The 236,588-nt window shown below is 39.2% G+C and overlaps 7 protein-coding genes and 5 pseudogenes across 14 annotated transcripts; 6 read left to right on the top strand and 6 right to left on the bottom strand.

Moving 5' to 3' along the window:
* Positions 1–7,417: 7,417 nt before the first annotated feature.
* Positions 7,418–9,793, bottom strand: LOC114225801 (lysozyme C, milk isozyme-like). The gene is made up of 4 exons (XM_028125583.2): positions 9,655–9,793; positions 8,447–8,608; positions 7,846–7,924; positions 7,418–7,484 (listed from the first exon to the last, which is right to left on the bottom strand). The coding sequence occupies exons 1-4, from the start codon at positions 9,791–9,793 to the stop codon at positions 7,418–7,420; spliced, it is 447 nt and encodes a 148-aa protein (XP_027981384.1).
* Positions 9,794–16,376: 6,583 nt separating this feature from the next.
* LOC114225743 (olfactory receptor 11A1-like) lies at positions 16,377–17,381 on the bottom strand (annotated as a pseudogene).
* A 5,584-nt stretch (positions 17,382–22,965) lies between these two features.
* On the bottom strand, positions 22,966–23,189 carry LOC114225710 (ubiquinol-cytochrome c reductase complex assembly factor 6 pseudogene; annotated as a pseudogene).
* A 13,839-nt stretch (positions 23,190–37,028) lies between these two features.
* Positions 37,029–38,753, top strand: LALBA (lactalbumin alpha). Its single transcript, XM_028125711.1, has 4 exons — positions 37,029–37,161; positions 37,477–37,635; positions 38,098–38,173; positions 38,693–38,753. Exons 1-4 carry the CDS (start codon positions 37,029–37,031, stop codon positions 38,751–38,753), a joined length of 429 nt encoding a protein of 142 aa, XP_027981512.1.
* A 4,745-nt stretch (positions 38,754–43,498) lies between these two features.
* On the bottom strand, positions 43,499–44,718 carry LOC114225709 (olfactory receptor 5BS1-like). The gene is given in 3 exon segments (XM_088025717.1): positions 43,499–44,063; positions 44,065–44,302; positions 44,649–44,718. Coding segments are annotated over 3 exon segments (873 nt in total).
* A 15,610-nt stretch (positions 44,719–60,328) lies between these two features.
* LOC114225859 (serine/threonine-protein kinase greatwall-like) lies at positions 60,329–96,492 on the bottom strand (annotated as a pseudogene). Its single transcript, XR_015768847.1, has 11 exons — positions 96,129–96,492; positions 84,701–84,840; positions 83,668–83,756; positions 78,200–78,306; positions 77,826–77,976; positions 74,758–74,930; positions 71,497–72,642; positions 69,845–69,986; positions 64,104–64,217; positions 63,920–64,021; positions 60,329–61,295 (listed from the first exon to the last, which is right to left on the bottom strand). The product of XR_015768847.1 is annotated as a serine/threonine-protein kinase greatwall-like (transcript).
* Positions 96,493–105,673: 9,181 nt separating this feature from the next.
* On the bottom strand, positions 105,674–211,036 carry LOC148163745 (uncharacterized). 7 transcript variants are annotated; one of them, XR_015768851.1, is made up of 6 exons: positions 210,822–211,033; positions 210,467–210,638; positions 185,268–185,442; positions 130,445–130,541; positions 128,887–129,065; positions 122,452–122,689 (listed from the first exon to the last, which is right to left on the bottom strand). XR_015768851.1 is itself a non-coding variant. In XM_088026036.1 (4 exons), the coding sequence occupies exons 1-4, from the start codon at positions 210,834–210,836 to the stop codon at positions 129,033–129,035; spliced, it is 675 nt and encodes a 224-aa protein (XP_087882162.1). In that variant the 5' UTR covers positions 210,837–211,035; the 3' UTR covers positions 128,479–129,032. The 7 variants fall into 7 exon arrangements, 3 of the variants coding, with proteins under 3 accessions (XP_087882162.1, XP_087882163.1, XP_087882164.1); XR_015768850.1 differs by lacking the exon at positions 122,452–122,689 and adding an exon at positions 105,674–107,036 and having other exon boundaries at positions 210,467–211,035; XR_015768848.1 differs by having other exon boundaries at positions 210,467–211,035.
* Positions 105,736–133,723, top strand: LOC114204213 (ankyrin repeat domain-containing protein 30B-like). Its single transcript, XM_088026035.1, has 11 exons — positions 105,736–106,544; positions 107,428–107,464; positions 112,507–112,579; positions 119,381–119,510; positions 119,806–119,867; positions 123,436–123,529; positions 126,646–126,674; positions 126,768–126,840; positions 128,915–129,178; positions 132,433–132,515; positions 133,640–133,723. Exons 1-11 carry the CDS (start codon positions 106,520–106,522, stop codon positions 133,652–133,654), a joined length of 885 nt encoding a protein of 294 aa, XP_087882161.1. The 5' UTR covers positions 105,736–106,519; the 3' UTR covers positions 133,655–133,723.
* Positions 133,750–154,047, top strand: LOC148163747 (putative coiled-coil domain-containing protein 144B). Its single transcript, XM_088026034.1, is given in 7 exon segments — positions 133,750–134,458; positions 134,460–134,708; positions 137,705–137,862; positions 146,285–146,455; positions 148,753–148,786; positions 149,139–149,277; positions 153,959–154,047. Coding segments are annotated over 7 exon segments (1,548 nt in total). The 5' UTR covers position 133,750.
* On the top strand, positions 154,007–176,219 carry LOC114204208 (ankyrin repeat domain-containing protein 26-like). Its single transcript, XM_088026039.1, has 10 exons — positions 154,007–154,146; positions 155,777–155,960; positions 156,692–156,829; positions 158,262–159,197; positions 160,589–160,741; positions 164,752–164,822; positions 165,159–165,252; positions 168,856–169,146; positions 170,004–170,218; positions 171,638–176,219. Exons 1-10 carry the CDS (start codon positions 154,037–154,039, stop codon positions 171,915–171,917), a joined length of 2,472 nt encoding a protein of 823 aa, XP_087882165.1. The 5' UTR covers positions 154,007–154,036; the 3' UTR covers positions 171,918–176,219.
* On the top strand, positions 172,001–172,106 carry LOC148163746 (small nucleolar RNA U3; annotated as a pseudogene).
* A 3,245-nt stretch (positions 211,037–214,281) lies between the features above and the next one.
* LOC148163744 (RNA-binding motif protein, X chromosome-like) lies at positions 214,282–215,733 on the top strand (annotated as a pseudogene).
* Positions 215,734–236,588: the final 20,855 nt, after the last annotated feature.

Genomic DNA, 236,588 nt, shown 5'->3' with positions numbered 1-236,588 from the left:
TTCAATAAATGTTTGTCAACCTTGCCTGGGCCGTTCTGTATTTTTAAAGTACCTTTACATGTGTCTTCTGTGGTGCATTATGGATCCGTTATTTATTTATTTATTTTTGGTTAAATTTCTTTAGGGTCAGTCATATCCCAGTGTATAGGTCTTGGTGGGAGTATGTCATTTTGCTTCCAGTACTACCTAAAGCCTCTATGTGTCCTATTCATGCCTTTATTTTCTTCCCTTCACACTTTTAGTCTACCACCTGCTTCTCACTTGCTTTGTATCTGGGCATTAATTGATAAGTAAATGGACCTAGAACCTAGGACCTTTACTGAGCACCTCCTAATGTTGCGGGTATTGTGCTAGGCCCTTGGGATACTCAGCTGGCTAGATAGTTCCTGCTCTTTTTGTGCTCGTCCTGTAGTATGAGAGGGAATTGGTCCCCATCTCATCTCACACCCTCATTCCAGAGCACTGAGTCTTAAAACTCCAAGCATTCCTTTTTTCCGTTGGTTCCCGTTGATGGCAGCTTCTCCTCACCTGAGATCTGCTACTCGGTGTCAGGGATCCCCTTGAAGGCAAGTGCTAAAATGACCAGCACAAATTCTGTAGTTTAGTGCTCTCAGCTACGCCTTCCTCCTCCCTGCCACAACACCATGTTCACACCAAGTCATGATTCGCACAGATTGCTCCCGCCAGTGGCTGAGCGTGGCAGAGGTACGGAGGCAGGCCTGTTTCTGTGAGGTGAAGATGGAGATACAACCGTGTCTGGCAATAGAGGCACTAAGGCGTGTAAGCCGGGGGGAAGTAGGACTAACAGCAGCAGCAGTGATTCTGACCGTAGTGTATAACCAATCCCAATGAACGCTGACAAAGAGAGCTTAACAGAAGGAGGAATATCCTGTAATTTAGGGGCGAGGACAGAGTAAGGAGTGGAACAAGCAGAAAGACGTCCTAAATAGCTGTGGCAAAGGGTCAGATGCAGGCAGAAGGGCATTCTTAAAGCAATAGGTTCTCTCACCTTCCCCGCTAATGCAGGGGCAGAAATCTATTCTCTCAGTTCTGGAAGCCAGAAGTCTGAAATCAAGGTGTTGGCAGAACCATGCTCCCTCTGAAACCTGAAAACTTTCCTTGCCTTTTCCTAGCTTCTGGTGGTTTGCCAGCGATTTTTGACATTCTTTGGCTTGCAGCTTCTTAACTCCAATCTGTCTTCATCACATGTCATTTCCCCTGTATTTCTCTGTCCTCATATGGTTGTCGTCTTATAAGGACACCAGTCATATTGGGTTAGGGACCTGCCTTACTCTAGTATGACTGGGTCTTAACTAATTACAACGGCAATGACCCTATTTCCAAATAAGTTCACATTCCAAGGTACTGGCAGTTAGGACTTTTATGCATCTTTCTTGGGGGCCACAATTCAACCCATAACACCAAGTAATTAGTGTCAGAATTGGTGTAAGAATCTAGAGAGACTCATGAGTAAGATCGCTTCACATGGTGCCCTATACAAGTCTGTATTCTTGTAATGAATTACCCCAGTTGTGTAGGATATCAACTCTGAAGTTTTAGTTCAACCTCTTTCCTTTTAGGTAGAGTGCAGTTTTGAGATTTATATCTTACTGTCTTGCCTCTGGTTGACCCTTTCCAGTTTTATTTTTTTATTTTTTATTTTTTATTTTTTTATTTTTTTTTAAAGATTTTATTTATTTATTTGAGAGACAGAATGAGAGACAGCACGAGAGGGAAGAGGGTCAGAGGGAGAAGCAGACCCCCTGCCGAGCAGGGAGCCCGATGTGGGACTCGATCCCGGGACTCCAGGATCATGACCTGAGCCGAAGGCAGTCGCTTAACCAACTGAGCCACCCAGGCGCCCAGTTTTATTTTTTTAAACAGCTTTATTTTATTCTTTTTTAAAGATTTTCTTTATTTATTTGAAAGAGAGAGCAAGAGAGAGCACAAGCAGTGGGAGGGGCAGAGGGAGAAGCAGACTCCCCGCTGAGCAGGGAGCCCGACGTGGGGATCGATCCCAGGACCCCGAGATCATGATGTGAGCCGCAGGCAGACACTTAACTGACTGAACCACCCATGTGCCCCTAAACAGCTTTATTGAGGCATAATTGATACAGAATAAACTGCACATATTAGAAGTATACAGTTTGCTAGATTTTGACATATGTATGAAACTATCACAATAAAGATAGTAAACATATCCATTCCTCTGAAAACTTTTCTGTGTCTTTGTGTAGTGTCTCCCTCCCATTCCTTCTATCTCTGTTCCAAAGCAACCACTGATCTGCTTTCTGTCACTATAGATTGGTTTTTGCATTTTCTAGAGTTTTATATAAATGGAATTATATACTCTTTTTTTGGTCTGGCTTCTTTCATTTAGCATAATTATTTTGAGCTTCAATTATATTGTGTATATCAATAGTTCCTTTTTATTGCTGAGTAGCATCCCCTTACATGGATATATTGCAATTTGTTTATCCACTTATATGTTGATGGACATTTGGCTTATTTCCAGATTTTGCTTCTACAAATCAAGCTTTTATGAACACTTGTGTACATGCATTTGTATGCACACATATTTCCTTTATTCTTGGGTGAACACATAAGTGGAATGTCTGGATCAAACTAGAACATTGTTTGCCAAAATGGTTTTACCACTTCACATTCTCACTAGCAGTGTGTGAGAGTTCATTTTTCCACATCCTTGTCAACACTGTCAACACTTCAGTTGGTCAGTCTTTTTAATTTTAGCAATTCTAATGGGGATGTAGTGGTATCTTATTGTCATTTTAATCAGGTTTTCCTAGTGATTAATGATGTTGGTCATCTTTTCATCAGAGGCTTATTTGCCATCCGTATGTCTTCTTTGGTAAAGCATCTGTTCAAAAGTTCCCCTACTCTTGGCCATACTTGTCAGAGAGGGGTTTGTAACCCTGATGTCCAAACTTTTCTTTCCCTCCCTTTGAGCTGAAGGTCAATATTGGTCAAACAAGGATTTCTAAAAGTGTGAACAACAAACCCAGTCTCCTTTTTCTAGAGAAAAGGAAGCTTATTGGTTTTGAATAAAATGATACAGTACAAGATCAAAGCATTAATTGTGTGTGCACGAGTTTTTCCCATCCAGAGAGGAACTCTGCTGGCTGTTCTCTACCCTGGGGCCCCCTCTGCTGTGGGGTGAAGTGATTGCTCACTTTTCTTTCCAGTGCACCTTCCGTTGGTGTACCAAAGGAAAAAAAAAAGGATGAGTTTTTAGGACAGATGTTTGATTCTGCCATTCTGAGGCAAACTACTTCAAAGTCCGGTCTATATTTGGATTTTGGGATGATGAAAAAGTGTACTGTTACCTCTTCTGTTGCTTTCTGTTACATGTTTATTTATTAAATGAGCAGAAGAGTTCACAGCTGGTTAGAATCATAGACGTACATCTGTTCCTGTTCTAATGCTACAGAGAGCTCTGAGATGAGTAAAAGATAACAAGACCAGCAGTTGATTGAGCACCATTTATTAGAAATGTTATCCTTTCTTCACTGCAATACGGTGCTACCTTTGTCTTATCAGTTGGCCAGGTTTGTGAGAGTCACCCTTCTGTTCCACCCTATTTGCCTATCTTTGCCCCAATACCAAGCTATCATAATTACTATAGTTTTGTAATAGTTCTTGATAGCTGATAGTGTGAGTCTTCTGGTTTTGTTTTTCCTTTTTTTTTTTTTTAAAGATTTTATTTATTTATTTGAGAGAGTGCACAAGCAGGGGGAGCAGCAGAGGGAGAGGGACAAGCAGACTCCCCGCTGAGCAGGGAGCCCAACACCGGGCTGATCCCAGGACCCGGAGATCATGACCTGATGCTTAACCGACTGAGCCACCTGGGTACCCCTCTGGTTTTGTTTTTCTTTACATTGCCTCAACTGTTCTTTAGTTGATTTTTATAGAATTAAAAAGAATAATGTTGCATTTTCAAGGGTGAATAAAAATATCCTGCACCCAAAGCTCTAAGAAATGCTGCCCCCCAAATCTTTTGTTTCATAAATGCCTAAACAACATTTATGAAAACTTTGTATACATCCCCTTCATTGGTTTATGTAGGGAGAGGAAAGGAGCTATATTAGATTTTGATTAAGGGCCCATTTATATTAGTTACTGGTTGGATTTACCAGTTTATTTTTTATTTATTTTAACTTTATTAGTTACTAGAGACTTTAGAGTCTCTCCCTCGGTTTGTAATATGATAAAGGGCAAGGCCCTCATATAAATCCCTTTTCAGAGCAATTAACCACTAAGTAAAGGCTCAGTAAACATACTTAAACTAAATGTAATGCAAATCCATCAAAGGAGATCCAGAATCTGCACGCTCACAGTGAAGAGCCCTGGCAGTGGGGACAGGAATCCAAGTGGGGATAGGATTTGTGGTGGTCCTGGAAGGGGGACAACTCTGAGAAGACACAGGGATGGGGAAGAGTATTAGTTTTTTTTTCTTTTTCTTAAGATTTTATTTATTTATTTATTTGAGGGAGAGAGAGCAAGAGAGATCACGGAGAGGGAGAGGCAGGCTCCCCGCTGAGTAGGGAGCCCAACGTGGGGGTCCCCGAGATCACAACCCGAGCCGAAGGCAGACGCTTAAAGGACCAAGCCACCCAGGTGCCCCAGTCAGTTTTTTTTTCTTGTGTCATAAACCACCTCAAAACTCAGTGGCTTTTAACAGTATTTTGGTTGAGCGACTGCCTTCGACTCGGGTCAGGATCCCGGAGTCCTGGGATCGAGTGCCACATCGGGCTCCGGGCTCCGGGCTCGGCGGGGAGCCTGCTTCTCCCTCTGCCCCTCGCCCTTCTCATGCCGTTTCTCTCTCTCTCTCTCAAATAAATAAATAAATAAATAAATAAATAAATAAATAAATAAAATCTTTAAAAACAAAAACAAAAAAACTGTTTTCTTTCCTGCTCCTGGGTCGGTGGGTTTTTGGTCGAGTGGAGTGGGGAAAGAACTCTACTTTAGGAGCCAGGATTTGGATTGGGTTCAAGTGTGTTCCACATGTTTCATTCTGAGGCCCAGGTTGCGGGGAGGAGGTTGGGGACAGTGAGTACCTGGGGCGTGCTCTTGCCTGGCAATCACGGGAGCGAGGCCAAATGAAACCATGCAGTCACAGTTTTCATTTCCTATTTGCGTCACATCTACTAACGTTCTGTTGGCAAAGCAAACCACACGTCCAAGTTCAACATCGATGTGTAGTGCTCGACATCCATTGTAGTGCTGCGGAAGATCACGTGACGGAGAGGGTAAGGAATAGGGCATAATAACTCACTCTAGCACGGGAAGGGACAGGGTTCTTGGATGGTTGTGAGAACCCACCTTGCTGCCTCCTGCAATGTGGAGATGCAGGGACCTTCCTCCAGAAAAACTGGGGGAGAATTAGCCCTGATAAAGAGCTGTGTGATCCTCGTGCCAGCATACAGGCTGGTCTCTCTTTATTTCCTTGTCACTTTACCCACCTGCCCCTCCACTGCTTTCTTATCCTCCCTGGGAACCTTCAGTTGGAGCTAAGCCATGGGGACGGCAACCAGACAAGGAGAGGGATCCGGGCAGCTGCCGGAAAAACAAGGCAGTATCTTGGCTATCAGCGTCTTTCTATAACACACAGAGTGTGCTCAGAGCAGATCTGGTCTCCGAAAGGACGCTGTCAACTGTTCAAAGTTGCTGTATCAGGAGGTTAAAGGGGAAACTTTTTTGGTTTAGGTTCAGCTGAGGCTTCAAGACAACAGAGATCACATTTCAAAACGAAATGTTAAGACCACAAGTATTAGGAAAGGAAATTGTGGGGAATATGTTTTGCATCTTTAGTTGATCTTTCGCCCTCAGTCTATAAAAGATGTTGGAGATGCCAAGAAAAGAGCTGGAGAGAGGAGGGGAGAATTCCTTGGACAGAGTTGGTGTGCTCTCATTACCTGAGGGTGACCAGAAAAGTCATGGTACTCGCCTGAGTTTTTAATCCAGAGGCAGGAGAAGAACCTACCCCACAGAATAAATTTAAAGGGATGGTGGGGCAACAAAAATACTGTTATCTGGAAACATTTACACCATAGGAATGTGATTATGATTTAATTTACTAGATGAAGTATTCATTACTGTGGCAGAAACTACTAGTTGTCCATCCAAATCCATTTGCCCCTTTTCCCGTAATACTAGCATTGTTACCAGGACCCAGGGTGCCCATCTGGTACCGTATCTCCCAGGCCCCTTGCAGCTGGGAATGGCTTGTGATTAAATTCTGTCTCTGGAGTATAAATGGAAGTGATATGTGCCTCTTCCAGGCCTGGACCTTAGTACATTGCATGTGTGTTTCTCCAGATTTACTCCCCTTCCTGCAATTAATTAATTAATTTTTAAAGATTTTATTTATTTACCTGAGAGAGAGAGAAATCACAAGCAGAGGGAGGGGCAGAGGGAGAAGCAGGCTCCCTGCTGAGCAGGGAACCTGATGTGGGGCTTGACCCTAGGACCCTGGGATCATGACCTGAGCTGAAGGCAGCCTCTTAACCGACTGAGCCATCCAGGCACCTTCCATTCCTGCAATTTAGAGCAAGGAGTGCCTCCAATCTAGCATTGTCCATGTAGGACAATACCCTAGGGCAGTGCTTCTCAATTTCTTTTTTAATGCATGAGAATCACCTGGAGAGCTCATTAAAACAGAGATTAAAACAAGGATTCAGTATGTCTGCAGTGGGCCCAAGAATTTGCATTTCTAACAAGTATCCAGATGTTGCTGGTGCTGCCTGTCTGTGGACCACACTTTTGAGTAGCACTGCTTTGGAGGATGGTGGAGATGCACGATGGAAAGAATCTGAATTTCTGAATGTCTGTGTGGGACAAAGGAGCCTGTCTACCCACCATGGACTGCTTTGTGAGAACACCATATTTTGGGGACTCTGTTACAGCAGCTTAGTCATTTACCCCAGCCAACATAATCATCCTGATATTCGGCCAGTCCTTCTCTACGTCTAAACCAAAACTCTCCCACAGTTTTCTTCTTCTTTTTCATCTTGAACTCTCCTTCCTGGTGATGGAGAATAATATTGGTCACCTCTATAAATGAATTTCATAAGAGCTCACATCTAGAATGCTGTATTCCACTGTCAACTTTAGCCTCAAGCAGTTCTCAGTAAAGGATTTTCCTTAACTATCTTTCCAGAGGAGATAGGGGGAACTTCAGCCATGGGCTTGGAGAGAATAGGACCTCCAGCTGTCTACAGCGGGTAGCAAGTCTCCGTCACAACCCAGCCCTTAAACATGATACTTGAGACAGCTGAAAGTGAGCAACTTTTATTTTGGAAGCAGTGAGGAGGGGACTTTCAGAGCTTCCAAGAACCTTGAAGAATTACTCTGCCTTCTGGGCTACCTTCTCCAGGAGCCATATTCAATGACCGTCTCACAGGTTACAGCCAGCCAGGTACCTGGACAAATTCCTGCCCTTGCAGTGTTTTACCCAGGCCACCCTATGAATAGAGAAACACAGCATAAATCAGAGGCAGGGGCAGGAGTCTACAGGGGCTCAGCTGGGACGGAATGTAGGGTCTGCAGGCTGGAGACCCTAGTCAGTTTGTGCTGTGGGAGAGTCTCAGATAGGGAGGGTTCGCCCGTCTGAGAACCCGTCAGTCGGTGCTGCAGGGACGCCCGGGGTGAGCGCATCACAGTATTACTCTGCCTCTGTTCATGTCGGGGGTACCGTCTCCACTCCGTACAAAGCCCAGGGAGAATCCTACAGCAGAGATGCTGCTGATTCTATCAGCATCCCAAATACTGTCAGGGTCCATGCCCGGCAGAACAGCTGGTCTCTGCCCTTCATGCTCTGCTTACCAGGCGGACATCCCATTAGGATCTCTCACTACCCTCTTGGCACACGTGATGTCATCATCGATGTTGTCATCCAGAAACTCTGAAAGGAAAAGGGGCTGAGTGGGGAGGGAAAAATCTCTTTTCCTGTTTCATTGATCAATACTTTTTTGAGGGGAATTTCCAGAGGAAACTAAGCCTGAATCAGAAACCCTCTCTCTCTGGAGCCCTTTTGTGGGTTTGCCTTCCATTTGCCTGGATTTTCCTGCCTTGTTTTGAATCCGCCTCTGAGCATTGTTCCCTCCAGAGGGCATCCAGGACCGGAGGGACAGGGAGAGCCTTTGTCCTCAGGAGACATGCTGCCTGGGGGTGTGTGGGCTGCTGATGTGGCTGCGTGTGGACGAGGAGAGGGATAACATGGCTTGAGGGATGGGGACCCATGAAGGCGAGGCTTAGTCAGGGGTCAGTGTATCTTGCTTCCTCCGATTTTGGATGTGAGGACTGTCTGGGGCCCCTTGATCCCCTGTCCTGGGCTTCTCCAGCACAGGCCGAGGGCCAGCTGTTAGGGAGTACCTGTTTTATGTGCCCCACCTGCCCCAGCCCGCAGAGGGGACCGAGTCCTTACCGTTACACGTTTTGCTGCAGGCGTTTGCTGAGGGCTGGTTGCTGTTTTTGCACCACCACCGGCTGTTCAGCTGGAAGATCCCATAGTCTTTACTGCCATCGGTATTTCTCCCATTAAAGGCCCGGGTGTTGAATTTACTCTCATACTGAGCCATGCAGACCCCTGTGTCAGAGCAAAAGGTGTGGGTCGAAAAGGGGGATTGTTTCACGATGAGACCGAACTCCTGCTACACTAGAACCGCCAGAAAGTCCCTTGAGACTGAAATGAGAAGACTATGAGATCCTCGGTGTTAGGTTTGTATTTATAATCCATTGTGTGCTCCTAGTCCCAAGCAAAAATCAGCCCATGGTAAGTATGTAATTACAATTTTTAAATAAATGCGTTTGGAAAGGCCAATAATCCATCAATTGCCGTCTGTCTCCCAGTCTACCTTTCCAGCCTCATCTCCCAGCTGAATAGCCAACTCTTGCCTTGTATATTCCCATTGGCTTATATCCCAAAGTATGTGGAAGAGAAGAGGTGGAGAAGTAATGGAGGAGGATCCTAGAAAGGAAGCCCTAAAAAGCCATCCTTGGGGGGGGGGTGATGAGAAAGAGTATATTTGGTGTGAAGAAAAATGAAGATATTCAAGGGAAATTGAAATAGCTTCATGTGTTCTTCTTACTAATGAGGCAGGCGACAGAGATTCTCAGTCCTTCTTGCACCTTGTCACTCACTGCCTCCCCTTCTGTTCTCACAGTCCCCATCCAACTCCCTTGTGACATGGATAGAACAAACTTTAGACAAATGCAGCAGATGTAGGTTATTTTTTGGTGGACAGAAGGGCAGGGGAGAGGGTGGGAGGCAATACCAACTGTGCGGCAGAGACTAAAAAGAATGCAGATGAAAGCAAAGGTGATGGGAGCAAGATGGAGAGATGTTGGGCGAGTCTCGGGGTGTTTTTGAGGAAGTATTCCAGGCCGCTGGGTGGGGAGGTGATTTGGGGGAACAGCAAGAGAAAATTTATTATAGATAAAATAATCCCTGGTGGAAAGAGCAAAGGAGATCCTAGTAGGAATATGAGGCAATGGAGGCAGAGATAAGAAGAGCAGTCGGGGAGTGGAAGAGAACCCTGACAAATGAGTAAATCAGGAAGTGAAAAGGGAGAGATTGCTTGGCTGGGGAAGAAGGTCTCTTTGGGCAGAGACAGAAAGAACGTTCACACTCACAGTTTGCCAGGCTGTGGCCATGGTAGCCATCCATTCCCTTGGTCTTTAGCTTGCGGGCCAGCTCACACTTGGAGAAGACTTTGGCCTCATATGCTGCACAGAAGCAGCTGAGGAGGGTGATGATCAGAACAGACCTCATTTCTGTAGCTGGTGGGACCTGAGTCTGCTATGTCCAGGATGCTGTTTTCTCTTATACCCTCCGGGCACAAAGTTATCTATGATTGGGCAATAATGCTGGCATCTACGCCAGGAAGGACATGGCTGTCCAAGGCCAGTTCCTGAAACTGGTCCAGTCAGTTCCCCTTCGGGGAAGGGAATGTAACCAAGAATAATACCAGGAATAAAGTCTCATTTTGGTGGGGGTGGGTCCTGGATTTGGGCAAATGCATGGAGGAGGGAAATGGGGGAGAGAAGGGAGTTGGTAGGAGAGAGAAGCATGATTTTCAAGCTTTGTACTTTTGTTGGAATGTCTCCAGCGGGGGTTGTCCCTGTGTGCTTTGCTGAACTTTGGCTTATTATCTGTGCTTGGCTGAAGGTATTTTACTACTTGGTCTAGTGGGGGACCCATGATGAGCATCACTGAGTTTGGAGAAGTTGAGGATCTTTGGGCATCTGCAATCAGTAAAGCATTGGTTGAATAGAAGACCACTGGAGCCTAAGTTCATAATATCTCTGTGTCTGCAAGAAGTCATCAGATCTAAAACCCCAACTGTATTGAATTCTCTCTAATATCTGTGTGATCAGTGATCATCAAGCATCTTGTATTAGTCAGGGTTCTCCAGTGAAACAGAACCAACAGGGGATATATATGGTTAGAAAAAGCTGGTAATTATTAGAGCACAAGGTCTTGATTTCAGTTCGGTGGATAGGCATTGTGAAGGAAGAGTTATCACTAGATCAACACTTTCTAAGAAGACACACAAGAGTAATAATAGAGGTAGTGCTAGAAGGGGGCTTCTGTAGGTCTTAAAGTAACCGGCAAGGCTTTGCTGTTAAAGGGCGTTATATGATGTTGACTTGGAGACATAAAGGAATGGATAGTAGGCATAACTTATTTATAATATTCACTCAGGGTAGCTAATTGGTCTGGCTATCCATCTACTCAGGCTTTCACTGATTAGATTAATTCCATGTCTATGTTCAGAGGCATTCAGGAGCCAAGTCATGTTAAGGGGGTTGATCTTTACTCTAAAGACACCTATGAGAATATGCATTTGGGTTAGTTTTTTTTTTTTTTCCAGGTAAGTGGACAGAAAGATAATAAGGCAAGATAATGGAAGATTTTGGCAAAAGTGGTGTAGATTTTGGACTATGGAGTCTTACCTGGGTAAGGAAGGAAAGGAAGATAGAAGGAGATTATTACATAGAGATACAGTAGAAATGTCTGTCAGTGGACTGACAGTTTCAATGGAATCCAAATAGGAGTACTGGGAGCAAGTGAACAAGTGATCTGAAAGAACAAGAGGTTGATGAGAGAAGTGCATACCTGAGTTTATGGTTTTAGAGGTGAAGCAGTTCTGAGTGATGGCGAGATCCAGGATGGGCCCGTAAGGATGAGTAACTGATGGGGGATCGGAGGAGCTGCTTCTTGGGTTGGGGAGGCGAGGCATTGGACAGGACACTCATATGGATGTCTGAATCACTCAGAGTAGGAGTAGATCTTGAGATGGAGAGAAATTCTATGAAATGTCAGTGTTCTCAAGGAATGGGGGAGAATAACCCAAGGGAGGTGGTAGGTGTATGGCCAGAATACATAAGCCTCAAAGATATAAGAGACTTTAAAGAAGGAGAGTTTCATGATGGTTTCAAAGTGCCAGCAGTGAGATTGATTACTTCTAGATTCAGATATACCTGGGTTGGGGAGAATAAATAGCCTCAACTTAAAGCGATTATTAGAGAGGTGGTGAGGATTCTGAATTTGTGGGTATTATTCCTATTTGGTTTTCATCTATGTAGGTTTTCATGTCTTCATTACACATGTATGCACCCACAAACAATAAATGTATTGTTTTATATGGTTTTAAACTTCAAACAAATGGCTTAATAATGTGCATATTTTTCTGTACCTTGCATTTTTCATTCAACTTGTTTTCGAGGTTTATTCATGCTGATACTTGCTGCTGTTGTTATTCACATTAACTACTCTACAGTATTTCATTGTTTTGCCACTCTTTTGTAGTGATTCTTCTGTTGATGGATATTTAGACTGTTTCCAATTGTTGTTATTCAGAAAATGCTGAACGTAATTGTATGTACCTTCTTCTTTATCCATAATATCCTGCAGTTTCCCTTTGGTGTGTCCAAGGGTGGATTTGTATTTTATTTATTTTGTTTGGTATTTTAAATATATTCTAATGAGAATTTATATCTCTTTTCAATTCTGGAAAATTCTCACCATCTGTTCAAGTTACTCTTTCCCTCAGTTTCTCCATTCTGTTTTTCCTGGAACTCCTATCAGCAAATGTTGGACCTTCTCCATTTAAACTCTAGACCTTTGAACTATCTTTGGTATTTTTATCTCTTTGCCTCTCTGTGGTACACTCCGGGTGAAGTGTTCAACATTATCTTGCAGTTCGCGAATTCTCTCTTCACCTCTGTTAAGTCTAGAGTTTATTCCATCTATTGAGTCTTCAGATATTTCAATGACTATATTTTTCTTTTCCAATTTTCCAATTTATTCTTTTACATATCTATCTGTGCTTTTTTTTTTAAGATTTTATTTATTTGTGAGAGAGAGCGCGTGAGCATGAGCAGGGGGGGGCAGAGGGAGAGAGAGAAGCAGACTCCCCACTGAGCAGGGAGCCCGATATGGGGCTTGATATGGGGCTGGATATGGGGCTCCATCCCAAGACTCCGGGATCATGACCTAAGCTGAAGGCAGATGCTTAGCTGACTGAGCCACCCAGGTGACCCTATCTGCACTTGTTTTAATTCTGCCCAGATGTCTCACGATTTTCTCTTCTGTATTAAATATTAATATATTTTTTAAAGCTTGAACTATAGCTGACACACATTGTTACATTAGTTTCAAGTGTACAACACAGTGATTCTACGAGTCCATGCATTATGCTGTTCTCACCCCAAGTGTGGCTGCCATCTGTCACCAGGCAACATTATTACAACACCATTGACTGTATTCACTCATATGTGGAATTTAAGAAGCAAAGCAGATGAACATAGCAGGGCAAAAAGAGAGGCAAACCAAAAATCAGACTCTTAACTATTACGAACAAACAGGGTTGCTGGAGGGGAGGTGGGGGGGTGTTCAATGGGTGATGGGGATTAAGGAAGGCACTTGTGATGAGCACCAGTTGTCATATGTAAGTGATGAATCACTAAATTCTACTCCTGAAACCAATATTACACTATGTTAACTTACTGGAATTTAAATAAAAACTTGGAGAAAAAACAAAAACAAGAGCAACAACAAAACCCCACACCATTGACTATATTCCTTATGCTGTGCCTTTCATCCTCCTGAAGTATTCATTCCATAACTGGAAGCCTGGATCTCCCCTCCCCTTCATCCACGTTGCCCATCCCCCCACTCGTCTCCCCTCTGGTAACCATCAGTTTGTTCTCTGTATTTATGGGTTGGTTTTGGCTTTTTTTGTTTGCTCATTTGCTTTGTTTTTTAGATTCCACATATAAGTGAAATCATATGGTGTTTGTCTTTCTCTCGGACTCTTAATATTTTAATATTCTCTAGTGTAAATTTATCTTCCAACTGGTGATTTTTTGGGCTATCTTTTGTAGAGTTAGTTTTTTCCCAAGTATTTTATAATGTTGGATCTCAGCCTCATTTTGAGTGGGAGGCTGCACGTATGCCCTCTCAGTTCCTGGTCACGAAACTCCATGCTCTCTTACCTCCTTACGTGTGCTCTGGATAAGCTTTGGCCTCAGATGGTAGCAGGCAGCAGTTTTTTTTTTTCATTTCTCTTTAATGAAAAGAGACCTTGTTCTCAGCCCTTCCCTTCTAAGAGTGCCTTTGGCTCTAGTTCCTGCTTCAGGTGGAGAACTTTTAGTCTCGTGACCCTGCAGGAGCTGAGCTCAGAACTGCCTCTCCTCTTGCTTCAGCCTGGAATCGAGCAGGCCTTTGGCTTCAGACCTATTCACAGCTTTTATGATTAGTTTCCTTATATTTGTGGCCCATGGAGATATTTATATTGTTTTTGAGCTATGCTATGCCTTTTACATTTTCCCTTTTGCATTTTTTTCAATTATTCCTGTGTGCATGCTGTAGGTAGGGTATCTCAAAGCATGGACTTACCATGCAATATTGAGCTGAGGTCCAATTAATAACTGAAACTTTTTCTTTTAAAGATGGTATTTATTTATTTGAGAGAGAGAGAGAGAGAGCGTGAGCAGGGAGAGGAGCAGAGGAGGGAGGAGCAGAGGGGGAGGGTGAGAGAGAAAATCTCTAGCAGACTCCACACTGAGCAGAGCCTGCTGCTCGCTTGATCCCACAACCTTGAGATCATGTGGTCCCAGTGGAGGAATGTGGGGAAGGTTTCTGGAACCCTTCCTTTCTCCTTTGCTTCTCCTACTTCTTTCCTTTTTTTTTTTTTTTAAAGATTTTATTTATTCATTTGAGAGAGACAGAGAGAGAGAGAGAGCACCAGTTTGGGGGACGGACAAGCAGACTCCCCGCTGAGCGGGGATTACGACCCTGGGACCATGACCTGAGTGGAAGGCAGCCGCTTAACCGACTGAGCCCCCCAGGCAGCCCTGCTTCCCTTTCTTACCTCTTCCACTTGCAGCTTTTACTTTCCCTTTCATTATCCCTCTGTTTCCCCGGTCTTGTCATTTCCCTGTTCCCTGTCCCCCTTCCTCCCCCTTCCCGCCTCTTCTTCTTTCCCACTTTCCTTCTCTGACTCTCTCCCCTGGGGTCTCTCCTCTCTTTAGGTCCAGTTTCCCTATGACCTGGCATCCTCCCAGTGTTGTCTCAGTCCTTTCATGCCAGGGGAGGAGAAGGAGAAGCGGTGGCTCATGTCTATATGCAGTGAGGTTCCACTATGGGGAAGGGCTGGCCCTCAGTGCTAGGACTGAAGGGAGAGGGTGTCTCCTGACTTTCCTTGACGAAAAGGAGGGTGAGGGGGGATGTTAATGTTTGTTAAAATGTGTCATAGACCAATCAAAGCACAGAGATGGAGGACTTTATTATATGTACTTCATTTAATTTTCTTAAGATTTATTTATTTATTTATTTATTTATTTGAGAGAGAGAGAGAGAGAGAGAGAGAGAACGAGCAGGGGGAGGGGCGGAGGGAGAGGGAGAGAGTATCCCAAGCAGACTTCTGCTGAGTGCAGAGCCCCACCGGCAGCTTGATCTCACGACTCTGAGATCATGACCTGAGCTGAAACCAAGCCACAGAGGCACTCCCAGACAGGGAAATTTTCTATTTGTTTTTTCTTGCTCTGTATTTCTGCCCCACCCAGACAGGGCCAGCTAACCCAGGTTTTCTACTTTCCTTCAGATCTTCTCTGGCCCTTTCTGTATATCTATCTGTCTATCTGATTTCCATCACTCAGGGTTATATCTCTTTACATCCACGAGGAACTGTGTCTCCCCCCAACCAATTTTCCCATTACCTTTGTCACCCCTGGTAACCATGCCCTTTCCCTACACTGAGAATCAACTGTGACATTTGTTACATGTAGATCCCTGGGCCCCATTTCTAGAGGTTCTGATTTTGTAGGTCTGATGAAGAGCCTAGAAATCCTCATTTGTAAACAGTTACTCTAGATCTTTCTGGTGCAGGCAACCTTGAGAAACATGTTGACATATTTCCAATAAAAAAATTAGAAATGTTTTTGTGTCGTTTTTAAAAGATTTCAGGGGTGCCTGGGTGGCTCAGTCAGTTGGGCTTCCGACTCTTGGTTTTGGCTCAGGTCATGATGTCAGGGTCCTGAGATCAAGCTCCTGGTTGGGCTCTGTGCTCAGTGCAGAGTCTTCTTGGGATTCTCTCCCTCACCCCTCTGCCCCTTCCTCTGCTTGCGCTCTCTCTCAAATACATAAATAAAATCTTACAAAAAAGAAAAAGATTTAAAAGATTTTCTGTTAGAGGCAAAATTTCAGAATTCTCTCATTGGGTTTAATTTATTTCCTTCTCATTAATCTCCTACCTTTCCCCTACTTCCTACTTGTCTGACATCAACAACAGGAGGACTAACGGGAACTCCCAGAGCAGTGGTCCAGTTGGCCTCCTGGGCTACAGGCATGAATGGCTGACCCTTCCTCTCCCAAGTGGCTCTTGTGCCATCACCACCTACATCATGACTCTACATACTTTATGTCCAAGTCTGTCTCTCTGTTTCTGAGATTTCATGTGAAGCATGTCATGAGATCTTATCTTAATTCTGGTCCTTATTACCATCTCCCTACCCCTCCTTTCTCTATCTGCCAACCTTAATCTTGTCATCTTAGATTAATAATCTGCAAATGTTCCCCCCTTGAGTTGTGCTCTCCTTCCTCTGGCATTCTTTTCCGTATTCATTCATGCATTCATTCATTCATTCATTCATCCATCCATTTTTTTCAACTAATATTTGTGGAGTGTCTATAATATTTAGGTCTTGTACCCGGCATAAGATTTTGAACTCTACCCCATTCCAACTGGAAAAATGAAGTTGCCTCATTTTGTCAGACTTCTATTTTCAATCCCACAGTATTTATCTTTTCATCACAGCGATCTCTAGTCCTCTAGACTTTGAGGAAGGGGCTAAGCTGGAATCCAGGAACAAGTCAATAGCTGCCCTATCCTTCTCAGTGGAGTATGTCTTGGGATAAGCTGTCCTCAGAGCCTATGAAGGGCCCCTTTTACCTCTTGGTTCTTGAGGCTGTAGATGATGGGGTTGACCATAGGGGTGAATACAGTGGAGAGGACAGAGAAGGCCTTTCGGAGCAAGGGGGCCATGTGCTCTGTTGGGGCTACATAGACCACAATGAGGGTGCCATAAAACATCCTGACCACACTGAAGTGGGAGGAACAGGTGGAGAAGGCTTTCTGTCTACCATGGCTTGAAGGTATTTGCAGTACAGTCCTCAAGAGGGAGGCATAGGATGCCACAATCAACAGGAAGGGGCCCAGCGTCAGAAAGCCTGAGATGCTCGCTCTGGTTCCCCACATGACCCCCACATCTCCACAGAACAACCCTACAACTGGAGCAAAATCACAGAAGTAGTGGTCCATCTCCCTGCGGCCAGGGCAGAGGGGCAGAGGGGCTGCCAGGGCCAGAGTGAAAGCAGACAAAGAAAAGCCGCTGATCCAGGCTCCAGCAGCCAGGCAGCCACACAACCAGGTGCTCGTCAGGGCAGGGTAGTGAAGGGGGTGGCAGATGGCCAGATAACGGTCATAGGACATAGCAGATAGCAGGAGGCACCCAATGGCAGCTAGTGAGGCAAACGTGTAGAACTGTACCAGACAGCTGACCAGTGAGATGTTTCCCCTCCCTTCCAGGAAGCTCCACAGCAGCTGAGGCGTGATGTTGGAGGTATAGCCAATCTCCAGCAAGGAGAAGTGGCGGAGGAAGAAATACATGTGTGTATGGAGTGCCCGACTGGTGGCCACAGCCAGCACGATGAGGGTGTTGCCCCCAACTGTTACCATATAAATGGCCAAAAAGAAGGTGAAAGGGAGAAAGCCCAGGTGTTGCAACTCCCCAAAGCCGACCAGGATCAGCCAGGTGGTCTGGTTTTCGCTGTCACCACTGGACTGCTTCCTCATCTAGATCGGGGCCCAAGAGAAGAGAGGAAGGTAACTTTAACCAAGATCCTATCGGGACTGCATACTATGCTTGGCTTATTCACTTATTCATCACAGCAAGCATTAAAGTTAGGCCTTATTGTCTCCTGTATACAGAAGAGAAACTGAGACCCAGTGAGATTAAGTCAGTTATTCGAGGCGATTATGATGGAGTCATGATGTGAACCCACATTTGCTTGACTCCAAAGTTCCTGCAATAGTCTACTCTCTTACAGTGCTTTCCCAAATCCTTCCTGAGTGATAGAAATATCGGTGTCAGAGAGCAGCAATCATCAGTGAGCAATTTACTGACAATCTTGGCTGAATATCAACAGCAGAACCACACCTGGTGAGCTCCTCTGGGGGGGAGGGGGGGAGGACTGCCCATCCCCATCCCTTAGTGGGTGGGTGGTCCTACTCTGAGGTCATGCACATTCCTGAAGCAGCCACTCATCTCACGCTATTTTCTCTTTCTAAGAAAATGAGGCTTGGACATTTTGATGAGCAATCTATATCATTTATTCCACAAGAAGTGCAATATAGAAAGATCTGAATTAACTCAGATCCCACTTCTCTGGGAATCCATTCCTTTTCCTTGGACAAGTGGCCTGGTGACCATTGGTAAAGCCATTTTTAAACTATGCTCAGTCTCTAATAAGTTTGTTGGAAGCTGGGAATACTTTCTTTTTCTTGGTTCTCCTGCCCTATATTCTCTATGCTGGTCACATGATCATTTTATCTCACCTAATATGGATTATTTAGACATTTCTACCCTGTTACAGGATTCCTTCTCTGAATCATTACAATACTATGCTAACACCAAACACAAAGGAAGACTTTGATAAGTACTTGTGGAATGAATTAATAAATGAGTGAATTAGTTACAATAATTTTCCAATGGGAAATTGCCACAGAAAAATTGCAGCATCTGACAATTAATGCTTGGGCGAGGGAAAGAGGCACTGAAATGATTGCTAAAATGGAGAAGGAATCTCTGAGTCCTCCACTAACTGAGGGAATATTGGAACTCTGTCACTCAGTTTGAGATGGAGCCATGATTAAGGTTGGAGATGGAAGTCAAGTACGTGTGTGTGTGTGTGTGTGTGTGTGTGTGTGTGTGTGTGTGGTAGGGGGAAGAAACCAGAAAGTCCAACATGATAGAGAGTTTTCTTTTTTTTTTTTAAGATTTTATTTATTTATTTATTCATGAAAGACAGAGAGAGAGAGAGAGGCAGAGGGAGAAGCGGGCTCCCAAGGAGCAGGGAGCCCGATGTGGGACTCGATCCCAGGACCCTGGGATCATGACCTGAGCCGAAGGCAGACGCTTAACCATCTGAGCCGCCCCAGGCACAGAAAGATGACATTCCACATTAGCAAATGGTAGCGAGAACACAGGGTTTTTGTGTTCCTTCCCTGGTCCTACATTTTCCTCTGGTTTTGGGCTTCCATTATGCAGACACCATTTGGTCACATGGGGGTTACAGACAGCGGGAACAGAATACTTTCATATGTATTTGATACATATTTTATCTTTTTGTATACTAGTGACTTCTTTTTTTTTTTTTTTTTTTTTTTTTAGAGAGCGAGAGATCAGGGGGAGAGACAGTGGGAGAGGGAGAGAGAGAATCTTAAGCAGACTTCCTACTGTATGCAGAGCCCGACCTGGGGCTTGATCTCAAGACCCTGATCATGACCCGAGCTGAAATCAAGAGTTGGACGCTTAACACACTGAGCCACCTGGGTGCCCTTACTAGTGACTTCTTAAAGAGCCAGAAAGAGACTTGATTTGAGAATGGAATAGACTCCAGGTTTAGCAGAAAGATGGAACAAGGGAAGAAGCTAGTAAAACTAACCAAACTGACCAACCAACCAACCAGACAACTGACTCAAAACTTCTTAAGTCTTCTCAAGTCTCTGAGTCAATGCTTATGATAGGAAAGTTACTGTTGCCCTTGTTAACCAGTGAATTTGACCTTGGTCCCTGGTAAAATTCTTAAATAGATGCTTTATAAGAACATGTGGAAGTCTCATAAGGAAATATCACCAGGAGCTATATAATGCTAATTATAATGTCAAACCTCACATAATGGCCCTTATTGGTAGTATTAATAATTTAGATCAGGAGAAAGGAGTAGAAAAAGACAAAATTTTGGTAAAGCTTCATAGAAAAGATGATGACTGTGAGCTTAAAGATAACACTTTTAGTTTGACTACCATAGACCAAAATTATTCATTAATGACTCTGAAAATCTGGAGAAACATGTCTAGTGAAAAGGAGAAGGCTTTGCCTTCTTGTCTTCTTCACCTGTTTTGGTAGTGACTTCGATAAAGAGTAAATATGCATGGCTCTCATCAAACTTCAGATGATATGAAACAAAGAGGGGAAACCAATATTGTAAGTGATAGAATTATAATCCAAAATAATCTTTTCTTTGGAATGCTAGACTAAAAACAAGATGAAATGTAACAGGGGCACATGTAAAATTTGCTTGTAGGCTTTAACTATCAGTTAAAAAGTAGCCATTTATGTGAACATGATTTGAGATTTTTGTTGACTATTATGAGTTAAGACTTTGGAACGGTGAAGTATGAGGAACGTATGAAGAATGTGGACATGTTTACTCTGGAAATGACAAAATAATGGGAGACTATGATAGCTATTTTCAAGTATTGGAAGGATTCTTCCTGCCCTCCTCCCCCGCCCCCCCAGGACTTACTTATTTTTATAGCTGGAAGTTTGTACCTTTTGACCATCTTCATCCAATTCCTTCCTCCCTCCCCCTCCCTCCCCCCACTCCACCCAGAAGGATCCTTATGAAGAGGGACTATAGTTAGCCCATAGGTGCTCAGAGGGCACAACATGGACCAAGGGGTGGTGGTGGTGGTGGAAAACCCATACCCACCTACCTGTGCTGGTTTCAAAGAGGTGATTTTTATGGGGCTGACTATTGTTATTTATAGCATGATTTTGGGGTATTAAAATAAAATAAGGCTCATTGGACAAGGTCAAAGGGGAGGAAATGAACTTTCTTCCTAGAGGCCCCAGGAGTTGGCAAATAATGGGTCCCATTCTTTGAAATCTACTGGAACAAACATTAGACATTTTAAAAACATGGCAAGCTCTCTTCCAAATTTGTTTAGGCTGGGTCAGAGGGGTTTCTCTCTGTTGGCAGAGAGTAGTGTTGAGCCAGATGAACCCTAGATACTCAGATTCAGTGGAAAGGGAGTCTGGTCTGCTGTGGGCTTTGAGTCAACTCCTTCTCTTCTGGTTGTCTTACCTCCAGACTAAATTCTCCTGCCAGCCGACAGCTCTGTGGATTTTCTGCTTTTCTCTTAGGGAGGCTCCATGTTACTGGTTTCTCCCTACTCCAGGGTGCTCACAGAATGCTGTTGTCCTTATCCTCTATGTGCTTCTGTGGACACTACTGCCTTTTCTGAGAGCAGGGCAGCCTCCTTCCCTTGTGGGGGTTGAAGAAGAGCCTCCTTGGGGAGGAGATGTAGCTTGGAGCCACCTGCAGCAGCTGCATCTAGGTTTTGGTTCCAGGGGAATGTTCTGGTCCACAAGGGACCACGTCCAGGTGTTTCCCTCAAATCTAATGACCTCTTTTTTATGAGATAGGGAAAGACTGGAAAGACATAAGAATAGCCACAATTAAGAACATTTATCTAGTATTTTGTAATTCACAAAGCAGATATTAACTTATTTAGTGAATATCTGATGCTCAGAATGAACCCCAAGGTGAAAAGTGAGTATGCTGTGATTTGTTCTTGCAGCATTGGGATGGATTATCTAGAATTTGACTTCTAATGGCTAGATTAGCAGTCTTTCTATTGTGGCATGATTTAGGACCTGGGGTCCTGCTTTAATCTCTTAGCAGGGAAGAGGCAGGAGGAAACTGCTATATAATTCTGTAGATAATTTGTTCTGTTAGTTTGATAATTTAACATCACAGATTAATATAAAACCAGGTCAGGTGCCATCAAGGTAGTTGTGCCAGATACTAAATGCAGCTGAATGACAAATGTGAAGAAGGAACCCTGTTGCAGAAATACAGCACTGAATTCCCTCCACATGAGGCCAGGAAAACGACAGCACAGGGTCATGGCAGGAGCTGGGTCTTTCCAGTAACAGTCCAGGATGGCCCTTCCTGGAAGAAACTGGACAAGTGTCTTACCTGACGGGTGAAAGGCAGAGTGGAAAAACTCGGATGAGGAAAAGGTGACCTGCAAGGAATTAATTAGTATATTCTCTTAGAGGAAGTCATTGAGAATAAAATATGTCTGCCCAGGTCTTGGGTTGTGTAAAGAGCCTGAGGGATATGTCAGGTGAGAAAGAGAAGAATAAGAACCTTTCTACCCATAAATAAACCTAGTGTCTATTGACTTAGAATTTATGATAATTGTAATAAAAATATCCGTGTAGTTAAAATTTATTTTAATTTCAGCTCTTTTTCTGAAGTGTTATCTGTGAATTTAAAGTGGAAATAAAGGATCTATATGCTGTTTTCTAGGTATTAGATTAAGATTTTGTATAAAAATGTGTCATAACATTAATTAATTCAAGAACTAATTACCGAGTATTTATGACCTGTCAGGCACTGTTCTAGACTCTGGTATACAGCAATGAACAACAACAAAAAAATTGGTTTGTAGAGTTATCTATTTACTACTTTCAGTTACCCATGCCTTGATGATGAGTTCATATTACCTGATAAGACAGCCCCTTCACCCAGAGCCAGCTCTCTGGAATGCAGAAATCCTGCCTGGGGAAAAATTCACCTTCACAGGACAAGATACTTTTTTTTTAAGTTTGTTTGTTTGTTTGTTTGTTTGTTTATTTAAGTAATCTCTATACCCAACATGGGGCTTGAACTCACGACCCCAAGTTGGCTCCACAAACGGAGGCAGCCAGGTGCCCCTAGGACAAGATTCTTGTATCTTTCATCCCAACTCAGTGATATAAACATCAATTATGAATGGAGAGGATATAGGCAGGAGGATGTGGTAAAACCAGATAGGCCGGTTGTCTTTCAAGACAGCTGGATAATGACATTAAAAACATGAGAAGGGTACACACACATTAAAATAACTCCATTATTTAAAACTATATCTCCTTCTGGGCTCCTGGGTGACTCAGTCATTAAGCGTCTGCCTTCGGCTCAGGTCATGATCCCCGGGTCCTGGGATCTAGCCCCACATCAGGCTCTCTGCTCCACGGGAAGCCTGCTTCTCCCTCTCCCATTCCCTCTGCTTGTGTTCCTTCTCTCACTGAGTCTCTGTTGAATAAATAAAATCTTAAAAATATATATATATATTTCCTTCTAGTTTTTATGGGTTTTCCTTCCTAGTATTATGCTTTTTTTACATAGTTGTAACTATGATCACATATATAACTTTAATCCTAATATTTCACCTAACACTTTACTGTAATCATTGAATATATCCCTTTTTCAAAATATTCATGTAGGGGCACCTGGGTGGCTCAGCTGGTTAAGCATCTCTCTCTCTCTTTTTTTTAAGCATATATTTAATACTTATAATATTATTCACGGAGTTCTTGGCTGAGTTAAGCATTTTGAGGTTTCTGTTGTTGAGAAATTTGAGGTTCATGTTGTCTCTTTTTCAGTCCCAAAAGCTCCGTTTTGAGTTCTCCAGGCTTTGGTGGAATTTCAGGTATTGTCAGGTCGGGCTGGTAGTACCTGTGCACCGCTTCGGTCCCGGCGCACATGGTCAGGAAGGGCTGGCAGTGAACATTTTCAGGTAGGTGGCCCAGGACATGCCCGCGGGCATGGTTGGGGGGGCGCAAAATGCACTGGCTTCGGCAGAGGCTCAGAGGGCGAGCTGCATCTGACTCTTGATTATGGCTCACATCATAATCTTGGGATTGTGAAATTGAGCCCGTGTTGGGCTCTGCAGTGGGCATGGAGCTTGCTTAGTATTCTATTTCTCTCCCTCTCCCTCTGCCCCTGCCCCTGGCTTGCACACACACTCTCTCTCTAAAAAAATAAAAATAAAAAAAATAAATAAATAAAAATAAAAAAATCATTCAATATTCATTATATAGACGTGGCACAATTTGCCTAACCATTTTTTCATTGAAGCTTTGAGCTGGGAGGGACCTTAAACCATATATATTCCAACATTTCACTAGGGAGGAGGAACATTTATCCTCTTTTTATATATTTCCACTGATAAGAAAACAATATATTTTGGGTATCTCATTTATTCAACAAATATATATTTTGAATCCCATAATGTGTTAGGCATTACTGGGTGGTCCAGAAGAGGGTCTTTCCTTCTGCAGGGAATTATGGTACCATAGGGATTTGATAACTGCCACAAAAGAGCTATGGAGTTTATTGAACTTGCAGAGAAAGGAGTAAGGGAAGTTAATGGAGTGAGAGGGAATGTGAACTAGAATTTAGAGGGTAGCAAAGAGTTTAGAAAGTTAAAAAGAAGGGTAAGGGTTTTCAGCTTCCACCTATGAAGCAGTGACTGCTACCAGCCTAGCTCTCCTCATGCAAACAATTACATAATGGACAAAACATGAAATATCTGTTTTCAGCTATTGGAAAACACACAGCACGAAACTAATCCCTGAGAGAAGAGAAACGATTGAAGTGAGCCCTACCATTACCTTAGCTTTCTGCCTTTACACACTTTTGAGATCTGAGATCTAGGAAGGCAGAGCATGATTATATTGCTGAGTTGAAGAGACAAAAATTAGAGTTTGGGGAGGTAAAGATTGAATTGTGTGGTAGAAGAGGAGGGAGGTATGCAGAGAGAGAATTCTAGAAACCTGTATAAGGCTCCCCACAAGACTTTAGCTGAATATTGCTAGGAGCTGTACATTGAGTAACTACTGGAATTGGTACAAAGTGGCAGACATTTGAGTTCTGATCAGCCAGAGCGGAGGAATCTCACTGAAAACTGGGAGCATTCCTTAGATATGTCGGAAAGGCCACCTTTTAGGAATAGGGTCGAACTAGCTCAAGAATAAAAGCTAATCTAGACCTGCTATAACAAAGTTTAAAAACTGGGTTTGTAAAGATTAAACTGAACCTTAAGTATCTTTCTTTTTTAAAATTGTAATATGGTTGACTCACACTGTTACATTAGTTTCAGGTGTATAACATAGTGATTGGAGGGGCGCCTGGCTGGCTTAATCAGCAGAGCATCCGACTCTTGATCTCAGGGTTGTGAGTTCGAGCCCCACATTGGGTGTAGAGATTACTTAAATAAATAAAAACTTAAAAACAACAACAAAAAACCCATAGTGATTCAGCCAGTCTATACATTATGCCAAGCTCACCACAAGTGAAGCTACCATCTGTCACCCTATAATGCTATTACAACACCATTGACTATATTCCCTATGCTGTACCTTTTATCCCATGACTTATTCATTCCATAACTGGAAGCCTGCATCTCTCCCTCCCCTTCATCCACTTTGTCCACTCCCCCACCCCTCTGGCAGCCACCAGTTTGTTCTCTGTATTTATGAGTCTGTTTCTGCTTTTTGTTTATTTGTTTGTTTTTGGGCCTCAAGTATCTTAACTGTCTACTAATACCAAGCCAAAACTCTTTTTTCAAAAGATTTATTTTATTTATTTATCTTAGAGAAAGAGAGGAAGAGAGAGAGAGAGACGGAGAGAGAGAGATGGAGAGAGAGAAAGAGCATGAGCAGGGGGAAAGGCAGAAGGAGAAGATCTCAGGCAGACTCTGTGCTGAATGTGGAGCCCAATATGGGGCATGATCCCATGACCCTGAGATCATAACCTGAGCCAAAATCAAGAGTAAAATGCCTAATCAACTGGGCTACCCAGGTGCTCCCCAAGCCAAAACTCTTTAAAGAAAGACAACAAAATGGAGACCTTCAACAACATAGCATCCATAATATCCAGCATCCAGTAAAACAATTAGTAGAAATTCAAAGAAGCAGGGAATTGTGAGCACTAGGCAAAGAAAAATGAGGCAATAAAAGATGCCAGCAATACTGCAGAAAAGGAAACCCAGACCCTCCTTCCCCCATGGAGACAAGGATTTAACAACAATATATGAACCAACTGTCTTTGTGAGAAATCCAGAAACCAGGTAAGAGATGCTTGGATGGGCACCTTCCTGTTAGATTTTGGGAGTTCCGTTTCTCTCTTCTGTTTCAGCTACTAAATGGCTGCCTTCTCCACCACTCAACAAAATGACAAATCTGAAACAACATAAACAGGGGAAAGCTAGTGCTTTACTTCATTAGAACATGCAGACCCAATAGGATGGGAGACCCTGCTACTTCCAGGTTCAGTGAGTATGTAAAATACCCTGCTTCAGGCCTGGGTGGCTCAGTTGGTTAGGCGTCTGCCTTAGGCTCAGGTCGTGATCCCAGGGTCCTGGGATCAAGTCCCATGTCAGGCTCCCTGCTCAGTGGGGAGCCTGCTTCTCCCTCTCCCTCTCTCCCTTCCCCCCTGCTTGTGCGCTCTCTGTGTCAAGTAAATAAATAAAATTAAAAAAAAAATATCCTGCTTCAACTCTCCTGCTGGTGACTCCATGAGGCTAGCTTGCAGCTTCCATTCTAGCCAGAGACAGAGCTGCCTTGAGTCGGGTACAATGACACAAATCTGCTTTCCTAGTGGCTACGAAGAAATGTATCTTCGACTAGCTGATTTCTTATATTTGAGGAAGAATGGTGGATGTTCGTAGGAATCAGCATTTGTGGTTTTGTGAAATTTGGAAGTTTGTGTTATTCCAGTGTATTCCTGAAAGTGGGCATAAACTGTTAATGTTCAATCTTTTGAGACAAGCAGACCCCCAACATGGGTAAACAAGAAATAAATACATTTTTGGTTTGAGTGGCAAAGGCTATTCTCTGTAAAAAAAAGGGGGGGGTGCTGTCAGGAGAGAGAGAATAGATAATAGAGAGAGATTCTTACATCCCAGCCAAACACAATGAAGCCCCAGCAGGAAAACTCTTGGCATTCACTCACTAGAACTCTTCTCAGCATGGCATGGCATGGCTGGTCTGATTGGGAGGAAACCCTCAATTCCTGACTTCTTCCTTGGGAAGCAAAGGAGTGGAATGTACACCCAATGTGCTGATTTTTTGGGGTGCTGCTAAGGGACTGGTTTCTGTCTTGCCTTAATCTAAGCACTGACAGGAGTAGAATGTCAGGTTGGGAGCCCTTGAAAACAAAGGCATTCAACATGGCTTGGTCAGGCACCAGAGTTTGCAGTACCATAGACAGACACTAGGTGGAACTCCAGTACCGAAACTTTCTATACCCCCAGCGAGGCTGTCTATTGCAGACACAAGCAGATCTTGAGTCATTTGAGATCTCAAATGTGTCTACCAGCATGTACATAAATAAATATATTGTGGTATATTCATACGATGGAAAACTACTAAGTAATAAAAAGGAATGAATCATGTTTCCACACAGTAGCTTTGATGAATATAAAAGATACTATACTGGGTGAAGGAAGTCAGGCACAAAACATGATTCCAATAACGTGAATTTCTAGAACAGGCAAAACTTGTTTATAGTTACAGAAATAGGATCAAAGCTTACCTGGTACCAAGGAGGAGGCACTGACTGCTCAGGGATATGAGGAAACTTTTGTAGTGATGGAAATGTTCTGAATCTTGATTGTGGAGTGTATGTATTTATCAAAACTTAGCAAACTGTACACTTAAAATACATGCATTTAATTATATGTAAATTTTCCCTCAACAAAGGTATGTAAAAATCTAAGTTAAATTCAACCTGAGTAGAGGAAAGGTTGAATTGTCAGAGCTCCCACTGTTGTCAACTCAGAAGCGGTAAGAGTTTCTTCAGAGTAGAAATCCATGTTATTGTTTCCACAGGCTCCCTAATCCAGCCTTGCTGAAGGGTGAATGCCACAGGATTCCTGACTTTTATATGTCTGCCCTGTTTCCAACTGTCTGAATACCAACCTGGCTCAGCAGGGAGCCTGCTTCTCCTTCTTCCTCTGCCTCTCCCCCTGCTCATGCTCTTTCTCTGTATCTCTGTGTCTCAAATGAATAAATAAAATCTTTAAAAAAAACAAACAAAAAATTGTCTCTTTGTCTCTCTCTCTCTCAAATGAATAAATAAAATCTTTAAAAAAATAAAAAAGTAAAAAAATTTGAACAGATATATGGTAGACTGTTAATATGAGTTATGGGACAATGTGTGGCAGGAAAGAAGTGAGGACAGGGAGAGGGAAACCAATCCAAAAAGGAAAGGAAAAAAGTACCACAATAACAAAAAACAGGATGTAATTTTTAATTGGAAGTGTTGATGTAAAATTACATAAATATGTTTATTTTTCTATTTTCTATTTTTTTAAAGATTTTATTTTATTATTTATTTGAGAGAGAGAGAATGAGAGATAGAGAGCGCGAGAGGGAAGAGGGTCAGAGGGAGAAGCAGACTCCCTGCAGAGCAGGGAGCCTGATGTGGGACTCGATCCCGGGACTCCAGGATCATGACCTGAGCTGAAGGCAGTTGCTTAACCAACTGAGCCACCCAGGCACCCTCTATTTTCTATTTTTTTTAAGTTTTTATTTAAGTCATCTCTGTAACAAATGTGGGGCTCAAACTCATGACCCTGAGATCAAGAGTTTCATGTTCTTCTGACTGAGCCAGCCAGGCGCCCCTGTGTTTGTTTAAAAATAGACATTTTATAAATTAAAAATGAGGGCACCTGGGTGGCTCAGTCGGTTAAGTGCCCGATTTTGGCTCGGGTCTTGAGATCAAGCCCTGTGTTGGGCTCTGTGCTCAGTGGAGAGTCTGCTTCTCTCCTTTTCCCTCTCTCTCCCCTCTGTCCCTACCACTTGTGCACTCTTTCTCTCTCAATAAATAAATAAATAAATAAATAAATAAATAAATAAATAAAATCTTTTGGAAAATTGGTTAAGATTTGCATAGAAATTTCATTACATTTTTGTTAATTACAGGCATATGAACCTGTTTTAGCTAATATTAGATTAAAAAGGTAAATTTATTTTAGTATATTTTAAAATAATTTGTGAGTTATGATTTACATTTGCATACTTGCATTTTTTGTCACTTTTCTCAGTTCACAAAAATGAATTGTTGGTCAGGACTTTCCAAGATGGTGGAGGAGTAGGGGACCTTAGTTTTTTTCTGGTCCCAGGAGTTCAGCTAGATAGCTATCAAATCATTCTGAACACCAATGAACTCAACCAGAGGTCTAAGAAAAGATTTGCAGCAAATTTTCTATTTGCTGCATTTTCTATTCTACAAATAAGAAAGAGACTACTTTCTGCAAGAACGACAAGATGGGAAACTCACTTCAAAAAAGAGAAGAAGAGGCAGTACTGCCAGGGACCTAATCAGTATGGATATAAGATATTGGAACTAGAGCTCAGAACAACAATTATAGAGATTATTAGCTGGGCTTGAAAAAAACATAGAAGACACTAGAGAATCCCTTTCTGGAGAAATAAAAGAACTAAAATCTAACCAATTCAAAATAAAAAAGGCTCTTAATGAAATGCAATAAAAATGGAGGCTCTAAGAGAATTAGTGATATAGAAGACCAAATGATGGAGAATAAAGAAGCTGAGAAAAAGAGAGATAAACAACTACTGGATCACAAGGGGAGAATTCAAGAGGTAAGTGATACCATAAAGCAAAACCATATTAGATTAATTGGGATCCCAGAAGAAGAGGAAAGAGAAAGAGAGAGAAAGAAGGTATATTGGGGCAAATTATAGCAAAGAACTTCCCTAATCTGGGGAAGGAAACAGGCATTCAAGTCCAGGAGACACAGAGAACACCCCTCAAAATCAATAAAAATATGTCAACACCCTCATGTATAATAGCAAACTTACAGATCTCAGAGACAAAGAGAAAATCCTGAAACCAGCTTGGGACAAGAGGTCAGTAACTTATAAGGGTAGGAGCATTAGACTGGCAGCAGACCTATCCACAGAGACCTGGCAGGCCAGAAAGGACTGGAATGATATATTCAGGGTGCTAAATGAGAAAAATATGCAGCCAGGAATACTTTATCCCCCAAGGGGCGCCTGGGTGGCTCGGTTGCTAAGTGTCTGCCTTCGGCTCAGGTCATGATCTCAGGGTGTTGGGATTGAGCCCCATGTCGGGCTCCTTGCTCGGTGGGAAGCCTGCTTCTCCCTCTCCCACTCCCCCTGCTTGTTTTCCCTCTCTCGCTGTGTCTCTCTCTGTCAAATAAATAAATAAAATCTTTAAAAAAATGTAAATAACCTTTTCTTAAAAAATAATACTTATCCAGCTAGGATGTCATCCAAAATAGGAGTGATAAAAAGCTTCCAGGACAAACAGAAGCTAAAAGAATTTGTGATCACCAAACCAGTCCAATAAGAACTATTAAAAGGGATCCCCTAAGCAAAGAAAGAGCCCAAAAGTAACATAGACCAGAAAGGAACAGACACAATATAAAGTAATAGTCACTTTACAGATAATACAATGGCATTAAATTCATATCTTTCTATAGTTCTTCTGAATGTAAATGGGTTAAATGCCCAAATCAAAAGACACAGGGTATCAGATTGGATAAAAAAACAAGACCCATCAATATGCTGTCTGCAAGGAACTTGTTGAAGACCCAAAGACACCTCCAGATTTAAAGAGAGGGGATGGAAAACCACTTATCATGCTAATGGACATCAGAAGAAAGTTGGGGTAGCAATCCTTATATCAGACAAATTAGATTTTAAACAAAAGACTGTAATAAGAGATGATGAAGGACACTATATCATAATTAAAGTGTCTATCCAAAAAGAATATCTAAAAATTTTAAATATCTATGTCCCTAACATGGGAGCAGTCAATTATATAAGCCAACTCATAACGAAATTAAAGAAACACATCAATGATAATGCAGTAATAGTAGGGGACTTTAACACCCCCCTCACAGCAATGGACAGATCATCTAAGCAGAAGATCAACAAGGAAACAAGGGCTTTGAATGACACACTGGACCAGATGGACTCCACAGGTATATTCAGAGCATCCCATCCTAAAGCAACAGAATACACATTCTTCTTGAAAGCACATGGAACATTCTCCTGAATAGATCACATCCTGGGTCACAAATCAGGTCTCCAATGGTACCAAAAGACTGTTCCCTGCATATTTTCAGACCACAGTACTCTGAAACTGGAAATCAATCACAAGAGAAAATCTGGAAAGAACTCCAAAACATGGAGGCTAATGATTATCCTACTAAAGAATGAATAGGTCAACCATGAAATTAAAGAAGAATTTAAAAAATTCATGGGAACAAATGAAAATGAAAACACAACTTTTCAAAACCTTTGGGATGCAGCAAAGGTGGTCCTACGAGGGAAATATATAGCAATACCTGCTTTCTCAAGAAACAAGAAAAGTCTCAAATTACATAGGCTATCCTTACACCTAAAGGAGCTGGAGAAAGAACAACAAATAAAGCCTAAAACCCTCGGGAGAAGAGAAATAATAATGATTAGAGCAGAAATCAATGAAATAGAAACCAAAAGAACAGTAGAACAGATCAACAAAACTAGGAGCTGAGTCTTTGAAAGAATTAATAAGATTGATGAATCCCTGGCCAGACTTCTCAAAAAGAAAAGAGAAAGGACCCAAATAAATAAAATCATGAATGAAAGAGGAGAGATCACAACCAACAACAAAGAAATACAAACAATTATAAGAACATATTATGAGTTATGGTATGCCAACAAATTAGGCAATGGGGAAGAAATGGATGCATTCCTAGAGATGAATGAACTACCAAGACTGAAAGAGGAAGTAATAGAAAACCTGAACAGACCCATAACCAGCAAGGAAATTGAAGCAGTAATCAAAAATCTCCCAACAAACAAGAGCCCAGGGCCGGATTGCTTCCCAGGGGAATTCTACCAAACATTTAAAGAAGAATTAATACCTATGCTTCTGAAGCTGTTTCAAAGAATAGAAATGGAAGGAAAACTTAAACTCATTCTATGAGGCCATCATTACTTTGATCCCAAAACCAGACAAAGACCCCACCAACAAGGAGAATTACAGACCAATATCCCTGATGAACATGCATGCCAAATTTCTCACCAAGATACTAGTCAATAGGACCCAACACTACATTAAAAGGATTATTCACCATAACCAAATGGGATATATTCCTGGGCTGCAAGAGTGGTTCAACATCCACAAATCAATCAGTGTGATACACTACATAAGTAAAAGAAAGGACAAGAACCATATGATCCTCTCAATAGATACAGAAAAAGCATTTGACAAAGTACAGCATCCTTTCTTGATTAAAACTCTTCAGAGTGTAGGGATAGAGGGAACATACTTCAATACCATAAAAGCCATATATGAAAAGCCCACAGCGAGTATCATTCTCAGTGGGGAAAATCTGAGAGCTTTTCCCCTAAGGTCAGGAACACGGCAGGGATGTCCACTGTCACCACTGCTATTCAACATGGTACTAGAAGTCCTAGCCACAGCAATCAGACAACAAAAAGAAATAAAAGGCATCTGAATAGGCAAAGAAGAAGTCAAACTCTCACTGTTTGCAGATGACATGATACTCTATGTGGAGAACCCAAAAGACTCCACCCCAAAATTTCTAGAACTCATATAGGGATTCAACAAAGTATCAGGATATAAAATCAATGCACAGAAATCAGTTGCATTTCTATACACTAACAATGAGACAGAAGAAAGAGAAATTAAGGAGTCAATCCCATTTACAATTGCACAAAAAACCATAAGATACCTAGGAATAAACCTAACCAAAGAGGTAAAGGATCTGTACAGAAAGGATCTATACTCAGAGTGTATAGAACACTCATGAAAGAAATTGAGGAAGTCACAAAGAAATGGATAAACATTCCATGCTCATGGATTGGAAGGGCAAATATTGTTAAAATATCTATGTTACCTGGAGCAATCTCTACATTCAATGCAATCCCTATCAAAATGCCATCAACTTTTTTCACAGAGCTGGAACCAATAATCCTAAAATTTGTATGGAACCAGAAAAGACCCTGAATAGCCGAAGGAATGTTGAAAAAGAAAACCAAAGCTGATGGCATACCAATTCTGGACTTCAAGCTCTATTACAAAGCTGTCATCATCAAGACAGTATGGTACTGGCACAAAAAGACACATAGATCAATGAAACAGAATAGAGAAATCAGAAATGGACCCTCAACTCTATGGTCAACTAATCTTCGACAAAGCAGGAAAGAATATTTAATGGAAAAAAGACAGTTTCTTCAATAATAGTGCTGGGAAAATTGGACAGCCACTTGCAGAAGAGTGAGACTGGACCACTCCTTTATACCACACACAAAAATAGACTCAAAATGGATGAAATGCCTAAATGTGAGATAGGAATCCATCAAAATCTTAGAGGAGAACAGAGACAGCAAACTTTGTGGCCTTGGCCATAACAACTTCTTCCTAGACAAGTCCCCAAAGGCAAGGGAAACAAAGGCAAAAATGAACTATTGGGACTTCATCAAGATAAAAAGCTTTTGCAGAGCAAAGGAAACAGTTGACAAAACCAAAAGACAACCAACAGAATGGGAGAAGATATTTGCAAATGGCATATCAGATAAAGGGCTAGTATCCAGAATCTATAGAGAACTTACCAAACTCAACACCCAAAGAACAAATAATCCAATCAAGAAATAAGCAGAAGACACGAACAGACATTTCTCCAAAGAAGACATACAAATGGCAGACATGTGAAAAAATGCTCAACTTCACTCGGGATCAGGGAAATCCAAATCAAAACCACAATGAGATACTACCTTACACCGGTCAGAATGGCTAAAATTAACAAGTCAGGAAATGACAGAAGTCGGTGAGGATGCACAAAAAGGAGAACCCTCTTACACTGTTGGTGGGAATGCAAGCTGGTGCAGCCACTCTGGAAAACAGCTGGAGGTTCCTCAAAAAGTTGAAAATAGAGCTACCCTATGACCCAGCAATTGTACTACTAGGTATTTACCTCAAAGATAACAAAAGTAGTGATCCAAAAGGGCAGCAGTGTCCACAATAGCCAAGGTATGAAAGAGCTCAGATGTCCATTGAGAGGTGAATGGATAAAGAAGAGGTGATATATTGGGTGCCTGGGTGGCTCAGTCAGTTAAGTGTCTGCCTTCAGCTCAGGTCATGATCCCAGGGTCCTGGGATTGAGTCCCATATTGGGCTCCCTGCTCAGCGGGGAGTCTGCTTCTTTTTCTGCCCACCCCCACCCCCTGCTCGTGCTCGCTCTCTTTCTCTCTCACAAAATAAATAAAATCTTTTAAAAAAAGAAGTGGTATATATATACAATGGAATACTACCTAGCCATAAAAAAATCTTGCCATTTGCAATGATGTGGTTGGAACTAGAGGGTATTATGCTAAAGAAATAAGTCAGAGAAAGACAATTACCATATGATCTCACTCATATGTAGAATTTAAGAAACAAAACAGAGGATCATAAGGGAAGGGAGGGACAACTAAAAGAAGACAAAAACAGAGAGGGAGACAAACCATTAGAGAGACTTAATCATAGGAAACAAACTGCGGGCTACTGGAGGAGAGGGGGGTGGAAGGATGGGGTAACTGTGTGATGGAGATTAAGGAGGGCATGTGATGTAATGAGCACCTTGTATTATATAAGACTGATGAATCACTGAACTCTATCTCTGAGGCTAATAATACCTTATATATTAATTGATAGAATTTAAATAAAAAATGAATTGGTTCTTTTAAAGCAAGAGCAGTTACAGAAATAGTAATACAAATACAACAATTCAAAACAATGCTATGTAAATTGAGAGCAGACCTTCAGTCCGGAAACAGAATGTGAATCCATAGTGCTAAGTGACTTTGCAAAGATTTTTGCACAAGCAACTCCAAAAGAAAAGTACCAATAGAAATTATTCCCTTTCCAAATTTTATTAGCTTTAAATAACTCTCTAATTCAATTAAGAATTTGTCTGAAATTTGTGTGTCTGCAAGATCTAGCCTCGTTGTCCACCAAATGATATTTTACCTGGATTATGGGAGGAAGTAGAAGAAGGTGAGTATATTAACCCAAAGAAGTAATGATCAATATTATTGTAGATCAAGGGTGTGGAGGGTGTTTCCCCAAAAGGTAGTCCTGGGCTCTTTCTATAAATTACCACTCATCTGCAAACTACAGTTTTGGGTGGCAACTGCCAAATGTGTTTTGAAGCAGATGCTTTTGATTTCTTAATCTCTAGAAGTCCTCCAAATAAGACTGGTTTGAGAAACCTGATTTTTACATAGCATCTGAGAGAATGAACATAGCTTCCTAGCATATTTCTGAAAAATCCATGTGTTGTAAATGCCTCCTCGTTGTCTTGATTCAGATCTCAGCCTGCACACAGAGCACCCTACCTGTCTGGAAAGGGAGATCTTGACTGGAGCTTTCCTCCATTAGCTGTGCTGATGTCTTTCCATATGCTTCCTCTTTCAGTACTGTGGTCTTTGTTTGTTGTTCTTCTTTGGTCTATGACCAAGAATCTACATCTTTCTCTGAATGTTTGTAATTGTTTCCATTAGACATCTTCCATCTTCTTCTTCAGATGACCCCCAGATATGCTCTTTTACAAACACTTTTTAGGAAAATAATGGTTCCTCTTGCCCGAGGCACATTTATTTTCTGTGCTTAACTGTGCAGATCTGGATACTGCTTTTTATTTCTTCAGGGAAGGTCAGAGATACAACCAAATTATAGGCAAGCAGGCTGTTGCCAGAAGTCTTGACTTGGCTGGAAGCATGGTAAGCCCCTGTGATTCCTGGTATCTTGGCCCACCATTTTAGTCTATCACAGATACTTAGTCCACAGTCCATCGCAGGAGGCATTTTACACCAGACTCCACTACTGGAAAGACTAGTCCTCAGGACTAGATTTCTTTATCTGTCCCTCTTTCATATGGTTCAAGGTCATCCTCTACTCCCAGCCATATTCTCAACCATACTTAGTGTGTGATAGAATTCCTATTCCTGTCCTTCATGCACCCCTCCAATGCCTCTGGGTAGAATCAAGGAGAAACGCATTAGCAACATTTCGCTGTGTTTCTGAACATGTATCTCTTTGCTATCAGACATTCTGCTCATTTTTCTTAGCACCAAGATCCTCTACATTCTTTTCACTCATGCTACTTCATATACTGATTAACCATGATATAGAAGACCAGATAAAACTGGGAGGAGTTTGGAACACCTGGGTGGCTCAGTCAGTTAAGCATCTGCTTTCAGCCCAGGTCATGATCCCAGGGTCCTGAGATTAAGCCCCACGTCAGGCTCCTTGCCCAGTGGGGAGTCTCCTTCCCTCTGCCCTTCTGTCCCTCTCCCCACTCGTGTGCTCACTCTCTCAAATAAATAAATAAAATCTTAAAAAAAAAAAAAAAACAGAGAGGAGTTTGCCCTGATTCTGAAGAGTTGTAGGATATAGCAGTTTGGAATACCTTCAGTTTGGAAGTCTTAACTAGTTGGATACCCACTGCAGTATAAGAAATCAGGTTTAGAGATTGAAATAAAGAGCGTGAGCCCTGCATTGAGGGAGGCTAACAGCTATTGGCACCATGACATGAAGCTTGATGCCAGCAAGGTGGAGTAATTATTCAGAACTAGTACCCTTAACTCTACTTGCTCAGGGGCACTGATCTTGAAAATCTCAGATCCAGAATCTTGTTTTATAGGTTCTAGATATATCCTAGTCCAACCTTAAAGTGTTCAAAGTCCTATCTTTCCACTGGCTTGGGTTATTCTCTTTTAACCTTCTGTGGCCAACTCTGAGGCTGTCTATAAATTTCTATACCCATGAACAAATCTACAAATTAATTTTGGATTTACATAATGTCTTAATTAACACCAATGTAGTATCTGGCCATTTAGTGGTAGTGGTGGTTGGGTGTGGAGAGCCTGATAATAGCTCATAGGATAGCTAGATACTGTCATACATACTTTTCAAATTCTCTGTTTTCCTGAAGTATGAAGTCTCTGGATCCAAGTTATATCTGACTCTTATAGTCTATGTTGCTATAGCCTATCCCTATTCCTGAGCCCCCAGTCATGAACCACCATATCAAAGGACTCTTCCAGGGCTTTGTTCCATGCCTGGGTTGACTTCACAAGTGCCAACTCTGATCTTGGGACTATGGCATATAATGACATACACTCTTTTTCCATATTCTGTATGTCTCTAGGGGAAGGGGGTTTTGGCCATGGACTCTTCTTTTATTTTCTGATTGCCTCACTCATATTACCTCTGAGGCCTCCTTTGTTCCTGAAGTAGGCTGGAGACATCCTGCTTCCTAGAACCAAATCTACAAGGAACAAAAGTACAAAAAAGCCAAATGGGAAGAGATTCATGTTTGAAACTCTGGGCAGAAAACAATACTTGTATGGACTAGAGATTAGGGGAAGAGAAGGAAAAATGGGGTAAAAGTACAGAAGGAAGCTTGGCAGGCTTAGTGTTTCTGTGTTGGCATGACCAGTCTCTCTTCCTCTTCTTCCTGGATGTAGGGCTTGGTGTTAGGGCCCCTGAAGCTTTCCCCACAAAGAAAAGGAGGTGAAGCTGTGTGGTGCCCCATTTCAGGTTTTTGGGGGCAGCCAAAATGATGTCCTTTGTCTCTCTGCTCCTGGTTGGCATCATGTTTCCTGCCATCCAGGCAAAGCAATTTAGAAAATGTGAGCTGTCCCAGGTGCTGAAAGATATGGATGGCTTTGGAGGCATTGCTTTGCCTGAGTGTGAGTTCCCTGCTGCCTTGCTTCATCTGCCTCTCTCTTCCACTCTCCTTTTCCTCTCCACTTTTATTCAATTATCTAATAATCCTCTTATGTGGTAATCTGTTTACTCTTTTATTACATTTATTCATGTATCTTCCCTTTCTCTTATTGTCTGATCCTTTTTGGAGCTTTTCATCTCGTCAAGATACTTTGTGCTTTGCCATATTTGGACATTGGCTAGAGAGCCTTTCTACATCTGGTAATACAGGTCCTCATTTATGCTATAAATGCTGTGCCTGGACACCTCTGTGATCCTCTTTCTCATCTTTCCCTCAGGGATCTGTACTGTATTTCATACCAGTGGTTATGATACACAAACCATAGTCAGTAACAATGGCAGCACAGAATATGGACTCTTCCAGATCAACAATAAATTTTGGTGCAGGGACAACCAGATCCTTCAGTCAAGGAACATCTGTGACATCTCCTGTGACAGTGAGTAGCCTCTTTTACCCTGTTCTTCTGTTTTTCCAGATCCTACCCCTTGGATAATCTCATTTTTGGTATCAAGCACACCTCTGGCTTCACTGTCTTCAACTGTGGGGCTTCAGTTGACAGTAATAAGTAAAAGGCTGTTAGAATTTTCATGTTCACCGGAGCCCCAGGCAGTTCCCTGAAGTAGATGATCTTAGCTGTCTGGAAATCTTGAAGTCTGATACCTGCATTTTCAGAGTTGATGAAGTTGATAATTCTTCTGAAGACACCCAAGAGAAGTGAAGAGAACCCTTATCTGGGGTGGGGGGCATTACTGTATTGGCTTTCTCATATAGAAAGGCAACAAGCATAAGTCTTCAGTTCAGAGAAGGACCAGACTTACTAGATCCAGGGAAGAGGGAACTCATTATCTTTCTGGGTAATACTTAGTTCTCACATTCCTGTCCCTGTAACTCCTGCCAGAGTTCCTGGATGATGACCTTACTGATGACATGATTTGTGCCAAGAAGATTCTGGATAAGGAAGGAATTGACTGCTGGTGAATCCCCATTCTATTTTCTACTTTTCCCTTCCCCTTCTTATTCTCACTCCTTTAGTCTAGTACCACTGCCCTCTCTTTCTATCTCCTGGCCATTTAATCTAGAATGTAGTTTCCAAAACAAAACTCATTAAGGAGACTCAGGTTTCCAATTTTCCAAGCCTCCCTCATGACACTCTTATTTAGCCAAATTCCTAATAAGCATAGGGAATAGAGGGCTGAGGCCCAGGGCTCCTTTCACCTGGACCTGGACATCTATTTATGCTTTTTAGTCCTAGACCCTGAAACAAACCCTTGATACCATTTGCATGTCTTCACCAGCCCTACAATTTTCTTGAAGTTTTAAAAGTGGGCCTTACCCCACTGGGTGGCTCAGTGTCCCTTGCCATCTGGATAGGAAATCTTTCTCTAATTTTCATCCTCACTCTTCCACCTTGGCCCTCCTGGGGGTAAAGCTAGATGGAAATTTGAGATAAGATCCAGTCAGCCAACTTGTCCTGTCTCCTTTTCCATTATCACGTTGGCCCATAAACCACTCTGCTCTGAGAAGCTGGAACAGTGGCACTGTGAGAAGTTGTGAGTGCCTGCTGTCATTGCTGCTTCTGCCTTCTGTATATTCCTGGAATGCCTCTTCCCTAAGGCTACCTCAGTTTGCTTCTTTCTTCCTCCTTGAAGCTGATTTGCCTCTGAGTCCTGAGCCCTGTACTGGCACCATTGGACGCTTGAGGACTATTCTCCAGTGATGCATGACTGGTACACTGGACTTTTGACCCTTGCTCAGTGCCCTCCAATAACACTTTCACTACAACAATGGATTCCACCTCTGTCTTGAATAAAGGGCCTGATTTTGAGTGGCTGGCTGTATTTTCTTCCCAGAGGGAGGAGGAGGAAATAGCATGAGTGAGTGGACACTGAAGCTGTAGGTCATAGTCACCTCCCATCTCTACTGAAGAGGATATAGGATGAACTTATAACAGAAAGATGGAGTTTACCTTCTGTACCAATTCAATTCAACAAACTTATTGATCATCTAGCATATTCAAGGAACTATAGAGGGAGTCAAAAATTGGCAAAAGGGTCTCTTCCCTCAGGGACTAGTAGGAAAGATAAGATAAACATTGATAAATAATTATAATACAAGGAATAATGCATCATAAGAGAGGTTAAAAATGTTCTTCAAGCATTCATAAGAGAAAGGATACTTTATATTGGGGGAGTGCTGTGGGAAAAAGAGATCAAGGAAGGATTCACAATAGGAGTGACAGTTAAGCTGGTTTTGAAGTATGGGTTATATTTTTTAAATTTTTATTTATTTATTTATTTATTTGAGAAAGCGAGAATGAGAGAGAGAGCACATGAGAGGGGGGAGGGTCAGAGGGAGAAGCAGACTCCCCACTGAGCAGGGAGCCTGACGCGGGACTCGATCCCAGGACTCCAGGATCATGACCTGAGCCAAAGGCTGTTGCCAAACCAACTGAGCCACCCAGGCGCCCGAAGTATGGGTTGTATTTTGACTGGTGGAGATGTGGGGTGGGAGAAGGACAGTAAGGACAGGGGTGCCAAGAATCTGAAATGGGTGACTTGAATGGATTGAGGGATTTCCTTACCTTTGAGATAAGGAAATATCCTTCACAAAGTGCTGTGAGAGGATCACAGGACCCTTACAGTCAGCTCAGCAATTCAAAAATCTGGACACCTGGACCTTTTGGTTTGAACCCTGTACTCCATTACTCCTCCTTGCTACTTTGAGTTTTTTTCTTCTAAGATTTTACTTCTAAGTAATCTCTACACCTAATGTGGGGCTGGAACTCACAACCCTGAGATCAAGAGTCACATGCTCTACTAATTGAGTCAACTAGGTGCTTTGCTTATTTTTAAAGGAGATTTATCCTAATGATTATGAGAAATGTGAAAGGAGGAGAATTAGGAGATTTGACTCCTAAAGTCTGTTTTTGCTATTTATTGATGGTGCAAACCTGGGCATGTCATCTCTGTCCTTTGTACTTCAATTTCTTTGTCTTAAAAGGAGGGTTTTTAGTCTAGGTGGTTTTTTTGATATCCCTTCCTGCTTTGACAATCCAGCATTCCAAAACTCCAATTTAAAATACCACATTTCTGGGTGCCTGGGTGGCTCAGTTGGTTAAGTGTCTGCCTTCGGCTCAGGTCATGATCACAGGGTCCTGGGATTGAGCCCCAATCAGGCTCCCTGCTCAGTGGGGAGTCTGCTTCTCCCTCTCCCTTTGCTCCTTTCCCCTCCCCCACTTGTGCTCTGTGTCTCTCACTCTCAAATAAATAAAATCTTTAAAGAAAAAATAAAATACCACATTTCTGTACAGATGGCTAACAGAGACATGAAAAGATGCTCAACATCACTCAACATCAAGGAAATGCAAATCAAAACTCTGATGAGATCTCACCTCACACCTGTCAGAATGGCTAAAATTAACAATACAGGGAACAACAGGTGTTGGTGAGGATGCGGAGAAAGGGGAACCCTCTTACACTGTTGGCAGGAATGCAAACTGGTGCAGCCACTCTGGAAAACAATATGGAGGTTCCTCAAAAATTAAAAATAGAACCACCCTACGATCCAGCAATTGCACTATTAGGTATTTACCCAAAGGATACAAAAATACTAATTCAAAGGGATACATGCACCCGTATGTTTATAGCAGCATTATCAACAATAGCCAAAGTATGGAAAGAGTCCCAGTGTCCATCTACTGATGAACAGATAAAGAAGATGTGACACACACACACACACACACACACAAATGGAATATTACTCAGCCACAAAAAAGAATGAAATCTTACCATTTGCAACGATGTGGAGGAGCTAGAGAGTATTATGCTGAATGAAATCAGTCAGAGAAAGACAAATACCACATGATTTCTTTCATATATGGAATTTAAGAAACAAAACAGATGAACATATGGGTGAAAAAAAAGAGAGGCTAACCAGGAAACAGACTCTTAACTATAGCAAACAAACTGAGGGTTACAGGAGGGTAGGTGGGTAGGGGGATGGGGGATGGGTTAATGAGGGCCTTTGTGATGAGCACTGGGTGTTTTATGTAAATGATGAATCACTAAATTCTACACCTGGAACTAATGTTACACTGTATGTTAACTAATGGGAATTTAAATAAAAACTTGAAGAAAAAAATAAATTACTACATTTTTGAATAAGGTGATTTATCTTCAACTTCCTGTCTTCTTTCTCCCTTCCTTAGATGTCTAATATAGCTGAGTACACTCCTCCCACCCCTATACCTGCTGGGGCTTTAGGCAGTCAGACCATACTTCTCTTGTCTCAGAGACCAGCAGCTCCCAAATGAAGTCCCTATGGCCTGTTTAGGGACCCCTTTTATAGGGCCATGATAGGGGCGGGAGGCTGTCCTTCCCCTATACTTAATGAAAAGAAACTTTCAGGAAATAACTTGGTATTCATGACATGATTTTAGCGTGAATTTAAAGACAATGTGATGCAAGTCCCAGGAGTATACATACTTTCCCTTCCTAATTATGGGTCAAAAGGACTTACCCAATTCTACAGGTTTTAAGAGTGACCCCTTTGTATGGGTATGTGTGGGAGGGCAGGGTGAGATGGCCAGTCCTCCCACTGAGCTCACATATCACTTTTTACTTATTATTCTGCCTTAATTACCCCTCAGGAAGGCAAATGCTCTGGAAATATAAGGGACCTGCTTCAACAAGTGGCCAGAGCAGAAATGCAACTAAGGCTGGGACTTGTGCTCAGTCCCATCGCTCCAGCCTACATTCTGCAGAGAAGACCAGGAAATGTCACCTGTGGGTATACCATATATGAGGATGTAATCAGAAGAGGACTTTGTTAGGGGAAGCTGACAACAAATTTATTTTCAGAGAGTATTTTAGTCTGAAGATCAGAGGACCAAGAAAAGAGAGAAGCCAGGGAGCTGGCATGGAAGTAGTCTTGACTGATGCAGACCTCTTGGCCTTTGGTAGAAGCAGAACAGGAAAGTGCTGTTGTTCTCTTCTTGAGAATATGTGTGGGAGCTGAAAGGGAGTTGGGATGGCAACTGAGAATTTGTTCTGCAGTCTCTGTTATTTTGTATAATGCTAGTGGAACAAACATTTGTCCTTTTATGTACATTTTTCTTTGGCTTAGAAAAGAAGCCAAGCTTGATAAATGGAAGTGGAAGATAAACATGTGTTAAGCACAAGATTTGAATCCAAAATAATAAGGTTAAATTTTGGGGTACATTTTGTTTTGTCTTACTGGGGGTATTTCCCAAAGAAGCATTATTATTATTATTATTATTATTATTATTATTTTTTGCAACAGGGCCATCATCACTGGAATGTTCTTTGTGGGTTCTGGTATGCTCGATTTAAAAAGATATACATTTTACTGTCATTTTTCTTCATCTAATTTATCCCTCCTAACATTTCTGTGAAGTAGGTAGGAGCAATCTTATTGTCTCCTTTTGGTATATGAGTAAAAAGACAGAGAGAGATAAAAAGATTTGTCCACAGCCTCAGGTGGGCGCTTCTGGATTATTCCTTATCATTCTTTTCCACCCTTGCCTTCTCTTCAAGTAACAAGCAGGTGAGAAAAGTATGGAGCAATTTGTATAAATCCATTTCCAGTTCACAGTAGACACCATGGGCCATTATTTATTCTGCTCCTAGTAAGTGAGGACTTGTCAGCTAGAGCTGTTTCTGTTTGAAAGAAGTATGGTAGGAAAAAGCATGATGTTTTAAGTCAGTGCGACTTGATTTATACTATGGCTCCATTACTAACTTGTTCTGGGAACTTTGAGAAATTACCTGGTTACTCTTGAAACTTAAGTTCCTTACCTGAAAGTGGGGTTAATAATATTTCTCTTGTAGTATGCTACATACTAAAATTGAGCTTGAGCATGTAAAAGCAGCTGGTGTACAGTAGGTGCCTAATAAATAGTTGTAGCACAAATAAGCTTTGGAGACATCATCTTCCAGTAGGAAAAAAAGATGTCATCTGTTTCAAGAATTATATATTTTATTGTTTTGTCTAGCACTGAATAAAAATCTACCAAGGGCTCTCTGATTTCCTTTTGAGAGCTATTAATCATAAGTTAATGAAAGTAGGAAATCTCTAGTCCTTGTATAAGCTCATCTTTCAGAGTTAGACAATTGAGACCTGAGAAAGAAAATGGATTTTTTTAACTCACACAGCCAGTCCACAGGAGAGCCAGAATTAGAACCCAGGCCTTCTGAATTCCAGTAGAGTCATTTTCCTACTACTTTGCAAGACTGAGGCCAATTTAGGGCAAGGGATATCCTACATTTACATTTAGTAGGTTACAGTATGACATACCTGAAAACTCCTGAACCATAAAAGATGGTGACCACAAGAAAATGAGAAGAGCAGGTGGAAAAGATCTTGCTCTGACCCATGGCAGAGTTGATTCCCAGGGCTGTCATGATGATACGACTGTAGGAGCCCAGCAATAAGACAAGCGTACCAAGGCCCAGGACTGCCATGGTGGTCAGGATGGAAGCAACACTAATATAGGGGTCAGAACAGGTCAGCAGGAGCACTGGGGGAAGCTCGCAGGCAAAACTGTGGACAAGATTGGGGCCACAGAAGTGCTGCTGAGCCAGAAGGATGCTGTTAACCAGGCCAGTCCCCATTCCGATGGCCCACGATGCTTTCACCAGGCCAGTACATACCTTCTTGTTCATGGCCACCACATACAACAGTGGGTGGCGCACAGCCTGGAACCAGTCATAAGCCATGACTGAAAGGAGGCAAGCTTCAGTGGCCCCGGAAAATATGACCAAGGAGATCTGGGTGAAACACTCAAGGGGGGATATAGTCTTCCACTTGGAAAGAAGGTTCTCTAGCAGTTTAGGCACAATGACAGGAATAGAAAGCATCCAGGAAGGAGAAGTGACTCAGGAAGAAGTACATGGGCCTGTGGAGGTGAGAATCAGCTCTGATCACCAGCAGCATTGTCAGGTTCCCCATTAGGGTCAGGAGGTAAATCCCCAGGAAGAGCACAAAGAGCACAGCCTGGATCTGAGGGTTGCTGGATAGTCCTAGGAGGACAAATGTGGTGACTGTGGTTATGTTGCCAACTTCTATGGAGCATTTAAGTTCTCCTTTCAGAGGGACAAGAATGGAAAAGAATGATCACATGGGTTATCAGTCTCAGAGCATGCCTGGGGATGAGGCATTGGGAGTAAAGCTTCACTGCTGATCCAGGACAGACTGTGTAGCAGCCACACCCCTTCCATGTCAGACCTCCTTAGTCCTTCTTGGCTCAGGGCAAGAAGCTATTGGCCAAGGTGGAGAAGGGAAAGACGAATGTAGACAATCTGACCTAGAAAGGACAGAGAAGAGAACAGGGATTATCCAGACTGAAGAAGGAAAGGAAAGCATTTGGGAATAGACTCCAGAGCACTGAGAAGTGCTGTTCTCTAGTTCCAAAAGGAACTGAGCTCAAACCACAGGAGGGCTGACTGGCACAGTGAATAAGCAATGAACATTTTGGCTGACTATCTGGCTGACAGACCATGATGAATGAATGATTGATAGGGGTATTGTGATACCTAATGATGGTACAAGACTTTTCTCTGCCATAGTAAGTTCAAGAGTAAGTCACTTGAGTTTCTCATTAAAAAAATCTGGGAAAACTAGGTGGTTCTGAAGTCCATTCCAGCTTAGAAATTCTAAAGATTAAAAAAAAAAAAGAAATTCTAAAGACTAAGGGACAATCTTCTTTGGGTATCACTGGTACTAAATAGAAATCCTTTCTCCCCTTCTATGTCAACCCAAGAAAAAATGGTATGTGAGTGTGCTGATTTCATGGAAGCCAGGCAGGAGGAAGCCCTCAAAATGGAGGTGAGGGTTGTGCACATCAACCACTCCAAGGTCTTCCCATTCCAGGGTTTCTGTGAATCTACATTGTCCACTGTTTTTTCTGTAATCTCAGTACTTTACATCACAGTCCATGGAGATTGTGCTATTCTCTGAGTTGGTACTGGGGGACTTGGATAAAATCAAGTCAAACTTGGACCTTCTTCTGTGCATCACAGGGATGGTAAAAACAGAGAGAGAGAGAGGAGATAAGAGAGATAAAAGAACACCAAGAACACCTGGTAAAATGTACAGTTATAGGGTTTGGTCTAGACCAGAACAAAGTAAAATTGTCACCTTTCTCTTTGATGAGCAACTCAGGAAGGAGATAAGTGAGGATCTGATCTCTCTTTGTGTCTTGTACACTCACGGGTTCCCTGAGTGGGTAGTTTTAGAAGATGGATATGAATGAGGAGATTTGTCTTCACCTGGGCACCCTAAGCCAACAAGAGATGCTCTCAGTGGATGATAACCAAATGACATCTTTTCCAACACAGGAACAAAAACCCCAGATGTGGCTAGGGCTTCTGTGGGCTATCCTCAACTTTGTCTTTCCTTTAGAAGACTCAGGGGTGGAAGTTCTTAGCAAGGAAATATCCCTATAGTCTTTCTGCCTAAGGGGAAGACTTCTTGACTCTGCCTCCCACATAACAATGGCCAGAGGGACTTGATCTCAGCTCTAGACCTTGGAGAGTGAGGGAGCTCCCTGGAGAGGCTCTTAAGCAGGAGGCCTGTTCTGAATGTGAGTGAGGTCTCCAAGGGCCAACTATTCCTTCCTTGAATCACTCTTGTTTCAGTGGGTTGCATCATACAAGAGGGGACCCAGGGTGGCCAATGATGTCTAAAGATAAAAATATAGAGTTCTGAGGATTCCTGGTACAAAAACCTGGAATTTCCTTCCTCCTTCCCTCCCTTCATCCTGCTTCCTTCTCAATTCCCTTCCTTCCCATTTCGTTATGTTTTAAATCATATTTATGATTATACAAATAATATAATGATAAAAGAAAATGAAAAAGATAATGAAGATACTTTAAAAATGAAAAAAGATACTGGGGTGCCTGGGTGGCTCATTTGGTTAAGCATCTGACTCTTGATTTCTGCTCAGGTCATGATCTCAGTTTTGTCAGATTGAGCCCTGCATCAGGCTCTGCACTCAGTGTGGAGTCTGCTTAAGATTCTCTCTCCCCCTCTCCCTCTCCGTATGCCCATCCCCCCCCCACCCCCATGGTTCACTCTCTCTCTAAAAAAAAAAAGTTAAGAAAAGAAAAAAGATATTAAAGATATTTTAATTATAAAAGAAGAAAATAAAAATTTATCATGTCATCCAAAATTTTTTTTATTATTTTATTTATTGCAATTCAAATAAAATCCAAATTGATTAAAAACTTCAAAACAAATGTGGCAAAACCTTTTTATTGTGAACATGTTTAAACATATACAGAAGTAGAGAGAATAGTGTATTGACCCTTCTGTATCCATCATCCAGAGTCAACAATTAATCAGCTCCTTGACTGCTAACCAGCTTTGAGGACACGGAGCTGGAAAATGTGGTTCCTGTATTCCATGAGCAGTCATGTGTCTAAGACACAGAAAAGTTATATTACTGAAAGATAGAAGGGAAGGGCAGTACTGAGGAGGGATGATCAGCCTTTTTTTTAAAAAATATTTTATTTATTTATTTTTAGACAGAGAGTGCCCCCACAAGTGTGAGGTGGGGGAGGGGCAGAAAGAGAGGGCGAGAATCTCAAGCAGACTCTGGGCTGAGCACAGAGCCCCACGCAGGGCTTGATCGCACAACCCTGAGGTCATGACCTGAGCTGAAACCAAGAGTTGGGAGCTTAACTGACTGAGCCGCCCAGGTGTCCCGGATGATCGGTCTTTGCCATGCATGAGGATCGAATGGTGACTAATTGCCTAGGAGATAACAAAGCAACATTATAGAAGGAACTTGGGCCTTTCACTCGGGACTACCCATACATCTCTGGACTTCAGAGAAAAGTAATCATCTATTTTATTTGAGGCACTGTATTTTGGGATCTCTTCTATAACAGCTTAACCTTTATCTTCCTAAAATAGATTTCCTAACCAACCCATATTGTCTCCAATGCCCCACCATCAAAAATAAGGTTGCAGTAACCCCCTTTTCTTTCTATGCCTTCAGGAGCATATTTATTGTGTTGAGAGAATACATCAGGTGCTCTCTGAGCTACACAGGGTAAAGGGAAGTTTTCTTATTACAAACCGACAAAGGTAAGAGGTAAAACATTTTTCACAACAGCCATTTGAAGATCTAGTTCCACATACTCAGAAATAGGTCTGGGCTTAATATAATAACAGAATTCCTAATCATCCAAGGGTACTTTTATAACTTAATACAGATAATAAATTAGGCTAAAATGCACTGTAATATTTGGTAGAGTTCAGGACATTTAGTACATCACAAAATATATTTTGATACACCAAAGAAGCAAGACTTGCAAGCAGACTCTTAGACATAACTAATCCACAGCTATAAAGCTCTACTCTTGAGAGCATTTACATCTTTGGGGAGTCTCTCAGTCTCTAGAGGATAAACACAGGGAGTGGAGTCAGCGTAGCATGCACCCAAAGTCTGTGCTGTATATAGAGATGCAGGGCCCAGGGAGAGGATGTCCCCTGCTCCTTCACAACGCATACAGATTATGTGAATTACATTGCATAGCACTGGGTCCACGGTCTGAATATCCTGTCATGTTCTGCCCTGTTGGTCAAATACCGAATGGCCATGCTTCCAGGCACAGGATCAGCAGGGTTGTAGTCTGTGACTAAATAACAAAATGACAGCAAAACCTTTGAAATAGACAAGCAGATATTCCAGTTGTCTTTAATTAGATGGTTCCCTGACTATTGATGTCCCAGAGATAGATTCTGGTGTGGAAGTTAACCTTTGGTGGTTTAAATGGATCATCAGATGAAAATGTGATATCCAGAGAAAATAGACCACCATCGTATACAGAACCCGGTGAACCATTCATAAATGTTGTCTCCCTTGGGCCCAGCACTGCAGTTCGGAGGAGGATGAAGGTTACCTACCACTCTACCAGCCAAGAGCCAGGCAGACACAGCTTATTACATACATGTTCTCGTGATAAACAGTAACTAGTCTTTAAGTAAGAGAACTCGACACCACCATTTGATTTGTCACACTTAGGCTCATTCTAGACTCACTTGGTAGTTGAGGTGGTTGTTTGGGTTTGCTAACTGGCGTTATCCAAAGGAAAACAAACGTATCATATAATTATAACAGGAGGTAGTTTTACCAGTTGGAGTGAAGCCCTCTGAGGTTAGGCTTGGACCCTTCCCCAGAAACTGGGAGACAGGGGTGCTGTCTTCGCTGATAATTATGTTTTGAAGAGTTGGTTCTTAGGTCCTTGAGAAAGACATTACCTGGTAATAAAGCTGGCAAGGGACTTTTTAACTTTTAAAAAGATTTACATACATTTCAAAGAGACAGAGAAAGAACTCACAAGTTTTCTAAAGTAAATGCTCTAAGAAAAGGGAAGAGGGAGAGAAGTCTCTTCCTTTATTTTTAGTGGGGGAGTTAGGCTTTTATTTTTAATTTGCATTTGCTCTGCCACTCGGGTTGAAAAGGCTCTCATTTCTCCACTGAGTTTCCTTTGTGCCTTTTAGAAGTCAGTCCACTCGCTTTGTGTGGATCTGTATTTGGATTCTCTGGTTTTATTGCTCTACATGTCTATTCCTTTGCTAGCCTTTTGCAGATCCAACACTATATTGACTACTGTAACTTTATAGTAAGTCCTGAAATGAGATGATGGGAGTCATCCAATTTTGTTTTCTCAGAATTGTTTTGGCTGTTTTAGTACTCTTGTCTTTCCAGCTTCACCAGTTTCCACAGGCTAAAAGGTTTGAACCCTTTTCTTTGGCTGGAAGAGGGCTGCACCAGCACCCTCAGGCGGGGATTGATGAATTTCCTGCTTGGGCCTGGGAGATTTGATGGTGGTTGCGGTTCCCTGACCCCAGCCAGCCCAGGGGGACAGCTTTCTTTGGCGTCACCCCATCCCCCCACCATCCTCCCTCTGAGAGCCAGGTGGGGTTCCTGGGGGAACAGACTGCAAGAAAGTGGGAACTTCCCTGACTTCCCTCTGGAGCCTCAGGGCCTCACACAGCACACATTTGGCCTCCAGCAATCCGTCACCATTTCTAGTTTAATCTTCCTCCTCGGTTAGATGGCACCGGCAGCTTCTGTCCTGAGTAAGCAAATGCTCAGGCCTTGGGTCTCCCTGCAGGCACACTCTTTTCTCCAGATTTCTGTATGGCCATCTGCCCAAGACAGTTCTCTGATGGCTAAGGTAAGTGGTTGACTTTCAGTTTGTCCAGCTTTTTTCTTACTGTAAGAGCAGGAGTGATAGCTTGCCAGGCCTCTGCATCTCCGAGCCAAAACCAGAAGTCTGAGTTTTTAAATAAGAAAATTATAGCTCTTGTTTCCAGGATGTCTTTTATTTTTTATTTTATTTTATTTTTTTTCTCTCCAGGATGTCTTTTATTTGACCGTATTTGAATCTCTTTAAATGCCCTCCCTGTGTTTTCCTCTGTGGGCATTGTTCGGTCTATCTCCTTGCACATTTTTTATGGGGTTGTTCTATTAGCTGCTTGATGTTTACCTCTTTCTCTGTGTACTGTTTTGTTTGCTCATTACAGCCGAAATCTGACTGGTTGAGTTGTGTAAGTGGTGATAGTCTCTTGACAGAAGGCAGTCCCCCGCCCCTGCCCCGGGCTACTCTTCCCAGCAACCCACGTTCAGCTCCTGGAGAGAGAGGCCTGCGCACTGCTCCTGACAGCACTCCCCTGGGGGCCTGAGCCCCATGGCCCAGCTTCCCGAAGGCTGCAGCAGTGGAAGCTCAGTTCAGGAGAACCGGAAGTTTGAACTTGGGATTAGGGTTCCATGGGACATGTTCAAGCTGCCGACTCTGTACATTTTTGCATACAACAACACATTGAATATATTAATGGTCAACTATGCCGTATCTTCATTTTGCATATCACTGGCCTAATCCATTAAGTGTCACCGCTTAATGCTCAGAGAGAAATCTATTGCTTTCCGCTTCCAAGTTCCTATGGGAACTTAAAGTTCTTGAGTACTTATAATGCATTCTTCCTCCAGATAAAATTTCCCCAGACCCAAATATCTTCTAATTTTCCTCTTTCTCAAAATCCTCAGTGGTCTCTTTGGTTATGGGTTTAGGGCAAAATAATCCTAGCTCGTTCAGACTTCACTGCAGAGGTCTATATGACCAACCCTATGGGTCATGAGAAACCTTCCCTGTCAGTCATGCCAGCCTGCCTGCTGACCCCCCATACTTCCTATTCAGCTCTTACTAAACTACAAGATGGCAAGAGGATTTTTTTTTGTACTAATGGCAGGAGTCAGACAGATTTCCATTGACAAAGAAGACTCCAAGGATCCAAAATGACAAATCTTACAAATCTGTGATTTGCAGGAAAAGGATACAATGTGACAGCAGCATTAAAATAAGGATATGTGTCACAGCCAAAGGCTGCCTCATAGCAAGGGAAGAGGACTGGAGGGAGCTCACTTGTCTTCGCTCCACAGGGCCACACAGCACATGCTTTCTCTCTTGGTTAGAAACCACCAACATGTGTGTGAAATATACCAGAACCAGGAGCTCAGACTGGGTATGTGTGACACATGGCTTCCTTGATCCCCCTGGTAAATTAGCCACTGCTGCATGAACCATTGCCACAAAGGTAGCAGCCATTTGAAGATGCAAGGTGAGCCCAAACATTCCCTCAGGAGTGAGCAAACATTCTCTTCACTTAGTGGTGTTCAAGGATGGGGACTTGGACCCTTGGTCTAAAATTCTCAATAGCCATTTCAACAAGGGCTCTTCAGGGAGCTTGCTTTTAACACACTGAAAAGTCAAAATTCTTTTCACTCAACAATCCCTTCCTTTTATGTTTTCTTGTCCGCCATTGTTAATTTGTCCCACCTGAATCACCTTTTTAAGAGTAATTGGTCTCACAGATGTAGCTCATTTATCAGGTATGTCTGCCCAGGTTCCTTTGATTGAAGCGCCACCTCCTGGCCAGAGAGGGTAAAGCTCAACCAAAGGAGATTCTGAGCTTTTTATTTATTTATTTTTTAAAAGATTTTATTTATTTATTTGAGAGAGAATGAAAGATAGAGAGCACGAAAGGGAAGAGGGTCAGAGGGAGAAGCAGACTCCCTGCTCAGCAGGGAGCCCGATGTGGGACTCGATCCCGGGACTCCAGAATCATGACCTGAGCCGAAGGCAGTCGCTTAACCAACTGAGCCACCCAGGCACCCCTTGGAGCTTTTATTTTTGCTAATGCTGAATGCAGCAACCATGGAACCGAATTTTGAGACCCTGCTGTCAGTTTGAAGTTTCCTGCTAATCCATTTTGTTAGATCCTGAGGCTTAGGTTTTATCATGTTCAGATTCCCCTGGAAAGTTTATGTCAGTAATTGCTTTCAAAGCATGTGCTACTTCAAACCAAGGGTGACTTGGCAACCATCTGGCATTAATGATTCATTTCCACCCCCTTTAGCAGAATCATAGTTTTTCTATCTAAATAATGCCTTAGCCATATTTTTAGTTAAAAATGAGTCAGGGGGTGGACGTTTAATCCCCTTTCTCATACCAGCTGAACTAATGGCAGCAGTTAATGTTTGCTAAAGGACACTCACAGGACCCCAAATAACAATGCTTACAAATCTATGGTTATTGCAGAGAAGGACACAGCATAGTAACAGCATCAAGTAAGGATAACCTCACAACCAAAGGCTACCCCACAGCAAGACATCCAGAGACACCTGGCATAGGCTCCCATTGTCCTCGTTCTGCAATACCATGGCAGGACATACTTCTTAGATCAAGAATCACTGATGGATGCATGGAACACTCTGGAACAGGGAGCCCAAAAGGATTCTAGAACTATCTTGTACCTGTTGATCACATAGATATATTCTTGCTGTGTAACTTGCTTTTACTTCCTCTTTGCCAATTTGGATGCCTTTGATTTCTTTTTGTTGTCTGATTGCTGTGGCTAGGACTTCTAATGCTGTGTTCAATAGCAGTGGTGATAGTGGACATCCTGCCGCGTTCCTGACCTTATGGGAAAGCTCTCAGCTTTTCCGCATTGAGAATGATATTCGCTATAGATTTTTCATAGATGGCTTTTATGATATTGAGGTATGTGCCCTCTATCCCTATACTCTGAAGTTTTCTTTTAATACTATTTCATTTTTTTAAAGATTTTATTTATTCATTTTGACAGAGAGAGAGAGACAGCGAGAGAGAGGGAACACAAGCAGGTGGAGTGGGAGAGGGAGAAGCAGGCTTTCCACCGAGCAGCGAGCCCGATGTGGGGCTCGATCCCAGGACCCTGGGATCATGACCTGAGCCAAAGGCAGACGCTTAACGACTGAGCCACCCAGGCGCCCCTACTCTGAAGAGTTTTGATCAAGAAAGGATGCTGTACTTTGTCAAATGCTTTTTCTGCATCTATTGAGAGGATCATATGATTCTTGTTCTTTCTTTTGTTAATGTATCGTATCACGTTGATTGATTTGCGGATGTTGAACCAACCTTGCAGCCCAGGGATAAATCCCACTTGGTCATGGTGAATAATCCTTTTAATGTACTGTTGGATCCTATTGGCTAGTATTTTGGTGAGAATTTTTGCATCCACGTTCATCAAGGATATGGGTCTGTAATTCTCCTTTTTGATGGTTTTGGGATCAAGGTAATGGTGGCCTCATAAAATGAGTTTGGAAGTTTTCCTTCCATTTCTATTTTTTGGAACAGTTTCAGGAGAATAGGTATTAATTCTTCTCTAAATGTTTGGTAGAATTCCCCTGGGAAGCCATCTGGCCCTGGACTTTTGTTTGTTTGGAGATTTTTGATGACTGCTTCAATTTCCTTAGTGGTTATAGGTCTGTTCAGGTTTTCTATTTCTTCCTGGTTCAATTTTGGTAGTTGATACATCTCTAGGAATGCACCCATTTCTTCCAGGTTATCTAATTTGCTGGCATAGAGTTGCTCATAATATGTTCTTATAATTGTTTGTATTTCTTTGGTGTTGGTTGTGATCTCTCCTCTTTCATTCATGATTTTGTTGATTTGTGTCATTTCTCTTTTCTTTTTGATAAGTCTGGCCAGGGGTTTATCAACCTTGTTAATTCTTTCAAAGAACCAGCTCCTAGTTTCGTTGATCTGTTCTACTGTTCTTTTGGTTTCTAGTTCATTGATTTCTGCTCTGATCTTTATTATTTCTCTTCTCCTGCTGGGTTTAGGCTTTATTTGCTGTTCTTTCTCCAGCTCCTTTAGGTGTAGGGTTATGTTGTGTATTTGGGACCTTTCTTGTTTCTTGAGAAAGGCTTGTACTGCTATATACTTTCCTCCCAGGACTGCCTTTGCTGTGTCCCAAAGATTTTGAACAGCTGTGTTTTCATTTTCATTGGTTTCCATGAATTTTTTTAATTCTTCTTTAATTTCCTGGTTGACCCATTCCTTCTTTAGTAGGATGCTCTTTAGCCTCCATGTATTTGAGTTCTTTCCGACTTTCCTCTTGTGATTGAGTTCTAGTTTCAAAGCATTGTGGTCTGAATAATCCCAATCTTTTGGTACCGGTTGAGACCTGATTTGTGACCTAGGATGTGATCAATTCTGGCGAATGTTCCATGGGCACTAGAGAAGAATGTGTATTCTGTTGCTTTGGGATGGAATGTTCTGAATATGTCTGTGAAGTCCATTTGGTCCAGTGTGTCATTTAAAGTCTTTATTTCCTTGTTGATCTTTTGCTTAGATGATCTGTCCATTTCAGTCAGGGGGGTGTTAAAGTCCCCCACTATTATTGTATTGTTGTCAATGTGTTTCTTTGCTTTTGTTATTAATTGCCTTATATAATTGGCTGCTCCCATGTTAGGGGCATAGATATTTACAATTGTTAGATCTTCTTGTTGGATAGACCCTTTAAGTAGGATATAGTGTCCTTCTTCATCTCTTATTACGGTCTGTGGTTTAAAATCTAATTTGTCTGATAGAAGGATTGCCACCCCAGCTTTCTTTTGGTGTCCATTAGCATGGTAAATGGTTTTCCACCCCCTCACTTACAATGTGGGGGTGTCTTTGGGTCTAAAATGAGTCTCTTGCAGACAGCATATTGATGGGTCTTGTTTTTTCATCCAATCTGATAGCCTGTGTCTTTTGATTGGGGCATTTATCCCATTTACATTCAGGGTAACTTTTGAAAGATATGAATTTAATGCCATTGTATTGCCTCTAAGGTGACTGTTACTGTATATTGTCTGTGTTCCTTTCTGATCTATGCTGCTTTTAGGCTCTCTCTTTGCTTAGAGGACCCCTTTCAATATTTCTTATAGGGCTGGTTTCGTGTTCGCAAATTCCTTTAGTTTTTGTTTGTCCTGGAAGCTTTTTACCTCTCCTTCTATTTTCAATGACAGCCTAGCTGGATATAGTATTCTTGGCTGCATATTTTTCTCGTTTAGTGCTCTGAAGCTATCATGGCAGTCCTTTCTGGCCTGCCAGGTCTCTGTAGATAGGTCTGTTGCCAATCTAATGTTTTACCATTGTAGGTTACATATCTCTTCTCCTGAGCTGCTTTCAGGATTTTCTCTTTGTCTGAGACTCGTAAGTTTTACTATTAGATGTCGGGGTGTAGACCTATTTTTATTGATTTTGAGAGGGGTTCTCTGTGCCTCCTGGATTTTGATGCCTGTTTCCTTCCCCACATTAGGGAAGTTCTCTGCTATAATTTGCTCCAATATACCTTCTGCCCCTCTCTTTCTTCTTCTTCTGGGATCCCAATTATTCTAATGTTGTTTCGTCTTATCATATCGCTTCTCTCTCGAATTCTGCCCTCGTGATCCTGTAGTTGTTTATCTCTCTTTTTCTCAGCCTCTTTATTTTCCATCATTTGGTCTTCAATATCGCTGATTCTCTCTTCTGCCTCATTTATCCTAGGAGTTAGTGCCCCCATTTTTGATTGAACCTCATTAATAGCCTTTTTGATTTTGACTTGGTTAGGTTTTAGTTCTTTTATGTCTTCAGAAAGGATTTCTCTAATAACTTCCACACTTTTTTCAAGCCCAGCTAGTATCTTTAAAGGCATGATTCTGAACTCTAGGTCTGACATCGTACTAATGTCCGTACTGAGTAGGTCCCTGGCAGATGGTACTACCTCTTGTTCTTTTTGCTGAGGTGATTTTTTTCGTCTTGTCATTTTGTCCAGAGGAGACTAGAGGAATCAGAGAACAAAATGCTAACAAGTTAACAACGTCCCCAGCAAATATACTCTATACAAATCAGAAAAGACCTGAAACCAGGGGAAAAGAAAGGGAAAGAAAGAAAAAAGAAAGAGAAAAAAAAAGAGAAAGAAAAAGACAAAATGAAACAAAAACAGAATAAAATTAAAAAAACAGAATATGATTAAATATGATCAGGCTAGTGCACAGATCAGTGCCACACACTAGATTCTGGGCGTATTTTGGTCTATTAGAAGAAAGTGCCTTCTAAAATTTTAAAGGAAGAAAGACTTATATATGTACAAAATAAGGGTTGATACAATGAAGGGATGGAAGATGACTGTAAAGATGAAAATTATAAAAGATTTTATAAAAGGAATTGATAAGATAAGAAGTTGTTTGAAAAAAGAAAGAAGATTTAAAAAAGAAAAAAAAAAGGGAGAGAATATGATCAGGCAGGAGACTAGAACAAAGCCATACACTAGTGATTTAGGGTATATTTTGATCTGTTAGAAGAAACTGTATCTCAAAATTTTAAAGAGAGAACAACTTATATATATATGCCAAAAATAAGGGTAACTACTATGATGGGATAAAATATGATTCTAAAAATGAAAAATAAAAACATGTTTTTTTTTTAAAAGGGATTGATAAGATGTTGGTTGAAAAAGGGAAAAAGAAAAATTCAAAAAAAAAACAGTTAAAAAAATTAACTTTGAAAAACTAATGAATCATGGTAAAAAAGCCATGAATTCTATGTGCAGTATTCCCCTAGCGCTGGAGTTCTCCCGTTCTCCTTGATCGGTAAACTTGGTCTTGGCTTGCAGGCTGTTCAGGCTGATCTTCTGGGGGAGGGGCCTGTTGCTGTGGTTTCCAAATGTCTTTGCTGGAGGCGGAATTGCCCCGCCCTTGTCAGTCCGGACTAAGCAATCTGCTCGGGTTTGCTCTCAGGAGCTTTTGTTCCCTGCAAGCTCTCCGTACAGCTTTGGAGGACCAGAGTGAAAATGGTGGCCTCTGAATCTCCGCCCGGAGGAGCTGAGAAATCGGGGCCCCGCTCCTCAGTGCGCCCCCAGAGAAAAGCAGTCACTCCCGTCTCCCCGGTCTCCGGCCACACTCCGTGCTCACCCGGCCTGTGACCGAGTGTTTCTATCTCTGGCACCCGACCATGTGTGGAGTCTCCAAACCCAGCAGATCCCTGCGGTGCGCTCCCGCGCCGCTCCTCCCGGGGGAGGAAGGGGAGTCTCCCCGGATCTGCCACCTGTTGGGTCCCTGCTGGAGGAGCAGTGGCCCGACTGGGCCGCGGATCACAGTTTATGGCAACCCCGAGCTGAGAGCCCGCGCCTCGGCTCTGTCTCTGCAGCCGGCGTCCCCGCTCCAACACCTGGGAGCTCTGCCGCCCTCAGGCACCCCCGGTCTTTCTGTGACCCCGAGGGTCCTGAGACCACACTGTCCCAGAGAGTGTTCCACTGCCCCGCTTAGCCACTGGAGCGACGTCCCTCAGCGGAGCCGACTTCTAGAAGTTCCGATTTTGTGCTCTGTGGCTCCGTCACTTGTCAGAAGCGGCCGATGGAGGCCCCCTCCCCCACCATCTATCCTCCCAAATATCGCCTCGGATTCACTTCTCCGCACATCCTACCTTCCAGAAAGTGGTCGCTTTTCTGTTCAGAGAGTTGTTGCTATTCTTCTCTTCGATCTCCTGTTGAGTTCGTAGGTGTTCAGAATGGTTTGATCCCTATTGAGCTGAATTCCTGAGACCAGACGAAATCCAGGTCTCCTACTCCTCTGCCATCTTACTCCGCTCCCATTTTGAATTCATTTTTGTCTATGGTGTAAGAAAGTGGTCCAGTGTCATTCTTTTCCATGGTGCTGTCCAGATTTCCCAACATCCTTTATTGAAGAGGCTGTCTTTTTCCCACTGGATATACTTTCCTGCCTTGTTAAAGATTAATTGACCATATAGTTGTGGGTTCATTTTTGTGTTTTCTCTTCTGTTCCACCGATCTATGTGTCTGTTTTTGTGCCAGTACCAGTACATGTTTTGATTGTAATATAACTTGAAGTCCAGAATTGTGATGCCTCCCGCTTTGTTTTTCCTTTTTAACATTGCTTTGGCTATTTGGGGTCTTTTGTAGTACCATACAAATTTTAAGATTGTTTTAGCTCGGTGAAAAATATTTTTCATATTTTGATAGGGATTGTATTAAATGTGTAGATTGCTTTGGGTAGTGTAGACATTTTATCAATATTTGTTCTTCCAATCCGTGAACATGGAATGTCTTTCCATTTCTTTCTGTCATCTTCAATTTAATCAGTGTTTTATAGTTTTCAGAGTACAGGTCTTTCACCTCTTTGGTTAGGTTTATTACTAGGTATCTTATTGTCTTTGGTGCAATTGTAAATGGGATTGATATTTTAATTTTTCTTTCTGTTGCTCTATTATTGGTGTATAGAAATCACCTGGGTGGCTCAGTCAGTTAAGTGAATGCCTTCAGCTCAGGTCATGATCCCGGGGTCCTGGGATTGAGCCCCATGCCTGGCTCCCTGCTCAGCGGGGAGCCTGCTTTTCCCTCTCCCTCTGCCACTGACCCTGTTGTGCTCTCTCTCAAATAAATAAAATCTTTCAAAAAAAAAAGATTCATTTTTATTGCTTTTATGTTTCCTGCTTCTATAGTGTCATTTTTGGTCTCTCCTTTCCAATCAAAATGTACCCTGTAATATTTCTTGCATGGCTGGTTTAGTGGCCACAAACTCCTTTAGTTTTGTCTGGAAACTCTTTATCTCTCATTCTATTCTGAATGATAGCCTTGCTGGATAGAGTATTCTTGGCTGCAGATTTTTTCCACTCAGCACGTGGAATATATCACACCACTCCCTTCTGGCTTGCCAAGTTTTTGTTGAAAAACCTCTTGCTAGCCTTACGGGGAAGGTTAATGACTTTTTTTGTCGCTTTTAAGATTTTTTATCAATATATTTTGCAAATGTAATTACAATATTTCTTGGTGTGGGCCTCCTTTTGTTGATTTTGATGGGAGTTCTCTTTGCCTCCTAGATCTGGATGTCTGTTTCCTTCTCCAGCTTAAGGAATTTTTCAGCTATTATTTCTTCAAATAAATTTTCTGCCCCCTTTTCTCTTTTTCTTCTGGGGATCCTATAATGCAAATATTATGACATTTGGTGGAGTCACGGAGTTCCCTAACTCTATTCTCATTTTGCATGATTCTCTCTCGTTTGTTCAGCTTTATTGCTTTCCACTGCTTTGTCTCCTGGGTCACTAATTCATTCCTCTGCTTCTTCCAGCCTTCTAGAACCATGTTTCTAATCTCGTTTATGGCACTCTTCATCTCTGATTCTTTTTGAACTTTTCTCTACAGTAAGGATCACACTGATGTCTTTTATTCCTTTCTCAAGCCCAGTGGGTGTCCTTATGATTGTTGCTTTCAATTCTTTATTTTTAATTTTTATTTTTAAAAGATTTTATTTATTTGAGACAGAGAGAGAGAGAGAGAGTACAAGCAGGGGGAGCAGCAAGGGGAGAGAGAAGGAGAAGCAGACTCCTCGCTGAGCAGGGAGCCCGACGAGGGGCTCGATCCCAGGTAGGGATCATGACTTGAGCCGAAGGCAGACACCCAACTGACTGAGCCACCCAGGCACCCCCCTGTTGCTTTTAATTCTAACAGGCATATTACTTACATTTCATTTAGATCTTTGCCTGTGGCCTTGTTTTCATTTGGGATAAATTCCTCTGACTTCTCATTTTGTCTAAGTCGCTGCCTTCTTGTCTGTGTTCCAATTATGTCTCGTGCTCCTGATAGTAATGGCCTCTTGCAGATGTCCTGTCGAGCCCACAGCCTGGTGCTTCAGTGAGTGCCTCCGGTGTGTGTTGTGCGCACTCTGCTGTTTTGTTCTGACTGCTCTGTCCTTGAGGCCAGTCATCTGCAAAGGCTCTTTGCCTGTGTTTGGTACCTGGCTTGAATGTGGTGAGTTTTAACTAGGTGTGCTTTGGTCTACTTGTGAAACGAGTCCTGTCACCACCTCCACTGGAACTGAGGCCCTGCAAAACTCTCTGGTTGGGAGATGTGGTATGGGCTAGGCTTTGTGTTGGTCTTCTGGGGGAGGGGCCCCCCACAGTGGGACTGAGGCAAGCCTAACTGAGAAGGGTGGTTCCACTGGAGTCCAGGGGGATGGTGCTTGGTGTAAGTGAGTTAGGTAGCCAATATTGGTGCCACAGGGCTTCCTACAGGTGGCTCCCTGTTTCTACTGAGGGGTAGGGGAGGTAAATGGCACTAGCTGGTACCTCTGACCCCGGAGAGATGTCTGCATGAACTCTCCCTCTCAGGGGCAGCTCCATGAAGAGGGAGTAATCTCCCCACCATGTGCCCCAGCACTCTTTAGATCGTTCTTTCCCAGCTGTCTGCCCCCAGGGTTGTCTGCCTTCTCTCTAGGAGCCGCATAGTGCCTATGGGCTCTATCCCAGTCAATCCTGTTGAACTTTAAAACTCCAGGCTTTCAGCCCTCCTAGTTGCAAGAACTCATGAAATTCAACCCCTCTTGTTTTCTGAACCAGGTGGCTATGGGGAAACCTCCTTGTGCAATCCAGTGTGCTCCTCTCTCTCGCCCTTCTCTGTGACCATGGCTCCTTCCCCTCCACGACAACCAGGATCCATTTTCTCTCCGAAACCATGTCTCCATACTTCCTACCATCTGCGATGTGGCTTCTTCTCTCCCTTTAGTTGTAGAGTTTGTTCTCTTCGTCCTCAGGTCTGTTTCTGGGGTATTTGGGATGATTTGATCGTTATGTAGTTCTATTCATGGGACGAGACAAGACTAGGGTCCTCCTACTTTGTCACCATCTTCCTTTATCTCTGACTACTCACCCATCTATTTACCACTGGGTAACAAATTATTATAGTGAAGTTGAATCTTAGTGTGTATATATATTTAATAGAAGGATGTTGACAGATAATATACTTGAAGTGTTACATTTATTAAGCAAAAAGAAGTTATTATTTATTTTTAAGGATCAGGTTGTTTCTTGTAATGTTGCACATGTTTTAAACAAATTCTTTTAAAATGTAAACCATCACGTTTTATTAAAATTGAATAAGCTGTTAAAATTGCTAGAGCATATCACACCTAAGCTCTCCAGTACAATTTTAAGCAAATATGTATTGTAGAGAAAGCACCAGAAGTAGTGAAGGCAGCAAGACTGTTTCAAAGTAAGCTAAAGCCTCTATCCTTTTTATTCCTCATTCCCTAAAGGAGTTACACTACCAAGTGAAGGAGTTTCCCAGCTGCAGTTTTGAGGCCACAAGTGCAAGCTTAAATGATTGCTCTCAAGACTTCAGCTTTTGCAGGCAATCATGTCCAAACAAATTAAAATAAAACCGTATGATTTTGTTATTTTAACACCAAACTGTGAATGGTGGACTGAAATCAACATGTGAAAGAAAGTTAGGCTCAAAGCTTGTTCCTTTTCTAACAGAGTAGTGTCATTCTAGTTTTACTGATGTATGAATTTTCATAAGGTGTGGTAACAAAATAAATAAAGTGAAAAAAGTTTTGACGATCTATATACAACTCTGAGATTAAGATAAGTCATTGACTGTATTCTTGAGAGACTTTTAACTCTGTGGAAGCTGTAACATACATTAAAAACTCATCGATCCAAGTAACATAATGATTCTTCTTCCCCCTTAGATCACTCTCTTATGAAGGAGTATATAATTATGATAGCTTATAAGCCAAGATTAGATTAAAAGGAAAATTTATGTGCTATAGACTAAATCCAGATACGGTCAGGTGCTGAGCATTATTTCTGGCTTCAAAGTAGGATGTATCTGTTTCGTCATCTGGTTGGGGTACGAAAGGCATAGTTTGATGCTGCAGATTTTCCCAGTCCACATCACTGAAGAGAGGATGACGTTTCAGCTCTTAGGAAAAATATAAAACAAAACAGAGCATTATAACACTGTTACCTAAGTAAGTACTGTTTTACAGGAAGTAAGGGAAGATCTCAGATATATGTTGCCCGGTTTTGCTTCATACATATGTGTTCAATGTCTGTCTTCCATGTACTTCACAATGGCTCACATTATGTCATTTTGTATAACACTTGACACATGACAGGTGCTTGGCCTGTATTCGTCAAATGAGTGAATGAATGGTTTTCCTTAATAGAAGCCTATATTATCTCATGCCTCCATCTTCTCACACAATCCCTGACTTGATGGGACAAGAGCTTGGCCTGCTTCCTGCTCCCAGACACAGCTTCTACACCACTGATCTTCATGATTAATGCTCCACTTCTCATTCCAAGTCCTTGCTACCTGTTTCTATCTCTGCAATCCTTATCACCACCGATTACCCTAGGTAACTCTGGTAAAAACGTCATCCTCCACTACCTTAATTTCTTTCCTATGCCCCATCCTTATCCTTCATGGTGATTTCAACACATACACTGATGACATTTGTGACATATTCTCTTCATGGTTGACTTCGTTGATTTCATTGATTGTATCTCGACTACATGCCTTTTTAGCAGCATGAATATATCTGGAGTCTTTACGCTTCACTTAAAGATCTCAACTTTGCTCATCTCTTTAGCTACATTTGCAGTACCTGTCTTCTTTCCTAATTCCTTCTACCTGCTAAAATGAAAACATGCGGGATGCCTGGGTGGCTCAGTCCGTTAAGCGTCTGCCTTCAGCTCAGGTCATGATCCCAGGGGCCTGGGATCGAGTCCCGCATCGGGCTCCCTGCTCCATGGGGAGTCCGCTTCTCCCTCTGCTGCTCCCCCCGCTTGTGTTCTGTCTCTCTCTCTATCTGACAAATAAATAAATAAAATATTTAAACAAAAAATAAATAAAATAAAATGAAAACATGCTCTTTTGATCACCCTGTGATATTTGGTTGCTAGACACAGCCTCCCGTATTCTCAACCTTTCACTTTATAAGACAAATATAGGGATGTTGGCAAAAAAATTAGGTGACAATCAAGGCATTAAGTAGTTCAAAAAACCAACAACCGAATTTAAGGAAAATATTGGGAGAAGACTACACAGACAGGAAAGAATTATGTGTCTATATTTGGAGTGATGGCTTGGGAAGTCAACATATCTACAAGTTGGTTTTTCCCTAAAGTAAGAGACTGGTAGGAAAACAATAAAATAGCAAAAAGAATCTGTCTCTTAATTGTTAAAATAAATGTCTGAGCATGGATTAGAGTTACTTATAGCAGTAACTCTTAAACTGATATCTGGCTGCAATGTGACGCTTTATGACTCTCTCATCATAACTATTTATTTAAACTGAACTCACAAAAGAATTCTAAGCCAGTTTAAGATTAACTGTATAAACAGTTGTTGCAACAACTGTTTTTTAACCGAAGACCTCTCCTGTCATCTGCTTCACTATGTAAACTGTTCATTAAACAAACAAAAATCTGAGGTTATTGGTGAGAATGGTGTTCTATCTCTGTTTATTTCGTCCCTTGCGAAGCAAAATTGCCCCAGTTGAAAACTCCTAAAGTAATTTTTAAAGCTGAGCTTTCAAATGTCTGCACCCTCACTTTACATAGGATTTTCCTCAAATCCCACTGTTCACAGAGGTCTTCCTGACCACTCCAGCTAGAAAATCTCTTGTCAAACTTTGTATCCACTCACTTGCTTCATCTTTCTTCTCAGTACTCACTGCTAGATGCATTATGTCATATTGTATCTCATTACCTGTGTCTTTCCCCTACAGAGTAAGTTGTACAAGCACATGGATTTTAGTCTGGTTCATCCCTAGGATACCTCCAGCACCCATTGCCTGGCACCTAGAAGTCACTCTACAGGATTTGTTAAATAAGCAAATAAACTGTTGATCTTATTAGAGGGAACACCTAGAAGCTGACACAAGTGACATATTACTGAAGTTCATTTTTCTGAATGCCTTAGACCACATGGAAATGCATTTGGGGACATAGCTGCTTCTTTGTCTATGTATACTTTGTTAGAAAAGGGATTTTAAGGCAGCTGACATTAAACCTAATTGAATCTAAATTAAAGCTAATGAGTTTCCTAGTTTCAAAATTGGAGTTTAATATACCCCTCCATTGGAAAAAACCATTGAATGGATCACAAAGATACCAGATTTGTCTTATTTGAGACAACCTGGAACTTGATACATTTGTCAGTCGATAATATCAGAAATGAAGCAGTCAGAAATTATAGAAGAGAGTTTTGATAACAAAAAAAAATTTCCTGTATTGGTTGATGACTAACTTTATTAGGCTTTGAAAAAACCCAAGACACTGACAACATAAGATTGCTTTAAGGTACCTGTTTGAGATTAATAAAATTCAGTGAGTGAGTATCCCAACCTGATGCAATGAATTTTAATGCAGAATAAGGACAAATATATCAATGCATATCTAGCAGGCAAAAATAAACTGAAGACATTTTTAACCAATTTAGCAGTCAGATTATCTATAGTATTGTCCTAGAACTTAGTATCATTATTACAGTTCATCTTAAACAAATCAAGCTAGGAGTTTATTAACACAAAACCTTACCTTTCATACCAGCTCTCTTTGCATTATCAAGAGTTAAAAGTACTTCTACTGCATTTTGAGCATTATCAGACAACTTTTCTTCACCTTCAGGCCAAGGGATATCTACAGATACAAATAGCTTGTTAATCATTGATCAAATAATACACAGAGATAAATGCATCTGTCTTCATAGAAAAAGAATCACCTCTTTTCAGAATATTTTGGAATACTTGTTGTGGTGTTTCATCATTGAAAGGAGGAATTCCTGTTAGAAACTCAAACAAGCAAACTCCAAGTGCCCACCAGTCTACTGCAGGACCTGGAATTTAAGAGGGAGTAGTTGAACTTGCAAGCATTTTGTGCAAATGTTTCATCAACTAAAACGTTACTACATGGATATTTGGGCACAGTCAAGGCATTCATTTCCTAAGGCTTTCTTCTAGTCCATAAGGTATAAAAACCCAAATTATCTTCATTTCAGTAACATGGCAATTATTTTCCTTCTCTGTTCTCCACGAAGTTTAGATTAGCAATTAACACAGCTACTCAAAGAAAACCTAAGTTATCTTTCTTTTGTCACTCACTAAAAACCTCTCATATTCAGGATATTTACTTGTTCTAAATCCTAAAACACTAGAAGAAATACATTTAACCCACAGATTACTCTCTAAAATAGAGTACTTGTCAATTTCAAATGGGGGAGGGAAACAATAACATTTAGATGATTTTGTACTCCACCTACTCACATGGGTATGAGAGGAAGTAGCAACACTTATACTAATTGGAGGACAGCCTGGTTAAGGAAGGAAAGCCTTACAGTGTTTTAATGTCCTTTTACTTCTTTTAAAAACAGAGAAGGACAAATTAGTTTAACAAAAAATATTCACTTAAACTATGGCTTGAGGAGGTAATTAGGAGGTAAGTCTTTTTTTTTTTTTTAAGATTTTACTTATTTATTTGACAGAGAGAGACACAGCGAGAGAGGAAACACAAGCAGGGGGAGTGGGAGAGGGAGAAGCAGGCTTCCCGCTGAGCAGGGAGCCCGATGCGGGGGTTGATCCCGGGACCCTGGGATCATGACCTGAGCCGAAGGCAGACGCTTAACGACTGAGCCACCCAGGCGCCCCTGGAGGTAAGTCTTAATAAATCCGTAGAACTGATTTCTAAAGATCTTTACTGGAAGCATCATCTATATGCAAAGATGTTTCCAACAATTATTTTAAACATGACCTTATAATCTGGTTTATAGTTTTGTTAGTTCTATGAAAAAGTATTTCTGAAGCAAAGGTTAATTTTAGTCAAAAAATGATTAACTTCAATATAATTAAAATAGGAATTCTAGTCTAGTACTAAATGTGCTTGAAAATTACTCTTTAAAATCAATTTCACGGGACGCCTGGGTGGCTCAATCAGTTAAATGTCTGCTTTTGGCTCAGGTCATGATCCCAGGGTCCTGGGATCGAGCCCATGTCGGGTTCCTGCTCAGCAGGGAGTCTGCTTCTCCCTCTCCTGTTGTGCCTCTCCCCTGCTCGTGCTCTCTTTCTTGCTTGCTCGCTCTCAAATAAATAAAAAAATCTAATAAAAAAATAAACTGCTATAAAATCAGTTTCACAAAATTCATTATTGTAGTTAAGCAACTGCCACCATTCCATTTTAAAACAAGTAGGAAAGCACTATAGAATCTGCCATTAGGAAAATAATCGCATGCATTTAGAGTGCCTCTTCATTGCAAGCCACATAATCCCATCTTCCCTAAGGAACAAAGAATGTAAACAGTCTATAGACTTCTATTTCTATAATAATCACTATAAAAAAAACCCCATACAAACCACCTTGGTTAGTAGACCTTTTAAGCAGCACTGAGAAAGAATAGATAGAATAACCAAATAACAGAAAAGTAGGGGAGAAGTCAGGAAAAAATAGGTATCTTCATTATTTTACTTAGGTTAGAAACTGGAACCCTTTTCCCAGCTCAGCCAAAATGTACTCATGTCAAAAACTGACACGATTTCTCCATGGATATGTCAGACATACCCATATATTTGAGTCAAAGTCTAATAAGATCACACATGATGATAAACTGGAGCAATTATAATACATACTATTAGCCAGAGAAATAGAACAAACTTGTTTCACACTACTGGTTTTCTAATATGAAACCCCCATCTGTAATTTGTACACTGATACTGTTAGGCCTTTCTGTTTTCTAATAATAATGGAATTCAATGGGTAGGAAAATTCAAGCTCTTTTGTCGGTGCTAATTTTAGTATTTTTATTAAGCCTATTTTCTGGGTTACAATAAAAAGGCTGTATCTTTACTCTCGGCCGCCTTTAAAAGTTATTTAAAAAATGCTACATGCCTACATTTGTTTTCATAGAGAACATTCTGCCCGGATGTCCTCCTGTTCAGAAGACAGAATACAGTTCATTTTCTATTTCCTAAGTAAGATGAAAGGGAAAATACTTTTTTATGCAATGTGATCTAGTTATACTTTGACCAGTTTAATTTGCTTTGCCATATTACTTTATAGAGAAGTTCACTCACCAGAAGTCAGAAATCCTGCATGTAAGAAAAGAGAAGTTAGGTACGTTGTATTAAAATCATGAGTTCATCCTCACATCCTTCACCAAACTAGATCCTAAATGTTATGCCAGACACAAGGGACACAAAGGTAAATAAGAAAGAGCTTTTTCCAAGGAGAAAACAACCTACTCCAGGCAAGACAAAACAGATAATTTTGACACAATATTAAGAGAAATGAAATAAAAATATGCACAAGAAGCTATGGGAAACTCTGGCCAGAGTTCCTAAGTAATTGGTAGAACGGGGGAGACCATGGAGGGCTCAGAGAAGTCTTAGCTGTTCTCAGCATGATGTTTAGAAACAGAGAGGTCAAGACAAGAAACAAAGTTGCTATAGAGACTGCCCTTGAGGCCTGGGATTTGGGGAAAGAGGTATAAAGCAGTGATTTTTCTTTTTAAATTATGAATTGCTTTGTACTGGGGCCCTGGATGGCTCAGTCAGTTAAGTGTCTGACTCTTGATCTTAGCTCAGGTCTTGATCTCAAAGTTGTGAGTTCAAGCCCTGCATTGGGCTCCATGCTGGGTGTGGAGCCTACTTTAAAAAAAAAAACACAACAATTTCTTTGTATTATTTGTTATTTTAAGAACCGTGTATCAAATATTTTATAGAAAATGAAAATCTTAAAATAAATCACTAGATAGCTGAGGTAACTCGATGTCCCATTAAAATAGTGGCAAGATCCTAAAAAGTATAAAAGTAAGCTTTATATGTGAAGCTTAGTTTTATACTGTATCCTAAGCAGAGAAAATGTATATTATAGGAAATGAGCTGGCAAACCTGTAACTTAGCAACATGGACACTGTACAAAGATCAGTTAGGTGCCCAGAGGAATTTAGTTGCTTGGGCTAATAAGGGGGAATTCGAAATGTGTTTCAACACTGTAGAGATTATTAACAGTGTTAGTGAGTGCTACCAAGGAATCCTCCTGGAGTGCTATGTAGAAGGGAAACCTAGACTCTTGTCTTAAGAAATTTTCTTAAGCTTTTGCAGTGGAGATAAATATAATAACATAAGGTAAAATGACATAAGCTTTAAACAATTTCTAATAAAGTGGCAGAGACGTGAACTACTTCTCCATAGGTGGCCAATGGATGCTTTGTGAAAGAGGTAGCATTTGAACAGATAATGAGATGAGAAGAAATTTGACTGGAAGAGGACTGGGTTCTGGCATTTTTCAACAAAGGCAAAATACTTGTGCAAAATAAGGAAAACCTGAAAATAATGTGTCTAAGAAATGGAATGGGAACATAAGACCTATAATGAGATTCTTTGACTCCGCCAGTGCCTCGATCGTAGACTACCCAGACGCCAAACTGTGTGTGCAAAACACATTTGTTGTTTATAAAAGAAAGAGATTCCTTGAGAGACGAGGCTAGTATAAGAGCTTAGAGCCTCCGATGCCATGATCAGTAATCTGGATTTTGTTCTGCAGGTAGGAAGGAGCCATCGTGGTTTTTAAGGGGAGAAGCAGAATGACGGGCCACTTTATGTCTTCCGAGGGAAAATCTGGTGGCAATGATTATAGACGATAGGATGAAGCTGATGTCCCAGGAAGAGAGCTCATAAATTAATGAAAGGGAAAGAGGAGGTTCTTACAGAAGACAGTGGCAGAGATTAAAAGGTGAGAAGAAATTCTGCAGGGACAGAACTGACTGGATTTAAAAGCCTGAATGCAGGGACAACGTCGGTGTCATCACGCAGATGGCAGAACCGAGAGAGGAAACAGAGGAAGAGCAAGCTGGACACGTCCTGTACTGACACACAGTACTTGAATCCCCAGGGCAATGCCGCGCAGGTACTTTGGCCACGTGTACGCCCCTAGATAAAGTCAGGATTAGAGACAGATATTTGGGAAGCACCGACGAGGACGTGACTGCTGAAGTCACGGGAGAGATATTAACAGGAAGCAGGGGTAGGGAAACAAGGGAAAGGGCAGGATCGGGAAGAATCTCTATATACTGAAGAGCTGAGGAGTTAGCAACAGAGGGAAGACGAAGGAGACCGAGAAGAGGCTGGCAGATCTGACAAGAGTGACGTCACTGACGACTGGTAATAAAAAAGCGCCAGTTACAGGCGCCCGGAGGGCTCTGTCAGTAGAGGGTATGACTCTTGATCTCAGGGTTGTGAGTTCAAGCCCCATGTTGGGAGTAGATCACTTACAGATAGAAATCCTAAAAAAAAAGTGTCAGTTAAATGGTAGGGATAAAAATCAGATTGCCAGAGCAAAAATAATCAGGCAAAGGAAAGAGGCAACCTTTGAGAAGGTGGGTGGTGGGGAAAGACAAGGGTGGAAGCTTATTGGCAGGCTAAGGAGAAAAGCAGCATAGAAATAAAAATAGAAGGGGTGTGTGTGTTGGGGGGGGGAAGATGAGACAGTCGATCACCAAAGGAGCCTGAAGAATAGGGAAGTAACTGACAAGATCAAGAAGGTGATCACATTATGGACTGAATTATGTCTCCCTGAAAAGACATGTTCAAGTCTTAACCGTGAGGTCCTCTGAGTATGCCATCTGCAAATACGGTCCTTGCAGAGGTCACACTGGAGTAGGGTGGGCCCCTAATCCAGTATGACTGGTGTCCTTATAAAACACAGCCACGTGACCATGGAGACAGGGAGAATACCACATGCTGGTCTGAGTGAGGCCCCTGCAAGCCATGGGTTGCAGGCAAACCACCAGAAGCTGGAAGGGGCGAGGTCGTTCCCCTACACCTTTCAGAGGGAGCATGGTCCTGTCCACGCCTAGATTCCAGACTTCCAGCTTCCAGAACTGTCAGACAATAAATTCCTGTTGTTTTGAACCATCCAGTGTGTGGCACTTGATTATAGAAGCCCTAGGAAACCAATACAGTTCGTTTCAGAAGGCAGGAAGGGAAAATTCTTCAGAGAGAGGAAGGGGAAAAAAGACGCTAGGTAAAAATGCCACCCGGTCTTCCTCTGTTGCGTCCCGAAGATGGCTCCTCTCTGGCTTGACCCTTGTGGTGAGGGTCTTCTAAGTTTCTGAGCGCGAGCTCTAACCAGGAGTGCGCTGCTACAGACTGAACAGAAGTTTTGGCTCAACTCTGCATTCCTGAGCCAAAGCTGGAACAGACCTCAGGAGACTTTTTTGAACTAAGATGACAGAGCAGGTGGGCGGTAGGACTTCTCTGGGGCCCGGAGACTGAGTGGGAAGGCAAAGATCAAATGGCTGCATGTCTTCTTTTACCATAAGAAATGCCATATTTACGAGAAAAGAGTGTCACATGAGTTCCTGTTCTCTCACTCTAGGCAATTCAAATACCAAAGAAATTTAGAACAATTTCACCTCAAAAGAAGATGTAGTGCTAGAGAACACTTCAGAAACTCAAGACATGGAAGCCTTACCATGGGCTCTGCCCAATAACAGCTCAGGTGCGAGGTAGTCTGGAGTCCCAAGAATCCGCCCATCATCCACGGGGGCTGCCCCTCGCCTCACACTCTTTGGAGTTCGGTATGGGGTTCCTGATTTGACCTGATTTGGGGTCTGCTAATTTAACAAGAGTTTACAATAAATATCTTCATTTCTGTTTTTCTTTTTAAGATGTTATTTATTTATTTGACAGAGGGAGAGAGAGAGGGAGAGAGCCGGCACAAGCAGGGGGAGGGGCAGAGGGAGAAGCGGGTTCCCTGCTGAGCAGAGAGCCCGATGTGGGGCTTGATCCCAGGACCCCGGGATCATGACCTGAGCCGAAGGCAGACACCCACCTAACCAACTGAGCCACCCAGGCACCCCATAACTTCATTCCTTTTACAGTGAATAGAAATGCTAAAAAAGCAAAGCTAGGCTGCTGGGCATAAAAGACATACTCAAATCCCTGATCAGTTTTGAAAATGGACTCATTACCAAGTATAATTTTTTTTTTTTTTTTTTTTTTTTTTTTTTTTTTTACCAAGTATAATTTTGAACAGTCCTGATAGCTGGTGAAATTAAATAGCTTAGATAAGACCAATTATTTCAATAAGATCAAGATATGCAAGAAAGAATGAAGAAATCCGCAAGAAAAATTTCTTTCTTGGTAGAATGGATTAATACAAACTTAAGAATGGTCACTGAGGGACGCTGTGGCTGACAAATGATTGAATTACTGGGACAACACATCAGCTGGAACAAAATATAAATAACTTCTTGTGCTAATTGGTATGTAAGTTTTAAAGATACTTTGTGGTCTCACAAGGACTCTGTGAGACCAGTGGGAGAGGTGTCAGCATATTCTACAGAGAGGTAAGAAGCTGAGGCTCTGAGGAAAACGGACTTCTAAGTCACTCAGTAAGTTCTGAATAGAAAACTCCAAGTCTTGTGACCCTAATTCAGAGTTTGTACTCTCAACTTTATGTCATGTCTCCAAAAAAAGAAAAAAAATGAAACTTTGTGTTTGTTAAGATAAAGGTTTAGAAAATAAAAATAACATAAGATTTGAAATATATATTTTCCAACTATTTCCTACAAAGAAAAGAGATAATCTAGGAAGGTCCTTAAAAGGGAGTAAGATAGAGTGAACTTTAATATTGTATCTTAGAGTTGCTGTTGTCAAGTGAAAATATGTGACTGTAAATATGTAAACATGTGATTGAAAATATGTGACAGTCTAGGGGCGCCTGGGTGGCTCAGTTGTTTAAGTGGCTGCCTTTGGCTCAGGTCATGATCCCGGGGTCCTGGGATGGAGCCCCGCATCGGGCTCCCCGCTCAGTGGGGAGTTGGCTCCTCCCACTCCCTCTGCCCCTCCCCGCTGCTCGTGCATGCATGCGCTCTCTCAAATAGATAAAATCTTAAAAAAAGAAAATATGTGAAAGGCTAGAGAGCAAATGAAGAAGTGCTTTAGTTAATAATAATAAATTCCTACCAGCTTTGCCTTTTGGCATCAAAACCTCCCAACAGTCCAGATTCCCAACCAGCAGAACAGAAAATCTCAGATAGTCTAGGTGAGAGGCAAGTATCTGGCCTTCATAGTTTATGGGTATAAAATCTAACGACAAACTGTTAAAAAGTTAGAACATACCTGATATGGCATATAGGATGTTCCTTTTTGATTAGGGGGTATAGCCATGGGATACGAACCACTATAAACACATGAAATTTCCATTGCATCTAAAGAGGTAATGCTCATTTTGGATGGTTCTGAGTTATTGGATGCATTGATATGACTGTTAAAACTTCGAAAAGCTACGGCATTTCTTTTAGATAAGGTTAATGTTTTCAACACCTCTGAAGACGGAGCTAACATTTTTTGGCTACTGCCTTGGACAGCAGGATTCTCATCACCTTTCGGCAAGGTATTCTCCTGCCAGCTGGGTGATACGGTGAGTAGGTCTTCAGTGTTTCATTCTTCAAAAGAGGATTCTTTGATGCTTTTATCTGGATCTAAGGACTGCCTTTCTAATGAACTTTCCATGATAGAAATTCTGGGAAAAGATGAATCGGAGTCCATACAAATACTTTTAGAAGCTCTCTCAGCGTCGGAACATAGAAAACTAGAACTGAGGAGGTCCTTCTTGTCATTCTTATCACAGTCCTCATCCAGTTCACACAGAAGGTTTTTTGCTATCATTGGGGTAGGTGATTTTTCTGGGGTATGTGGTTTACCAATGAAAGAACTGACCACGTTCTCCTCATCAGCACAGTCACTTTGCTGACCACATACAGATAGCTTCAGGTCTTGGACCTCAGTTGTTAAGCCCGTCCTTTGATTTATATAACCACCGCTCATTTCATTTCTAGACTTCTGCTCTACACAGTTTTTTTTATTCTGTATGATGTTCTGACAAGGACTAGAGTCAACTAACTCAAAATTTCTTTTAAAACGTCTTTTCCCAAGGTGCTCTTCAGTCCTATCACCAGAATCCACAGCCCACTGCTCTGACTGGTGAAAACCAGACTGTGCTGTGTCAGTGGCTACATGAATATTATTTATATCCAGTTCTTTTGCTTCCCAAGAAACTTCCCCGGGGAAGCAATTTTTAGCCAGGTTTACACAGGAGCTTCCAGTCTCAGGAACGGCACTGCTGTTATGAATGGGAGAAACTGCTAACTCAAGATCCTTTTTATCGAAACCTTTGGTTTCAATGGAATCGGTAGATTTTGTACATGAAGGCTTTTCTATTATATTCCAACTCATCACCGTAGAGCCCAGTGCATTGTCACTTTCCTGAGAGGGAGGAAAAAACACTTTTTTAGTTGTATAAAACTGAGATTCTTGAACCTTTTAAAACCTCTCTTGACTTAGGTGGGATAAATGACTCCATAAATTACTACGCTACCTATTCCCACTTACCAATGGAACAAAAGAACAATGAAAACAGAGAATTAAAGAGCAATATAAACAATTAAAGCATGTTTTTATATATATTTTGAGTGAAACACTGGTCTAAAATTCAAATAAACTATCCTTTAATAGGTCTTTTCATAATTTAATATGTATTTGTATAATATGTATTTGATAGTCTATAATCCATATGTTTTCTTTTTTTTTAAGATTTTATTGATTTATCTGAGAGAGACACAGGGAGAGAGGGAACACAAGCAGGGGGAGTGGGAGGGGGAGAAGCAGGCCTCCCGCCGAGCAGGGAGCCCGACGCGGGGCTCGATCCCAGGACCCTGGGATCATGACCTGAGCCGAGGCAGACGCTCAATGACTGAGCCACCCAGGCGCCCCTCTATGATACATAGCTGATAGATGTTCTTTAGCTAGCACAAATTAATAAGCAACATTTTCAGGCAAAATCGAGGGTAACGCTATATTATATAGATACCTTTGCAATATGGGTACAGACGATTCTGTTTTGAATTACAAAATGCACAGGACTTAAAATACAGTTAATGGAAAATTATAGACAAAACTTTTGTTAATGGAAACAGGTATCATTTCGTACAAGTATAATAAAACCAAGCTGATAAAGGTGAAGCTAAACGAATCATAATTTATGATTAAAACCCAAAAATAACAGGAATTAAAATCCACTGTCAACAAGATGAAACGATGAGGCATTGATAACAAACCACTTGCCTTAAAATCTGTTTGAATTCTAACTATCTGCAGGTGCTTTTGTGCGATCAGAGCTTTATACAGAGTATCATACATTGGTGCATGGTAATCAGGATTTTTACAAGATTACTAAGAGTGCGTCTTCCATAAACTCGAACACTGCCTATTTTTGGTATGTAAAAATCAAACTTCATTAACTTACTTAGTAATAATAAGGAGTGCTTAGTCATGAACAACAATAGCAAAAATCCCTAAATTACAACTCACAGATCTGCAGGCACAGATCATCCAGGGATTAGCACAGGGTTTATCAGGGTTCCCCTGTGGTCCATCATCACTCCTCTGATCATAACTTGAGAGGCACTACCATAATCCAATCATTGCATTCCCCACGGATACAGAAGGTGTAGGGAAAGGTAAAGCTGTGTATGGTTTGAAATATTACACAATATGCTTTCTTGAACAGCAAAGAGGTGAAATAAGTTATTAAGAAAGGAAATCTGTTTATCCTGTAGCGTGTATTACCTGTAGAGCAGCCTATAAGAGAAGGGAAAAAGATCAAGAAACACTGCCTTGACTAAAAAATAATCTGACTTTACTTCTAGAACACAAATAGCCAACACCGAAGAAAATCACATTACTAAGAATAAGGAGTAAATACAATCTAAATTATTTACTCAAACAGAAGGTCTACTTTTTGCGTATTGACATAATTCTAATCTAACATTATTTTATGTGCACTCTATGAAGGAAACCTTATTATAATTTAAAACTTGGGGCGCCTGGGTGGCTCAGTCGTTAAGCATCTGCCTTTGGCTCAGGTCATGATCCCAGGGTCCTGGGATGGAGCCCCGCATGGGGGTCCCCGCTCAGCGGGAAGCCTGCTTCTCCCTCTCCCACTCCCCAGCTTGTGTTCCCTCTCTTGCTATGTCTCTCTCTGTCAAATAAATAAATAAAATCTTTAAAAAGATAAAAAAAATTAAAATAAAATAAAAATTAAAAAATAAAAAAAAGCCCATCTAGATGCCCTGAAACAAATATTTACTATCATTTTTCTGCAAGCTCATTATATATTAATCATGAATAATTCTGCATTTGAATGAGAAATGAAATACTTAAAAATAATTTGAGATTATACACGGAAATGGAGACTACCTTGACTGCCATTCATGTAACAGTTTCATTTCCTTATAGAATGTACATGGAAAGGTATAAAGTGTCTCCACCGTTAATGTGACATAGGAAAGAGGCTGGGGTTGGGATAAAGGTCACTCTAACCTGGCAGTCCTTCTCCCATCGGGGGCTGCTGTGGCACTCAGACTCCACACTGGATACGACGGTGTGGGACTGGCTGCTGGCACTGGATGTAGCCAGCCTTCTCCTGGACTGCAGGAGGTTAGACGTTAGGCACTTCACAGGCATCCTGGGATTGGAGGCAACTGTTGCAAGACCTGTAGGGAAGAAAAAATATTGGAGCTTATGTCACATCTTTCTGAGTTCCTCACCAAACCTGAATCTTCCCAGATAATTAGGCAAAGTATTAAGTATTGTACATCAGAGCTCTGTCTGTGTAAACATTATCCGATCCGCCAGGATGGCTCAGGTGTTTTGGACATACAAGTACTGTTGTGAACGTTTACGGAGAAAAAAGCAAACCCTCAACATTCACAGGTGAAAATCAGGACAAAAGAACTAAGCTGTAATTAGGAGGAAACCCATTATCCACTTTGAAACTCTTCTTGATAAAGGAGCATTATTGATATGCTATATCCAGATATGATATAAGATAGGAATGTGACTAAATTTACTCAGTTCAATTCGTATTTAATTAAAACCATAGCTTTAGGGGCACCTGGGTGGCACAACCAGTTAAGGATCTGACTCTTAGGTTTCCACTCAGGTCGTGATGTCCGGGTCATGAAATGGATCCTCGCATCGGGCTCCAGGCTTAGGATGGAGTCTGCCTGAGATGCTCTCTCCGTCTCCCTCCCCTTCCCGCCTGTGCTCTCTCGCTCTCTCTCAAATAAAAAACATAGCTTTTTTCTAATGTTGAGGCTTATGTGCTCACAAGCATGAATTATCTACATCCATGAGGGATATTTTATACGACTGGGTAAAACAAGTAATGGTGAATTGGCTAAGAGCAAGCCAGTACAAGAAAGCAGCATCACCTACATGATACATGTTTGTCTCTCATAGACTCATGCTAAAAACTGTTGTTCCTGAACTTATGAGACACAATAGGCTTTTACTAAAGATCATATGTGCATATACAGATTTTCTATGTATATAAAAAGATATGTATATCTTGCCTTTTCTTTCCCAAAGAAGGTGAACTCGTGACTTTAATCTCAAGTAAATTCTTACAATTTTTTGATTTAATGAATCTTGGAACTTTAAAACTAGAAACAGAATTTCAATGGCCATCTAAAGCAACTTTATTTTTGGTACATAAACCCTCTCAATGAAATTCCTCACTCATTGGACACTGACCTTGATATGTGACTAAACTGCTCAGCTTGTCCCTCCCCCCTGCCCCAGTAATGTGGAAATTTGTGTCTACCCCAATGCCATGTGCGCACTGTGTATTTGCTAAAGAGTTCTCTCTCGATCAGTGATATAATCAGACCATTCCTTTCTTTGGAACTTTTGTGTTTTTTATTTTATTTTTTAAAGATTTTATTTATTTATTGGACAGAGAGAGAGAGAGAGAGCGAGCACAAGCAGGGGCAGACGGAGAGGGAGAAGCAGGCTCCTCATTGAGCAGGGAGCCCAATGCGGAACTCGATCCCAGGACCGTGGGATCACGACTGGAGCCTAAGGAAGATGCTTAACCATCTGAGCCACCAGGCGCCCCTCTTTGGAACTTTTGAGGACTCCCCTTTTTCTACAGCTTAAATTCTAGGTTCCCTGTAATGACACTTAATCCTTCCCCATCTACCTGCTAAGCTTCCCTTCCCCTTGCACATGCTTCCCATTCTCACAAAACACATTTAGTCCCCATTGTCTGAAGATGGAATACTTCCAAGTGTCTGTGCCTTTGTTCATGCCTCTATCTGAAATGCTTTTCCAGTACACTTGGAGCTACTGCTATATCTTCATTGAGAACCATTCCTTATTTTCCCAGTTAGCATTTAACACTTTCTGTGTTGTATCACAGTATCCTTCTTGCGATTTTGTTTTAGAGGATTGCTATTGTTATCCCTTTACACATGTAATCAACACAGAATTACAAGTTCTTCTGAGGCAAGGACCTCTCTTATTCATCTTGATATCCACTTGGCGACCAGCAGTGCCTTGCCCTGATTTACTTCTGACTAGATGTAAAAAACAACTAAGGGAGATGCCATTACTTTCATTTAAGAATAAGGCTGTAGTAGCAACTGCATATTCTGTATTTTAGTAGTTTTTATTTGTCAAAGCTATTTATGTTTTTCAGCCATTTTGATTTCCACAGAAGTGATTTTGACAGAGAAATAAGACTCACTGACTTTGGAAGAAAGGGTCAGTGGACAGATAATTATAGTTGCAATCAGGACTTGCCTTACCCACTTCTAGTGTGTAACTAAACATTTTCAAACATTCATTTTCTCATTTGTAAGGGAGATATCCTGGATATGTACAGATTTGAGGACTAAATTAAAAATGAGGTAACATCTACGAAAACATGTGACACTAATTGCCCTTCAAAGCATCATTATTCACATTCCCAAGATGAAGAACATCGAGCGCAGAGAACTAAATCATCCACCGTTGCTAAGTTATAAAAGGTGAAGTTAAGTGCTATACAAATGTCCCATTCTCTTCCTCTACTACTTTTGTTTTTCATTGTGAGCTAATGAAAATTTATATCTTTACTTCAACTATTTTATTTCAAAATCTTTTGGAAATAATTTTATAAAGACACAAAATATTATACGTACTACATCTTCTCTATATAAGATTTCCATAGACCCAGTACAGTGAAATTTACCCAATGATCATTCTAATACCAAACTGAGGAAAATCTCATTAGCTAGGTATTTTATTCTGTTGACTTAAAGATCTACAACAGGGGCGCCTGGCTGGTTCAGTCAGTAGAGCATGTGACTCTTGATCTCGGGATTGTAAGTTCCAGCCCTATGTTGGATATAGAGATTACTTAAAATAAAATCTTTATTAAAAAAAAAAAAGATCCGCAACAATCTGTGTCAGAAATGGCATTTACACGAAGAAATATAGGAATGCCACAGACTGTTCAAGTATTTGTATCTCAAACCCGTATTAGAAATTTAAAAATTCAAAAACATTTTGTTCCTCAAAAGACACACTTAATGGAATGAACTACCTTTTTCTTTTATACTCACATGAGTTTAGTAGTTTGTTAGAATAAGGAGTAGTATCCCTGTGATCTACAGACATAGGACAAATTAGTCCTTGAGAAAGGTGCGATGTTTCAGATACATGGGTTGAAAGAATATTTGTAGAGTCTTTGTTTTTTTCTGCAACTGGTGTGTTCTATTAAAGAGAGAAAAACAAAAACAAATGCTAAGATTTACTGCCACAAAACACCACCTAAATACATAGACTGTTATACCACCTAAGTAGATAATGTTAAAGTAACTCAACATGCTTGATATTTAAATTTATTTTGAACAGTTATTTAAAAAAAGCATTTACAATTTTAAATGGCAATCATGAGAGGGCATGTCATGTGACTTTTTTCTAATCAAGTGCTTACAAATCCCAAAGAGCTGATGAGAGATAACACTGGTCCTGGGGTTCTTGCATAATCTTGTCTAGGTTTAGCCATTGATGGTGTTGTAAGGATATCCATCATATTGATGACTATGTATGGAAAGAAAAGTATATGAAATTCTTTAAAAACTTCAATATTATTGTCTTACTAGTCACTAATCATCTGTTCTGAACTTTGTCCCCTTTCCACATTAACATTATCTATAACACTGGCTTGTGTAAGATGAACGTATCCAGAGAAGCCACCATGCCACGGAGTAAATATATACAACCAAGCAGACAAAGACAAATACTATATGATCTCTATTATATATGGAATCTTAAGAAACAAAACAAAACTAAGCTCACAGGTACAGAGAACAGTTTGTGTGGGATGCCAGAGGCAGGGGTGGGGGATAGGAGAAACGGGTGAAAGGGGTCAAAAAAAAAAAAAAAAGATAAATATTTCCCTATTTAAAAAAAAGCAACTGATTGAAATCATTAAACTTTGATAGAATAGAGTCTTCCTCCGGAATGAATAGAACACAGTGTAATGACCCAAACTAGGGAGTACTCAATCATCAAACAAGAGTATTATCTAACTGGCAACAAAATAATTCTTGGTAAATCAAATAGTAGAAAAGGATGTGGTAAGAAAAATTAAGAAAGGAATATTAGGAATATAAATTAAAATTTCAATATCACAATCTGTTTAAGGAATTAGTACAAATTATGGGCCCCCCATTAACTAACATGTGCAAGTGTAGGTCAAGATAGAAATTGATGCAGAATTTTTATCAGTTTCAGTGCATAACTTTGTAAAGTAATTCAACATTCACACATAATGTACTGTTTTCTTTAGATATCAAAAATGGTGGGTGCCTGTCAGGCGGTAGAGCATGCGACTCTTGATCTCCGGGTCATGAGTTAGAGCCCTAGGTTGGGTAAAAAGATTACTTTTAAAAAATCTTTTAGTTATTTAAAGATTTTTTAAAAAATTGATTTATTTATTTGACAGAGAGAGAGAGAGAGACACTGACAGAGGGAACACAAGCAGGGGGAGTGGGAGAGGGAGAAGCAGGCTCCCTACCGAGCAGGGAGCCTGATGTGGGACTCGATCCCAGGACTCTGAGATCATGACCTGAGCCGAAGGCAGACACCTAACGAGTGAGCCACCCAGGCGCCCCTATTTTAAGATTTTTTATTTACCTGACACAGAGAGAGAGAATGTAAAAGCAGGGGGAGTGGCAGGCAGAGGGAGAGGGAGAAGCAGTCTCCCCGCCAAGCAGGGTCCCAGGACTCTGGGATAATGACCTGAGTTGAAGGCAGATGCCCAGCCAACTGAACCACCCAGGCGCCCCTTAAAAAATAATTTAAAAAAATAATCGCATGCCCCCCCACCACAAATGGTAGGAAAACCATAATATTCTACATGGTATCAGACTTTTTCTTAAAAGATTTTATTTTTAAGTAATCTCTACACCCAATGGGGGGGTCGAACTCACAATCCTGATATCAGTATCCTCCACCGACTGAGTCAGCCAGGTGCCCTCCTATGTGATATCAGACTTTTAAAGGTAAGCTGAAAATTTGAACTTACCAAATTTTATTTATATCATACATTGATGAAGAAATAAGGACTAACAGGTAACAATAAACATCTTAAAGAATATTTTATAAACTAGGGGCGCCTGGGTGGCTCAAATGGCTGGGTGACTGACTCTTGATTTCAGCTCAGGTGGTGGTCTCAGAGTTGTGGGAGCCCGACCCCTGTTAGGCTCCAGGCTCAGCTGGGAGTCTGCCTCTCTCCCTCTGCCCCTCCCCCTGCTCATGTGTCCACGTTCTCTCTCTCTCTCTCTAAAATAAAAATAAATCTTTTTTAAAAAATGATCTTTTATAAATTAAATGTTAAAAATATTATGGCAGTGATTTCTTGGATAGGATTCCAAAGGCACAGGCAAAAAGCAAAAATAGACAAATGGGGCTATGTCAAACTTAAAAACTTCCGTATATCAAAGGAGATAATCAACAGAATGAAAAGAACCTACAGAATGGGAGGAAATATCTGCAAATCAGTTATCTGATAAGGGGTTAATGTACAGAGTATATAAAGTACTACAACCCAACAATTAAAAAAATAATTATCTAATTAAAAAGTGGACAATGGATTTGGACAGATATTTCTCCAAAGATAACACAAACAGCCAATATGGTTATGAAAAGATGCTCAACATTAGTAATCAACAGAAAAAGGCAAACCAAAAGTATAATGAAATATTATCTCATACCCATTAGGATGGCTAGTATCAAAAAACAGAAAATAGTGTTGGCAAGAATGCGGAGAAACTGGAACCCTGTACATTGCTGGCAGGAATGTTAAATAGTGCAGCCACTATGAAAAACACAATAGAAGCTCCTCAAAAAATTAAAAATAGAATTCCTATATGACCCAGGAATTCCACAACTGGGTATATACAGGAGAGAACTGACAGCAGGGTCTCCAAGGGATATTTATACATTCATGTTTATTGCATAATTCACAATAGCCAGGAGGTAGAAGCAACCCAAATGTCTACTGACACATGAATGGATAAAAAAAGTGGCATATATCCGTATAATGGAATGTTATTAAGCCTTTAAAAAGAAGGAAATCCTGTTACATGCTGCGATATGGATGAACCTTGAGGACATTACGCTAAGTGATATAAGTCAGTCACAAAACAACAAATACTCTATGGTTCTACTCACATGAGGTGCCTAAAGTAATCAAACTCACAGATACAGAATAGAATTGTGGTTGCGGGGGCTGGGGGAAGGGGAAATCAGGGGACAGTGTTTCAGTTTTGCAAGATGAAAAAGTTCTAGAGATCTGTTGCATAACGATGTGAATATAGTTAATACTACTGAACTTTAAAAAAAAAAAAGTTTGGGTGCCTGGGTGGCTGAGTCGTTAAGCGTCTGCCTTCAGCTCAGGTCATGATCCCAGGGTCCTGGGATCGAGTCCCACATTGGGCTCCCTGCTCGGCGGGAAGCCTGCTTCTCCCTCTGACCCTCTCCCCTGCTTGTGTTCCTGCTCTTGCTGTCTCTCTCTCTCTGTCAAATAAATAAATAAAATCTTTAAAAAAAAAATTCACTTTTTAAAAAGGGTAAATTTTATATTATGAATTTTTTACCACTATTAAAAAAAAAAAGAAAAACCAAATTCAGAATCTGTATACTTAAAAGATGTTTGTCATATTAATATTTATACTAATACAAATGTAGAGTTATTTGGGAGGCAAATTGTGTTTTATTTATTTTTATTTTTATTTTTCATATAAGCCATCTACTCAATGTGGGGATGGAACTCATGACCCCCATATCAAGAGCTGCATGCTCTACCAACTGAGCCAGCCAGGTTCACCATGGGAGCCAAATTTTAAATAAATCATCAGATAGGAAAAAAATAAAATAAAAAATATTAAACTGTTATATCACCATAACACAAAATTCATCTGATTTATGGCTTTTTCCAATATCTTATCTGAAACTCAGGGAGTTAGATTTGCCTCACAATTAAAAGATATTTAGATTTTAGAAAGGTAATGTGATAAATATATAGTGGCTTTTTATTTTTTTGTTGTTTTTTTATTGAGGTATGACACACAATTTTACCTTAGTTTCAGTTGCACAACCTAGTGATTCAACAACTCTATACGTTATACTATGCTCACCACGAGTGTAGCTACCGTCTGTCATACAATGCTTTTACAATATTATTGTCTACATTCACTGTCCTGTACTTTTTATCCCTATGACTTATTCATTCCATAACTGGAAGCCTGTGTCTTCCCCTCCCTTTCACACATTTTGCCCTTTTGCCTGTTCTCCCCCACAATCATCAGTTTGTTCTCTGTATTAATGGGTCTGCCTCCACTTTTTTTTGTTTGTCTGTTTTGTTTTAGATTCCACGATATTAAGTGAAATTATATGGTACTTGTCTTTCTGTATGACTTATTTCACTGAGCATAATATCCTCCAGGTCTGTCCATGTTGTCACAAATGGCAAAACCACATTCTTTTTTATGACTGAGTAATATTCTTGTGTGTGTGTGTGTGTGTGTGTGTGTGTGTGTGTGTACACACACCACATCTTCTTTATCCATTCATCTATTGATGGACACTTGGATTGCTCCCCTATCTGGGCTATTGGAAATGCTGCTGCAATCAACATAAGGATGCACATTATCTTTTCAAATTAGTATTTTTGTTTTCTTTGGGTAAATATCCAGTATAATGTATAGTAAGGAACACCCCTAGTGGCATCTCATCTAGCCACGTGTACTCAAGTATTATTATTACTGCTGTGAAAAATCTGAGTAGTTACATGAAATGGGAGTAATAAAAACTATAAATAGCCCATATCAGCTCAGGTCAGATTTTATCAAACTAAATGAAAATCTTTAGGTCTTAAAAAGTTTTTGAAATTTGTACTTGCAGATAAAGAATTATAGATCTGTTTATTTTCAAACAATTATAATCCCGTGGTTTATAATTTATAAGCCCAGTTTTTTGCTATCCTGTTTTTATTTCTATCTGCTACCATTTTAATAGAGAATACAATATGCTACCAAGTTGATAGGCTCTCAAGTATCCACGTTTCTATGATAAACTTAAGTAATTTCTACTTTCTCCCTATTAGAAACAATGGTGCTACAAAGTTTTATCATATATTTTGTTCTCTTGAACCATTTCCTTAGAATAAATTTCAAGATAGACAAATTAGGTCAAAAAATTAAACTCTTTTGTTTCTTAAAACACATTGGTAGATATCAGTTGGAAAGTACCGTGCTAATTTACAATGTTTCTGAAAAAACTAACTGTGCTTTTGCAGTCTCATTAATTTTAGATCTTCGGTCCTTTTTTTTTGCCTAGCTTAACAGTGTGAAATGATTCTTTCGTTATTTTTTAAATTAGCATTTCTTTCATTACCAGTAGCGAAATTACATACCCCCATATATATGTGTGTGTGGGTATGTGTGTGTGGATTGTGTTCGGTTTCTTTGCCCCTTGTTTATCAAGGTCTCTGTGGTGGTCCTATGAGTGTGAATAAGTTCTGTAGGTATTACTATTTCTCATGTTATAGTTATTTTTGTCATTTTACTGATGTTTAATTGGTCAAACCAGTTTCAGTAGAGACAAAAAGTCAGAAGAACAGAAATTGTGAGTTCCTCTTTGAAGATCCAAAGATCTTTGAGCGCCCTTGATGATTAAGAAATGATTTCCATTTCTTTTTTTTTTTTTTTCCATTTTTCATCTTCAATTGAAAGGAAATACCATTATACTTTTCTAGTCTTTTTTGGAACAAATAATCATCAAATTTTAGCATTATAAACTAACAAAATAGTTTAGGTTAATAGTACGTAGTTGTTGGGTATTTATTTTTTTAGTTGTTGGGATTTTACAAAGGTACTTACCTGCTATTTTTCTTACCTCTATTCAAAGTAACTTTGGAAAGACCAAAATCTGTTAGTTTAATATGACCTTCATTAGAAATAAGCATATTGTCTGGTTTCAAATCCCTGCACATACAAAAGACAAAGAGTAGATAATTAAAAAAGAGCTAGTGTTGATGTCAGAATTAGCAGGGAAAAACCCAGATAGTTACAGAAGAATCAAACCCTATTTTCTCTAAAATAAGGCACTTATTGTTGGCTTTGAAAGTGCAAAAAACAACTCTCAAAAGTAAATAATCTTCTGTATATTTGAACCTACGAGAAAGTTAACTGATTTAATACTAGATCCTCTTTGGCATTATTCCTCGATAGTTCATTATAACAAATAAACCTCATTAGATAAAATAAAGCTCAGGCCACACCAAAATCATATTTACCTCATTCATGGAGGGTAAGATTAAGCCTTAACTGAGAAGAGCCACTTAGAACATGACTTTCTTTGCACACTGCAAGTCAGTTGGCATTATAAAGTAGAGCACTTTTATATGACGATAGGGAGTGGAAAAAAGATTCAATATCCTTCACAACAAATGGTGTACCCGTGCTAAACGCAACATATTCAAAGCACAGGGAGGGGAGACAAAAGAAGAGTTGATGGAATTTATACTTTTTTTTTTAAACTTAGTGCTTTTATTTACTTTTTATTTATTTATTTTTAAAGATTTTATTTATTTATTTGACAGAGGGAGACACAGCGAGAGCAGGAACACAAGCAGGGGGGAGTGGGAGAGGGAGAAGCGGGCCTCCTGCCGAGCACGGAGCCCGATGGGGGGCTCGATCCCAGGACCCTGGGATCATGACCTGAGCCGAAGGCAGACGCTTAACCAACTGAGTCACCCAGGTGCCCCGAGTTGATGGAATTTCTAAACTCATACAAGTTACTACCAAACTTTAGATAAATCCAGATACATGGGCAAATGATTATGCAAATATTTCAAACTCAAATATTTAATCCATAATTTGATTATTTGTGGTTTTTAGTAATAGTTTGTAGAAAAGTCAGTCTTTACCTGTGGATGATTCCGTGTCTGTGAAGATAGTCTAGAGCCAAGGCTACTTCAGAAATGTATTTCACAGCCATCTCTTCATCAAAATAACCATATATATGTAGGAGAGACTTGACATCCCCACCAATAAGATATTCCATTACCTATCAAAAAGGAATACAAATGTTACAAAATAAAAACAATATGATTTCTTTAAAAACATTATTTGGTATTAGTTATATATTTTTAGCATTGTTCTTTAACAGACACATTTTCTTGCTCTCACTCAGTACACGTTAATACAAAATTTGCTCATGTTGCCATATAGTTTTTTTAAATTGAATTTAAACTGTTTAATCTGAATAAAAATTCAGACTTACAGAAAGGTATAAGAATAGTCCCATATACTCTTCATCTAGATTCACCCCCTGTGAGCATTTTGCCCATTTGCTTTCTTCCTCTCCATACATATGTATATGAAATAAATGTCTGTTGATAACATAATTGTTACATAATTAAAAAAGGAACACAATTATTAACATACATATCTTAAACGCACGATTTTTATTCGGACTAAACAGTTTAAAAATGTGACAACATTAACTACTGTTACTTATAGCTTTAAAATTTTTGCTAAATAACTGGAGAATAAAGTTGAAGAGGTCATGACCGGTCACTACAAAATTCTTTGTCATATATCTCCTAACAAGGATATTCTTACATAACTACAGCATAAAAAAATTCTAGGAATTTAACACTAATATAATACTATTATCTAATTGATATTGTCCATATTCAAATTTCTCTGCGTATCTAAATAAATGTCCTTGATAAGACTTCTCACCCCCCCCTGCCCAAGCCAGGACCCCCATGGTATTTAGTTATCATATCTCTTTAGTCTCCTTTAATCTGGGACAGATTTTCTCCTTTTAGAGGGGGGGCAGTCTTTCTTGACATTTGATTATCTCCTCACTATTCAATTCAGGTTTGCATTTTTGGCAGGAATTCTAAATAAGTAATGTTGACTCTTTCTTAGAGACACTCCCAGCAGATGAGACACCTAATGTCAGCATGTTCCATTACTGGGGATGTTGACTTTGATCACTTAATTAAGGTGGGACTTCTAGATTTCTCCAATGAAGGAGTACTTTTTTAACTCCCTTGATAATTAATTAGTAGTGGGGGGGGAATACATTGAGAGTATGTAAATAACCTGTTTCCCAACACATCTGTAAGCACTGACCTTAGCATCATGTGACCACAGATGATTCTTGTCTGAATTCAATATTGCTATGCGGTTGCAAAGCTCTATTATTCCTTCTTCTACATGCACTAGTCATTATTCTCAAAAATTTGTACAGTTTTAAGGTATAAAATACTGCCTAGTGAGAACTTCATAAAACAAAGTCCCTTCTTTCCTCTTTAGGTCAGGAGTTTCCCTGGTATATACAGGTTAGTCAATGTTTGTTGAGGAGATCAATCATGAACACATTTGCTAAGCCCAAAATCTGTGCTACACATTGTGCTAGAACTGAGAATATAAGCAGGAATAAGGTGTCTCCGCACTGAAAGAGTTTATAATTTAGTAGTAGGTAAATAAATAAGTAAACAGATACTTTATTTGAGCTCACGGTGATGTTTATTTTCTTACATCCTCATCAACAATAATTATTGATCCTTTTTATTTTGTCAATCTAAGAAAAAAATGGACTTGTTTAAATGTTTATTTACTTTTAGGGAGATTTAGGATCTTTACACTATTTTTTTTTATTTTTAATTTTATTATTTTTTAAAGATTTTATTTATTTATTTGACAGAGAGAGAGACAGCGAGAGAGGGAACACAAGCAGGGGGAGTGGGAAAGGGAAAAGCAGGCTTCCCGCTGAGCAGGGAGCTCGATGCGGGGCTCGATCCCAGGACTCTGGGATCATGACCTGAGCCGAAGGCAGACGCTTAACCGACTGAGCCATCCAGGCGCCCCATTTTACACTATTTTTTTTTTTAAAGATTTTATTTTTAAGTAATCTCTACACTCAACGTGGGGCTTGAACCCACAACCCCAAGATCAAGAATCACATGCTCCACTGACTGAGCCAGCCAGGTGTCCCTATTTTTGGTCTTTTAGGTGCCTTCTGTGAATCACTTCTATTCTTTGCCCATTTTTCTAATGGGGTATTTAATTCTTTCTTATTGATGTATAAAATCTGTTTATATAGGAATAAAATTAGCCGTTTGTGTATTTTATGAAAAATATTTTCTCCAAACTTGCTATTTGACTAGGTAAATGGTATTTTGTGTCTATATATGTTTTATTTTGTGCTTAAAACACCTACACCAATTTATGATTTAAAAATATTCACATGAGTTTTCTTCCAGTACTTTTTTGAAAGATTTTATTTTAGTTAAGAGAGAGAGCACATGTGAGAGAGAGTATGAGCCGGGCAAGGGGCAAAGGGAGAGGGAGAAGCAGACTCCCCACTGAGCAAGGAGCCCGATGGGGCTCAATCCCAGGACCATGGCATCATGACCTGAGTTGAAGGCAGACACTTAACCGACTGAGCCACCCAGGTGCCCCTTCTTCTAGTACTTTTATGGATTCCCTTTTTTAAGTAGAAATCTACGATACAAAAGGGGAACAAATGACCGTAGCACTATCCGGAGTTTCATAACCAAGCAAAAAATGATTTCAAGTGACTTCAAAAAACAGAATTTTGATAGTATATCCCAAGGATAAAAAGAACTGCAAAACAAAACAAAACAAAATCCTAAATTGAATCTAGTTGTTTTAGTGTTAGTATAACCATATTGACCCAACAAACAAGAGCCCAGGGCCGGATGGCTTCCCAGGGGAATTCTACCAAACACTTAAAGAAGAATTAATACCTATTCTTCTGAAGGAAAATTTCCAAACTCTTTCTATGAGGCCAGCATTACCTTGATCCCAAAACCAGACAAAGAACCCACCAAAAAGGAAAATTACAGACCAATCGCCCTGATGAACAAGGATGCACAAATTTTCACCAAAATACTAGTCAATAGGATCCAACAGTACATTAAAAGGATTATTCACCACAACCAAGTGGGATTCATTCCTGGGCTGCAAAGGTGGTTCAACATCCACAAAGCAATCAATATAATACACTACATTAATAAAAGAAAGGACAAGAACCATATGATCCTCTCAATAGATGCAGAAAAAGCATTTGACAAAGTACAGCATCCTTTCTTGATCAAAACTCTTCATGGTGCAGGGATAGAGGGCACATACCTCAATATCATAAAAGCCATCTACGAAAAGCCCAGTGAGTATCATTCTCAGTGGGGAGAAACTGAGAGCGTTCCCCTAAGGTCAGGAACATGGCAGGGATGTCCACTCTCACCACTGCTGTTCGACATCGTACTAGAAGTCCTAGCCTCAGCAATCAGGCAACAAAAAGAAATAAAAGGCATCAGAATTGGCAAAGAAGTCAAACTCTCATTCTTCACAGATGACATGATACTCTATGTGGAAAACCCGAAAGACTCCACCCCAAAATTGCTAGAACTCATACAGGAATTCAGCAGAGTGGCAGGATATAAAATCAATGCACAGAAATGAGTTGCATTTCTATACACCAACAATGAGAAAGAAAGAGAAATTAAGGAGTTGAACCCATTTAGAATTGCACTGAAAACCATAAGATACCTAGGAATAAACCTAACGAAGGAGGCAAAGGATCTCCACACTGAAAAGTATAGAACACTCATGAGAAAAACTCCTGAGGAAGACACAAAGAAAGGGAAAAACGTTCCATGCTCATGGATTGGAAGAACAAATATTGTTAAACTGTCATTGCTACCTAGAGCAATCTATACATTCAATGCAATCCCTATCAAAATACCATCCACTTTTTTCAAAGAAATGGAATAATCCTAAAATTTGTATGGAACCAGAAAAGACCCCAAAGAGCCAAAGGAATGTTGAGAAAGAAAACCAAACCTGGTGGCTCACAATTCTGGACTTTAAGCTCTATGACAAAGCTGTCATCAACAAGACAGTATGGTACTGGCACAAAAACAGACACATTGGCCAATGAAACAGAAGAGAGAACCCAGAAATGGACCCTCAACTCTATGGTCAACTAATCTTCGACAAAGCACAAAAGAACAGCCAATGGAAAAAAGACAGTCTCTTCAACAAACGGTGTTGGGAAAATTGGACAGCCACATGCAGAAAGATGAAACTAGACCATTTCCTCATACCATACACAAAAATAGATTCAAAATGGATGAAAGACGTAAATGTGAGACAGGAATCCATCAAAATCCTAGAGGAGAACACAGGCAGCAACCTCTGTGACCTTGGCCGCAGCAACTTCTTGCTAGACACGGCTCCAAAGGCAAGGGAAGCAAGGGTAAAAATGAACTATTGGGACTTCATCAAGATAAAACGTTTTTGCATAGCAAAGGAAACAGTCAACAAAACCAAAAGACAACTGACAGAATGGAAGAAGATACTTGCAACTGACATATGAGATAAAGGGGTAGTATCTAAAATCTATAAAGAACTTACCAAACTCAATAGCCAAAGAATAAATAATCCAATCAAGAAATGGGCAGAAGACATGCACAGACTTTTCTCCAAAGAAGACATCCAAATGGCCAACAGACACATGAAAAAAATGCTCCACATCCCTTGGCATCAGGGAAATACAAAACAAAACCACAATGAGATACCACCTCACGCTGGTCAGAACGGCTAAAAATAATAAGTCAGGAAACGACAGATGTTGGTGAGGATGCAGAGAAAGGGGAACCTTCCTACACTGTTGGTGGGAATGCAGGCTGGTGTAGCCACTCTGGAAGACAGTACGGAGGTTCCTCAAAACGTTGAAAATAGAGCTACCCTACAACCCAGCAATTGCACTTCTGGGCATTTACCCCAAAGATACAAATGTAGTGAACTGAAGGGGCACCTGCACCCCAATGTTTATAGCAGCAATGTCCACAATAGCCAAAATATGGAAAGAGCCCAGATGTTCACTGACAGATGGATAAAGAAAATGTGTGTACACACACACACACACACACACACACACACACACACACACACTGGAATATTATGCAGCCATCAAAAATTGAAATCCTGCCATTTGCAACAACGTGGATGGAACTAGAGGGTATTATGCTAAGCAAAAATCAGTTAATCAGAGAAAGACAATTATCATACGATCTCAATGATACATGGAATTTAAGAAACAAGGCAGAGGATCACAGGGCAAGAGAGGAAAAAATAAAACAAGATGAAGCCAGAGAGGGAGACAAACCATGAGACTCTTAATCTCAGGAAACAAACTGAGGGTTGCCGGCGGGGGTGGGGAGGGGTGTGTGTGTGTGTGTGGAGGTATGGGGTAACAGGGTGATGGACATTAAGGAGGGCAGGTGATTAATGAGCACTGATGAATCACAGACCTGTACCTCTGAAACCAATAATACATTATATGTTAATTAATTGAATTAAAATTAAAAGAAAACAATATTGATATTGTTATTTTGAAAGTATTAGATATATATAATGTTATAAGTTTAAGCAAACGAGTAATTATGTTAATGTTCTTAAGAACCCAGATGGTCAGGGTAAAAGAATACATTTTTTTTCAAAATATTTTTATAGGTTATATTTTTTCAAAGATGAGGAGTAAAAATTCTATAATTTCCCATTGAATTAGAAATTTCAGCATGTACTTATGATATAGTTTTCTCTTTCTATAAAAATGTTACGGAGCCTGGGTGGCTCAGTTGGTTAAGTGGCCAACTCGATTTCAGCTCAGGTCATGATCTCAGGGTCGTGAGATCGAGTCCCGTATTGGGCTCTGTTGCTGGGCATGGAGCCTGCTTAAGATTCTTTCTCTCCCTCTGCTCTGCCCCCCTCTAAAAAAAAAATGTTATAAAATACATAAGTCACAGGGATGAAAAGTACAGCACAGGAAATATAGTCAATGACACTGCAATAACTTTGGTGACAGATGGCAACTAGACTTACTGTGGGGATCATTTCATAATCTATAAAATCACTATGATTTATACCTGAAACTAATAGGATATTGTTTTTCATCTTTTTAATCTTTTAATCTTATTAATCTTTTAATTCTTCCTGGTGCTCTCTAATGCCTTTACTACATACCTACATACTGTTCCATATACCCTGTGTGATTAAATAGTTCCCTACCTTCTTTGGGAATGCAATACGTCAATGTTTCCTTCTTTTTCTGTAAAAAGCCAGATAGTAAATATATTAGGCTTTGCAAGCCACATGGTCTGTGTGGCCACTACCTCACTCTTCTGATGTAGCACAAGAGCAGCCATAGATAATAAGTAAACAAAAGGATCCGGTTGTATTCCAATAAAATGTAGTCACGGAAATTCAAATTTCATATAGTTTTCACATTTCACAAAATATTATTCTTCCTTCGATTTTTTTTCAACATTTTAAAAACGTCAAAACTATTCTTAGCTCACAGGCTGTGCAGAAACAGTGGGCCAGATTTGGCTCACCACAGGCTTGAAAGATGGAAAGTCAATTATTCTTATAGTATTTAGTTTCCACCTTCTTACTGCTACTCTGTATTTTTTTTCAACTCTCTCAGACAGTGAACCATCCAATAGAGTAGACCCACATATCTGCCTTTCTTAGAACCTAGCGGGTCTCCTGAAGGACTCTGAGGGTGAATTCCCTCAATATAAATTTGTATCTTTGCTTCAAAACCCTGCCCCACAGCATTAGCAGGTCTTGTCTCTTAAGAGAAGGTCATTACAAGCAGGTACTGCAATTCATGCTAAGGTATTTGTTGGAGTGTTGTTTAGAATTGTAAAAGAACCCAAACCAACTCATTAATAGGACATTTGTTATAAAAATTACGGCATTCCTAAATAAATCCATGTAATTCTGGGTAGCTATTAGAAAGGATGAGTTCACCAGTAAGTGGAAAAAAATATGTAGAATAGTTAAGTATAATATGGTCACATTTCATGTACTTAAACTGTGTACAAAACTTTTATTGATCCTGAATTAGTCCTAATGCAAAAAGGCTGCTAAAAAGGGTGCTCACCACTGTCCTAGAAAAACTTCTTATTCTCCAAAGTTTTCTGGTCTTCCCATTAAATCTTTCAAACCACATTTAATGTCAGTTTAAATATACTCACAGATTTACTGAAAGACGAGAAATGGATTTAACCATCAGGTACCAAAAGAGTTTTAGGGTGAACTCTATTTTTATAATCTATCCTGAATTTTCAGGTGTACAGTCTGAAGCTGGATATGAGGTTCTGTTCAGTTTCAAGCTTTTGATATAGCAAAAAGTTGAATTGTCGCACAATTATGTTCCACAGACTTACAAGAGAGCTTTAGCATATCGAGGATAAAGGGATTCCACTCCCGGAAGGCAAATCAAATCATGAAAGGAATGAGTGTTCTGTTGGTAAACTACAAATTTGGGTCTAAAATCTACATCCTAAGACCCATCCATTCATAGAAAACTGTTTGTGCATACTGAACAGAAGCTATTGGAGACACCAAACATTTAATCCACAGACCATCTCAGGAGTCAGATCTCCAGAATTTGTAGTCAAAATATCTTCACCAATTCCCACTCCCTCAGATTCTTCATTAGAAATGAAAAGCAAGGGGCGCCTGGGTGGCTCAGTCGTTAAGCGTCTGCCTTCGGCTCAGGTCACGATCCCAGGGTCCTGGGATCGAGCCCCGCATCGGGCTCCCTGCTCCGTGGGGAGCCTGCTTCTCCCTCTCCCACTCCCCCTGCTTTTGTTCCCTCTTTCGCTGTCTCTCTCTCTCTGTCAAATAAATAATCTTAAAAAAAAAATGAAAAGCAAGCAACTCTCAAAGTCCACATGCTCAAAACCCACCACTTCCCAATACTTTCCTTACCATATACCAAACTTTATATAGTATTCCTAGTATATGTCCTTTACTTACCAAATATTTTTAGCCCTATGTGCCAGATACTGTTCTACATGCTTTATATTAACCTATTAAAATGTCATAACAACCTCTGAGGTAGGTACTATTACTATCTCCCTTTTGCAGATGAGGAGACTGAGGTGGGATAGTTAATTTTCATGTATCAATTTGGCTAATCCATAGTACACAGAGATTTGGTGAAACATGAACCTAAATGATGCTGTGAAGTTGTGTTTTAGATGAGATTAACATTTAGGTAGACTTTGAGTAGAAGCTGATGACCCTCCAATGGATGGGTGGGCCCATCAAGGTGTTGTCGTCCATGCCCCGACCTCCACCCCACCCCAAGAAGAAGGAATTCGGCTTCTACACTGCTTTTGGACCTGAGTTACAACATCAACTCTTCCCTGGGTCTACAGGCTGCTGGCTTACCCTGCAAGATTTCAGACTTGCAACCCTGACAATCACATAGAGCAAGTCCTTAAATCCCCACCCTCCACACACACACACACACACACACACACACACACACACAGACACACACACACACACACACACACACACACACACACACACACTCTCTATTAGTTCTTTTTCTCCAGAGAACCCTGGCCCATACAACAGGTACGGGAACTTGGCCAAAGCCATAGAGTAAGTGCAAAAGTTGTAATTCAAACCCAAGTACTCTAAACCCAGAGACTATATTCTTTTTTTTAATTATATATATTTTTAAAGATTTATTCATTTTTTAAAAAAGATTTTATTTCTTTATTTGACAGAGAGAATGAGGGAGAGAGAGAGCACAAGCAGGGGGAGCAGCAGGCAGAGGGAGAGGGAGAAGCAGGCTCTCCAGTGAGCAGAGAGCCCAATGCGGGGCTCGATCCCAGGACCCCGGGATCAGGACCTGAGCCAAAGGCAGACGCTCAACCGACTGAGCCACCCAGGTGCCCCTTAAAGATTTATTTTTAAGTAATCTCTACACCCAGTGTGGGGCTTGAATTCACAACCCTGAGATCAAAGAGTTGCATGCTCTACCGGCTGAGCCAGCCAAGTGCCACCCCCCCCATAGTATTCTTAAGTCAATGAAGTCAGTGATTGCTAATGTTTGAAGAAAAAAATGTAAAATTATTTACTTACCAAGTAGACATTGTTTGCTGACTGTAGTGAATAGTACAAATGGACAATGAAAGGACTTTTGCTTAGTGCTAGTGCATCCCTCTCAGCTTGTACCTGATGAGTCGTATTTTTGTTGATCATATCTGCTTTTTTTTTAAACAAATATTTTCTCCCAGTTTGCCATTTAGATTTTTTTTTAAAGATTTTATTTATTTATTTATTTGAGATAGAGAGAATGAGAGAGAGAGAGCACGAGAGAGAAGAGGGTCAGAGGGAGAAACAGACTCCCCGCCGATCAGGGAGCCCGATGCGGGACTCGATCCCGGGACTCCAGGATCATGACCTGAGCCGAAGGCAGTCGCCCAACCAACTGCGCCACCCAGGCGCCCGATCATATCTGCTTTTTTGAAAACCTATGGTAGACAACATAACAATACGTTCATTTTATTTTTTATTACAAAAGTGTTGTCAGGTTTCAGAGTTGCCTTTGTGGAAACAACCAGAGAGAGCAAACATAGATGTCACTGTCATTGCCCTCAGGAAACTGTCAGAAAAACAGCTAATATGGTAAAACAAAACTAAACTTTCTTCGAGAGAACTACTTATTTTAGCATCAAGTGGCAAAAGTATCACATCCCTTTTGAGAAGGAAAAAAGAAGTAAACAAATGCGCCCCTAGTGCCCTACATGTTAGTAGAAAAAAAATTCCATTCTACTATTCTTATAACAAATTCAAAGGTGGTAATGTTCCTAATAAGCCCCCAGATAATCAGGAACCTAGGCACAGATAATTAGCAGCTAATAAATTTTCTTTAACTTCTGATTCTTTGATGGATGGGAACTGAGTCAGAAAGAGGAAGAATATAGGAAGTTTGTGTGCCTAGAAAAAAATCTTAATAGTTAAAACTACTGAAAGTTAACAGTCTCAAATGCTGTCTTACAGAAAATGACAAATTACTCTTTTCAAGTTTCAAGGTAATTGGTACAGAAGCAAAACTGTAATATAATCTATATTAAAACTGGGGCACTAAACTGAAGTCAGTAACATTGAGATCAATTGTCAGGATGATTAAAAGACATATTTCTTCCAGAGACTCATTAGAGTAATAAAATCAATATTATTGTGTATAATTAATACACTATAAATTCCAGCCTTATATCCTTCCATACGAAAATTGAGGGAAATTGTCAAAGTCAGTCTGTAACATGATTTTGCCCATCATTTCCCTAGATTGGAAGCTCTGTGAAGGCATGTTTGTTTTGTTCACCACTGCACCGTAGACCCTACACACGAAAGGGATACTCAACAGATATTCATCGAAAAAATGAATTGGTGTTTTTATTTCAACAACTGATAATGACTGATTAGGAAGTATAGAAGGAAAAGCAAAAAATTGGTGGAACATATGAATCAAGGAAGAATTAATTTCAATGGAGTGGGTCTGAAAGGTCAGGTAAGGTTTGAGGAGGAGCCAAGCGATGCGCGACTCCCGGGATCAAGAGCTGAGCCGAAGGCAGACGCTCAACCGACTGAGCCACTTAGGCGCCCTACGATTGCTTTTCTAAGGAGTTTGGACTTTAGCTTGCGAGCCACAGCCTAAGGAGGGGATGAAAAAATTAGGGATTCTATTTAGGGGCCTATTCCAATAGACTAGGTATGTAAATGAAGGTTTGATGAATCTCAAAGATGTTGTCCAGTAAAAAACAAACAAACAAAAAAACCCAGATGCAAAAGACTATATATTGCATGATTCCATTTACATACAAGGTAGAGAAAAGGCAAATCTATAGAGATAGAAAGTAGATTGCTGGTATCCTGGGGCTAGGGGTGTTAGAGGGAGGTACTGCAGACAGGCAGGAGGTCTTTTTAGGGTGATGGATAGTTCTAAAATTGGATTTGTGTTGATAGTTACCCAATCTTTAATTTACCAAAGATTGACTTGTACTTTTAACAAGGAAGGGAGGGGGCACCAGGGTGGCTCAGTTGGTTGGGCGACTGCCTTGCTCAGGTCATGATCCTGGAGTCCCTGGATCGAGTCCTCCATCAGGCTCCCTGCTCAGCGGGGAGTCTACTTCTCCCTTTGACCCTCCCCCCCTCACGTGCCTTCCCTCTCTCTCAAATAAATAAATAAAATCTTAAAAAATAACTGTTTCAAATTTAATGTTTCCAACTTAATCCCGGTAAAGGTCAAGGTGGTAAAAAGGATTCAGAAATCCTGGCGTATCCTAGGCATTGGCGGTGTGAAAAGAAGAGTGGGGCAGAGGCGAGACACCCAGCCTGCCGGCGCTCTTGTCACCCCAAGTAAGAGGCCCCCAATTCAGGGGCAGGAAAGAGGGCCGAAGGTTCGGACTCTTTCCCTTTCTTTACTCCCCGACTTCTTACCTTCACAGCATACAACTTGCCGCCTTTCTGCCCGAGATACACCTTCCCAAAGGCGCCACGGCTAATGGGCTTCACTATGGTGAATTCCTCAATGGAGGGAGGTCTTGGCACCGGGATCCTATTCACGCACTTCCCTGTCACCGCGTCTCCTTCACTCTCCTTCTCGCTCCCCGCAGTGGGCTCCATCGTAAGCCAGCCCAGACGGAAGGCGGCAGCATCAGCTAAGGCCCTTGCCGAGCCACAACTCCAGCCACCTGGGTTCAAGGGAAGACCCCGCCCACGCAGTTTGTCGTCAGTGACGTCACCGCGTTGCCGCGCTCGCCGCGCTCGCCGCGCGGAGCCCAGCGCAGACCCGCCGCGAGCCCAGCGCAGGCCGGCCCAGTCGCCTCTTGTTCCTCGGCACGTAAGTACCCGATGGCGGTGTGGGCGGGGACGTTGGGAAATTCTCCAACCAACCACAGACTCTTCGAGGGCGGTGACGGCGGCCCAATTACTTCATTTGTCATGAGGGAAGAGGCAGAGACCCTTTGGCCTACAAGAGAAAGGGGCTACTGCGCGGACTTGAAGCTCAATCGCAGAATTGAGGTTCCTCCTGACCTCCACTCGAGGTTTGGTGGGGACCCTGCCCTCATCTCACTTTTGCTTTGTTTTCTCTGTTTTTTACTCCTTCGCGACTTCGCACCCTCGCGAGAAATGTAAGCCCCTTCGGTCTGGCTAGTGGAAATCAGAGAATGTGGAGAAACTGGATGAGCGGGAAGCCCGTGGCTGGCCCTGCCATCTGCCCTATAACGGGATGTGACTTGCCTGACTGAAGCGGACTAGGACCAATAGGAAGAATTTTCGATTTACTGTGGGGAGGGTAAAGAGCACCAAATAGTAGCCAAAGAGTTTATCGTAGCTCAAGGCCCAGTCGGAAAAGGAGAATATACTGGAAGATTTGATAAGTTAGGTGTACAAAGATTTAACAGGGTCAATGCCGTCCCCCCTTAAAAAAAAAATAAGACCAGAGAGCTTGGGGAACCCGCGCTTGTATTAGTCAACGTGAACATCAACGAGTTTGCGGGCCAGGGTACCTCAGCGGCTGCAGTAGATACGTCAGTCCCGGAAAGGGGGAACCACAGGCGTAGTCCCCTTTATTGCCCACCTGCCCGGTAAGTAGTGTTGCGTTGGAGCCTTGCCTTCCGGGGCGGATTGTCTGTCGTTGCAGCAGCTGTAAGAAGGGGAAGGCATTTTCTGTTTCTAGGAAGAGTAAGAGCAAAGGGGAAAGGGGAAAAGGAAGGAAGGAAGGGCTCAGCACCTCCCCGCCGAGCCGTGGACAGAGGGGGCACTTTCGGCAGGCGGGTGAGGTCGCTGAGGGCCCGGAGATGTCTTCCCTGTCAAGTACGGTGCAGCCCCAGGTGAGTCCGGCTTCCGGTCCTTTTTTTCTCCACTCCTGTTTGCCGCTTGCGTTTCATAGCAGCTGTTTCTCGTTCGGTCTCCTAGGAGGGAAGCGATCAAGGCAAAGCGAGTCCTAGGGTTGAGAAGAGATCAGCGGCTAGGCTGAGAGTAAAAGGCGGACGATGTAGCAGAGATCGATATGATGGAGACATTGGTTTCTCGAGTTGACAGCGTGGAATTTTTTTTAAAAGATTTTATTTATTTTTATATGACATAGAGACAGCGACAGAGAGAGAGCATAAGCACGGGGAGCGGCGGGCAGGCAGAGGGAGTGGGAGAGAGAGAAGCTGGCTTCCCGCCGAGCAGGGAGCCCGATGGGGCTCAATCCCAGGACCCTGGATCGCGACCTGAGCCGAAGGCAGCCGCTTAACCGACTGAGCCATCCAGGCGCCCGATAGCGTGGAATTTTTAGTAGAGAATCCGTTAGGCATTGTTCAGTGCCGGACATTCTGGGGTGGGGGGTGCGGAGTGAGGGTGGAAACGCCTTTGCCTTAGATGGAAAGGGAGCAAGTAATGTTTTTCTTTCCATCTTATCACCTCTCCAGGGATTTACTGTAACAACCCCGATACCCAATACTTTCTTTCCTTTTTAAATGGAATTTAACTCAAACATGTTGTAATAATTTGAATACCACGAATTCTTTCCTTCCTTCCTTGCCAGGAAAGAGTAATAAACATTTTTAAGTTATTGACTGCTTGCGTTACTATTTGTATTTAGGCTCTTTCCCATTTTTTCATAAAGCAAAAGATAGGACAGAAAAACATCATTCCCAGGGTTTTTCATTGTCTTCTTTCAGGAGTAATCACTTGTGACAATGTTTTGTCCTTGGTTCATTTAAAAATTTTTTTTTTTAAGATTTTATTTATTTGAGAGAGAGAGACAGCGAGACAGGGAACACAAGCAGGGGGAGTGCGAGAGGGAGAAGTAGGCTTCCCGCGCAATAGGGAGCCCGATGCAGGGCTCAATCCCAGGACCCTTGGATCACGACCTGAGCCCAAGGTAGACGCTTAACGACTGAGCCATCCAGGCTCCCCTAAAAATCTTTTTTTTAAAGATTTTATTTATTTATCCATGAGAGACAGAGAGAGAGGCAGAGGGAGAAGCAGGCTCCCAAGGAGCAGGGAGCCTGATGTGGGACTCGATCCCAGGACCCTGGGAACATGACCTGAGCCGAAGGCAGATGCTTAACCATCTGAGCCACCGAGGCGCCCCCCCAAAATCTCTTTTTTTGATGGCAACATTTTGATAGGTTTTTTTTTTTTTTGGAGTTCTCAGTTTTGCAAATAAGCAGTTTGTGAACACATTCAGATTTTAAGATAATTTTTAACACTTTAGTTTCAGCATATAATTACGTTTCTTTGTGTAACCCCACTGTCTTCGTTTTTTAATTTTGTTTTGTTTTTTTGCTAGTACTGGCTGGATAATCGAAAATGAAGTGATTAGTTATTCATTGGGCATCAGTAATGTGCCTGCCAGGTGGACAAAACAAATGTGGAATCTTGATGGTGCTATGAAGAAAAATTGAATAGGAGTTAGCCAGGTGAAGAGTGAATGGAAGTGAACAGGTATCTCAGGTATATGCAAGGATATCTGGAGGTCCTGAGAAAGGGAAGAGCTTAGCTGATTGGAGGAACCAAAATAAGGCCAGTCTGGCTAGAATGTAGGGATTAAAGGGTGTGATGACAGAAATGAGATTGGGGAGAAGCCTTAGGCAGATCATACAGGAAGTTATATTAAGGTACTTTTTGTTTTTAAGATTTTATATATTTATCGGGTGAGGGCAGAGAGAGAAGGAGAAGCAGACTCCCCGCTGAGCAGGGAGCCCTATGCAGGGCTTGATCCCAACGCAGGGCTTCATCCCAAGACCCTGGGATCATGACCTGAGCCGAAGGCAGATGCTTAACGGTCCACCTATCCGACTGAGCCACAGGCGCCCCTAATAAGGAACTTCGGATTTCATTTTAAGTGTATTGGGAACCATTGAATGTTTTTAAGCACAGAATGCCATGATCAGATTTACATTTTCAGTAGATCACTCTGGCTTCTATGGAGAATGTAGAAGGGCAAGAGTAGAAGTGTTTTCGGTTAAGGATGTTATTGCAGTAACCCAGGAGGGGGATAACGTGCCACTAAAGTGGAAGCAATGGTTATGGAAAGAAGGCGATGAGTTAGCTTTTTTTGTTTGTTTTGTTCAAAGAGTAGAATTTTTTGTTGTTGTTTAAAGACTTTATTTATTTGTCAGACAGATAGTGAGAGCAGGAACACAAGCAGGGGGAGTGGGAGAGGGAGAAGCAGGCTTCCCGCCAAGCAGGGAGCCCGATGCGGGTCTCTATCCCAGGACCATGGGATCATGACCTGAGCCGAAGGCAGACGCTTAACGACTGAGCCACCCAGGCGCCCCCAAAGAGTAGAATTTAATGAGGGATTGGATATGAGGGATGATGGAAAGAAGTGTTTCTGGTTTGATCAGCCGGATGCATGAAAATGTTATTTACCAATATGACACTATCTGTGTAACCAAACTCAAGGGGTTTGCCACTTGAGATGCATCAAACTGAAGGAAACCCAAGGGAGTGTTGAAAACAAAGAACTTTATTACTTGTTACAAGTAAGGAGACAGATGGTTCTCAAAGCACTCTCTTGGTGGGGTTGGTATAGGGAAGCTTTTATTCAGTGTATTAGGGGGTGGGGCAGGGAGTTCACGTAAGCACTTCGGTTCAGTTACTCGTGCCCAGAATGTCAACATGCTAGTTCAAAAAAATAGTGGAAAGCTCCGCCTCTAGGAGATCTTGGTAGTATAATGAGCTAAAGGTAACTTCAGGACAAGTCAGAGGGGCTTCTCTGCAGTTGTCAGGTCCAGTCCAGCACATACTGGCTCCCATAAGGGGCTGTCAGGGGAGACAACAGCTAGTAAGGGGCTCCCAGGTGAAACATGTCTCCTTGGCTGGAACTGTTGGTTCTACAAAACAAAACCTATTCCTTCCCTGCTTTTGTCCCTTTCCTTCCTCTCTTCTGCTGATAGCTTTCCGCCCTCTTACTTGAGTAACTTCCTATTGCATCCTCGCTTACATCTGGAGGAGTCCTACCAGTTGTTTGGAAAAGGAAGTCTGACTTGACCTATTGAAAACAGTATCAAACCTTTTAAAAAACTGAACTTCAGAAGTTTATATGAAGAAGACTCAATTTTAGGAGAATGTATCATCAGCTGGATGGAGAGTTAGTGGTATGTGATGTTGGTAGAGATGGTGAAGGTATTTTGTGTACTATAGGCAGGCTTTAACTGGGCTCCTATAGGACCCTTATGCATTTTATGCTTTGAAAGATGGTAAACATTTGTAATTCCTGGTTGCTTAATCCATTGAATATGTCTGAATTTATTTTTTTTAAGGTTTTATTTATTTAGTTGAGAGAGAGAAATAGAGAGTGAGAAACAGCATGAGAGGGGAGGGGATCAGAGGCAGAAGCAGGCTTCCCGCCGAGCAGGGAGCCCGATGTGGGACTTGATCCCAGGACCCTGAGATCATGACCAGAGCTGAAGACTGACCCTTACCAGACTGAGCCACCTAGTCACCCCATGAATATGCCTGAATTTAAACTGAAGTTAGGAAAGATACAAAAGGTGAACTTTTTCATTGAGAAGAGATCAAACCATCTTTTAGCAATTTAAATCCTTTTTTGAATGAGAAGAGCTATAACTGATTGAAATAAAGCTTTTCAAAGAAATAGGCAGAAAATATGTATCCTAAAATAATTTTGATTCCTGTAGTTTTAAAAGAGCTTATTGTTTCTTTCTCACCCTAAAAGTAATACATGCTCATTGCCAAAAATGCCAAAAAGAAAAATACAGAGAAGAAAGTAAAAATCCTCCATAATCTCATTGCACAGATATCATATTGTAGAATGTATTCCTTCATACTTTTTTTTTTTAAGATTTTATTTGACAGAGACACAGCGAGAGAGGGAACACAAGCAGGGGGAGTGGGAGAGGGAGAAGAAGGCCTCCTGCCGAGCAGGGAGCTGGATGCAGGACTCCTGGGACCATGACCTGAGCCGAAGGCAGATGCTTTATGACTGATCCACTCAGGCGCCCCTCCTTCATACTTCTTACCTCTATACAAATATGTGTATGCATACTTTTTTTAGAGGATTTTATTTGAGAGACAGAGAACAATGGGGGGAGGGGCAGTGGGAGAGGGAGAAGCAAACTCCCAGCTGAGCAAGGAGCCCAATGCGGGACTTGATCCCAGGGCCCTGAGACCATGACCTGAGCTGAAGGCAGATGCTTAACTGACTGAGCCACCCAGGCGCCCCCTTTCTCGTTCATTTTGCTCAAAATTTCTTTATTCATTTAAGAAATAACAATAATAGTTGGTGGCTTTTTTTTCCCCTCTGGAAGTCATCAGTTAAGAGCTCATGTTTGAGTAGGGCAGTGGGGGGGGGGGGGAATAGAAAGCAGAGACAGAAGAGAAGTATAGTTAATATGATTTCATGATTATGGAATGTAAAAAGTTAGGGGAGAGAGGAAATCTAAGAAGATTCATGTTTCCAGGTTGTACACTAGCATTTAAATGGGACAGGAAGAATGAGTAGGACTTTATTGGATGAAGAGAGGAGAGCGGTGGGAATAGGGAAGACCAGGTTTTTTTCTGTATATGTTGAATTTGATGGAATGTCCACGTAGTATATTTTCGGTAATTGGGTAATTGAATACGAGGAGTTTCTAGCTGGAGATAGAGCTTCTAGGTTGGAGGTGCAGATTTGAAGAATTATTAGGCGAAGTCATAGCTTGGACAAAGATTGAGCTTGTCCATGGTGGAGAAACATATAGAATGAGAAGAAGGCCAGTGAACAAACCCTGGGAATACCAATATATAAGGGGTGGATGGAGGGGTAGGAGTTAGTAGAGAAGACTGAGGAGTGACTGGGGAAATGTAGGAGAGGAAGTAGAGGAAGTGATGTTGAAAAAATTTAAAAAAATATTTCAAGGAGGAGTATTAAGTGTATAAAATGAAATTACTGGAAAGAAAGTTGGATTTAACTTTTAAAAGCTCTTTGGTGGTAACCTTTTCAAAAGAATTTTTGAGTTGTAAGATCTATTATTTACATGACTGGTACTTTCTATGTCCAAATATGGAAAAATAACACATCAAGTAAGGTCCCACGTGACTTTTTTGTAACTGCAGTATCTACCCAGACAGGGTCAAGGGAAAATGGTCTAGCCTGGTGAGTAGACTTGCCAACATTTTTCCATAATTGTCAAAACCTAGGAGTCAAGTGTGAGGAAAAGTGTTGTCTTTCTTACCTGTCTCTTGTGGAGATACTTGAGTTTTTCCTCAAGTCCTTGATACACTCTCCTGGATGAATACGAAAACAAAACAGCAACAGGCAGGAAGCCACTGTCGGGCCCTATCTCTGATATGGAATCATGATGCAGCTGTATTTTGAGAGTTTTAAATTTTGATCAGAAATAGTTGACAGACCTGCAGTTTGGAGCCTTTTGACCTCTTTTAAATATTTTATTGCAGAAAACTGGTCTAATACCAAGGAGAAAATATAAGGTGATAACGCTGAATATAATAGTCTCACTAGTTTAGGAATTCGGTGTCAGTAAAAACAGTCAATACCTGACTATTTTTGTTAGTGCTGTCTCCCTTGATCCTCTTTTCATTTGCCTTCTTCTAATGTCTCCACTTTTACTGCTCCTTTCTGAATTTCATCCCTAAAGAAAGCGCTAAGGAAAATTGTCTTGGAATCCAACAGTATGAGAACACACTTCTACCATATGTATGTTTGACATATATGTGTATTTCCTTCTAAGGTCATGGGCTACCTAATCTAAAGTGTATCTCATATTTTATTAGTTTCTTGTGCTAAATTTCTTTGTATCTGTATCACAGTGACAGAGTTACTGATGATGGTCTGCCAAGACTGAAAGCATTTTCTGGATTGTCAGAAATTTTCATCTGATATAGTTTTAATGTGACATGCTTTTACACAGTTTTAATGTGACATGCTTTTATATTTTTTTCAGAAATTGGTAAACTGTGATTTAGCAAGAATATATGGCCAGTTAGATTACCAAGTTTTTAACCATCTATGTATATAAGATAACTCACTCTGTTTTCCCCCAAATGAGCCCTATTGATCTTTAATGATCAAATCCACTATTTTCAAGGTGGAGTAAATAATTCATCTTATATTTTGGATGGAGTATTTTTGGCTTTTTTTTTTTTTTAAGATTTTATTTATCTACTTGACACACACAGAGATAGCAAGAGCAGGAACACAAGCAGGGGAGTGGGAGAGGGAGAAGCAGGCTTCCCGCTGAGCAGGGAGCCAGATGTGGGGCTCGATCCCAGGACCCTGGGATCATGACCTGAGCCGAAGGCAGACGCTTAACGACTGAGCCACACAGGCGCCCTGTTTTTGGCTTTTTGACTAGTTTGTCAACAACTGCCTTTAATAGGTGAACTATGTTTTTAATTCTATAAGAAATTAAGAAAAACACTGGAAACAAAACTCAATCAATAGTGTGTTGTTAAACTGTGTATGATAGTTATATATTTTTCTATAATTATCCCGGTCACCTTGTTGATTCATAAGTACCATAAAAATGGTATTAAGCCCTATTTATTTATGTATTTTTTTTTAAAGATTTTTTTTTTTTAATTTATCTGACAGAGACACAGCGAGAGAGGGAACACAACTAGGGGGAATGGGAGAGGGAGAAGCAGGCTTCCCGCTGAGCAGGGAGCCCGATGTGGGGCTCCATCCCAGGACCCTGGGACCATGACCTGATACATGGTCCCTGAAGGCAAATGAGCTGAGGCAAATGGTTAATGACTGAGCCACCCAGGTGCCCCAAATTAAGCCCTATTTAGTTGAAAATTTATGTGATCTTTTCATTTTTTTATAGGAACTTTTATTGTGTAGAACATATGGATAATCATCAGGATTCTCTTTTTTTTCCTGATTAAAATAAGATTGTTGCTTGTTTGACATTATTTTCTGATCATTATGTCATCTATTCTTTTTATGCCTTTATTCAGATGGGTATAGAAATACAGGAATCTCCAAGGCAAATACTAAGAAAAACAGATTCAAGGAAAGGTGTTCTGTGAGATAACCTTCTGACTGTAATCATGTAGAAAACATCAACCCAAATCATAAAAATTTCACATAATGCAGTTGTATTAGAGGCTCCCAGAACGACACCCAGATTTGGTTATTCACTAGAAGAACTCACAGGTCTTAGCATGTTTGTACTCATGCCTTTGGTTTATTACGGTGAAAGGATACAAAGCAAAATCAGCAGAGAGGAAAGGTGCATGGAGTGAAGTCTAGAGGAAACCCAAGTGCAGGCTTCTAAGAATCCTCTGCCTGTGGATGTGCTTAATTCCTCCAGCATCAAGTGATGTGTTTAATTCCTCTGGCATCAAATTATGACAACACGTACGAAATGTTGTCTGCCAGTACAAGAATCTTATAGAGACTCGGTGCCTGAAGTTTTCTTGAAATGATAATCATGTAGGCATCTTCTCCCTAGCGTATACCAAAATTCCAGGTTCCCAGAAGGAAATCAAATATACAGGATAAGTCACCTGGTTTGTACCAACACTTAGGCACAGCCACTCTTAGCAGCTATGGAATGGTGGGAACCCTCCCAAAATCCAAGTTCCCAGATACCAACCAAGGGCCAGCCATTCAAGTGGGATCTAATGGTGGCAGTCTTTGGCCTGCTGTATGGAATCTTTTTTGCACAGGAATTAGAGCCCTGACTTAATTTTTGTTGTTGTTTTAAGATTTTATTTTGACAGCAAGTAATGACAGCAAGTTTGTTGTTTTAAGATTTTATTTTGACAGCAAGTAATGTGATGGTATAACATGGTACTGGTTTCAGTAGCATAATCTGTATTAAATTGAAGTGCTGGTTACTTTTTTGACTTTTGGTGAATATTTAACAGGTATTTGTACATAAATTACTGGGGCAATATTAGGTAATTATAATCTGTTTTTTTATCTTATTAAACTTTCATTATGATTCTTAAACAATGATTTCCGATTTAAAATTAGAATAAAAACTCTTAATTATATAGATAATGCAGTTTTGTTTCATATGGTGGTGAATCCCTGTTTATAATTATAAAATAAGATTCGATTATATCATTGTCAGTTATTTTCTTGCCTAAGTATGCAATTAAAATTATTTGCTTTATGTATTTTCATATACTTCAATTTGGTGGATAATACCTGTATTCTGTTACTTCGGTCTTTATCTTAATTTTCATGGTGGCTGTATCTTTAATACATGGTAATAGCAGGCTCAGTGGATACCTTTTTTTTTCTTCACGATAAATAGACCTTACTTTTTTAGAACATTTTCAAGTTAGCAGCAAAATATAGCAGAAAGTACAGAGAGTTTCCATTTACCCCATGTTGCCATACATGCGTAGCCTCCCCTGTTGTCAACATCCTGTACCACAGTGATAGATTGTTTTATTTACATTAACTCATCTTTACCATCCAAAGTCCATAATTGACATTACGGTTCAGTCTTGATGTTGTACATTCTGTTGGTTTTAACAAATGTATAATGACACGGAATAGTTTCACTGCCTTAAAAGTCCTCCGTGCTGTTTCTATTCATTCTACTCCCTTTGCTGCAACTCTTAACTCCTAACTTGAAAAGTTTTCCTTTTTCCAGAATGTCCTATAGTTGCAATCATACAGTGGATATCTTCTTGAATGTTTATTTTTTTAAAGATATTATTATTTATTTGAGAGAGAGAACTTGAAGAGGGGGAGGGGCAGAGGGAGAGGGAGATGCAGACACCCCCGCTGAGCAGGGAGCCCGATGTGGGGCTCGATCCCAGGACCAGAGATCATGACCTGAGCTGAAGACAGATGCTTAACCACCTAACCGACTGAGCCACCCAGGCGCCCCTCTTCTTGAATGTTTAAAAAATTAAAATTCCAAGGTAATTGAATGTAGTGATTCAAGATATTCTTTGTCCTTTGTTTTGTTTTGTTTTGTTTGTGTTCATCAGTGTAGGATCTGATGACATATGCCTTACAGACTGAAAAAGTGTGATTTCTGTAGACATTTGTCACATAGTGGGGAGGGTTGAGAACAATGACATCATGTACTGCTACCTAGCACTAACCATTGGTACCATCCTGGTCTAAGAGGTGGGTCCAGATAGACTCTCTAGCAATGAAAGTAGATAGTCTCAAGAGGTTATACTTTATAAACCAGAATCACTAAAATCACTAAAATCTTTCATACTTACCTGCAATTGGAAAGAAGGCCAGAGAGAGTCTGTTGGTTATGTTTCGCCATGCTACAAAGTACAGTGGTATAGACCAAACTTTGTGATGACATGTTTCATTCTAAACTTAAGTCTCTGCTGAAGAGCTGGAGAAGTTCTGTTGTGTTACAGCAAAATAAATATAGTCTCGTTTAACTGCTCCTAGTAGTGGAAGTCCAGAAGAATCATGTTATTTAAGTTTGACATTGTCAGTCTATGATAATGATTCTGCTAATGATAGCACTTTCTGTCAGTCTCATAGGGTTTGGTTACAAGGTATCACATTCTGATAAATACCGTTCTCTTCTTGCATTTGGTAAATGTAGAGGAGAAAGTAAGATTTCTTAATGCATTAACTGCCTACCAATAATATAATTAATAGTCTTTCCAGTGTGGTTTCCAGGTGTGGTCTTGAAGGAATACTTTTTAACAAATACTTTTTAACAAAACAGTCTTATACTTTTAATATTCTTAACAAATCATCAGTCTTATACTTTTAATATTCTGTATTTTCCTATTGTTGATTTAAAATGTATTTTACTTTTCTCTTTAGTGGCGGATAAGATTTCTAAAGAAGAGTCTTTAAGCAGGTAGGATTTTTATGGAGTCTTTAAAATTACGTGTTAACTAAGGGAATGCAGAGAAAAGCATTTGTTGAGTTCTCTGGGCTAGACTAGACACTATATTATGTGCTTGACATTTATTACTTATATAGTCATTACAACAGCTTCACAAAGTAACTCTGCTATTATAGCCTATTTTTTATTAGTCAGCTGTGGTGCAGGGAGGTTGATTAATGGACCTGTGATTGCATAGTTAATGAGTAGCAGACCCATGATTTGACTGTCAGCCTGTGTGACTCCCACATCCCTTCTTTTGTCCCTCAGCAGCACAGGGATTAAGATACAGATCCTAGTCAGATCAACTCATTCAAATTTAGTTATGTGCTACCCCTGATTTAGAGTTTTCTTAAGAAACCAGGTTCGTTCAAGCATTTGTCCTAATATATTTGACAACTAGTGATAACTAGAGGTCATTATTGCAGTGGTAACTAGTCTCTTGTTTTTACTGTCAAAGATTTTAGGGTGGATCTCAGTTACCTATGGCCACAGTACATAGCTTTTACACAAGCAAGACCTAATCAGGCAAATTCTTAGATATAGTGATGTCTGCTCTCCTTGAGATGAATGATTTTTTCCAGAAGTGAAGGATATGTAATCTAGGTGTAGACCATGTTACGTTAATTAAATTTATCATCTATTTAGAGGATACTTCTAAATGATTCTCTATTTACTGACTTCCCAGTCTAGTTTTCCCTTTAGGCTAGTACCCTTGACTAGTTCTTTGAAGCTTCTTCTTTTTTTGTAGACCTTTTTCCTTTTCTCCATGACTTTTCTATAATCTTTTCTTAATTTTTTTTTTTTACTTTGTTCTCTGCTTTTCTTGGTGTTTCTGTTAGTCCATTAATTTTTCCATTTCTGCCAGCTAAATAGTCTCTGTTTTTCTCTAGACAAAATCAAAAGCACATAGAATTTCAGGATTTTAAGGAATCTCAGAGATGAATTAATCAAAATACCCTCTGGTACTGCAACCTATGTGTAACATCCTCACCAAGTGGTTGTTTAAATGGAGAATTTGAAACTCAAAAGATTTAAAAGTGACTTATTTGGATATGATAAGTGACAGAAATGAGATTTAAATTCAGGTTTTTTTCCTTTTTTTCATCTTGTAGGTGAATGTCTTAATAACTGAAAGATGGGGAGGGGGTCTTGTGAAAACAGTGAAGGTGGGTAAGGAAGGAATTAGCAGGAGAGGCCAAGTTTAAAGAAGAATAACACTGGGTTGGATAGTTTCAGAAGGATGTCAGAATAGTGGGGTTTATAATAAGTTAAAGATGAATTATAGGAATGAAGGATACACACACACACACACACACACACACTCACTCACTCACACACACACAAAGGAATGAAGTCACAGGATATTGGGTGTTGTTTAGAAAGGCATATTAAAATAGAGGGTTGAAGAGAATCTTGAGCAGCTTTTTTGTTTTGTTGGTTTAATTGAACGAACTAGCATACTTCAGGTTTTCTGTTGAGAGATATTAAAATCATTTGAGCCACTGGGAAGAATCTTTTTACAGCATATAAGAATGTGATATCATCTACTTGCACCCCAACTTACAGAGAGTGGCTTAGATCCTCTTGAGTAATAGGCGGAATGGAGATTCTACACAACATAGATGTATGGCCCAAGGTAGCGGTCTCCTCACTCCACCTCTTTTCTTAATTCTCTGATGCCCTGCCCATGTGCATGTAGGGTTTGGTGGGTGGGACTGGCTGTCAAATCAGTAAGAGTTTTATTTGGGTAGTTGGTAACATGTCTATGTTGAGATGACTACATAGAGGACTGAAACTCCATTTAGCTTGTTCTCCAGGAGCAGGAAATGGCTCCTACTCTTGGTCATTTGAGCCTATCCTTGTTTTGGGAGTCTGTGCGTTCATAGGCTAAAGACTTAAAGGTTGGAGAGTACCACTGAACCCTGCAGAAGAGTGATAATAGGAGTGGGAACTCACAGAAAGAAAATACTAGGCAGTGTATAGGGAAATGGAGGCACAGCTACCCGGACTCTATTTTTATCGCAGTCTCTCTTCTTGGGTATCTGAGTGCCTGTGAAGGTTTTTAAGGTCTTGCTAGTTTATGTAGACCTAAATAAGGCAGGACCTGTGAAGGAAAAAATTTGGACCTTATAATATTTAATCTTTTAATCTGGGAATAGTATTCCCACTAATAGCATAAATTTGTTCTTTAACATTTATATATTTATTTATTTCTTTTAATTGAAGCATAGTTGACCCAAGATGGTATGTTAGTTTCAGGTGTACAAGGTAGTGCTTGAACAACTCTATATGTTACACCATGCTCACCACAAGTGTAGCTACTATCTGTTACTGCATAATGCTATTACAGTACCATTGACTATATTCCCTATGCTGTACTTGTATCCCTGTGACTTAGTATAACTGGAATCCTGAACCTCCCATTCCCCTTCACCCATTGTGTCCGTCCCCCACCCCCTTCCCTTCTGGCAATACAGAATTCTATTTCTGGGTCTGTTTCTGCTTTTTGTTTGTTCATTTGTTCTGCTTTCTAGATTCTACATATAAGTGAAATCATACAGTATTTGTCTTTCTCTGACTCATTTCACTTAGCTAATACCCTCTAGGTACATCTACATTGTTGCGAATGGCAAGATCATATTCTTTCTTATGGCTGAGTAGCATTCCTCTGTGTGTGTGTGTGTGTTTGTGTGTGTAAGAGATACATCTGTTGATGGACACTTGGGTTGTTGTAAATAATGCTGCAGTAAACATGGGGGTGCATATATCTTTTCAAATTAGTGTTTTCATTATCTTTGGGAAAGTAAATAACCAGTATGGAATTACTGGATCATATGGTATTTCTATTTTTAATATTACAGGGAACCTCCATACTGTTTTTCACACCATTTCCTATCCCCATCACCCTTGCACAAGGGTTCCTTTTTCTCTACATCCTCACCAACACTTGTTTTTTTTGTTTTTGATTCTAGCCATTCTGACAGGTGTAAGGTGATAATTCATTGTGGTTAACTTTTGAACAATTAACTTTCAAACATTTCAGAGAATTCCTTGCCTGTCACTCTTAGTTATGGGAACTGAGACTGGGTCTTCAGTAGGTATTTCACATCTTCGGAGAGGTGGAGGCAAAATAGATAACGAAAACCTTTTTAAAAACAGAGACCAAATTTTGAAAGACCTATACTCTAACAACTATAAAACATTGATGACAGAAATTGTGTCAAGACAGAAGAAGTGGAAAGACGTTGCATGCTCATGGATGGGAAAAACACATATTGTTAAAATGTCTCTACTACCCAAGGCAATCTACAGATTTAATGCAATGCCTATTAAAATACCAACATTTTTCACAGAACTAGAACAAACAATCCTAAACTTTGTATGGAACCACTGAAGACCTCGAATAGCCAAAGCAATATTGAAAAACAAATTGGAAGTATCACAATTTCAGATTTCCAGATCTATTACAAAGGTGTAGTAATCAAAACAATATGGTACTGGAAAAAACAAATACAGATCAGTGGAATAGAACAGAAAACCCCAGAAATAAACCCATTACTATATGATCAATTAATCTTTGACAAAGCAGGAAAGAATATCCAATGGAGAAAAAGCAGTCTCTTCAACAAATGGTGTTGCGAAAACTGGACAGCTACATCCAAAAGAATGAAACTGGACCACTTTCTTTAAAAATAAACTAAAAAATGGGTTTAAGACCTAAATGTGACACCTGAAATCATAAAAGTACTTGAAGAGAGCACAAGCAGTAATCTCTCTGATATTGGCTGTAGCAGTGTTTTTGTTTTTCTTTTTCTCTGATTATGTCTCCTGAGGCAAGAGCAATAAAAGCAAAAATAAACTGTTGGGACTACATCAAAATCAAAAGCTTTTGCACAGGGAAGGAATCAGTCCACAAAATGAAAAGGCAACCTATGAATAGGAGAAGATATTTGCAAATGACATATCTGATAAAGGGTTAGTATACAAATATAAAGAACCGATTGAACTCAACACCCAAAACACAGTGCAGTTTAAAAATAATCAGAAGCCATGAGCAGACATTTTTCCAGAGAAAATATACAGATGGTCAACAGGCACATAGGAAGATGCTCAACATCATTCATCATCAGGGAAAGGAAAATCAAAACTACAATGAGATACCACTTCATACCTGTCAGAATGACTAAAATCAAAAACATAAGAAAAAAGTGTTGGCGAGGATGCGGAGAAAAAGGAACCCTCTTGGATTGTTGGTGGGAATGCAAACTGGTGCAGCCACTGTGGGAAACAGTATGGAGTTTCCTCAAAAAGTTAAAAATAGAACCACCCTATAATCCAGTAATTGCACTACTGGGTATTTACCCAAAAAATACAGAAACACCAATGGAAGGGGATACATGCACCCCTATGTTTACTACTGCATTATTTACCAGAGTCAGCCCAAGTGTCCATTGATAGATGAATGGATAAAGAAGTGATATATATACACAGTGGAATATTATTCAGGCAGAGAAAAGAATGAAATCTTGCCATTTGCAATGAAATGGACGGAACTAGAGAGTATTATGCTAAGTGAAGTCAGTCAGAGAAAGACAAATACCATGTGATTTTACTCATATGTAGAATTTCAGAAACAATAAAAATGAGCAAAGGGGAAAAAAAAAAGACAAACCAAGAAACAGAGTCTTAATGATAGAGAACAAATTGATGGTTACCAGAGGGGAGATGGGTGGGGGAATGGGTGAAATAGGAGGTAAGGATTAAGGAATGCACTTGTCATGATGAGCACTGGGTGATGTATGGAATTGCCGAATCATTATATTGTATACATGAAGCTAATATAGTACTTGTATGTTAATGATACAGGAATTAAAATACAAACTTAGTAACAAAAACAGAGGCCAAATTTTAATTATATCAAGAAACTTCATTCAATAAATAGATATAGCTGACCTTTCATTCGATTTTTCTTTCTAATGAACTTGTTTTTGTTGTGTGTTTTTGCTCTAAAGTATTTCCATTAAACCTAGTACTGATGATTCATGGCTTACATCAGATGCTGAAGACTTAAATTTTGGTATCCAGGTAAAGTACTCTCTTGTGAAATTTGTTTTCCTGCTCTGAATTTAGTTTGTGTATTATTTACTCTTAAAATTTAGCAGTGGCCTACCTATCATTTTATGTTTGTGATGGAAAGTTGGTCATAACAAACCATTTTGTAGAAATATGACGAGTTGAATTTTTTTTTTTTTTTTTACTACTCTGGTAAATACTGAAGGTGGAGGCTGCAAAAAATGGGCTGGAAAATACATAATGACAGGATAATTATATTGGGAAAAGCTTTTCCATAATGGAGGAAATAAGATACTTGGTCAAGGGTAACGATTCTTACTGTGAGTTTTAAATTATCTTAACATGACCTTTCTTTCTTTCTTTCGTTCTTTCTTTCTTAATATGACGTTTATACTCATGCCTAAATGAAATCTTCAGTGGATTCAATTATTGCGGAGATTTTTTTTCTTGGACAGTTTTTACTTTGGTAACATATGTTACAAAAGACTTCTTTCTCTATTTCTATCCTTTGTTCTACATTTAGACTAAAATAATATTAGAAATTGTGGAAATTCAGAAATTTAAATAGTTTCTCAAAATTTATATTGCAAAGGTATTCCACTGTTTTCAAAATAATTCCATTAAGAGTATAGTTAAAACTTTATCTAAGTGAAGAATGCATGTTTTGCCTAAAATAATAATCAGCTCTGGAAGCAGAGGCTCTTCATACCCATATGGTAAAATGTCCAATTTCAGAAATCTTTTATAGTATAGTTTTTAAAAATATCTACTCAATCTTTGTATCAGATTCTAAAATTTAAAATTTCATTCTTATTTAAATATTTATTTTAAAGCCCCTGCATCAGTATAAGCTACTGGATGTTAGGAAACGTAATTGTGCATCTCCTAGAACACCTAGAATAAAGTCTTGCTTGGAAGAAGCCATTTAATATTTTCTGAATGTGAATAAATGAGCAGACAGATGGAATTCTGTATAATGGAATGTTATAATGTGCATAATGTGTCATAATTAAAGATATGAATTTTTAAAAATATGGCTCAAATTTATATTCCTTTTTTATTTTTTATTTTTATGTTTTAAAATATTTATTTATTTATTTATTTGAGAGAGAGAGAAACAGCGTGAGAGGGGAGAGGGCCAGAGGGAGAAGCAGGCTCCCCGCTGAGCCGGGTGCCCGATGTGGGACTCAGTCCCAGGACTCTGGGATCATGACCTGAGCCAAAGGCAGTGGCTTAACCAACCGAGCTACCCAGGCACCCTATATTCCCTTTTTATGTTTAAGATTTATAAGTGCAAATGAATTATGTTGAGGAAATAAATAAGAAAAAAGGTTACAGTATATTATTTAGTATCGTCTAATTGTGAGCTCAGAATTTTGTTATTTTTTTAAAGATTTTATTTATTTATTTATTAGAGAGAGAGAGAGAGAGAGAGAGAAACAGCGTGAGAGGTGAGAGAGTCAGAGGGAGAAACAGACTCCCCGCAGAGCCAGGAGCGCGATGTGGGACTTGATACCAGGACTCTGGTATCATGACCCGAGCCAAAGGCAGACGCTTAATTGACTGAGCCACCGAGGTGCCCCAGAATTTTAGATAAAAATTCCTCAACCTTTTAACCCCATCTGTGTCGCATTAGATATATGCTTTCAAGGTGTACATTTCTCCTTAGAATTCTCATTACCGATTCTTTCTCCATGTGGAAAGTTGATGTGTTAGAAACATTTCTTTTTCTATTTTTTTCTCTCTGTAGTAATAATTTATAGCTTTCAGGTACTGATAGGTGACCACTAATTGAACAATTTACAGTGAAAAAATTAAATTCTTTACTACAGTATTTATAAACAAATAATTGCAGAGTGAGAAAAATCAGTGTTATTAGGGATATACTATGAACGAAAGCCTCTGTTTTAGATATATTTATAACATATATGTAATGTATATATTTACAACATATATGTAACATATATTTATAACATGTAATTGAAAAAATTTGAGACTTCTGTTTATAGTATATCCATAATCATACTTACATATACTGAAAAATATTTTTTCCACTTACCTTTTTTTACTTACGTTTTTCCTTTTCTTCCTTGTCTTAAGCTTGTGCTTGATTGATTGGTCCTGTCTTATGCTTTTCCTTTTCTCTTCTTTTCCCCCCAATGCTTTTTTTTTTAATGACTTATCCTTACCCTAATTTTTCCTTGCAGAAAACATTTTAGTCTGTTCTTTCAGTCCATCTCTTTCTGTCTCCCTTGTCAACATATTTGGTTATGGCTTTCTATTGTTTGTATGTGGTTTTCATTCATGAATCATTGCCCCACAAGATTTATTATTATTCTTTTCCTCTTGAAGGAGCTGAATTTAAACAATCATTTGTCTTTAGCATTTTGACAAACAAAAGCAATTTAAACTGTTTGCAATCCCAACTTACCTAAATAAGATACTACTGAAAACTAAATTTTAATATTTTCTCCTGTAAGAGATATTCATGGAAATATAAATCATGCAAACACATTTTTAAATATAATAAATAATTAAATCTTAATGTTTGTTTTTTTCAATAATAATTTCAGTTACCTAGGAATAAATTTTTATTTTAGATTACTTTGGTAAAGAAAGTATTTAAATTTTTTTAAAATTTAAATTCAATTTAATTTATATATACTGACTGTATTATTAGTTTCAGTGGTAGAATTCAGTGATTCATCAGTTGCAGTGCTCATTAATTCAAGCGCCCTCCTTAATGCCCATCACCCAGTTATTCCTCTTCCCCCGCCTACCTCCCCTCTAGCAACCCTCTGTTTCTTCCCTATAGTTAAGAGTCTCTTAGGATCTGCCTCCCTCTCTGTTTTCATCTTTTTCTTTTTTTCCCTTCCTTTCCCCTATGTTCATCTGTTTTGTTCCTTAAATTCCACATATGAGTGAAATCATGGTATTTGTCTTTATCTGACTGAGTTATTTCAGTTAGCATAATACCCTCTAGCTCCATTCACGTCATTGCAAATGGCAAGATTTCATTCTTTTTGATGGCTGAGTAATATTCCAGTGTGTGTGTGCGCGCGCATACACATCTTCTTTATCCATTCACCTGTCAGTGGACATCTGGGTTCTTTCTGTAGTTTGGCTATTGTGGACATTGCTGCTATAAACATTGGGGTGCAGGTGCCCCTTGAGATCACTATGTTTGGATCCTTTGGATAAATACCTAGTAGTGCAATTGCTGGGTTGTAGGGTAGCTTTATTTTGAACTTTTTGAGGAAGAATTTATATAATAATCAGTTAGGGGTAAGGAAAATAACATTTTGGGACTAGCTATTAAATCTCTCATAATCCTCATCCCATGAGAAAATGTAGGCTTAGTAAATGGCAGAACTGAGATTTGAATCTACATTTGAATGATTCCAAAACCTGTGTTCTCTGTGTAGTGGTGGGCATTTGATAATGGTGAATATTATAATTATTTTATCAAATGTGATACTTGTAATCCTTACAACTATTAATTTTTTATGAAGAACTGGAAGAAAATTTCATCCTTACATTTAAGTTTATTAAAGTGTGATATATTTAATTTAGCAAAACCTGTGTTTATAGATAATGCAAAGTGAAATCTGTTTTAGGCCTTAATCAGATTTATTATGAATTTTGAATTTTTGGCCGTTGTCTTTCTTGTGGTTTCTTTCTTTTTTTTTTTTTAAGATTTTATATATTTATTTTTGTGAGAGAGAGAATGCCAGTGCACGATCAGGGGGAGGTGCTGAGGAGGGAGCCTGATGCAGGACTCAATCCCAGGACCCTGGGATCATGACCTGAGCTGAAGGCAGACACTTAACCAACTGAGCCACCTAGGTGCCCTTTCTTGTGGTTTCTGATTTAATTTACTGTGTGGTATAATCTTGGTAGGTTTTAGATCTTTTTGAGAATAAAGAGAGGAAATAAGTAAACATTTAGTCTTTTCATTAATTAAAACTGAAACTTCTGATTATGTAAGTGAGGTTCTTAATCTTTATCCAATAAATGAAATAAATTTTAAGCTGCAACACTCTTAAAGAAAAAATATAAAATTTTGTTTCTGGATTGTGATTTATTTATTTTTAAATGTATCTGCATTTAATAGATACATAGACGCACATCAAATGAATGAACTCACAATTTATAGTTTTTTTCTAATATGAACTATTTGTCATTGTAGAATCATAAGGAAGGAAAGGTTGCCAACAGAGTATACAGAATTATTTCTGGAAGATGATTTTTACTTTTTCAAATATTTCCAGTAGTGGATACATTTTATATTATTCTCAGGAAACTTTAGTATTCATAGTTGTTAATTTTTGTTTTAGATTTAAAAAATTTTAAGTAATCTCTATACCCAACACGGGGCTTGAACTCACAACCCTGAGATCAAAAGTCACACACTCTTCCGACTGAGCCAGCCAGGCACCCCTGTAGTTGTTAAATTTAACACGTGAATTCTTTCATATCTGAAACTCAGAAATACTGGTGATTTGATTTTTTTTCTCCCTTTCTTCTTTCCTCATGTGAATATTGGGTCCTGCTTGATAGCATTAATCATACATGTTTTTGGAGACTTTAATACCTTCAACTTGGATGATCTTGATTATTAATTTTTTAATACTAGATTCTTTCTCCAGTCTTTAACTACCATCCTATATTCAGAGATAGGAAATTAGAGCTATCAGTATGTTGTTCACAGTGGAATAAGAAAATCATGTGAATTTTAAAATAGGGTTTTATATTTTTCTCATACATCATACTAGTACTTAAAAATGCTTCAGAATTCTATAATCCCATAAGTATTTCTTTTTTCAATCTTTTAAAATTAATTTTTAGAAAAGTATTCTTACAAAATTTTGAATTGGTGTTTTGCAATTAAATCTTTTTATTAATCTTAAAAATGGTATTCATTACAGAAATGAATACTTGCCTATATATTTTTTTTTCTAAAGATTTATTTCAGAGAGAGAGAGAGAGAGAGTGGGGGGGGAGGGGCCGAGGGAGAGAAAAAGAGAGGGAGAGAAGCAGACTCCCCACTGAGCATGGAGCCTGATTTTGGGACTCAGTCTGACAAACCTGAGATCATGACCTGAGCCCAAATCAAGAGTCAGATGCTTAACCAGCTGAGCCACCCAGGTGCCCACTAACTTGCCTATATTAAGAAAAGTCTATTTTCTATCCTTGAAACTAATGTTGAAGTATATAAATGAAATATTGAATCCCATGGTTTTTTCCCCCGTTTTTATGTTTATTCTGAAAATTTCAGAGTTCTGTGTAGGTTTACATTAATTATATCAGGTTAGTATATTTTAGAGATATTTATGTTTTTTTAACATGTGCTTTTCTTATCATTTTTTCCTACTCCAAATCTACTTGTCTAAAACTTTCTCCTTAAGTCTCCTGGGTGCTTCAAATTTGGTATGTCCCAGATTGAAGACATTGCTTCTGACCCTTTCCTCTTCCCTGACTTTGTAATCTGCTTTGTCATTTGTTTTCCCCATCCTAATATATTGTACCACTGAAACACTGAAGCAGGAAAACTCCTGGACTCCAAGCTTCCCTGAAATTATTACATCCAGGGGCACCTGGGTGGCTCACTCGGTTAAGCATCCGACTGTTGATGTTGGCTCAGGTTATGATCTCAGGGTCCTGGTATCAAGCCCTGTATCAGGCTCCATACTGAGTAGGGAGTCGGCTTGAGGATTCTCTCTCTTCCTGTCCCTCTGCCCCTCCCCCTGCACGCACGCACACTCTCTCTCAAAATTAAGTAAATCTTTAAAAAAAAGAAATCACCACATCCCTACCTCTGAAACCAGTAATACATTATATGTTAATTAATTGAATTTAAATTAGAAAAAGGGACGCCTGGGAGGCTCCCTCTGTTAAGGGGCTGCCTTCAGCTCAGATCATGATCCAGGGGTCCTGGGATCCAGTCCCAAGTTGGGCTCCTTGCTCAGCGGGAAGCCTGCTTCTCTCTCTGCCTGACACTCCTGCCCTGTGCTTTCTCTCTGAGAAATAAATAAAAAATCTTAAAAAAAAAATAAAAAACAAAACAAAAAAATCACCACATTCAGTATTTTGTCCCTGCTTACCGTTTTTCATATCTTATCATAATTCACTCTCTCACATAGTTTTGAAATACTCTTCTGGTTTTGGTTCCTTTATGTTCATCTTCACGTTGCTGTCAGACCTTTCTAAAATATATTTCTGACGATGTAACTCCTCTGCTTATTTAGTGGATCCCCATTACATGAAGGAGAAAGTTCATATTCTAGCATGACACTTGCCTTTTTTGGTTCAGTCCTGATTTTCCAATTATCTCTCTCTATCCCATTCCCAAGAATTGTGTTCCAGTTTTGCCACATTCTGGAGCTGTCATCACTTACTGTGTTATTTCATACTTCATCCTTTCGCTCATTCTACCTTTTCTAGAATGTCCTTCGCACCCTTCTCGTGCGCCTTGTCTGTCTTTCAATATACAGCCCTGTCTGCAGCATTTCCTGAGCTTCTCATATGCATCTCTTTTCTCCTTTGTGCCTTCACTGTGCTTTATTCACTTCACCTGTAGAACTAGTAAATGATACTCTTCTGTTCTTACTTGTTGTCGTCCGTCTCTAGCCTGCTAGCATACAGGGCAGTCTCTGTCGTTTGTATTTCCAGCTTCTCCCAGGAGAGTGCCTATGACTTGACGGGTACGGTATGTATTTGTCATTCTGAGTGAGTGAGTGAGTGAGTGAGTGAATAAGTGAATTAATGTGATGTTTTCTGAAGTTGGGTTTTTGTTTTGTGTTGTTTTTATAGGAAGGAGAGGTGCAGCCGGCAATTGGAAAACAGGACGATGGTATTAGTATTACTGAAAGTGCTCCACAAGAGCAAACAGTTAATGACAATCTGACTTCTGCTGATAGAGCATACAAAAGTAATAGTAGTGGTAAGTTAGTAAACATCTATGAATTTTTTCCTATGCTCAAATGCTAGTATAAAAAAATCTGAAAGTATGTAGATCCAGATATGTTGCGCATTTCATTAACATATTTTTCTTTTGCTGTCTTTCTTATTAAGTATCCCGACTACTACCAACTTTTTCTTCCTGAAAATAATTCCACCTCTGAAAATCTTTACTGCTATTAATTTTATTGAAATATTCAAGAGTGGGGATAAGCTTGTATATACGTTTAAAATTCATAATAATGTTTCATTAATGTATCTGTGACTGTACTTTATAGTTACGATGTCAGCATTAGGATTAGGAGAAGAGGAAGTTGGAGAATCACCTTTGGATTCTGAGGTACTGTTTTCTTCTTCTTATTTTAAAATATAAGCATTGTGGGGCACCTGGGTGGCTCAGTCAGTTAAGCGTCTGCCTTCGGCTCAGGTCATGATCCCAGGGTCCTGGGATCGAGCCCAGCATCGGGCTTCCTGCTCAGCGGGAGGCCGGCTTCTCCCTCTCCCACTCCCCCTGTTTGTGTTCCCTCTCTTGCTGTCTCTCTGTCAAATAAATAAAATCTTAAAAAATATGTAAGCATTGAATGATGTTAAATCATAAAAGGGATGCTTAGCCTCTACTCTGTCATCTCTGCATTTGCCCATAAAAACTATTTCCTTATACTTTTTACCTGTAATTGACAAAATAATTATGTGCTAAGTATAATAATACAGCATAATACAGTTCTGCTATTTTGCAAGTTTAACTTAATGAAAGCTGTGTAGTATTATTTCAGAAAACCAAGGCTCAGGAGTGATAAGGAAGTAGTTTGGGTTTTGAAATTCAGTTATTTAAAAAACTAAAGAATTACTCCAGGCCAACCTATGGCCGGATGTGATTCTGTGGTTTATATGGATGTGCAAAATTCCTAATGAGATCTAGAAAGTTTGGATTATAGTTTTTTACAACTTGGAAATTGAAAAGCTAATGCCTGGGACTTCAAAGTATTTTATATATATATATATATATTTTTTTTTTTTTTAACATTTTATTTATTTATTTGAGAGAGAAGAGAGTGAGTGAGCCAGAGAGAGCGGGAGAGAAAATCTAAAGCAGACTCCACTCTGGGCACAGAGCACTACTGATACCAAGAGTTGGACACTCAACTGACTGAGCCATCCAGGGGCCCTGAAAGTATTATATTTAGACTGTCAAGTGGATTTACAAGGAGCATTTGGAATATAATAACAAATTGTTTTATTGGTGTTTTATTTATTTATTTTTAAAAAGATTTTATTTATTTATTTGAGAGAGAGAGAGAGAGAGAAAGACAGCGTGAGCTGGGGGAGGTGCGGAGGGAGAGGGAGAAGCAGGCTCCCCACTGAGCACATGGGGCTAGATCCCAGAACCAACTGAGCCACCCAGGCATCCCTGGTTCAGTGGTGTTTTAATAGGTAAAAGCCATTTTGGATAGTTAAAATAGTATGCATTAAGTATCTTTGTGGCAGCCATACTTGTAGTAACATAAGTATAAAGTAATGATGACCTATTTTAAGGTGACGGACCATGGAAGGAGGTAAAAAGGGCCTGACCTCTTAGCACAGGCAGGTGCTACACAATGGTGCAAGCACCGTGTTTGAAGTCAAAAGATATGCTAGCATCCTGGTTCTGTCACTTGGTAGCTGTGGGATCCCAGAAAAACTTGTTTAACCTGTTTGAATGTCAGTGACCTCATTCATAAAAGTGGTACTAATACCTACCTCTCAGGTATGTGTAATGAACAAATGTGGTAACAAATGTGAAAACACTTTGTATACTGTAAAGGCTGCTAGAGAAATACAGGACAAAAATGATCACAGCAGTATTTAGTGATTTATTAAATACTGAGGACACTTTTTTTAAACGTGAAGATTTCTGAAGGACAATAAAATAAATGGCAGTAGTGTCAAGAAAAGAATGGCAAAGTTAGAACGGGCAGGTGGATTTCTAATTTGGGATATGTTAAGTTTCAGTGACATTGTATAGGTATACAGTTGACCCTTGAACGGGATGAGTTTGAATTGTGTGTCCACTTACACAGACTTTTTTTGATATAGTACAGTACTGTTAATCTGTTTTCCTTATGATTTTCTTAATAGCCTTTTCTTTATATTGTAAGAATCCAGTATATAATACATATAACATGAAAATGTGTTAATTGATTTTACATTATTGGTAAGGTCAGCATTAGGTTATAATTTACCCTGACCTTCCATGCTCACTTTACAGTCAATGGCCAAATGAGGATTAAGACGTAGATTAGATCTAGAGAGCCGATACGAGGTCTTCTATTTAAATGTTTTGGTTTTCAATTTACATTTTTCCTATTTTTAAGTCTAATTGCTTTTAAAGTAGGAAGTTCAATAGGAGATTAGTAGTTAAGTTTTTGGGGAATCAAAAGTTAGATGTGGATTTTTGGCTGCACGGCTGTGAACGCCCTTAACCCTTGCATTGTATAAGGGTCGACAGTATTGTGACTTGGTACTTGAGACCTTCTCAGTGAGATGATTTTATTTCTTTTTTAGAGAGAGAGAGAGCGTGTGCGAGGGGTGGGGAGGGGCAGAAGAAGAGGGAGAGAGAGAATCCCAAGTAGGCTTCATGCTCAGCACGGAGCCCGTCATGGGGCTTGATCTCATGACCCTGAGATCATGAACTGAGCTGAAATCAAGAGTTGCACACTTAACTGACTCTGCCACAAGGGCACCCCCTCAGTGAGATTATTTTAAATGTTTTGACCTTAAATAGATTTCTGTTATTGAATATCACCCATGTACCAGGCTGTATAAGTTGAGGGGTTAGGCTGTAGTGGTAGCAGCAGAAAAAATAAGGAAACAACAATCCATTGTAAGTTACTTTGAGTGCTTCATATAAAGAAAATGGCAATGTTATGTTAGGTAATTTTGGGTGAGTTTATTTAGGATGGGGATGAGAATGGGAGTGGAATTTCGCTAGTCAGGAAAGATCTCTCTGAATGTGGCAAGAGCTGCCAAGTGGCGGATGAGGAGGACCGGTCGTGCGAAGGTCTTGGAGAGGGACATTCTAGACAGAGAGAACCATGGATCACATCTGTTCATCATTTCACTCTTATGTCTTGGAATGACCAGGAAGCAGGAAGATCCACCCCATTGTCATAATCATTGTTGTTACTGTTGGGTGTAGAAAAGAAAATGTGCATACTAAAATAAGTGCCTGGTACTTTTTAGGTAATTAATAAATGAATGTTTTTATTTTTCCCTTCGGAAAGCTTATGATACTTTTTGAAGAGTTTCATACCTGAATCTAAAATTTTTTGCTATTATTTAAATATAATTTCAAGAAAGGTTTTTCTTCCTACTTTGCCATTTCATTCAACCATTTTTCCTATCAATAAAAATTCCAAGCCTTTGTTTATCTAAATGAAGCAGCAGCTACCACAATGTTCTGTTTATACTCAACATGATATACTCCAAGGTTTCTCATCATGTCAAGTATCTTCTTATTTTAGCACTGAAAACGTTTCTGCCGCCAGGAACAGTTTAAATTTGTAGCAAATATACTTATGAAAGAATTTGTTTAAATACATATTTTTAATGTCCTTTTATTTTGGTGGGACATGCAAAGGAGAGTTAGGTGTTTTGTTAGTTCCTGTTGAAAGGTACATAGAAATCAGTCTTCTGTCTATGAAAGTATTTACTCTGACCTTCCATGTTTGGTTTACAGAGTCGGAGCAAATGTAGATTAAAAGGTACACTTAATCTAGAAAGTATATATGAGATTTTTAGATGTTTTGGTTTTCAATACATGCTTTTCTTATTTGAAGTCTGATTGCTGTTAAAGTAGGAAATTCAGATATTTTCTTAGAAAAGGATTCGGAAGTCTTTATGCAGCTCATTTTTGATGTTAATTTTAACAGAGTATTTCTGAGAGTCTTCCAGAGAAAGACGTGAAACGTTTATCTGGAGCTGCGGATCAGAAAGGACCACGTATATTAAGTGAAGAAGGAGAAGGTAAGAATTGTATTTTATTAAAAAGTCACTTGATAGAATGTTAATTTAAAATGGGAATAGTAATATGTTCTAATATCCAAAGAAAATCACCTATTAAATGCATAGAAAGGAGAAAGATGTGAAAAGGAGATAAATTGGTATCTTATCAGGTGTCAGCAACAGATCAAATTGAGAGTGCCACTGAAGGAGCTAAATTACTGGTTCCATTTCAAGATACTCTAAGACCTAAGGAACATCAGGAAATAAGAGGAAAAGAGCAAAAGAGGGAATGATGAGAAAGGCGGAGAGTACCGGGAGTAAATGAAGGGCAAAGCAGCTCCTCATAGTGGAAGGTGGTAACATAAAATAATTCTTTTAAAAGGAAGAGCAGCGTATTTGAAATGCAGGAATAATATCAAGTGAGCTTCCAGTACCAAAGTTTGTCAGAGTAGTATGCCAAAATTTTTCCACTCTTCCTGATGTCCTCACTGTTGGGAAGACATTAAGGACCGGCGTAGCTGATCATGCAGAGCTATGTCCTAGTCGGCTATAAATGTATATATCTTAATGTCATACAAAATGGTGGCACTTCATAAGATAGTATCATTTAGTGCAAAGTAAGAGAATTGGAAGGAAGAAGAGAGCAGGGTCAGTTAGGGGAGATCAAGGAAGCTTTCGCCCTGATAAAAAGTACATTAGAAAGTTTATGACTTTTTAAAAAAATTTTATTTATTTATTTGACACAGAGAGAGAGACAGCGAGAGAGGGAACACAAGCAGGGGGAGTGGGAGAGGGAGAAGCAGGCTTCCCGCCAAGCAGGGAGCCCAATGTGGGGCTCGATCCCAGGACGCCGAGACCATGACCTGAGCTGAAGGCAGATGCTTAACAACTGAGCCACCCAGGCACCTCGAAAGTTTATGACTTTTAATACATTTTCAGTTTTGGAGAATCGATAGGAACTTGAGGCTTTCTCTAGAAGGTTAAGTTAAGGTAAAGGAATGTGGCAGCAGACTCCGTATGGACCAGAATTTCTCAAATTGTAGTGAATCATCCGAGACCTTGTTAAAAATGCACATTGTGAGCAGCAGGTTTGGGATTCTGCATTCTGACCTCCCAGGTGATGCCAGTGTTGGTGGTCCTTGGGTCATGTGCTCCGTAGCAAGGATGTAGACTTCCCTATAGAGAAATCTGGAAGGGCCACTGGATAGTTCAAGACATAATAGGATCAAGGAAGAGCATGACTTTGTTGTTATTGCTGAGCATGTTTTTAGCTAGAGGGGAGCAAGGAGATGGAGAAATAGAGGTTATAGATGTAAGATACTACTGCTAAACAAAGAGGAAAGAAGTGGTGGAGACAATCCATAATCGAAGGGATGTAAAAGCAGAACAGTCAAGACCGTAGAGCCAGAAATTACTTTTTTTAAAGACTTATTTATTTATCTTAGAGAGAAAGAGAGAGAGAGCAACCCGGGCGAGGGTCAACGGGAGAGGAAGAGAGTATCCTTAAGCAGACTCCCTGCTGAGCCTGGAGGCCAATGTGGGGCTCAGTCCCTGGACCCCGACATCATGCCCTGAGCTGAAATCAAGAGCCAAGACACCCAACTGACTGTGCCACCCAGGCGCCCCCAGAAATTACTTTTGAAGAAGGTGGATAGTGAAGGGAAGGAGGGAGGAAAGAAAGGCGTGGTAGCTGGGAAATTTTGGAGTTGCTGAGGAAACTTGAGAGAATTCACTTTAGATGGCTTGAGTGTATTTGCACTAAAGCAGCTTAAATTACAGTTGCTCCACAAAGAATACTGAAAGCAGATGGAGTGCTAAACTTGGGGTAAAACAGCCACTCATTCATCCTCCTCAGATCTATCAGACATCAAATATATATATGTTGTATTGGTATTCATTATTCAAATGAGATTAATTTGAATATGGAAGCTTTGGCTGTTTTTCTTTTTTAAGAAAGCTAATTTTTTGATATAGCTGTTTCAAACCTTTTTAAAGACTAACATGATCTACCAAATCAAACTTATTTTGGAAACAAAAGAGATTATAGCGTTCATTCCCTAAATGCTAAAATTGTTATTATCAGTAAGTATGACACTGATTTTGAAATAGAAAAGATTTTCAGTATCTAAAATTTCTGTGGCAATTAAATTGATTTTTTCCATTTTGGTAGTCCTATTTCCATATTGAAAGCTTATTATACATTATTTCCTTTTTTTTAAGATTTTATTTATTTGAGAGAGAGAATGAGATAGAGCATGAGGGGGGCAGGGTCAGAGGGAGAAGCAGACTCCCTGCTGAGCAGGGAGCCTGATGCGGGACTCAATCCCAGGACTCCAGGATCATGACCTGAGCCAAAGGCAGTCGCTTAACCAACTGAGCCACCCAGGCTCCCTGATAGACACTATTTTTTAGATGTGTTTTATATACCTTCTTGTGTGAGTAGATCAAGAAATTTTAAGATGGCTAAACTAGACGATACAAGAAATGTAGGCATACCAGTAGGCCACATGGGTATGGACAAAGATGAACACTTCTATTAGTATTATCCCTACAAGTGTATATCGAAGCTGATCAATTCATAACACTTTCTCTGATGAAAACTTAATTATGCCTTCAGTTGAACTATCATCACAACTGTGTACTGCCTATATTATGGAACAAGTTGAAGAACATGGTAAATACTTGTAGTATAATGGTAGAAATGATTCTGCTGTACTGCATTAAGGGTGTTCTATTGCCTTCTACCATTGGCTTTCACGTTTATCCTCTCAGGTCATGATTTGTTCCTCTGATTAAAAATTGCTTTTCTCCCCATCAGTCACCGTGTTCACATTGGTATATGTGCACTTTTCTGTTTTAGTTATAGTCATTTGAAACATAATCTTACTTTTGAAATCCTAACTGCATGTTCTGTTGAACACGTATTTGTATTTTTTTTTCAATATTTATAATGCGTTCATATTTCTCTCTTGTCGCTGTCCTAACCCACCTTCCTATCTCCAGAAACAGAACACCAAAACCTAATGTAATCATCTTCAGAGCCAAGCCTGAGGATTCAGCTTAGTACGAAGTGCATGAATGTTTAATTGGCTTTCATGTTTACATATAATTAACTATATGTCCATTTTTCGTTTTAGATTCTCCTAAAATATATCCTTACGTGAAGGTAAAACTTTTATATTTTCATTTTGAATTTTTAACTACAGATTGTATGAAAGGTACATCATGTCTTAATCATATTGTTTTAATACCCATTCAGCCTACCGTTGAAGTGAAAGATTCCGTTCCTACTAAAACAGTAGAAGTGAAGGAAAAACAAACATCCAAATCAGGTAAATTTTACAATACAAATTTAACAGTGGAAAGAAGTACACTAAAATATTTGAAATGCTCACAGTCTTCTTATTCTGAATTTTTTTTTTTTTTTGGTGGCAAATTTAACTGAAGGATTTGACATAAATAAGTTAGATACCATTGTTGATACCCATGTTTGAACAAAAGATATTTATAAGCATAAGAAAAAGATTTTAAAAATGTAAGCTTTAGCTCTAGTTTCTACTTTTATGTTTTGAAATCCTGAAGTTCCCAGTTTCAAATCCCATTACTTCCTTGGGATTCCCAGAAGTTAATTATTAGACTCTAAGATTTTTCCAGTGTTCACAGTGTTTATTTCAATTCTGACCTCCACTTGCTAACATGTCAATTGTGTTTTAAGTTTATTTCATCTTAGTGTTACTATGTTGATCATCTTAAGCCAAACAAGTGTTCTGATTAGCAGTGTCTGTGTGTGTGTGTGTGTGTGTGTGGGGGGGTGTCTTTGATTATTAAAAATGCGGGAAGTAATTAGTTATATCTTAATATTTTGTAGACACAATCTTTTAAAACCATATTTCTTAAACTTATTGGCCTTAGGGTCCTTTTATACTATTTAAAAATTATTAGGAATTCCAAAGAACTTCTGTTTAAGTGTTGATATTTACAATATTAGAAATTAAAACAAGCATTTAAAATACAAGCGTACATGATCATACGTTGTTAGCCGTTAGAGCCATGACCCACTAATCATGCGAGCTGTGATGCTGTCACGTCTCATATCTTTAGAAAACATCACCGTACACTTAATAAGAGAATGAGAGTGAAAATGTCAAATAACATTTAGCGTTATTGAATGGGTGGATGTTGGAACTCCGGGGATTCTCAGATGACATGGGAGAACTGTTTTAAACCATGTACAGGGTTCATGGACACAAAATGATAAAGGGGCCCTTGTGGTGAAATGGGCATTAAGGTTTCATTTCTGCATTTCTTGCTTTTTTCTTTCACTTGTCTTAAGAGGTTCAAATCAGACAATCTTGTTTAAAAAAAAAAGTTAAGTATTTTTGTTATATATTCATTTTCTGTTTCATGGCACTGTAGTTTTTGGATCTAGTGTCTACTGAGACTTACTCTGTTTTTACATGGAAATGATTAGATCACCCGAGGCTTTCATTTCTCAGATAAATTTATGGTGTTTATCCAAGGCTTAAAAATTTCTGAAGATAGGGATGCCTAGGTGACTCAGTCAGTTGAGCGTCTGCCTCTGGCTCAGGTCATGATCCCAGGATCCTGGGATCGAGTCCCATGTTGGGATCCTTGCTCAGTGAGGAGCCTGCTTCTCCCTCTGCCTCTGCTGCTCTCCCTGCTTGTGCTCGCTCGCTCTCTCTCTGAACAAAGAAATAAAATCTTTAAAAAAATAAAAAAAAATTTCTGAAGATATTGGTGCATTGAGGAGAGACCATCTCACTGTAATTAAAAGTAGAACCATTCATTAAAAGTGTTTTTAAAACCCATGTCTTTAGAATACACGGTACATATTTATTTATTTATTTATTTAAAGATTTTATTTATTTATTTGACAGAGAGATAGAAAGAAAGCACAAGTAGGCAGAGAGTCAGGCAGAGGGAGAGGGAGAAGCAGACTCCCCACTGAGCAGGGAGCCTGATGCGGGGCTCAATCCCAGGACCCCGACATCATGACATGAGCCGAAGGCAGCCGCTTAACCGACTGAGCCACCCAGGCGCCCCCACGGTGTGTATTAAAAAAGAAAAGGTTAGACATAAATTTTGTTAGTAAAAAAATTCGTACCCTGGAAAATCTTAATTATTAACGAACAAAAGCTCTATATGTAATAGAGCTTGGTGAGTAAATTAAAGTCTGTAATACTAGAGAATTAAAAAAAAAGAGACCGTTAAATTCAGCAGTATGAATGGCAAGTATAGGACATGTAATATACAATAAGGTACGAATCAGTAGTAGTGTGTCTGGGAAAAGAGTAGGACATGGGACTCCTCTGACAAAGGGATTTATACAAATTAGCTAAGTTTATTTTATTACTTACATTCTAATGAGTGAAATTTTATTTTCAGCTTTGTCCAGTTGGAAGTCTTCAGTGTGTTTGGCTCACAGTCCTGTGTCTTGTCAAAGATCCAGGGCTTTGAGAGTTGATGATGAATGCCCATCTGTATCACACTTGGTGACCCAAAATCAGTCAGCATCCAGAGGATTTGGACAGACGACCTTCATAGAGAAAGTAAAGATTAATGATATTGGAGTTGTGTTTCTGTTAGAGAATTATAAACTCCATGACCTGTATAAATCACAGCTACCAGAAAGCAGAGAGCACAAACAAGGTAATAAAGAAGCATAGAGAATTCAGCCTCTCCATGACTTCACCATAGTTCTGATTTTTCCAAAAATACTTTTGTGGCAAAATTTACTTTGTGTTTACTCCTTTTATGCAACCTACAACCAAACAGAATATCTTTTAGCAAGACATTTGTATTCTTCCTCTAACCAAAGCAACACCTGAATAAGAATTAGGAGAATGTAATTTCCTTTGGGTTAGTTTTTAGCATTCACTTGAGAGTAGGTAGCAGGATTATATTTAGAACTTTGGGACCAGTTGGGAATACTAGGTAGAGATCTAAAGATTGCTTACTCAAAACATAGTTTCCTAGCTTTATTTTATAGCTCTAAATTCACAAGTATTGGTCAAGCTGTATTCATTGTAACTAAAAAAAGCACCTTCCCAAATCAAGTATTAAAATATTTCCTATGTTCTCTATGACTTTTTTTTTTAGAGTTGGCTTTCCCAGCAGTAATGGGAATAGTTGAGAATTTACTATATAGTATCATCTTCTCAGCTATGTATGCATAGTCCATCTCCTTGTTTTATTATTTTTATTTTATCTTTTTAGAGAGAGAGAGAGAGAGAGAGAGAGAGGGATAGGGAAAGAGAGAATCCCAAGCAGGGTTCATGCTCAGCACAGGGCCTAAGGGGGGGCTCCATCTCATGACCCTGAGAACATGACCTGAGCCTAAATCAAAAGTTGGACACTTAACTCACTGAGCCACCCAGATGCCCCTTTATTATTATTATTGTTATTGAAAATTTTTATTTATTTGAGAGAGAGAGAAATTGAGAGAACGAGTGGGAGGAGTGGCAGAGGGAGAAGCAGGCTCTCCTCTGAGCAGGGAGCCCGATGCGGGGCTCGATCCCAGGACCCTGCGATCATGACCTGAGCTGAAGGCAGCTGTTTAACTGACTGAGCCACCCAGGCACGTCCCTTTATTATTTTTAATGAATAAATGGAATACTGGTTTTAAGGAGCACTATATTATTTAAAAATAATATATGGAAAGTCAGTTTTCATTCTACTAAGATACTCAGTCTTTTGATTAACCACAACTAATGTGTGCTCTACTTAATGTACCAGTTAATTCCATGCCTTTTATCAGTCATATGATCAGGTCTGTACTAATAAATCGTACAATATTTTTTTCACCCTTGTAGTTTTATGTTCTGTCTTTACTTGTAGAATTAACACTGTGTTTTCAAAAGATTTTCAATTATCTCCTAGAGTAGTGAGTACAGCAAGAAATCCAAAGTTATTTACCTCTACAAGTGACTTGTTTGCTGTTACTTCTTCCTGAGCTTGGTAGATCCAAGGAGGACTTTTAAAATACCTACAGGCTCCTGTAACAAAGGAAGATCTGAAACAAAAATTAGAAATACAAGCAAGTTAAAACAGTTCATGTAGATTGTTTCTCTTCTCACTTGATGCCTTTTATAAAGTGGTGAGCAAAGTTAGTTCTCTAGGGACCCACGATTGTGTGCTTTTTCATTTAATACAGATTTATTCTGTACTGTGCCCTGATGATTTTATATCCTCAATATTTCTGGACCCATTCTGTCAGTTCAGGTGTACTTCATCTTTATTTTGTAGTACTGCCTTGTAATTCATCTCCCATCTTGTGTGACAGTGCCCCTCAAATTCATCCCTCTCCACAGCATTTTGAGTGATCTGTCTCAAATGTCAATATGACTAGGAACCACTGTTGAAAATGTATTTGTGGGCGCCTGGGTGCCTCAGTTGGTTAAGCGACTGCCTTCCGCTGAGATCATGATCCTGGAGTCCTGGGATCGAGTCCCACATCGGGCTCCCTGCTCAGCAGGGAGTCTGCTTCTCCCTCTGACCCTCCCCCCTCTCATGCTCTATCTCATTCTCTCTATCAAATAAATAAATAAAATCTTTAAAAAAATGTATATTGGTGTCCAGGTATCTTGAACTTACATATAAAGCTTTCATAATCTTGACTTCGGCCAAACTCTCTAGCCCTTTCTGCCATCTGCCCTTTTCTCTGGCATTCTGAACTGCTGGTGATGTCTTCCTCTTACATCCCTGTATTTTAGACAAATACTTACCCTGTTGTGTGCTTCTCTCCCTTTTAGACAAATATTTACCCTGCTGTGTGCTTCTCTCCCTTGTCTTCCTACAGCCTTGCATACTCTCCCTGTTTTTCTCCCTCTAACCCCTTTGAATCTGGCTGACCTCACTGTTTTCAGTTTCGGTTCAGGCATTATCTCCAGAAAAACCATTCCTGACATCTTTTATCTACGTGCCTCTTGAAACCTGGGTGCCTAGCACTTACTGGGAACTCAGTAAATAATAACTGAGTAAAATAAAGACTGTTTACATAGAGATGACCTAAGAGATTGCCCCATACAGGGGCACCTGTGTGGCTCAGTCGGTTGAGCGTCCAACTCTTGATTTCGGCTCAGGTCATGACCTCAGAGTTGTGAGATCGAGGCCCGTGTGGGGCTCAGTGCTGGGCTTGGAGCCTGGTCAAGATTCTCTCTCTCTCTCTCTCTGCTCCTCCCCCTCTCTAAAAAAAGAGAGAGAGTGAGAGAAGATTGTCCCATACAGTCCAGGAGCCAAAGAAATAGATATAGAAAGAAGTAGTTTACAGTTCAGGTGGTGAAGATACACTAGAAAAATCTGTAAAGTACTAAGGTACCCCTGAAGAAAGAGACACCTATTAATCTGGGGAAGACTAGCCATAATCAAGGATGACTTTACATAGCAGTCTGTGTCCTAAAAGATGTGAAGAAATTTATCAAGTAGGAGAGGAAAACATTTCAGGACTGTTTACACTCAGCGGGGACATACACCCATAGGAAGGTTGTACACTAATAAAGGCATAAAAAATAGTAATAATTTTGGAAACCATGAATAATGTTGTAGTTGAAGCTTTGGGTGTTAAGAGGTGCTGTTACAAGGTAAAGAATAGTCTGTTGTGATTTTTCATGTTTCTGCTGCATTTTAAAATTTTGTTTCTGAGTGTATTGTTCATTGATATTAGGTGGATGAACTTGTGAATGAATCGTTGAGATGTTTGTATGTCTTTAACCTGGTGACATTTAGTATTTCCCAAATGGTTTGTTGAATTTTTTGATAATTAAAAGTATTTCTTAAAGTAAATATTCAGCTAAAGATTAAGTTTAATTTAAACCATCAATAGATGAAATGTTATTTTCTATTTTTAAGAAGGTTACAGCTTTTACCTAACCATTCTAAGTAGTCCATTTTAACTAAATACATAGATTTGCCAGCAGAAGGAGACTTAGAAAGGACATCAGAGGAAGAGCAAAAAAGACTTGATGAAAGTGAAAATAACCACCTACAGGTATGTAAAAAGTTAAATTTAAATGTAAATTTCTGCTTTTATATTGTTTTTTCTCCTTTAATAATATAACATAGTTCAAATGAAATTATCTTTTGAATGGACATATTGAGGTCAATAGATTTTAATTTAATATTTAGTTTTTATAAAATTTTACAAGTTACAGACCTTAAACTGTTGTTAGAATTTATAGTAACTTATAGCTAAACTTCATCCTTGGAATTGAGAGAAAAAAAAAATTCCTGAATATTGTTTGCTTCTTCCATTTTTGTCACTTTTTATGTGATAAAGAAGGTAACACCAAATATTGAATCATATGTTTAAGCAGTTGAAATTATGAGCAGCATAAAAATGATGACTACTGACTTAGATCCACGTAGAAGGAGTAATTATTCTCAGTGGTTCAAAATGTGCAGTTCTGTATTGCCCATCACTAATGCCAAGATTATAGATTTATTTTGCCTTGTGATCTCTGTGTAGTTGACTTCAGAGAGTGGGGTCATAAAATCAGCACAATTGCCAATTGCCTAGAACCCACCTTCCAGGATGGGAGTGTAGTTGGGTAATAAACCATAACTCTTTCAGTTATTCCATTTCAGCATAGGAAATCAGTATTATTAACATTTTTCTTATCCACTCTCAGTGGACATTATATTAGAGCTGGATAGAAGCAGATAATTATAGTGATGTATAAAACTACCATAGTATATAATTTGAATTAAGATTTAGGAATTTTCTTTCTGATTGATGTTAATTGATTTTGGCTCCTAATAATTTAAAATTTGCCTATTCTCTAGTTATTAGTCTTTAAAGAAAATCCTCAAATGCACGGTAGGGGCTCACTATGTAAGGTATGGTGAGGTAAAATGTTTTTAAGTTTGTCACATTAAAAATAATGTAATTCATTTTTTGGTAGATGGAACATGGAATGAATTGTTTATTTCCAAAAAACTGACAAAGTTAAGTTGATGGATTTATGTTTTTCTTCTGTCTTAAGCTAGGGCGAGTTATTTTTCCTTCTTTGTTACAATCCAGTGACTTGGGAGCAGCTTACATAGATTAAGAAATCTAACAGTTAAATTTTAATTATTTTCTAATTTTTCTTTGTCCATACTTGATTACTTAAGGATGAAGTTATTTAACAAACATGTATCCTGGCAGAAAAGACATCTGAAAATCAAACCAAGCAAATTAATCTTCCACTTTTGCATCTGCAAAAAAAGTTTCGAGAACCAGAGATGAAGAAGAACTCTGATAGACAGGCTCATATATCTGTATATTCAGAACATCCTCCTGTGCAGAAGCATGAGGAACTCTGGATCAAACAAGGCAAATTAGAGTGGAAAAAGAATTTAAAACTCATCACAAGGCAGTTAAAGCGGAAGTTTGGTAAAACTTGTCAAAGATACAAAATTGCTCCTTATCCTAAGGAAGAGTCACTACATGGTAACTTTAAAGAAGGAGCAAACGTAATGGAAATACCTTCTAACTTGACAAATGACAGACTCGATTGTGAGAAAAGGGATACATTTGCAGTGCCTGTCCCTCTAGTATTTCAGGCATTTGCTGAACAAAAAACGTCTAGTCTCAGATTTGCTTGCCAGTCATCTTCTGATTTTGCTTTAAGTGAAAATAAATCGGACTGTGAAAATGGTCACAAACCAGACACTGAGCATGTTTTTAACAAAAATAAGAGTTTTAAAAGTGATACAGAAAATAAAAAAGTAAGGAACCCACTCACTATGTTTGAAGTGAAAGAAGACCAAGAGCTTGACATGCCAATGGCAAAAAGTATGAACCAAAATAGCACTAATTCTAAATTAGAGATGGGACATATACCTCAGTCTAGTCATTCGGAAAGCCTTTGTGACAAAAGGTTTTCCAGCTCCAATGAGGTGAGACAGATGGCTCAAATAAAAAGGCACAATAGTTCTGCTGTTACAGACAACTTACAAGAAGACAAAAGACTTGTTCCGGAAGCCATTCTGTGCAGATAATGACAGTACTAATAACTATAGAAGTATGGAACCCGAAGTAGAAAATGAGAGTTCTTCTCCACCATGTAGTTACGGAACATCAGAAGTATATCTAAAAGAAGAAATACAGCAAGATGTTCAAAAGGTTAAGAACGAGATAGGCATGTTACAGATAGACTTCCTGGATTTGGAAAAAGAGAAAGTTCAACTTCAAAAAGAGGTAAGAGGTTCACTTTGCTGCTGCTCTTTTGTTTTTTTCTCTTTATCAGTTATCTGAGTCATTTTGATTTTCCACTTAGGAGAAGAGATCGTGTATAAAATGGGGTTGTCTAAATACGTGATTGTGTTAGGAAATAGCTCATTTCTGCTATCTAAATGATAGGAGTGCAGGAAAACATTCTTAGATTTGTTTTCCTTAGGTTTCTCCGTCAGTCTCCCAAGTGGCATGTGAACTTGGGAACGAATTTAGCTATGCACCATGTGACCTCATGAACCCGAGTAACCGTAAAGAAAATTCCTTAAAAAATGCAATTATCGGGGCGCCTGGGTGACTCAGTCGTTAAGCATCTGCCTTCGGCTCAGGTCATGATCCCGGGGTCCTGGGACGGAGCCCCGCATTGGGCTCCCTGCTCAGTGGGAAGCCTGCTTCTCCCTCTCCCACTCCCCCTGCTTGTGTTCCATCTTTCTCTGTGTCTCTCTCTGTCAAATAAATAAATAAAATCTTTAAAAAAAAAAACTTTAAAAAAATGCAATTATCTTGGCACATCTGGGTGGCACAGTCGAGCATCCGACTCTTGGTTTTGGCTTGGGTTTTGATCTCAGGTTCGTGAGATTGAGCCCCACATTTGGCTCTGTGCTCAGTGTGGAGTGTGCTTTAGTTTCTCTCTCCTTCTCCCTCTGCCCTTCCTGCTCATGCTCTCGCTCTCTCTCTCAAATAAATAAATCTTTAAAAAATATATACTAATCTCTAGTGTTTTGTTTTTTTTTTTAAGTTTTCTTTATTTATTTGAGAGAGCGCGCACGTGTGTGCACGAGCATGAGCCGGGGGAGAGGCAGAGGGAGAGAAAAAGGGAGAAGCAGACTCTCTGCTGAGCAGGGAGCCTGACATGGGGCTCCATCCCAGGCCCCTGGGATCATGACCTGAGCTGAAGGCAGACGCTTAACCGCTGAGCCATCCAGGTGCCCCATCTCTAGCATTTTTATTTTTATCTATTGGCTTAAATATAAACTGCATTTCCATAAACAATAAAATGGGAAAGAAGCAATGACTAAGAGAAAAGATATAAACAAATATTTCAGCTAAACCTATTTATTGTTTCAGTATGTGCAATCTTTTCTGCTTTGTACTCTTGGAACTTAGAATTCCAACAGGACCACGTTGAGATATTTTTAATAACAAATATTTGGATTATCACTTTCTTCCTCCACATTTTTTAAAAACAGACTCTTTTTTTAAGATTTATTTATTTATTGAGAGAGCATGAGCCACGGGGAGGGGCAAAGGGAGGGGGGAGAGAGAGAGAGAGAGGTAGGGAGGTAGGTAGACTCTCCACTGAGCATGGAGTCTGATGCGGGTCTCAATCCCACAATCTCGAGATCATGAGCTGAGCCAAAATCAAGAGTCAGAGGCCCAACTGACTGAGCCACCCAGGCGCCCCCCTCCACTTTTTTTGGTCACCATTCTCACATGTTTCTGTTGAGTCAAACCTTCATATTATGTTTAATAAAGTATGGTACATTTTGACATGTATGATTTTTATAATGTAGGTATCAGAAACCTTCAGAAACCTTCAGTATTTAACTCGAAGGGAGAAAACGGACTTTTGAGGTGAATTGAGTTTTAAAAATAGACAAAAATCTAGAGATATCCTCCTCTAAAAGAAGAAGTAGCTAAGCACCTTGTCCCCAATTAAGATATTAAATTACTGTGCCAGTGTCATACTTTTAATGTATCTGATTAATTTAATGAATGTGTTTGATAACTTACCTGATTCAGCATCAAAGAATTGTATCATCTCTTTCGGTGCCATAAGATGCTAGGTAATGCCACTTTAGGAACTTTGGAGAAAATTAACCTTTTTTGGTTTTACTCCCATTTATCAGTGGAAAATAGGATTAAAGTTGATAATTACTTTTATATCCTCTAGCTATAAAATTTTATGGTTATTGAATGTGGAATTTGGGGAGCATTACTCATTTCCCAAAATTCTACACTAACATCAGTTTCACTCTGTTCTTTTTGTGTTGTGGTGAACTTTGGTTCATATATTTTAATGAATGCTGTCACTTTTTTGATAGCCCTAGGATCCAAATGAAAAAAGAATTGTAAAAGGCAGTTGGGGAAAAAATAGCTCAGTGCAGAAAGAGGAAAACTTGTGTTTGTTCCTGGAGCACCACAATGTCACATCTTTTAAATATGGCTGTTTTTGCAAAATCCAGGTGCTAACGACAGAAGACGACACATTTTGTGTCTTTGTCTTTTTATTTCTTTGTATCTGCTGGTCAGATGGGGTGGGGTGGGGAATGGTAGGGAGCAAAGCGTGGATATGAATACAAAATTAAGAAAGCCCTTTTTCAAATTTGGGAAAATTCTGCTGTTTTAATTAATTAATTATTTTCTGAAGATTTTATTTATTTGTCAGACAGAGAGAGAGAGAGAGAGAGAGCACAAGCAGGAGGAGCGGCAGGCAGAGGGAGAAGCACGCTTCCCCCTGAGCAAGGCGCCTGATGCGGGCCTCGATCCCAGGACCCTGGATCAGACCCGAGCCGAAGGCAGACGCTTAACCAGCTGAGCTGCCCACGCGTCCCAGTTCTGCTATTTTTACTCAAACAGAAATGAAGCAGAATTTATAAAAATTGCAATTATTTATAATGATAAAGCTAAACACAAAATATTTTTATCAATTAAATTTACGACAGACTAAGAGTCAAATGTTATAATTAATGAAAAAGAGTTCTGGGATGCCTGGGTGGTTCAGTCCTTAAGAGTCTGCCTTCAGCTCAGGTCTGATATCAGGGTCCTGGGATCGTGTCCTGCATCGGGCTCCCTGCTCAGCGGGAGCCTGCTTCTCCCTCTCTCTGCACCTCCCTCCTCCCGCTTGTGCTCTCTCTCTGATAAATATATAAAATCTTTAAAAAATGTATAATTAATGAAAAAAGTTCTTTTTAATGAACAAAGTAGTAACAATTATCCTTAATATGAAATTTCTATTAAAGATTAATGAAGAAAAGAAGAGACACCAAAGTAATGGGATGGCAGTATTCGAAAACATGTGTGCTTTCGCTGCTGCTGCTGCTGGACTAATTCAACAAAGAGAGAGTGGAAAAACTGAAAACCACCTCTTTCCTGTTGGGAAAAAGGAAGATTCTGATGGGTAAGCCTATAGCAATATTTAAATAGTAGGTAATTATTATTTTCCTATAAAACAAATTCTAGTTGGAGCTAACATTCATGATTAACAAATTTTATATTTTTAGTAGGGCTATTCCGTCCTGGGTGCTAATCAGAAAATGCAAATAACGAGATATCATTTTTTGCAGTCGTAGTGATAAATATTTTATTAAAAAATTAATACCCAAAGTTAGCAAATGTGAGGAAAAAGGCATTCCTATACACTGTTGTTAGATGAAATTGGTAAATCCTTTCTGAAGCGTGATTTAGCAGTGTGTTTCAAAAATTTTAAATGTGGTGTTCCTTTTTTAAATTTATTTTTTTAAAAGATTTTATTTATTTGACAGAGAGAGAGAGACACAGTGAGAGAGGGAACACAAGCAGGGGGAGAGGGAGAGGGAGAAGCAGGCTTCCCGCGGAGCAGGGAGCCCAGTGCGGGGCTCGATCCCAGCATCCTGGGATCATGACCTGAGCCGAAGGCAGACGCCTAACGACTGAGCCATGCAGGCGCCCCAGATGCTGTCCCTTTATTCCAACGCTTCATTGCCAGGACTAGATCCTCTAGGAAAACATGACTGGTGTAAACACACACACACACACACACACACAAACACACACACACACACATATTCTAAGGACGTTTATTGTACATTATTATATATATAAAATATGACAGATATGTTGAGGATGTTTATTATAGCATTCTCATATCAAAAAGTTGGAGATAGTCTAAATATCTGTCGATAAGGAAGTAAGTTGTCACCCCTATAAAACAATGTAATATGCGACCATTTGAAAAAATGAGTTTAGGTCGACAGTGTACTGATTGTTTAACAAAGTATATTTAAAGTGTTCAGTTTGATGTCATGTCTTATGCAAATTTTAGAATACTTTTAATATCTGCTGAGTTGCTAAAGGAAGTTACCTGCTACACTGGCACTCTATCTTATTACCAACAAAATTGCTAGTTATTAGGTTTTGGGTTTTGGTCCCGTTGAGCTTGAGTGTTCAAATCTTGGACCCTCAAATTGATCTGAATATTACCAAGAGATTTCGTATGTCACCTTGTCCCATATTCTATATAAACATTTGATTTGATGATCCTTGTGCTATGAACCAAGATGTTGCTAATGCAGTGAATCTTTGTAAGGTACCTTGCATGCATGCTATTAACATTCCTTTTTAAAGAGAATATATTTCTGTATGCACCACACCAGATTTTTCAACAGTGACTTCATATTATATAATTTACGAAAATTCAGTTTATAGAATAGGAATATTTTCTGTATTCCAAACCCCTTATACTTCTCTTACAGAATATTATTTTTTTTAATTTTTTTAATTTAACTTAATTTTTTTAAAAGATTTTATTTATTTTTGTGACAGAGAGAGACACAGCGAGAGAGGGAACACAAGCAGGGGGAGTGGGAGAGGGAGAAGCAGGCTTCCCACAGAGCAGGGAGCCTGATGTGGGGCTCGATCCCAGAACCCTGAGACCATGACCTGAGCTGAAGGGAGACGCTTAACAAGTGAGCCACCCAGGCGCCCCTCTTATAGAATTTTAATATGACTAATTATTTTGGATATATCCTAGAGTTAGATGATTTTTATCAAGCATGAAATATTGCTCTTCAAACTTAATACTTTTTCTGTGGTCTTTCTAAGCATGAGAAAAAATGATTATCAGGTTATATAGTGTTATATATATATATAATACATCTAGAAAATTTTTAAGGAGTCTTTTGGTTGTATAATTTTGTGAATTATTTAATGCCTTGGTCTGCCTTTTTTTTTTAAAGATTTTATTTATATTAGAGAGAGAGAGTGCGTGGTGAGGGAGAGGGACAAGCGGACTTGGCACTGAGAGCAGAGCCCCATGAGGGGCTCGATCGCACAACCGAGAGATCATGACCTGAACCAAAATCAAGAGGTTTAACCGACTGAGCCACCCAGGTGCCCCCTTGGTCTGGCATTTTTTTAAAAAACATTTAGTGCTACATGTATGTAATTTAAAAAACTATATTACAAAATATATTACAAAAATACTACGTCATCATTGTGTAAGGATTGAACCAAACAAGAAAATTAAAGCATCTATGATCTTTCCTCTTAGCTATGAAATCCTTAAAAGAACCATGTACACTCACTGATCCGGATTTACCTCCCATTCACTCTTGAATTCTGTCTAGTAATTTTCACTCCCACTACTCCAGAATTGATTTTACAAAGGTTTCCACTGATTTTCATTTTAATAAATCTAGACATAATTTCTTAGATCTCATTTTATTTAACCTATCAGCAATATTTGACCCAACGGAGAACTCTCTTCTCCAAAATTCTGTCTTCACTGAGCTTCCAGGATCTCACTCACTCCCCTGGTTTTCCCCCTGCCTTCCTAGTCTGTACATCTCAGCCTGATTTGCTGCTTTCTCCTCATCCCCCACCTCTTACTTACACATTGACATCTTCCAGGAATCAGTCCTTGATTTTCCTTCTCTTGACTTTTACTATCTTGTGTATTCTAATGATCTTCAAGTTTCTATCTCCAGCCCAAATCTCTCTGCGTAATTCCGGACCTACATATTAAACTGCCTATTTGATGTCTCTTTGGGATAGCTCTTGGGTCTTACGAACTTAACATGTCCAAAATCGAACTACTGATATTCTTTCTTATACCGGCCCTTCTTGTCTTTCCTAATTGAGTTAATGACAATTCTTCCAGTTGCTCTGCCAGAAAACTTGGTATCATCTTTGACTCATGTCTTTTTCTTTTTCATACATGTCACATCTAATCTGTCAGCAGATCTTGTCAGGTCTTCCTTCAAAATATATCCAGAAGCCAAACACATCTTCCATGACCAAGCCACTATCATCTGTTGTGTGTATAAGTGTAATAATTAACTAATTGGTCTTGTTTGTTCTTTTGTCTTTTCTGTTTCCATTAATTCTGAACACAGTGGATCTATTAAAATGTAAGTCAGATTATGTCTTCCTCTGCTCAAGACCCAATTGCCTCCTATTTCACTCAGAGTACATGCCAGAGTTCTTTGTAACACCTACAAGGCCTGTATGATCTGTTCATCTTGGTCTCGCCCTATCCCTTACTGCCTCACTCCTGTTTTCTGTCCCTTTCACGCTGTCCAGCCACACTGAATTTCTCACTTTTTTCCCCTCACTACAAACACTTCGAGCATCCCTCTGTCCTTGCTGTTGACTCTGGAGTGCTTTTCCCTCCAATACCCTCATGGCTTCCTTGCTCCTTGCTCCTTCCTTTCCCCCCCCCCTTCAATTTTGTGCTTTACAGTTACTTTCTTAGCAAGGCCTTTCTTGCTTATCCTGATTACCTCTTTCCCTACGACACATCAAAATTTGATTTCTCTCCTTTAGTTTTCCTCCTCTAGTACTATCTTGCCTGTGTAGTTTATTGTTATTGTGTTTACTTCACTCATGAGTAGGATTTTTATCTGTTCATCGCCACGTCCTCAGGGCCTAGAAAACGTCCTAGTGTATACAGTTCTATTCAGCAAATGTTTATTGAGTGCATGGAGTTTCACCTGCATGTATTGTTTTTTAACATAATACTCTCACTTAAACAAAAAGAAAGTTTGATATGGGTCCATTCTGACAATTTAATCTGTCAGTTGTATGCATTTTTTTTTTATTTTTCAGGGGCCCAATGTTGTGGTTACTTGCTATTTATTCTTTTACTGGTATTTATGCTAGTTTTAATTATGGTAAAGTGGATCAGAGGAATAGCAAACTTCATTTATATTTTATTAAGGAAAACAAAATATGGTGGCAAATTATAGGACTTTAAAAATTCTTGCCACAGGATTATGAGCCCTCAATATCTGAAATAAAAAGATGAAGTTGGAATTTATTGGCTACTAGTAAGATAGACCTATGCTGGTCACTTAGAGTCTTTTCTGACAGAGCAGTCTGCTATTCTTATATAGGGTTTTGGGAAGAGTAGAGTTTAAGGTTTGGGGGACTTTCAGAGAATTAAGTGGTTTGTCATCATGTGAAAGACCATGGTAATTTGGGTGAGACTGTTGTTGATTGGTTGGCACGTGAGGCATGTGTATGGAATGGTTTTGTTTCCTACTGGCTTTCTTTGAGAAGGGAGGAGCTGACACTGTTTCGTTGGTGAGTAAGGCCAGTGGGCATTGATCAGTCACACACATTTAAAACTGGTTTTGCTGGCTCTTTTCCCGTGGCTTCATATTTGGGTCCCCCCCCAAGTTTGAGGTGACTTTAACTAGATGTTTTCTATTTAAAAGTTGCTTCTATCAACTGTGTTCAAAATGAAAGCTATTTCATATTCTGTAATTATAGATTTATTTTTGAGATTTGGGTTAAGAAGAATTGTTTAATAATTGCCTTCAGGAAGATCCTTCTTTTTTGGATGTTAAATTTTAACTAGAAGAGTTATCTGTGTAACAGTTTTAAAACAATAATTGCTAGCTCTGTTTTTGTTTTCAGTGCTCTTAGGGGCTCATGTTCAATTCCTAAATTAATAATCTCCTGTGGGAAATTTCATTCTTTTTGTAAATTTATGTAGCTATATGCTGCTAATATTCTCTGGCATACATTTAGTCCATGAAAAAGTAATTATAATTTTCTGTTGGTAAATCTAGCTTTTTATATTAGGATTAAATACTTGGCTAAAAGTATACAAAAGTCACCAAATCATTTTCTTTAAAAAAATTAAAATTTTTTTTATGTATTTGTAAGAGAGAGAGAGAGAAAGAGAGCGAGAGTGAGCGCACAAGCAGGAGGGAGGGGCAGAGGGAGAGGTAGAAGCTCAGTGGGGAGCCTGATGCAGGGGTAGATCCCAGGACCTGGAGATTATGACCTGAGCCAAGGCAGACACTTAACCGACTGAGCCACCCAGGCATCCCCAAATCCTTTTATTTTCAAACAAAATTAACCAGGTTATTGCTATTTTTGAGTGATATATATAATGACAGATGAGTATTTTTGAATTTTCTCCAGATTTATTGAGGTATAATTGACAGATAACTGTGTAAGTCTAAGGTATACGTATATTAATTTAATACACTTTTATATTGTAAAATGGTAAGAGTGTTAATAACTCCATCATCTCACATAATTATCATTTCTCTTTTAGCAACTCTCTTAGCAACTTTCAAATATATAATACAGTATTGTTAACTGTAATCACCATTCCGTACATTAGACCCTCAGAACTTACTAATCTTGTAACAGGAAGTTTGTATCCTTTGGCCAGTATCTACCCATTTCCCACAGCCTCCTACCCCTGGCAAGCAGCAGGGTGTAAATTTGTTGTTGTTTTTTTAAGATTCTACATGTAAGTCAGATCATACAGTATTTGTCTTTTTGTATGACTTATTTCATTTAGCATAATTCCCTCAGGGTTCCTTTCTGTTGTCGCAAATGGCAAGGTTTCCCTCTTTTTTGTGGCTAAAATATTCCATTGTAAATATATACCACATTTTTTAAACCCATGGATCCACTGATGGACACTTAGGTTGCTTCCCTGTCTTGGCTATTGTAAATAATGCTGCAGTAAACAGGGGTGCAGATACCACTTAGAGATGATGATTTCATTTCCATCAGATATGTTCCCAGACATGGGATTACTGCCGCATATGATAGTTCTATTTTTAGTTTTTTGAGGAACCTCCACAGTGTTTTGTATAGTGGCTGTACCAATTTACAGTCCCGTTATGGTGTACAAGGATTCCCTTTTCTGTACATCTTTGCCAGTGGTATCTCTTGTCTTGTTGATGAAAGCCATTTAACAGGTGTGAGGTGATATATATATGATTGTGGTTTTGATTTGCGTTTCCCTGATGAATAGTGATGTTGAGCCCCTTTTTTGGTACCGTTGGCCATTTGCATATCTTCTGAGGAAAGTTGTCTGTAAGGGTGTTTTACTGAGTTTTTATTTGAATGATTTGTTTTTTGCTGTTGAATTTTATGAATTCCTCATATATTTTAGATATTAGCCTTTTTTCAGATATGTGGTTTGCAGATATTTTCTTCCATTCTGTAGGTTGCCTTTTCATTATGTTACTTGTTTCTTTTTTGTTTTTTTAGATTTTACTTAAGTTCAATTTAGTTAACATATATTGTATTATTAGTTTCAGGGCTGGACTTTAGTGATTCATCCCTCGCATGTAATACCCAATGCTCATCACAAGTGCCCTCCCTAATGCCCATCACCCAGTTACACCATCTTCCCACGCACCTCCCCTCCAGCAGCCCTCAGTTTGTTTCCTATAGTTAAGAGTCTCTTATGGTTTGCCACCCTCTCTGTTTTTATCTTATTTTTCCCTTCCTTCCCCTATACTTGACGTAAATGGAACTAGAGTGTTGCTTGTTTCTTTTGCTGTGGAGAAACATTGTTCCATTGTTTTTGCTTTGGTTGCTTGTACTTTGGATGTCATATCCAAAATCATTGCCAGGATCAATGTCAGGGAGTGTTTTCCCTGTTTTCTTGTAGGAGTTTTATGGCTCAAGGTTGTACATTTGAGTCTTTGATCCAGTTTGGGTTAATTTTTGTGAGTGATGTAAGTTAGGGGTCCAGTTTCATTCTTTTGTATGTGAATATGCAGTTTTCTCAGCGTCATTTATTGAAGAGATTATCTTTTCTTCTTTGAGTGTTCTTGACTATATGCATGGGTTTATTTTTGGGTTCTTGATTCTGTTTCATTGGTCTTTGTGTTTATTTTTATGCAGGTTCCATATACTGTTTTGGTGACTACAGCTTTGTAACAGTTTGAAAACAGGAAGTGTGATGCTTCCACCTTTGTTGTTCTGTCTCAGGACTGCTTTGGCTGTTTGGGGTCCTTTTTGTTCCATACAAATTTAAGGATTGTTTTTCCTATTTCTGTGCAAAATGTCACTGGAATTTTGACAGAGATTGCATTGAATCTGTAGATGGCTTTGAATAATGTGGATGTTCAATATTAATTTTTCCAATCCATAAACAACGAGGTATCTTCCTATTTGTGTCTCTGCTCTCTCTTTTATCAAAGTCTTGTAGTTTTTAGTGTACATATCTTTCACCTCCTTGATTGGATAATTTGAAAGTTTTAAAATTTGAAAATTTTAAATTCACAGATTTTTTTTTGATCCATTTTCCTGTCAGTGATTTCTATTGCTTTTTTGCATTTCATTCACTATATTATTCAGCTCCAGAATTTTTGTTTAATTCTTTTTTACTATTTCCAGCTCTTTTCTAAAGAAAAGATTTTCCGTATTTATTTGAGGGAGAGAGAGAAAAGAGCAGGTTGGGGGAGGGACAGAGAGAGGGTGAGAGACTCTCAAGCCGACCTGGAGCTCGATCCCACGACCCTGAGATCATGACCTGAGCCGAAATCAAGAGTCAGACACTTAACTGACTGAGCCACCCAGATTCCCTTCCAATGCTTTATTAAACTTCTCATTTTATTCATACAGTGTTTTTCTCATTTTATTGAATTGGGTTTTTTTTTTTTTTGGTAAAGATTTTATTTATTTATTTTAGAGAGAGTGTGTGTTTGAGTGGGGGAAATAGCAGAGGGAGAGGGACAAGAAGACTCTGCACTGAGTGTAAGCAGGATGCACAGCTGGATCTCATGACCCTGAGATCATGACCTGAGACAAAACCGAGAGTCAGACGCTCACCTGACTGAGCCACCCAGGCACCCCTGAATTGGCTTTTTGTGTTTTCTTGTACCTCATTAAGTTTCCTTAAAAGTGCTATTTTGAATTCTTTTTTGGATAAATTACAGATCTCCATGTGTTTGAGATCAATTACTGGAAGATTTGGTGTCCTATATCCTTGACTTTTTATATTCTTTGAAGTTTTGCATTGCTGTCTTTGCATTTGAAGTAGCCTTTGATGACTACCTTTCCAATATGTCCAAACCTGATATTTTTTTGCTCTGGTGGTGTGCTGGAACTTTCCTGCAGGAAATCTGGTTTTCCAAAAAGTCTCTCTCATCCATGGGTGATTATCTAAGGCCGGCTCCCAGATGTGGCTGAGAGGAAGGGGCTGGAACCGGTTTATGGGCTATTGCTGGGTCCACAGCTGGGAATGTAGTGAGTGTGCCCGTCACCTGATGCATGGGTAGGCAAGACTTTTCCGAGGTCCCTTGCTGTATGGTCCTTGATTCCACAGCTCCTACAAAGAGATCCATAGCAGTTTTGTCGCCACAAATGACACTGTATTGTAGTTGTATATGTATCTGTCTTTGAAGCAAGGGATGTGTATTTCCTTGTATATGGTTGGATTTCATAACTGTTCTGTGAATTAATAAATGCCAATTGAGATGGCTAACAGAATTTTACAAAAAAATTGTTTTTATTCTTTACCCGTAAAATTATTAGAAAACATTGGTTTTTTAATGGATATTTAACTGGATTTTTAAAAGTAGTGATCCTGGTTTGCATATGAAGGAAGTAAGGAAAGATGAAAATGAAAAATGGACATCAAAAGTATCTGTGATTACGCCAGGGCTTGAGAAGGCTGATTCCCTAACTTCGTGTCCACTACAAGTGAATGATGAGAGCACTTCAGGTGAAATGGATCAGGATGAAGGAAGGTAAAAGCTATAAATTCTTCATTTCCCTCTGAAGGAAGTTTAGCAGTGATTACTTTTTCTGGAAATAAAACGCTGTAGTGTAGGTACAGGCTCGGGCAGGAAATAGTCAAGTATATCAGACACACGGCTTGAAAGGTTAAGATGAGGACAAGCGACTCTGACAAGGAGCAGTTTCAGTAGTCACCATGGAAGCTGGACTGTAATGGATAAGTCGAAACAACTCCTTAGAGAATTTTTATGGGGAAAGGTAATAGAGAAATGGATGATAACTGAAAAAGAATGTGGAATTCAAGGGAATTGTCTTTCTTGTTTTATTTTTAAGATGGGAGCTTTTAGAGTACATTTGTATGCTGCTGGAAATGATCCAATAGAGATAGACATGGTTATTTAATTTTGTTTGCATTTCCAAATATTAGAAAGCTTATTGATTGTATTACATTATCTTTTTTTTTTTTAATTTTTAATTTTTTATTTGACAGAGAGAGAGAGTACAAGCCAGGGGAGCGGCAGGCAGAGGCAGAGGGAGAGGGAGAAGCAGGCTCCCTGCCCAGCAGGGAGCCCGATGTGGGACTGGATCCCAGGATCCCGGGATCATGACCTGAGCCGAAGGCAGACGCCTAACGACTGAGCCACCCAGGCGCCCCTATTTTAAGATTTTTGTATTTGCTTGACACAGAGAGAGAGAATGCACAAGCAGGGGGAACGGCAGGCAGAGCGAGAGGGCGAAACAGGCTCCCCGTCGAGCAGGGAGCCTGATGTGGGACTCGATCCCAGGACCCCGGTACCATGACCTGAGCCGAAGGCAGATGCTTAATGTCTGAGCCACCCAGGCACCCCTGTATTACATTATCTTTTAAAGAGTACAGTAATTGTCCTTAGTACTCCTATTCATGTAGTTTTGTGGCAAGAGGTGGTTTTTTTGTTTGTTTGTTTGTTTTAAGATTTTATTTTTTGGACAGAGACACAGAGAGAGAGGAAACACAAGCAAGGAGAGTGGGAGAGGGAAAAGCACACTCCTGCTGAACAGGGAGCCCGATGTGGGGCTTGATCCCAGGACCCTGGGACCATGACCTGAGCCGAAGGCAGATGCTTAACGACTGAGCCACCCAGGTGCCCGTGGCAAGAAGTTGTTTATTCAGAATGGGTTCCACAGTGGAGTATTCTCATAGAATTGAATGTGCAGATACTATCATTCATAGACTTAAAAATATATAGATAATAGTAAATATACAAACTCTTAGGCCATTCTGAGTGGTACTGATCATTCCTTGATGATTTTAGATATTCAGTGCCTTTGACAGTATCATGAATAGCTATGGTTTTGTTAGGGACTTTGAAGTATCTGGTTGCATTAAGTTAATATTTGTTTAGATTCTGGGGAAAGGGGAAAGACTTTATAGTTGAAAAATAAACTATTAATCTATCCTAGATTATTACTTTTAGATTATAAAAGTTCTAAATTATAAAAGCCATGGTTCCTGTACCAACAGTGTCATTGACACATACTGTGTGCTCCATAAGTATGTATTTGTGAATAAACAGTTGAATGAATAAATGAATGCCATTGATGAACTTCTTTAGAAGAAGCAGATCTTTAGTTTATTGAAAGTGGATTTTCAATATTGCCTAGGTATGAAGTCTTTTTATTTTAAAAAATATGTGTAAGATTCATAGACTATAATTATAGCTAGAAATGGAATAATAGTAGATTCATTTGCTATCATATTAGTTAGAAAGACTTAAATATTACTTTCACCACATATTGTAAAACACATGTTTTTGAAGGCACATATCCTGGATTTGAATTCTGGGTCTACTCCTGACCAGCTGTATGGGCTTGGGGAAGTTACTTATTTCTGTGCCTCATTTTCTTCCTGTGTAAAATACCTAATATGAGTACCTATGTTTATAAGATTGTTGTGAGGCTTAAAATACTTTTAAGATGTGTACAGCGTTCATAATAAGGCATAGTAGTTGCACAGTAAATCCTCAAAACACTAGTATCATGATCATTAAAAAAGGATTTCTTTCATATAAGAACTTAACTTGCACTTTCCAAATAGTTTTTAGAGCCAATAAAAGCTTGTTTTTATTGAAAATGACAACAAAAAATGTGGTGTATTTATTTGTATCAAATAATGCAAGTAACATTATGATTTTCCTTTGCTTTTTGTCCATTTTATCTAAATTTAATGCTTTGTTAATATTATTAATAATATTGTTTAGCTATGATTTAGATATTCTTTGTATTTTAAGTATTTAATACTTGCCTGAAAGGAATTATTTTTTTTTCTTAGACCTGCAAAGAAAACATCTCATGAAAAGAAAGAGGTAAAAAATATATATATAATTTTATTTCATTTATGAATTTTTTAATTTTCACTTTCTTATATTACTTTGATAAATAATACTTATTAGAAATGTTATTCCATGGTAAGAAATTACTTTAGGAAAGGTATAGTGAAAAAATAGAAAATCTTCCTTTGTTGTATAGACATTTATTGTGAAAAAGTTATTCAGAAGTACTAATTATTGATAAAGGTCGTTTTGATAAAAATCAGTTCTTTTAAAAAGTACCTATGTTTTTGCTCCTATAAAAAGATGGGTATTGATCATCTCTTTACACTTGGTATATTTTATGAATATTTGGGGGACATTTTGAAATAGTATTTTTTATTTGTAGGTCAAAAAGCAAATGAATTTTATGGATGACCTTGACTTAACTGAGTCATCTGGAACAGCTTCAGAGGATTCCAAGTTGCCTTGCTCTAATTATATGAGTTGCGTGTTGCTACCTGCACAAGTTGGCAAGGACTGTAAAGGTAGGACCATTGTATCAATATAAAGCCTTTGTACATATATCACCGTAGTAATACGTGCACATCTTGTATAGTGCTGTACCACACAACACTCATGCGGTACTCATCTCAGAAATACGTTTTATATGAAAACTGAGAACTGTTGAATACTCTCAGCCAAAGGGCTATAATTTCCACTCTATGTTTTGTCATGGGAATGGCACACCTGATATGTTGTTAACTCCGCTTCTCTTCTGTGCCTTCACCCAAGGTCGGGTTACCATTATTTTTCTCCTAGAATACTGAAATAACCTCAGGACTGTTTTCCCTGTCATTCCACCTCCCAGAATCTTGGTCTCCACTGCAACCGTAGTTATCATAATTTTTAAAAATTCATGTTTCATCACATTACCCCCTTGCTTAAAGCTTAGCTATTACTTCTCATTGCTCTAAGGTGAAAGACCGCAGTACTCTAGCTTCATCTTGTATTGTTTCATATCCTTCTTTTTTTTTTAAAATTTTTTTTAAAGATTTTATTTATTTGACAGAGAGAGACACAGCGAGAGAGGAAACACAAGCAGGGGGAGTGGGAGAGGGAGAAGCAGGCTCCCCGCGGAGCAGGGAGCCGGATGCGGGCCTCGATCCCAGGACTCTGGGATCATGACCTGAGCCGAAGGCAGACGCTTAACAACTGAGCCACCCAGGCTCCCCTGTTTCAGGTCCTTCTTTCCATCTGTGTCTCAGCCACTGTTTTCGATGTTTTTTCCTATAATAGAGCTTTTTTTCCCTCCAACAGCTTTAGTTAGGTAAACTGCACATATAGGAAGTGTATACTTTGATAGTTTTGACATATGTATATGCCTATGAAAACATAACCGTAATTCAGGCAGTTGACATATCTATCACCCGTAAGTCTCATGTCTCTTTATATTCCCTTATCATGAAACTGCCAAATTGTTTTCTAAAGTAGTTGTACCATTTTCCATTCCCACCAGCAGTGTATGAGAGTTCTAATTTCTCCCTGTATATTCGTGAACACAGTATTGTCAGTTTTTTAAATCTCAGCCATTCTGATGGGTATGTAATATATATATCATTATGGTTTTAATATACATTTCCCTAATAACTGATAATGTTGAGCATATTTTCATGTGCTTATTTGCCATCTGTATATCTGCTTTGAACTATCCAAATCCTTTGTCATTTTAAAAATTAGGTTGTTTTCTTATTTGTTGAGTTTTGAGAATTCTTTGTATATTCTAGATATAGTTCCTTTATTACCTATATATTTTTTTAAGATTTTATTTATTAATTTGACAGAGAGAGAGACAGCTAGAGAGGGAACACAAGAAGGGGGAGTGGGAGAGGGAGAAGCAGACTCTCCGCTGAGCAGGAAGCCCGATGCGGGTCTCGATCCCAGGACCCCGGGATAATGACCTGAGCCGAAGGCAGACGCCTAATGACTGAACCACTCAGGCGCCCCTCACCTCTATTTTCTCCCAATCTGTGACTTTTCATTCTCTCCACAGTGTCTTTTGAAGAGCAGTTTTTCTTTTTGATGAAATCTGGTTTATCCATTTGTTCTATGGATTTTTGCTTTCGGTGTTCCTATCTAGGAAATCTTTGCCTAGCACAAAGTCAGAGGTTTTCTCTCATGCTTTCTTTTAGAAGTTTCATAGTTTAAAAACAAAGTTTTATAGTTTTAGGTCTTACATTTAGATCTGTGATCCATGGGATCCGTGTCATCATTTTGTATTCTTTTTTAAGATTTTATTTATTTATTTGACAGAGAGAGAACATGAGCAAGGGGAATGGCAGGCTGAGGGAGAGAGAAAAGCAGGGTCCCCACTGAGCAGAGAGCTGGACATGGGGCTCGATCCCAGAACCCTGGGAGCATGACCTGAGCCAAGGCAGACACTCAGCCAACTGAGACACCCAGGCGCCCCCATTCTCTATTCTTTTTTTTATTTATGATACATAGTATGGATCCAGGTTCATTCTTTTTGCATATGGATATCCAGTTGTTCCCGCACCATTTGTTGAAAAGGCTATGTTTTCTCCACTTCCTGCCATTGTGTCTTTGTCAGGATCACTTGACCATATGTGTGTGGGTTTATTTATGGACTGTCCCATTGATCTCTTGGGCCTTCTTTATGTCAATATGAAGCTGTTTTAATTACTACCAGTTTATGATAATTTTTGAATTCAGGTAGTTAGTGTTAGTCCTCCAGTTTTGTTCTTTTTCAGGGTTCTTTGGTATTCTATTCTAGATCCTTTGTGTTTCCAGAACATGAATTTTATTTATTTATTTATTTTTTCCACATGAATTTTAGAATCAGTTTGTCATTTTCTCAAAAAAAAAAAAAACGACTCTGGTGGTCTTTTGGAGATCAAGTTTCGATTATGTTGAATCTACAGATTAATCTTAACAATATTGAGTTTTTCAACCCCAAACAGGGTATATCTCTCCATTTATATAAGTCTTCTTTAATTTTCTTGGTAATCTTTTGTAATTTTTAGTGTATAGGTCTTTCTATCTTTTATGTTATTACCTGTGGTTATTTTTTATTTTTCAATACAGTTTCAATTTTTTAATTAATAATTAAAATTAATTTTTAATTCTTAAATTTTAATTTTTGTCTATTGCTAATATGTAGAAATACAGTTGATTTTTGTATAATGATTCTGTATCCTCCAAACTTGATGAGTTCATTTATTAGTTCTAGTAACTTTTTAAAAAAATTCTGTCAGATTTTCTACATAACCAAAGGTTATCAAACTTTTAACTACTGATTTACTGATTTGTTAAGGTGGAGGTAAAGGTCATCAATTTGAGACTTTTCTTCTTTTTTAATATATACATTCAGTGCTGTAAATGTTCATATGAGTGCTACTATAGCAGGATTTCAGAAATTCTAATATGTGTATTCAGTTCAGAATACTTTCTAATTTCTTTTGTCATTACTTCTTTGACCCGGGGGTTATTTAAAGATTTTATTTATGTGTGTGAGAGAGAGAGAGAGAGAGAGAGAGAGAGCATGAGCTGGAGGGGAAGCAGCCTCCCCTCTGAGCAGGGAGCCAAATGTGGGGCTTGATCCGAGGACCCTGAGATCATGACCTGAGCTGAAGGCAGATGCTTAATCAGTTGAGCCACCCAGGTGCCCTGACCTAGGGGTTATTTAGATGTGTGTTAATTAGTTTGTGGTCACAGAGCACACTTTCATGACTTCAGTCCTTTTGACTTGCTCCTTTTATTACAATTTATTTTATGACCCAAAATATAGTCTCCTTTGGTAAGTGTTCCATGGATAGCTGAGAAGCATGGTGGTGTTCCAGTCTACTATATTCTTGCTGATTTTCTGCCTATTGAAATCTCAGACTATAATTGTGAATTTGCCTGTTTCTCTGTAATGCTATCGATTTTTGCTTTATGTATTTTGAACCTATTAATAGATGCATAAACATTTAGGTTTGTTATGCTTCTTTTAATTGACCCGTCTATCATTATAAAATGACCTTATTTATTGCTGCTAATGTGTTTTGCCATGAAATCTATTTTGTCTGGTATTAGTATAGCCACTCAGGCTCAGCCTTCTTTCATCAAGTTGTTAGTGTGGTCTGTCATATTTCTGGCCTTTTAAAAAATTTGTGTCTTTACACTTAAGGTGTATTTTTTTAATGGGTGGCATATAGTTGGGTCTTCCTTTTTCATCCATTTTGACAGTCTGCCTTTTCATTGAGGCTTTCGGACCATTTTCATTTAATGTGATTATCGATGTAGTGGATTTGAATCTGTTATCATATCGTTTGACTTCCATCTGTCCTTTCTGCTTTTTGCTCCTATTCTCTTCTTTTTCTGCTTTCTTTTAGATTAATCAAGTAATTTTTATGATTTAGTTTTATTTATGTGAGTATGCGTATATGTGTATTTTGCTTACTCTAGCTATAACTCTTTAGTTGTGCTATTTTAGTGATTAGGGTTTAAAGTATATGACTTAAGCATCACAGTCCACCTTTGAGTAATGTTATACCACATCATAGTAGTTTAAGAAAAGTATAATAGCTTACTTCCATTTCTTCTCTCCTAGCCAGATCCTTCTGGATCTGTGGGATGATAGTTTTCATTATTTAGAAAGGTTTTGGTCATTTTTTCTTTCCTTTTTTAAAGATTGTATTCATTTATTTGAGAGAAGGAGAGTGAGAGGGCATGAGCGGGGGAAGGGGCAGGGCAGAGGGAGAAGCAGACTCCCCAGTAAGCAGGGAGTCTGACACGGGGCTTGATCCCAGGACCCTGAGATCATGACTTGAGCTGAAGGCAGACACTTAACTGACTGAGCCACCCAGGCACCTCTAAAATATCTTTTATATTGAAGTCATTCAATATATATTTGTTTAATGCATGAGTGAGTGAATGGGAAAACACATAGTCCTTTATATGCAAAAAATACTCATATATTTTATTTCTTTTTTTTTAAAGATTTGAGAGAGAGAGAGTATGAGCGGGGGGGTGGGAGAGAAGAACAGAGGGGAAGGGGGGAAAGAATCTCAAGCAGACCCCGTGCTGAGTGTGGAGCCCGATGCGGGGCTCGATCCCAGGACTCTGAGATTATGACCGGTGCCGGAACCAAGAGTTGGATGCTTAACCAACTGAGCCACCTAGGCGCCCTATATGTTTTATTTGTTCTTGTTTTTTTCTGTGATGTAGATTCTGCTACTTTACTAAAAATCCAGGATGCGATTTTTTCGTATAAAAGATTAGTAGAACAACTTAAAAAATACAAAAATGAAAAATAAGGTTAATGGACTACGAAAGGAGCTATCAGAAACAAAAGAATTGAAATCGCAGTTGGAGCATCAAAAAGTGAAATGGGAACAAGAACTTGGCCGTTTGAGGTATGACATCTTGGTTTTAAGGAAATATTTGAACTATTTACCTTTTTTTTTTTTTAATAGGCTCCACACCCAGTGTGGGGCTTGAACTCACAGCTACGAGGTCAAGAGTTGCATGCTCTACCAAGTGAGCCAGCCAGGTGCCCCTTGAACTACTTACTTTTGTAATACAGATGTGTAGGAGAAGTGTTACAATTGCTACCTTACCCTCTGGAATTTTTCTAGGGAAGACAACTTCTTTAGTAGTGTGAAGTATGAGATTCTTCAAAATAATTCAGCAAGTTCTTGACAGTGAATACTTCTACCGATAATTTAATGTATATTCCATATCATAATTTTAATGACCATATAGAAGTCCACCATATGGAATCCTCCTTGTTTAACAAATTGAATTTTGGTTATTTTCCATTTTTCTATACTTTAATTAATGCTGTAAGGAATATCTTTTATATAAATCTGTTTCTACAATTCTGGTTCCTTACTTGGAATAAATTCTTCAATATAGTATTGTTTGCTTAAAGTATAAAAATTTTTAAAGAAGGTCTTTGATCCTATTTTTAAACTGTTCTCAGGGAAGTTTATATTAATTTCTATGCCTATCAACAGAGTATGAAATGGCCATTTTTCTCAAGACAGGAAAACTTTTTAAAATTTATTCAGTTTTAAACATACGCAGCGATTAAAAAGTAAGATGGAAAATGATTACTGCTCAGTTTTTTCAATATCTCTCTTATAAAATTAATCCAAAAGTCTATGCTGTAAGCACGTACGACTCTTTATTGTTTACTTAATGTGGATCCTGTGTTGTTCTAAAAGGGGTTTTCAAATGATTTATAAAATGGATAATAGGGGCGCCTGGGTGGCTCTGTTGGTTAAGGGTCTGCCTTCGGCTCAGGTCATGATCCCAGGGTCCTGGGATCGAGCCCCATCTCCAGATCTCTGCTCGGCAGGGAGCCTAGCTGTTCCCTCTGCTTGTGCTCTCTCTCTGTCAAATAAATAAATAAAATCTTAAAAAAAATGAATAATCATCAACAAGGTAAATTGAGAGCATTGCAGAAGAAATATAAAATGTATAGGGCAACAGATATTCGACTCCCCAGCCTAGTCCTGGATCACAGTAACCTGCAGGTGTATGTTGTGTAAATGACATCTGCAGATGCTGTCTTATACTGCAAATTATTTTTGGAGGTACCTGTGATGTTTTGTGAAATAGAAATGTACTTCTAGTGAATTTATAAACTTTTTTATAAAGAGCAACTTCTCTTTTTAATTAGTAACTCAATTATCTGTTCTAATGGAGGAGGAGTGATTATGACTGTATGGGAAAAATGATAATTTTTAATTCTAACTTTCTTGAATAATTTCAAAATTCCTTTCTCTACAATATCTACCAGAGTTAGTACTAAAACTTATTACTAAGCTGCGTAATGCTTTCTCATTGCTTCTTTTCAACTATATATATCTTTTGGAAGAGATTGAAGTGAGAAATTAAACATGAGCCCGAGAAAGGAAAAAAATTGAGAACATAGAAATTTCATTTGGATAATAAACCAACGTATGATCTGGAACCAGATCATAAAATGAACTTTTTATCGCTTACAAAACATTTTAAAATAAGCACATTTATTTGCAGATTTACCTTAAAACGTGAAAAAGAAAAAAGAAGAAATGCTGATATATTATATGAAAAAATGAGGGAGCAATTCAGAGAAAAAGAAGAGCAGTATAATAAAGAAGTCGAAATGAAACAACAACTTGAACTTTCTCTTGGAACACTAGATGTGCAATTGAGGACTGTAAGAAATAATTTGGATCAGGTAAATCTTTGATATAAATTGCCTATTTCGATCAATATTATTTATAATATCCCCGTGATTTAATGTATATTATTTAGGTATAAAACAGATAAAAACTTTAATTTTATCCTAATAGGAACTATAATATTTTTATCTAAAATTATTAACTTATTGGGATTCTTGGCTTCTCCTATATGCTCTCTCTATATTTCCTGAATGAAGGGATAGAAGGTAAATTGAGATAAATGTGAATGTTGGCTTTTTTTTTTAAGATTTTATTTATTTTTAGAGAGAGACCATGACCAGGGGAAGGAGTAAAGGGGGAGGGAGAGGGAGGGAAAAGAATAAGAAGCTCAAGCAGACTGTGCGCTGAATGAAGAGCCCGACTCGGGGTTGGATCTTACAACCCTGAGACCATGACCTGAGCCAAAAGCAAGGGTAGGAACTTAACCAACTTAGCCACCCAGGCTCAGTTTTGGATTTTTAATGTTAAAATACAGGCTAAATCGCCTTGAGACTATGATGGAACTAGTTAAATGTTTTGTAAAGAAATTTTATTTCACATTCTATATCTTCTTGTACTTTTACTTTATGACAAATTTAGCTGTCATTTAAATTAAAATTTGAGTTATTCAGGCAGGATAAAAATCCTTGTATTTAAAAAGGCTACTACTTTTGAACATAGTTCTCTTAAGCTTTTGACTTTTTTTTTAATGGTGTGATCCAAAATCCTAATGAAAACATGTCTCTAGGTTGTAGAAGAGCGAAATGACGCTAAGTTACAACTTTCTCGAGAACAGAATGCCAGAGTATTACAAGATGGAATTCTAAAGAATCAGCTTTGCAAACAAACGGAGATGGAAGTGGCTAATAACAGAATGAATTCTGGGGTATTTTCTTTAGTTATTTTTAAGTACATGTGTGTATGTATTTGTATATATATACATTTTATTTTCTAAAATTACTTTTTCTCCATGTATGCATATATATATTTTAAAAACCAACACCGTAGATCGTGGAAAGCATAGAGGATTTTTAAAGCATATGTGTGTGTGTGTATGTATTTGGGGGGGCCTAGGTGGTGGTGACATTTTTGGTCCAGTGGATAAAGTAATATCCTTAATTTAAATGCGTTTGTCTGCAAGAGTCAAATAGTGACGTTCATAATGTCCTCATCCAAAGGAGAGGCTTTTATTATTTTCCATAAGAATTGATGAGCTTTCCATATGCTCAAAACTATTGCTACTAACAACATATGTTTCAATTTTTGGCAGTTACTTCATCACCTCTGTATTGAAAGAGAAGTTAGCTTAGCACTGCCAGTGATGAACAGGAGGAAGAGTGTAGCCTGTTCAGAGACTTTATTTTGGATTTAGTCTCTACTTTTGAGAAAAGTAGCCATTTGCTCCAAGTAGTATCCAAAGCGCTTTTGAAACAATCATATGCTAATGATAACGTATTGATGAGTGTTGTATTCCTACTAAAATAGCTCAGTGTATTTTCCCCTATTTTAAACATTTTAAACATCATGAAGAGGAAATTTATTGCAGCAGCAAATAATCTCATGATTTTTCTAAGAGCTGTATAAATTTTACCTTATTTACCATCAGTATTTTGAAACATAAGGCTTCTTTTGTATTTATGATTTACACTAGAGAAGAGCTGCGGTTTGGTGTAAGAGCACTAGTAGTGAAGTAAGAAGACCCGGGGAAAGTCCTGCGGCTCACTTAATGTTTTTAAGCTCTCCATTCTAGAGTTGTGAACACCAAAAAGTTCACTGATGTATGTAGAAGTGTTTATAGTATAGTGCTTAGATTTGTCAGTTATCAGTAGGTGTAATTCTTATAACTGACTATAGAAACGTTAGAAAAGTAGAATTTCTATGGAATATTGTCAGGAAAAAAGAATTTTAGGAAATTTAATCTGTCAAAATAAATGCAGAGCTAGGGATTTTATTGTGGGGGAGCTGTGTTAGATATCAGACTGTTATCTATCAGATTTATTAATCTTTTATTTCAGGCTTTCTGGGTTTGTTGTAAATCAGAGAAAGACCTTTCCAGTTCTGAGATTCTTAAAAATTTTGTCTTGGTTTCTTTTTTCCTTTCATGCATTCACTGTCTTCAATTAAATTTTTGAACCTGTGGGAATTTATGCTGGTCTAAAGTTTGAGGTTTGGACCCAACTTTATTTTTTTCCAGTTGGGATATCCACCAACTGCAACCTATTCATTGTATAAACATAGGTTATTCTTTAATTTCAGAGAAAATCATGATAATGTCATTTTATTGAATTCCAGCTAAAAGTCTCTTTTGTTTTACTTAGATTTCTAATAGTCATGAAAAAGAAGAAGATCTGTTGCCTAAAACCCACATGTGGCAGGATGAAATTGCCATGCTAAGACTGGATCGAGACACAATAAACAATAAGAACCAGGACATGGAAAAGAAATATTGTGAAGGCATTGAAATTATAAAAGAAAAGAATGTCAGTCTTCAAGAGATCATAAAACTGAAGGTGGAAACATTAACAAAAACAATATTAGAATATAGTGGACAGATTAATGCTCTGACCACTGAGAATACAATGCTAAAGTCTAAACTGGAGAATGAAAAGCAAAACAAAGACAGACTGGACAGAAAAGTTGAATCTTACCGAGCTAGACTAGCTACTCCTATAGAGGATTATGATCAAAGTCAGGCATCAAAAAGAGACCTAGAACTTGCTTTCCAGAGAGCAGAAGATGAATGGTTTCGTCTGCAGGACAAACTGAAGTTTGATGTGTCTAACCTAAAAGAAAACAATGAGCTTCTTTCTCAAAACCTTTCTAAAGCTGAAAGTAAATTCAATACTGTAGAAATTGAGCTCCATCACACAAGAGATGCTCTCAGGGAAAAGACTTTGGCTTTAGAATGTGTACAAAGAGACCTAAGTCAAACACAGTGTCAGAAAAAGGAAATGAAACACATGTATCAAAATGAACAGGGAAAGCAGGAATCCTTAGAGGAGAGATTATCTCAACTACAAAGTGAAAATATGTTGCTTCAACAGCAACTAGACGATGCTCACAACAAAGCTGCCAGTAAAGAAAATGTCGTAATTAATATCCAAGACCAGTTTCAGGATATCATAAAAAAACTTCAAGCTGAAAGTGAAAAACAAGGTCTTTCGCTGGAAGAAAGAAATAAAGAGTTAATCAATGAATGTAATCTTTTAAAAGAAAGAATGTATCAGTATGAAAAGGAGAAAGCAGAAAGAGAAGTAAGTATCCAGAAAGATAAATATTTTTCAAGCTTTCTAAGAGAAAATTCAAAGTAATATTTGATTATTATTATTTTTAGAGAGAAAGAGTGCACCTGCACATGAATGGGAGTGGGACAGAGGGAGAGGGAGAGAGAATCCCAAGAGGGCTCCACATCAGAGAACTCCACCTCATGACCCCGAGATCATGACCTGAATGATTATGGCTGAATTTTGAATCTAGTTGAATATAAAAAATATAGAGACTAATTCAGCATAACTTGTATCCAGTAAATAAAAATTAAGATTTGAGAGGTGCTTTAATTTGAATAAAATTGTTGTGTCGTCTATGAAAGTTTAAGAGGTTAAGTTATCAATTGTTAATAGATAGTAGGCTGATATTAATAATTTAGTCTTATACTGCTAAAATAATAACTTTAATCTTTGTCACCACATTTTAATACCATGATGAATAGATAAATGGAAATGTTCATACCTGAAATGAGCATTTTGAAATTGAGATTCAATTAAGTGGATGGACTTGACGGTTTATTCCAGATTTCCCACATGAACTGAAGTGTAGATCCTGTATGTCAGTACTTTTCCTTTGGTAGCTTTTTATACATCTTAGGTTGGAATAATTTTATTTTTATTTATATAAATTTGAATTTTTAGTCTGAAATCATGTATCTTATGACCTTTTAACTCTTTGCAGGCACTTTTCATTAAATTATAATTTGGGACAACTGTGGTGAGCTTTAGCAAAACTGTTTGATTTAATCTTCCCACTGCTATTTATAATTTTTTAAGGCAATTTTACAAATAATTTGCTTCTTTCAAAGCTCAATTACTATCATTTGGGCATAAGTTTGTCCAATACAAAGAGAATTGTATCTGTAATATATTAATTTGGCATTGGATCTCCATTTTCAGATTAATGGGGGGCGGCAGGATTCTTATGTAGCAGGAATGGAGGTCAGGGAGGGAGGTGAAAGCCAGGTTATCTAGGGCCTCGAAGCCCATTAGAATGACTTCACTTTTGTTCTGAGATAGTAATCTCTTGGAAGGATTTGAGCAGAGGATGGAATATGTGAGGAACTTTGACATTAATTTAAGCCTCTAATAAAAAAGAGGGAAAACATTTCATAATGTTGAATTTACCACTGCTAGGCTCACCTATATACCCATTTCTTTTTGAGACTTCAGTAGGCTGGGAAGCTTTGCAGATTCATCAACAAGGAATGGATAGTGGGGCTGAATTAATTATCTAAGCAACCTAATACTGACCAGGCAGGAGGATCACACCTGTATGTGGTGATATTTTTCAAAGTACATATGTTCAAGTTATGTATTATTAACATAACTTAATAGTAAGATAATTTATAAAATCAGTAACAGAAACGTCTTATTAGGTAGCCGTGAGACACCTTCAGCTAGAACTGGCTGATGCCCTAAAGAAACAGTCTATGTCAGAGGCTTCACTGGAGATTACATCACGTTGCCGTATTAATTTAGAAGATGAGACACAGGATTTGAGGAAGAAATTAGGTCAAATCAGACATCAGGTATGTTTTGAATGTAGCATGTGTCAACAGTTAATCTGTAGCAGGTTAATATAAAGTGTTTTAGGATGCTAATTTCCATGGACCACTTTCTTTTGTATTTTCATTATAATTTAGTGCAATTTTAGTATCTTCACAATGCACTTATTTCTTAAACTTTGACTTTCATTCTTCTATTTGTGTTATACATTTTTTTTCTTACAGTATTTACCCTTAGGAAAGTTGAGACTTGTGCATCTCTCACAGAAATTGAGGGACTTGTTTTTTCCTACTAAACAATTTTTTTAAAGATTTATGTATTATTTGAGAGAGAGCGAGAGCACGTGCGCATGCACACGCGTGAGTGCGGGGAGAGGCAGAGGGAGAGGGAGAGAATCTCGAGCAGACTCCTTGCCCAGCACAGAGCCCCACGCCAGCTCAATTCCATGATCCTGAGCTGAAATCATGAGTTGGATGCTTAAGCAACTGAGCCACTCAGTTGCAATGTTTTTTGATGGTATCTCTGTTACCATGATGAGTGAGCCATATAAAATCAGAAGATAATGTTTAATGGCATGTTTCAGAAAATTGTCTTATTTCTCATGTTCACTTTTATGAATGGATATAGAATCTGTACTGATTTTAGGATAACTTGTACAGAAAAGTCATTTTACAAACCAGTTGAACTTAGGCATTTCCTTCATTTTCTTTTCCTTTTAGATATATTGTAAATGCATAGAAATATTCAGATCATATGTAGTATATACACCCAAAAGATAGAATTAAGAAATTAAGAATTAAGAAAATTATCTAGGTCCTGCCATTGGATTTTTTTTTTTTTTTAAGATTTTGTTTATCTGAAAGAGACACAGCGAGAGAGGGAACACAAGCAGGGGGAGTGGGAGAGGGAGAAGCAGGCTTCCCGCCGAGCAGGGAGCCTGACGTGGGGCTGGATCCCAGGACCCTGCCCCCATGACCTGAGCCGAAGGCAACCTCTTAATGACCGAGCCACCCCGGCGGCCCCAGTGGAATTTTTAAAAACTTTATTGAGATATAATGCACATACCATACAATTCGCCCATTTAACATGTATAGTTCAATGTTTCTGATGGTATTCATAGAGTTGTGCAACTATCACTGCCATCAAGTAGAACATTTTCATCACCCTGAAAAGAAACCCTTCGTCCTTGAGCCCCCAGCCTCAGGCAACCACCAGTCTACTTCCCGCCTCTATGGAGTTGCCTATTCTGAATATTTCATCTACAGGGAGTCACACGGTGTGTGGTCCTTTGTGACTAGCTTCTTTCACTTCCTCTTTTCAGGGTTCATCTGTGTTACAGCGTCTATCAGTGCTTCATTGTTTTTTTATTGTCAAACAGTACTCCATTGTGGGCCAAAACCCTTGTTCGTTCATCATTTCATGCACCTTTGGGTTGTTTCCCACTTTATGGCCATTAATGCTGCTCTGAACGTTCATTTAATTATTATCTGGGCATCTGTTTTGATTTCCCTGCCGTCAGATTTTATCCTCGGAGTGGATTGGGTTGATTTCACCCTCTCTCAGCCTTTTCCTCGTGGTGTCCTTTCTGTCCTTTTAATTTCCCTTCCTCTTGCCTAGTCCTACACTGTTCAGACCTGGCTCCTAGTCTCTCATTCTCCATGAAGCTCTCTCTGACTATTCTAATTCCCATGGCCTTTACTGTCTTCACACTCGTCTCATCTAGTCTTTGCAGAACGGTTTAGTTCTTTATTTTACGTTGGTTTTATTTTTTTCATGAGAGAGAATTTTGTCTTTCTACATCCACGTTTATCTAAGGGGGAAGGTATGGGATATGCATGGTACCTATCCTTGTATAAATTGAGAATATTTTAACTTAACAGTTTTTAGGATAAAATTAAGTACTTTATAGCATGTCAGTAATTTCTGATTGAAAACACTGACATAACAAAGCTTTTATTCTAAATGTATTTGAAGCAATTAAATGTAAAATTGAGAGCATTTAATCTGACAGAGGAGAGGTGTTCAATCAAATGCTTGTTTTTTCCCCCCTCACTGTGGAAAAACAGTCTGAATTTGCCTTTCTTCATTTTGCAGCCAGTACTGAGATTACTTTACCAACTATAAAGCTCGAGGACAGCTTTTCTTTTTTCTTTTTTCTTTTTTCTTTTTGTTTTTACCTCTTTTTTAAAGTTTGTTTGTGAATTTATTTATTTATGTAATTACTACACCCATTGTGGGGCTTGAACTCATGACCCCAAGGTCAAGAGTCGCATGTTCTTCCCACTGAGCCAGCCAGGCGCCCCTGGGGACAGTTTTTTCTGATATGCCATACCACGTAGCCTTAATGTATTCATCAGAGTACTTGCTAAAGTGGTGTAACACAAACAGTTGCTAAGATAATGTAAACATGAAATGATTTGGGAATGTTGATTTAGCAAGAGTCCATTATTTCCATGTCAGTGGCTTTACCTTGCCTCTGATGGTCCTGTAAATATTTATTACTCAGTCTAGGAGGTACTGTTTGCACTGTAGTTCATGAGATTGTCCACTGAGTAGTATAGAGAGGAAGTAAGTTAAAATTATAAGTGGAAAAAGTACTGTTAGCTAGTGGAATTGGTAAAAGTTTTTTGAAGTACTGAGGATGTATTCTTATTCTGGGCCTCATGCTCCCCATTTGCTGCCCCTTTCAGTGGTAGGAAGAACAATTTCAATTTAACTTGTATAAGAGACCACTTTCATTGGCCTGCCATCTGCCTAAAATATCAAATATTTTTAGGACATAACATACAGCAACTATAATAATGCTAATTGCAGACAAAATTTGGTGTGTGCCACTTACCTTCTTTTTTTTTTAAAGATTTTATTTATTTATTTGAGAGAGAATGAGAGATAGAGAGCACGAGAGGGAAGAGGGTCAGAGGGAGAAGCAGACTCCCCGCTGAGCAGGGAGCCCAATGTGGGACTCGATCCCGGGACTCCAGATCATGACCTGAGCCGAAGGCAGTCGCTTAACCAACTGAGCCACCCAGGTGCCCTGCCACATACCCTTCTAAATAGTTCATGTACAGGGGCGCCTGGGTGGCTCAGTTGTTAAGTGTCTTCCTTCAGCTCAGGTCATGATCCCAGGGTCCCAGGATCAAGTAAGTCCTGCATCGGGCTCTCTGCTCCGCGGGAAGCCTGCTTCTCCCTCTCCCACTCTCCCTGCTAGTGTTCCCTCTCTTGCTGTCTCTCTCTCTCTCTGTCAAATAAATAGAATCTTTAAAAAATAAAAATAAAAAAAAGTGAGGTCATGTATATTTCCTAAATTAATCTTCCCCACATCCCAGTGTGGTAGATACTTTTATTCATTTTACAGAGAAGAAACTGAGACACAGAAATTTTAAGTAATTTGTTTCAGGTCACACAGCTAATACCCAGTGAGCTGGGATTCAGACCCCAGGCATTATGGTTCCTACAAAGATAATGCCTCTCATACTATTCCATGAAATATCTAGTTGTCACTGAAAGCAACATGTTAACTTTTATAATCCCTGGAATAGCCATGGTCATTCACATATGTGAATATTTAAAATTATAATTGATGTGGTGCTTAGAATACAAAAATGGAAATGTTTACCATAAGGTAATTTCCTATCTTTCCCCCTTTGACCAATATATAAATTTGTAGGTTTAGCTGATAAAATATAATTTAAAAACATTAAAAATGTTTTAGTAACTGGAGAAATCAGCAAACTTATTTGTAAGGGGATTGTAAATATTTTAAGATTTTATTTATTTGAGAGAGAGAAGGGACAGTGGGGAAGGGCAGAGGAAGAGAGAGAGAGAGAGAGAGAGAAACAGATTCCCTGTAAATATTTTAGGCTTCGTAGGCCATAGGTCTCTGTTGCAGCAGTTCAACTCTGCTGTAGCCATAAATCAGTATGGAGAGGAGAGTGTAGCTGTACCCAATAAAATTTTATTTACAAAGACAGCTGATGATGGTTTTATACTAGATTCCCAGTAGTTAAAATTATTTATTTTTTTTCTTTCTTAGTTGCAAGAAGCACAAGATCGACATGCAGAGGCTGTAAGATGTATTGAAACGTTGAAAGATCACATGCAAAAGTACAACTTAAAGCAGCACAGAAAATAACTTGAGTATTTCTAAAGCAGATAAGCAGTGTAGTATGAGAAAGATATCAGTTACGATAATAAGTACATCATTGTGAAGCTGGATAAAAGTTTCAGCTTTGCGCTATTTTGAAATCCATAAATTTTGCATATTATCTTTAAATTTTGCACATTAACTACAAAACACAACCAGAAAAATGGCACAATTGCCAAATCTTCTACTTTTTAAATTTTTAAGAATTTATGTAAGACCTTCAGATGTTTGTTTAGAAATTATACGGTACTTTTAAAATTTATGAGTGAGAGTAATTTTAAAAATATTCATTTTAGGCTTGAAGTTGAAAATGACAAGTTAAAAGTTACAGTCATAAAACAAGCGGGCAAAATTGAACAACTTCAGGAAAACCTGTTACGTACAAGTTCGGTAAGTCAGTCTCTTAATTTCTGTCCTACTGAAAAGGACTTTTTATTTCTCTATAGTAGTATATAAGGCTGTTTTGTATAATATGAAAATTCTCACTGATAAAAATGTTTATTATATTCATATTGCTCCTTGCTATTGGTAGTATCATTCCTCTTCATAGATGAAGTTGACTGAATTCATAAAGTAATACTTTTTATAGTAAGACTGTAATAAAAAAGATTGTGGTAGTCTAAGATAAGCAATATTTTATACATACCACATTTTATTTATCTGTCAGTGGACAATTGAGTTTTTCCACCTTTTGGCTATTGTTTAGTAATGCTGCTGTGAATATTGGTATATAAACGTCTGAGTCCCTACTAATATTTTTCAGTATGTTTAAAAATTCCCAAACTTTGAGCAATAATTTGATGTTGAATTCTGACTTTCTCTTGTCATCTAAACCCTTCAGTGAGATTTGAGAATGGATTACTTTAATGATAGTTTGTTGTGATTTATAATTATAAATTTGTAATTTGTTGTCTTCATCAAGAATGACTACTAGGTCATTATGCAAACATTTTTCTCAAAGGAATATATTTTTCTCTTTGTTGGATTTTGAAAAGGAAAAGAGATGCCAGTGAAAAAGTGGAAACGACTGATCAATCAGGGCCTTACATAGTAACATAGTGCTCCTAGCATTCACTGCAAGTTCAGGAACTAATTTTTTTTCTCATTCATTTGAGTTAATCAGCCTCTCAGAGATTTAACAATCCAATCTCAGAAAAAATTAATGTGCAATCCAGGATTCCAACTTATTGATATGTAGTGAAAACTATATAACTATTTACCAAGCAGCACCGGATTATCATGCCATTTAGACCCTCCTTCATAGGAGAGGCTACCAATGATTTAAGATGAGAAGACTGCATTGTGAGTCCTAAGTTGGAACAATGAGGTAGATGCACCTACCACTAGTTTCTTTTAGTCACAAAAGCTGCATACTTGCAAATTTCATTATACAGCTCTACCTATCAGGGGAACGAGCACATTCTGTTGACTGGTCCTTTTGGTGGCCAAAGAAACATCGAAAATTATTTTTTTTCTAGATATCATATAAATTAGTCACATTGTATTACTGTACTTTTCATTGAGCAAGTAACATGACAATATGTGAATGAGAATGCCAGGAGTTGTGCCCCTACGGTGTCATATAGAAATCTATTAAGGAAGGTATCAAATCTTGTAAAGCTTGTAAGAATATCCGTAGATATTCTGTAGATGCCAATGGAAATGAATTAGGGTTATGACATAAAATTATTAGCCACTTTAAGGTCTACCCTGTGAAACAAAAACTTAGCTTTCAACCAACTCAGTCCATAGTCCTCACATCTCTAGAAGGATTTTATCTCATGAATCCCTAAGGCAGAGACTACCTGGGTTAAGATATTGGATGGACATAGTTTTGAGGTGAAGAATCTGGATTGGGAAGAAGAGATAGCTCTAGGCTGACTTAAGCTTCCAAACAATATCGTCAAGTATGTGTCTGAAAAGAACTTCAGAAGAAGACTTCCATAAGATCAAATCTCTATGGAATAGGAAATTATTCAAAAGAAAACAAAGGCAAACCATTGATAGTCTGACCCTTGTGAGAGACATTTGCATCAGAAGAGAAAAGCAAGACAGAGTATGGTGGTCAGCATCCTAAGGGGAAGGGTGCCCCCTGCGATTATAAAATAACAGTACACTCAAAGTAATACCAAAAAGAGTCAACAGAAAAGGTACAAGATTAGCTGTCTAGGGGTACCTGGGTGGCTCAGTCAGTTAAGCACCTGCTTTCGGCTCAGACCATGATCTCAGGGTCCTGAGATGGAGCCCTGCTCAGCTGGGAGTCCGCTTCTCCCTCTCCCTCTGCTCCTTCCCCTATTCAACACTCTCTACTTCAAAGAAAAAAATTTTAAAAACTTAAAAAAATTTAGCTGTCTATAAAGGTAATCCACATCAGGTAATGGTTTTTGAGTGTGTGGTTGAGAATATTGTCTGTGACGAACTAGAAGGAAGATCGGAAAGTAGAGATGACCTCAGTAAAGGGGCCAAGGCTGGAAATGTAGATTAGAGAATCTGGTTTTGAAGCCTTGAGACTGAACCAACTGTGAGAGGATTTGATACGAGGAATAGCAAGGGTCAAGGACTAACAGCGGCTGCTGTCATTTAGAAATAAAATGGGATTAGAAGAGCAGAGGGAGGGTATGGTCATTGTTTTCAGCTGTTGCTGAGAAGTACAGCAGGATAAAGACTTTAAAAAAAAGATCCTTGATGACCCTCAAAATTTTTTAGTGGAATTCCAGGATTGAAACTCAGATTTTAGTGTAAAAGAAGACGATAAGTGTTGGAAAGATGAATCTGTGGATGAGATGACACATTAAAGAATGTTCAAGTCCCGTGAAAGGGGAGGAGCAGGATGATAGAAAAAGCTGCCAGAGTTAAGCAAAAGTTTTTATGTAATATCGAGAAGACTTAAACTTTGTTTAAAGAGAAAGGTAGTTAATAGAAAAGAAGAAATTGAAACCTTGCAGAGATGCTTGAAATGCTTGCAGAGAATGAGGGTATCTCATTCTAAAGTCAGACGATCACCAAAACTGTAATGGGGCCTGCATAGGAATTTTTCGGAGATGATCTTAAAAAGGTATGATCTCACAAAACCCAGGGTATCTTAAGCTATGGATGAAAATGTTTCTAGGGCATCTTTAGAAACTAAAATGTAAATATAACCACTTTTTAAAAATTTTCATTAACCCTTAGTATTAATATGGGTAAGAACCTCTGTATTTAACAAGTAAATTTTGGCCATTTAAATTCTAGAAAAAATAATGATGAAAAGGTAAAATCAGTTGAAGCTGTTTTTAGGAAAGGTCCTTATATTTGAAATTTGTATTTATTGGCATCAGGCTTATAAAACTGCATTATATAAAACTTAAAATTATAAATTTTAAACTACATTATATAAATTTAAAATTATAAATTTATAAAATTTATAAAATGTAGTTTATGAGCCTTTCTAAACACATTATTCCTCATGAATTCATGAGAAATAATATTTTATGATAGAAGAATGAGTATCTAGATTTTTAAATATAATTTTCTTTAAAAATTTTTTTCAAAGTCTGATGATGAACAGGGACAGTGTTAAGATGAGGGAAGGGTTAAGAGACGTTCTACTATGAGATGACTTACAGTTATTTTATGGAGGAAAGATCTGAAACAATCCTAGAAAAATAAAAGTATAAATGTGTGGCCAAGAGAACAATAGCAGAGATCTGTTTTAGTAACTACTAGTGGTTTTAATTTTGTTCTTGATTTTCTGAGTTATTTGAGGTTCCACATTCCAAGACTCTACTTCGAGTATAGATAACATTTTGTTGAAAATGAATTTATTTTAAAATTTGGGCACCTGGCTGGCTCTGTCAGTAGAGCGTGTGGCTCTTGATCTTGGGGGTTGTGAGTTCAAGCCCCGTGTTGGGTGTAGAGACCTAAAAATAAAATCTTTAAAAAAAAAATTTGGTCATAGTTTTGCATTAGACTATTTTCACTCTACTTCCAAACGGTATTATTTTATTCATGCAGGTTGATGATCTTACAGCAAAACTGGAAACTGCATCTTTAAAATATCTGTACCTGGATGCAAAAAACCAGCTTCTTACCCAGGAGTTATCATCTATGAAGGAAATGCAGAAGAAATATGAAAAACTAGGGAAGAATAAAAAGAAGTTGAAACAACAGGTAGTACACCTCAGAAGTCATTTAGAACTCAGTATGGTAGAATACAGTAAAATAGAACAATATAAATGGGAGCTTGAAGAAAGAATAAGATTGGACATAACAGAAAAATTAAAAGAAGCCAGTCTGTTTTTACAGGTTAATTTACTGATCTGTAGTATGCTTTAATCATTTCACTGCAAGTTACATTTTGGTTATATGCATTGTATAATTTTCCTCTACTTCCTTGATAGCCATTTGGTAAATTTGAAGGAACATTTGTTCCTTCTCTTTAAAAATTTCACTTTTCATCATTATTCTCACTAAATTGATTTTTCAGAATGATTCGCAGTAGAGAATCATTTTATTTTTTAAGACCAGTTGGTATAAAACAAGACTATTGACAGGAAAAGAAAAAATGGTCTTTTAAAAATTTTAACCATGGGGTGCCTGGGTGGCTCAGTTGGTTGAGCAGCTCAGGCTCGTGAAATCAAGCCCAGCATGGAGCCTGCTGGGAAAAAAAAGATGGTACCATACTTGGATTATTTTTTTTTAAAGATATTTATTTATTTATTTATTTATCTGGAAAGCACGGGTGAGAGGATGCACAGAGGGAGAGAGAGAATCCCAGGCAGACTCCATGCTGAGTACGACACAGGGCTTTATCTCAGGACCCTGAGATCACGATTGAGCAGAAACCCAGAGTCCGGCGCTCAACCGACTAAGCCAGCCAGGCACCCCCTGTTTTTGGATTATTCTTAAGTTGTATTGTTCACTTTTTAAAGTTTTTAAAGGATTCTCTTATTCTCTGAATTATCAGATTGCATGAGTTCTAATATAAGAATGATTGAACTTTATCATTCAGATTTAATTCAGTTGACATTGATGCGAAATATTTTACGCTTCAGCTTTTTTTTCACATTTACAATTGCTCTCTGAATCATTGACTCAAAACTAAAGGAAAGAAATATACTGTATTTACCCAGTTTTAAAACTATGCTTTTAATTTGCTTTAGACACAAGTAGCATCTCAAGAAAGGTTAGGACAGTTAAGAGAAACTAATAATGCTTCAATAAGAAGTCAAATGGAACTCCGAATTAAAGAATTCGAATTTGAACTATCCAGAATGAAAAGTTCTCGAGATTTTTATAAAACAGAATTGGAAAAATACAAGCAACTCTACGTAGAAGAATTAAAAGTTCAAACGTCATTGACAAATGAACTGAGCAAGTAAGTTAAAACAGAATCATAGAAAATAGATTTAGCTTGTTAATTTGCCTCTAAAGCATAATTTTTATGGAGCCAAGTTCATGAGATGAGTAAGATAGTTTAATTTTGGAAAACGATGTTTGTAAAAGAACTTACCTTTGAAATGTTAGTCCAAGACAGTTTGCCTCTCTCCTCCTTTTTTCGGTTTTACATGATTTTATTTTTTTCCTGTTAATATTTTCAGTTAATCTGATCTCCTAATCTTTAAGCTAATTGTTAGAAGCTTTATAATTTAGACAGCATGTTATTATAAAATTGTTTGTCAGAATTGCCCTGAATAGCAATGAGTTTCTTAATATTAGTGAGTTTATTTTTGGAAGAGTACATCTTTAACCCAAACTGCACATCCTGGCAGCTTGGTAAATTTACTTTTTTGATTGTGATTTTTGTTATTATTACCAAATAGAGGGTGCTTTGAAACAAACTGTTCTTTATATAGTTTTTCTACCTTACATAAAGGTATACATGTGAAATACAACAAGATTCACCTAGGGGTGAAAGGCAGCATAATTCCCAAAGTGGCTAAAAATAGCACCATGGTGGACATGAGGAGGGGCTGGGTGAAAGATAGAAAGGGTAGATTCCACCTCCAGTACCCTGGTAACTGTGTTATAACCTAATTGCCTCCGGAGCTGTTTTCTGTCTTTCTGATCACAACTCTGCCATCTAGCAGTTGTTGGTCTAAATTATTCCTCAGTGTCAAATGCTCAATTTCTCTGAGATAATGAGTGAAATGTACAAGAGTGGTGAAAGCCAATACTTGAAAATGTCTTTGAGGGATGGTTTATTTTTATTTTTATTTCAAAGATTTTATGTATTTATTTGACAGAGAGCAAGCGAGTGAGCTCAAGCAGGGGGAGCGGCAGGAAGAGGTTGAGGGAAAAGCAGGGGCTCGATTCCAGGACTCTGGGGTCATGACCTGAGCGGAAGGCAGATGGTTCACTGACCGAGCACCCAGCCCCCCGGGATGGTTTTATATTTTTGTATCTCTAAACTGGTTTACTAAATATAAGTATATGTAATGGCATGCTGCTTTACTAAATATAACTATGTGTCATGGCATCCTCAAGAACCTTGTAAGTACAGCCATTCCAGAAGGCAGCATGTATTACTTGTTAAGCATTGTGCATCACTAATAGCCATTTCTCTCCCTCCTTAATTTGAATTACTTGTTAGTTAGGAATCTCTAGAAATATATGTACTTCTTTAGAACAATTTTAAACCTATCATTATATATTGTAGGTCTGCTCTGTCACATTTTCAGTGTTAAAACACCGTTTAATGGCACATTCTGTTTACTATTATGGAAACTTTCAAAAAATGCAAGTCATTTAGGAATGATGTGGGGAGAAATGAAATACTAAGCGCTGTGTTTTGTAGTCTTAACAGGACTAATGAGAAGCTGGCAGAGAGCAGTACCAGACTTCTGGTGGAGAAACAGCAAAAACAGTCTTTGATTAATACTATTACTATGAGGCCTGTCCTAGACTTGCCTTCTGTTAGAAATATTAATAATAGTTCACTGCTCAATAGAAATGTTGCTCCAAGAGAAAACCTAGTGATTCTTACCCCACGCTCACGGCCTACAAATAATGGCATTGAGACTTTCTTGACCAAGGTTAGTTATGTTATCTTTTTTTCTTGGGTTTCAGATTTCTGATAGAATTTTTGTTTTTAATTTGGTGAAATTCTAAGACTGCTTTCAGGGATCATTTCTATAGTTTGTTAATTTGGTGAAATTCTAAGACTGTACTTTCAGGGATCATTTCTATAGTTTGTTAATTTGGTGAAATTCTGAGTTGTTTAACTGACTAATGCACACTAAGTGAAAGTCATAATTATATGTGCTAATAAAGAAATGAGACAGAAATTTTATGATATTTTTTTAGTTCCTGGAGCTCTTACTTTCAAGAGATACCTATTATTAGCTTTATTTAATAAATATAACTAAACTGACATATTTTATTATTTTTTTAAAGATTTATTTATTTAATTTTATTTTTTGAAGATTTTATTTATTTGACAGAGAGAGACACAGCGAGAGAGGGAACACAAACAGGGGCAGTGGGAGAGGGAGAAGCAGGCTTCCCTCCAAGCAGGGAGTCCAATGCGGGGCTCGCTCCCAGGACCCTGGTGTCATGACCTGAGCCAAAGGCAGATGCTCAACGACTGAGCCACCCAGGCGCCCCTAAAGATTTTATCATTTTAGAGATTTTATTATTTGAGAGCAAGAGAGAGAGCATGAGAGGGAGGAGGGTCAGAGGGAGAAGGGGACTCCCTGCCAAACAGGGAGTCCGATGCGGGACTCGATCCTGGGACTCCAGGATCATGACTTGAGCTGAAGGCAGTGGCTTAACCGACTGAGCCACCCAGTCGCCCCAGATTTTATTATTTTAGAGAGAGAGAGTGCACAAGAGGGAGAGAGAGCATGAGACTTTCAAGCAGACTCCCCACTGAGCGTGAACCCTATGTAGGGCCCAGTCTCATGACCTATTTTCTTACATGAGAGTACATTCTTAATTGCTTTCTTACTTATAGCATTTTTTTTTTTTACTTATAACACTTCTGTTTCACGTTTTACAAAATGTCTCGTTGAGCAGTTGTAGAGCATTTTCTAAGTAGCTAAATCAAGCAAATATTTGATTTTTTTTTTTCAGAGAGGGGGAGTGAAAGCAGGGGGTGAGGAGCAGAGGGTAAGCAGGCTCCATGCTCAGTGCGGAGCCCCATGTAGAGCTCAGTCTCACAGCCCTGAGATCGTGACCTGAGCCAAAATCAAGATCAGACACTTAACTGACTGAGCCACCCAGACGCCCCACAATTTGAATTTTTAAAAAAAAGTTCACGTATATCTACCTTGCCATCACTTGAATGATTGATGACTAATATGGGAATGATAGGGAGTCTTTAAATAGCAGCTAGTTTCCATTGTGTATCATTGTTATTAAAATATCCATTTCAATGAATGCACATAGGTTTATGGTTTTGATGGTATATTCATGGTCTTATTAACGTAGACAAAAGGAGCATAGGCTCAGGGTAAATGAGGCCTCAGTCTTGTTCTTTCATTCGGCATCGTTATTGTCTTGCTCTCTTCCCTTCTAATTTGAGGACTTTCTTTAGTGTTATGCTTGGATGCCTTTTGATTTTTGGTTTGTGATCACCATGAAGTTCATATGTAACATCCTATGTATATAGCAGTTTATTTTAAGTTGATGGTTACTTAAGTTCAAACACATTTTAAAAACACTACATTTTTACACCCCACCTTGTTTTATTTATTTGATGGCTTAGTTTACATCTTTTTATTTTGTGTATCCCTTAACTAATTACTGTAGATATGATTGATATTACTACTTTTGTCTTAACCTTCGAACTGGCTTTATAAATGTGATTGATCTATTACCTTTACTCTATGTTTGCTTTTACCAATAAAACTTTCTTTCATAATTTTTTTACTTCTAGTTATGGCCTTTCCTTTTTTTTTTTTTTAAGATTTTATTTATTTATTTGAGAGAGACAGCCAGAGAGAGAGCACAAGCAGGGTAAGTGGGAGAGGGAGAAGCAGGCTTCCTCCTGATCAGGGAGCCCGATGTGGGGCTCGATCCCAGGACCCTGGGATCATGACCTGAGCCAAAGGCGGACCCTTAACGACTGAGCCACCCAGGCACCCCTCCTTTTTTTTTTTTTAATTTTAATTTATTTATGAGAGAGAGCAGAGCAAGCGACAGAGAACACAAGTGGGAGGGGAAAGGCCCGAGGGAAAGGGAGAAGAAGCAGGCTCCCTGAACAGGGCGCCTGATGTGGGGCTCGATCCTAGGAGGTCCCTTAGCCTGTCCTCATTTTTAAAATTCTTTTTTTTCCTTTTGGCTTGGGGGATTTCTAGTACCCTGTCTTGCAGATCACGGATCTGTTCTGTAGCTTTTAATCTGCTGTCGATTCCCTCTGGTGTATTTTTCATTTCAGTTATTGTATTTTTTAGCTCTGATGGGTTCTTCTTTATATTTTCTCTTTGTTGAAGTTCTCACTGAATCCATCCATTCTTCTCCCAAGTTTGCTGAGCATCTTTATGTCCATTACTTTGAACTCTTTATCAAGTAGATTACTTATCTCGGTTTCATTTAGTTATTTTTCTGAAGTGTTGTATTGTTCTTTCATTTGGAACATACTCCTCTGTCTCTTCATTTTGTCTGACTTTGTATGTTTGTTTCTGAAATTGTTCTTTTCCAGCTTTTTCCCTCTTTCAAGTATGTTGCTTTGAACAATGAATGTTAGTTATAAAGTCAAGGAAGGAGAAAACATTTCTAAGTGTTTTCTGGTCACTTTTCTTGTTGGAACTGTGGTGGAGTAGGTGGCAGATGACATTGCTCTTCTCTTTCTGAATTGAGAACACAGGAGTCAGGCAGATGGAGATAAGCTTAGTAACTTTATTACTAATACATACAAACAAATAGGAGGATATGGTTTAGGCATGTAGCTACAGCGAGCTTCCCAGTACTTTATCCCAAATTAGGCGCTTCCACACACAGTTGTAATGGAAGGAACAAATGTTTGATGCCCATCCCACAAAGATGAGAGCAGACTTGAATTCATGTTACTGTGGCAGGCACATCTTTTCAAAGAAGAGATTTGGAACCACGTAGGCATTGCTTAGTGCCTTCTCCCAAATTCACCCTTTAGGTAAATCTCCCTTCCTGTCGTGAGGAAGGTAGAGAAAAGTCCTCGCATGGAAATGAAGGTTTACCTATAATTTCTGACTTGACTTAAATTATAATTAAAGTTAATCATGTCTTTTGTACATACCAACTAATGATGAGAGGTTGGTCAGAGCATGCTAGATGGTAAAGAGAAATCTGTTTTGTGTTTTAAATTTTGTTATAAATAACCCACAACATAGGTAACTCATTTGTTGATTGATTTTGACAAACCAAGTTTTATTTGAAGGAAATGGATAATTCTTTCAAGGAAGAATTTCCTCAGTTTCAGGTTCTTTGGTTCAACTAAAGATGTTCTCCTTCAAGCTCCTTGTCCTTTGGTTAAAACATTTTGTGCTTGTAAATCCTGCGTATGTTGACTGTTACTAATAGGAGTTAAGATAACTTCTGTTCCTCTATTTTTGTTCATGACTTTAAAATTTATAATTTAGTTAGAAAGCTATTTTGTGCCTAATGCCTGAACATTATTATAGAGCCACATGACAAAGTTTTATGTATTCATATTCTCTGAGTTATAGTTAAAAATGCATGCGTTGTTCCTGAATATGAGGAAGTAACTGGCATAAAACTCTAGGCTCAGTAAGACCTACACCACATTCCCGGCTGGCAACTAGGTGGTTTTTTGACCTCAGGCAAACTACAATCTCTCTGGGGCCTTTTTGTCTCGTATTTAAGATTAGGGACTTTGACGAAGTTAGTGACTTTTATACCTTTGGAAAAAAATTTTTTTTGCATTAAACTGTATTATATAAAACAGAGGCAGGTAGAGCTGTTCAGCTAAAGCAGAGATGGGACTACACCTGTAGACTTCCTTTTCCCTCAATCCTGCTGTGTCCCCAGTGGAACCTTAGATTTCTGTGGGCATAGTTTGAAAACGAACAGTTATGAGAAAATCCTTCTAGTTAATAATTCTTCAAATTAAAATTTGCTGATACATTGTACATTGTTTTTCTGTGTATAATTTTCTTACCCTCCTGTATCTTTGATAAGTGGAAAAGTATAAATAAAATTGCAAATGTGTTCTATTTATTAATGGACTTAAAGCTATTTCTGCTATCTAAGCACAATTCTCACCTGGAAATAAACAAAGGTCACAGAAGTAAATATTTAGGAAACGAGCTTTGGGGAAAAGATAATAACATTACGTTGGTAGTTCCTTAAGTCACGTCATATGAAAAAGTGGTTTATATTTTACATAGTATTTATTAATGGTATTATAAAATTGCTTCAATAAAAGTTTCTCCCATCAAGTGGTATTGAGTCATTAATTTTACAAGGCCTGTCTAGTAATGTTGTCAGATTATTCGTTGTCTAAATCCTGAATATAATGTTACTGTCAAAAAGTGTTATGGTTCCTCAAAAAATTAAAAATAGAAATACGATACAATTCAGTAATTCCACTCCTGAGATTTACCCAAAGAAAATGAAAACACTGATTCGAAAAGTTGTATGCACCCCTGTGTTTTTTGAAACATTACAATAACGAGAGTATGGAAGCAACCTCAGGGTCCATCAACAGACGAATGGATAAAGAAGATATATGTATACAATGAAATATTACTCAGCTATAAAAAAGAATGGAATCTTGCCATTTGTGACAACACTGGTAGACCCAGTGTTTTGCTAAGTAAAATAACTCAGAGAAAGGCAAATACCCGTATGATTTCACTTATGCATGGGATCTAAAAAACTAAACTACTAATAGCCTAGTTCGACTTGATTTCTCTTTCTTCTGGAAGCCTTACCCATAACATTAAATAATCCATTAACACATGTTTTGTACATTACATGTATTATGTACTGTATTCTCACAATAAAATAAGCTAGTGAAGAAAATGTTATTGAGAAAAACATAAGAGAAAATACACTACGATGCAGTATCAAAAAAAGTCCATGTGTAAGTAGAGTAGACCTGTACCATTCAAACACATGTTGGTCAAGGATCAACTGTATATTACAAGTATTCCCATCTAGAATGTTCTTACTTAGACCTTTCTTGTAAAAGGTATCCTTTCATTGAATGCCCAAAATGGGGTCTAAAGTAGGGTACTGAGGGGTGCCTTGGTGGTTCAGTCAGTTAAGTGTCTGTCTTCAGCTCAGGTCATGATTCCAGGGTTCTGGGATAAAGCCCCGCTTCAGGATCTCTGCTCAGTGGGAGTCTGCTGCTCCCTCTCTGTCGGCCCCTCCCCCCACTCGTGCACTCTCTCTATCTCTCATTCTCAAATACATAAAATTGCTATAAACATTGGGATATAGTTGCCCCTTCGGATCACTACATTTCTATCTTTGGGGTAAATCCCTAGTATTGCAATTGCTGGGTCGTTGGATAGCTCTATATTCACCTTTTAGAGGAACCTCCATACTGTTTTCCAGAGTGGCTACACCAGCTTGCATTCTCAGCAACAGTGTGGGAGGGTTCCCCGTTCTCTGCATCCCCACCCGCATCTGCTTCCCGACTTGTGCATTTTAGCAGTTCCAACAGGTGTGAGGTGATACCTCATTGTGGTTTTGATTTGTATTTATTTCCCTGATGCCGAGTGATATTGGGCATTTTTTCATGTGTCTGTTGACCATTTGAATGTCTTCTTTGGAGAAATGTCTGGTCACGTCTTCCACCCATTTTCTTTTTTATTTTTTTAAAGATTTTATTTATTTGAGAGAGAGAATGAGAGAGAGCACATGAGAGGGCTCCCCCCTCTCATAGGAGGGAGAGCAGACTAAGAGGGAGAAGCAGACTCCCTGCTGAGCAGGGAGCCCGATGCGGGATCCTGGGACTCCTGGATCATGACTGGAGCCGAAGGCAGTCGTTTAACCAGCTGAGCCACCCAGGCGCCCCTTCCTCCCATTTCTTGACTGGATTATTTGTTCTTTGGGGGTTGAGTTTGATAAGTTCTTTATATATAGATTTTGCATACTAGCCCTTTATCTGATAGGTCATTTGCAAATATCTTCTCCCATTCTGTCAGTCGTCTTTTGGTTTTGTCGACTGCTTCCTTTGCTGTGCAAAAGCTTTTTATCTTGATGAAGTCTTTGTTTCCCTTGCCTTTGGAGACGTGTCTAGCAAGAAGTTGCTGCGACCCAGGTCACAGAAGTTGCTGCCTGTGTTCTCCTCTAGGATTTTGATGAGTTCCTTTCTCACATTTAGGTCTTACATCCATTTTGAGTCTATTTTTGTGTATGGTGTAAGAAAATGGTCCAGTTTCATTCTTCTGCGTGTGGCTGTCCAATTTTCCCAACACCATTTGGTGAAGAGACTGTCTTTTTTCCATTGGCTATTCTTTCCCGCTCTGCCGAAGATTAGGTGACCACAGAGTTGAGGGTCCATTTCTGGGTTCGCTGTGGTTCTGTTTCATTGGCCGATGTGTCTGTTTTTGTGCCAGTACCATACTGTCTTGATGATGACAGCTTTGTCATAGAGCTTGAGGACCGGAATTGTGATGCCACCAGCTTTGGTTTTCTTTCTCAACATTCCTTTGGCTCTTCGGGGTCTTTGTGATTCCGTACAAATTTTAGGGTCATTTGTTCCAGCTCTGTGAAACAAGTTGATGGTATTTTGATAGAGATTGCCTTGAATGCACAGATTGCTCTGGGTCGCGGTAGCATAGAGATTTTAACAAATTTGTTCTTCCAGTCCATGAACATGGGGTATTTTTCCATTTCTTTGTGTCTTCCTCAGTTTCTCTCGTGAGTGTTCTATAGTTTTCAGAGTACACATCCTTTGCCTCTTTGGTTAGGTTTATTCCTAGGTATCTTACGGTTTTGGGTGCAGTTTTAAATGGGTTCGATTCCTTAATTTCTCTTTCTTCTGTCTCGTTGTTAGTGTATAGAAATGCAACTGATTTCTGTGCATTGATTTTATATCCTGCCACTTTGCTGAATTCCTGTATGAGTTCTAGCAATTTTGGGGTGGAGTCTTTTGGGTTTTCCACATAGAGTATTACGTCATATGCGAAGAGTGAGCGTTTGACTTCCTTGCCGATTCCGATGCCTTTTATTTCTTTTCGTTGTCTGATTGCTGAGGCTAGGATTTCTAGTGCCATGTTGGACAACAGTGGTGAGAGTGGACATCCCTGCCATGTTCCTGACCTTAGGGGAGAAGCTCGCAGTTTTTCCCCATTGAGAATGATATTCACCGTGGGCTTTTCATAGATGGCTTTTATGGTATTGAGGTATGTGCCCTCTATCCCTGCACCGTGTCATAGATGGCTTTTATGGTATTGAGGTATGTGCCCTCTATCCCTGCACCGTGAAGAGTTTTAATCAAGAAAGCATGCTGTACTTTGTCAGCTGCTTTTTCCCCATCTATTGAGGGGATCATATGGTTCTTGTCCTTCCTTTTATTAATGTAGCATATCACATTGATTGATTTGCGGATGTTGAACCACCTTTGCAGCCCAGGAATAAGTCCCACTTGGTCGTAGTGAATAATCCTCTTAATGTACTGTTGGCTCCTATTGGTGAGTATCTTGATGAGAACTTTTGCATCTGTGTTCATCAGGGATACTGGCCTGTAATTCTCCTTTTTGGTGGGGTCTTTGTCTGGTTTGGGGATCAAGGTAATGCTGGCCTCCTAGAAAGAGTTTGGAAGGCAGCTATGCTCACCACTATACCACCAACGCCTGCTATAGAAAGAGTTTGGAAGTTTTCCTTCCATTTCTATTTTTTGAAACCACTTCAGAAGAATAGGCATTAATTCCTCCCTAAGTGTTTGTTAGAACTCCCCAGGGAAGCCATCTGGCCCTGGAGTTTTGTTTGTTGGGAGATTTTTGATTACTGCTTCAATTTCCTTGCTGGTTGTGGGTCTGTTCCGGTTTTTTTGTTTTTTCCTGTTTCAGTTTTGGTAGGTTGTACGTCTCTAGGAATGCATCCATTTCTTCCAGATTGCCTGATTTGTTGGCATATAGTCTTTCATAATATGTTCTTAAAATTGTTTGTACTTCCCTGGTGTTGGTTGTGATCTCTCCTCTTTCATTCATGATTTTATTGATTTGGATCCTTTCTCTTTTCTTTTTGCCAAATCTCGCCAGGGGTTTATCGATCCTATTAATTCATTCAAAGATCAAAGAACCAGCTCCTAGTTTCATGGCTGTGTTCTACTGTTCTTTTGGTTTCTATTTCATTGATTTCTGCTCTGGTCGTTATTAATTCTCGTCTCCTGCTGGGTTTAGGCTTTATTTGCTGTTCTTTCTCCAGCTCCTTTAGGTTTAAGGTTAGGTTGTGTATTTAGGACCTTTCTTAGGCTGTTACTGCTCTATACTTCCCCCTGCCCCCAGGACTGCCTTTGCTGCATCCCAAAGGTTTTGAACAGTTGTGTTTTCATTTTCCTTTGTTTCCGTGAATTCTTTTAATTCTTCTTTAGTTTCCTGGTTGACCCATTCATTAACTTTAACTTCCATGTGTTTGAGTTCTTTGCAAATTTCCTCTTGTGATTGAGTCTAAGTTTCAAGGCGTTGTGGTGTGAAAATATGCAGGGAATGATCCCATACTTTTGGTACTGGTTGAGACCTGATTTGCGACCCAGTATGTGACCTCTTCTGGAGAAAGTTCCACGTGCGTTCGAGAAGAATGTGTATTCTGTAGCTTTAGGTTGGAATGCTCTGAATATATCTGTGAAGTCCATCTGGTCCAGTGTCGACCTTGGAGAGTCGTGGACCTGGGGCGGCAAAGGAACTGAGGAAAAGAGACAACAGTAGAGCGAGGCACAGGGGACCCCGAGCAATCAGCCCGAGGTCCCGAGGTTTATTTTCCGTAATCGTACATACCTTGTACAGCGATACAGATCTATAATGGTTTACAGCAGGGGCTTAGTAAGGCACATTCTTCCATGTACATAGGATTAGTCCAGCGTGTATGATAAGAATCCTTAAAGCAGGACAAGTGAACAAAGAGGGGAGTGCACAGCGTGCTATTTACAGGGCAAGGGAACAAAGAGGGCAGTGCACAGTGTGCTATTTACAGGGCAAGGGAACAAAGGGGGGAGTGCACAGCGTGCTGTTTACAGGTGGCTTCCTATCTACAAAACATCTGCTGCTGCCTACTTTAGAAAAGACCACACACGTCCCAAGGGCATTTCACTCTGATCCTTTCAGGTCATTTTTAGCCCTGCAATCTCAAGTTTTCTCAGAGATCTCGGAGGCCGAACGAACCTGCACCGGTGGTGGTTGTGGCGTTCTGTTCCCACAGTCCAGTGTGTCGTTCACTGTTGTTATTGTATCATCATCAATGTGTTTCTTTAATTTTGTTATTAATTGGTTTATGTAATCGGCTGCTCCCATGTTAGGGGCACAGATATTTACAATTGTTAGATCTTCTTGTTGGATAGGCCCCTTTCATTATGATACTGTCCTTCCTCATCTCTTATTACAGTCTTTGGTTTAAAATCCAATTTGTCTGGTATAAGGATTGCTACCCCAGCTTTCTTTTGATGTCCATTAGCATGATAAGTGGTTTTCCACTCCCTCACTTTGAATCTGGAGGTGTCCTTGGGTCTAAAATGAGTCTCTTGCAGACAGCATATCGATGGGTCTTGCTTTTTTATCCAGTCTGATACCCTGCGTCTTTTGATTGGGGCATTTGGCCCATTCACATTCAGGGTAACTATTGAAAGCTATAAATTTAGTGCCTTTGTATTACCTGTAACGTCCCTGTTTCTGTATATTGTCTCTGTTCCTTTCTAGTCTGTGTTACTTTGGGGTTCTCTCTTTGCGTAAAGGATCTCCTTTAATATTTCTTGCAGGGCTGGTTTAGTGATCAGAAATGTTTTAGTTTCTCTTTGTCCTGGAAACTCTTTTATGTCTCCTTCAATTTTGAATGACAGCCTTGCTGGAGAAATAAAGTATTCTTGGCTGCATATTTTTCTCATTTAGCACCCTGAATATATCCTGCCAGTCCTTACTGGCCTGCCAGGTCTCTGTGGTTAGGTCTGCTGCCAGTCTAACGTTTCTACCCTTGTCGGTTAAGGACCTCTTGTGCCGAGCTGCTTTCAGGATTTTCTCTTTGTCTCTGAAATTTGCAGGCTTCACTACTATATGTCGAGGTGTTGACCTGTTTTTATTGATGTTGAAGGGGGTTGGGTTCTCTGTGCCTCCTGGATCTGAATGCCTGTTTCCTTCCCCAGATTAGGGAGGTTCTCCGCTATCATTTCTCAAATATACCTTCTGCCCACCCCCCTTCCTCTTCTTCTGGGATCCCAATTATTCTAATATTGTTTCGCTTTACGGTATCACTTATCTCTTGAATTCTCGCCTCATGATCCAGTAGTTGTTTATCTCTCTTTTTTCTCAGCTTCCTTATTCTCCATCATTTTTTAATTTTTTTAATTTTTTTTTAAAGATTTCATTTATTTTATTGACAGAGTAGACACAGCAAGAGAGGGAACATAAGCAGGGGTCATGGGTGAGGAAGAAGCAGGCTTTCTGCTGAACAGAGAGCCTGATGCGGGGCTCGATCCCAGGACCCTGGGATCATGACCTGAGCCAAAGGCAGATGCTTAATGACTGAGCCACCCAGGTGCCACATTTTATTTTGTCTTCTGTATCAGTACTTCTCCTTTCTGCCTCATTTATCCTAGCAGAGCCTCCAAATTTTTTTTATTTTAAATACATAATTTTTATTAAGTATAGCTTAGTAAGTCTGGAAAAGATAAGTAAATAATGTTTTATTTCACCCTTACCCATATGTATGTGATAAATTCTTTAAAATTTCTTTTTATTTTAAGGATTTTATTTATTTATTTGACACAGAGAGATAGTGAGAGAGCACAGAGAGGGAGAAGCAGACTCCCCGCTGAGCAAGGAGCCCAACATGGGTTCGATCCCAAGACCCTGGGATTATGACCTGAGCTGAACACAGCCGCTTAACCAAGTGAGCCACCCAGGCACCCCTAAAATTTCTCTTCACTTAGCTGACATATGTTATATCATTAGTTTCAGATGTAGTGTTCAGTGAATCATCAGTTGTATATAACACCCAGGGCTCTACACATCACGTGCCCTCCTTCATGCCCATCACCCACTTACCCCATCCCCCCACCCACCTCCCCTCCAGCAAACCTCAAGTTAGTTTCCTATAGTTAAGAGTCTCTCATGGTTTGTTTCCCTCTCTGGTTTCTTCCCATTTTAGTTTTCTCTCCCTTCCCCTATGATTCTCTGCACTGTTTCTTATATTTCACATGTGTATGAAACCATATGCTAACTGTCTTTCCCCGATTGACTTTTCTCTCAGCATAATACCTTCCATTTCCATCCACGTCAATGTAAATTGTAAGATTTCATCCTTCTGATGGCGTAGTAATATTCCATTGTATTTATATATACCACGTCTTCTTTATCCATTCATCTGTTGATGGACATTTGGGCTGTTTCCACAGTTTGGCTATTGTGGATATTCCTGCTATAAAAATTGGTGTCCAGGTGCCCCTTCTGATCACTACATTTGCATCTTTGGGGTCAATACCTTGTAGTACAATTACTGGGTCATCGGGTAGCTCTATTTTTAACTTCTTGAGGAACCTCCATACTGTTTTCCAGAGGGAGAGCCTCCATTTTTTAGTGCAGCTTATTAATAGCCTTTTGATTTCGATTTGTTAAGATTTTAGTTCTTTTATTTCTCCAGAAAGGCATTCTGTAGTGTCTTCTATGCTTTTTCAAGCCCAGCTAGTATCTTTAGGATTGTTATTCCAAGCTCTAATTCCAGCATCTTACTTTTATCCATACTGATGAGGTCCCTGTCAGTCAGTACTGCCTCTTGTTCTCTTATTTGAGGTGAGTTTTTCCATCTAGTCATTCTGTCCAGAGAAGAATAGATGAATGAGAGAACAAAATACTAAAAGAGCAACAGCGACCCCAGAGAAATCTACTCTTAACAAATCAGAGGAGACCTGAAGCCACAAAAATAAGTAAACTAAGAATTAAAGTCGAAAGAGAATATAGGGGCGCCTGGGTGGCTCAGTTGGTTAAGCGACTGCCTTCAGCTCAGGTCATGATCCCGGAGTCCTGGGATCGAGCCCCGCATCGGGCTCCCGGCTCAGTGAGTAGCCTGCTTCTCCCTCTGACCCTCTCCCCTCTCATGCTGTTTCTCTCTCTCTCTCTCTCTCTCTAAAAAAAAAAAAAAAAAAGAAAGAGAATATAATCGGACAGCTGATGAGAACAGAGCAATACACTAGATTCTGGGTGTATTTTGGTCTGTTTGTTAGAAGAAACTACATCCCAAAATTGTAAAGAAAGAAAAACTTATATATATGCAAAAATAAAATTAAATACAATGAAAGTGTAGAATGTAATTATAAAAATGAACGTTAAAAACATTTTTAAAAAACGAGTTGATAAAATAAGAAATTGGTTGTAAAGGAAGAAAAATTACAATTGAGAGATTAAGGAATCATGAGAAAAAGCCATGACTTCTATATAGTATTTTCGTCTAGTGCTGGAGTTTTGCAGTTCTGTGTGATCGGTAAACTTGGTCTTAGCCGGATGTTCTTGCTGATTTTCTGGAGGAGAGGCCTGTTGTGCTGATTCCCAGGGGTCTTTGCTCCAGCAGTATTGCACTGCCCTTGCCAGGGGCCAGCCTAAGTCAGGGCCTCGGGATTGCTCTATGTGGCTTTTGTTGCCTGAAGGCTTTCCGCACCACTTTATAGGATGAGAATGAAAATGTCAGCCTCCCAGCGTCCAGCCCGGGAGCTGAAAGCTGGCACCCTCCGCTCTTCAGTGTGCCCTCACGGAGAAGCTGTCAATCACTCTTATCTCCCTGGTTTCTGTCTGCCTTCTGTGTACACCCAGCCTGTGACTGAACATTTTTATCTCAGCCACACCAACTCCCTTTGGAGTTTCCAAACTTTGCAGTCTCCTGTGGCATGCATTCATGCCGCTCCTCCTGGGAGAGGGAGGGAGGTCTTGCCCTGGTTCTGCCACTTGTATGGCCCCTGCTCTGAGAGCGGTCGCCCAACTGGCTGCGGTTTGTGGTTTATGGCAACACTGAGCTGAACGCCCCCCTCCTCAGCTCTCTGATTGCAGCCGGCTTCACTGCTCAAATGCCTGGGAACTCTCCCATACTCAGGCACCCCCATTCTTTCTGTGACCCTGGGGATCCTGAGATAAGGCTGTTCCACCTAGGGTTCCACCCTGCTTCTCCACCTGAGTGCCTTTCAAGCAGGGATGTCCCTCGCCAGAGCGGACTTCTAAAAGTTCCGATTTGCGCACCACTGCTTTATCACTTTCAGATAGCCGGCTTATGTAGGCTCCCTCGCCCCCATGGTTTATCTCCCATATACCACCTCAGATTCGCTTCTCCACACCTCCTACCTTGCAGAAAGTGGTTGCTTTTCTATTTGTAGAATTGCAACAGTTCTTTTCTTAGATCTCAGGTTGAGTTCACAGGTCTTCAGAATGATTTGAAAGCTATCCAGCTGAATTCTAGGGACCAACAAAACTATGGTCCTCCACTCCTCCGCCATCTTCCTCTTCTTCCAGAAAGTATCTATATTCAATAGACGTATATTAATTGTATTTTTTATCAGATTCATCTAAATAGCATTACATATGTTTCTTCTCAGTTACCTAAGATTAAAATAAGTAGGGATTTATTTTATTTATGTGATTATCTTTCTATTTAAGCAATCCCTAACTTAGTTTTAGTCTCTAAAAGTGTTGTTTAAAGACTGCATTTCATAAGCTATATATAATTCCTACAGTAATGTCTCTTTAACTTGAACATTATAAATAATATTTGACTTATTTCAGATGCAGCAGGAGATGGAAAGGAATATAGAGAACTAGAAGAAGGTATGTTGCCAAATTTATGAATTAAGATGGTCATTGATTTTGGAAATAAACTATGAATAGTAAATGGCATCCCTTTCCCTTGTTTGGATAATAGGTACTACATTAATTTTTTTTATATCTATCTAATAAAAAATGTAAAACATAAACATAATGAAGAACATACTTATTCCTCATTTAATCATTGTGTTTGTTCAGACTTTTTTTAAAAATCTCCAAACGTCTACGTATCTGTTATTATTTCTGGCTATAATCTTCCTTCAGTTCTGCCTCTCCTATGGAACGTCAACCTGAATAAGTGGGCTTTCTCAAATTCTTGTTTCTGCTAGTGGTATAAGACCAAAAAAACCAGACTTGTCTTAGTAATAGTTAAGCAATTATAGTCCATATAGCTGTCACTTGACAGATGGTATTTAAATCTCCAGTCATTGATTTTGTCATTGGTTTACCTTTTGCCATTGAGTAAAATTCCAAGTTCCTTATATGGAATAAAAACACCCAAATCAATTTGGTTCTTGCCAGATTATTCAGCCTTCTCTGTCGCTACTTACCCTACTCTGTTGCTTTGCTCTAGCACCTCTTCAGCGTAGACTACTTGCAATTCCACAAGTGTTCTTCCTCACTCTTTGTATATGTTCTTTGTATATGTGTCTTCCCTCCACCTGGCACACTTTTTCCTTGTACTTCAGGTATCAGTTTACATATCACCTCCACCAAAAAGCAGACAATATTGATAGAAAAGTAGGATGTCCCTTTTGTATGTTCTTATAGTGTCTTGTTTTATACCTGTCATGGTATATTCAACTCTAAAATTGCCTGTTTGCTTTTTCAGTTTATAGTATATGGTTGTTCAGGGGTGGGCTCTGTCATCATCATGTAATTTCGTCTCGTAATGAGAAACTAGAAGCTCTGATATTTATCCACAATAGCAATTAACTTGGTGGGCAACCATGAGCAAAATATATTTAATAGTCATCTTGTATTTTGTAGTTCTATGCAGATATTTTTCATTCTTCTTAACACTCATAAGGCTTCAACTTTGTTTTTTACTAACTTGTAGTTAACTACAAAGTTAAAATTTTAGATAAAGAATGTAATTCTTTTTCTTTTCAGCTGCTGCTGAATTTGAATCAGACTCATTGTGTAAGACCTCCTCTTTAGAATCTACTTGTGAACCACATGTAAAGTACGATCTACTAGTGAAATCGTCAAAAGAATTTTTACAGACTTTGAAGAAAAAGTACATGTTCTGAAAGATCAATAATAATTCATTTACTGGATGTTTGTATAACGTCTTAATTGTGTCCTACTAAACGTATGATGTGTGAAAATCTTTATTAAAGGAAAACAGGTTTGGATCATGTGTGTAATGAAAGTTTATATAATATTTTAAGCTATGTTTCTTGGCACCTAATTAACTTTTAAGCAGGTTTTAGACGTGGAAACCAGCACTATTGAGTTTTACATGCTTCAGGCTGCCCAAATACCAGCTTTTTAAACAGCACCCAACCAACCAAATTGTCGTTAGTACTTCAGTGGTGTTAATTGATAGCCTTTTTGTATTTTCCAGTTTTTATTACTACATATGGACCTAGAGATTTACACAGACATCATTTTGATATATTGCTGCCAAGGCTATTGTCAGTGTTTGTCTGTATTACAATTTTTATAGTGCCATAAAACCTATGTATAATTTTAATTTTAATTTTAAGTACTGATTCGTAGCTCTTTCCTCATGGTGAAATAAGATTTGCCTAAGGCTTTTCACCTTTTCTGTTTATTTTTGATTTACTTTTTGAAAACAGTCTTAAAATTAGAGAAAAGAAAAATTGGAGAAAAAAGAACTTTTTCCCCCAGAACGATTTGCAGGTAAATTGTTAAATTATGCCTGATTCCCATAGCATTTATATCCTACAAGTCAGTACATTCCACATAACTACTGTACAACCGTGACAATCAGACCATTAGCTCTCATACAATTAACCCTTGAATAATGTCGGGGTTAGGGGCACTGACCCTTTGCAGTCAGAAATACGTGAATAACTTTTGACTCCCCAACTTTTGACTTTACTAATAATCTGCTGTTGACCAGAAAACTTACTGGTACCAGAACAGTCAATTAACCTGTGTTTTGTATGTTATATGTATTCCATATTATATTCTTAGAATAAAGTAAGCTAGAGAAAAAATGTTACTGAAATCATAAGAGAAAATACATTTAGAATACTATCATGTATTTATTGAAAACATCTGCCTATAAGTGCACCCATTCAAACCATGTCAACTATACATTCTGTCATTTTTTTAAAAGATTTTATTTATTTATTTGACAGTGAGAGCACAGGGAGGCAGAGCAGCAGGCAGAGGGAGAGGGAGAAGCAGGCTCCCCACTGAGCAGAGAGCCCGACATGGGGCTCGATCCCAGGACCCCGGAATCATGACCTGAGCCGAAGGCAGACGCTTAACCAACTGAGCCACCCAGGCACCCTGTACATTCTGTGATTTAATCATCATATTTTTAAGTTTTGTCACTTGTCTGTAATATCCTATATGCATGGAAGGTCCTGTTCAGAGCCATGTATTTAATTCAGATGTTGTGTCTCTTAGTTCTTTCAGTTTAGAATAGTTCCTTAGTCTTTCCTTAATTTTCATGACTTTTAATCTTTTTATTAAAGAGTTAATTCCAGTAATGGAGAATGTCTTTCAATGTGGGTTTTTCTTATGTTTCCTGATGATAAAATTCAGATCAGGGACGCCTGGGTGGCTCAGTTGGTTAAGCAACTGCCTTCAGCTCAGGTCATGATCCTGGTGTCTTGGGATCAAGTCCTGCATCGGGCTCCCTGCTCAGTGGGGAGCCTGCTTCTCCCTCTGCCTGCCACTCCCCCTGCTTGTGTTTTCTCTCTCGCTGACAAATTAAAAAAAAAAAAAAAACTAAAAAAAAATTCAGATCATACATTTTTAGCAAGAGTATGACTGAAGTGGTCCTCTACTCTTCTCATTGCATCCTATCATGTGACCTACAATTTTGATTTGTCCCATTGTTGGTGATGTTAGCATTGATCCTGGAGGTAATATCTGCCAGGTTTCTCCTCTGGAATGTTAACTTTCCACTTTATAACTCATTAGTATTTTAGGGGAAGTACTTTGAGACATGTAAATATCTCCTTTCTCAGACACCCTGTGCCAGGCCACGTCTTCTGCAGATGATTTACTGCCCCCACAGGCTCTGAAAACCCCCTGCTGGGCTGTTCTTTCCCTTCAGTCCGTGATACCACATTCTCTGTTGTTGACCTTTCAGGGGTGTTCCAACACTGTGCAGGGTGGCTCTCCCATTTTTATGCCTTCCCCATTCTATCCAGGCTCCAACACCACACTCTGGGCCACCACAGCTCCCTGTTTCTATGCTTTTGAACTGAAAATTTGGGAATAGAAAGAAGAGAGGGGGGAAAAGGCTCCATAGGTCTTTTATAATCAACTTGTCAAGCTTTACAAAGCAAAGATTCTGATTAGAATTGCATTGAATCTATAAATACTTTATAGGGAAAAGACATAATACTGAGTTTTCCTAACAGTATTTCAGTTGATTAACTCTCAATGTTAAAAAATTTCCTATAAAGGTCCTGCCGATGTTTTTTAGATTTATTCCCAGTAATTGAATACTTTTGACCCCATTATAGATATTATATTTAAAAATCAATTTCATTTCCTGTTTGTTGCTAGCTTATAGAAATAACATTCTGTATATTGAGCTTAGATTCACCTATCTTGCTAAACTGTCTTATTATATTGTTTCTCCCAATTCTGGAGGCTAGGAAGTCCAAAATCAAGGCACTGGCAGTTTCAGTGTCCAGTGAGGGCCGGCTTCCTGGTTCATGGATGCTGGTCTTCCTCCTGTTTCCTCATAAGGCACAGGGCCAAGGGAGCTCTCTCAGGTATCCTTTATTTATAAGGGCACTAATCCCATTCATGAGGGCTCCACCTTCATGACTTCATCACTTCCCAAAGCCCCCACCTCCAAATACTATTACATTGAACGTTAAGATTTAATACATGAATTTGGGAGTGGGGGGAACAAATAGTCTATAGCAAGGTTGTTCCTTGTTCTTGGCCAGGTAGGCTTCCCCAATATGGCTGCTTACCTCATGAGGCCAACAAGGAGAATTTCGCTGCAGAGAGGGCTCAGTCCTCTTTTAAGGGTTTCACCTGCTTAAATCAGGCTTACATAGAATAAAGTAAAAAAAAAATCTATTCTTTTTCTGTACTTCTGACCCTTTTTCCATTCTTAATATTAATCTGTGTCTATTCTCTTTTTTCCTTAGGAAGGCTTTTAGAGCTATTTTTTATTTACTACTCTCTTAAGAGAAGCAGGTTTTGATTTTGCAGTTGAACTCTATTTTGAAATGGTTTGATCATTGTTTCTTTAATTTCTACCTTTGCCTTGATTTCCTCCTTCCAACTTTTTATTTATTTATTTATTTATTTATTTATTTATTTATTTATTTATTTATTTATTTTAAAGATTTTATTTATTTGAGAGAGAGAGAATGAGAGATAGCACGAGAGGGAAGAGGGTCAGAAGGAGAAGCAGACTCCCTGCTGAGCAGGGAGCCCGATGTGGGACTCGATCCCGGGACTCCAGGATCATGACCTGAGCCGAAGGCAGTCGCTTAACCAACTGAGCCACCCAGGCGCCCCCTCCTTCCAACTTTTTAAATTTTTTTCTGACTTAAGTTGACAGCTGAAGTCACGTTGGGTGTAGAGATTACTTAAAAATAAAATCTTAGGGGTGCCTGGGTGGCTCAGTCAGTTAAGCATCTGACTCTTTATTCTGGCTTAGGTCATGATTTTTATAATAAATGCATGTAAAACTATGACTTTTCACTTACGTACTGGATTAATGACCCTATAGGTTTTGATGGATAGTGTTCTAAAGATAAATTTTCAAAAATTTATTAATTTCCTTAGAATTTATCCTATCTTATGTCATCTTTTTACCAAGCTCTTATCCCTACTTGCTTTTTCTACTTTTATTCTTGCTCCTTTTGTTGGAGTAGCACTTTTTCCTTAATTCTCATGGTTTGCTTTAAAAGTTACTCTTATATTTTTAACATGTATCTTAGTTTTACATTCCTCCAGCAAGTTCTTCCCTTTTTTAAAGATTGATTTATTTATTTTAGGGGGAGAGAGCACACATACAGTGGGAAGGGCAGAAGGAGAGGAGGGAGAGGGAGAGAAGCAGACTCCTTACTGAGTGGGGATCCTGACTCCAGGGCTCAGTTTCATGACCCTGAGATCATGACCTGAGCCAAAATCAACAGTTGAGCGCTTAACCAACTAAGCCACCCAGGTGCCCCTCTCCAACAAGTTCTAAGGTTAGTTATTAGCTGTTCTCTTCCAAAAGCAGCGGAAATATTTATAATTTTTTATTTCAAGTTGAAACACCCTGCTATCAGCTTTCCTAGTGTTGTTATCTAGAATTTTCCGATTTTTACCCACGTCCATGAAAATTACTGTCATTATATTTTTTCCTTTTAGGATTTATTTATTTTTGGGGCGAAGGGGTGGCTCAGTTGTACGGCATGTGCCTTCGGCTTGGGTCGTGATCCCGGGGACCTGGGATCGAGCCCCACATTGGGCTCCCTGCTCTGTGGGAAGCCTGCTTCTCCCTCTCCCACTCCCCCTGCTTGTGTTCCCTCTCTCGCCCTGTCTCTCTGTCAAATGAATGAAATCTTTAAAAAAAAAGATTTATTCATTTTTATTTTAGAGAGAGAGAGAGAATGGGATGGGGAGAGGCAGAGGGAGAGGGAGAGAGAAAATCCTTAAGCAGGCTCCCTGCTGAACGTGGAGCCCGATCCCAGGACCCTGAGATCATGACCTGAGCCAAAATCAAGTGTTGGACGCTTAACCAACTGAGCCACCCAGGCACCCCATACTGTGGTTATTTTTTTCGCACTCAATACTTCATTTAGTTTAGCTGTGTTTTTCAAATGAATTTGCTCACCACTGAATTTCCTCCTTCATTCTTTGAATCAGTTTTATGGCTGATGCATACATATTCTTCAGCAGTTTCTTCACAAATGTCAGTGAGGAGTAAACTCTTATTTTTTCATACTTGAATATATATTGAATTATCTTCCTTCTTGAATAATTTATTATATATAGAATTCTAGGTTCTGAGTTCTTTAGTATGTAAAAGATATTTTCCTGCTACCTTTTGGCATTTATTTTTGCTGATTAGAGCTCTGCTACCAACCTGATTGTTGTTTGGGGGGTTTTTTGGTAAGTAGTCTGTCATTAAAAAAAAAGAACAGCAGGGCGCCTAGTTGGCTCAGTCGGGGGAGCATGGGACTCCTGATCTCGGGGTTGTGAATTTAAGCCCCACGTTGGGTGTAGAGATTACTTAAAAATAAAATCTTAGGGGTGCCTGGGTGGCTCAGTCAGTTAAGCATCTGACTCCTTATTCTGGCTTAGGTCATGATCTTGGGGTTGTGAGATCAAGCCCCATGTTGGGCTCCATGCTGGACGTGCAGCCTGTTTAAGATTCTCTCTCTCTCGGACGCTTGGGTGGCTCAGTCAGTTAAGCATTGCCTTTGGCTCAGGTCATGATCCCAGGGTCCTGGGATCGAGTCTCGCATCGGGCTCTCTGCTCCGCGGGGAGCCTGCTTCTCCCTCTCCCCCTGCCTGCCCCTCCCCCTGCTTGTGCTCTCTCTCTCTCACAAATAAATAAAATCTTAAAAAAAAATTCTCTCTCTCCCTCTCCCTTTGCCTCTCCCCATCCCTGCTCATGCATGCTGTCTTTTTCTAAAAAAAGTCAAATGAGTAAAAATGAAAATAAAAATAAAAAATAAAATAAAATCTTAAAAAAAAGAATAGAATTTACTTTTTAGAGTCATTTTAGGTTCACGGAAAAATTAAACTGAAGGTACAATGCTTTCTCATCTTCCTCCTGTCCCTGGACGTGTGTGTCTCCCTCCTTATCAACATCCCCCACCAGAACTATAAAGAATAAGAAATGAATCTCCTCTTTGCCCTACACCACTCCCCCTTTTCAGTTTTTACTGTTTCATTGTTACCATTTGGTGTGCATCCTTCCTCAACTCTCTGTCTCCATACAAACATAGACACACACAGTCCCATAGTGCATCTGTATCATAATACAAATGTGTATATACTTTCATATACATGTGGTTGTGATGGTCAGTTTTATGTGTCAACTTGGCTAGACTATATAGTTCCCAGTTATCACATCAAACGCTAATCTAGGTGTTGCTTTGAAGGTGTTTTGTAGATGTGATTAAAGTCCATAACCAGTTGACTTATTAGGAAGGGAGATTGTCCTAGATAATCTGGGTGGAACTGATTGAGTTATTTGAAAGCTCTTAAGAGCAGTGCTTAGTCTTCCCTGAAGAGGAAATTCTGTCTGGGGGCAGCAGTTTCAGTTTGTGCCTGACAGTTGTAGATAACTCCCTTCCTGAAGGCCCGCCTTGTGATTTTCCAACTTGCCTAGCCAGCCCTGATAATTGCATAAGCCAAGTCTTTGCAATAAATCTCCTATTATATATTTCTTACTGATTCTGTTTCCCCTGGTTGAACCATGACTGACATTTATATTTCTGTAACTTGCTTTTTCACTAACAATATGTCTTAGAGATGGCATTATATTTAACTGCTGAATCATAGCACGTCATATGAATATACTCTATCTTATCTAATCATCCTGTTACTGGTGGATATTTTAGTTGTTTAGATTCAAAGTTAAATTAGATTCAAATTATTTTCATTTGCTGCTTTGGAAATTTGCTTTATTGACTTCTTGTATCCAGCATTGCTATAATAAAATTTAACACCAGTTGGATTCTTGCTTCTTTGCAGATAATTATTTTTCTTCTTTGAAGGCTTTTAAGATTATTCTTCTCCTTTAATATTTCATAAGAACAGATTATTGGGGTGGAAAAATATTTCCTTCTACTTTTCAAGCTTATTTGGATGTTTGGGAATTAGGTGTTTGCCCTGCCATACAGACCTGTCATTCAGATAAAACAAATTATCTCTGGTAATAGTTCTTTCTGGGCCAGGCCCCTATTTAAATTCTTTCAGGTCGTTAAGGGAGTAGTAAAAGTTTTTCCTGAGTTTGCTGGGTCTTGACTGTTTTCATTTTAAAATAGTCCACATGCCAAAGTGACACATTTTGGGGAGATTTGTTTTGAACCCCTTTAATATCTATGGTTGTTTCTCTTCCTGCTTCATTTTTATTAGTCCCTTTAAATCTGGAGACTCACTTCTTTTGGTGTTCTCCTGTCATTGCTTTTATTATTATTTTTTGAGTCCTCTTTCTCTCTCTTTTTCCTTGGAACTCCTATTTGGTGGATTCAAGGTTTTCTGGGACTTTCTCTCAAGCCTCAACTTCTTTTTTTGTTTTTTAAAGATTTATTTATTTGAGAGAGAGAGAGAGAGAGGGAGGGAGCAGTGGGGAGGGGCAGAGGGAGAGGGAGAAAAGGAATCTTAAGCAGACTCTGTGTTGAACATGGAGCCTGATGCAGGGCTCGATCTCACGACCATGACCTGAGAGGAAACCAAGAGTCAGATGCTTAACCGACCTAGCCAGCCAGGCGCCCCTCTCAACACTCAACCTTTATGTCACACTTCCCACCCAGTCATTCTGTTGTGCTGCATTTAGGGCTGGGTATTCAGCTTATTAACTTGCTCTTCCCTTGTGTCCATTCTATCATTCAGCCGATATATTGAATTTTATTGCAATAATAAAAACATTTTTTATTTTTAAGATCTAAAGTTGCATTTTTATAATACCTGTTCTTTTTTCATAGTTATGATGTTCTTCTGAAGATATTAATTTCAATTCTATTAAAGCCTCCTTTTGTTTGCTCTATTAAGCATTTTTCCCCTCCAGTATTAGTTGTGTGAATGAAGTTTGGTACCTCTCTTTTATGGGCACTGATTTTCCTCATATATTTGGCAGTTTTGGGTGTGGGTACAGTATTTGTCGAGGTCTGTCTCTAACGATGGGGAGAAGGTACAGGATGGGTTAGCGGATGTAGAACGCTAGGCATCCATACCCTCAGCGAGGACCACTTTGCTTGGCTGGCGTGACACCATTTGCAAGGGGCAGCTTAACTCTCCATAGTCACTTCTCCAGCCTGGAGCAGATGCCTCAGCAACTTGCTCCTTGACCACGGGGAAGAGGGCCTTTGCAGTAGGAGGAAGGCGGTCCATGCATCTAGCATCCATCTCGCATGCATCGCCTCTGAGTCTGGACACTTGCAGAGCATCCAGTTCGCAGCAGTTCTTTCCTCAGCCAGTCCTATCTCCTTTCTGTCTGTTAGAAATGGCTCAGGAGTTTTTCTTTTCTCTTGCTTTCCGGCACTGTTACAGATTTTTTTTTCTTTCCCTGTCATTTGTAGGGATTTGGGGTAAGAGGGAAGGTGGAAGAGTGTTTGTCTCTTCCGGCGCAGAGATAAAATAAAGCGATTTTATCTCTGCACCATATTGCCATGAAATATTTGGGAGGGTTTAAGTTAATTTGCCAATAACTTTGAAAAAAAACCTACCTTTGTCTTAAATAATAATAATAATACTAATTTTAGAATTAAATGATTTGATTAATAATCTAGAAATTTAAAAAAAACCAAAAATATAAATTTTACAATACCCTATTCCCCTGGGATGCCTGGGTGGCTCAGTTGGTTAAGTGTCTGTCTTTGGCTCAGGTCATGATACCAGGGTCCTGGGATCGAGCCCCGTGTTGGGCTCCTTGTTCAGCAGGGAGCCTGCTTCTCCCTCTCCCTCTCCCTCCGCCCCTCCCCCTGCTTGTGCTCTCTCTCTCTCTCTCTGACAGATAAATAAATAAACTCTTAAAAAAAAATACCCTATTCCCTTTCTGTCAACCAAGTTCACACATTGTGCCATTAAATTTGCTGAAAGTTACAAAGGAAAGAATATCAGGTGTCAAACAAAGAATCATACAAACAAGGCATTTTTACATTTGTCTCCTAGCAGTAGGGGAAGAGATGTCTTTGCATTGTGAAAACCTCAAGCCTGCCTATCTCCATTGGCTGTTGAAAAGTAAACAAACAAGCAAAAAACCTAAATGATTCTCATATAAAACCTTGAATCAAGACAAAGTTTAGCTGGTCAAGAACTGGAACCACGATAGCCTTCTGCATGAATCTCTTACAGAGAGCTTGTCCAAAAAAACCTCACCTCCTTTAAAGATGAATTATCAAAAGGATTTCAGCTAAACACTACTGCTACCACTCAAGAATCAAAAAGGAAGAAAGTAGCAGCAAAACAAAGGACAGATGAATGCTCAACAGAAAAATTACTTCTGTAAAGTAGATGAAAATCATGCCCAGCTGTTTTCCTATGAATTTAAAACACTTTTTGGAATTATTTACCACTGAGAGCACAAAGCAGTGATAAAAGAGGTCAGGAAGAGATAGCGTGACTGCATGAGAAAATGCAATGTAAGCTAATTGAGCAGAAAGAAAAATAAGGTTAAGAAAATAAAACCATCACTGAAAGAAGGGCGAAATTAGAAGGATCACAAGGGACAGTAGAGACTGTGGAAAACAAAATAAAGGACAATAGAAGCTAGAAAAGAAAAAAGTGGGTAGAATTTACCAAAATGAATAAAAATGTTTAAAACACATTAGAAAAAATGATGTGGAGGGGCGCCTGGGTGGCTCAGTCGTTCAGCATCTGCCTTTGGCTCAGGTCATGATCCCAGGGTCCTGGGATCGAGCCCCGCATCGGGATCCCCGCTCCGCAGGAAGTCTGCTTCTCCCTCTCCCGCTCTCCCTGCTTGTGTTTCCTCTCTCGCTGTCTCTCTCTGTCAAATAAATAAATAAACTCTTTAAAAAAAATGTGGAAATCAGAAAAGGAGATTCAGCATATGTATATTTGAATCTCAGAATGAGACAACAAATATTTAATATCTCTGACATCAAAATAAATACACACACACACAAAATTTTAAGAATATTTTGACCAGGTTTTTTGTTTGTTTCCTGTGAGGGGGTGTTTGGAAAAACAAAAGGCATCGGGTTTTTTTTTCTGCTTTTGGCAAGGCCTTATGATGGTACTTAATCAGCTGCATAGATAGAACTGATTGAAATTTAAGCATGGAGATTAGATCCTTGTAGAAATTAGTTACACTGATTTTATATAATCTGATTAAACAGGCAAAATTTGCTTCATGTTAAAGTGTTTATTTTTTTAAAGTTTTTTATTTTTTAATTTACTTTGTTTTAGGTGACCTTTGAGAGTAAAGAGTGCTTTGAGTAAAAGTTTTTCAAATAAAAAATTAGAAAATTTATTTGTTTAAATTAAAATTTAAAACGATTTCTCTGCTTTTTTGTTTAAGATGTTATTTATTTATTCCAGAGAGAGAGAGAGCACGCATGTGCGAGTGGGGGGAGGAGCAGAGGGAGAGGGAGAGAATCTCAGGCAGGCTCCATGCTCAGTGCAGAGCCTGACACAGGGCTTTATCTCTCAACCCTGATACAATGACCTGAGTTGAAATCAAGAGTTGGACACTTCACCCACTGAGCCACTCTGGTATCCTGAGGAATCTATTTATTTAAGTGTTTGAGAAATTGCTTCATTTTTTTCCTTCTCTCCTTCCTACTTTTCTTTTAGTTTATTTTGTTAGTTTTTTAAGAGTAGTATTAAGTTCCCTTCTTTTTAGTCCTTACTCCTTAATAAAGATGTCCTCTAAGAACAAGTTCGCTGTGCCCCATAGGTTTTGGTAGGGTGTGTTTCTTTTTCATTGCTCTCTGGATAGTTTGAATTTTCAGTTTTGCTGTCTTTGAACATTTGAAATTTTTGATTTAGGAATGTGTTTTTTAATTTCCAAGCTGTTTTGTTGTCATTTAATTTCTTATTTATTGATTAATGATACTGGTTTGGAATGAGGCCATCCAACCCTCTGCCAGCCCCATGTCCATCAGCAGAAGCCAAGTTGGGAGTCTTGGAATTCAACCTGCTTCTGACAAGACCTTTCTCCAGACCCTCTTTCCTCTCCAAACATTTTTTATCTTGCTCTTACTTTCTGCCATAAAACCATCATACTGTTTGTCTCCTTTTAAGTAGTCATCACAACAAGCCCTGGCTTCCCAGGTTATTCTTCATCTCTGAGACTTTCATCTTCATAAGGTTTTGTACATCTTTTCTCACCCCCAGCTTCCCCTCCTTCTCAACTCTTAAGACATATTTACTCTATCCTCTGAGGTAGCAGAGGTAACATTTTATTGTTGATACTTTTAAAGTTTGCACACTCAGATTTGGGGATCTAGGTCCTCAATTATTTCTCTATTGGATCCTTCAGGCTTTTAGAGTATCCCTCTTGATGTCCCCTTACCCCGAAGTTCTCCACCCTCCCTCCCCCCAAAATAACTAGCGGGTAAAGCAGGAATTCTTATATTCCTTGATGAGAAGGGGGAGACTGACGTAAAGAGGTGAAGCTCCTGCCTAGCTAGACCTCAGTAAGAGAGCTGAGACTAAACCCAGCCTCCTAACTTCTAACTTGGTATTCTTTTAATCACAACATAGTAATACAGATATAAAAAGATTAAATCAAACACAGATTTGAACAGAATGTCAAAAATGTTAAACATAAGAAGGAAGTAACAGAATTAAAATATATCCGTTAATTAAATGTGAATAGGTCCAATTCTACTAACTCATACTGTCAGATGGAATTGAGGAGTACTTAAAAACACATAATGAAAGGTTGAAAATAAAGGGATGGGCCAGGCAAATGCAAACAGTATAAAAGCGGAGGTGGTAATATAATGTAATTTAAAGTAGAATTTAAGGTTAATGCACTGGATATAATGAAATAAGATAGTATGTAATAATGAAAGGCCCAATTAATTAACAAAGTAGCTGTAACAGTCATAACAAGTAGGCACCAAACATAGATGGTATATTTCAGAGCAAAACCTGTTCAAAACACAAGAGAATTTGATGAAGATACAGTTATATTAGGAGATTCGTTATATCTCTTTCATAATTAAATAGATCCAAAAATCACAAATGAGACCATAGGGAAATAGAATAACACAATCAACAAATTGTTTTTTTTTTAATTTTAAATAATCCCTACACCCACGTTGGGGCTTGAACTTGCCATCCCAAGATCAGGAGTTGCATGTTCTACTGACAGAGCCAGCCAGGTGCCCCTCAATGAACAAGATTTATTTATTTAATTGAGAGAGATCCCGGGGGTAGGGCTGGGTAGGGGGGTGGGAAGGGCAGAGGGAGAGGGAGAGAGAGTCTTAAGCGGACTCTGTGCTGAGTGCGGAGTCTAATGCAAGGCTCGAATCCCATGACTCTGAGATCATGACCTGAGCCGAAACCAAGAGTTGGTCGCTTAACCGACTGGGCCATTCGAGGCACCCAATCAATAAATCTTTTTTTTTTTTAAAGATTTTATTTATTTATTTGAGAGAGAGAGAGAGAATGGGAGATAGAAAGCACGAGAGGGAAGAGGGTCAGAGGGAGAAGCAGACTCCCCGCTGAGCAGGGAGCCCAATGCGGGACTCAATCCCGGGACTCCAGGATCATGACCTGAGCCGAAGGCAGTCGCTTAACCAACTGAGCCACCCAGGCGCCCCTCAATAAATCTTTTGAGGGAAGAACTCATTACTTCAAAAGCCCATGGAACAGTTTTACAAAATCGGTCTTGGACTTAGTAGCAAAGTAAATCGTAAATCAGAAAGAAGCAGAAATTTTATACTGCATGTTCTCTGGTAATTTATTCTTTTAGAAAATATTTTTGATCTGTTATATTCCTAGCATATGAGTAGGTAGTGTGGTTGTTTTTTTTTTAATTACTATACAAATTGCCCTCATTTTGGTATACAGTTTTTTGAATTTTAACAGGTATTATACAAATGTATACAGTCATTTAATCATTACCACAGTAAGGATATTAAGCAGTTCCATCCTTCTAAAAAACTAGTGTCTTTTTAGTCATACTTTTCCCCTGCCTCTAGCCTCTGGCAGCCACTGGTCAGTCTTCATCACTATAATTTTATCTTTTTGAGAATGTCCTATAAATGGAATATATCATGTAAAGTTTTCAGACTTTTTTTCACTTAGCATAATGCCTTTGAGCGCTATCCAAGCTCTTGCACACCAGTAGTTTGTTTCTTGTTCTGCTGGGTTGTATTCCATTGTGTGTGGATGTTTCAGAGTTGATTTATCCATCCACTTATTACAGGACATTGGATTGTTTCCAGTTCTTGGTGGTTATGAATAGACCTGTATAAACAATTTAGGTACAGGATTTTATATGAATATTAATTTTTGTTTCTTTAGAGTAAATACCCAGTAATAGGATTGCTGGATCATACGGTAAATGCATGTTTAAGCTTGGAAACTATTCCATCCATGTTTTAATAAAGTGATTGTATCATTTTACATTTCCACTAACAGTATATAAAAGTTCCTGTTTCCACATCCTCACCTGTTATACTTAGCACAATCAGACTTTAAAATATTAACCGTTCCAATAGGTATGTATGTGTTGGTAGTCTCATTGTGGTTTAATTTGCATTGTCTAATGACCAGTGATGTTGAGTGTCTTATTTGCTGTCCGTTGAGCTGTATTTTGAGTGTGTGTGTGTGAAGTGTATAAATCTTCTGTTCATTTTTTGTTTTTTCTTGTTGAATTTTGAGAGTTCTTTATATATTCTGCATATGAACGCCTTATTACGTGATATATGCTTTGCTGATATTTTCTTAGACTGTGGCTCCTCTTGTCATTCTCTTAACAGTTTATTTCTAAAAGCAGTTTTTTATTTTGATGAAATCCGGTATATCAATTTTTTCGTATTAATGATGGTTTCAGTGTTATATCTTTTGCTTAACAGAGGGTTGCAGTGATTTTTCTTAATGTTTTCCTCTAGAAGTTGTATGGTTTCATGTGTTACATTAGGTCTGTGATTCATTTTGAATTAATTTTTGGATACAGTATGAAGCATATGAATCGAAGTTCTGTTCTTTTCCTTTTTTTTCTCTTATATATTCTAAAACTATTTGTTGAAAAGTCTGTCCTTTCTGTAGTGCATAGCTTTTGCACCTTTGTAAAAACTTAGTTGTTTATATATGGTAAGTCTATTTCTGGATTCTCTTCTAGCCCATTAATCTATTGGTCTCTTATGTCAGGATGCTTCACTGTCTTGATTTCTATAGCTTTTTTTTTTAAGATTGTATTTATTTGAGAGAGAGAGAATGAGAGAGAGAGAGAGAGCACATGAGAGGGGGAGGGTCAGAGGGAGAAGCAGACTCCCTGCTGAGCAGGGAGCCTGATGCGGGATTCGATCCAAGGACTCCAGGATCATGACCTGAGCTGAAGGCAGTCGCTTAACCAACTGAGCCACCCAGGCACCCTTGATTTCTATAGCTTTATAGTAGGCCTGGAAGTCATATATTGTTAGTCTACCAATTTTGTTACTTTTTCCAAAATTATTTTGGCTCTAATGTTTTTGTGTTTCCCGATGAATTTTAGAATCCGTTTCTTGATTTAAAAATAAAAGCCTGCTAGGATTTTTATAGGGGTTGCATTGACTCTATATAGATCAATTTGGGGAGAATTGACCTTTTAACAATATTGAATCTTAACGATCACAGAACAAATTATGTGTCTCCATTCATTTAGGTCTTTCAAAATTTCTTTCAGAGTGGTTACAATGTCTTTTACATCTTTTGTCAGATTTAGCCCTAAATATTCAATAGATTTTTATTAAAAAATGTTATTTCAAGAGAGGAATCCTTTGTTTATTGCTGATATTTAGAAATACAGTAGATCTTTTAAAAGTTTAGTTTGTATCCGCCAACCTTGCTAAACTTGCTAAGTAGTTCTGCGAGCTTTTTTTTTTTTAAATCTTGTAGATTCCATTGAATTTCTACATTTTTTCTTTCCAATCTGGGTTCTTTTTATTTCTTGTCTTATTGCTCTGGCTTAAAAAAAAAAAAAAGAAATCTTAAAAAAGGTGAAGAGCCTGATATCCATCTTTTGTTCCTGGCATGAAGAGGAAAAATACTCAGTTTTTTACCATTAAGTGTGTTGTTAGCTGTATGTTTTTCACAGATGCCCTTTATCAGGTTGAGGAATTTCCCTTCTGTTTCTGATTTGCCAAGAGGTTTTGTCAGGAATGCATGTTGGATTTTGTTAAGTGCACTTCCTGCATTTGTTGATGATCATATAATAAAGTCCCCATTGATATTTTTTTGCTCTAAATTTTTTATTGTTATGTTAATCATCATTAGTTTCCCCATTGATTTTTTTCATTGTTTAGAATAACCCCACTTGGTTGTGATGTGTTGTTGTCTTATACATATTTTTATTATTTACGCTAAAATTTTGTTTAGGATTTTCATATGTCAACATGAAGGATATTAGTCTGTAGCTTTTAATTATAATGTCTTTGGTTTTGGTATCAGGGTAATGTATAACTCATAGAGTGACTAAGAAAGTATTCACTCTTCTTCACGTTCCTGGAGGAGTTTGTTTAGAATGGATTATTATTTAAATGTTCAGTAGAATTGACTCTGGGCCTGGAATTCTTTTCATGGAAAGGTTTTTAACCGTAGATTCAATTTCTTTAATAGATGCAGGACTCTCCAGTTATCTATTTATTTTTAAATCATGGTAAAGTAAACATAAAATTGACCATGTTAACCATTTTTAAGTTTACAGCTCAGGGGCAATAAGTACGTTTGCATTGTTTTGCAGCCATCACCACTATCTGTTTTCAGAACTTTTTCATCACCTCAAAGAGGAACTCTGTACCAATTAAACAATAGCTCTCACTCCACTTTCCCCTCAGCCCGTGGTAACCTTTCTTCTGTCTTCTGTTTTTATGAATTTGCCTGTTTTAGATACCTCCTAGGTGGAATCATACAGTATTTGCCCTTTTGTGAGTAGCTTATTTCACTTAGCTTAATGTGATCAAGGTTCATACATGTTGTAGCATATCTCAGAATTTCATCCCATTTTATGACTGAATAATGTTCCATGATATGTATAAACCACATTTTGTTTATCTGTTCATCGAGCACTTGAGTTGCTTCAGCCTTCTGTTGTAATACTGCCGTCAACATTGTTGCGCAAATATCTGTTTGAGTTTCTGCTGTCACTGCTTTTGGGTATATACTAAGAGTGGAATTGCTGCCTAATACGGTAATTGTATTTTCAGCTTTTTGAGGAAACATCAGATTTTCTTCTGTTCCTAGTTTGTTGAGCGTTTTTTATCATAAAAGGATGCTGAGTTTTCTCAAATACTTTTTCTGCATGAATTGAGATGATCATGTGTTTTTCCCCCCATTCATTCTTTAATGGGATATATTATTTTGAGTGATTGCTCATATTCCACCAATCTTGTATTATGGAGGTAAAACTCACTTTATCATGGTGTATAATCCTTTTAAGAGGCTGCTGAATTACGTTTGCTAGTATTTTGCTGGGGATTTTTTGCATCAGTATTCCTCTGGGATATTGGTCTATAGTTTTCTTTATTTGTAGCATCTTTGTCTGGCTCTGGGATCAGAATAGTGCTAGCCTCCTAGAATGAGCTTGGAAGTGTTCCTTTCTCTTCCATTTTTTGAAAAGTGAGGAGGGTTGGTGTTACTCTTTAAATGTTTGGTGGAATTTACCAATGGAGCTATCTGGTCCTGGGCTTTTCTTTGTTGGGATGATTTTGATTGCTTACGGTCTCTTCAGATTTTCTTTTTTTTTTAATTTTATTTATTTGAGAGAGAGGCAGAGTGAGAGAGAGTGAGCACAAGCAGGGTGAGGGGTAGAGAGAGAAGCAGACACCCCGCTGAGCGGGGAGCCCGATGTGGGGCTCTATCCCGGAACTCTGGGATCATGACCTGAGCCGAAGGCAGACGCTTAACCGACTGAGCCACCCAGGGGCCCCAGATTTTCTTTTTCTTGATAAGTCGATTTTGTCAATTGTGTGTTTTCAGGAATTCGTTCATTTCATCTAGGTTATCCAGCTTGTTGGTGTATATAATCATTTTTTTGGCTGTAAAATTAGTGGTAATGTCCCCACTTTCATATCTGAGTTTTGTAATTGGAATCTTCTCTTTTTCCTTCGTCTAGTTAAAAGCTTGTCAGTTTTGTCGATCTTTAAAAAGAAAGAAAGAAAGAAAGAAACCAGGCCTTGGGCATGGATTTTTCTCTATTGTGTATCAATTCGCTTTGTCCTTTAATTTGGTTCTGATCGTCATTATTTCCTTCCTTTTATAGCCCTTAGTTTGCTCTTCTTTTCTAGTCCCCTAAGGTGTAAAATTAGGTTATTGAGTTGAGATATTTCTTCTCTTATACTGTGTTTAGAGCTGTAAATTTCCCTCAGCACTGCTTTTGCTACATCTCAAATTTCGGCGTCTTGTGTTTTCATTTGTCTCAAAGTATTCTCTAATTTTCTTGTGATTTCTTCTTTGGCCCATTAGTTGTTGTTTGAAAGGGTGTGATTTAATTTGCACATGTTTGTGAATTCTCCAGTTTTCTTTCTGTCACCGATTTCTAGTTTCATTAGGTTATGATAAAAAATACTTCAGATGAGTTTAGTCTTTTAAAACTTATTCATACTTGTTTTGTAGACACCATGGGGTCTGTCCTGGAGAATGTTTCATAGGCGCTTGAGAGAACTGTGTTCTGAAGTCGTTGGGTAGCATGTTCTCCGGGGCCTCACTGGTCTGTGCTGTTGTTCTGCTGTCCTATTTCTCTGTTCTCTCTCTGGTTGTTTGATCCATTATTGAAAGTGGTGAATTAAGATCTCCAACTAATACTGTATTTGTCCCTCCAGTTATGTGAATGGTTGCTTCATAGATACTGGGATCTGTCCTTTGGTGTATGAGTCTCTTAAGAGACAGCATGTACACTTGGATCTTTTTTATAGATTTATTTATATACTTGGGTATTATTTTTATATATGTTCTGCCAACACCGCCTTTAATATAATTACTGGTAAGGGAGGATTTACTACTGACATTTTGCTGTTTGTTTTCTGTGTTTCTGTGTGTCTCAGAGAGTTTTTGTCGCTTATTTCCTCCATTACTGCTGCCTTTGGGATTAGTTGATTTCTTACACTGACATGTTTTGATTTCCTTTTGTTTAAATTCTTTAGGTATTTTGTTTGTGGTCTGTTTCTTTTTGAGTCAATTTCTGATAGTTTTTAATCTTGGAAGGAAATTGACATTTCATCTGAATTGTCAAGTTTTTTGGCATGAACTTGTTTATAACATTTCCTCAGTTACCTTTTCACCTCTGTATAATCTGTAGTGATGTGATCTTTCTCATTCTTTATAATGGTAATTTTTGTCTTTGTTTCTCTTGATCACTTAGGCTAGAATTTATCAGTTTCTTGATTTTTCCTTATAGAACCAATGTTTTGTTTCATTGATTTTACTTACTTATTTTTATCTATTTTTAAGGATTTTATTTATTTATTTGAGAGTGAGAGAGAGTACAAGCTGGGCGGCGGGGCAGAGAGAGAGGGAGAAGCAGGCTCCCCACTGAGCTGGGAGCCTGACACGGGCTCTATCCCAGGACCCCAGGACCATGACCTGAGCCGAAGGCGGCTATTAAGCTGACTGAGCCACCCAGGGGCCCATTGTGTCTTCATATTCACCTATGTTTTCTTCTGTGATGTCTAATTTTTGTTAATCTCATCCCATGTATTTTACATCTCAGACACTTTCACTTTATCTCTAGATGTTTGATTTGGGTCTTTTTAATCTCATGTCTACTTTTTAAACATGTGCTATACATTTAAAATAGTTTTTAATTTCCTGTGTGCTAATTCTAGCAGCTTTGTTCTCAGTCAGTTTCTGTTGATTGCCCTTTACTTCTGACATGGCAGATGACTCCATTGATATGTTCTGGTTTCTCACTGACAAGTATCTCTTTATGATACGGTTGATAATATCTTTGGTAAACTTTCATGTTCCATTCACTGCTTGTTTTAAAGGTTTTATTGACCATAATGTCTAGTTTTAACTGAACTACCCCTCACAAAATAGCAGATATGCCTAAAAAAAGATTACTTTAAAAAAACTGAATTAAATATTGTATTAAAAGTGCAAGCCCAAACGAACAACAAGGAAAAGCCAAAATGACAGTTCTTCTGTGGATATTGTGACTTATAAGAAATACATATTTGGCCCCTGGCAGAGAGTTTTTAAAACCCTTTGACTTTCTTAACTGATCAAAGCAGTGACGACGTCTTTTGCTTTTCATAACTACCCCTTCCAAACGTACCCGACTTTATGTTAGCACTCTGACTTCTGGAAAGCCTCTAAGGGTGGAGGCTGGTTGCCTGGAGAACCACCCATGTGATTAGAGGGTTGGGATTTTCAGTCCTACTCTCTCCTACCCCAGGAGAGGGGAGAGGGAAGAGGGATGGGAGATTCTGTCCAGTCACTGAAGGACAGTGATTTAATCAATCATCCCTGAGTAATGAAACCGTCATAAAAATGCTGAATTTACTGGTTCTGAGAGTTCGGTTTTGGCAAACACATGGAAGTCCTGGGAGGATGGCATGCTTGGAGAGGGCATGGGAGCTTTGTGCCCCTTCCCCCCATCCTTTTCCTTATTTGTCTCCTCCATCTGGCTGTTCCTGGGTTATATCCTTTTATAATAAGATGATACTCTAGTGAGCAACTCTTCCTGAGTTCTGTGAGCCACAAATTAATGCAATCAAGGGAGGAGATTGTGGGAACCTTTGATCAATAGCCAGGTGGTCGGAAGCACAGGTAACAACCTGGATTTGGGATGGCATCTGAAATGGGAGTGCAGCAGTCTTATAGGACTTCTTATTAGTTGGCCCTTACCCTGTGGGATCTGACTGTATCAGACTGAATTGAACTGTAGGACACTGATGGCCGTCCCTGGACAGTCAGAGAGTATCTGGTCACAGAAGTGTTCAGTGTTGTAGGAGAATAGAGGAGATACAAAGAATGTTTTTTTCTAAGATGTTCAGCTTCAAACCGTTAAGAGCTCCTTGTCATCCACATGAGGAGGTTGAACAGATGGTTTAATCAAATCTAGTAAGAAGTTGGCAAAGTCAGATTTATTAAAAAGATTCCTACTGTGGCCACCTTTTTATAAAAGCAAGTTAAGAGCCACTGGCAAAACAGAAGAACCAGACTTGGTGAAGAAGCCGTTTGAGCAGGTGAAAGCTAAAGAACTCAGTGTCTGCATAGGAGATTCACCAGAGGGACCAAGGAAAGATGAAACCGGGACTTGCAGGGTCTGGATCCAGATGGGGTGCCCTTTCAGGCTCCCTGTGTGTATTGACTTTGGTGGTAGGATGCCAGTGGGCATTGTTTCCTGAGGATGTTCTCTGTCACTTTCAGATCTAATATCTCAGAAGAGTAACCTAATGATACATATGACAGAGACCGTCACTAGACTGTCAAGAAACCTATGAAAAACAGGAAATTGTAAAAGGGGAGAGGGAGGTAAACACAAACATTTTGGGAACAGTGAGTTTCTTTTCTTGGGTAGCTAGGAAAAAGTCAGTCTGCCCTTGAGCATGTTGTCTGGAGTAATTAGGAAAAAAAAAGTTCTTTATGCTCTGAAAAACTTTGAGAATTTAACTGGACAGTGTGTATGACAGGTTTTCTCTATGTATTGTCTACAGTGGCCTTAATTTACTACCTGCACCAAGTCAGAACCATTTCCCTCATCTGAATTTTCTCAGGCTTTGTTCTGTTTTTAAATTATTATGAATAAAATGTAAATAATTTCATACTTTTTTAAAAAAGATTTTATTTTTATTTTATTCATGAGTGACAGAGAGAGGCAGAGGCAGAGGGAGAAGCAGGCTCCCCGCGGAGCAGGCAGCCCGATGTGGGACTCCATCCCTGGACCCTGGCATCATGACCTGAACCGAACGCAGATGCTTACCTGACTGAGCCATCCAGGCGCCCTTCATACTTTTTATATAAATGGTGTGGCATAATATTTATTTATCTAGACCTGGTGAATACAAGATTGTTTAATAGGAGTTTTTGTTTGTTTAGCTGCGAAGAAACTTTAACTTAAATTTTCCTGGGACTATGTTATTAGCACTGTCATAATTGCCCCTGATTCTAGATATGGCTTCATCAACTCCTTTATCACTCTAGCCCAAAACACAAACTTTTTTTTTTTTTAAATCTTTGGCATACAGAAAGACCTGGTAAAGTGCATTTTTATTACCTAATTTGTGTTTGTAGTGGATCACCAGAAATCATCCAAGAATTACTCATGTATTTCCATATTGGTGACAGGTGTTCTCGTAAGCATTTAGTATATGAGGGTGCTGTTCATCTTACTTGTGACTGTTCTGAATTAATTGTGACAAGCTCTAATTAGAGCTTTTGAAAGTTTCATTCCAGGCTTCTTGAGCTGATGTTTTGCCTCTGACCAGTGGGGTAGCCTGCACATTAATTTTGATACTCTTTAAAGACATGTGCGCAGTTACTGTTCATTTAAGCCAGATGGCATGTGTCAACTCCTGTTCCTGGAAAGGGAGAGGTTTTTTTGGTCGAGGAGGGGGGATTTGTAGTAAAACCTTACGTGTCTTCTTATGGAGCTCTTCTCTTTACATGAATTAGTACTTACAGAAGATTTTCATAGCAATGTAAGGGCTCCTCCTTTCACTTATGAAGAAGATTCTTAGGGGATTGGGCACAGATGTTTTTGTGTGTAAATTCTTTTGCAGTTGTGCAGTAGCAAGGGATCACTGATAAAGTTACATAAAACGAATACTGTTTTTTAGGAGAAAATCAAAGAATTCATAAGAGAAGGAGTAAGTGGCCCTTTTATGTTTTTACCAAGCTGCTTACAGTCAGAATCTGAGTCAGGGGATTGGCTGGCTCTGGACAGAACTCTTAATGATGGAGTGTCGATGCATTTGGAGCCCCTTAGAAAATTGCTCTGATCCAGAGTCAGCCATAGATAGTCTTCTCTACATGAGCACCGTGAATTCCAGCGCTTGGCTTTTAATGTGCATCATGAATCACCTTACATTGAAGTTTATTTTTCCATTAAAATTTTTATTTTTTTCAAGCAAGTACAGGTAGGTAAGTGTTTGAATTCTGCAAGCATTTGGTTTTCATTTATCCTGACTAAATCTTAAGCTGCTGAACTTTAGTGACACTTTTTAATTTTCACATCCATAACTCCCAAGAATTTAGGGTGTGAATTTGGGTATTTGATAAAGTGGCTTTTCTATGTTCTTATTTTCTTAGAAATTGATTTTACAAGTATTATTTTACTGGGATGCTTATCAACATAAGGTATTGTATATATCCTGTGTGTAAGACACCCGATAAAGTATAATCTGTCACACACATATTATATGAGAGCCCTGATGCAGGGCTCTATCCCAGGAGACTGGGGTCATGACCAGAGCCAAAGGCAGACCCTTAAGCTACTAAGCCACCCAGGGGCCACTGTTCTCTTAATAACAACCCCTCCTATGTCCTCCCCTAGTTTGACGTTTGAGATTACGAAAAGAATACTATTTTGTGTATATTTGTTTTCAAAACCTTTTGAATCTCCAATTAATGAATTTTTATTAAACAGTGTTGAATATTCATTACCAAGACAATTCATGATTAAATAGAAAACATGTTAAATACTGCGATAATGGTGTATTCAGTGAGTATTCAGTGAGTTTTATGCTCTGGCACAGTAATAGTGCTTAAAAGCATCATTTAAAAAAATACAATTTTAGGGGCGCCTGGGTGGCTCAGTCGTTAAGCATCTGCCTTCGACTCAGGTCACGAGCCCAGGGTCCTGGGATCAAGCCCCACGTGGGGCTCCCTGCTTCTCCCCCTCCCACTCCTGCTTGTGTTCCCTCTCTCTCTATCAAATAAATAAATAAAATCTTTTTTAAAAATATAAGTTTATTGTGAAAAATAATTCATATAATGAAGAAGAATAGGAAGTAAAAGATAAAAGTTCCCCTTGCCAACCCTCTCCACAGAAAAAAATATTTGAATATCGGCTTTAAACTTCCCAACTTTGGTCAAACACATAAAATTACAAATTCAGAAAGCTCTGTAAACTCTAAACAGGATAAATTTGAAGAAAACCACACCTGGACACATCACGGTCAAATTGCTAAAAGCCAAGGATAAAGAGAAAAATTTTGGAAAGTCGCCTGAGAAATGACACATTAAATACAAAGGAACAACTGGACTGACTTTTCTCCTAAGCTGCAAGGAAGGCCCGATATAAGAATAAGAAACAGAATACTAGAACAAGAGAACAGCACACACAAAAAAGTCACAATCATATGTATTTATTAAAATAAATCATTTTACAAGCGAGTATAGCTATTCTTTCCTTTCCCTCCCTTCACATCGAAAGTTTCTGAAAGGCTTAAATAGTACACTTCATGAGCATGCGGCACCAAGCATCCCCAATCCAGTTTTTTTTTTTAAACATATCCTAATCCGCAGTCATTAAGTAAGACTTCTGTTTTCAGCAATAAAAACTACTCAAAATCTTTAAAGATCAGCAGGTAATTAATTAACACTCTTTACCTTCCCTCCAATTACATTCCTTTTTAAACGCAGAAACGAAGGAGGTTAAATCAGCAAGACGACAAGCAGAAAGACTAAAGGAGGCGAGGTTCAGAAACCGGGGCCTCCGGCCTCGGGGGGAGGCTTCTGCAGCCGGGACCCAGCGCACTTACCATTCTTCGGCAAACTCTGGATCACCTTCACCGCCGCCTCAAACCTGGTTTCGTGCACGGATCTCGGGTCGGCCATCTCCAGCCGCCAGCGCCGGCCCCACTCCCGGGCCCAAGGTCTGTCGGCTGGAATCAGGCAGCAGCAGCACCAGCTTTCCCAGGAGCCTGCATGAAACTGGAACAGGGAGCGCAGCCGCGGATCAACATGCCCAAAGGGAGGAGGCCCACGCAGCTGGTCACTGCCCCGTCGCTCGGCCCTATCCAGGCCACACAGATCGAGGTGGCCCAGCTCCTTCCTCCTCCCCGGGGCGTGACCTAGGCCGAGGAGCCGGCCCGCCGAGACAGAAAAACAACTCACCGAGAGGAAGAGCATCTCTAGCACAACACGGAGGGGCTCCGGACACCCGTGGTCGCGGAGCGTCTCTCCCACCCGCAGGACCCTGGCGGAGCAGCCACACTCCCCATCCCGGCGGGGTCCGTCGGTCAGTCGGCGCCCTCCCACAGCCCCGCCCCAGAGCCACTAAAGGACCCACTAGCTGCCGCCGCCGCTGCGGCCGCTCAGCCGACTCCACCCACCCGCCCCGCGTCCGAGGCGACGACGCGCGCTGCTGTCGGTCGCCCGGGTAGGGCCACAGGAGAAGGCCAGGCAGGGAAGTGAGATAGATCGGGTTCTCGGTTTTTGAACAGGCCGGACGCCGCGTCCGTGCCCGTGCAGCCGGACAGTGGGAAGCGCGCAGGGGACGCGGGGTTGGATCTGCACCAGGGCCCAAAGGTACCGCTGGGCGAAAAAAAAAAAAAAAAAAAGACCCTGCGATCCAGGGCGCCTGCCCTCTTAGGTTAAGGTTTGAGGAACGTGATGGGACATAAGAAAGGACCTTTTTCACTGAGATGACTCTCTTATTCCTTTATCACAAAACTCCTTTATCTCAGCTCATGACCTAACTTTATGCTGAGAAAGATAGAAACGATCTGACAGGAGCATTGATCATCCCACCGAGAGAGTCACCAACCTGTCTGCATTTGTGACCTTAGGCTCTGCCTTCGCTCCTGTGAAAGTGGATGAACTGTCCCTGCTGCTATCTAGGAGCATCCCCTTTTCTACTTCTCGGATCCCATCCCTTCTCATTCACTGAAGAATCATGTGCCCTCACTACTGGATCACATCAGTCAGCTTTAAAAAGCCTGCCAAAATTACTGTGCATCTTACTAACCAACCAAGTAACCAACCACCCTGCCTTCCAGCCCACACACTCTTCTAGAAGCCACCTGGGTTCTCCCTCTCTTTCAAAGCAAAATTGTCATCAAAACTTAACCTATGTAAGCCATTTCCACTTCCTTATTTCACATTTTCTCTTCAGACTCTAAGTGACCTTTGAACAACACCAGTGTGAACTGTGCAGTTCCAGTTACACATGGCTTTTTTTCAATAAACACAGGACAGTACCGTAAAGGTATTTTCTATTATGATTTTAATAACATTTTCTTTTCTCTAGCTTTACCATAAGAATACAGTATGTAATACACACAACATACAGAACATGTGTTAACTGACTTTATCAGTAAGACTTCAGGTCAATAGGCAATTAGCAGTTCAGTTTTGGGGGAGTCAAAAGTTATACGCAGATTTCCGACTTGCGGGGGGGCGGGTGTCGGGACCCCTACCCCCACATTGTTCAAGGGTCAACTGTACTCTAACTAGGTTTTTGTTCTCACCACTCCGTGGAAACTTTTCTTTCTTTTTTTTTTAAGATTTTATTTATTTATTTAACAGAGAGAGACACAGCGAGAGAGGCAACACAAGCAGGGGGAGTGGGAGAGGGAGAAGCAGGCTTCCCGCCGAGCAGGGAGCCCGATGCGGGGCTCGATCCCGGGACCCTGGGATCACGACCCGAGCCGAAGGCAGACGCTTAATGACTGAGCCACCCCGGCATGCCTGGTTGAAACTTTTCTTTTAAAAAATACCAGCATTCTCCATCTTGTCAAATCCAATGTCTTCATCCTAAATGCCAGAGACTCAGAGTTACCCCTAATTGCTCTCTTTCCTTATCCTCAATACCCAGAGTCCTGGGATGAGCCCCGCATCGGGCTCTCTGCTTGGCAGGAAGCCTGCTTCTCCCTCTCCCACTCCCCCTGCTTGAGTTCTCTCTGTCAAATGAAAAAAATAAAATCCTTAAAAAAAATACCCAATCTATCAGCAGAGCCTGTCACCTTTACCAACCAAAGATCTCCTCGATCTGCCAACCTTCCGGAAGCCACCCACAACCACTCCCATAGTCAAAGGCACCAGCATTATTCATCTGGGCCATGACAAGCCTCTTGCTTCTGCTTCTCATGGACCATTTTCTGTACAAGCAGGTCTTTTTAGAAGAATATCAGATCACAGCACTACTCCCCTGCTTTCCACACTTGGAATAAAATCCATTTCTTTACCATACCCTACAAGGCCCAACATGACCTTTTAAATTTCACCTCCCACCGTCACCACCTTTGCCCCCAACATACACTATGCTCCCAGCCCACAAGCTTTCTTCCTATCCCTTAAACACACTAAACTCGTTCCTACCTCAGGAAATATTTGCTATTCTGTCAGCCTGAGATGTTCTCCCTCTAGATCTTCATTTTATGGATTCTTGTTCCAATGGCACTACCTCAAAGAACTTCCCCTAATTACCTCCCATCGCCATCATACTCTCTCTCCTTCATAGCACTACTTACTTATTTAAGTCTGTTTCCTCTACTAGAATGTAAGCTTCATGAGGGCAGGGACTTTGTCCATTTTGTTCATCTGTTTGTTATAGTCTCAGTGTTCAGTAAACGTTTACTGAACTAATGTATCGAAATGAAGGACACCCAGCAAGTAAACAGAAAAGGTAGTACTCAATTCCTTTCTAAAATTGCCTATTACCTTCCACTTACAGCACCCTGCTTCTATCTATAGATGATGTTCTTTTATTTCCATTTCCTAATTCCTAAAAGATTCTAACAGTGGAATAGCTAAACCAGTAATTCCTAAAGCTGGCTTCACATCAGAATCAACTAGGATGGTTTTAGAAACGGTCTTCCAGGCCCAGTTTCAGACCTGTGACAAGGCCCAGGGAACCTGTAACGTTAAAAAAGCTCCACAGTGATAGAGCTTGTCCACTTTTCTAGACAGGGGGTCAACAAACTTTTCCTGTAAAGGGCCAGATGGTAAATATCTTACGTTTTGAATGCCATATGGTTTCTGCTGTAACCACTGAACTCTGCCATGAAGCACAAAAGCAGCCACACACAGCATGTAAATGCACAGGCAAGGTTGTGTTCCAACACAAATGGTGGAACCAGATTTGGTCCCATGCTATAGTCTGCCAAACCCTATTTTACCATGCTTCTCAAGTATTAATGTGCATTCAAGTCACATGAAGATCTTGTTAAAATACACATTCCAGGGGCGCCTGGGTGGCTCAGTCGGTTAAGCGTCTGCCTGCAGCTCAGGTCATGGTCCCAGGGTCCTGGGATCCAGTCCCGCCTCGGGCTCCCTGCTCAGGTGGGAAGCCTGCTTCTCCCTCTGCCTGCCGCTCCCCCTGCTTGTGGTCTGTCTGACAGGTAAATAAATAAAATCTTTAAAAAAAATACAGATTCTGATTCAGAAAAGGTGGGTTGGGACTGAAATGAAGCATTTCTAACAAACTCCCAGGTGGTACCACTGCTGCCAGCACAAGGACCCACAAGGTACAACACACACTGGGTGCCCGGCTTTGCCGAATGCCGCTGTATTCTGACAGGAATGATCTGTGTCCTGTACAACTTCACATAATAAGATCCAATCCTTGCTCGTTGCGCAGTAGTGCTAGCGGCTTCCCTATTCCGTTCTCGGAACCGGCGGCACTCCCTCGTGCTGAGCTGCTACGAAGCCCCTGCCGGCGAGCTCGTAGGAGCTTGGAACCGTCGTCACCCCTCCGTGTCTCACCAGGGGGGAAAAATGGTTGAAGCAGATCGCCCAGGAAAGCTTTTCATTGGTGGCCTCAATACAGAAACAAATGAAAAAGCCCTTGAAGCAGTATTTGGCAAATATGGACGAATAGTGGAAGTTCTATTGATGAAAGATCGTGAAACCAACAAACCGAGAGGATTTGCTTTTGTCACCTTTGAGAGCCCAGCAGATGCTAAGGATGCAGCCAGAGACATGAGTGGAAAGTCCTTAGATGGAAAAGCCCTCAAAGTAGAACGGGCCACTAAACCATCATTTGAAAGTGGTAGACGTGGACCACCTTCACCTCCAAGAAGCAGAGGCCCTCCAAGAGGTCTTAGAGGTGGAAGAGGAGGAAGTGGAGGAACCAGGGGACTCCCTCACGTGGAGGGCACATGCATGATGGTGGCTATTCCATGAATTTTAACGTGAGTTCTTCCAGGGGACCACTTCCAGAAAAAAGAGGACCACCACCACGAAGTGGTGGTCCTCCTCCTAAAAGATCTGCCCCTTCAGGACCAGTTCGCAGCAGCAGTGGAATGGGAGGAAGAGCTCCTGTGTCACACGGAAGACATAGTTATGGAGGCCCACCTCGACGGGAACCCCTGCCCTCTCGTAGAGATGTTTATTTGTCCCCAAGAGATGATGGATACTCTACTAAAGACAGCTATTCAAGCAGAGATTACCCAAGTTCTCGTGATACAAGAGATTATGCACCACCACCAAGAGATTATACTTACCGTGATTATGGTCATTCCAGTTCACGTGATGACTACCCATCGAGAGGCTATAGTGATAGAGATGGCTATGGTCGTGATCGTGACTATTCAGATCATCCAAGTGGAGGTTCCTACAGAGATTCATATGCGAGTTAGGGTAACTCACGTAGTGCTCCACCTACACGAGGGCCCCCGCCATCTTATGATGGAAGCAGTCGCTAGGATGATTACAGCAGCTCACGTGACGGATATGGTGGAAGTCGAGACAGTTACTCAAGCAGCCGAAGTGATCTCTACTCAAGTGGTCGTGATCGGGTTGGCAGACAAGAAAGAGGGCTTCCCCCTTCTATGGAAAGGGGGTACCCTCCTCCACGTGATTCCTACAGCAGTTCAAGCCGCGGAGCACCAAGAGGTGGTGGCCGTGGAGGAAGCCAATCTGATAGAGGGGGAGTCAGAAGCAGATATTAAAAACAAAACTTTGGACCAAAATCCCTGTTCAAAGAAACAAACAAAAAAGTGGAACCTTTTCTGTCATAACTACCCAAGGACTACTAAAAGGAAAAATTGTGTTACTTTTTTTTTTAAATTTCCTGTTAAGTTCCCCTTCCATAATTTTTATGTTCATGTGAGGGAAAAAAAAGTAAAACCTGTTTAATCTTATTTGACTTTATGACATTGCTTTCAATAAGCAAATGTTAAATGTGTTAAGACTTGACTTGTGTACTAGTGTTGTAATTTTTCAAGTTAAAAGTGTCCCTAAAGGCCACTTCCTATATCTGATTTTTCCCAGTAAATGAGGCAAAGCAATTCTAAGACCTTCCACAAACATCTAGCCATCTAAAATGGAGAGGTGACTCCTTCTGCCTATACAGACAAGCTAGCTATTAGAGGGTGGTCGGGGTATGCTACTCTAGGATTTCAGAGTGTCTTCAACTGAAATCTCAATGTTCTCAGTATGAAAATCCTGAGATCAGATGCTTATGTAAGGAAAGTGCTATTCACCCAGTAAACCCAAAAAAGCAAATGGATAATGCTGGCCATATTTTGCCTTTCTGACATTTCCTTGGGAATCTACAAGAACCTCCCCTTTCCCCTCCCCCAATAAGACCATTTAAGTGTGTGTTAAGCAACTACAGAATACTAAATAAAAAGTTTGACCAAAACCAAAAAAAAAAAGATCCAATTTTTTTTTTTTTTACAGAAGGAAAAATGAACCTGGCTCTACAGTTAGCACAAGAAAATGATGAACTAAGTACATACATTTTACTGTTCATAAAGAGAAAAATGTAGCAAAAACTCCATTTTAAAATTCCTCATTACTAATGAAAGGATAAATGTTCACACACCTACCTATAAATAACATGGAATGCTTTCGTGCAAATTTCAGGCCTTCGTTTCTATCGACTTCACGATTTTCCTAAAAGGTAAATATAAGGATTAAGAAAAGCTACCAAAATACAGTCAAAATGCCAAGTGTCTGACTTCTTACCTAACCAATTTTATTTCCAACCAGCATGTTTACTACGTCATTTCTCGTGCAGTATGTTTTCAATTCATTTAACCAATTATCCAATTTGACAAAGGTATCTCTTCTTGTGACATCATAAACTGAAATAAAAAGCGTCACTTATTAAATAAGCATTAAAAATAAGAGCAATGGCATTATATTTCTGATATGTCACTACAAGCTAATATTTCTATATAGGCAAGTCTGTTTCTAAGCCTTCAAATGCTTAACAATCAGTATCTACTCAGCCAGATGGAAGAAACAAGTGTATTAAAAAATAATAATAAACATATACATACACACACTTCAATTTCATTAAGACACACCGTGAGAGAAATGAAATTATATCCTGTGTGATAACTGAAAATTAATTTAAGCAAAACAACAGCTGTTCCCATTCTTAACAATAAAAGACATTTATCCAAAAACGAAAACATTCAGATCCAAATCTGTGGCAAAATACCAAACTTTTTTCCATGGATTCAAACATCTATGACCCTGTTAATTTGTTTCTTACAAGGACCAGAATTTGCAACTTTGAAAAAATATGTAAACTTAACGGAGAAGATCCTGATTGTCTCCTTGTTATCACTTTCATCTTCCATCCCACTGCATTAAAATATATTAAGGGCTTATTCATATAAAGAACTTATTAATTTAAAGTGTTTTCTAGGGGTGCCTGGGTGGCTCAGTTGCTTAAGCAACTGCCTTCAGGGCAGGTCATGGTCCCAGGTCCTGGGATCGAGCCCCACCTCTGACTCCCTGCTCAGCAGGGAGCCTGCTTCTCCCTCTCCCTCTGCTGCTCCCCGGCCTGTGCTCTCCTGCTCTCTGTCAAATAAATAAATAAAATGTTTTTTTTTAAAAAAAGGTGTTTTCTAAACTTAAAGATGCTAAACCAAAATAAGAGTTGCTGTTAAATTAATGAAATGAACCTAAAACCTCACTATTTATGATATAATATAAAAAGACAATTTTCCCTAAAATTGACCAATATTTATTTTTAAAAGTTTCCCAGGAATATTGGTAACAAGCACTTTTCAACAACTTACAATGAGAATCCACATTTGGTTTTTAAATTCTGTATGATTATGAATCAACGATGTTAAGTGCCTTGTTAGACTTTTTAGGACTCATAAAACAGATTCAACTAAGCAACTAGCATCCTTCTTTCTTTATAAACGCACAGCAAATGTTAATGCACTGCCGACTGAAGATCAGTTTCTGGTAACACTCGTCAGACAGACCAATTACATGTGGATTAATCCTCAATTATGTCTTCATCAACATGTGCTTTTAAACCAAATAAATTAATCTGATCTTTCTCTTTTAATTGATAGACAAAGGACTGAAAAGGAATTTTGAAAGTTTAAATATTCATTAATATTAAATGAAGCTAATATAACTTCAAGTTACATAAAGGTACCCCTGAAGAAAACTAAAAACTCACTGACCTTCACAGATAAGGAAAATCAGAAATTGCAATAATAAAACAACACTTTTAAAGCAGTATCGTAAAGTAAAACCTTACCTAATATCACACCCTCTGCACCTCTATAATAGCTGGGAGTTAATGTTCTGAACCTCTCTTGACCAGCAGTATCCTAAAGGTGACAACCAATTATTACTAAATTTAAAAAGTATAAATAGTATTAAGAGTAGAAAGTCAAACAGCATTATTAAAAATATCCATGCACAAGCTCATTTAAATCTTGAAATTTAAATTAGATGCGTTCTCTTACTGAAGAGGGTTACATAAAATAAAATTAATAAATACTGACTCATCTCTAGAAAAATGCATCTAAGTAAAGGGGTATTTCTTCAAGATTTTTATCACACATGAAACCCATTTCCTTGAAAGCCATGGTTCTCAACTTCAGAAGCATAGTGAAATTTCCTGGGAAATGAAAAATTCCAATGCCTGGGTCCAACCCCCACTGGTTCTGGTTTAATTGGTCTACGGTAAGACAGAAGTTTTCAAAGTCTTCCCGGGTGATTCTAATGTAGAATCAGGGTTGAGAACCACTTATTTTTTTTTTTTTTAAAGAGAATTACAGGAGTGTCTTATTTTAGGTAAGCAATTTTTAGGTTGGACTCTTAAAAGTATTTTCTCTGTATCTTCTTTTCGGAAAATGCATAAAACCAAACCACTTCCTATCACATGTTTCTGACACATATTGAGGGAGAGGAACATAAAAGATGCACACCAGCTAGGAAGTGCAAGTTTCGTGAGGAAAGAGACCTCATCTGCTTAATCATCGGTTTAACCCCAGTGCCTAGAGCAATTCTTGCCACAGGACAGTTGCTCAACTTTCCTTGGAAACCAACCAACCAACCAACCAACCAACCCAAACTAATTAACAAGTCTGTACTTCCGGACCTGGTTCCTTCTGTCTTCTTTCTACCATCCTTGGACTGTGGCTTCAAGATACCTAAGATTATGCAAAGCAGCAGTTGACAAACGGCTCCCTCCGCCCAGCACCTGTTTTATTAACTAAAGTTTTACTGGAACACAGCCAGGCCCGTTCGATTATGCAATGCCACATGGCCTGCCTTAGGATTAGACTAAATATTTACTCTCTGCCCTGTAAGAAAAAGTTTCCACTCTGCTAATATCAAATAACCTGAAGAAAAGTGAAGACATATGTCAAACATCAACTTAGCTGCCAGTCTCATGGTTGTAAATCCGAGTTTAGCTATGGGGCAAGCAGACGCTCCTTCAGATAGAAAACATGTTCATAACCTCTAAGAGGTTTATAAGATTGCAGAGGCATTTTAAACCAGCAGTGACGGGCTCCAGCTACTTACTTTCCTACTTACCTACTTTCTGTCCCTGGCCAAAATAGAGACTGCTTTAATATAAGAGCAACAGGTAGAGAATATATGAGTAATTTATGGCCCCAGAAGAGAAACTTAAGAGGAAAATAACTTTCAAAGTAAACCACTCTGCAAATCTACTACTCTTCCCCAGCTACGCTTACATAAATGCAGAATGTCCTTGCTTCCAGACTCTCACCACTACAGAAACTGCCCCCAGCCCTGCCATCTTGAAGTGAAAAAATTAACAAAATTAAACTTTCTAAACAGATAAATTTATGATAAAAATGATTTCTCTCTTTACAAAAATTCCCTTTGCTTCAAAGTTTCTTACAAAACCTCTGATATTTAAAATTATTCAATTTGCATATTGACTCAACTTTTCAAAAAACAGTAATATAAATTAAAGGTGCACCAACTGAAGTGTACTTACTATCTAAAGCAGATTATACTTTGGATAATTTGATATAGGTTAGGGCAAGGACCAAGCAAGAAATATTTTAGTCACAAGACTTTTGGTGGTAACAGAAAAATTCTGTTTTCATATCAAAACCGTATCCACACTATAATAAATTAATTTCCAGAAACAGCGAAAAGCATTTGAATATGAATTTTGTTTCCCTTGATATTCACTGAGATCCACTTAGTAACTGCTCTGAGGAGACACAACATAAACATCAGAACTGTGGAATGCCTTGGGCATCCGACTCCTGATTTCAGCCCAAGTCCTGATCTCAGGGGCCTGGGATAGAGCCCCATGTGGGGCTCTGTGCTCAGTGGGGAGTCTGCTTAAGGATTCCCTCTCTCCCTCTGCCCCTCCCCCTAAAATAAATAAATAAATATTTTAAAAATCAGAACTGTGATTCTAGTTAAAATATCCATAAAGCCCAGTGTTTTAAAAATAAAGACCAGAGCAGGGCGCCTGGGTGGTTCAGTTGGTTACGCGTCTGACTTCAGCTCAGGTCATGATCCCAGGATCCTGGGACTGAGCCCCATGTCAGTGTCGAGTCTGTTTCTCCACCTTTACCCCTCCCCCTGCTCAGGTTCTCTTGCTCTTTCTCATAAATAAAATCTTAAAAACAAACAAACAAAAAAGACTAGAGCCAAAAAATAATGTTTAATGTTAAAATACTACAGTAAAAAATATTTACACACAAATATTTAAATTAATCCAGCTATTTAGAGTCTTGATTTTTTTGGATCCACTTATAAAAATGTTTAAGTAGGTATGATAATTTGAGCAAACACCCTGTGCCACAATATTGGATCAGAATATATTACACCTATAAAATTTATAGGCTTACATAGTCAAAAGTTAAGATTTTTGCTTGTTCTTGTTTTCAAGATAGGAATTTGCAATAACTGTAATAGCATCCTTGTAAGATAAGAAAAGCAGAGCTTACTATCTGTGGTTTTCTTCTCTGATGGGAGAGGAGAAAAGAGATTATTAAAGATTAGAAATGGACAAAGGACAAGGAAGGATCTGGAAAGACTAAATATTAAAATGTGGGAGTGGAAGTGAGGGCAGGATATAGAGAAAAATAGCTTTAGAGGTGCCAAGTAGGCTGTGATGTGTGTGCGGCACTTTTGGGAGCAGTGAGGACAGGGCTGTACTTGATTATTCTATTTGACTGATCCTAGGAGAAGCATCGAAGCAGGAGAGGAACTGAGAGGAAACAATGGACTCATGTATTTCTATTCATGAGTGAGGAGGCCTTCCTAAATATGACGTAACACCCAAATTCATGAAAAAAAAAACTGGTCTGACCACAAAAATACTAAAACCTTGGTATGGCAAGAACATCTCTCCCCACACCATCCATACCTCATACACACACTCACTCATCCTAAACAAGATTTGAAGGCAAATGACAAACAGGAAAAAAATATTTGCAGCACATGACAGAGTTAGTATTACAAACACACACACACACTCACACACAAGAACATTAACATTTGGGGCACCTGAGTGGCTGAGTCAGTTGAGCTTCTGACTCTTGATTTAAGCTCAGGTCATGAGGGTCTCAGGGTTCTGAGATTGAGCCTCTTATTAAAAAAAATATTTATACGCCTATGATAAAGATGTCACTTCAGTAATACCTGCCAACCTTTTTATTATACAGGAACTAAAAAGTAAATTTAACAATACCTCTTGCATAAAAGAAAGATCTCACGGAAACCACCAAGCCTTAGATCCTATTCTAACACGTATATCTCACAAAACAGTAGCAAGGGCAGAAAGAAGGGATAAATTCAACCATGAAAAGTATATGGAAAATCAGGCTCCCACTTTTGTACAGGGAGAAGCTAGCATTCTTAAACTGTTCGATATATTTTATTATGGCCTAGTCCAACATTTTCCAAATTGTTTTCTGTTAGACATTACTATTCTTATCAATATCATAATTATATTTTGGGGAGGGGGCCAATAGGCTACCGATCGTGTAAAGTATTGTATGTTAGAAAAAATTTAACAGAAAAACATGAGACACACTTACACAGTTACTTGTTATTTGGGATAAAATGTGTATTAGAAATAATATGCCATTCGGAGAATGCCAGGAAAATGAATCAGATCATACAATACATAAACACGTGCTGTTTCAATCTGTAACCGATGCCCAGTTACTACTTCATCACCATGTTGAAGTACATCTCAGTGTGATGACCGCTAACCAGTTCCAATTATCCCATGTAACAATAACGTATTTATATATTTAGTTATCATAGTATATGTGGGAATCCGATATATAAGAGCATAGTTTTATAAATTATATATGTAATGTAATCTATTGGCAATCATTTAGATAGAGAGAGAGAAATAGGTAGGTAGGTAGACAGGAGTGGGAGAGAGACGGGCAGACAGAGACAGACACTAAGCATCTTGGACGTCTTTGACAGTTATTGCTATTTTATTTGGTCAGCACTATCATGAAAAGGTCTTAGGAAAGCAACATGTATCAGAATGTTTGGGTTCACAGGCAAATGAAAGGACAGTAAGTAAAGACTAGGCACTGAGAGTAGAAAATATATCCAAAGTTGGCAAATTCAAATTTCAGGAATATACGAACAGACTAACATGAAAAATATTTTTTTCCTGAGCATCACTTCATCCCCTTCTCCCCAACAACTGCCTTCAGTGTTAGCTGAGTATACACTGTCTTCTTAAAACTTTAAAGAAACGTATTCAATAGCAATAATCCCTTCTGGCAGATAAGATGATTTTTCTATACTTTATTCTGCTTTTAAGTATTCTTAAGGGATTGTATATTTTAAAATTTTGATTAAGTGGAACAAGTCTCTGCCTCATTACCCAATATAAAACATAGCCATTTATTGTTTATCCATTAACCAACAAATTGTCCAAAAATTATTTGATACAAATTGTTTCCCTCTAGAACTCTACATACATCACCTTCTGCTTCTTTAAAAAATACAAGTTGAATATTTATACAAAATACATTTTTAAAACTCTTACCCAAATTGCAAGTTTAGCCTTATTGCCATCCACTGAAATTGTTTTCACCTTAAAGTCAACACTTTGAAAAAAATGAAAATGTTGATAAGCATCCCAGTAAAATAATACTTGTAAAATCAATTTCCAAGAAAATAAGAACATAGAAAAGCCACTTTACCAATACCCAAATTCACACCCTAAATTCTTGGGAATTATGGATGCTTTTAAGCACTATTACTGTGCCAGAGCATAAAACTCACTGAATACTCACTGAATACACCATTATCGCAGTATTTAACATGTTTTCTATTTAATCATGAATTGTCTTGGTAATGAATATTCAACACTGTTTAATAAAAATTCATTAATTGGAGATTCAAAAGGTTTTGAAAACAAATATACACAAAATAGTATTCTTTTCGTAATCTCAAACGTCAAACTAGGGGAGGACATAGGAGGGGTTGTTATTAAGAGAACAGTGGCCCCTGGGTGGCTTAGTAGCTTAAGGGTCTGCCTTTGGCTCTGGTCATGACCCCAGTCTCCTGGGATAGAGCCCTGCATCAGGGCTCTCATATAATATGTGTGTGACAGATTATACTTTATCGGGTGTCTTACACACAGGATATATACAATACCTTATGTTGATAAGCATCCCAGTAGAATAATACTTGTAAAATCAATTTCTAAGAAAATAAGAACATAGAAAAGCCACTTTATCAAATACCCAAATTCACACCCTAAATTCTTGGGAGTTATGGATGTGAAAATTAAAAAGTGTCACTAAAGTTCAGCAGCTTAAGATTTAGTCAGGATAAATGAAAACCAAATGCTTGCAGAATTCAAACACTTACCTACCTGTACTTGCTTGAAAAAAATAAAAATTTTAATGGAAAAATAAACTTCAATGTAAGGTGATTCATGATGCACATTAAAAGCCAAGCGCTGGAATTCACGGTGCTCATGTAGAGAAGACTATCTATGGCTGACTCTGGATCAGAGCAATTTTCTAAGGGGCTCCAAATGCATCGACACTCCATCATTAAGAGTTCTGTCCAGAGCCAGCCAATCCCCTGACTCAGATTCTGACTGTAAGCAGCTTGGTAAAAACATAAAAGGGCCACTTACTCCTTCTCTTATGAATTCTTTGATTTTCTCCTAAAAAACAGTATTCGTTTTATGTAACTTTATCAGTGATCCCTTGCTACTGCACAACTGCAAAAGAATTTACACACAAAAACATCTGTGCCCAATCCCCTAAGAATCTTCTTCATAAGTGAAAGGAGGAGCCCTTACATTGCTATGAAAATCTTCTGTAAGTACTAATTCATGTAAAGAGAAGAGCTCCATAAGAAGACACGTACTAATTTATTAGGTAAAGAGAAGAGCTCCATAAGAAGACACGTAAGGTTTTACTACAAAGCCCCCCTCCCCCACCAAAAAACCTCTCCCTTTCCAGGAACAGGAGTTGACACATGCCATCTGGCTTAAATGAACAGTAACTGCGCACATGTCTTTAAAGAGTATCAAAATTAATGTGCAGTCTATCCCACTGGCCAGAGGCAAAACATCAGCTCAAGAAGCCTGGAATGAAACTTTCAAAAGCTCTAATTAGAGCTTGTCACAATTAATTCAGAACAGTCACAAGTAAGATGAACAGCACCCTCATATACTAAATGCTTACGAGAACACCTGTCACCAATATGGAAATACATGAGTAATTCTTGGATGATTTCTGGTGATCCACTACAAACACAAATTAGGTAATAAAAATGCACTTTACCAGGTCTTTCTGTATGCCAAAGATTAAAAAAAAAAGTTTGTGTTTTGAGCTAGACTGATAAAGGAGTTGATGAAGCCATACCTAGAATCAGGGGCAATTATGACAGTGCTAATAACATAGTCCCAGGAAAATTTAAGTTAAAGTTTCTTCGCAGCTAAACAAACAAAAACTCCTATTAAACAATCTTGTATTCACCAGGTCTAGATAAATAAATATTATGCCACACCATTTATATAAAAAGTATGAAGGGCGCCTGGATGGCTCAGTCAGGTAAGCGTTCGGTTCAGGTCATGGTGCCAGGGTCCAGGGATGGAGTCCCACATAGGGCTGCCTGCTCCGCGGGGAGCCTGCTTCTCCCTCTGCCTCTGCCTCTCTCTGTCACTCATGAATAAAATAAAAATAAAGTCTTTTTTAAAAAAGTATGAAATTATTCACATTTTATTCATAATACTTTAAAAACAGAACAAAGCCTGAGAAAATTCAGATGAGGGAAATGGTTCTGACTTGGTGCAGGTACTAAATTAAGGCCACTGTAGACATTACATAGAGAAAACCTGTCAAACACACTCTCCAGTTAAATTCTCAAAGTTTTTCAGAGCATAAAGAACTTTTTTTTTCCTAATTACTCCAGACAACATGCTCAAGGGCAGACTGACTTTTTCCTAGCTACCCAAGAAAAGAAAATCACTGTTCCCAAAATGTTTGTGTTTACCTCCCTCTCCCAATCTCCTTCTTCCCTTTTACAATTTCCTGTTTTTCATATGTTTCTTGACAGTCTAATGACGGTCTCTGTCACATGTATCATTAAGTTACTCTTCTGAGATATTAGATCTGAAAGTGACAGAGGACATCCTCAGGTAACAATGCCCACTGGCATCCTACCACCAAAGTCAATACACACAGGGAGCCTGAAAGGGCACCCCAACTGGATCCAGACCCTGCAAGTCCCCGTTTCATCTTTCCTTGGTCCCTCTGGTGAATCTCCTATGCAGACACTGAGTTCTTTAGCTTTCACCTGCTCAAACGGCTTCTTCACCAAGTCTGGTTCTTCTGTTTTGCCAGTGGCTCTTAACTTGCTTTTATAAAAAGGTGGCCACAGTAGGAATCTTTTTAATAAATCTGACTTTGCCAACTTCTTACTAGATTTGATTAAACCATCTGTTCAACCTCCTCATGTGGATGACAAGGAGCTCTTAACGGTTTGAAGCTGAACATCTTAGAAAAAAACATTCTTTGTATCTCCTCTATTCTCCTACAACACTGAACACTTCTGTGACCAGATACTCTCTGACTGTCCAGGGACGGCCATCAGTGTCCTACAGTTCAATTCAGTCTGATACAGTCAGATCCCACAGGGTAAGGGCCAACTAATAAGAAGTCCTATAAGACTGCTGCACTCCCATTTCAGATGCCATCCCAAATCCAGGTTGTTACCTGTGCTTCCGACCACCTGGCTATTGATCAAAGGTTCCCACAATCTCCTCCCTTGATTGCTTTAATTTGTGGCTCACAGAACTCAGGAAGAGTTGCTCACTAGAGTATCATCTTATTATAAAAGGATATAACCCAGGAACAGCCAGATGGAGGAGACAAATAAGGAAAAGTATGGGGGGAAGGGGCACAAAGCTCCCATGCCCTCTCCAAGCATGCCATCCTCCCAGGACTTCCATGTGTTTGCCAAAACCGAACTCTCAGAACCAGTAAATTCAGCATTTTTATGACGGTTTCATTACTCAGGGATGATTGATTAAATCACTGTCCTTCAGTGACTGGACAGACTCTCCCATCCCTCTTCCCTCTCCCCTCTCCTGGGGTAGGAGAGAGTAGAACTGAAAATCCCAACCCTCTAATCACATGGGTGGTTCTCCAGGCAACCAGCCTCCACCCTTAGAGGCTTTCCAGAAGTCAGAGTGCTAACATAAAGTCGGGTACGTTTGGAAGGGGTAGTTATGAAAAGCAAAAGACGTCGTCACTGCTTTGATCAGTTAAGAAAGTCAAAGGGTTTTAAAAACTCTCTGCCAGGGGCCAAATATGTATTTCTTATAAGTCACAATATCCACAGAAGAACTGTCATTTTGGCTTTTTCTTGTTGTTCGTTTGGGCTTGCACTTTTAATACAATATTTAATTCAGTTTTTTTAAAGTAATCTTTTTTTAGGCATATCTGCTATTTTGTGAGGGGTAGTTCAGTTAAAACTAGACATTATGGTCAATAAAACCTTTAAAACAAGCAGTGAATGGAACATGAAAGTTTACCAAAGATATTATCAACCGTATCATAAAGAGATACTTGTCAGTGAGAAACCAGAACATATCAATGGAGTCATCTGCCATGTCAGAAGTAAAGGGCAATCAACAGAAACTGACTGAGAACAAAGCTGCTAGAATTAGCACACAGGAAATTAAAAACTATTTTAAATGTATAGCACATGTTTAAAAAGTAGACATGAGATTAAAAAGACCCAAATCAAACATCTAGAGATAAAGTGAAAGTGTCTGAGATGTAAAATACATGGGATGAGATTAACAAAAATTAGACATCACAGAAGAAAACATAGGTGAATATGAAGACACAATGGGCCCCTGGGTGGCTCAGTCAGCTTAATAGCCGCCTTCGGCTCAGGTCATGGTCCTGGGGTCCTGGGATAGAGCCCGTGTCAGGCTCCCAGCTCAGTGGGGAGCCTGCTTCTCCCTCTCTCTCTGCCCCGCCGCCCAGCTTGTACTCTCTCTCACTCTCAAATAAATAAATAAAATCCTTAAAAATAGATAAAAATAAGTAAGTAAAATCAATGAAACAAAACATTGGTTCTATAAGGAAAAATCAAGAAACTGATAAATTCTAGCCTAAGTGATCAAGAGAAACAAAGACAAAAATTACCATTATAAAGAATGAGAAAGATCACATCACTACAGATTATACAGAGGTGAAAAGGTAACTGAGGAAATGTTATAAACAAGTTCATGCCAAAAAACTTGACAATTCAGATGAAATGTCAATTTCCTTCCAAGATTAAAAACTATCAGAAATTGACTCAAAAAGAAACAGACCACAAACAAAATACCTAAAGAATTTAAACAAAAGGAAATCAAAACATGTCAGTGTAAGAAATCAACTAATCCCAAAGGCAGCAGTAATGGAGGAAATAAGCGACAAAAACTCTCTGAGACACACAGAAACACAGAAAACAAACAGCAAAATGTCAGTAGTAAATCCTCCCTTACCAGTAATTATATTAAAGGTGGTGTTGGCAGAACATATATAAAAATAATACCCAAGTATATAAATAAATCTATAAAAAAGATCCAAGTGTACATGCTGTCTCTTAAGAGACTCATACACAAAAGGACAGATCCCAGTATCTATGAAGCAACCATTCACATAACTGGAGGGACAAATACAGTATTAGTTGGAGATCTTAATTCACCACTTTCAATAATGGATCAAACAACCAGAGAGAGAACAGAGAAATAGGACAGCAGAACAACAGCACAGACCAGTGAGGCCCCGGAGAACATGCTACCCAACGACTTCAGAACACAGTTCTCTCAAGCGCCTATGAAACATTCTCCAGGACAGACCCCATGGTGTCTACAAAACAAGTATGAATAAGTTTTAAAAGACTAAACTCATCTGAAGTATTTTTTATCATAACCTAATGAAACTAGAAATCGATGACAGAAAGAAAACTGGAGAATTCACAAACATGTGCAAATTAAATCACACCCTTTCAAACAACAACTAATGGGCCAAAGAAGAAATCACAAGAAAATTAGAGAATACTTTGAGACAAATGAAAACACAAGACGCCGAAATTTGAGATGTAGCAAAAGCAGTGCTGAGGGAAATTTACAGCTCTAAACACAGTATAAGAGAAGAAATATCTCAACTCAATAACCTAATTTTACACCTTAGGGGACTAGAAAAGAAGAGCAAACTAAGGGCTATAAAAGGAAGGAAATAATGACGATCAGAACCAAATTAAAGGACAAAGCGAATTGATACACAATAGAGAAAAATCCATGCCCAAGGCCTGGTTTCTTTCTTTCTTTCTTTCTTTTTAAAGATCGACAAAACTGACAAGCTTTTAACTAGACGAAGGAAAAAGAGAAGATTCCAATTACAAAACTCAGATATGAAAGTGGGGACATTACCACTAATTTTACAGCCAAAAAAATGATTATATACACCAACAAGCTGGATAACCTAGATGAAATGAACGAATTCCTGAAAACACACAATTGACAAAATCGACTTATCAAGAAAAAGAAAATCTGGGGCCCCTGGGTGGCTCAGTCGGTTAAGCGTCTGCCTTCGGCTCAGGTCATGATCCCAGAGTTCCGGGATAGAGCCCCACATCGGGCTCCCCGCTCAGCGGGGTGTCTGCTTCTCTCTCTACCCCTCACCCTGCTTGTGCTCACTCTCTCTCACTCTGCCTCTCTCTCAAATAAATAAAATTAAAAAAAAAAAAAGAAAATCTGAAGAGACCGTAAGTAATCAAAATCATCCCAACAAAGAAAAGCCCAGGACCAGATAGCTCCATTGGTAAATTCCACCAAACATTTAAAGAGTTAACACCAACCCTCCTCACTTTTCAAAAAATGGAAGAGAAAGGAACACTTCCAAGCTCATTCTAGGAGGCTAGCACTATTCTGATCCCAGAGCCAGACAAAGATGCTACAAATAAAGAAAACTATAGACCAATATCCCAGAGGAATACTGATGCAAAAAATCCCCAGCAAAATACTAGCAAACGTAATTCAGCAGCCTCTTAAAAGGATTATACACCATGATAAAGTGAGTTTTACCTCCATAATACAAGATTGGTGGAATATGAGCAATCACTCAAAATAATATATCCCATTAAAGAATGAATGGGGGGAAAAACACATGATCATCTCAATTCATGCAGAAAAAGTATTTGAGAAAACTCAGCATCCTTTTATGATAAAAAACGCTCAACAAACTAGGAACAGAAGAAAATCTGATGTTTCCTCAAAAAGCTGAAACAATTACCGTATTAGGCAGCAATTCCACTCTTAGTATATACCCAAAAGCAGTGACAGCAGAAACTCAAACAGATATTTGCGCAACAATGTTGACGGCAGTATTACAACAGAAGGCTGAAGCAACTCAAGTGCTCGATGAACAGATAAACAAAATGTGGTTTATACATATCATGGAACATTATTCAGTCATAAAATGGGATGAAATTCTGAGATATGCTACAACATGTATGAACCTTGATCACATTAAGCTAAGTGAAATAAGCTACTCACAAAAGGGCAAATACTGTATGATTCCACCTAGGAGGTATCTAAAACAGGCAAATTCATAAAAACAGAAGACAGAAGAAAGGTTACCACGGGCTGAGGGGAAAGTGGAGTGAAAGCTATTGTTTAATTGGTACAGAGTTCCTCTTTGAGGTGATGAAAAAGTTCTGAAAACAGATAGTGGTGATGGCTGCAAAACAATGCAAACGTACTTATTGCCCCTGAGCTGTAAACTTAAAAATGGTTAACATGGTCAATTTTATGTTTACTTTACCATGATTTAAAAATAAATAGATAACTGGAGAGTCCTGCATCTATTAAAGAAATTGAATCTACGGTTAAAAACCTTTCCATGAAAAGAATTCCAGGCCCAGAGTCAATTCTACTGAACATTTAAATAATAATCCATTCTAAACAAACTCCTCCAGGAACGTGAAGAAGAGTGAATACTTTCTTAGTCACTCTATGAGTTATACATTACCCTGATACCAAAACCAAAGACATTATAATTAAAAGCTACAGACTAATATCCTTCATGATGACATATGAAAATCCTGAACAAAATTTTAGCATAACTAATAAAAATATGTATAAGACAACAACACATCACAACCAAGTGGGGTTATTCTAAACAATGAAAAAAATCAATGGGGAAACTAATGATGATTAACATAACAATAAAAAATTTAGAGCAAAAAAATATCAATGGGGACTTTATTATATGATCATCAACAAATGCAGGAAGTGCACTTAACAAAATCCAACATGCATTCCTGACAAAACCTCTCGGCAAATCAGAAACAGAAGGGAAATTCCTCAACCTGATAAAGGGCATCTGTGAAAAACATACAGCTAACAACACACTTAATGGTAAAAAACTGAGTATTTTTCCTCTTCATGCCAGGAACAAAAGATGGATATCAGGCTCTTCACCTTTTTTAAGATTTCTTTTTTTTTTTTTTAAGCCAGAGCAATAAGACAAGAAATAAAAAGAACCCAGATTGGAAAGAAAAAATGTAGAAATTCAATGGAATCTACAAGATTTAAAAAAAAAAAAGCTCGCAGAACTACTTAGCAAGTTTAGCAAGGTTGGCGGATACAAACTAAACTTTTAAAAGATCTACTGTATTTCTAAATATCAGCAATAAACAAAGGATTCCTCTCTTGAAATAACATTTTTTAATAAAAATCTATTGAATATTTAGGGCTAAATCTGACAAAAGATGTAAAAGACATTGTAACCACTCTGAAAGAAATTTTGAAAGACCTAAATGAATGGAGACACATAATTTGTTCTGTGATCGTTAAGATTCAATATTGTTAAAAGGTCAATTCTCCCCAAATTGATCTATATAGAGTCAATGCAACCCCTATAAAAATCCTAGCAGGCTTTTATTTTTAAATCAAGAAACGGATTCTAAAATTCATCGGGAAACACAAAAACATTAGAGCCAAAATAATTTTGGAAAAAGTAACAAAATTGGTAGACTAACAATATATGACTTCCAGGCCTACTATAAAGCTATAGAAATCAAGGGTGCCTGGGTGGCTCAGTTGGTTAAGCGACTGCCTTCAGCTCAGGTCATGATCCTGGAGTCCTTGGATCGAATCCCGCATCAGGCTCCCTGCTCAGCAGGGAGTCTGCTTCTCCCTCTGACCCTCCCCCTCTCATGTGCTCTCTCTCTCTCTCTCATTCTCTCTCTCTCAAATAAATACAATCTTAAAAAAAAAAGCTATAGAAATCAAGACAGTGAAGCATCTTGACATAAGAGACCAATAGATTAATGGGCTAGAAGAGAATCCAGAAATAGACTTACCATATATAAACAACTAAGTTTTTACAAAGGTGCAAAAGCTATGCACTACAGAAAGGACAGACTTTTCAACAAATAGTTTTAGAATATATAAGAGAAAAAAAAAAGAAAGGAAAAGAACAGAACTTCGATTCATATGCTTCATACTGTATCCAAAAATTAATTCAAAATGAATCACAGACCTAATGTAACACATGAAACCATACAACTTCTAGAGGAAAACATTAAGAAAAATCACTGCAACCCTCTGTTAAGCAAAAGATATAACACTGAAACCATCATTAATACGAAAAAATTGATATACCGGATTTCATCAAAATAAAAAACTTCTGCTTTTAGAAATAAACTGTTAAGAGAATGACAAGAGGAGCCACAGTCTAAGAAAATATCAGCAAAGCATATATCACGTAATAAGGTGTTCATATGCAGAATATATAAAGAACTCTCAAAATTCAACAAGAAAAAACAAAAAATGAACAGAAGATTTATACACTTCACACACACACACTCAAAATACAGCTCAACGGACAGCAAATAAGACACTCAACATCACTGGTCATTAGACAATGCAAATTAAACCACAATGAGACTACCAACACATACATACCTATTGGAACGGTTAATATTTTAAAGTCTGATTGTGCTAAGTATAACAGGTGAGGATGTGGAAACAGGAACTTTTATATACTGTTAGTGGAAATGTAAAATGATACAATCACTTTATTAAAACATGGATGGAATAGTTTCCAAACTTAAACATGCATTTACCATATGATCCAGCAATCCTATTACTGGGTATTTACTCTAAAGAAATAAAAATTAATATTCATATAAAATCCTGTACCTAAATTGTTTATACAGGTCTATTCATAACCACCAAGAACTGGAAACAATCCAATGTCCTGTAATAAGTGGATGGATAAATCAACTCTGAAACATCCACACGCAATGGAATACAACCCAGCAGTAACAAGAAACAAACTACTGGCATGCAAGAGCTTGGATACAGTTCAAAGGCATTATGCTAAGTGAAAAAAAGTCTGAAAACTTTACAGGATATATTCCATTTATAGGACATTCTCAAAAAGATAAAATTATAGTGATGAAGACTGACCAGTGGCTGCCAGACGCTAGAGGCAGGGGAAAAGTATGACTAAAAAGACACTAGTTTTTTAGAAGGATGGAACTGCTTAATATCCTTACTGTGGTAATGATTAAATGACTGTATACATTTGTATAATACCTGTTAAAATTCAAAAAACTGTATACCAAATGAGGGCAATTTGTATAGTAATTAAAAAAAAAAACCACACTACCTACTCATATGCTAGGAATATAACAGATCAAAAATATTTTCTAAGAGAATAAATTACCAGAGAACATGTAGTATAAAATTTCTGCTTCTTTCTGATTTACGATTTACTTTGCTACTAAGTCCAAGACCGATTTTGTAAAACTGTTCCATGGGCTTTTGAAGTAATGAGTTCTTCCCTCAAAAGATTTATTGAGGGGCGCCTGGGTGGCTCAGTTGGTTAAGCGACTGCCTTCGGCTCAGGTCATGATCCTGGAGTCCCGGGATTGAGTCCCGCATTGGGCTCCCTGCTCAGCGGGGAGTCTGCTTCTCCCTCTGACCCTCTTCCCTCTCGTGCTTTCTATCTCCCATTCTCTCTCTCTCTCTCAAATAAATAAATAAAATCTTTAAAAAAAAAAAAAAGATTTATTGATTGGGTGCCTCGAATGGCCCAGTCGGTTAAGCGACCAACTCTTGGTTTCGGCTCAGGTCATGATCTCAGAGTAATGGGATTCGAGCCTTACATTAGACTCCGCACTCAGCACAGAGTCCGCTTAAGACTCTCTCTCCCTCTCCCTCTGCCCTTCCCACCCCCCTACCCCGCCCTACCCCCGGGATCTCTCTCAATGAAAGAAATCAATCTTGTTCATTGAGGGGCACCTGGCTGGCTCTGTCAGTAGAACATGCAACTCCTGATCTTGGGATGGCAAGTTCAAGCCCCAACGTGGGTGTAGGGATTATTTAAAATTAAAAAAAAAACCAACAATTTGTTGATTGTGTTATTCTGTTTCCCTATGGTCTCATTTGTGATTTTTGGATCTATTTAATTATGAAAGAGATACAACAAATCTCCTAATATAACTGTATCTTCATCAAATTCTCTTGTGTTTTGAACAGGTTTTGCTCTGAAATATACCATCTATGTTTGGTGCCTACTTGTTATGACTGTTACAGCTACTTTGTTAATTAATTGGGCCTTTCATTATTACATACTATCTTATTTCATTATATCCAGTGCATTAACCTTAAATTCTACTTTAAATTACATTATATTACCACCTCCGCTTTTACACTGTTTGCATCTGCCTGGCCCATCCCTTTATTTTCAACCTTTCATTATGTGCTTTTAAGTACTCCTCAATTCCATCTGACAGTATGAGTTAGTAGAGTTGGACCTATTCACATTTAATTAACGGATATATTTTAATTCTGTTACTTCCTTCTTATGTTTAACATTTTTGACATTCTGTTCAAATCTGTGTTTGATTTAATCTTTTTATATCTGTATTACTATGTTGTGATTAAAAGAATACCAAGTTAGAAGTTAGGAGGCTGGGTTTAGTCTCAGCTCTCTTACTGAGGTCTAGCTAGGCAGGAGCTTCACCTCTTTACGTCAGTCTCCCCCTTCTCATCAAGGAATATAAGAATTCCTGCTTTACCCGCTAGTTATTTTGGGGGGAGGGAGGGTGGAGAACTTCGGGGTAAGGGGACATCAAGAGGGATACTCTAAAAGCCTGAAGGATCCAATAGAGAAATAATTGAGGACCTAGATCCCCAAATCTGAGTGTGCAAACTTTAAAAGTATCAACAATAAAATGTTACCTCTGCTACCTCAGAGGATAGAGTAAATATGTCTTAAGAGTTGAGAAGGAGGGGAAGCTGGGGGTGAGAAAAGATGTACAAAACCTTATGAAGACGAAAGTCTCAGAGATGAAGAATAACTTGGGAAGCCAGGGCTTGTTGTGATGACTACTTAAAAGGAGACAAACAGTATGATGGTTTTATGGCAGAAAGTAACAGCAAGATAATGTTTGGAGAGGAAAGAGGGCTGTGGAGAAAGGTCTTGTCAGAAGTGGGCTGAATTCCAAGACTCCCAACTTGGCTTCTGCTGATGGACATGGGGCTGGCAGAGGGTTGGATGGTCTCATTCCAAACCAGTATCATTAATCAATAAATAAGAAATTAAATGACAACAAAACAGCTTGGAAATTAAAAAACACATTCCTAAATCAAAAATTTCAAATGTTCAAAGACAGCAAAACTGAAAATTCAAACTATCCAGAGAGCAATGAAAAAGAAACACACCCTACCAAAACCTATGGGGCACAGCGAACTTGTTCTTAGAGGACATCTTTATTAAGGAGTAAGGACTAAAAAGAAGGGAACTTAGTACTACTCTTAAAAAACTAACAAAATAAACTAAAAGAAAAGTAGGAAGGAGAGAAGGAAAAAAATGAAGCAATTTCTCAAACACTTAAATAAATAGATTCCTCAGGATACCAGAGTGGCTCAGTGGGTGAAGTGTCCAACTCTTGATTTCAACTCAGGTCATTGTATCAGGGTTGAGAGATAAAGCCCTGTGTCAGGCTCTGCACTGAGCATGGAGCCTGCCTGAGATTCTCTCCCTCTCCCTCTGCTCCTCCCCCGACTCACACATGCACGCTCTCTCTCTCTCTGGAATAAATAAATAACATCTTAAACAAAAAAGCAGAGAAATCGTTTTAAATTTTAATTTAAACAAATAAATTTTCTAATTTTTTATTTGAAAAACTTTTACTCAAAGCACTCTTTACTCTCAAAGGTCACCTAAAACAAAGTAAATTAAAAAATAAAAAACTTTAAAAAAATAAACACTTTAACATGAAGCAAATTTTGCCTGTTTAATCAGATTATATAAAATCAGTGTAACTAATTTCTACAAGGATCTAATCTCCATGCTTAAATTTCAATCAGTTCTATCCATGCAGCTGATTAAGTACCATCATAAGGCCTTGCCAAAAGCAGAAAAAAAACCCCGATGCCTTTTGTTTTTCCAAACACCCCCTCACAGGAAACAAACAAAAAACCTGGTCAAAATATTCTTAAAATTTTGTGTGTGTGTGTATTTATTTTGATGTCAGAGATATTAAATATTTGTTGTCTCATTCTGAGATTCAAATATACATATGCTGAATCTCCTTTTCTGATTTCCACATTTTTTTTAAAGAGTTTATTTATTTATTTGACAGAGAGAGACAGCGAGAGAGGAAACACAGCAGGGAGAGCGGGAGAGGGAGAAGCAGACTTCCCGCGGAGCGGGGATCCCGATGCAGGGCTCGATCCCAGGACCCTGGGATCATGACCTGAGCCAAAGGCAGATGCTGAACGACTGAGCCACCCAGGCGCCCCTCCACATCATTTTTTCTAATGTGTTTTAAACATTTTTATTCATTTTGGTAAATTCTACCCACTTTTTTCTTTTCTAGCTTCTATTGTCCTTTATTTTGTTTTCCACAGTCTCTACTGTCCCTTGTGATCCTTCTAATTTCGTCCTTCTTTCAGTGATGGTTTTATTTTCTTAACCTTATTTTCCTTTCTGCTCAATTAGCTTACATTGCATTTTCTCATGCAGTCACACTATCTCTTCCTGACCTCTTTTATCACTGCTTTGTGCTCTCAGTGGTAAATATTTCCAAAAAGTGTATTAAATTCATAGGAAAACAGCTGGGCATGATTTTCATCTACTTTACAGAAGTAATTTTTCT

Source organism: Eumetopias jubatus, unplaced genomic scaffold, assembly GCF_037043125.1.
Source record: "Eumetopias jubatus isolate StellerSeaLion01/CBP00866 unplaced genomic scaffold, mEumJub1_p1.0 scaffold_8, whole genome shotgun sequence".
Taxonomy (NCBI): domain Eukaryota; kingdom Metazoa; phylum Chordata; class Mammalia; order Carnivora; family Otariidae; genus Eumetopias; species Eumetopias jubatus.
The sequence above is the reverse complement of the archived record's forward strand: the minus strand, read 5'-3'. Positions and strand labels throughout refer to the sequence as shown.

Bases quoted from the DNA above. Each gene is read 5' to 3' on its own strand.
- LOC114225801 (XM_028125583.2), bottom strand. From the start codon at position 9,793: ATGAGGTCTGTTCTGATCATCACCCTCCTCAGCTGCTTCTGTGCAGCA. The intron at 8,609-9,654 runs GTGAGTGTGAAC...GCTCTGACACAG, and splicing joins TGGCCACAGCCTGGCAAACT to GGGTCTGCATGGCTCAGTAT. The intron at 7,485-7,845 runs GTAAGCAGAGCA...CTCTATTCATAG, and splicing joins CCTAATGGGATGTCCGCCTG to GGTGGCCTGGGTAAAACACT.
- LALBA (XM_028125711.1), top strand. From the start codon at position 37,029: ATGATGTCCTTTGTCTCTCTGCTCCTGGTTGGCATCATGTTTCCTGCC. The intron at 37,162-37,476 runs GTGAGTTCCCTG...TCTTTCCCTCAG, and splicing joins AGGCATTGCTTTGCCTGAGT to GGATCTGTACTGTATTTCAT. The intron at 38,174-38,692 runs GTGAATCCCCAT...TTCCATTATCAC, and splicing joins AAGGAAGGAATTGACTGCTG to GTTGGCCCATAAACCACTCT.
- LOC114204213 (XM_088026035.1), top strand. From the start codon at position 106,520: ATGTTTAAAAAATTAAAATTCCAAG. The intron at 106,545-107,427 runs GTAATTGAATGT...TTTTCTCTTTAG, and splicing joins TAAAAAATTAAAATTCCAAG to TGGCGGATAAGATTTCTAAA. The intron at 119,511-119,805 runs GTAAGTTAGTAA...TGTACTTTATAG, and splicing joins ATACAAAAGTAATAGTAGTG to TTACGATGTCAGCATTAGGA.
- LOC114204208 (XM_088026039.1), top strand. From the start codon at position 154,037: ATGAAAAATAAGGTTAATGGACTACGAAAGGAGCTATCAGAAACAAAA. The intron at 164,823-165,158 runs GTACAACTTAAA...TATTCATTTTAG, and splicing joins TTGAAAGATCACATGCAAAA to GCTTGAAGTTGAAAATGACA. The intron at 170,219-171,637 runs GTAAGTTAAAAC...TGTGTTTTGTAG, and splicing joins TTGACAAATGAACTGAGCAA to TCTTAACAGGACTAATGAGA.
- LOC148163745 (XM_088026036.1), bottom strand. From the start codon at position 210,836: ATGCTCTTCCTCTCGGTGAGTTGTTTTTCTGTCTCGGCGGGCCGGCTC. The intron at 185,443-210,466 runs GTAAGTGCGCTG...TATTGAATATAG, and splicing joins CCAGAGTTTGCCGAAGAATG to ATACTTTCTGGAAGAAGAGG. The intron at 130,542-185,267 runs GTAGGAGGTGTG...TTTTTGTTTCAG, and splicing joins AAGCAACCACTTTCTGCAAG to ATCTTCCTTTGTTACAGGAG.